We start from the raw sequence: 288358 nt of genomic DNA on the forward strand, positions 1-288358 counted from the left end.
ACTTCTATGGGTTATAATGTCAAACTATTAGATCTCCCTATCATCTTTTATTGCATCTTTTGGTGTTGTGGACATTTATGTTTCACTCTCTCTTGGTGGCATTACATGAAAACATCTTGTTATGTTGACGCACCACAACTCTTTTTCTCCTTATAAAGACATGCATTCCATGCATATCATTCTAAGCAGGGGCCATCATATCTGCATTTTATCTTTTAGCTCTTTCATCAGTGTCATTTGCCAAGTTGCTTTTTAATGTTTGCTTAGGTGGGGGCCAAACCACTTGATCTTTTTCTTTTCCCAATATTGCCTAGGTGGGGGCAAAGCCACTTGATCTTTTCTTTTCCCACGATCATCCACATGGAGGCCAAACCATTCTTGATCTATATCTCTCTTGTTTTCCTTGGTAGGGGCAAATCTACTACTTACCAGATTTATCTGCCCTATCGCATGGATATCTAACATGTCACTACCCATGCCAAAAAAATCTATCATTTATCTACCCTATCACATGGCTATCTAGCGTGTTGCTACCCATGCTGGCAAATTTATCTTTATTTGCCCTATTGTATGGTTATGCATACCAACATATCACACCCTATCATATGACCATCTAGCATAATGCATCTTTCTACCCATACCCACGCATTTTATTCCAATGGTAGCTGCTCATCTCGTATCTTTCCGTAGCTAGGGGCTTTCCTCCAAAGCGAGGTTTGTTTTTGTTATACTATCTTATCCATTTCTTTCTCTTACTGTCCATCATGCTAGTCTGCAGCCAGTGTGTTTGAGATGTACCAAATAACAACATTTTTACCAAACTTGACATCATCTCGCTGGGGCCACCTCATCTGATCAACAAAAATTTGCCTCCCTATTGCAATTGTTCTTTATTTGTATCTTCCTCTACTTTAGCTTCACATACCTCGACAAAGGCATGCTCGCTAAAGTGGGGGGAAAATGTAATATCAAAAATATTATCTCTTGTAATTAATATGACAAATGGCACTTTTCCTCCATGTCATCTGAGGTCAAAATCCACCATCATGTCTTCTTGTCCACTCAGACCATCCATGTCAGCTCTGGCCCAAGCATTACCAACTCTGTCAACCTATCACTTTTTGGGACACAGGTGTGACACAGAGACCTTCGCACGATGTGATAGCATCTAGCGAATCTGATAGTCTGTAGGTGGTCATTTAAGCATTACACCTATGCCCAAAAGGAATCATAACACCTCTACATGCGCCCACCGACATCCAAATTCCTTCTCGGGCCTTTATCTTTCACTTTGGAGGCATTTGGAACAGATTATTTGGCAAGTTTGGAAATCTTCTTACAGGTTGAGCTCTTGGTGATGACTTTGGACAACATACTATCAACGCCACCATTGTTGCAGCATCTCAACCATACCACACCTACATTTCCAAAAACTGTTCGTGAAAGGGGAGTTTCCTCAAACCTCTCTTTCCTACTTTCCAAATCTTCATTTCCAATCTTGTATTGCATTTTCAATTATCTTTATCATATTATTATTCAAGTGGCTTCTTGGGTTGTCTACGGAGGTGGAAACACCAAAACGGGGATCTTACTTAGGCAGGCTCCAAAACTCAACCCCCAACATTTTACCTTCTTGCTTGTGTGTAGGTATACTATTGTGAAGAGGAGATTAACTTGCGAGAGGCTTTATAGCGTGGACCTTTTGTTTGCCTAATTCCTTTTTGTTTCTCCTTCCATTCTATCTTGGTTATTTCTCATATTGTGTTTACTAGGTTAGTCTCATTATTTTTTTTACTTTTATTGCATCATAATCATACTTAGAGCTATTTGTACGAACTCTTTACCTTGTCCGTACAAGATGATAGCGTGTCACACTGGTGTTCCAGATCCGCACAATTGTCCTTAGGACAGAGGCTTCATAGAATCATCTCAAGATGCTTCTCGGATGTCTGGCACTTTTTGCATAAATCTAGTATCCCCCGGCTCATCTTGGCGTCAATTCGTAGAGGTAATTGGAAGGAAAATTTTCCTCAAGGATCCATCATCCTTTAGGTGGCAAATTACCTCCATTACATTTTGGTGAACCTGACATGACACAGTATTATCTTTGCATTAATTACTTTCTGCATCTTTTAGGTGTATGAGTTTTTGACCTCTCACATTCTAAAACCTATTATGATTGGGGGGCCTTCTCCTTCTAAGTCTCAACCTAATTCCCCTAGGAGTTCTACCATGTCTTCCCCTCCTCTGGTCGATCATGGTTTTGCGGTCATTGTAAACTTTGAGAAGATCAATATGTTGGAGCAGAATCTGAGAGACTTTGAGGGTTTGAAGATAGAGAATGTCCTCCCCCAGGTCTGGAATGTCGTGAGTACCTTGAGAGATATGTTAATCTCCAACAAGAGAGGCCTAGAGATGTTGAGGGCTTTGTCCATGATTGTTAAAAGCCATGTGCCCCTAGCGGATGCACCCCCCGTGGATAATCAATTTGATCCTTTTAGTTCCTAGGTTAGTGTTAGAATTCCAGGCCTCGATGTGCACATGGTGGACTACACCATACCTAATGTTAGTGCTTCACTCACCCCCTTGGGCTACACATACATGGCTAGTAGTTCGATCTCCATCAATGCTCAGGTTTCAGTAATCAGCGCTAGTACTACATGTGTTGGTAGCAATGGTCCTTCTGGAGGTTTCGGTGGAGGTGGTAGGGGATTTGGCCCACCTCCACCTCCTCCACTTTCTAATCCTATCCTTAATACAATCTTATAGAACATGGGGCAGTTATAGGTGCAACTAACAAACTTAGCCTCTGCCTCTGGTTAATCGTTTGTGCCTGCATATTATAGGAAGAGTCCCCTTGACATTAGCATTTTGAATACTATCCTTCCAACTACTGTTGAGTCCCTTAAGTTTGATAGGTTCAATGATGATGGGGACCCAAACGTGCACATAGATTCTTTCATGACTATGCGTAGTGACTACCATAGTCTAGATTTCATGTTACTGAAACTGTTCTCGTGTTCCCTCGAGGGGACAACGCTAGAATAGTATAGTTCCTTACCCGACCACTCTATTCATACCTTTCATCAACTTATGGGTATTTTCCTTAAATGGTTTGAGGTGAACATTGGTAGCAGGGTCACTATCACCGACCTTGTTCATTGTGAACAAAAGCCCAATGAAAAGATCACTAATTTTATTTCGAGATATCAAGCTATCTCAACCAAGATCCCCTTTGCCCTGTCAAATAGTGATATGCAGAAGATGTTTATCAGCAATTTGCAGTCGACATTGAGGAAGAAACTATCTCTTAATCGATATTAGAACTTCGCTAACATGTGTTCTGCTCTCATTGATTACCAGCACACTGTATCGTAGTTCAGAGATACTTCTTCGAACCCTTGTGGTGAGCCCTTTGCAAGCACGACCACGAATGGGTCCTTGAAGAATAAGGATGTTACTAATATTGTGGCTATTCCTTGGATGGCTCCTATGCAAGCCCTGCAACAAAATAGAGTCTTCACCAAGTTGAATGACTCCTACTTGAGCATAGTGTAGCGCTTGTTGAAAGACAACCTTATTACCCTTCTAGAAATAAAACCTTTGTCTGATAGTTGACCTTATTCACCTTGGTATGACCGTTCAAAGTTTTGTCATTATCATCTTGTGCCTAGTCACGAAACTAAGTGATGTTATCGTCTTCGACATGTTGTCTAAGACCACATCGACAATGGTACAATCAAGGTGGATACAAAGAAGCACAAATCAAACAAGTTTGTTGATAAAACGAACAACAACTTGCAAATTTATATTGATCCTTTCCCTCTGCATTCAACAAACTTTATTTCTGCATCAGATCCTTGTTCAGATGATGGTCCATATGTGAACATGGTTACCATCAACCCCATTAGCTCACCTCCAGCCTAGAAGGGGAAGGTATTTGACTTTTCCTTGTAATTTACCCCTTTGGATGCCCTGTATTGCGAAGAGCCTGCTCCTCTTTACGTCCCTACCAAGCTAAATGGTCAAACTGTCACAGTTGTGATGGTTGACCAATCTAGCAAAGTTGATGTTATAAAAAAGGAGAGTCTCTTTATGAATGGCTAGCATAGACCAGTGTATGATGAATGTCGCACAACTTTGAGGACGCATGATGGGTTCTCTATCACCCCTTGGGTAGTATCACCTTGACGATCCTCATAGGGTCTAAGGCGGTGTCGTCTATGTTTGTCATCATTCCCAAATCGGACCTCTTTCGAGTTATGCTCATCATTCCTTGGCTGACTGCTATGGAAGTAGTCCCCTCAGTTGTGCACAAATGTCTCAAGTTTCCCCATGAGGGCATAATGCATGTCATCTAGGACACTGTATATTGACCCCTGATTTCTTGTGGGGATTTTTTGTTACACCACTTTTGGCCTGCTTTGGTGGTACCCATGCTTCCCCGCAGTGATTTAATGTATTGTGCTTATTATCAGTATAAAACAGGGGAGTCAACCCCTACATTTGTGCAGCTTAGTGTTTTGTTTCCACCTCTTGCATCGACCTCTCCTCCCTCTTTTCTGGTCTTGGAGTAGGTAGTGCCTCATGTCTCCTCATCATTAGGGGCTAAGGCTAAGCCTGCTCCCTCAAATAGACCTCCACATCTGCCTAAGACCTCACAGCTTCCAACGGTGTCTATTGTTCCTGCAATTGTGCCCAGTGTAGCCAAGGGAAAGGCTCCCATGCTGTCGAAGTTCGTGGCCCGCCATCCCTTCGAGCTCCCGATCATGACCGATATTCCTCAACCCTCTCATTATGAGAAAAGGGAGCTCTCTTCTCATCTCCCTTCATCATAGCTTGCATCGGGACCCTCTGTTCCTCTAGCCACTCCTCGAGCGAAATGAGGTCGGGCGCTCATTGTTGTGGATGTGGTGCCTCTCCAAGTTTCACCTCCTATCTCATCGATTGGGCCTTCTCCTGTCCTTGACACAATTCCAGAGGCCTCTCCTATGGAACATGATGTTGTTGAATCCTCTTCGACTCTAGTTGGTGGTCCTCACCTTCATCAGAATTAGCATGCACATGAGGGTAAATGCTTTTGGCAAGCCCAAAATCGTGAACATGATGCTACCTTACAATTCGCTAGTGTGCCTCTGACACCTAGTGTTGTTGCTTCAGAGCCTATTCCCTTGGTTCCTCCCATCTCTACACCTATTTTGATCTCCCTCCCTGCTGCTTCAGGGTTTTTTGATAAACCTCCCTCTAAGCGGGTACATGTTTTCATTGCTCCTTCTTTAGAGACGCCTCTTATCACTTCTTTGTCGGACATTCCTCCCTTGTACCAACCCCTTAACATGTCACATATATAGGTGGTGCCTAGTGCAACTTTGTCTGCCCCGCTTGCTTCGTCGTCGCTCTAGCATCCAATTTTTCCTGGGGTCCTTCAGCCTGCTACGGTTGATAGGAGGTCTGCCACTCCTATCCCATGTAAACATAAATTTGAGCAGGGCCCTGTTTCGGAGTTCAAAAGCAAAAGTCTTCGCAGGTATGTTCTTCATCCCTTCCTTTGCTTGTCTTAGTACTTGCTAGTTTTCCTGTTTATGTTTGAATGACCAAGAAGGCTCCGCCTTCTCCTCTGTTTGTCACTGCCACTCTTCCAAAGTCTGACAATCCTGTTCTTGTTTCATCTTCTCCAAGTGAGTCACTTGCTTCCTCCACGGAGGCTTGCATGTTCGGATCCTTGGAGGACATCCTGACCTTGTATACGATCTTCACATGATCGTTGACCCTCACCTCCTTCGAGCTTGTAGACGAAGACATCGTTGTTGCTTCCTCTTGCTCTCAGTGCTGGTGAGGCACCCGATGTGCCCCTTGTAATAGTCCCTCTTCGAGATTGACTCCCCTCTCCCTATGACCTTGATTGGGAGGATGAGGCTCTTCTTGAGGACGATGATCTCCTGCAGTACGATCCCCTCCCAAGGGTTGATTGTTAGGACTTTTATTTTTTATCTACATCTGCTTGCATGTGGGTGTGATTATGTTCCCCCGTGCTTGCTTTATCTGTTTGTTCATGTACATCATGCCCTATCGTATAGCCATCTAGCATAACACATCTCGCTACCCATATCGACACATTTTAGACCAATGGTGGCCACTCATCTCGTATCTTTCCATAGCCAACAACTTTCCTCCATAGCGAGGTTTGTTTCTGTTACACTGTCTTATCTATTTCTTTATCTTACCGTCCATCACTCTAGTCTACAACTAGTGTGTTTGAGATGTACCAAATAGAAACATCTATACCAAATCTCAGCATCATCTCACTAGGGGCAACCTCGTCTGATCAACAAAAATCTGCCTCCCTATCGCGACTGTTTTATCTTTGTATCTTCCTCTACTTTAGCTTCATATACCTCGGCAAAGGCATGATCGCTAAAGTTGGGGCAAAATGTAATATAAAAAATATCATCCCTTGTAATTAATGTGATAAATGGCAATTTTCCACCATGTCATTGGAGATCAGGATTTGCCATCATGTCCTTTTGTCTACTCAGACCATCCATGTCACCTCTGGCCCAAGCATTACCAACTCCGCCAACCTGTCACTTTCGGGGACACCGGTGTGACGTGCTAGCATCTCGCGAATCTGATAGTTCGCAGGTGGCCGTTTGAGCGTTATGCCTGCAACCAAAAAGAATCATAATGCCTCTGCATATGCCCACCAATGTTTAAATTCCTTCTTGGGCCTTTATCTTTCACTTTGGAGGCATTTGGAAGGATTATTTGGCAAGTTTGGCAATCTTCTTGTAGGTTGTTCTCTTGGAGACCACTTTGGACAACATACTATCAACACCACCATTGTTGTTGCATCTCGAGCATACCACACTGATATTTCCAATAATTGTTCGTGAAAGGAGATTTTCCTCAAACCTCTCTTTCCTACTTTCCTAATCTTCATTTCCAATCTTGTATTGCATTTTCAATTATATTTATTATATTATTATTCCTGTGGCTTTTTGGGTTGTCTGTGGAGGTCGAAACACCAAAATGGGGGTCTGACTTAGGCAGGCTCCAAAACACAACCCCCAAAATTTTCCCTTCTTGCTTGTGTGTAGGAACACTAATGTGAAGAGGAAATTAACTTCTAGGAGGCTACATGGTGTAGACCTTTTGTTTGCCTAATTCCTTTCATTTTCTCCTTCCTTTCTATCTTGGTTATTTCGTATATCACGTTTACTAGTTTAGTCTCGTTATTTTTTGTACTCCTATTGCATAATAATTACACTTAGAGATCTATGTATGAACTCTGTACCTTGTCTGTACAGGACGACAATGCATAGCGTTGGTGTCCTAGATCCGCATGCTCGTCCCTAGGACAGAGGCTCCGCAGAGTCATCCAGAGATGCTTCTCGAGTGTCTAGCACTTATTGCATAAATCTATTATCCCCTGGCTCATCTTGGTGCCATTTTGCAGAGATAATTGGAAGAACATTTTTTCCTCAAGGATCCACCATCCTTGAGGTGGAAAATTCCCTCCATTACATTTTGGTGAACCCGACATGAAATAAGATTATCTTTGTATTACTTACTTTCTGCTCCTAGGAGTTCTACCCCATCTTACCCTCCTTTGGTCGATCATGATTCTGCGATCACTGTAAACTTTGAGAAGATCAATATGTTGGAGCAGAATCTGAGAGACTTTGAGGGTTTCTTGAACAAAGAGAATGTCCTTCCCCAGGCTGGGAATTTTGTGAGTACCTTGATAGATATGTTAATCTCTGACAAGAGAGGCTTGGAGATGTTGAGGGATTTGTCCTTGATTGTTAAAAGACATGTGCCCCTAGCGGATGCACCCCTATGTATAATCAATATGATCCTTTTCATTCCTAGGTTAGTGTAAGCATTCCAGGCCTAGGCGTGCACATGGTGGACTCCACCATACCTAGTGTTAGTGCTTCACTCACCCCCTTTGGCTACACAGATATGGCTAGTAGTTCAATCTCCGTTGATGCTCGAGTTTCAGCAATCGGCGCTAGCACTACATTTGTCGATAGCACTAGTCCTTCTAGAGGTTTCGGTGGAGGTGGAGGCGGATATGGCCCACCTCCACCTCCTCCGCCTTCTAATCCCGTCCTAATTACAATCTTACAAAACATGGGGCAATTTCAGTTCCAACTGACGAACTTAGCCTCTGCCTCTGGTCAATCATCTATGCTTGTGTATTACAGGAAGAGTCCCCTTGACATTACCATCTTGAATACTGTCCTTCCAACTACTATTGAGTCCCTAAATTTTGATAGGTTCAATGGTGATGGAGACCTAAACATGCACATAAATTCTTTCATGACTATGTGTAGTGACTAACATAGTCTAAATTTTCATGATCAACTTATGGATCTTTTCCTTAAACAGTTTCAAGCAAACATTAGTAGCAGGGTCACTATCGGTGACCTTGTTCATTGTAAATGAAATCCCAATGAAAAGATCACTAATTTTATTTTGAGATAACAATCTATCTCAACCAAGATCTCCTTTGCCTTGCCAGATAGTGATCTGTAGAGGATGGTCCATATGTGAACATGATCACCATCACCCCCATTAGCTCACCTCCGACATAGAAGGGGAAGGTATTTGACTTGTCCTTGTCATTTACCCCTTTGGATGCCCTATATTGTGGAGAGCATTCTCCTCTTTATGACCTTGCCAAGCTTAACGGTCAAATTATCATAGGTGTGATGGTTGACCCATCTAGCAGAGTCGATGTTATCATGACTCTCTTTGTGAACGATTGGCATAGACTTGTGAATGATGAATGTTGCACAACTTTGAGGACACATGATGGGTTCTCTATCTACCCCTTGGTTAGTATCACCTTGATGGTCCTCATAGGGATTAAGGTGGTGTCCTCTATATTCGCCATCATTCCCAAATCAGACCTCTTATGAGTTAAGCTCGACATTCCTTGGTTGATTACTATGGAAGCAGCCCCCTCGGTTGTGCACAAATGTCTCAAGTTTCCCCATGAGGGTGATGGACTTGAAAAGCACTGGGAGGGGGGTGTGAATCAGTGACACCAAAAACCAAACTACTTTAAACACTAACTGGTAGATGAACTTAACAAATCTTTTACACACTATGCATATAATCCAAAATGATATAGCAACATCCACATAAAGTAAAGCATCCACCATAACACAAGTGTTTATACGTGGAAAACCCAAATAGGTAAAACCACGGTGAGATGAGACTCACAAGTTAACTATCTACAGTAATAGATAACTGATCGGTTAAGGTCTACAAAGTGCTCTGCTAGGAGCGAATCTTGTTAGAGATCCCAAAGCTTGATTAGAAGCTTATACCCTGTTAGGAGTAGTACCCTGTTAAGAGTAACCTCGATGGATGATTTCAGAATCCAAACTAATGGATCACCTTGTTAGAGGATTTGTACATTGAAGCTTGTTAGAGCCTACCCAATTAAGGGATTTCATTATATTGTGATGGTTAGAAAACAACAAGAATGGTTTGATCTGTTCTGAGTAGCACAATACTTGCTTGATCAGATCCTTCTAAGTACATTCAACATTGCTCTTCAACACACTCTTTGACTTAACAAAAACTTTCACTCTTCATGCATACATCATAACATAACATGACATCTTTTTCAAATGATTCACTAAGATATTTTTAAATAGACATTCAAATCTTATGTCGTTCCAAGGAAATCAAAACATGATTTGCTAGGTGCAGTGTATCTAGACAAGTGATCATAACTCATCACAAAAATGACTGCCAAGTAGTCGGTGTTGGAAACTAATCACTGGTACAATCAATACCGGTTTGAATAAAACATATGAACCGTTGTCTTTGAATCTCTGCTTGATCTCCATCTTTATCTTCATCTTGATGTCAACTTAGTATAACCACAAGTTGTCCCTTATGCACATACCAGTAGACACAAAGTACCGGTTAGGGATTAACCTCTAACATTAAGGTTAACAATGTAAACAATTAAAGTTACACCGGTAGTCAATATAATCATATGTGTGTGCGAGGGTGTTTCATCAATGACAACAAGTGATGAATATATTACAATCATCATCAAGCCAATAGAGGGCACAGTGCATGTCATACAAGACTGGATACTGACCCCTGATTGCCCATGTGGATTTTTCGTTAGACCGCTTTTGGGCTTCTCCGGTGGGACCCATGCTTCCCCGTGGTGATTTAATATACTGTGCATATTATCAGTATAAAACGAGGGAGTTGGCCCCTACATCTGTGCAACCTAGTGTTTCGTTGCCACCTCCTACATCGACCTCTTCTCCCTCAATTCCAGTCTTGGAGCGGGTAGTGCCTCATGTCTCCTCATCATTAGGGGCCAAGGATAAGCCTACTCCCTCAAATAGAACTTCACATTTGCCTAGGACTGCACAACCTCTAGCGGTGTCTGTTGTTCCTGCGATTGCACCCAACGCAGCCAAGGGAAAGGCTCCCACGTTGTTGAAGTCTATGACCTGCCCTCCCTTCAAGCTCCCAATCATGGCCAATATTCCTCGGCCCTTTAATTATGAGAAAAGGAAGTGCTCTTCTCAAGTCCCTTCGTCGTAGCCTACGTTGGGACCCTCTGTTCCTTCGGCCGCTCTTGAGCGAAACGAGGTCAGGAGCCCATTGTTGTGGATGTAGTGCCTATCTAGGATGCACCTCCTATCTCATCAGTTGGGCCTTCTCTGATCCTTGACACGATTTCAGAGGCCTCTCCTATGGAACACAATGCTGTTGAATCCTCTCTGACTCCAGTTGGCGGTCCTCACCTTCCTCAAAATCAACATGCGCATGAGGGTAAACACTTTCGACAAGCCCGAGCTCATGAATGTGATGCTACCTTATAGTTCACTAGTGTGGTTCTGACACCTAGTGTTGTTGCTTCAAATCCTATTCCCTCGGTTCCTCCCATCACTACACCTGTTTCAATCTCCCTCCCTACTACTTTAGGGGTTTTCAATCAACCTCCCTCTAAGAAGGTGCAGGTTTTCATTGCTCCTTTAGATTCACCTCTTATCACTTTTTTGTCGGACATGCCTTCCTTGTCCCAACCCCTTAACATGTCACATACGCAGGTGGTGCCTAGTGCAGATTTGTCTGCCTCGCCTGCTTCGCCACCACTCCAGCATCCAAGTTTTCCTGGGGTCCTTCAGCCTGTTATGGTTGATAGGAGGCCTGCCACTCCTATCCCATGTAAATGCAAATTTGAGCAGGGCCCTATTGCAGAGTTCCGAAAGTGCAAGTCTTTGTAGGTATGTTCTTCATCCCTTCCTTTGCTTGTCTTAATACCTGCTAGTTTTCCTGTTTCTGTTTTAATGATCAAGAAGGCCCCGCCTTCTCCTGCGTTTGTCACTGCCACTTTTCCAAAGGTTGGCAATCTTGTTCTTGTTTCATCTTCTCCAAGTGAGTCACCTGCTTCCTCCACAGAGGTTTGCATGTTCAGATCCTTGGAGGATATCCCAACCTTGTCTATGATCTTTGCATGATTGTTGACCCTCACCTCCTCCGAGCCTATAGACAAAAACATCGTTGTTGCTTCATCTCTTGCTCTCGGTGCTGGTGAGGCACCTGATGTGCCCCTTGCGATAATCCCTCTTCAAGATCGCCTCCCCTCTCCCTATAACCTCGATTGGGAGGACGAGGCTCTTCTTGAGGACGATGATCTCCTGCAGTATGATCCCCTCCTAAGGGTTGATTGTTAGAACTTTTATTTTTCATCTACATCTGGTTGCATGTGTGTGATTGTGTTCTCCCATGCTTAATCTATCTGTTTGTTCCCTCCTAGAGGACCCAAGTCACTTCATTGGTACTTGGATACGGGAGGTTGATTGTTTTTATCCATTGTTCTCTCTTGAAAGACCCGAGTTACTCTATAGGTGCTCGGATATAGGGGATTTTTGTCATACACATTCCTCTATTTGCTTACCTCTTTCTTCTATTTGTCGTATCTTGTTGTTTGGCATTCAAGAATGATGCAAAGCGTTGGGGGAATTCTTTGCCTTCTTCCATGTTGACCCAAAATTTTATTTTATCTTTGTCTTCCTGTGCTCTTCTTCAGATTCAAGAAATTTGGCACTATGACGATACACCCTTCTCACAGTGATACTATATGTCTTTTCGACACTGCTATGGGTTGTGATGTCAAACTATCGAATCCCCTGTCCTCTTGCATTGCAAGTTTTGATGTTGTGGACATTTATGTGTCACTATCTCTTGCTGGCATTCGACAGAAACATATCGTTATGTTGACATGCCACAACTCTTCTTCTCCTTAGAATAACATGTCTTTCATGCATATCATTCTAAGGGGGGGACGTCATATCTATATTTTATCTTTTATGTCTTTCATCAGTGCCATTTGCCAAGTTGTTTTTTCATGTTCGCCTAGGCGGGGGCCAAACCACTTGATCTTTTTCTTTTCCCAAGATCACCTAGGTGGGGGCAAAGCCACTTGATCTTTTCTTCTCCCACGATCACCTACATGGGGGCCAAACCATTCTTGATCTATATCTCTCTTGTTTTCCTTGGTAGGGGCCAATCTACTACTTACCAAATTTATCTGCCTTATCGTATGGGTATCTAGCGTGTCTTTACCTATGTTGGCAAATTTATCTTTATCAGCCCTATCGTATGGTTATCCATACCGGAATATCACGCCCTATCATATGGTCATCTAGTATAATGCATCTTGCTACCCATATCGACGTATTTTATACCAATGGCAACCGTTCATCTCGTATCTTTCCATAGCCAGGGGCTTTCCTCTAAAGCGAGGTTTGTTTCTATTACACTATATTATCCATTTCTTTATCTTACCATCCATCATGCTAGTCTACAACTAGTGTGTTTGAGATGTACCAAATAGCAACATTTGTACCAAATCTCGACATCATCTCGTTGGGGGCAACTTCATCTGATCAATGAAAATCTACCTCCCTATCGCAACTGTTCTTTCTCTATATCTTCCTCTACTTTAGCTTTGCATACCTTGGCAAAGGCATGCTCGCTAAAGTGGGGACAAAATGTAATATAAAAAATATTATCTCTTGTAATTAATTTGACAAATGACACTTTTCTTCCATGTCATTGGAGGTTAGGATCCGCCATCATGTCCACTCAGACCATCCATGTCACCTATGGCCGAAGCGTTACCAAATCTACCAACGTGTCACTTTCGGGGACACAGGCGCGACGCGAAGACGTCCACACGGTGAGCTAGCGTTCCACAAATCTAACAATCCATAGGTGGCCGTTTGAGCATTATGCCTATGTCCTAAAGGAATCATAACGCCTCTGCATGTGCCCACCAACGTCCAGATTCCTTCCTGGGCATTTATCTTTCACTTTGGAGACATTCGGAAGGGATTCTTTGGTAAGTTTGGCAATCTTCCTACAGGTTGTGCTCTTGGAGACCACTTTGGACAGAATATTGTCAACACCACCATTGTTGTAGCATCTCAAGCATACCACACTGATATTTCCAATATTTTTCATGAAAGGGGAGTTTCCTCAAATCTCTCTTTCCTACTTTCTAAATGTTCATTTCCAATCTTGTATCGCATTTTCAATTATCTTTTTCATATTATTATTCTCGTGGCTTCTTGGGTTGTCCGTGGAGGTGGAAACACCAAAACGGGGGTCTGACTTAGGCAGGCTTGAAAACACAACCCCCAACATTTTCCTTTCTTGCTTGTGTGTAGGTACACTGTCGTGAAGAGGAGGTTAGCTTGCAAGAGGCTTCATAGCGTGGACCTTTTGTTTGCCTACTTCCTTCCCTTTTCTCCTTCCATTCTATCTTGGTTATTTCGTATATCACATTTACTAGTTTAGTCTCATTATTTTCTATACTCTTATTGCATCATAATCACACTTAGAGATTTCTATACTAACTTTGTACCTTGTCTGTACATGACGAAAATGCGTCGTGCTGGTGTCCCAAATACGCACGCTCGTCTCTAGGACAGAGGCTCCGCAGAGTCATCCAGAGACGCTTCTTGGGTGTCTGGCACTTCTTGCATAAATCTATTATCCCCTGGCTCATCTTGGCGCTAGTTCGCTAAGGTAATTGGAAGGACAATTTGTCCTTGAGGATCCATCATCCTTGAGGTGGAAAATTCCCTCCATTTCTATATCATTTGCTACTATGGTAAATCATATTTTAGACATGATACTTTGATTTTAAATATTAGAAAATACATTTGCATGGTGTCTTATAAGATTACATTCAATTTGGTGTTCCTTTATGCAGGTCTTATTGATTAGTTTTGATGTTTTTGATAGATTTGGAAAGATAAATTGTGAATCCATTTTCAGATCTGAAATGATTCATTAATATATTGTTGAGGGAATAATAGGATCTGAAATAAATCCTTAATACTCTATTGGGAACATTTCAGTTTGAGGCTTGTACTTGTTGTTTGACTTTGTTCATCAGTTCAGGTGAATTCTAGAGAGTTTTCATGAGGTTTTTCTTTGTTGTATCAATGTATTAGGGTCGATAAGGCTTGATTTGGGATTGTTTCATGTCTGTTTATGTTTTCCTATGCTAAAAAGTAAGAATATCCTATGGTTATGACATTTGGAAGTGAACTCATTGATGTATCTTGATGGATAACATCTAGAGAGGTCCATATGTATAATGCATGTTTCAGATTCCTGATCATGGACTTATGTATGATACCTATGAGTTTTTTATGCCATTGATCCTTATTATTTATTAGAGTGAAATCCTAGGTTAGTGGTGTCTAGGTGCAATTTAGGGAGAGTGGCTTTCAATGGGGGTCAAGGCCCTAAAGTGGTTGTCAATGTAACTCATTGAGAGTTTTCTAATCAAGTGATAACTTAGTTAATGAATTGGGAGGAAAAATACTAATGCTTAAAAGATAATTATGGTGCCCCACCCATGGCCTTGAGTGCTTGTACAAGCTAAGAATGGGAGTGGGAAGGCCTAATATTCCGAGGGATGTTGATCTGGCACTATTGAACTTCCTTGTCCTCATGAAAGGATTGTTTGGTTCCACATGAGTTCTCCATGGGGGTTGGGGTCTAGAGTTAGGAGAGGTTCCGACTACTAGGGTAACCCATGTGAGGCTATGTGATGATACTCTTCCCTAATTGTATCTTAAAACCCTATCCTATGTGGTTGTGTTAGAATCCTCTGGTCAACCCTTGTTGTGAGTCTTTTTTGTCCATGTGTATCCTTTGTGTTTCCTTTGGTTGTTGGTGTTGTCGACCTAGATTTCTTGTGTTGTATGGAGCCTCATGTGCATCTGTAGAGCTCGGTGGGGTGGACCTAATGGTTCCACATGGTCGGGAGGTTGTTGCCTACCTCCATTGGGGACTGGTGGTCATGTTCATGTATTGGATGGATCCCGTGTCTTCTTTCCAGTTTTCTATCATTACTTGGTGCAGATGATTTAGTGTTGTATTTGGAGATGCTATGTATTTAATTATCATTACTATTGTATCATTGTAATTGTTTCATTATCATTGTAGTTTGGACACTTCCTTAGGCAGATTGATGTAATTTGATGTAATGTAATACAATATGTAATAATAAAAAGTGTGTAATTCTAGATTAGTGTTTTAAGTGGGTTGGTGTTGGTACTAACCACTCTTGTGTGATCAGATGTATCATTATATCTTTGCAAAGGTTATCATAGGAACAATTAGTTTGGTGATTAAAAAGGAACGTAGTGTTGGACATGCATGCTCGTGCATTTTGTAATGTAATGTTATTAATTATGGATTAAGTTTATTATCTATTGTTTAAAGCGTTACCTTAGTAGCAACATTGGGGAACCTGCAAGAGGACCTAATTTATGTGAATAGTTGCTTTCCTCAAGGGTTCCTTTTTGGGGCATTACACATTCTTGCAACAAACAAGTTAAAGTTTGAATTCGGGTCTTCTACAAGTGAACTTGCACAAATGTTAGCAGAAACAACAGACATATAGATTAGTAGATTATTAAAAATTTGGTAAATTTTAAACTCTAGTGATAGTGTAGAAAATACAAAATGGCATTCTAATAGTTCTACGGTACAAACCCACTATTTCCCTATTTTGCCCATGAACCCACTATTCTATAGTACAAACCCGCTATTACTTGCAGAACTAAAAAATAGAAAACAAAGAGCAAGAAAAACACAGAGACACCTATACTAATGCAAACCCATTGCTTTTAGCCACAAAACCATTGTTTTTACCCACAAACTCACTGTTTTTAGATAAAAACAAGAATAATTCACATAAACCAAATAACTAAAATATAAATTGCATACTTTCCATATGACCATGGGAATGCATTCCCACAGTTTTAGTCTCATTCTTGTTGTTTGACAATACGTTCCAACGATTTTTTGAAAGTAAGGTTGGAGCTGAAATGACTTTCGTTGAAGCAAAAACCAACCTAATATATTGCATTTTTTCTCAGCAAGAATCTAAAATTTGCAAACCAACACACTAAAACAACAATAAAATGTGAGATTTGACACGTGAAGTGGGTCCCACTGGGCATGCAAAAAATGTGTGTGTGAAATTGTGAGTAAAATAAGATAATTAAAAATTAAATAACAATCTAACCTATGCAATTAATCAAGTCTACACTCATGATTATGACACTTTTAAAAAGGAAATTTAGATGAACAAATAGTAAACAATTAAAATACAAACTCTAAATATCCCCTGATTTGATGGTCCTTCGGTTTGACGTGTGCTCGATTTTATGCTTCCAAGGATGTTCGAAACTTCTCCATGATGGTTGATGTGAGATGCAAGTTAGGCTAAATTGGATGCAAGATGGATGCTTAACTATGGACGCAAAATTGCATTATGACGATATGCCTGAAAAAGAGTTGATAATTTGTGAATAAAATGGAAGGATTAAATAGACACGGATGAAGAGAGGAGGAAGCTTTGGAGATGTGCCAAATGTCCCACTTGAGGACAAGTGACAATGCAAGAGATGACACATGTCCTCTTCAAGACCAAGTGTCATTACTCATGATGACAAGTAGAAGAAGATCCACACGTCCATTTGGCAGAGAAACACCCAAATATTTGATTCTTTTTGAAATATTTAGAAAATCATGAATGTGCACACATGGGATAAGGTTGGTTAGAAGGATAAGGTTGGTTAAAAACCAAGGTTGCTTAGTGGGCCAGGCTTAGGAGATGAGTTAGAAGGGAGTTAGAGTTAGGAGTCATGTGCTCCAAATGGAATTATATGAATTACTTAATTCAAATAAAAAGGCTTGTAGAAAAAGGTGACATGAACTAAATAAAATACATGACATATTTATTTTATTTAATAGAAGGAAAGGGTGTGAGGAATTAATTAATAAAAATGCTCAACAAGAGATTAATTAATTAAATAATGCAATTATTTAGTCAATAGTTTGACAAAAGCAATTAAATTCGATTAATAAAATCAATCAAATTTAGGTGTGTGTGTGTATACATATACATATACATATACATATACATATACATATACATATACACATACACACACATAAACATACACATACACATACACATACACATACACATACACATACACATACACATACACATACACATACACATACACATACACATACACATACACATACACATACACATACACATACACATACACATACACATACACATACATATACATATACAACATATGTGTCTATGTGTGTGTATATATATACATATGTATATGTATATGCATGTACATACATGTGTGTGTGTGTGTGTGTGTGTGTGTATATATATACATATGTATATGTATATGCATGTACATACATGTGTGTGTGTGTGTGTGTGTGTGTGCATAACACACTACACACACACACAATTTCAAGTTGCACGATATTGCAAATAAGTTGCAACATTGTGTAAATAGGTTCCAGGCATGACAACATATACATATACATATACATATACATATACACGTACACATATACATACACATACATATACATATACAACATATATGTCTATGTGTGTGTGTACATATATACATATGTATATGTATATACATGTGCATACATGCATGTGTGTGTGTGTGTTTACACACACACAACACACTACACACACAAAAAAAAAAGACACTACACACACACAATTTCAAGTTGCATGATATTGCAAATAAGTTGCAACATTGTGTAAATAGGTTCTAGGCACGACAACCCTTCGTGGAACCAAAATCTTTAGAACGTGAGTTTTAGTGAGTAAATCAAGTGAAGAGTTATGTTGCAAGATTATATGTTTGTTTTATAAGTTATAATGAAAACTATAATTATGTATGCATGGACTAAGGGTGTAAAACCCAAAATATAGATTTCATATAGCAAAGAGGGAGTCTAGAATAGATGAAGGAATTCTATTGAAATTTTATGATCGTTAGAGACTATTATTGTGACTTGATTAGAGAGTCAAAACTATCTAAATCATATGATGTTTCAAGTTTCCAAGTTGAGTCAAAGGTGTGTGAACACCCAACTATTTTGTTTTAAAAATATTTGGGCATCAAGTCAGTTCACATGTGTTTTCGGTCCATAATTCCTCCAATATGGTCATACTTAGTTAGAAGTTTGTCTATATTAGTATGGCTAGACGGGTTATGTGGATCACGACACATGACTTAGATGGCTGGGTGTAGGTTCCTATTGTATATACTCTCTGTGAAGGATAGGGCCACTTCTAGTAGGAAGGTGTGCAGGGGATCATCGATACGAGGTTGGAGGTAAAGCACTCAAATGATGCCCTCCCTCTTGCAATTGACTAGATGAGGCTTGTGAGACGGTTATACAATCCAAATGCGATTAACACTGATATTTCTTATTTATGCTTTGCAATCTTTTGAGTTTAATGAGAGAATAAAAGGTTTTATTTCCACATTGATGTTTCATATGGTGTATATGTATATGATCATGTTATTGAAATGTTTATTTAAAAGTTTTTTTTTTTGTATGAAATTATTAACTTTTGGGGTTTTTACCATGTTAAGAGTAAATTAGTTTTACTTCTTAAGTGATTAGAAATTAGCATGTTACATGTGGTATTAGAGCACTGCATTCAACACATGGACGTATGAGCTTATTGTAGAAAAAGGTGAGGAACAAATATCGACAAATGGAACTACTCTTAAGTGAGTGCCAACAGTTAAGTAATGTTTGAGTGCTCCTGTAATGGAATGGTAAGGACAAAGCAAATTGCTATTGAACCTGGCACTGAGAGGTACCTCAAAGCTAAGAAAAGAGTGAGAATATCTAATTAAAACCATAGAAGGAAACAATACCAAGGGGGAGGAATGGCTCGCTACAATGAAGCTTGCAACAAAGTTGTAAAATGCATTAGCCAAGAGAAAAAGGAGCTAAAAGAGGTAGCTAAAACCATATCTCACATACCTCCAACCATGTCTCAAGAACCATCTCCCACCAAGAACACACCTAGTGAATATAGCTTCCTTAAACCTCAAAACAAATCAATAGATTTGGGGGAACAACTATGAGTGCAACCACCCCTCATGATTATAGAAATGAGTTTTGATAAATCTAAGGGATATACCCCTCTTGACCACGACGAATAGTCGTTCTATGTCAAAAACCTTACAATAAATAATGATGTAATTTGTCAATAGTAATAATTATAATAAAGATTTGAAAATTTTAGCAAATGACCTTTTCCTTAGTTATGTTTGGAATGTTTGAATCTTTTTAATCATTCTATTTAAGGGGCAATGAATATAGCTTCCTTCATAATGACATCAACTTGGCATGTAGGATAAATCATCACACTTGTAATAGTGTGACCATTTATCTTAGCAAGGATGTATGAAGGAGCAAGCTGCCCACTATAAGGAGTATCCACAGGTGTAAAGGATATATCATTAGATTTTGTTCTCTGGTTAGGGGGCAAGATCAAAGTGACAGTGACCATGTTGACATATAGGCCAACACTTGATGCAAGGTTTGATGATGCAAAAATAAAGTTTGATGAATGATGGGGGATACTTGGTCTAGAAGTTCTCCTCACAACAACCCCAGAGGCAGAATGGGTCATTAAGATCATAGACAATCTCTACAAATTTTTGATAGCTTTGAAAGAGTGCAAGTGAAGAACTTGACACAAGTATTGAAATGATTGCTCAAGGAGAGTGTTAAAGTGTTTTGAAATGAATTAATAAATTAGAGATAAGCCTTCATGCCAGGTTCACCAAAATATAGAGGAAAAAATAAACCACTTAAAAAGGCATTTGGAAACCTCTCGAGGACTCACTTAATCTACCCCTCCACTCAGGATAAGCAAAAAGTGTGGTAGTTGTTAAGTGCTAGTAGATAACAAAGTTTTAATTGCAGAATTTGAGAGTACAAGTCAGAGAGATCTTTTTGCGATCTTCACTATCTCTCTACCCAAGGACACACGTGCAGGTCATGGACAATAATGTGATGCATTGACATCCAGATAGATGGAGTTCTGTAGCAAAAAATGCAGAGTGACAAGTACATGAATTTTGATGTACTTAAATGTGATAGACGAATAACAAAAGTTAATTAATTACAAATTTGAAGTGAAAAGACAAAGGGAAAGGAAGAAAATGCTTACAATGGGTCCATGAATGAAGCCTCTAGAAAAGATGACTCTTCTCCAATAACTTGCACACAAGACAAGAAGATGAAAATGTTGGGGCTGTGTTTTAGAGGTTTGCCATAGTTAGACCCTCATTTTGGTGTTTCCACCTCAACATATAGCTAGATTGGATAATATGATCAATAAGATACAAAATGAACGAGATAATTGATATTCTATGGAGATTAAAATGATGAAATACAATAACAAGAGGGAAGAACCTCCTCTTTCAAACCCCAAAATTAGAGAGCTTGTTGGAGTGAAGAAGAAGCACAAAACCATTTAAAGCACAAAGAAATGGCGATGGTGATGGAGTCTTGAGTAAAAAGTAAAAAATAAAAATGAAGAGAGCCAAGAGAGCTTTTGATGCAGACAAGGTAGGGAGATCCAATGAAGGACAACCCTACCTTGCAGCCTAAACACAATCAACATGAAAGATACCGACAACCGATTCCCACAACACAAGATATAACCGAGAAAACAGAAAAAGCAATCCTTATAAAAGTTTAATGAATTACATATGCCCTTAGGCTTTACACATGCTGGACCGTAGCCTAGGATTACAAAATATTTATTACAACTCAAATCTATGATCCATAGATCATCTGGTCAACAATTCGGCCTTCGGTACTAGTCTGCACTGTTTTGCACTGATTCAGACCTTAGTCCCTCCTGACTTCAGCCCCCCCAAACCATAATCTCTCCGGAAACTACATCTGCTCTGGATCTCTTCTTCCTCAGACCTTTGTCACCCAAATGAATCTTCAAACTTCCTCTTTATACCATCCGCAAGCAACAACTAAATCAAGTCAGCCAAAGATCCACCCGTTCATAATGAAACGTGCAAACAATAATATGTCGGCTCAAATCACCAAGAACACTTCCAAGAATGCTTAGAACTTCACACAGACCTCCAAGAACATCGGTCAAGCCCAAAACAACATCTCTTAATGATCCACAATTTACATAAACCATCCATAACCCTACTCTGCTCCGCTCCACACACTCCAAGACCAACCGGTAAGAACACACCAATACCAGAACAGTACCAGAATCAAATCCAAATGCTATGAATCTCGAATATTTTTAAGATAACAAACTCCAAAAGCTAAATCCAAATCTGCAACTCAAAATCCACAAACATGAAGAAATGTAACAATCTCCAAGCAACTCCACTGCTAACTGCTCCAACTGGATGAACTACTCAGATGCTCCTGCATCAACTTAAAAATGTCATAGAGCAAAAAGATTGATGTGACAATGCATGAGTGGGTGATTATATCCATTAGAGAGCAAAATGAAGCCCAAAAAGGTGAGATGTGCAACCCATAAGGAAAATTGATGTTGGTGTGCATTGCAAGAGGTGTTACAACTACTACCAATAGCAAGCGTAACACTCCAATGGCCACTTTCAGATTGCATGTCGTGGGATGCTAGTGCGAGGTGTGAATGTCTCTGCGAGGTGTAGGTGTACATGAGCCAGACAATCAACAGGGTTGAAAAAGGATAAAAGTGAGGCTGATAAGGCAAGCCAAGCAAGCAAGCGAGTGAAAGCTAAAGGAGTTCTCCAACCAACTTAAAGTAGAGGTGCTTATGTAGTGTGGAATTGTATGGGGTGCAATCTATATTTTCATTCAAGACCATAAGAACCAGAGGCACAAACAACTCAATCAATTGCAAATTAGAGGAGATTCCACAAGGGATATTACATAACCACCACTTAGGAAATATGGGTTAATGAGTTTGACTCAAAAACTACTCATTTGTATCCTTACATTAATATCATAACATACATACATATATTTTATGATTTCAATCCTTTGGGAGAAAGGAAATTCAATAAAGAGGCTCAAATGACTCTGATATGAGACAATGTACATACACTTCAACCTCTTTATAATAAATCTAGACCTTACATTATCTGGTTATTTGAACATTGTTAGTGAATGCCAAAATTATATAAAATTACTCGAGACAAATTGTTAATGCCAAAATAATATAAAGTTACAAGGCACAATTTTTTTTTTCAATTTTTCATAATTAGTAATACCCTTTAGAAATCTTATGTTTGATTCTATTCTACCCTTTTACCAACATTGAAGTGTTCAATTCCAATCACATTTCCTTATAACCTTCAAAATCGAAATGGCTATGGGGGCAAAAATTTGCACCCATAATGTATTTACAATGATCTTGTAAATACACTATAAGAGTGCAAATTTTCGCCTCCATAAAAGACACCTTCAAAATTTAAGATTTACAGTCACACGTTTGGATATACTACTACATTCCCCTCCGCCATGGTCTTATTATTTCAAACCCTCTAGAATATGTGGACAGAACCATTATGATGCACTCATGTAAAGCATGTGGCCCCCAATTTTGCAACAGTAACCCAGTTTTTTTAATTGCCAAGCGTGCCACCCAAAATTTTAAAGCCATTTTTTCCACCTCTGCTACAGAGCTCTGTTTTTCTTCTCTGCCGAACTTCCCGCCTACCGATTTTCAGTAGCATTTCTGGAACAAATTTTCTGCAAGCAGGAAGATTCTTTTAGCTCGTTTGCTAAATTTGTCTGACGAATATGGCGGTCTACGAGAGCGCCAACCAAAACCTCAAAACCATGTTTTACAACAGAAGAGAGCAGGACGCCATTATTCAGAAGATAAATAAAGTACATCAAAAACTTGCTCGAACACGTAAGTTTTTTTAAACCCTAGCTCTGATCTTTTGTTTTTCGTATTATTTCAGCAAAATTAAGCACGAGTTAAGGAGGTATGGATTTTTTGTTTGAAAGTTATGTGAATCGAACTTATGACCTCCAATTGCTCGCGAAGCCTGTTATTTATCGTCAATTGAGCGTGTGTCCACTTGGCCATACTTTAGGAATATTCTGTTTGTTAAAGTCTTCTGGACCAAACTGCTTAGACAATTTAACACTATGCGTTTGCGCTCATTACTGGTTTTTTTGTTTTGAAGTGGAACATTGTTAGTTGCTATATTTTCCTTGAATTATGTTTGCTTTTCCATGGAATTTGGCCAGAGCAGTCAAGTCTATGCTATTAATTTTAAGTAGTTGTGCAAATCGAACTTATGGCATCCAAATACTTGCGAAGTCTGAAATTTATTGAGAACTGAATTGTTAACAAGTACGTGCTGTAGTACATTGTGAAGAACTCGTGCCACTTGGTTAGCACTTCTTCATCCTAAGGATGGATCATGGAGAGTGATAAAAATGTTATGAAAATTTTTATCACACAGTTAAGTTAAATTCAGGGGCACTCTCAAGTATACCTACTTTAAATATTATTTCCAGAAATAATAATTTTGTCTTGAACTAAAAAATTCTGTTGATCGCTATAATTTTCATAACGGCCACCTGATATTTTCCACGAGCTTTTACTAGTTCTGCGAATCCATATCATTTCCAAATTGAACTTATGACCTCTGATTGTTCGAGAAGCCTGTGATTTTAATCGGAACTGAACTGTAGACAGTATGTGGCATGTAAATTTGCAGCATTGCAGAGAATTAAACATGTAACAAATGGACCATATTCACTTTGTGAACACTCTGGTCATTGCTGGTATTTTTTGTTCAGAAGTAAAAAGTTTCTTTTAATTGCTACTTTTCCATGAATTTTTACTGTTTTTCTAAAGCAATTAAGAACAATATATAATTTTTTTGTACTCGTGCGAATTAAATTTCCCAGATTACTTGTTAAGTCTGACATTTATGAGAATTGAACTCTTGAAGATTCTTTAGCATACAATTTTGCGGCATTACGGAGATCTGAATTCCTAATTACTTGACCATACTTCATGAGTATTCTGTCTCATAACTGACATTTCTTATCGTGAATTTTTGTTCTGAAGTTAAAAAAATTTGTTGCTATATTTTCCATGAGTTTTTAGTTTTACTGCTTCCCCTGTGATTTTTCCAAAATAATTTAGTACAATTTAGGTATTTTTAGATACGACGCAAACTGAAGATGTGTGAGCTGTTGATGATAATTTTGGGGCATTGTGAGGGATTGAACTCTTAACCCCTTGACTATATTCTTGTTTATTACCACTGTTTTTTGTGTCGAAATATAAAATTTTGTTAGTTGTATTATTTTCCATGAGTTCTTATTGTTTTCGTCTATTCTTTTGCCAGAATAATTTAGTACAATTTATGATTTTTTAGTAGTTTCATGAATCAAACTTATAACCTCTGGTTGCTTGTAACTTCTGAGGTTCAGTGAGAATCAAAATATTGATGATCATAGTTACCTGGAGAGACACGTTTTAACCCTTGGCACTTGTCTCCCATATCAGAAATGCACTCCCATCTTGGAGATAAATACAAGGATGTCTTCGGATATCAGGAGACTTAAGATGAAGTTTCTTCACGTCTCTATATGTTTCCCTTGAAAATTGGGAGACTTCCTGTACAATTTTCTTATTTATATCATCTCAATTACATTACTTAATTTCCTCAAGTAATGATATTTGGTCGAAAGGAACTAAAAGAATTAAAAAAATACAGTAGAAATACTTATAATTTGATATCTATTTTCATAAAAATGTACGAATTACTTCTTAGCAGAATCTTTTCTAATCAAATCCAAATGAGTTAGTGGTTAGAATAGAAATAACTAAAAGGATTAAGATGTCTACGTGCACTGAAGTGGTTGAAAATATATCCATCTCTGATCCACCCCCATGCCATGTTTTTAAATCATGGATTTTCATTCCAGTTCTCATTTACTGCCTCTAGGTGATTATGGTTAAAAATTTAAGTGATTATGTCAAGATGGTGAATATCAAATGTTGGTATAATTAATCTTTGCTTTTGTTGATTTTTTATTTATTTTTAATGGTAAGAGCTATCATTAAAGGGGATAGCACCCTTATATTAATTTCCAAAAAGGTTTACAAAAAGGCATCAAGCCTGATAGCAAGACCACAGTTTATCTTTCTACCTATCTAACCCCTGTATACAAATTCTGAACAGACACATACTAATTATCCAACCCCACAGTCTACTTTGCTACCTAACTGTTGACGTTTATTTTGTACACTATCAAACACAGAATAAAATACCTAAAGGGTACCTTATCCTCTCTTGAGTAAAGCCTCTGATTGCTGAAGATGTCGCGAAAAAGGATCAATCAGGATGACTCCAAGGTTCTTCGATGTAGGGTCTCTACGTGTGGATAAGCTCTTTGTGGTATGATGTGATTTGCTGGAATCATAAGGGGACTTACATTTGATGATTGAATGTCTGATCTGCTTTGAATATTTGTTGGAACACAAGATTTTACTATCTTTGACTTGAAAAAAGGAAAAAAGATGAGGGCGAGGAAAGGATCTAATCCTAACACTAAGAATGTAAGAACAATGAATGATCTTTGATGAAATTCTAACTAAGTCTTGTTTTGACATCACAGGAACATCTCCACAAGGTTAGTGCGATCTTCGAAGGAAAGCTTTATGATGTTCAAATCATCACTGCAGGCATAGACACCATCAGGTTGATGCATATCAATGAAGAAGCGACAATTGAAGTTAAGCTTAAGCTAAATGATTCCAGTTGACTACACAAGGCAAGTCTGCAATCAACAAACTGCTAGTAGTATGGATATACGAATTCCACCATCAATCAAGCACATTTCTTCCACTCATCTAATAACATGAAATCAAATACGAGAAGGATAGAGACCATGCAAATTGTCGAATCGACCCATAAATTTCACCATTTCTTCAATGAAGTTACAAGTCTTTTACAACAACATCTTGGCAACAATCTTTGCCTTCTCTCTCTACTCTACTCTAATTGCTATTCTATCAACTAGCTAATCACCTTCTAACTACTCTCTATCTGTCTTCTAACTGCTTCCAACTATATTCTAACTATCTGCCTTTACAAAATGAAATGCCAGGGCTTATATAGTGCCCTTAATACAATTCGATGGCTTAGATCAATTCGAGATCAATGGCCAAGATTCAACAATGAAAACCCTAATTAGGGTTTGTTACAACCATTACATAACATTTAATGCTTGACCAATGATAAAATTGTATTGCTTGGACACATGTCCTCTCTAGAAAATTCCACCAATGGATAGCTGGGGTAGGTACATCGGAGTTTGTGCCACCTTCCATGAGTTAGGTACATTGAATCTGGAAATGCTGAGGTGGACCACACTGACTGGAGAAGTGATGACTAGGATGCCACCTCGTCTGACACTTGTAACTTGGTAAATATTCAACTTGATGTTGTTGAGAAGCTAGCTTTAATTAATTCATCTGGAACTATCTACTTCTTCAACGAACCCTTGTTCTAACTTCTTGTGTCCTTGATGTGCAGGATGATTGATGTACCTCGCCTTGGAATACTGGATTGGAGAAGTCGCCCTTGATGACGTTAGTCCAAAGAAGGCCGTCCTTGTCGATGCTAGGCTGGAGGAGGTCGCCCTTGTCCTTGCTTGATCGTCCTTGGAGGAGACCGTCCTTGATCTGGCTTGATTTTACAACTCCGGGATCTCCATTTGATGCCTACACAAAATATTAAAGTTAGATTTTTGAGCATCAAACCTCAAAGCATGAAATTTAAGACCTTTCAACGGTAAAACTTAAGATATTAACTTGAAAAAAGTCATGATAAATCAAGAACTACACATTTTCAAATTAATAATGAATGGAATTTGGATCTTCAAGACTTAGACTTTACAAAATTGCAATGGGATCATAATAAGTCTTGAATAAGAACTTCAAAAAATGATTCTTCATACCTTCCCTTTGAGTATTTAAGTACAAAACCTTGAAAAATGAAGGAAGAGGACCGGATTTTGTTGGGCAAGATTTATAGTCCTTCCTTGGATGAAGTACGCCTCCTCTAGTTTGAAAAAGAATAAACTCCACTAGCCTCTTCAAAAATTTGGAAATTCGCCTTCAAATGTCTTCAAAAAAATCTGGAAATTATCCTCCAATCTAGCTAGAAATTCGCCTCTCCAATAGCTTTCAAGATGAATTTCGCCCTCCACTAGCTTCTCCACACTTAGTAGAAATTCGCTCCACTCCTGTGGATTTCGCTCCTCAAATTGCTCTCCAATTTCGCACTTGAAAGGATGATTGAATGATTTGAATTGTGAAACAACACCTCCAATATATAGAGCGCTCACCTTCTACATCTCCCATAGGCCGACTTGACAAAATAAGCCAAAAAATAAAATATAAAAAAATCACTAAGAAGAAGGCCGACTTGATAAATAAAGACAAAATAATGCCTTGTGCGCTCAACTTTTAATTTTTTATTTCACAAAAATTAATTTTAAATGCCTTTATAATAGAAATTTGATTTTTTGAGGCCCAAAATTAATTTATTAAATGCCAATTTAATTTAAATTTTTCAAATATTTCGAAGTTGATGATTTTGGCATTTCATGCGATTTGGAGGATATTAACGCCCAAGTAGAAAATAGTGAATGCCAATAACTTCGCTCTGGTCCCTTGGAGAGGGACAGGAGCGCCTTTTCACTTTTGTCCTCAATCCTTCATTTTTTTAATTGCCAATTCACGTTGTGGGGCTAGCAATGATCCCTTTCGTCCCTTTAGTGCATGTTCAACTCGTTTTTTGCAAGGCAAAATTGATGTTCTAGAGATTTTTGCCCTGGTCCTTCAGTGAGGGACAGGAGCGCCTTTTGCATCCATTGCGCAAATTCTTGATCATATCAACCTCAAGGCATTTTAAACATCATTTCAAATTCGTGCCTTGGCTTAGATTTGTCCAAACTTGGCGAGAAGGACTGGATATTAGGTTTTTCGCCTTGGTCCCTTGGAGAGGGACAGGAGCGATTTTGCAAATCCAAGCTTATCCGTCCTTTGTTAACCTTCCAAATTATATTCAATGGATAAATCATGTTTTCCTTGGCCTCTTCAAATCATAAAATTGTCTTGATCCTGCAAGAACAGTGCAAGTTTGAAATTCAAGCTCCGGTCCTTCAGTGAGGGACAGGAGCGAATTTTGTCTTCTAGGCCAAAATGCTTCACTTTTCACCATGAAATGTCTTGGCTAAGGAAGATATCATCTTGTTACATGCCGTGAATAAGAGTTCAAGTCTAAGAAAGGTCTAAAAATGTGTATATAAAGAAAATCGCTCTGGTCCCTTGGTGAGGGACAGGAGCACTTTTACCTTTGTAGACAAAAACTCCATCATTTCATTGTCTTTGATCAAGTCTGGATGCTCTATAATGCTCATTTCGTCCTTCACCATGCCTTTGATGTTCCAATTTGACCAAACAAGGTCAGGAATTACTCAAATAAGCCTTTTCGCCCTGGACCCTTGGTGAGGGACAGGAGCGCTTTGCCTTGGTCCCTTGGAGAGGGACAGGAGCGAAATTCGCTCTGGATCCTCAGTGAAGGACAGGAGCGAAATTTGACTTTTGAACTCTCTATCAGGATAATTTTTATGGAATATATACTTTAAGTTATATTCCATATATACTTTCAGGATGTTTGAGAGTGGTTTCAGACCTCCAGGAGTTATATTGCAAAATCTAGTTTTTTGAGGTTTTTTAGTTTCTAGACTTAGTCAAATTTCAGGATCAGGACATTCCAGACTTAGCCAAATTTTCAGGATCAAGTCTTCAGACTTAGCCAAATTTCAGGATCAGGACTTTCAGATTTAGCCAAATTTCAGGATCAGGACATCACTCAAGCCGGACTTGCTATCCTATTGATCTTCCCGATAGCACTCAAAATTGCAAAAGCCAACTGACAAAACTCTAAAAGACCTCTTTAAAAAAAAAAAAAAAAAACAACCCTAAAAAGCAAAAAACAGGGGTCCCCATTTGCAATGGGGCGATGTGTGAAAACGTCACAACACTAACCAACCCCTGCATACATATTTTGGCTGTGTGAACAATACGTCAAGGACAGAGTCAGTCCAAATCCTGATCTGCATTATGCCCCGCCATTAAGAGTTTGCAAGATGACCCCCGCAAACTCTCCAACATTGATTACTGTTTCTGTTGCTCCAGCCGAGAACCACCAAGTTTCAGAGTTTGTCACTCTGCAGAAAGGAGCCATATCCCCATTCAGTACGACACACCTGAAGACTTCAAAAGCATTTTCTCCGAATGTCCTCATCATCTCCTTTAATTCTTCCCTCTCCAAACGCTTGCGTTCTGCCCTGTTTCTCTTACTGTCGTTGGACTCATCACTCCCTTCATCCTCACTCTCCTCCTCTTCATCCTCAGAATCCGTGGGCAGGAATACGTCCGACTGAAAGTATGTCTTCAGGATACTGATCCATACGTTCTCCGGCAGGCTTAAAATGGAGTCGGCGATGTAGTTCCCATTAACAGTCTTAACAAAGCCACACAACCGCTCCACGACGCTCTCCCTGGATTCGATGACGTCCACTAGTGGCATAAGAACAACTTCATAGATATTGGAGTCGCACCAGTGACGGTCGAAGTTGAGTGTAATCCCCACCAGACCTTTAATTGCCTCATATGCATACTCCTCTGAGATAAACAGATTGCGGAGTTGGGCATCAAGTGTTTCCTCGCAGTTCATGCACCCAATGTTGCCAAAGTATGCCATAGACCAAGATAGTAACCAACTCTCTTACACCCAGGAATCTGATCTACACTCAACTTTATTAGGTCATGAGGCCGAGCCTTGGGGGAAGCCAATTAATAGGTTTTGCGACATCTAGAAGGATCCATATGAAACCTCACATGCCAAAACAACCTTGATCGCATAGCCTACCCAAAACTGTCCTACTAGCATTTCTTGTCAATCACATGCATCTTAGGCCGTCGGCACTGTAAGTTTGTGTAGCTAGTCTGCTAAGGTTGTGCTCAACCTCTGCCACCTATTCTACATTCACAGGCCTTGGGACAAGAGGCATTATCCAGCCCCATCATGTTTTCTTTCCATCAAGTCTTTTCTGCATAGTTCCGTAATCTCCATGCTTATTGATATGGGATCTACTGACACTTCTGCCACATCCGAGTTGACACCCAAATTGGCAAAAAGATTTGCCAATCGATTACCTTCTCGATGGATGTGAGAAATTTCATATGGTCTGATTGTTTGCAGGAGAGTGTGTATGCGTGGGAGCCATTTAGCCAATTTCCAGTTTGTAAATCTAGAGTTAATCACTCCATTTATAATTATCTGTGAATCACCTTCGATCTGTACATTAGTTAATCCCTTTTGTTTGCAAAGCAGCATACTAGCCTCGAGGGCTCTAAGTTCTGCTTCATTATTTGTGGCACATCCAATATGTCCGTAGGTACCTGACAAAATATTCCCATCCTCGTTCCGAATAACTGCACCATATCCGGCTTGCCCCGGATTGCCTCTGCAGGCCCCGTCAAAGTTGAGTTTTACCCAATTGCTATGAGGCTTGGCCCACCTGACATTTTCCCTGTCAATTCTCTTTTTGGGATAATGGAAGATAACATTTTTGAGAGACCAATTCCTCTCCATTTCTGTGTCCCAATCATTGAATCTGAACTTTCTGACATTCCTTGATTTACCACAGATAGCTTCTTCATTGGCAGCCTTTAGAGTGCTAATGACAACATCTATTGGTTTAGATGTCTCTTTGAATATTTGTTTGTTTCTTTCTTTTCAAATCAGCCAGACAATCATTGCAGGGCCCACCAGCCATAGTGCTCCCCACTTAGTCTGGCTGAACATTGGCCATGGGACAAGGAATTCCTTTAGGGACCCGTTCCTAACTGTGCACAAGTTCACCATCCTTAGAAACCATTCCCAACACTTTTGAGCAAACGTGCAGTTGAAAAGTAGATGGTCCACCGATTCTTCCTCAGCGTTACATAACACACACCAGCTTGGTCCATGGATACCAATTGTCTTGAGTCTGTCGCCAGTGAGAATACGCCCGTGCAGGGCTATCCATAAGAACGCCCCTGCTTTAGGCAATATCTAGTTATTCCAACAAAGCTTGCCAGGCTAGTTCGGATTGATAACTCTATGTCTTTGCACTTCATATCCCAACTTAACACTGTATTCCCCTGACTTAGCAGCACACCAGAAAATACAATCCTCATCTTTTGAAGCTAAAATCACTCTATTTCTCAGAATACCTTCTAGCCTTTTACACAATTCCAAGTTACCTATTGTTATCTGTTTCCAAGTCCTAATGCCGTGACTATCAACATCCTCAAAATAGTTAGCAACCTGCACTCCTATTGCAGATTCAATGGGATTAATCCAATTTTGATCTTCGAAGATTTCTGACAGGGGCAGTTCACCATCCCAAGAGTCTCACCAAAACTTAGCCCTGCACCCATTACCAACTTTCCAGGAGATGTGGTTCATAATAATGCCCCGGCTTTTCCAAAGAAAGTTCCAAGTGGGAGAGCCCTTCTCTGTATCAGCAATTGTGAGAATTCAATCCGGTGCATCCAAGTCCAGATATTTTTTCTGAAAAATTGTACACCACAATTTATTGGGATTTCTATACATTTTCCATACCAATTTCGCGCCAAGGGCCATGTTTTGGATATTCATTTTTCTCAACCCTGCATCCCCATCCTCTTTCAACATGCACATGGTATCCCAGTTTATCAATGGTATCCTTCTTTGGTCCTTAGTCCCTTCCCAAACGAATTTCTTTAAAAGACCATCTAATTTCGCACCAACCACATTTGACATATGAAAGCATTGCATGCTATAAATTGGAACTGCAGCTAACATAGATCTTATCATTAAAAGTCGACCAGCCTGCGTAAGCCATCTATTCTTCCATTGTTTCGATTTCACCTTGCATGAATTTAATACATCATCCCATATTTGGGATTGTCTACTGCCCTTATTAATTATGATCCCAAGATATTTAAGAGGAAGATCAGCGATACTAAAGCCCAGGATATGGGCGATGCGATTTTGATTCATTTTGCTTGTGTTAAAAAAGAATATGTGCGATTTGTCCTTGTTCATTTCCTGCCCCGACAGCTGAGAATATTCCTCTTATACTTCCAACACTCCTTTGGCTTCCCTCACCGTAGCTTCTCCGACCAGAATCGTGTCATTTGCGAACTGCGAGTGGGTAATAGGCTCTAACATTCTATGGATTCGAATGCCACTCCATTGCCTGGCTGCTTGTTTTTCTTTGATTAAGTTCCCAAGAACTTCTGCCATCAGGACAAAGAGAGCAAGGGATAGAGGGTCCCCTTGCCTTAGTCCATTAGTCGCTTTGAAGAAACCACAGACCGCACCATTCACCAGTAAAGAGAAATTGACTGTGGATATACAGAAAGAGACACAATCTATCCATTCTTTCGGAAATCCGTAGCATTTTAATACCTTAACCAAGAATTGCCAAACCACCTTGTCATACGCTTTTGCAACATCAAGCTTTATGATCATACCGGTTAATTTTTCTTTGTGTATGGAGTGCATTACTTCTGACACAAGAATAATGCTGTCCGCAAGTTCCCTTCTAGGAGTGAAGCCATTCTGATTTTCTGAGATAAGGTGAGGTAAAATCTTCTTTAGTCTGATGGCCATAGCCTTTGAGATAATTTTGTATATGGTATTACATAACGATATGGGCCTGAAATCGTTCATTGAGGTGCAATCCTGTTTTTTGGGAATTAAGGCAATGAGTGTGTTTTTCATCTCTTTTACAAACTTCCCTTTTTTCCTGAATTCTTCCACAACCATCTAGATGTCCTTTCCCATAAAGTCCCAACATCTTTGATAGAAATCCGCAGTCATACCATCCGGACCCGGGGCCTTATGTGGGTGAAGCTCGAATGTAGCACTTTTAATTTCTTCCAAAGAATATGGTTCACACAGCATTAACGCCTCATCGTCAGAGACCGGCTTATGTAGGATTTCAGATAGTCTACCATCAGATGCACTCCAAGATTGGTTATTTCTCCCCAAAATTCCCTCGAAGTGTTCTAGTGCAATTTGCTCAATTTCAGCCTCCGTGTCTCTCAACTCTCCACTGTCATCCAGAATTGCTGTGATTTTGTTCTTGGTCCTTCTGCCCTTTGAAGAGACATGGAAAAACTTTGTGTTTCGGTCTCCCTCTGCAATCCATAACGCCCTTGATTTATCCCTCCAGTAGACTTCTCTATTTAGCAGCTCCGCATGTTGCTCCTTAAGTAATTTTTCTTTCAGATAGTCATTGCGGTCCATCCCTACAGTCATGACTCTATTATTGATATCTTCCAATTCTTCTTCAATTCTTAGTTTTTCAGTGAAGATATTTTTGAATGAGAACTTATTCCAATGCTTGATTTTATTTTTAATATATTGCATTCTTTTAACCTAAGTCACAGAGTTCGCCGAACTTTTGGCTTGGAGTTCGAAATTCGGCGAACCCATAAACGCTGCCAAAAAATCGTAAAAATACGCCTAAAGTTTGTCCCGGTTTTCGAAGCATTTTTTTGTGGGCGCTTTTTAGGGTTTACATCATTTTTTTTTAATAAATATTATCGTGCCACGTGGAATAGGGTTTTCTGTTTGTTTTTCCGCTCGCATCGCGTGTTCGTGCTTGTGCGTGCCGTGTTCGTGCCTGACCCTGCGTGTTTGTGCCTGTGCGTGCCGTGTTCGCGCCTGCTGTTGGCGCCTGTGTGTTCGTAGTTCGCACCCTGCGTGTGTTCGCGTCGTGATCTCCATTCGGGCGCCTGTGTGTTCGTGCCGTGATCTCCATCACCCCGCGTGATCTCCATTCGGGCCTGCGTGTTCAGCCTTCAGGTACGCCATTATTTCTTCCCACCTTTTTTTTTTATATTTTATAATAATTTATTAGATATTATTAATATTTTATATTTATATAGATTATTATTTATTTATATTTAAATGTTTTTATATCTTATATTTATATTAAGATATTAAGATGTTTTATATTTATATTAAGATATTTTATATTTATATTTAAATGTTTTTATATTTTATATTTATTAGATATTAAGATATTCTCCAATCTTTTATATAAATGTTTTTATATTTTTATGTTTTATTAGATATTAAGATAAATTTTATATTTTATAATAATATTTGTATTTTAGATAAATTTTATGTTTTCTAATTTATATTTTAAATAGATGTTTTTATATTTTATATGTTTTATATTTTATGTTTTATGTTTTACATAAAAAGATAAAACATGTTTTAGAAGATATATTCAGATTTTATAATAAAAATTGATATATTTTTGTTTTATGCTTATTGAAATATAATTTAATATTACTTTTCCTTTTTAGAGTCAAAAGTAAAAATTTCATATATTTAGTTTTGATGTTTTTTTTAAATAGAATGTAAATAATTTAAATACTAAATATTGTTTTTCTTTTGAAACATTACAGATTGTAACAAAATGCCTCCTAAAAAATCAAGTTCTCTAGTATGGAAATATGTGACACGTGATGGTAATGAGCTCTTTTGTAAGGAATGTAAGAAACCTTTCAAAGGAAGTCTAACAAGGGCAAGAGACCACTTACTTGGAATCAGTGGGGGTAAAGGAGGAGGTGTTAGTGCATGTCCAAAAGTGATGGCAGAAATGAGAGCTGGTTTAGAAAGAGAACAGTCCTCTTCGATTGTAGGAATGCTCAAGACGACACAAAAAAAACAAAGAATTCAAGAGGATGTGTCCAGGTTCACATCTATCTCTTCCTCTTCCAGTTTAGCCAATGCTTCTTCCAGTTTACCTAAGGCCACAGGTGCATCAGGAGAAAGTGGAACACTGAAAAGCTTTTGGAAACCGGTAGAGAAACAACAAGTGGATGATGCATTGGCTGATTTGTTTTATGCAAGTGCCATTCCATTCAACGTGGCAAGAAATCCTCATTTCCGTAATGCAATTCAGAAAGTTGCAGAGTTTGGCAAAGGGTACACACCTCCAACTTCAGAGGCTTTCAAAACAACTCTTTTAGAGAGGTCAAAAGATAGAGTGACAGAAAAGTTAGCTGAGGTCAAAGCTTCTTGGAAAGTAACAGGTTGCACCATATTGAGTGATGGATGGTCAGATATATGTCAAAGGCCATTGATTAATGTTTTAGTAGCTTGCCCTGAAGGTGTTGTCTTCGTGAAAGTGATTGACACCATGAACCAGAAGAAAACTTCAGAATATATTTTTCAGATACTAGATGAAGCCATTCTTGAAGTAGGGGTGGAAAATGTGGTTCAGGTGGTTATTGATAGTGCAGCGAATTATGTGGGTGCTCGGAAGCTGATTGTAGAGAAGTACCCACAGATATATTGGAGCCCATGTGCAGCCCATTGTCTAGATTTGCTACTTCATGACTTGGCAAAATTCCCATGGATACATGAAGCAATCCATAGAGGAAGAGCAGTGGCAAATTTCATTAGAAACCACCGTCTCACATTGAGTCTATACAGGCAACATACATCTAGGGAGTTGTTGAGGCCTTGTGACACAAGGTTTGCTTCATTTTATATCACTTTGAAAAGAGTGATTGAAGAGAAAGCAGCTTTGAGATTGGTTGTTTGTTCCAATGAGTGGAAAAGTTCAGCACTTTCTAAAAGTGCTAAGGGGAAGAACATAGAGCAAATCATTTTGAGCAGCAACTTTTGGGAGAGTGGAGCAAAAGTTTTGAATATATGTGGACCAATTGTTGATGTTCTTCGTATGGTGGATGGTGACACTCCTTGCCTTGGCATGCTTTATGAAAGCATGGACCGTTGTAAGGAATCTATTCAGCGAGCACTAAATAATGTAGAAGCAGAGTACATGGAGATTTGGGAGACAGTTGATTCCAGATGGAAGATGATGCACACACCTTTGCATGCAGCCGCATGCTATTTGGAGCCTAAGTTATTTCATATTGATAGACAAGCTGATCCTGAAATCATGCCAGGGTTTTATGTAGCCATTAGTAGGTTTGAACAAGATAGAACAATTGCAGGTCTAATTAGAGACCAAAGTTGGAAATATAGGAGAGCAGAAGGGTTGTTTGGAATAGAAGCAGCCCGAGATGATATGACACGAGATGAGGTACCTGGCTATAGATGGTGGATGAGCTATGGAGCACAAAATCCTGAACTACAATGCTTTGCCATTCGAATATTGAGTCAGGGAGCCAGTTCATCAGCTTGTGAGAGGAATTGGAGTTGCTTTGACCACATCCATTCCAAAAAGAGGAACAAGTTGCTGTCCGGAAAGTTGGGAGACCTTGTCTACATTCGGAGCAATTTAAAATTGTTCATGAATAGATCAGCAAATGACTCCACATCTTCTTCACAACAACAAATTTTAGAAGGCATGGTAACTATAGTTGCAGATGAGCCTGAGGATGACTTTGTGGATGATGAATTGGGCAGTGATACTGATGATGATGATGCTACAGCAGCAACTCAGCCATGTGCTCTTGACGACTTGGAGCTTTTTTGAAGCTCTATAGTCTTGAATTTTGATTATACCTTTTTGACTAAAATCATCTTCGCAGTCTTGATGACTTGTAGGCTTGTAGCTTTTTTGAAGTTCTAAAGTCTCGACGTTTGATTGTATCTTTTTGATAAAAAAAAACTTGACAATCATGATATCACATTCCTATGGTTTATATTAAGAATGTTGCATCTTTCTATAATGATTTTGAATCTATTCTGCAATCTTAACTTCAAGTATATTGATAATTTGTTGGATATATTACTAATTTAAAAAAAAAATTATATAAGGCGAATTTGATGCCGAATTTTTTTTCTGAACTTTTTGCCCTTGCCGAACTTCATCCGAACTCCATAGCTGCCGAACTCGAACTCGAACTCGAACCTTGTGACTTAGCTTTTAACAAACCGGAAGCTAGGGGAACCCGAAAATGTGTTGCTTTTTAACCACGAAGTCCTTAGTAGTTCTGTGAATGAAGGATCCCTCCACCACATGCTCTGAAATTTAAAATAATTCCTTTTCTTGGGAGATTCATGATTGATGGATAGCATAATCGACAGATAATCCGAACCAGCTTGAGGGATAATATTAGTGTCCATGGAGAAACTGCCATTAACCCACCATTCCCCCATAAAGAAACGATCCAATCTTTCAGAAATTTTTGAGAAATTGAGTCTTCTATTAGTCCATGTAAACTTACCATTTTTGGTAATAACATCCATCACCTGGCATTTCGATATGAATTCTCTGAAGTCCTCCATTACTTTTGTGCTCTTTCTGAGACCTCCATCTTTATCATCTATATCCAGAATTGCATTGAAGTCCCCAACCATGATTACTTTGTGCTTCTCCAAAACTTGCAGTTGATTATAGATCTCCGACCATACCCTCAGTTTTTCATCTGTTTTAACCGGACCATAAATGTTAACCAGAGGGAAGCCAATACCTCCTGATTGGCACTTAATGTTATAGGCCATTCAAAACTTGTTGGATGCAATTGGATCCACCTCAAAGACCTCTGAATTCCACGAAATTCCAAGACTCTCGGAGGTACCTCTGGCATCTTGAAACAACCCTTCCCATTTAAAACAATGCTTAATGAATTCAAGCACCTTATCGCCACACAACTTTGTTTCCTGTAGTAAAACCATATCAGACCCAAGCTTGATCAAAGATCTTTTAACCAAGCGTCTCTTGTCAGGGGCCGATAAACCCCTGACATTCCATGATGTGATTCTCATTTCTTCCCAAGGGAGGGGCTGCCTCCCTTGGAGTTCCTTATGAAGTCCCGAACACTGACAATACCCTTCTCCGTGGCATCTTTGCTTTTGTTGATACTGAAAAGGTAATTGCGTATTAAACAATGGAGACAAAAGCTCCGTATAAAGGAATTACAAGAACGATGTTTCTAAAAACAACAATCGTTAACTAAAATATAAACTATCTAAGATAACTAAAAATACATTAAGTGACCATTAAATAAGAAATATGCTAATATTACTCTAATATGCTCCCTTAATGGTCAATCTATCAACTACACCAAGTTGCCCCCTAAATTTTACAAACTTTTTCGGGCTTAGAGACTTGGTGAGGATGTTTGTAGTTTGGTCCTTAGTTGGGATTGTTACCTAATTTTGCTTCCAACTCAATCAGGTAGAGCTGGGACAACATTTACAAAAAAATTAAAATTACATATCTGATTATGCTAAGTGCTCATATAAGTAACAAATGCTATCAACTGAAGCAATATATTCAATGCAAGTGTTCTTTCAATAAACAAGAGTTTACAACTGTGCATAAAAAATTGCTTTCTTTATTCATGAATATCAAAAGTATAGTGTTCCACATACGCTGTGGGAGTAACTCATTTAATACATCTTGAAAAAAAAACTATACATTTACGGAAGAAAGCATTTAAAAAGAGTAGGGATCTGTCATTGCCTGAATGACGAACCCCCAAGGCCAAGTTGTTGCTTCTCTTCATGCTCCTTCCACTCTGCTACTCCAGAAGTGTCTACAAGGGATGAAAAAGTGTAATGTCCCCTTCTCAGTAGTAATCAGCTCAGTTGACCGTTAGCCTATTCCGGAAACCCATAGGCTAGTCGGAAGCATAAATTAGCATTTCCTACCTCTGGGAGGATGTTTTAGCATTTTCGAAGGCTTGCATGTTGGAGTTTGTCAGTTTGGGTTCCGGATTCCTTCTGGGTTTTCGGAAAGCTTCGCAATGATAGTTCATACATAGCAAGCAACGAAGCTTGGCAAACTTACCATTTTTAGTAAGTGGAGGCAGAGACAACTTATTTCTCTGGGTTTTCTGAGAGCTTCACGATGGTATAACATGCAAATCAATCCGAAGACCTTTTCTGGACTTTCTATTTTTAGTAAGTACGATAGTTGCTCAGATTGGGGTTAAAATTACTTTGGAAACACTTACTATTTTTAGTAGTATGCTATTTATAGTAAGTACTATTTTTAAGTAGTGCTATTTTTGGCAGGAACCTGTCCTCGAACTCAGATGACTATTTTCTGCAATGCAGTTCAGTACCTTGGCCTCAGTTCTTTTTGACAGTATTTAGTATTTGGAAGCAAAAGTATTTTTTAATACTTATATTCTCCATGGCCTAGGCGTAATTTGTGTTATGACGTCAAGGGGTGGACATGGTGTTTATAATTAAATTATAACTTAAGGCAAGATGGATGATTTTCTAAGTAAGATTGCCTAAGTTATATTATTATTTAAAAGTCATTGTGTGCTCACTTTACACATTATTTTATAAGTATTATATTTATCAAAAGTGGCGATTAAGGGTGGATGTGAGTTGGGTGAATTATGCTAAGGAGGTGAAATGAAGTGCTAATTGAATTTGGGCGCCATGTGAGTGGAATTTGAATTTGAATTTGGTCTGCAGAGAGGTTATAAATAAAGGCCTTGGGCTCTCATTTTGATCATCCATGAATATTATAATGAAGTGTTGTCAAAATGCTATTGGAATGCTTACCTCCTAGACTGTATGCCTAGCTTCTCACTTGAAAGATAGCAACTAGTTGATATTTGGGATTGTTCTTCACTCAAAAGAATAGATGGAATTTATTGTGAAGTTTGTGTTCAAAGTTTTCTGATTTTTTGAGTGCTGTGTGTGAGTTCCAGGTTGCTGATTTTCAGTGTGGCTGTAGGTGTGTTTTGCTCATAAGTCTCTGCGTGGTCATCTGTCGGTTCTGGGTACTCGCTCATACTTTTCCTATGCTCAAGGCGATTATTCATGTAAGTTTTCAGTTCTTGATTTGGAGTCATCATTTTAATATTGCAAATTGTACTTCTGCCCTAGCTGTACCATGTTGGAGTTATCTTGGAATGCGTGCAAATTTTGTTTGGGAGAGTTTGTTGGTCTTAGCATGATCGCCTACCTCATAGCTTTTGTTTGCAATCAATTTTGAGTCAATCCGTTGAGTATTAGTGGAGTTGTGAGCATTTTGTTGTGGTTTGAAGTCGCTGATATGAGTTTCCAGCTTGCTGTTATTGTATTTCAGATTTTAAAAATTGTAGTGTGGAGTGTGTTCTTGGTGTGGTTAGTTTGTGTTGGTTTTGGGAGTGCTTGTGTTATCATTTGTAGCGATGGACAGTGATGTTCTAATCTAAAATCTCATGCTCTTTATTGTAAAGTTGATTAGTAGTACTAACCAAAGAAGCATAAATCGGGAAAAAATCGGATTAATCGGGAAAAATCGTGAAACTTTTCGAATCGCAATAATCGTTGACCAACGACTTTGACCATTTTCCTTGATGAATTTTGAGGATTTGCAGATTTGAACACAACGATTCTAGGTCGATTTGAAGATCTGGTTCGTGTCTTGGGCCCGTGAAAAACCCTAAACAAGCCACTGCCCTCGATAATGACGACTGTTGTTGAGCCACGCCAACTCTTCCACCCACCTGCGGAATGCCCTCGATCTGTTTTAAACGATTTGATTTTTACCTGTCATTGATTTGTTTTTGACAATTTGATTTTTACATGCCGTTAATCTTTTTATTTTTGATATTTAATATAATCGTTATAATGCTGATATATAATATACTATAATAATAATTATAAAATAGTAATATTAATATATTACTTTATATTAATATGTTATTATTATTATATTACTGTAGTAGTAATATATCATTATATTAATATAATATTATATTAATATTAATATTATAATAGTATATGAATATAATAATATATTAATAATGATCAAAAAATATTTATTATATTAGTATCAATCAAAAGAATATAATAATATATTAACAATATTATTATAATAATACTATTAAGTATTAATATAATAATATATAAATATTAATACTATAAAAAATATAATAATATACTAATACCATAATAATATAATAATTTTTTTAATTCGTATTAATATATTATCATTACATTATAATTATTATACTATAATATACTATAAAATTATAATTATAATTTTTTTTGTGACCGCCGCAATCAAGCTAAGCCCCCAACCCTACTATAAAATTATAATGATTAAAGTATGAATATATCATTATATTAATATACTATTGTATTATTAAAATATTAGTAATTTAGTATAATTATTATATTAATAGTATAGTAATTATATAATATTATAGTATTATATTAAAAAATTGTTAATTTTTTTTGTTATACTAATATAATAATATATTATTTTAATAAAAATAATAATATTACATTATCTGACTTTTTCAAAAAATATTATACTTTTGATTCGCCAATTTTTTCCCTAAACGATTAATGCTTCACTGGTACTAACAACTACTTCTTTCTGGATTGTAACATCAGACCCACTGGATAAGTGGAAGAGGCTGGCTTGTCGCGTTTCTTTGTTATTGTAATGCCGTTCTCCCGCTGAATAAGCGGTCGAGTAGATTGTAATTCCATTTTCTGTCGTCCCACTGAATAAGCGGTCGAGTAGATTGTAATTTCATTTTTAGTCCTCCCATTGGATAAGTGGTCGAGTGATTGTTGCTTATTTCAGTTTCTTGGATTCTGTAATTGGCTGGTCATATTGCCATACTGCTGTTGAAATCTCTATCACCCGCTGGATAAGCGGAAGGGGCTGGCTTGCTGCCCATCATTGTAATTTCCAGTTGATATTGAAGCTAACGATCCCCTTATCATCGTATGCTCTCACCTTCCCACATTGGGCTCTTGGTCATCAAAAAGTGGAAGGGTTACCTTTCATATGTATTTTGATTATCATTTTCTAATCCTAATGGGTGTTTGTAATGTTCGTAACTGAAAAAAATTGAAAAAAAAAGAAGGGGATATTCCAAAAAGTGGTGTTAGAGCTCAGGATGCCTAATCAGTTCATATTTAAAATCAGCAAATGCATAATTGCTTGCATAAGGCATCAAATCAGTTATGTAGTTACCACATGTATCAAAGAAAAGTAGAGAATCATCATCAATATCCACTAGAATCTGAACTCCATTGTTATGTTTGTTCACTGTGTAGGTACAAGTGTCATATTTATTTACAGCATGTGGAGTGAAATGGGCTCCCACGAGGGTTGAGGTTAGTATGCTATGTCTTAATAGAGGTAAGTGTGCAATTCATTAGCACCATGTCATGGTGGTCCAATTGAGTAGGTACATGTTACTTCTGACAGCAAATTGGTACAAGTCATTGCCATAAGCAACAGGTATTCACTCAATGGAATCACAAAAAAACGTGAGGTTACTAAAGATAAAAGAAATGAACATCATTGCAGTGATGAGAGATATTCATGTTGTGGCAGATCAAGACAATTTAAAAAAAATAGTGACTTCACAAAGCTATATTCATGGTCATTACTAGAAGGATGCATGTTGACAGTAAAAGATCAATCCAAATGCCAAGATATACATTGCCATGCATGAAGAATAGAGGTCTGGACAAGGAAAGGCAGGAGCCTCTATGATTATCACAGTCATAAACTTTTATTGACAATGAGGACAATAAGATAAAGAGATCAAGCCATTGAAGAAGATGATCATTGGCATAAGACTCAAAATACAGTGACAATTACTGTTAAGAGCAGTCCTTGAGCAATAATGGTAGAATATGCACACAAGTCATCACAGAGCAATAGTCATGGATCGGGCCAATTTGAGTCAAAGGCAGGTACAACCAAAGAGCATCAATTCAAATCACAACAAAGACAAATTGCAGCACTCATGACAGTGATATCTTGACTGTCCTAAAGGTTTGGAAAGAACACAGTCAGCACCAAGGCATAGAGCAAAAGTCCATGAGCACATGACCGCAACGATCTAAGAAGAACAGTAATCAAGGCTACAGCCTGTGAGCAGACCACATCGAGGATTGACAATCAAAGTCAAATTCATGATGCAATAAGACAACCTCTACCACAAAGTAAATGAAAAGGCGGTCATCATAAGTTCTGCAACCTAAAGCACAAAAGGAATAATGCAAAGTGCAGCCAGCAACGAAGCTTAGATCAAGCCATGACCTGCATAATGTATGCTCAGTGGGGAAAAATATGTGGTTTCAACCCCTACATTATCACAGAGCCATCAAAATACAGTCAAAGGAGTCTTTTCATAGTACAGTGACAGGATATTCCACGAGGAAAATCACAATACATTAATGAGGACAGCCTTACTTATTCCAAAGACATGCAAAGAAACCCTCAAATGAAGTTAACTGTTAATGGTAAACAAAATTTGCAAAATCCATTAGAAACTGCTAGCATCATGAAGATATGCCTCTGTATTTTCTCTATAAAGCAATATTTTCAGAAAAATGTAGAAGGAAACTCAAGGCAGAGCTCTAATCGAGCATTGATACTCAGAAAAATAAGAAAAAAGTTCAGCTTTCCTCATATTATGAGGCGTGATATACTCAGAGCAGCAAATATAGAGAGATCCTCAGGCATTTGAAAAGGCAGTAGCATGAGATATTCCGTATGTATTCAAGAAAGAACTAATTCTCAAAGATATGGAAGGCATTTATATTCTCAGATTTTAAAATAATAATTCACGAATAACATCTCCGTGAAAGTAGCGGACAAAGTACAACGATCAAAGTAAAAGCACTATTATAAAAATTTCCAGTCTTCATCAATAACATGGAAGCTTCAAACTTACCATGGTGGCCTGAGTATTGCCTTCGAACTTTTCCAGAAAACCCTGCAGAAATCCAAGAATGGCGGCTTCAATCTGTGATCGAATCTGTTCCAAAGTTTCCTCAGGAAGGCCCTCGAACCAGAAATGCACCATGGCGGGGCCTCACAGCAGAGAGAGCAATGAAAATGTGTTGAATGAATGGCTTGTCTTGTGATAGGGTTTCATTTACCCTAAAGTATTCGACCATGTCAGGGCAAAATATTTTTGCCTTTGTTTTATTTTGCCCCTCAACTAATACCCCTGTGAGTATATTCGGGTGATCAAATGTTTACTTTGCATCTCTTTAATAAATATTTAATACTTATCAAGTGATTTATAATTTATCACTCAATGAACTTTATCAATGTAATTAAATATTTATCAAGGTGGTGAAATTATAAATCGCTTAATAAGTATTATTTAGGGAGCAAATAATGATATGATTTTTCTTAAAAATGAAATAAGAAAAATATTTATTAAAGTGATAATTAATAAATCACTTTATGAGATATTTTTCTTATTTACGTTTATTGAGAGATATTATTATGTTTATGAGGGAGTCAAGTGTATAGGGGTGGTTGTATAGGTGGACAAACATGTGGAGGGAATACTTGCCTTGTTTGAGTTGTTTAGGGATCATTTAATGCATCTTTAAGAGCTTTTATGATGAGAATTGATGAGGCTTGACTTTTTTTTCAAGCACATGCCTTTTTAGAGTTGTTTAGGGACCGAAAAATAGACTTTTTGAGTATGCACGACCAAAGGAGGTAAAGTCCTATTTTGATACAAATGCTTTGGGAAAGCATAAATATCTCCAAGTTTTCATTATTGGAGTTAGTTCTTGCTAGTTCACTTCTAGCAGCCTGTAATTTTCGGAGTTCTTTTTGCAGAAATGAAGAGTTTGTAACTCAGTTTTAAGAGATTTTCACAACTTTGTAACACCTTTTGACAGTAGTAGAGCATTTTGCCTTCTCAGATTTCCTGATATTGTGTGCATGGTGTTGCCGGGAATAATCATTATGATATGTTGTCATATTATGTTTATGTTGTCGTCGGTAATAATGAGTTACGGCAGTCAGTTAGTTAGTCGTGCCAAAGGGCAGTTGGACGCAACGGTTGGTCACACCCCTTCGGGTATTATATATTGCATACCATTCCTTCTTAGTATCATCATGATAGTTGTATCTGGGTTTAATGTTATAAACACTTGATGTACATGGACTGTTGAATTAATATAGAGACTGGTTATTTAATATATTTCCATTATGTTCTGTGCATTTACTTTCTGCATTTAATTGTTTACCTGTATGTGGCAAACATTTGGCGCCATTGCCTAGACATACTCGGGAAAGGAAGGAGCGGACGACGTACGGACATGATGGGCCTACCCATCGGTGAGATTAACCCAGAGGTCGACGCCGCGCAATGGCAAGAGGCGAAGGGGAAATTGAACCCTGTAATAATCTCGGCACACTGTTGATATAAATCGTGGCCAAAAGGCAAAATAAAAAAAAAAAAAAAGTTTTTTTTTGTGTACATGGTGTGTGCTTGCTATGTACGAAAGTGATTTATGCCAAATATACTAAATAAGGACAAAAATAAAAAGATGCAAAGTGACGAATGGGAAGTGGCACAAAGAGCGTTGAATCTTAGACAGCAAATAGAACGAAGGCGTAGGCTAAGGCATCTTGCCGAAGGACGACCGGCTGAGGGGTTGCTCGAAGGGAACCTAGGAGGTGTCACGGAGGTTGCAGAGGCAGAGATAGACGGAGAGAATTACACTCTCTACACTATCGTAGGGTTGCTTGAAGGGAACCTAGGAGTCACGGAGGGTGCCGAAGGAGAACTCTACAGTTCGCTAGAATGCCACCGTAGGGTAGGAAGTCGCGAAGAGTTGGTGGAACAAACAAGGCGAAGTCTAAACCTGATCGACGCTACCAGAGACCTACTAAAGAACTTGTCCATTTCGGAGGACAACCGGAGGGAGATGATCGAAGGTGATGGTACGACCGACGGTGCCGAGAGAGCACAAGGGTACTATACGGGAGGCAATTTGTTCGGTTCGAGGTCAACAACCTTCTCTGGAGGACCCACGAGTGGAGGGTTAGGTGCAAGAGGCGGAGGCGGAGGATCACTACGTACAAGCACACAAGGCACCAGAGGAGCGAGACCCAGCGGTGGGATGGCAAGTAAGTAGAAGTTGCTGAAGTTCAATGGCGACGGGAAGGAAGATCCCGTTCGCCATTGCCGCACTTGCGAAACCATATGGTCAGCGAACGGTGTTACCGACCAGGACGAATGGGTAACACAATTTCCAGCAACCTTAAGGGGAGTGGCCATCGACTGGTACTCCGATATGGATAAGACCAAAGTCGGCACATGGCCCAACCTGAAGGAGTTCGGGATAGAGTTTCGCCTCCTCAGAGACGACAATGAAATAGTAGCCGAAATCTATGGCACAAAGCAGAACAAGAATGAGACTGTCCGAGCCTATAGTCGGCGACTCGAGGAACTGTTGGGGAAAATGGAGAGTCAACCAGCGGATGGGTTGAAAAAGAGGTGGTTCGTGGAGGGATTGAAACACTCCATCCGAAAGAAGATGAAAATTGTTCCACCAACCTCGTACGGAGATGCATATAAGAGAGCGATGGATCTCGAGAGCGAGACCAAGGCATCCAAGAAGAAAAAGAAGAAGGATAGCTCGTTCGAGGATGATGACTCTTCCGAGGGAAGCAACAGCGATGGCGAGTCTGACAAAAAGGTGCAAGCCCTGCAGAAGGACATGCTGAGGATGATGAAAGAGCTGAAGGTTATGAAGGGAGGTTTGAGCAAGACCAACGAAGGGGAGCTTGGTGGACAGAATGTAAGACGGACGGCCACACGAAAGGCTCCTGCCAAAAGAAGGCCTATTGTGATATATGCCAGTTGATGGGGCATCCCACCAGGGAATGCCCCTACAACATGAAAACACGAAACCAACAAGTATTGCTTACGCAGGAACAACCAACTACATTCGGCGGTACCGGCAACTTCCAGGCGAACAACAATGCAACATCGGGAGGCTATTGAGATAACCGGTGGGGAGGACGAAACAACAATAACAATACATGGAGCCGGATCCAATATGACTCCAAAGGCTAACCGATGGTACAATGCAGAGCGTGCAACCAGTGGGGGCACTTCGCCCGAGACTGCTCGAAGGGAGAGGCCACACAATATTTGTGCAAATGGTGCAGACCGAGAGACCACGAAGCCACCTGCCCGAAGTCCGGCGTCAACTTGCCCAATATCGAGGAAACCAAAGAAGAGGAAGTGCTGGCCGTAACCCTCGCCCAAGCCAGACACGCAATGTGCCCAGACCCGGAGACAGAGAAGCGAAGGGTATGGGAAGCACGGGAAGAAATTGAGAAAGAGATATGAGAAAGGGCGAAGGCGAAGGGTACGACGGGTACTTCCAGCCGACCGGAGGTGGAGGAGGCTATACTAAATCAAATTTTAAAACTGGAGGTGCCTCTGAAGGTACACGACCTCCTCCAGACGATGCCTCAATTACGAATGGCGTTGCGGAATAATCTCTCCCAACCACGCACCAATACCAACCATCGCACATGTTCTTGGGGGGTCTGCAATAGACCCCATGCTGCTGGCAGTTAACACTGGAAGGAACTCGACCATTGTGGAGATGGGTATCCTTGGCACCATTCTAACCGATACCATCGTCGATGGTGGATCAGGAGTGAATGTTCTTCCAGAAGAAACCTGGCGGAAGCTGGGGAAGCCGACGCTGTGGCCATCTACATTCAATCTGCTGGGAGCAGATCAGCATGGAATCAAACCCATCAGGACACTGATGGGCCAACAAGTTACCATTAGGACGCAACCCTTCATACCGGACTTCGTGGTAATCCCACTAAAGAAAAAAGGGTATGATGCGATCCTAGGGAGAGGGTGGCTGGTGGCAGCCAAGGCCACCCACAATTGGAAGAACACTCTGTGTATGGAGAATGGAGGAAGGAAGTTTATCATAGACCTTGGGACGTAGTTGGTTAGTGAGGAACTGGCATCATCATCGGAATCGGAGGGTGAAGGAGAAGGCGACTTGAGGGACAAAGGACGGGGCTGCAGGGAGCCCAACGACGAAGGGATTCTCAAACTAGGAGAGTGCTCCGAGGATGAGATGGGGTCATTGAACGGGCTCTTCCACTGGTAGATGGAGGATTATGAAATGTTCCAGAGCTACAGGCTCGAAGTAGAGGAACCAGAGCAAGCAACAGAGGAGGTGTACCTGTCGGAATACAGAGAATATTGGAAGGGAGACGCCCCAAACCTCGATGACGTAGATAATCCCAAGATCATTCGTGTCGGGCAACAATTGGAACCCTGTGTGGAAGGCCGTAGACATCAAAATCTTTATTATTCTTCTTCTTCTTATGTATGGGAAGGAGACCGTGGTTCCTGTACAATTTATGGTTCCAGGTCTTCGGATGGCCATTGAAAATAGACTTGCCATCAACGGGTCCAAATTGAAACCCTACCACGAGAAGCGCGCAGGGGACCCAAGGGGCCAGAAGGACACCCGAGAGTCCAGAGGGGGACCCGAGAGTCCAGAGGGGGACCCGAGAGGATGGAAGGGGACCTGAGAGGCCGGGCAGGTGACTCGACCGGCACGGGACCAAAGCGGGAGACGCTCGGGCGAGTCAAACCGAGAAAGGGCAATCCCAGAGGCATGGGACCTGAGCCGAAGACTAGATTAGGGATTTAAGAAAAAAAAAATCTTTGAAAGTGGCGGGGGGACCACTGTATGGTGGAACCACCGCGGTGAGACTACCATGTAGTGGAACCATCGTACGGTGAGACTACCGTGCAGTGGAACCATCGTACGGTGAGACTACCGTGCAGTGGAACCATCGTACGTTGGACCACGTGCGGTGGAACCACTATACGTTGGACCACTGACAACGGAGGACACTTGTGGTGGAATACCATCGTATGGTGGACCCCCGTATGGTTGAACTGTGTTGGGCGTGCGGAAGGAGGACCGTACGGTGTGGACGGTTGGTCATGTTGTCCGTACGGTGTGATCCGTAGGATGGAGGGGTGACCGTACGGTAAGGAGGGTGTTGACCGCACGAGAAGGTGGCCGTACGATTGAAGGTGTCAGTGTTGTTGTTGACCGTACGGGGAGGTTGTATGGCTGGGGTGCCATCGGGGACATTACAGTGGAAAAAAAAGACGACTAGATTGAAAAATCATTCGATGACGTCTGGAGCCAGGACGCTGAAAATATTAGAGTGGAGAAGAAGGGTTTTGGCATCTTAAAATATCACACAAATGATGAGCGCACCTGGGGCACTGCCCTCGGACCTTGCGAGGGGCGCTGCCCCTCGACCCCGCTGGGGGCACTGCCCCTAGACCCCTAGTTTATTTTTGAGCTACAATACACTTGTTGAGTTGGGCGAAGGGCATCAGAGAAGGCAAGGTAAGTGGCAAGGTAAGTGTTGGGTTGTCCCGTATTGTGAGAAAGAAGCCTGAAGCTAAGCAGTGGCAGGGAAGCCATAAGACGTAGAGGGAGACGGATTTGGAGGTTGCGAACAAATAGAGTCTGAGGGAAGGCATTGTAGGCATGCAAAGTCATACGGCACCAGGGAGTTATTCAGTTTAGTTATCAACCTTTGGGGAGTGTGATGGAGGATTTGAGGCGTCTCCTAGCCTTTGTGCTAGAGGGTTGTGGCTACTTCCCGGCATGAATGGTACGCTTTGAGGAACTCGGAGTATGTCTCGGCTGGACGAGAGGTTGCCTTGGTGGATGCACAGAGGGCTCGGGAGGAGTTGACCACCAGGTTGGAGGCAGGAGTAGCGTGAGACTTAGTTCAGCGTACCCAGGAGTTGGATGCCGAGAGGGCAGCGTAGGTGGCTATCGAGGACAAATTGGCTAGGGAGACAGTATCATTTGAGTAGCAGTTGGTGGAGGTTGAGACTGAAAAGTGTGTTTTGCAGACAAGTTTGGTTTAGGCATAGGAGGACTATGATGTCAAAGGAAGCACTAATGGTGAAATCCGCACTTGAGCATCGGATGGTAGCAGAAAAGGGTTTTTAGGTGAGGATGCAGTAGGTGTATGAGTTCCATGCTCGACTAGCGTTCGCAGTTCCTGTAGTTCTCTACCTTGGTTTTGTTTAATGTCATCTCTATTTTGTATTAAGTCGTCCAGAGACGACTTCTTTTCTTTGGGGGGATGATGTTGCCGGGAATAATCATTATGATATGTTGTCATATTATGTTTATGTTGTCGTCGGTAATAATGAGTTACGGTAGTCAGTTAGTTAGTCGTTCCGAAGGGCAGTTGGATGCGACGGTTGGTCGCACCCCTTCGGGTATTATATATTGCATACGGTTCCTTCTTAGTATCATCATGATAGTCGTATCTAGGTTTAATGTTATAAGCACTTGATGTACATGGACTGTTGAATTAATACAGAGACTGGTTATTTAATATATTTCCATTATGTTCTGTGCATTTACTTTTTGCATTTAATCGTTTACTTGTATGTGGCAAACACATGGTGATTGATATAGTTTCATGTGATGAATTTTGTCCTTGTGATTGCGTTTCCATTAGCACCTTTATGCAGGAAGTCTTACTTATTTGCAGGTTATAAGCTGTCTCAATGATATAATCAGTCTCAAGTTGTGAGAAAACATCTTTCTCCTACTAGGACAGTGAATATTTTAGCCTTTTTATAAATTATTGATGCAAAGGGAATGAGTCTTTGAGTTGTGCAAGAATACACCCTTGTTACTGGTTATTCTGTGTGTTAGTCAATTGAGCAAATTTCAGATTATTAGTTTGATGCATCACCTTTAGGTTTAGAATTTCAGTTTCATGTTCTCCTTCTTACCCTTTCCTCTGCAAAAGATTTGTTTCAAGCAGTTTTAGGTGAAGTATCAAGAGGAAGCCGACCTTCTCCGGAGGTTCATTCTCATTGCAAGTTACCCACAACCTGAGAATGTTCCCATGTATCACTAGATTGTTGAGTTTACTCAACAGGGTGCAAATTGAGGTGATAACACGAACATATTGCAATTGTACTGGTCCATCTTGTACAAGTTGTTGGATGAAATGATAGTGAAGCTCAACATGTTTGGTGCACTCATGGGAGACTGGATTCTTGGCAAAGCTCAACACCCCTCGATTGTTACAGAACAAGGGAGAAGGACATGCTTGAGAGATTTGCATGTCAAAAAGCATCCTTTGAAGCCAAACTGCCTCACATGTTGCTTTTACAGTACCCCAATATTCTGTTTTTGTCGAGGAAAGAGCTACCGCCTGCTACTTCTTATTGGTCCATGTGACTGCACCCGTTGCCAGACTGAAGACATACCTAGAAGTAGACTTCTTGTCATCAATAGAACATGCCCAATCTAAGTCTATAAAACCAACCAGCCGAAAACCTTTGCTTGAACTATACAGAATGCCAAAGTTAGGTGCACCCTTCACATAGCTTTGTACAGGCTTTGCTGCAACCTAATGTTCTAACTTAGCAGCTATCATGAAGCGAGATATTTAGCTCACAACATAACTAAGATCAGGTCTAGCGGCGGTGAGATAGATGAGACTACCAACTAGTTGCCTAAAAGCTGATTCATTCACACAGGATAATATGATTCGGCTGATAGTTTCAGCTCTTTCTCCATAGGTGTAGATGAAGGTTTGCAATCGTCCATATTGAACATATTTAGCAAACTTCTAGCATATTTCGACTAAGAGTTATAGATATTGCCACTAGTCTACCAAACCTCTACACCCAGACAATAATGTAGAAGTCCCAAATTTGTCATACCAAATAATTGGCACAAATTCTGTTTGATTTGCTCTATCAAATTTACCGCACTACCAGTTATGATTAGGTCATCAACATAGATAACGAGAACAATGATCTCACTACCAGTGTTCTTGACATACAAGTTGGGGTGCGAAGGACTCCTCTAAAAGCCTTGTCCAACTAAATATTGATCAATTTTCATGTACCATGCCTGAGGAGTTTGTTTGAGGCCTTAGAGTGCTTTCACCAGTTTGCATACCTGGTGTTATTTACCGACAACCTTGAAACCTTTAGGTTGTGTCATATAGACGTCTTCCTCCAATTCACCATTGAGGAAGGCACTATTGATGTCCATTTGATGGACTTTCCAACCAAACTATGCTGCAATGGCCAGATTCAATTGGATGGTGCTCATCTTTGCTGTAGGAGCAAATGTTTCCTCTTAGTCAATGCTTTCTTTCTGCAAGAAGCCCTTAGCCACCAATCGAGCTTTGTACTTATCAAGAGTTCCATCAGCTTTGTATTTCACTTTGTAGATCCATTTGTAGCCAATGGGTTTCTTTTGAGGTGGAAGATTTGACAGAACCCAAGTGTTGTTCTTCTGAAGATAATGATACTTAACTTCCATATCCTTTTCCCATTCAGGTATTTCTTGTGCTTAGGAATACGTTTGAGGCTCATAAATACTTTGAAGATTTGCCTTGAGAGTAAAATTTACTGCGTTATTTTTGCTCTTGCCTCTAGAAGTGTAACGTCATAAATTGTACACCCTTGATTAGGGTTGTCCAATTTCATGCCTAGGTTAGCACTTGCCTTAGTGTGTGTTGTGTGTTACACACACTCCCTGTCGGCGACAGGGTCCCCCTCTCTTTTTTTTAAGCCTTCCTCTTGCTGAGTTTCGAATTTTGATTTTTTTTTTGTCCGCCGTCCCTTTTGTTGGGATCCAAGAAGTGGTGAAGCAATAAGCTTTGTGGTCGTTAAAGAAAGGGCGTGTTTGGATTTTAAGTCGCATGGCCTGGGAGTTGTGCGCGAAGAGTTTTGCATTTTGAATACCCAAAATCAATCCAAGGAAAGCCTAATTTTAAAGCCTGAGATTCTGCTAGGTAGGCAAGAATGTCAATTCCAAAACCTTGCGAAATGGCCTTTTGGGCCAATTTTCGCCATGCAGTAAATGCCTAAGTTTCAAGAGTTTGCAAAATTCCTTAGGAGGGAATTTCGCCACATGGAGGTTAAACGTCCAAGTGTGAGAACTTTTCAAAACTCGCCTTTGGTTTGAATTTTGGGACCTGGGGTTAAAACGCAAAACTTAAAAGGAAGTTTGCAAATGTGCCTTTTAGGCCGATTCCGAAAACGTAAAGGCATTTAAAGTTAAAAAACTTTTCAAAAGGACTTCTTGGCCCGAAAAAAGGCCAAAAGCGAGTAAAGTGAAAAAAGTTTAAAAACTTTTCAAAGTGTGCCTTTTGGGCCGAATTTCGGGGGCCAGAGTTAAACGTTGAACTTAATAAACTTTTCAAAATACACCTTTAGGCCGAATTTCGCCTAAGAATGTGAAAGCGCAAACTTATAAACTTTTTCAAAAATTCCTTTCAGGCTGAATTGCGCAAACCAAGTGAAAACGTAAAAGTTTAAAAACTTTTCAAAAGTGCCAAAGACCCGAAATTCGGCAGGCACATGAAAATCGCGATATTTTGGAAAAGGAGTTAAGTGTTGAGGTTTGCATTTTGTTCATTTGGCCCGAAAATGGGCAATCATCAGCAAATTTAAACTTCGACGCTTTTCATTCTCCCCTTTTAGCCCAAAGAAAGGCGGAATTAGAAAGCATTAAAGTTAACTTTCAAAAAACCGCCTTGTAGCCTGAAAATGCCGAAAATGATGAAAGTCGCGATATTTTGGAAAAGGGCGTCGTAAGTTTTAAACCTCGCAAAAAGCCCATTTTTGCCGAAAATCGCTAAAGCAAGGGATAGGGTGTTAGGTTTTAATTTTTTGCAAAAAGGCCTCACGGGCCGAAAATTGCTAAAGCGATAGAAACGGTGTTAAGTTTTCAGAGTCTCCTCAGCTCCGAAAATCACCCAGCACCCAAAATCGTCGAGCTAGGTTAAATCACAAGCAAAGAGGAAGGTGTTTTCAGGGGTTTGCAAAACTCTCTTTTGTTTCAAAAGTCACCAAAGAAGGGTGGAAATCGCGCAGTTCATAGGCGGCGTCTTAACTGTTTCAAGCTTTCAAAATACTTCTCTTAGTCGAAAGTCGCGATAAAAAGGGAAGGCGTTTAACCCTTTATTCTTGCAAAGCCTTTTCAATTTCCTCCGTAGTCTAAAAATCGCGAGATGCTAGTCGGAGGAAGAAGTTCTTAAAAGTTTACAAAAGGGCCTTGCAGGCCGAACTTGCACAAAGCCTTTCCTAAACCCGAAGTTTGGGGAGATCGCAGGATAGACACCTTGTTCGCCAGGTAAGTTTGTTTTTGTCTCCTTTAAAATCATTAGTTATGCAAAATTGGTCGTCTATTTGAAACATTAAACATGGCACAGAGGTGAACTTGCCAAAAAATTAACTTTGAAATGTAAATTTCAGGCTTAGAGAAATTTTGTACATTTAAAAAAACTGAACTTAAGACTTCGAGTGCAAAATTGGCAATCATTAAACACCCTAGCCCTGAACCGCAACCAAGTAGCAGATTTTAAACAAAGAACTTAATAGCATTTCACTTCCAAATTAATCAGGCTCTTTTATTGAAGCATCGTACTTTCTTCAAATTTCACATTTCCCATTGATCCTTATGTGCTGACATCATCCTCTATTTTGACTAACCTGTTTGTTTCCTTTATCTCGTCTCGTAATCCGCATCCGGTTGTGCAGGATAAATGCCTAAATCTACAGTAGAATCCTCAAAGACGCCTGGTGCAATCGGAACATCTCCGGTCTCTAAATCTGACATTCCCTGCAAAGGCGAGAAGATGAAGTACGAGTACCAAAGAGGAGTGAGGGAGTCAAAAGTTTAGAGCATATGGGAAAACATAGGTGATATTGATTTGGGCCATATAGACATTCAAGATTTTAGAGACCGGGTATATTCCCCTAACGCCTATGGCAAGCCTAGGCGGATGATGGAAAGTGGTATTGCTCAGGCAGCAAAATTTCCCCATTCGTGCAAAATTATGAGCTACTAGTTGAGGCTGCCCGACATTATCAGCCAGAGACCAGACTAGTGGTTCTATAAAATATGGTGCTAGGTGATTTCACACCTGAGGCCATTGGCAATGCATTTGACATCCCATTTTCTGATAATCCCATCGCTACAACTATAGATGAAGCCCTAGTTGCTTACGACATGAATCCTACTAAATGCAGGACATTGATAAACGAAGAATGGTATAAGGAGAGAAGGGCTCCGAGTATTAGGATTAGTAAAAAGACCCCCAGGAGTGACTTTCATAACGAGCATGGTGATATGGTCTCCTTACTCAGTCGGGTTATGGGACACCCTCAGTCTATCTTTTTTGAGGAGTAGATGTTCTACTTTAGGGAGTAGGTCTTTGCCGGGAAATCCAAGTTTGACTGGGCTCAGATCATCAGTGATAATATCCATACACAACTGATCGAACTTGAGGAAAAGAAGTACTTCAACATGACCTCCTACCTGGTTTATATGCTCGCTCGACACCAGCCGTTGATAGGATTAATCAAGAAGGGTGAAATCGGGAATGACCCAAATCAAGTCAGGGTGTATGATTGTTACCCTGAGCTACAGTACTACGACATATCTCAAAGGGAAAAGAACAACGCTGCTTATGCAATTGGTCAATATGAGCGTGTCAATGACGCCTTTACAATGCGCCTAGTTAGGTTGATGCAGGGGGGATTACACATAAGGCTCTTCGAGCAGCCTACCATTTTGGTACAAAAGCACGATGCTTGGTTTATTCAATTCCCTAGGTTCACCTATATCAGGATAGCCGGCTTTGAAAGAGCTCTGTTCTGACTTCCACGCTATCCGATAGACAAAATAGTCCTTATGGAAGTTGAAAGGCAAGCACATCTAGCGGGCAGGTTACTCAGAGATAAGTAGTCCGGATTCACCTTCCCTATGATTTTGGGTGCCCTCGATGTGCACTTCAAGAATTCAGTACAAGCTGATGAGTCACTTGCTGAATTAGCATCTTATGGCCTACAGGAACATTTCCCAAAGAAATGTTTTGATCATGACAATTTGGCAAAAAGAGCCTATGGCAGGCGCTACAGAGCAAAGGCATCAATTGAGGACTATTGGAGCAACTATTCTGATGACTATGAGGTCCAACGGCGTGAGTATTCAAGGCTAAGGGTGCAGCAAATGCGGCTTTATGAGTACCGTCGGGTCCCAGATCAAGTGACAGATTCTGGCAATTGCTTGTAGGTCCAAGAGTTTGAGGCAGTAAAGTAACTCTTGCCGGGCATTGATTGGTCTCAGGATCCGATTACTAATTTTGAGGCAGTTATGGCAGCTCCAGGAAGGTATACCGATCACTGGTTATCCCAACAAATTGAGAGACTAACCCATGAAGGAATCCAATTTACATACCATATGATGGGCAGTCTCGATTCCCAGTCTTCGGAAGATGAGGGAACCTCAAGTGCACCGAAGGAAGAGGTTGAGAAACCCGGAAAGAAGAGGAAGAAAGCCAGAGCTAATAGAGGGACTCGGGCATCAAAAAGAACTAGAAGGGAAAAGATCCCTATTAGAAGGCCAGAGGTCAGTTCGTCATCCAAAGATCCCAGTTCCGAGGATGACGTAGTCGAGCTTGACTATATACCTGCTCCACCTTCCCAGAGTGATGTGGATGCGTTTGAGGCTAATAATCCTCCAGCCCAAGGTGAGCCAGATGTGGAGGTCAGGATCATTGGTTCTAATGAACTTGGAAACCAAGTTGAGGAGGGAGAAATTCCACCTAATCAAGAGGCTGGTAATCTTGAACTCACACAAGGGAGTCGGCATGAATTACAATTGAATAACGCCGGCAAAGATGACACCACCGTTGAAGGAGAACACAAGGCCGATGAAACCCACGAGCCCGACAGAATTGAAGAGCAACCATCACAAGGGGATACCCGACAGTTGTTTAGTGAGGTAGGGGAGAACTCAGCTATAAGTAAAGGGCTGGATACTGCATCTGTTCCTTCTATGACAAATCAATTGCAGATAGGCAGTGAACCAGCTGAAACCTCTAAGGAGCAGAGTGGGAATCTGGCCATAACATCCGGGCAGACCATCCCACAAGATTGGCTAGTTGCTCGTGCACAGCAGAAAGTAGCTGTCAAGCCTCCACTTGGAGGATATCTTCTCTCGCATAGGGGAAACAAAATCCAAAGGCAAGAAGAAGCCCAAGACCTACTCTTGGATCACCAAGGATGAGCAGAGGAACCGCACCATCCATATCCCTACCCCACCTGTCGATAAGCCAACAGATCAAATTGCATTGGCCGATTATAGCACTACTACCGTCCCGATAGGGTGAGCCACCAAAGAGCAAGAAAGGGAAGAGTTCAAGGACTCCGTGCAGAATATGCTCAGGCAACTCGACGAAATGACTGCTGAGAGAAACATGTTTTGAGTTCGTGCTGAGCACGCTGAGGGGTATATTGATCACCTGCTAAAACCATTACAACATGCCCCTGAATCCCATGTTCCCCCATTGGCATTGGTAGAAAGGACTACAACATAGTTTGAAGGAGTACGTGATACCGCCAAAGCTGTCAAGGAATGGATTCGAGACATTAAGGAAAAGGGAGAGTGGATCATTGAAGATGTAAAGGAAATGGCCCACCACCGAGAGACCATTCTGGTCAAATTGTTCGAGGTAAAGAGGGAATGTCTTGGGTTCATGAGGTGGTTGGTACAATTCTTCCCCTCATGAGGGCTCTTTTCTGGACCCACACGTAGATTCCCACATTGTCCGCTATCCTGGATCCTCATGACATCAACGTTTTTAAAGAATGGTATTGGATTGCCAACATGAAGAATGACACAAAAGGCACCATTAGTAAAGAGCAAGAGGCATGCGAGGAAATTTTGAAAAACATGAGGGATCTTGGTGGAAGGATCCTCCGATCAAATGGTTCTGGGCTGGAAAAATAGTTTGTTTGATGACCAAGTACAACCAGATTGGGAGGATAGATTTAGAATTGATAAGGTCGTGTACTCCACGGAGGACCTAGAGTTTTCCAATGGATTGCATTCAGACATTTTATGTTTTGAAGCTCATCGGTTCGATTGGAAGGATGGGTTAAAGCATGTAGATCGCCACTTGGAGGGTATGCAATATAAAATACGCCATCCTTCTATGCCTCCAAGCATGGTGCTGTTCCAACTATGCATCAGATTTCAAGACTATGTTTAGGTAGAACGTTCGGCAGGTCGGGACCTCTGGAAGGAGTATTTGCACGGCGAGGATGAATTTCTGGAAAAAGGGTCTACAACAGCAAAGGAGAAAGTGCTTTCATAAAGTGCAAATTTCTTTTAAAATCTTAAAAAGCAATTTTTAGGCATAAAGTTCATTTCTAACTGCCAAAACAGTTGTAAATCTTGAGCTCCGTGCATGTGCACTTTTTGGTAGTTATTAATTACCTTTTTGGGTAGTTATTGTTTCTCTTTTTGTTGTTGATATTTTGCCTCCCATTTATGGGTATGGGCAGTTTTGATATAGGATGAATCTGGCCCACTTATTCAAGTTTAAATCTTGGCCATTCATCCGTTTTTGGAATCTATATAAAGGAATTAGTTCCTCTTTGTAAGGGAGAAAAAACAAAGATTGTTGCAGAAACTCTGGCAAAATACATACAGGATTTAATGGAAATTAAAGCTGTGTTTGTTCTACTGTGAGTGCATCGTCCTCTTCTCCATTTATTTCATATTTCTGCAATTGTATTTAATTTCAGACAGTTATTTAGGCATATATTTGATGGAAAATCTTGGTTCATACCATTAGGAAATAGTTGATTATTGTTTCCTTTGCATGGTTAGTCTGAACCCTTTCTGTGCTAAGTTCAGTTATTAAATTTGGATGAATAGGTGTAAGAACCTATCATTCATATCTAATAAACTTGAAAATTCTAAATCCTTAGATGATTGCACTAGTTTTTACCTAGTTGTGCTAATTAGCTGGCGAAGTAATTTCTAGTTCTTTTGAGATTTTTGTCTATGTGTTGAAATATGTTGTCGTAATTAGAATTAGTTAATGTTGTGCGTTGCACACGCTCCCTGTCGCTGATAGGGTCCCCCTTCCTGTTTTTGAGCCTTTTGTCCTCGCCCTGTTGAGTTTCGCGCAGAGTGTCTCGCGTCCTTTCGAGCAAGTCCGCGATTGGTCCGTAAAGTGGTGGTGTCAAAGAAAAGAGCCGATGAATCCATTAGGCTAGTCTAGCCCTCGGGCTCGAATGCCAAGAGTTTGTTCGAAATTTTGAAAATCGCATTGGATAGGCGTAAGGTGATAGAAATTGGCGAAGCCCGGCAAGCAAGAGCAGTGTGTCTAAAGGTCGCATGAGGACCCAAAGTCACCGTTTTTCGCACGAGAGCTACGAGGTAGATTGCATAAGGTTTGTCTCCATGATGTTTGTGGGATTTGAGTAAAGGATGATTTTCCCCTGTTGATGAGGAAGGGGCGACTTTCCTGGCCAAAATGCCGAGGTTGTGAAACTTGCCCAAATGCCTTAGAATTCCAAAGCCTCCAAAATCCAAAATTTGTAGAATCTAGCGAAAACTGGCCTAAAGTCCGAAATTTTGTTTAAGTTCCCAAAATTGCCTTATGGGCCCAATTTCGGACGCAGAGGCCAAAATGTTAAAACTTCACAAGGTTGAAAGATGGCTAAAATCGCCCAGGGCGCCGAATTTCGGACCCTGGGGCGAAAATTTCAAAATTCAAAGTTTCCCAAATGGTCCAAAAATGCTTTTTAATTTTGCAGAAGACCCTTTATGGTCCGAAATTCACTTAAAACCTCAATTTCAGACCCTGGGGCTAAATTTGAAAATTTGGGAATGTTGCAAAAAGCCCCTTATGGTCCAAATTTCACTTAAAATGTCCAAATCCGGACGCTGGGGCCAAAATTCGAAGTTTTGTGTAAATTTGCAAAAAGGTGGTTTGGGTTTGAAAATGCCTCCAGTTCGCTAAAAACGCTTAAAACCCCGAAATTTGCAAAATATGCTGAAAGGTCCGAAGATTTTTTAAGTTTGTGAAATATGTTAAATGGCCTGAAATTCACTTAAGTCCCCAATTTCGGACCCTGGAGCTGAAATTCGAAAATATTATAAAGTTGCAAAAACATCTAAAAACTCCGAAATTTGCGAAAAAGGGCAAAAGGTCCGAAATTCCCCTTGAGTTTGCAAAATCATACAAAAGGTCCAAAGTTTTTTGCGAAAGGCGTTAAGCTCCGAAAATCTTCAAAATTACAGAACGCCTTGAAGCTCCAAAATTTGAGAATATGAAAGTTTGCGAAAATGGGCCTAGGGTCCGAAGTTTTAAAAGTTGCGAAACATGTTAAATAGTCCGAAATTCTTTCAACTCGCCAAAAAGCCTGAAACTGCAAAATCCCAAAAGCGATGAATGCTCCGAAGTTTGCATAACTTGTAAGAGGCGTCTAGGTCCGAAACTCCGAAGTTCTTGTAAAATCTCCGAAATTGCATAGGCGTTAAAGATAGTGAATGCTCCGAAATTCGCCAAAGACGCGAAAATCGCGAAGGACGCCATAGCTCCGAGGTTTGTATAGCTTGCAAGAGGTGTTATATAGTCCGAAGTTCGCCCTTAGGGTTAGATAAAACAAAGTTTAAGTTTTGGATGGGCCTCCATATCCCCAAGGTCGCAAGTTGGAAGATAGATGCAGAATTTGCAAAACTCGCCAGAAGGTTTGAAAATGAGAAGATAAAATGCCATTCAGATTTGTAAAACCCCCTCCATGCTGCCGCATTTCACGGAAAGAAAGATCACGTCCGATTTTGAAAGGGAAAGAGAGCCAATTTCGCACGATTTGCATTCAAGGTAAAACGTTGCAAACCAGTAATCATTCAAGTTCAGATTGCCAGTTACCCAAGGTAAAAGCCATTTAAAAATGATAAATTCCTTTCAAACAGCAACCGTGAAAATTTGAATCAAGGAGATAACCGTTGGAATTCAAAACTTTGCAGAATTGTCCATTCGTCTTCACGCAGCAAGGTCGGGCAATTCCTCGCCATCCGTTTTCGTCAGGCAAGTGCACTTTGTCTCTCGTAATCATTTGAAATGCTTATTAATCAAATGGACGCTTGTGCAAAACTGATTAGAATGCTTGAATTTTCGAAATCTGCATCTTTTTCGATTGAAAACGTTGTGCAAAGCAATCAAAACTAGAATTTGCTCCTAAGATTTACCCAGAAATTGCATTTTTCAAACTTAGGAAAATTTTTTAAGCTTTGTCCCTGTTGAGAATTAATCCAGAAAGTGTTAAGTATAAATTCGCGATCAAAATCTTCATGAATAGTTTGGTTTAAAATCAATCAAGCTTTTAGCTAGAAATGTCGCTCCATGTCCAATCTAAATTTTGAATTAATCCTTGAATGCTGGAGTATTCTCTATCTAACCTGCCTTACTTCTTTTGTATCGCCTTGTAATCCGCATCCGGCTGTGTAGGATAAATGCCTAAATCGGCGGTAGAATCATCAAAGACGCCCGCTGTAGCCGAGACATCGCGAGCATCCAAATCAGATATCCCACGAAAAGTTGAAAGGATGAGGTACCAATATCAAAGAGGAGGATTGAGGGAGTCAAAAGTGCAGAGCATCTGGGACAATGTCGGTGATACCGACCTTGGCCATATTGACATTCAGGACTTCAGGAATTGGGTCTTCTCCCCTAACGCATATGGCAAGCCTAGACAGATGGTGGAAAGTGGCATCGCCAGGCGGCGGGATTTCCTCCAGCAGTATAGAACTATGAGTTAGTGGTAGAGGCCGCCCAACACTATCAGCCCAATTCCAGATTGGTGCTCCTTGAGAACATGACCATCGCCAACTTCACTCCTGAGGCCATCGGCGACGCATTCGACATTCCCTTCCCAAACAATCCCATAGCCACAACCATAGATGAAGCACAAGGGGCATATGATATGAATCCGGCCCGATGCAAAGCACTGATCAACGAAGAGTGGTACAAGGAGAGAAGGCTTCCAAGCGCCAGAATTGTGAAAAAGACCCCAATAAGTGATTTTCATAATGAACATGGGGATATGGTCACATTACTCAGCCGAGTTATGGGACTTCCTAAATCCAACTACTTTGAAGAGTGGATGTTCTATTTCACAGAGCAAGTTTTCGCTGGGAAGTCTAAATTTGATTGGGCCCAGATCATAAGCGACAACATCCACACCCAGCTGATAGAGCTTGAAACGAAGAAATACTTCACTATGACCTCTTACTTGGTCTACATGTTCGCCAAGAACCAGCCGTTGCCAGGTTTGATAATGAAAGGTGAAATCGGGAATGGGCCTGGTCAGGTGAAGGTCTACGATTGTTACCCACAGCTGCATTACCAAGATATTGCTCAGAGGGAAAAGAGCAGCCCGGCTTATGCAGTTGGCCAATATGAGCGCGTCAATGACGCCTTAACAATGTGCCTGGTCAGGCTAATGCAGGGAGGATTACACATAAGGCTCTCAGAGCAAGCTACTATTCTAGTACAGAGGTATGGAGCTTGGTTTATTTAGTTCCCAAGGTTCTCCTATATCCGAATAGCAGGCTTTGATGGTGCCCCTCTTCGACTTCCACGGTGCCCAACCGACAAAATAATTCTTATGGAGGTCGCAAGGCAGTCACATCCGGCCGACATCTTACTCAGAGAAAGCAAGCAAGCTGGATTCGCGTTTCCCATGATCATACGCAACCATGATGTCCACCTAAAGACTCCCACCCTAGCAGAGGAATCCCTCGCAGAGCTGGCCTCTTATGGTCTACAGGACCATTTTCCGAGAAAATATTTCGATCACGATAATCTGGCAAAGAGAGCCTATGGCAGGCGGTACAAAGCAAAGGAATCAGTTGAAGACTATTGGAAGAATTGCTCTGATGACTACGAGGTCCGGAGGCGGGAATATTCTAGACTGAGTGTGCAGCAAATGTGACTCTTTGATTACCGTTGGGTCCCAGATCAACTCACAGATTCAGGGAATTGCCTCCAGGTCCGAGAATTTGAGGCGGTAAGGCACCTTTTACCAGGCGTGGATTGGTCCCAGGACCTGATCACCGATTTCAAGGCAGTCATGGCAGCTCCAGCAAGGTACACAGATCAATGGTTACATCAGTAGATTGAGAGGCTAATTCACGAAGGAGTCCAATTCACCTACCACCTAATGGGTAGCCTTGATTCTCAGTCCTCCGAAGATGAGGGAACGTCTAGTGCACCTCGGGAAGAAATTGAGAAACCAGATGTCCAAGAGAACAAGAAGGGAGAAGATTCCTATAAGGAGACTAGAGGTCATGTCATCGTCAAAGGACCCTAGTTCGTCCGACAATGTAGTAGAATCGGATTATATACTTGCTCTGCCTTCCCAAAGTGACGTCGACGCATTTGAAGCTAATGATCCTCCCGCGCCCGACATGCTAGAAGCTGAGCTAAGAGCCCTTGAATCAACCGAACTGGGCAACCAAATAGAGGAAGGAGAGATTCCATCCATCCAGGGGGTCAAAGTGCATGAACCCACTCAATAGAGCCGCCACGAGTTGCTGCTCCACAATACAGCCAAAGATGACTCTACCGTCGAAGGAGAGCAAAGGATAGATGAGACTCATGAGCTCGAAAGGACTGAAGAACAACCATCACATGAAGATACCAGACAGTTGTTCAGTGAAGTAGGAGAAAATTCAGCTGCAAGCAAAGAACTTCGCATCTCTTCCACCCCTCTGATAGCAGAGCAGCTACGAATCTGTGATGAGTCGGCTGAAAATGTCAAAGAGTAGAATGCAAACTTAACCTTATCATCAACCCAGACAGTGCCTCAAGAGTGGTTGATTGCCATAGCCCAACGCAAGGCCGCCACCAAACCACCTATTGATCTAGAGGACATTTTCTCGCGCATAGACCAAGCGAAAGCTAAGGGGAAGAAAAAGCCCAAGGCATATTCCAGAGTGACCAAAGACGAGCAAAGGAACCACACTCTTCACATTGCCACCCCGCCTGTAGACAAGCCAACAGATCAGATTACACTGGTAGATTATAGCATCACAACTGTCCTCGTTGGACGAGCCACTAAGGAGCAAGAAAAAGAGGAATTCAAGGATTCAGTGCAGAATATACTCAGGCAGCTCGAAGAGATAATAGCTGAAAAGGACATGTATCGGGCTCGTGCGGAGCAAGCCGAGGGATACATTGATCAGCTCCTGAGGCCATTACACAATGCCTCCGAATCCCATATTCCCCCGACAGCATTGGCGCAAAGGACCACAACAAAATTTGAGGGAGTACGGGACACCGCAAGGGCCGTCAGGGAATGGATACAAGACATCAAGAAAAGGGGGGAGCGAATCCTTGAAGAAGTAAAAGAGATGGCCCACCATCGAGAACTCACTCTAGTCAAGTTATTAGAGGTAAAGAGGGAATCCCTCCACATGCACGAAGTGGCTGCCACTACCCTTCCCCTCATGAGAGCTCTTTGCTGGACATGCGCAGATTCCTACATTGTTCGCCATCCTAGATCCTCATAGCATCAACACTCTTAAGGAATGGTACCGGACTATCAACATGAAAAATGATACCAGAGAAATTATTGACAAGGAGAATGACGCATGCGAGGTGATTCTGGGAAACATGCAAGAACTAGGTAAGACAATCCTTCGATCGATGGTTTCGGGATGGGTAAACGACTTGTCCGATGATGCAATCCAGTCGGACTGGGAAGAAAGATTGGGAACGGATAGGATCACCTATTCCGCAAAAGACTTGAGTTTTGCTGGTCAGTTCCATTCAGACATGTTATGCTTTGAGTGTAACCGCTCCAGCTGGAAGGACAGTTTAAAGCACGTAGACCAGTATCTCGAAGGTATGCAATAAAAAATTTGTCATCCTCCTATGCCTCCATTCAATTTGCTATTCCAATTATGCATCAGGTTCCAGGAATATGTTCGTGAGGAACGTGCAGCAGGTCGTGATCTGTGGCGGGAATGTTTGCATGGCGAAGATCAATTTCTAGAAAAGGAGTGTGAGGCTGAAATAGAGATAGTGATTTCTCAAAAGTGCTTTTTTCTCTCTAAGTCTTAAAAGTGCACTTTTGCACCAAAAGGTGATATTTGACTTCTAAGTCAACAAAAATGTAAAATTTTATTAATGCACCTTTTTGGATTATTTTTGAAATAGTTTTAATTATCCTTTTTGTGTAGTTATTGCCCATTTTGGGGTGGTTGTTGATATTTGCCTCCCATTTATGGGTATGGGCAGCCATGCTTTATGGATGAATCTGGGCCACTTGTTTAGATTAGATCTGGGCCATTCATCCTTTTTTGAAGCCTATTTAAAGGGGACTGGTTTCCCTTATTTTGTAAGAAGTTCTTGGATTGTTGCAAAAGCTTTGGCGAAATTTACAGGAATTAATGCAAAGATTAAGACTGTTTTCAAAGTTTCCTTGTGAGTGCATGGTCTCCTTCTTCACTTAATTTAGAAATCTTTCAGTTATGTTTTTTCCTTTACATAGCATTTTCAAGCAAACATCTGATAGAATCCTCGCAGTCCATACCATTGGGGAACGGCTGATTGCCTTTCTCTTTGCATGGTTAATCTGGACCTTTCATGCTTAGTTCGGTTATTGAATACTCACTATGAATGTAAAGTTCTGATGTTGTACGTGATAACATGAAAAATATTATTTTCCTTTGAAGATTGCACTAGATTTATGCAAACACTGTGCTTGAGTAGCTGGTAATGCTTAGTCTTGTTATTTGGAGGCTTCCGTCTGTTTGATGAAACTACTATCTTAGTTAGAATTTACATTTCATGTATCTCTCTCTCCCTATCCTTCCCTCCTTTTTCCCCTTTTTTATCCAGAAAATCCACAGTCCCATTAAAAGCAGTATCAACTTAACCGAAATTATTTGATAGAAAGATTATAAAAGTTCCATGGAACTTATCTATAAATTGCCTATCTCAGCGTAAGTCCCCCTTGTGTTTCCAACATAAACACATCTAACCACTGAGAAATCCCGCAGTCAAGACCTAACAAAAGAAACCTTGAGGTTGTCCCCTTTGATCAAATATAAAAAATAGCATTAGGGACTTCCTTTTCTCAAGAGAGGATAGGATACTCAGCTGGTTATTCTATTCTGTGTTGGCCGTATGGAGTTTGCAGCAATGCGATTTCAGACACGTCAATAGTTAGCTGTTCTTATTCACCCTTTATCCCTCTCTCCTTTTTTTCCTTTTTTCATTAAAGAAACCATACAGTCAAGCTGAAATAGTATCAATCAAAGGCAAAATCAGATGATATAGGACTGTTAAACTCTAGGGAACGTATACGAAACCAATCCTGTCTAACCATAAGTCCCCTTTGTGTTTCCAGCAAAACACATCAAACTACTAGGCTATAAAGGCCACTAATAAACCCCAAATCTGAACTGAGACAATTTGTCAAACACTTGGCATGCACTGAATTGTTTTGTTTGTGATGTAGTGTTTCAATATGATAGTTGTTTTGAGCATCAAGTACAATTGAGATAACAATACCAATATCGAAATGTAACACAATGAAACTCTAAATATTCATGCAAGGACTTCAATGCTAATATATCATGAATTTCCCAAATTCTGATTGCATTGTTCAGTAGACTAATTTTCTAAAAATGTATGACTGTTACAAACTCTTACACATGAGCACTGAATTTATGACAAGAGAATGTATAAACTATCACACATGAACAATGACCTTGCAATGCACCTTCTCTACTATATCAATCCAACTACAAGATAGCAATGTCTGATTACAATGGACTGTTTTCTGAATACATATATGACTGTTACAATTGTGCACTTCTATCATAAAAATTGACAACAAAAACCATGCAATGGAACCTGGAAATCGCTCCTTGAACTCCGATTATGAAATGCTGATGAAAGGAGGACTGGACTGTCCCAAGAATGCCGTGCTGTCATTACCGTACTGTCCCTGCTGCAGGCCGTACCTGGGTCGTACTGTGCGGCTGGAGTACCAAATTTTGAGCTGGGATGAATTCAAAACCCTTATTCACCAAATACAAGCCCTCAAATCAACCTTCAATTGAAATCCAACATGAAATGGCTGAGTACCATCTCCAATAACGCAACCCTTCAGAAGATATTTCACTTCCTCAGTTATGCTAATCTAAGGGAGTTATCGTTCCCAAAGATCAATGATATTTGTAGACCTTCAAGCTCCACAAATGCTCAAGTAGATGCACTAGAGAAAATAGACTTCGATGCCAAATGAGAGACCCATGGGGTCTATTTATACACTTTTTAGAATCTTCCTCTAGAAGTATCCATAACTTTCTAGAAGTATCCATAATAGAATCTTCTAGAAGCCTCGTAGTCTTTCTAGAAGTATCCATGACTTTCTAGAAGTATCCATAATAGAATCTTCTAGAAGCCTCTTAGCTTTCTAGAAGTATCCATAATAGTCTTTTAAAACCTCATTGCACTTTTTAGATAAAAAGTAACTTCATAAAATAAAAAGTGCATCTCAATAACATTTTGGCCCCAAATAAAAAGTAATAATAAAATATAATAAATATAATGTCTCCAAGAGCATAATGAGCCATCCAATCACCAAATAAACGCCAAAATGACTCTCTCATCACAACCATCTGCCTACGAGAGTTTGGAATAGACAAATCCACGTAAAGTGTCATATCATACTAAAGAGGGGACATGACACTTGTGTTTCCAGCATAAACACATCTAACCACTGAGAAATCCCGCAGTCAAGACCTGACAAAAGAAACCTTGAGGTTGTCCCCTTTGATCAAATATAAAAAATAGCATTAGGGACTTCCTTTTCTCAAGAGAGGATAGGATACTCAGCTGGTTATTCTATTCTGTGTTGGTCGTATGGAGTTTGCAGCAATGCGATTTCAGACACGTCAACGGTTAGCTGTTCTTATTTACCCTTTATCCCTCTCTCCTTTTTTTCCTTTTTTCATTAAAGAAACCATACAGTCAAGCTGAAATAGTATCAATCAAAGGCAAAATCAGATGATATAGGACTGTTAAACTCTAGGGAACGTATACGAAACCAATCCTGTCTAACCATAAGTCCCTTTTGTGTTTCCAGCAAAACACATCAAACTACTAGGCTATCCAGCAGTCAAGACCTGACAACCAAAACATTGAGGTCATCCCCATCGATCAAATTCACACAGCATTAGGGATTTCCTTATCTCAAGAGAGGATAGGATTCTTAGTATTTCTATTCTGCGTTGGCCGGATGAAGTCGTAAGTTCCGTGACTTGAGACACGTCAACAGTGTGTTGCATTGCACCTTGCATTTTCAAGTTTTTTTTAAGCATTTAAATATTAATTTAATTAAATCTAAGGTACTTTTTCACCAATTCACATATTATAAAATTGGGCCCTTAACCCTAAGTGTGCCCCTTTTTATTTCATTTTAATTAATCTTGATAAAGTCCTAATTTCAATCTTCGAAGCACATTTTCACATATCTAAACACCTTGGATTGACCCACTGAGCTGGATTTGACTTGTAATCACGATATTTTGCATCTCTAGAAATTTGGAGAAAAGTCGGTTGGATTGGGGTGAGCATCATACCGGTCCAGACTTTTTATCCCCAAATTTCGAGATCTTGATTTGGCGGGTATTATAATGGTCAAATCTCGCTTTGTGTGAAATCTCATCAATTCTAGGTCGGCCTATGATAAAAAATTAAAGTTAGTGATTCGTATATATAACCTTTTCTTTCCCCATTTGAAGGATCCATTCTCTAGCAATTGAAGGAGTCCTCTAATGAAGTGAAAGTGTAGGTTTTATGTGGAGTCTACAATCAGCAAATTCATCATCCATCAAGCCTTCAACAACCTTTTTCATCATCAATGGAAGCTTAGGAGGTGTTGAAGAAGAATAAGGAGATCACCGACTGTTGATTGGTTTGTACCTTTCCCTTAGGGTTTGACATGGTTTCTTGTTATTTTCATGTTTCTATGTGAGTTTTCAGATCTACATATCATTCATTTTTAGATTTATATTATTGCTTTAGATCTACATTGCATTTGTGGTTTGAAGCATTTACATTACATTCATTTAGGGTTTTTACTCCAAGCATAGGGTAGAACTCTAGTTTTGCATTTTAGCTCATAGGGATCTTACAAACACATGAGATTCTAGGGCACACACATTTTTCAATATTGTATTGGCTATTTTTGGAGGTGGAAACCACCAAAGCAAGGGGTTTGACTAAGGCAAAATCCTATATAGCCACCTACACACCATTTTTCAGATCACAGGTGCAGGTATAGGTTTTCGTCGGAGTTGCAGATTTCTGGGAAGTCTCATTTAACAGGCACAAATCCAAATGCAGAATTTGGACCCAGACCTCTGGGATCGAAGCGTCCAATGCCCTAGTCCTCCTCATTCAATTGCAAGTTTTGGCAGTTTAGACTCGAGACACTTCAGTTTGCAGTTTCTCAATTTTTGTCTCAGTCTGGTAATAGGAACCAAAGTGCCCAGTGCCCCAGTTTGGCTCAATCAAGCTCAAATTTCAGTATTAGGTGCACATCAAAATTCTCCTCTCAAATCTATACTCTATGTTTCAGTTTCATTCCTATATCAGTCTGTTTGTGCAGTTATCTTGGTTATTTTCTCATACATTTCATTAGGATAGTTTGTTATCATTTTGCATTTGATTCATTTCCCTTCCATATCAGCAAAAGGAATCGAAACCCTAAAAGTATTCCTTGACTCTGTTTCACAAGAGGAAGTCAACGTGAATCACTTCCTTAGGCTCTTTCGTATTCCAGTGGGTGAATGAGAGTGGGATTAGGTCTTAGTCTACTTGATTCCATTTTTATTCAACACATTTTGGTGAACCCGACCTTCTTGTATTTGTATTTTTTGATTAGATCTAATAATTGCATGTTTTCTTTTAATCAAAAACATAAAAAAATAAAAAATATTGTTGTATACATTGTGTGTTTCTTAGTTTTATATGTATTTTCATTTCAAAAATGTTAGATCTTTATTTGCAAGATTTTCATTCATACGATGATGCATTTTCTTATGATGATTATACGTTTAGTAAGGAAGAACTTGATGAGGCTCTTGATGAGTTTCTTTATCCCAAACCTTCTAAACGAACATTTTGCCAAAGATTAAACAACATAGTTATTATGCCATTTCGTAGTGATGATGAAGATAAGTCGAATGACTCTTCCCATGAAGTCATTCCTATTAAGTCATCCTCCAAATCTAGTAACATGGTGATTTATGACAATCCCCTTTATCATGATTTGTCTCCTTTTGAATCTAAACACAAACCATTTAGTAGTCATGACTATGCTATGTTAGATAATGCTCTTGATGATTTCGTGTCTACTACAACTTATTCAAACAATGATCACACATCTAAGAAATTGATTAACATGATAAATGTGAATGAATATAACTTTCATACATCTCCTAATAAACCTGTCCTTGTGGTTTTAGTCCTCCTTCAAATTCACAGCCTCTTAACAAGTCTCTCTTTGTGGTTCAAGGTGGTTATAATAATGATGCCTTTTGCACTTCTAACAAACCAGTTATTACTGTGCAAGGAGTCCTTATGAGTATGCTAAATAGATTACCTAAGAGAGTTATAATTTGGTTGCTCACACATATAATACAAGGAATAATAGGCAAGCTAATTGTCCTCCGGTTATCCCTTCTTCACTTCCTGCTTCCCAACCTATTCTTCCACAAGCACCTCGTATCTGACAAGCTCTTGGTAAGGAGTATGATCTTATTCACTAGAATTTTTTGTCAATGTGTATGTACGCTGACATGTATTCAATGTGCTAATAGTTTAAAATTTGAACAATATTTGTTCACTATTGTATAGTCTGTTGAATGGCACAAGTAAACTATTTATAATTTGAGAATAGTCTAAAGTCTTTCTCACTGTATGCCATCATTTCTTTTCAATTTCTTTTCATTATCTGTTATTCTTATCCTTATGATGTAATAATCACATACTGCTTATGTACAGAAACAATTTTTAGCCCCTTATTTTGTGCTATCAATGCCTTTATTCATTTGGATGCGGCTCTGGATTGTTTGATAAATAATTGAACTAAGATATGGTTCAGTTCTTCTGTATTTTGCTTAGCTTTTCTTAATATATATTGCAGCTCCAGAGAGTGCACTGAAGTATGGAGATAAGCTATGGCTGAAACTTCGGTCTTTGTATGTTGCAGCAAATAAGCTTGCGGAATGTGAAGTAACGTAAGCCCTCTAAGATATTAGTTTTGAAAAGTCAGTGAAGTAGACATGATTATGTTTGTATGAGTTGTGGTGTTCTTTCGCTACTCATTGTTAAAATTCAGACTCAAACTTTTAACTCTTTTTAAACAGTCATTCTCTTATATTTTTAAGTTTTATCACTTTGTAGTTTAACAATACATTTGGCAATTGTGATGCAGCGTATCAATTGATCTCATTAGCCAGCTAGATACTATCGAATCTGTACAAACTGTGTCTCAACAGAGAAAACAAGGTTTGTAAATGCCTTTGCTTCTGGACTGAACTGCCAAAGGATATTTTTTGGATAGGAAATTGGCATCACAAGGAAAATGTGAAATTTTAATTTTCTTTATTTGCAAATTTAGAAACAAAGTTCACCATGGAATACCAACAGTGAGCACTGACAAGGTTGTTGTCCTTGTTTCAGCCAAAAGAGAGACACCTATCAGAAATTTAAAGGAAGTTTAAATTTGGAGTTATAAAATTAGTGAGAATATGATTTGCACTAGAGTTCCATAGCTGGAAAAACAGAATGATTTTAACCGTTTTAAATAAGTTAGACTTAGAAATCAATATAAGAATATTGCATCATTTAGGGTGGGAAGTAGATGCCATGATCAACAACTAATAATTGATAGATATTGGACTTCATCAGTCTAAAGTTGAGTTCTAACAGTAAATCGGAGAATGTGGTACTTAGAGTATCTTCTAGGAGACTTAATAATCACGAGTCCAACCAAAGAGGCTTAATGTAGTGTTGACGTGTCTAAAATCGCGGAACTACGAGAGAATGTGGTACTTAGAGTATCTTCCAGGAGACTTAATAATCATGAGTCCAACCAAAGAGGCTTAATGTAGTGTTGACGTGTCTAAAATTGCGGAACTACGACTTCATCCGACCAACGCAGAATAGAAATACTAAGAATCCTATCTTCTCTTGAGATAAGGAAATCCCTAATGTTGTGTGAATTTGATCAATGGGATGACCTCAATGTTTTGGTTGTCAGGGCTTGACTGTAGGATAGTTTAGTAGTTTGATGTGTTTTGCTGGAAACACAAAGGGGACTTACGGTTAGACGGAATTGGTTTCGTACAAGTTCCCTAAAATTCACAGTCCTATATCATCTGATTTTGCCTCTGATTGATGCTATTTCAGCTTGACTGTATGGTTTCTTTAATGTAAAAGGAAAAAAGGAGAGAGGGATAAAGAGTGAATAAGAACAACTAACTAATTCTAACTAAGACAGCATATTTCAACACATAGACAAAAATCTCAAAATAACTAGAAATTACTTCGCCAGCTAATTAGCACAACTAGGTAAAAACTAGTGCAATCATCTAAGGATTTCGAATTTTCAAGCTATTTAGATATGAATGATAGACTCTTACACCTATTTATCCAAATCTAATAACCGAACTTAGCACAAAAGGGGGGGTTCAGACTAACCATGTAGAGGAAACAATAATCAACTATTTTCTAATGGTATGAACTAAGATTTCTATCAAATATATGCATAAATAACTGTCTGAAATTAAATACATTTGCAGAAATATGAAATAAATGGAGAAGAGGACCATGCACTCACAGTAGAACAAACACAACTTTAACTTCCATTAATTCTTGTATGTATTTTGCCAGAGTTTCTGCAACAATCTTTTTTTTTTCTCTATTACAAAGAGGAATTAATTCCTTTATATAGAATTTCAAAAACGGATGAATGGCCAGGATTTAAACTTAAATAAGTGGGCCAAATTCATTCTATATCAAAACTGCCCATATCCATAAATGGGAGGCAAAATATCAGCAACAACAAAAGGAGAAGCAATAATTACCAAAAAGATAATTAATAACTACCCAAAAAGCTGCTCCAAAAAGTACACATGCTCGAAGTTCAAGATTTACAACTGTTTTGGCAGGTAGAGATGAACTTTATGCCTAAAAAGTGTTTTTTTAACATTTTAAAAGAAACTTTCTCTTTAGGAAAGCACTTTCTCCTTTCCTACTGTGGACTCCTTTGTAATAAATTCAACCTTGTCGTGCAAGTACCCTCTCCAAATATCCCGATCGGCTGCACGGTCTACCCGAACGCAGTCCTGAAATCTTAGACATAACTTGAATAGTTCGGTTGTCAGTGACATAGGAGGATTAAATATTTTATAATGAATACCCTGTAGGAGGCTATCTATATTCTCCAGTTCTTCCCTCCAGTATGATTTATGATTTTCAAAGCATGATATGTCCACTTGCAGCCCACTAGCAAAATCTAGGTCCTCCATGGAGTAGGTGACCTTGGTTTTAAGCCTGTCCTCCCACTGTGGTTGCACTTCATTATCTTATATACTATTTTTCCAACCGGGAACCATTGACTTGAGGATCTTTGCACCAAGATCCTTCACATTTGATAAAGCCTCATTGCACTTATCTTGCATTTTATTGATATTATCCTTCATGTCGTTCTTCATGCTGAGAATCCAATACCATTCCTTGAAGGTACTGACATTATACGGATTTAGGATAATATCAACAGTGGGGATTTGAGAGCAGGTCCAAAATAGAGCCCTTATGAGGGGCATTGCCTTGGCAATCGCCTCATGAGTGTTATAACATTCCTTCCTTAGCTTACACATTTTGATAAGAGTAGATTCCCTATGGAGAGCCATTTCACGTAGGTCCTTGAAGATTTGCTCTCCCCTTTCCTTAATGCCTTGAATCTATTCTTTGACAGCTTTGGCGGTATCACGTACTCCTTCAAACTTTGTTGTAGTCCTTTGTGCTAATGCCAACGGGGGAACATGGGATTCAAGGGCATGTTGCAATGGTTTTAACAGGTGATCAATATATCCCTCAGCTTGCTCAGCATGAACTCGGTACATGTTTCTCTCAGCAGTCATTTCGTCGAGTTGTCTGAGCATATTCTGCACGGAACCCTTGAACTCTTCCCTTTCTTGCTCTTTGGTGGCTCGCCCTATTGGGATGGTTGTAACGCTATAGTCGGCCAATGCAATTTGATTTGCTGGCTTATCGACAGGTGGGGTAGCGATATGGATGGTGCGGTTCCTCTGCTCATCCTTGGTGATCCGGGAGTAGGTCTTGGGCTCTTTCTTTCCTTTGGACTTTGTTTCCCCTATGCGAGAGAAGATATCTTTCAGGTTGATAGGCGGCTTGACGATTGCTTTCCGTTGTGCACAAGCAACTAACCAGTCTTGAGGGATGGTCTGTCCGGATGTTATGGCCAAATTCCCACTTTGCTCCTTAGAGGTTTCAGTTGGCTCACTGCCTATCTGCAATTGATCTGTTATAGAAGGAATAGATGCAGTATCCAGCCTTTTATTCATAGTTGAGTTCTCCCCTACCTCACTGAACAACTGTCGGGTATCCCCTTGTGATGGTTGCTCTTCAGTTCTGTCGGGCTTGTGGGTCTCATCCCCCTTTCGTTCTCCTTTGACGGTGGTGTCATCTTTGCCGACGCTATTCAATTGTAATTGATGCCGACTCCCCTAGGTGAGCTCATGCTTACCAGCCTCTTGATTAGGCGGAATTTCTCCCTCCTCAACTTGATTTCCAGGTTCATTAGAACCAATGATCTTGACCTCTACATTTGGCTCACCTTGTGTTGGAGGATTATTAGCCTCAAACGCATCCACATCACTCTGGGAGGGTGGAGCAGGTATATAGTCAAGCTCGACTACGTCATCCTCGGAACTGGGGTCTTTGGATGACGAACCGACTTTCGACCTTCTGATAGGGATCTTTTCCCTTCTAGTTCTTTTTGACGTCCGAGTCCCTCTATTAGCTCTGGCTTTCTTTCTCTTCTTTCCGGGTTTCTCAATCTCTTCCTTTGGTGCACTTGAAGTTCCCTCATCCTCCGAAGACTGGGAATTGAGGCTGCCCATTAGATAGTATGTAATTTGAATTCCTTCATGGGTCAGTTTCTCGATTTGTTGGGATAACCGAAGATCGGTATACCTTCCTGGGGCTGCCATAACTGCTTCAAAATCAGTAATCGGATCCTGCGACCAATCAATGCTCGACAAAAGGTATTTTACTGTCTCAAACTCTTGGACCTGCAAGCAATTGCCAAAATCTGTTACCTGATTTGGGACCTGACGACACTCATAAAGCTGCATTTGCTGGACACTTAGCCTGAAATACTCACGCTTTCGGACCTCATAGTCATCGGAACAGTTCCTCCAATAGTCCTCAATTGATGCCTTTGTTCTGTAGGGCCTGCCATAAGCTCTTTTTGCCAAATTGTTATGATTGAAACATTTCCTTGGGAAATGTTCCTATAGGCCATAAGATGGTAATTCAGCAAGTGACTCATCAACTTGTACTGAATTCTTGAAATGCACATCGAGGGCACCCTAAATCATAGGGAAGGTGAATTTGGACTGTTTCTTATCTCTGAGTAAGCTGCTCGCTAGATGTGCTTGCCTTGCAACTTCCATAAGGACTATTTTGTCTGTCGGATAACATGGAAGTTGGAATGGAGCTCCCTCGAAGCTGGCTATCCTAATATAGGTGAACCTAGGGAATTGAATGAACCATACGCCATACTTTTGTACCAAAATGGTAGCCTGCTCTGAGAGCCTTATGTGGAATCTCCCTTGCATCAACTTGACTAGGTGCATTGTAAAGGTGTCATTGAAACGCTCATATTGACCAATTGCATAAGCAACGTTGTTATTTTCCCTTTGAGCTATGTCATAGTAATGTAGTTGAGGATAGCAGTCATACACCTTGACTTGATTTGGGCCGTTCCCGATTTCACCCTTCTTGATTAATTTTGTCAGTGGCTGGTGTCGGGCAAACATATAAATCAGGTAGGAGGTCATGGTGAAGTACTTCTTTTCCTCAAGTTCGACCAATTGTGGATGGATATTATCATTGATGGCACTTTTGAAAAGTTTTTAACTTTAACGTTTTATTCACTTGGTTTGCGCAATTCGGCCTGAAAGGCCTTTTTTGAAAAGGTTTATAAGTTTGCGCTTTCACGTGTTTAGGCGAAATTCGGCCTAAAAGTGTATTTTGAAAAGTTTTATTAAGTTGGACGTTTTAACTCCGGCCCCCGAAATTCGACCTAAAAGGCCTTTTTGAAAAGTTTTTTAGAACTTTAACTTTTCCCTCTTTTGAGCGAAAATCGGCCCAAAAGGCCATTTTGAAAAGTTTTAACATTTTTCACTTTACTTGCTTTTTGCGAAAATTGGCCCAAAAGGCCATTTTGCAAGGTTTTTAACTTAGAAGTTTTTCCCTCTATCTGGTGAAAATCGGCCCACAAGGCCATTTTGCAAGGTTATGGAATAGACATTCTTGCCCACTTAGTAGACTTCTTAGGCTTTAAAATTAGTTCTCCCTTGGATTGATTTTGGGTATTCAAAATGCGAAACTCTTTGCGCAGAACTCCCAGGCCATGTGACTTAAAATCCAAACACGCCCTTTCTTTAATGACCACAAAGCTTATTTCTTCACCACTTCCTAGATCCCAACAAAAGGGACGACAGACAAAATCAAAATTCGAAACTCAGCAGGACGAAGGCTGAAAATTAAAGATGGGGACCCTGTCGGTGACAGGGAGTGTGTGCAACGCACAACATGTAGGAGGGTAACCTTTGCTCTACAGTGAATAAAAGGAATAATCAAAAGGTCTAGGTTACAATGATGAGGGTAGTTGAGAGTATGGGACAAAATGACAGTATTCTATTTTTGTCGCTAAATATTTTGGATTTTTTGCATTTGTGTTTACTTATTCAGTGCTTTGGATCTTAATATTGTGACCTATCATCAGGACAAAGATAAATAAAAGGCAATAATTTCTTGGTGCAAACTTCTAACTGTTCATCTTGTCTTTGTAGATAGATATGATTTATAGATTGCTCATTGGATAAAGGGTGTTTACATCCACTAGTCATTGAACTTTGTAAGCTAGTATGAATAAAATACAAAGGTAGAATGATACATAGTAAAAATGTTTTTTTTATTTGGCAATGGAATGAAAATATACATTGAATGGAAGTGCATCTGAAATTGAGTCAACATTTCATCATAGTAGATTTAGCTTTTTCTTTATTATATTCCGATTTATGCTCTTCAAAATGGTTCCAATCAATAATAGTTTTGTTAGATTACTCATCTGACTAATGCCTACATTAATATTAAAGTTTATTTAATTCCAATAAACAAAATCAAATATTTTCAAGATTCACAGAGCAAAAGTCTGCCTAAAAATGTGAACAACCAATTGAGTTGAGGTCATCTTTATAATTAACAACTAAGAAGTTGGGTTTGACCCTTGCACCTCTCAGGTGAATGGCTTAAAGCATACAGATACAACACGTAATGCCATAGATATCAGATAAAATATAAGAGATGTTATTCCATTCATAATCGTGTGTCACAAATTACATTCGGAAGTATATAAAGATGTCGAGGGGGTGCGAGTGCCAACCGTCGCACCGTAACTACCATCCCTCGGCTGCCGAACTAACAAAAACAATTACAACTTAATTAACTAGTTTTATTTGCGTACAATATTGCTGCTAACATCATCCCCCCCAAAAAACAAGGTCGTCTCCTGACGACTGAAAAACAACATGGAAAGATTACAACAAAAAACTCAGGACTGAGAAGGGGGTGGAGGAAGAGTCCCTAGTGGAGAGAGGGCAGCGCTCAGGCGAGCGCGCAACTCGTAGATCTGTTCAGTCTGCAGCTTGAGGTCCCGCTCTGCCACTATAATGTCCCCATTTTGCGAGCATCAGAGTTTGTAAGAATTAGCCTATCATTTGACCCTCATAGGCTAACAATTACTGATAGAGGGCCTCGTGTGGCAGTTACTTGGTGATTAGAGACATTACTCTTCAGCTGGATTCAGGTTTTGGCCTTTGCACAGGTTTTTTGACTCAAATTGGCACACTTACTATTTATAGTAAGTTACTATTTTGGGAGAGTCAGGGTTCCTATTAATAGAAAGACACCTGAGCAGAGCTTATTGGCAGTGTCGACCTTGATTGGGCCTTTGCAGCTATTTCTAGACTCAGTTCCACATACTTACTATTTATAGTAAGTCACTATTCAGGGTTTCTATTTTTAGACAGGCATCCAATCACATGGAGAATAGGGAGAGTCGACTCCTGGCTCAGACGGCTTAGCAATCAGACAAGTACATCAAGAGATAATAAAGTTTAAGTGACTTAAGTGATTTATTTAATATTTTAATATTATGATAAAGTTCTAAAGTAACTTTATAATAATAAAGTCACTTTAATATAATAAAGTGCGTTAAGTGAATAATTTAATGTGGGAATAAATCTTTCATCCCACATTGGCTAGGAAGGTGTTTGAGCTCTCTTAAGGAAAGAATAAAAGGAAAGGCAAGAGTTCATTCTCGGCATCCAGTTGATGAATAGTATTTTGATTGATTTTTATTGTGGAGCCTAGGGCTTTCGCAATTTTCTTCTTTGATCATAAGAAACGAAAACTTCCTATTGATAGCAATTTTGAAGGTGTGAAATAACACCTGAATTATTGCAGTTGTGGGAAAGAATACTTCAGTTCTTTCATTTGTGCAAATTGGTGAAGTTTTCTACAAGGGTTTGAAGTTTATCGTTGGGGAACATTTATAATTGGTTGTGAATCATCCTTCTTTGGCACATGGAGTTATATCATTCTTGTTGGGAGAGATTATCAACAAATTATTGAAGGTTTTAAGAGCAGATTGCAAGTTTGTTCTTGCTGCTACAGTGTGCATGAACAGTGCACGTGAACAGTGCCGTGAACAGTGCGCTACAGTGCCCTAAACAGTGCGCATGAACAGTGCCATGAACAGTGCGCTACAGTAGTTGGAGTTCTATAGAAGGGGATTTAGAGAGGTTGAACAGCTATATATATGTGACAAGGGATTTGCATATGAGGAGAATCAAACCAATATATCAAGGTAGCCATTGAAATACCAGGTTTTCTATCTATGGTCATTGTATTAGAAAATCATTACTTCATTGCATCATTTTCTATTATGATTATATCATGAAATATTTGGAGGTTGCATATGTTTAATGGAGATATAATTTGCATATTCCACATTCATGGTAACATTCAACATTGATCAGCCATTTAGCTTTCATGCCAATTGTTTGCTTAAATGCCTAATGGCTGTAGGTGTACTTTGGGATGCATGACAAGTGTTTGTCTTAATGTCAACTAGCTGTACTAGTTAATTTCAGTCATTACATATGTGTGGAAAGGTCTAAAACAGCTAGTATATCATTTCTATAACAACTTTGCATTGTTAGAAGCTTTCCTTAACTTCATTTGCAGCCTACAAACCCAAAGAAGACAAAGAAAGAATTCACTACAGCGGCTTCAAACATTGTATGCCAAATGTTTGACAATATTCCTTGGTGTTCATATAAGCAAAACAGGGTCAAATTAGCCAAGGGATACTACAGCCACCATTTGGTGTTCTATCGCTGTTTTCACCATCAGTGCTGCCTCCAAGACTTCCTTATCTTTTTGGTCCACCTGCTCCAAAGCGCTACCCAGTCAGTTCTCCAACATAGTTCTGTCTTCGTGCACTTCCTCCAACCGTGCCTACAAGGCACCCTTAGCCGTCCTCTCTTCGGCTAATACTATCTCCAAGGCAGCTCGTTCTTCATCCCATGCGGTCGTCGCCCGAGCCAATTGCTCTCTATGGAGCTCCTCCGCTTGCTGAAGCCTAGTAGCCAACTCGTCCCGTGCCAACACGACCTCCCTGCGCTGGGTCTCTGTATTGTCGGCAATATATTGCGTCCTCGGTAACTCATAATAAGTTTCTCGAAAGGACTACTCTATTCGCCTCAACAATGCCTATCTGCTGGTTTCGCCAACCTGCTCCTGGAGGTCCCAATTCTCCAACATCTGTAAGGTCTCTGTGGTAGGCCATCCACTAGACTCAAAGCACTGAGTAAAGTGGGTCCTGCACATGTCCCTCATAAACTCCAGTAGTTGTTCCAACTCATCGTTTGCCCGGGCCTCGCCCTGAGACTGTACGAAGGCTGCCACCTGTCTGGCTTCCACCGCCATATATCAGCCAGGAACTGCTCTAATTCCCTGTCGCCATCCCCTCTCGGAGATGCTACGATACCATGCTCCTCCATAGCCCCGTGGGAAGTCTGTGGGGAGCTCGGGGTGAACTCCTCTTGCGTAGGGCTCAACATCAACTCACGGATGGGTGAGTGGTCCCTCGGTACACTCCGCGTCGGTTGTGGCGAACCATCTCCAACGAGGTCCACAACCTTGTGAGGACTCTGCTCACGCCTTGGAGAAAGGACTACTGTTCCAGCCGGGGCTATTGGTGCCAACTTGAACCGGCTCAGCCATGCATTCATATCCTGCTGAGAAGGGGGACCGGTCTCTCCAGGAAGTTCCACTGGTACCCCCATCTCCCCAGTGTCTGTCCCTCCAAACTCTACTATTGTCGTGGGATGACTCTCATCGACTGCCAAAGACTCTACCAGTGTCGTAGCCGCAGGTGGGGGAACCATAATCACGGGTGTCCGGCCTTGCCCAAAACTAGGAACGGGCACGGCCAGCACTATCGCGCCTAGAGGAGGCAACGTGGTCACTGCCGCGCCTGGAGGAGGCAACGTGGTTCTTGCTAGAGTTGTCTGCCAATCGAGAGGCTGCGCGGTTGCTGTTGATGTGGCCCCCATGTCCTCTTCTACATGTTGCCCACCCTGACTTACCATTCTAAAACTAGTCTCCGTGGCCGTATCACTGTCCTCTGTCTCCTCACTCGAGTCACTACTGGTGGACTCCGACTTTGTTGCCGACGCTGAAACCACTACCCTCCTCTTCCTTTTCGTGCCAGAGTGGATATCTCCGCTTGGTGCCATGGTGTCCAGGTGCATCCAATAAAATATGGGGGGTTGTCCAGGGTGTACACAACCTTGTGGTGCCAAGTATTGGTCCGGTGAGCCCCGAAGGCATACTGCATCTAGAAAGAGCCCGATAGCGTGGTAGGGCATGTAGAAAGTCCTATGTTGGAGAGTCATGAATTCCTCCATCCTATCTGCTAATACAAATGCCCAGTCATATACTATACCGTTATAGATGCCATTCACGAGCACCACCTATGCCATGGCAATATCTGAAGCCCGACTTGCTCCCATCAACCGGCTCTTCAATACATCCACTAGACACCGCTATATTCCTTCTCTTAGAAATGACTTCTTCAGACTGCAACTCTTGCTTGCGTGCTGAAGACTAGCAAGTTCCGCTTGTGTGAGGTCGTCGTGACACATTAGTTTCAGCAGTTTGTCTTTGAAATCTGGGGCTATTTTGTGTGCCTTATCCACTTTCTTTCCATGCACCCCCAGAATACCGAAAACTCTGGTAAATTTGGTCGAAGCAAAGGATACTGTAATCTGTTGATTGTTGTAATCAAATACTGACTGCCGCCTGTGCGAGTTATAGGTACCAATCATGGCCCTCAACACCACCTCGAAGTCCTTGATGCAAAAAATTGGCATCTGGATGGCCTACTGTACCTGTGCAAGGCGCAGCTGTATTTTCATAGGGTCATCATTCGGGGTCTCGTTCCACCATTTTCTGCAATCTTTGCCAGTCAAACCCTCGAAAGTGATTGTGTCCATCGTCACCTCACTCTTTGCTGAAGTCTGCTGTACTTTGGATTGTACCTCCTTCCCTTTCTTTTTGCTGCTGTCAGCCATGCTGCCTCTTACCTTTACACTTGAAGGCAGAATCCGGACCACGTTCTTGTTCCCTGAGGTTGACAGCACTGCACCAGGTAACTGTTGTAACTGCTTTTGCCAACTTTTCCCACTGGTGTCCATTAAATAATGCTCCCTTTGTCGTTTGTGCCCTCTTTAAAAAAAGAATAGGGTTAGAATAATCAAGCATGTGCCTCTCTCTTTCCCCCTACCTATACCGGACTACTGTAGCCGTATGGTAATGTCGTTTTCCTTCTCTGTCGTACGGTTCAATATTTTCCTTTGCTGTTGCTGTAGCCGTACGGTAATGTCTGCTTGCTCTTGTGCGGTTATAACCATCGCACGATGACACACACGATGCCACCGCACGGTGACCCCGCGGTGCCACCGCACGGTGACACGCGGTGCCACCGTTTGGTGACCCTGCGGTGCCACTGTTCGGTGGACCCACGGTGGACACGTGGTGCCACCGTACGATGGGCATGCGGTGCCACCTGCGTGGTCCCCACCGTATGATGCGTGTCTCCGTACGGTGTTTCCGCCGTACGTGCCTTTTTAAATTTTTTTTTTTCCTTGTACGGTCAGTCCTCGTACGGACCTGTACGACTGTACTTTTTTTTAAAAATTGTTATTCTTTTTAGAGGGTTCGGGGTTGGTCGCCCGTCTTTCGTGGTATTGTTTTAATTTCGACCCATTGACGGCGTCAGGTATCTCCTTCTTGTCGAGTGTCCACAACTTAATTGCCCAGTTGGCATTGACCTCGCGTACCTTGAAGGGCCCTAGCCATCGCACTTTAAATTTTCCTGGTTTGATTTCGTTCCTCCCATTGAATTTCAACACTAATTGCCCCGAAGTAAACTTCATTCGCCGAAGATGCTTGTCGTGCCAGACCTTCCGTCTTTGCTGGGCTGCCTCTGTAGCCCATTGTGCCATCATTCTTCTTTCGTCCAGCTTGCTTAAGGCCTACAGTCTCTCCCTCAGGCTCTCCATATCTCCGAGTCTGTTCTCCATTGCAATGCGAAGGCTTGGCACCATGAACTCCGCTGGCACCATAGCTTCCTACCCGTACATGAGTTGGAACGGAGTCTGGCCGGTGGTCACCTTATAGGTTGTGCGGTAGGCCCACAAGACCGAAGGCAATTTTTCTTCCCAGTCTTCTCCCTCGACACTGCACGACTTGTAAATCATGCCCACGAGAATCTTGTTGGTTGCCTCGGCCTGCCCATTGGCTCGCGGGTAATAGGGGCTAGACAATGAATGGAAAATCTTGAATTCCGTAGTAAGGAGTTTAATAACGTGATTCACAAAATGTCCACCCTTGTCGCTTGTGAACCGCATAGGGATCCCATATCGTGTAATAATTTGCTCGTAGATGAATCTTGTTGTACTTACGACCGAGTTGTCAGGTAGGGCACGCGCTTCAACCCACTTGGTTAAATATTCCGTGGCTACCACAATGTAGCGACACCTCCTATCGCGGCTCACCTTGAGCGGCCTGATAAAATCCAGCCCCCAACGCTCGAATAGTTCTTGAGCATGCGAAGGGTTGAGGGGCATGAAATCCCTTTTTAGCGGCCTCTCCGTTCTCTGGCAGGTATCACAACCTACTACCCATTCTCTCGCATCATTATACAATGTGGGCCACCAGAGGCCTGCTAGCAATACTTTCCTTGCCGTAGTGTCCGGTCCCATATGGCCTCCCGCGGGCCCCTCACGTGCTTCCTTCATGACGCTTGGCACCTCTTCCTCCAGCACACACCGACGTAACACCTCGTCAGGCCCCATTTTATATAGTAAACCATTAATCAGTTGGAACGTGTGGCTTCTCAACTCAAGTTTTCGTCGTTCTCCCGGTGGCATGCGTTGGGGAAATACGGAGGTGGAGAGATATTCCCCGATGGTAGTATACCATTGTGGTAGTACTGCGATCTTGAATAGGTGGGCATCTGGAAAGTCGTCATTTACCCCTTTTGGCGGTTCTCCGAACCTGATCCGAGAGAATTGGTCAGCAATGACATGGCTTTTGCCTGACCGTACAATTATTGTGAACGTAAACTCCGAAGTAGCAGTAGCCACCTGCTTATCCTGCCTTGGATGATGGGTTTGTTTACCAGGTACATCAAGGCCTGATGGTCCACATAGAAGGTGAAGGGTGTTGCCAGCAAGTAGTGTCGAAATTTGAAACCTGAAAGTAATTAACCTAAAGCTTAAAATAACACTAACTAGACAAAAAGAAAGGAAACAACTCTTACCTTGATTCTATGTAAATCATTGTGGCTATTTTTTTAACATTTTAATGTATTTTTGTACAGATGTACCGCACCCAGATAATAAAATTTATTGAAGCTCTGTATGGATTCCTGAACTTGTACCCAAACCTGAATCTGAATCAGAAATTTAGCTTAATAGCATTCATGTATCTGCTGAATGCGTTTATGTATTTGCATGGCAGAGGATTTGAGGAACCTATTTTTGATTATATTATAAGGGGGCAAATAATTGATGGGCTGGAAGACTTGGTGCTCATAATCACATATTGTTATGAGCCTTGGTAAACTTTCAGTCAATATTTATAAATGAACACTAAAGCGTTTGGTAGGCATGAGAGATAGCAGCGAGGTTCAAAGTTCAAACAGAAGAGGAAGTGAAATGAATTAATAACAATGATCAATAATGGATGAATAATGAAGCAACACCGCTCCAAGTAAGAATGACATGAAACAGTATTCCCAAAAGAGGGGTAAGCCAATTCAATAAGGTCTAGCCTTTGAATGTCTGAAGGCAATATCCCAATTAATGAATTTGATCAATCAATGCAAAATAGAGAAAACATTGTCACTCAAAAATTGCAAATCAATGGGAAAATGGAACATGTAATCAGCCATATTCAAAAGGTGGCAGAAAAGTTCAACAAATTTTCTTTGGTGCATAGAATGGAATATTTCAATGCTGTGCTATACCTTGGCTAAGTTTGCCGTGTAAGATTTGGCAGTGGAGGTAGCCAAGCAATATTAAGGAGCCTTCAATGAAAGCACAAAGAGACCCAAAAAGAGAGACATTCTATTCTATCAAAGACAAATAAAAATTTAAGATTACAAGAGATTATGGTACAAGACTATACAAGGTGGGTATATATAGAATACACTACCAAGAGATGTAAATGTACAACCAATGTGGAATAAAGTAGAAATACTCACATGTGTGTTGTACAACTCTACAAAAACAAGGAAAGCACAATTAATATGTGCAAATGAACCTACCAAAGAAAGTTTATCCTATGCTGGGATGTAACATACACCCTTGTTTTTTGTTTGTTTTGTTTTCTGATTTGAAGTGTTTAATAGAAGAAGAAGGAGATGCAGAAGTGGTATAACAATATATATTTATTGCAGCAATGAAATAACTGAAACAGCTTGCAAATAAAATACTTTCAAAGGACCAACAACCAGCTATAAACTGAAAATACAATATACCTTTAAAACTAAAGATACCTAGATGTTGAAATAGCATGACAATGCAAAATTAGATATACCCATTTGCTGCTTACAAAATAACAGCAAAAGCCCAACAAACTAGTATAGAGAAACCCCAGGTGCCACCCTCAAACACTCCTCAATATGGGATGATTTGTTGTAGATATGATGTTGCAAGCTGAGACGCCACCAATTGGCAAGTAATCTCCCCCAAACCCCAGTCGCTCCACTTCACAAACCCTCACGTCCCTTCCAGCAGGTGTACGGGTAGCAAGGGATGTGTATGGCCAGCCCAAGGAGGATAAATCTGCTCAAATAGCTGCTACAAACCCATCGAATCTTCTCTAAACAATCTCCTTTGAATCTGTCCAAAGTTCTTTGAGAATCAAAATGAAGATATCAATTAACAATGAAGTCCAACTGTGATTTGTGGATGAAATTACCAAGTAATCTTCCAGATTGGATCTTTCACCAAATTTGAAGATGCTCGTTGTGATGTTTTTTGTCCTCACAAAGGCACAGGATGAACAAGTTCAATCAGCAAATGTATTCTCCAAAATATCAAATCCTAGCATAAGAAATGAGCTCCAAAAACTCACTTTTGTAGCCCTGTAAATCCCATGCCCAGCTAGAGATACTTTTTAATTTTATGCTTGTGTGATTAACGATGTAGCCTAGATATTGAATTTGTGTGGTGTTGAAGGTACACTTGCTAAAGTTGGCATGCAACTTATGTTGGTGCAAAATGTTGAAGACGCATGAGATGTGCTTAGTGTATTCCTAAGTGTTGTTCTTACACACACGCCCTGTCTATCAGGGGACCCGGTTGTTTTTGATCTAGTCTCCCCGATGGGAGGAAGGGGAGAAAGAGGTAAGATCTCGGCATGTTTGTCCATTTTGCAAGGAAAGGAGAGCCTGGGAGTCGCGTGTTTTCAACAAGAAGCCCGAGGCAAAACCTAAAATTGCAATACTTGTAGAATACCTGAAAATGCCTGTGTAGTTATTATAACGCGAGATGGAATAGAGAGAAGGTCGGCCTTTTGAGGAGGATTATAAGAAAAGACCAAATCGCTCATCCCAAGTTGAAACCCCGAACTTGCAAGAGTCAAGCAAAGCCCGAAATACCCTTCTTAGGCTGAAATTCGTGAGAAATCAAAATCGCGCCAAATATCCCAATGAGTCCGAAAATCACCAGATTGGAGGAGGAAAGGTCGTGCATTTTGGCTTAAGAGCCCGAGTTTCACCTAAGTCAAGAAGGGCGTGATCTGAACTCGACCCTTTTTTCACGTCCAGATATGAAGTGTCATAATCGTGCAAAATTCGTGTTTAGACCGAAAAGGGGAGGAAGTTCTAAAATTCGCACAAAAGAGCTTTTTAGGCCGAAAAATTTCCAAGGGCTCCAAGTCGCACATTTCGACCTCTAAGCCGAAAAGCTTTAGCGAGCTCCAAATTGCGCGTTAAAACTTCAAAGGCCAAAAACTTAGGGAAGTAAGAATCGCGTAAATCTTCCAAATTAGCCGAAATTCAAAAACAAGAGGAAGACATTTTAAAACAAAGTCGCCAAAAATCGCACGTCTTGACCACAGTGACCGAAGTTTCACATAAACCAGGAGGGCGTCTAAGGTTAAAACCAAAAATCACGAGGAAACTTCCAATATGGCCGAAAACCTTCAAATTGCTTCTCTCAGGCCCTCTGATGATGCTGATAAATCTCCCCAAATTCGGCTCAAGGGAGCAAAATGCAAAGTTACGAAAATATTCGGGCCATTTTGAAAACGTTTTATTTGCTAACCATATCAAAGCAAATGCATAAGTCGCACATCTTGGGCAAGTAAAATGCTAAGTTCGAAGCCTTCACTTTTCTTCTAAGTGCCGAGTCTTACCAACGGAGAACCACGTGGAAACAAATCGCACGTTTCGGTTACATTGGCCAAACGTTTCATGTTAGGCGTTCAAACTTGTCAAAATGAAATTCGCACTCTTCGATCAAAATAGCCGAAGTTTCATGTTAAAATGAAAGTGCATTTCAAAAGATCGATGATGAAGGCATAAAAATAATACAAATTTCACCGATTTTGGGCCAAATTGCGAAGTTGACACAAGTGAAGGGCATCTTAGAACAAGATCGCACCTTTTTGAGCAAAATGTCGAACTTTTTAAATCAAGAGCAAAGTCAGGCGTGTTGGTTGAAAATTTTGTACACTTGGGGAAATGTACAAAATTGTGGTTTCAACCACAGCACACGAGTAAAAACTTTCCTAATTAAGGGAAGGCTCCACCTATCTAACTACAACTTGGAAAATAAAATGGGATAGGACAGCAATCTTTCTTCTTTTTTCAAGAAAGACAATATCCTTTTCTCTTCACAGAAAATGATAGCGATTGAATAACAACAGTAACCTCTTTCGAGTGAAATAAGAGAAAGGAAATGAAGTTTCCTGAAAGCGCAAAGACTTCCGTCACTTCCTTCGGGACGGGACAGCAATATCAAGCTCAAAGACTTGACTATTGGAAGTCCTATCTACCCTTTGCTATACTAAATTTTTACAACGAATAAAAGATAACAGCTCAAAGACTAGAATAATCTATTCTTTCAACACAAAGATAAGAACTAATGCAAGCTCAAAGACTTGCTGCTATTTCTTATCAAACAATAATTTTTCTTCAAGAATAGACGCAAGTTCAAAGACTTGCTGCTCCTTCAAGAGAGTTTCCTATTTTAATTAATCTTCTCTACTTGCAGCTCAAAGACTTCAAATCAGATTGGACTAAGCTCCTTTAGAAACACTTGGCATAGAAGAAATAAAAGATTCAAACTCAAACATGTAGCTCAAAGACTCAAAATTTGAGTAACCCTTCTTTTTTATTCTTCAAAAACTTTCAATCCACATACATAAGCTCAAAGACTTCTTGCTGTAAATTTGGCAGAGTTTTTGCTTACTTTCCAAAAAGATATCAATTACAATGAACTTCTCAAGTATTTATAGAAGAGGAGCCTTGAGAAAAAGGTGGGAGGATCCTAACTAACTTGAGAGATTCTCTCAACCACCAAGACTCATTCAATAACTAACTGAGACTTCATTAACTAACTAAGAGTTATTCCAACTAACTAAGACTTATTCCAACTACAGTCCTAATCGGACACAACTTGTAGTTGCCTTACATGTAATTACAAAAGTGCAAGTAATGTGTAACTTGCTTTTTACAAAAAATACTTTTACATGCAACTTGTCAAAACTAAATTACAACTAAAGATTACAAAAGAGGGAAAATTCAACTAAGTGTTGAAAAACACTTAAGTTGCATTTTGTGAAGACACAAATCCTCGAAATTTCTGGATGTTCGCTTGTAGTTCCTCGGGATTCGGTTCATGGGTGTTCTTGGCAACAACCATGGTCTTCACAATAGTGTCGTGACAACGGAGGAGCGCATAATTGTTTTTATCCAGGATAGACTGGATTTCATGCAGAAAGGCTTGGTGTTTCATCAATGCTTGAATCAAAGCTACCGAGAATTGTTCGCTCCTCCATTCATGATGAATCCTCATTTGTAAATCAGCAAGAACTTTTTCTTCTGGAATTAACTCTCCATCCTGACTTACTATGTTCCAAGAGTCCCTTTCACAATGTGAGACAATATCTCGGTAAACTTCGCCCCGAAATCTCTTTGGATCACCGATCTCTTCAATGAGGGATTTAAGAACAAGGGTCTTGTTTTCCAAGAGTTCTTCAAATTCTAAGTACATAACCCTGGAAGAGATGATGGCGTGCTCCTGTAGAACACTCAGCTGTTGTTGGGGCATGGTACGCCAGATTGTCAAACTTTCTTCAACACTTTCCATATTCCTTTTGAAAGTATTAGAAGTTTGATCTAGTTTCTCCTCAACAGTTTCCAACTTAGACATTATTTGAAAAATGTCTTTCATTACTTGTACACACTGATCATGAAGCTGATCAACCCAGGAATCCAATGCTTGTACTTTCTGAGCAGCCCTTTCCACTCCATGAATCAATTCTTGGGAACCAGAAGAACCTATGGAGTTACTCCCTTCAGCAGCAGGTTTTGTGATTTTATGAATGGCTGCCATAAGCTGTCGGTTTTCCTCTTCTAGTTTGTCTTTCTTCGCTAGAAGATCATCACATCTTTGCACCAATGAAGCAACAGAAAACTGAGCATCATGTTTAATGACCTCATGAGTTTGCTTGCCCAACTCTATCCTCGTAACCTTATAATCAGCAGCTGACATTTCATCAAGTGGCTTATCTGCAATAGGTTCCACAATTTCAGCTACTTTCATCTTGTTACTGTCAACCGTTACTCTGGAGATAGTCTTGGCCTTCTTAGCAACTTTAGATCTGGATTGTTTCAGTTGCTGATAGTCAAAGCCATCAGGTGAGATCTCTTGCTTCTTCCTTTTCGGGGTGAAAGAACTAAGCCATGGAGGCAAAGTCATCAACTCTCTTTCAGTAGCAGCCGCTGGCAAAGGAGAAACAGTTCCTGTTTGAATCACCGTGGTCATCCTAGGAGAAATATCTGTTTGGACATCGACCACGGTTTGCTCAGTTAGCAATGGGCATGAAGATTGCCTCATGAATTCTTCAAAACCAGAAGTAGAAGTATCAATTTCTGATAACTGAATGCAAGTAGGAATATTCTTAGGAACTGTCAACACACTTTCTTGTTGATGATCGGGAGATGGCTCGTAAGCTGAAATGGGAATTGCATTCTGAGGAGACTCATCCACGAGCAAATCAGGAGGAGAAAGGGGCGTCTCAATGGAAACTGGAGGAATGACCTCATGAGGCGAGTCTGAAACTGGAGACTTAAGAGCATCATCAGATTGCTGCCCCTGTTCTGGATTATCTAGATCGATCACCTGAACATGGAATCGTGATTTTTCCTTCCCACGAATAGTCGTCTCCTTAGGAGGAAGCACTACTGCACGACTGACTCGTAACTTGATCCTCGTGCCGGAAGATGAAGCACCCTCCTTGTTGTCAATCTGAATCTCAGATTTTTGTCCAAGAGGCCCCGTAGAATCATCTTCTTTACCAACCTTGATTTTGATAAGTCTAACAGCATTACTTTTCAGCCATGAGTTGGTGTTGGCCAAGATAGGCTGAAATCTGTCAAGGATGGATATGCACTCCTTGTGCGACCATTGGATCAAAGCAAGTGGAGCTTCCTCAACCCTCCGTGAAGTGTATTCAGGATCAAGTATATGCTCGTCATCAATCATCCCTTGTGGTATATCCACCAAGTTCAAATCAACAATTTGCTCAACAGTGAGCCTCCAGTAATCCATCTTGAGGACTTCGGCTTCTGTGCGGAGGTCTACCCAGATGTCTTCAATGCGATGAACATGCACAAACGATTTCTTGATTTTCTCCTTCATACCCCTATAATCGAAATCAGCTCTCGGTTTAAACCTTTAGAGCTTGATTTCCTGCAATTCAGTTTCCATTGCCTTAGCCTTCAGAGATGTGACAAGGGAGTATCGGCCAATTTTCAATGGGTTTGTGGTAGAGATCCCCATTCGAACCTTGTGCTTAGTAGCCTGAAAAGTGTGAACAGCCATGATCTGTCTTCCCAACTCCATAAGAATTATCTTATCGGTTGGGTATCTCGGGAGCATGTATGGCTGACCATCATAACATCCTATCCTCATATAGGTGAAGGTGGTTAATTGCAGAAACAAACACTTATACTTAGACACCTTGACCCATGCCTCATCTGATACTCTTTTGTTCCTGAGATCCCTGTCAAACTGACACATGAAATATCCGAAGAATGCATCTTGGACCCTTCTAAAATGCAGTCTGCTCGGTTTCAATGGCAACTGGTCATAATATTCGCAAACTGGTATAAGCGAGCGATCACCCTTGGTAGAAAGACTTGGAAAGTGTCTAAGTGATGCTGCTAAATATACCAAATAAGAATTTATGAAGAAGGTCATGGTGGTAGGAACTGCTGCAAGTTGTTCGCACAAGGCATCGCTGATGACTTCCCCCCATGAAATGTGATGTGACTGTCGTATGAACATAATGAACTGATACATCCATGGCTCAAAGGCATTGGAATGCTCAAGGCCCATCATCCTGCTGAGAAGAGTGATGGTGTCTCCTATCTCCCATTTGAAATCACAACGATACAACTTTGCCCACCTTGAGAAGGAAGGACGTGGCTCTTGGATCGACCTGTTGATGTGCCGCTTACAATCTTTTTCCCTCTTCACGTAATATTCTGCTGCACTTTCTTTGGTGATTTCCATATAAACAGGTGCAGGAGGTATTCTGAAGACCTTTTCGATTGTATCCGCATCAGGACGAATTATAGCTTCACCATCATCAGTTTTTGATGACTCCTGATTCCTTGTCAAAATGATGGGCGTATGCAAGAACAAACTCAGGTTCTAGGGCAGCCACCGGGAAGGAAGATGCATGAGGGATATGGCTGTCTAACAGCCGCTGCAAGTTATAATCCTGTGGATCTTCTACCCTGTTGACGAATTCTGCCATATCAACATGCCCTATCTCCGTGTCTCTGATGCGATCCAAAGGAGAAGAAACCTGGGAAGGTGCAACCTCGTTCTGATATTTGTCATATTTGTATTTCATTTTCTTTGGAGTTGGAGATGCCGGCAAATCTGTCATTGATTGTGAACCTGGAATACTGTGATGAAGACTTAAAAGGGTTAAGGCAACATCATAGTCAGCTGCAAATATCATTCTTCCTTCTCCAAATGGGTGAAACTTTGATCCTTGAACTTTACGATTTTTTGAGAGGAAGAGGGGAAATATGTAGAAAGGGGAAAAACTTGACTTTGACCAATTCGGATCTTGGGAGAATTTTCGCAAGTATACAAGTTGGAAAGGACATACATGCAATTGGGGTTTTAAAACCCGAATACGAGTACCCTTGTAAATTCGAAAATGGAAAAATGGACGAAGAATGAGATTTTGACTTGAGGAAAATGACGGAAATGGAAAGTACGGATATGGGGAACATGAATGGATAGAAATGAGAAAATCTGGGAAAGTCATTTTCTTGAAAATGGGAAGAATTCTTCAACATGTAATCCGGTTTTTTTAAAACCCAAATTTGCAAGGGAGGGGTATTTCACACTTTTCAACTTGGAATTTTTACAAAAATTGGTTAAATTCCTTAACCGTAGGGGAAGAACGAGAATTTCCAGCAAACTTGTAATTGGGATTAAAAATCCCGAATACAAGTAAAGAGGGAAAATTTAGGGAAGAACAATGCAATTCAAAAATTGCATACCAAGGGAAGAATTCTCTCACAAAAACCGATTTTTGGTGGAAGAACACATAATTAAAAAATGCAACTAAGAAAGAAAATCAAGAAAACAAGAAAATAACAAAATGAAGGAAAGAGAGGAAAGAGAACATACCTTTCTTGAAAATGCAAAATGCTTCTGCAATAATGCAACAATTCTTGGAATGAAGAAGCAAAATCAATGAATAGAAGAAATCCGTAATGTCAAATCCTTCACACGTTTTTGCAAGAATGTTTTATATGGAAAACGTGGGAGCAAAATGCAAACTTGGAGGCACAAGAAGAGGTCAAATCTTCCTCAAATCCCAACGCCTTAGCATGGAAAGCAAAAACGATTCATCTTGTCAAAGATTCGTGGCATTAAACCCTTCCAATTTGCAGCCAAAGGAATCACGTGGAGGAAAACAACGTGGTATTCAATGCATCATTGATGGATCATTAAATAGCTTAAATCTTATCCCAAACTCCACGCCTAGGTGAGAGAAGGGAAAACGATTTAGGAGAATGATGGATCATTAAATAGCTTAAATCTTATCCCAAACTCCATGCCTAGGTGAGAGAAGGGAAAACGATTTAGGAGAATGCAGATTTGTGGAGTGAGAAACGCCCAAAATGTGGATTGAAGGAACCACGCGTTAGCTGATTTAGCTCAAAAAACCAGTAACAATAAACCCTAAATGGCAAAAAATGTGTTTGTAAATGCATGAGAATAGGATAGAATCCTAAACGCCTTGCATCTCCAACAAATCTCCAAAAAAAATCGCTTTGACGTCTTCAACAAATCCGTTTTTCTTACAAATCGGGTTTTGGGAGACAAACAACAAGTTCGAATTGCCATGAAACAATGAAAAACGGGTTTTGGGGAGGAAATAATGTAATGTCCCTTTCTGGTTTATGCCGATTTGAACCATAATTAATCTATTTCAAAGTACTGATGACTTAAACTATCTTAATTAAGAGTCAAGGCTATCTTAACATGAAGCAGATCTGTGATCTTCTTTCTTTAGTCTATCAAGTACTAGATAATTTAATCTTATTCCAGTTCGTCTATAAATCATTTACATATTTTTTATTACTAGTTTAATGGATTATTATATGTTACTACAGAGTAGTTTCTAAAAGATATTACATTAATTATATTTGTTGTATTAATATCTGTTATTGTATAAATATCCTTATTAATAACTTTTATATTATTCCTTAGTGATATATATATGTATATATATATATATATATATATATATATATATATATATATATATATATATATATATATATATGTTGACAATGATTTTAATATTTCCTAATAACCTATTATTATTACTACTGCTGCCTAAAATATTACTAGTGATGGATATATTCAGTGGCTGGTAGTGGGAGACAGATCTGACGCATGTCAGATCTGGTCTGCCACTTTCATGAACTTATGTATTCCTACTATACATATTTCAGACTGTTAATATTATTCTGCATAAAGAAATTATTGGGATTCATATACTAAACATAAATATTAATCACACCACCATGCATGCCATCGGAAATAAGCCTGTCCTGCCTGTGACATTAATATTAGTTCTGATCTGAATTGATAATAATTTCATTTTTATAAGCACCGATATATATATACCTATTTTTTATGACTAGTGAGTACTATACGTTAAGATGTGTATTAATATTCACTAGACCACCATGAACATTACCTAACAATGGACTTTACCCAGTACCCAATGTTCATTAACTAATAGTAACAAGTATTAATGAGCTTTTACCCTTAATGCCGCCTATCCATATTAGTAATACAAACCTATCATAAATTATACCTATTATTTAATAGGGAGGAATTCTTACCTTGCAACCTGATTACCTTCTTTCTTTTCCCCGTAGTCCGCTTCTTTTCTTCTTCAACTTTAATCTCTATACATATCACTACCAAGGGAGGCTTGTCTCTTTGCAAATAGACACGTTGCCACCACTGGTCACATCTCTTTATTAACAAATTGCTTCTTTCTTGTAATTACCTCCTGTCTTAATGAATCACACCTCTTTGCAAATCGCACCACTTTAAAATTAATTTCTTTTTAAAGGGGTTGCTGATCACAATACAAACCACAAACTGCTGAAGGTATGTTCGATCTGCTGGAGATAATATTCAATCTGCTTGTGTGTATTCAAACTGCTATGAATGATATTTGATCTGCTGTAGATGGATATCGAACTGCTGAAGGTAAACACGGACTGCTGTAGATGATTCAATCTGCTTCACTATGTATTCATGCGATGCTACTGGAGAGAGGGAGACAAACTATATATATATCCATACATGTGTGCATCCAATCAACACATCTATTCCAAGCAACATGACTTCTATCAAAAGTCGGCTCTACTCCAATCATCACTTCTTCTCCAAGGGTCTAGTTAATGCCAAATAACATGTCTTCATTAAGGATCGGGTTTATTTGCAAACAGCGCGATTTTCCCAAAGGTGGCGAACTTAACGAGTAGTTATATTTCCTTAACAAATCATTTAATCTATCTTGTTCCTCCGCTTGTCATAAACATCACATTTCCTTGCAGCTTTACTCGTCCCAATTCTTTGCAATAAAATATACTATTTACATGGCCACAAAAATTACTTGTAGATAGCTATTTGCTATATTCCACAAGAAGTTAATAAACAACCTGGAGATCATTCTAGTGAATTAAACAGTTATAACGGCCTTCTTTTTTGAGTACCCATATAATGGTGAATCCCCCTTCTATTGATGTCCACTTCCTCTTAATATGTTGCGGAATGTTTTTCATCAATAGACGTGTCTTTTAATACTATCGGTTGCTTCCTTTTCATTATAATCATTTCTCCCTAATTCGTTCTTAGACAATTAACAAGTCTGTATAATATATTAGTGATAAGATAATATATCCCAAATATTTTAATAATTGATAATAATTACTCTTAATTAATATAAAATTATTAATTAAATAATTACTGTTAATATTGTATCAGAATTAGTTTATTATTTTATTTAATTATTTATTTTAAATATATAGATTGTGTTTACGTTTAGGAATATGTTTATAATTTATAATAATATATAAATTATGTTTATAATATGATATTAATTTAATAATAATAATAAAATTAAATAATCGTTTGTTGTAAATTATTATAATAATTACTAATAATAACTGCTTGATTTAGGATATATATATAACGATCATGGAGGGGATATGACAAATAACAAGTTTGAATTTCACTTTTTCAACTTACAAGCCAAAATCGGGATTTTTTAGACAAACAACAAGTTTAAAATTTACATTTTCCACTTGTAAGGCAAAATTGGGGTTTTTGGAGCAAATTGCAAGTTTTAATTTTACTTTTTCCACTTGCCAAGCCAAAATCAGGATTTTTGGAGAGGACTACAAGTTTTAATTACTTGTAAAAGGGAAATAAAATCCCAACAACAAGTAAGAAAGACTTGCACATATGTAATGGGGATTTAAAATCCCTATTACATGCAAAAACCATTAAAGTAGGGTTTTTTTGACCAAACTGCAAGTTTACTTGTAGTTGAGCCAAAAAATCCCTATTTTAACTACACAAGACCAAAAAACAATAAAAAAGACAAAAACAAGAAAGGGAAATTTAAAACAAATTGCAAGTAACATCTTTTAATAAAAATGCTCATGTAATAAGCTAAAAATTCCCCTACAACAACCAAAACAATGAATATCATTAAAACTTGCAGTTTGAAGAAAATTCTCCACCTGCAGTCGGGGTTTTAAAACCCGAAATTGAAGGAAAGGCATAGCAAACAAACCCATAATTTGACGAAATTCGAAACGTAGTTCGAGGATAGACTGAGGATTAAGCCAGTCCAAGGATTCGTCAAAATTCTGCCTCGGGAAGCATGCCATAGAGTAAAATTTTTCATTTTTTCACAAAAATTTTAATGTAGTGGTCCTTCATTTTTGTTTCCAAAAATGAGGACAACAACGCGTTTTAAAGAGAAAATCGCCCAAAATGTCATAAAGAGCCAAAATCGCGAGTTACATTCAGTATGAAGGGACATTTAAAAGAAATTTAATTTTGTCAAAATTAATTTATTTAATTTTTTCAAAGTGATTAATCCAAGTTGAAATTGATTATTCGCAGATAAACAACGCAAGGTGAAGACCTGATCATGAGTGAAGCCGGGAAGCGAGGATGTAGAGTGCAGGATCATCGATGAAGCATTGGGAACTGCGCCATCACCAGACTATTGGAAAACGAGATTGAAGACAAAGAACACATAGGATGCTACAAAATGTGCATTCCCAAAAGGATACACTGCTTGAAGAAATTCCAGAAATTCAGTTTCTGAGAGTTGAAATTGTTTATTGTAAAAAGACAATTGCTTGTGGGCCCTATCTAATGAATTCAAAATGAGGGTACCCAAGTCAGTTATTCCCAACTACCAGGAGTACTGAATTAATGTCAAATAGTGGTCGGTAGCTGAGGAGAGTGGTCGGGTGGATGACTGAGAATTGAGTAGGCATGGGTTAAAGCTGCCATGCTTCTAGAGGGCTGATCAGGGCCCTTGGATGCAGTCAATCCAGGCCGTCAGTTCAGTTTGTAAATTCTATAAAAGGCGGAGTCTTTTCTTTTGTAAAGGGTTAGATTTTTAGGGTTAGACTGTTAGATTTCAGTTAGAATAGGTTAGAAGTTTTGTAGAAGGTTAAATTTTAGGAGTAGCATAGAAATGCTGCTGAAATTGTTGTAATGGCAGCGGAAGCAAATATACGAACATTGAAATATGGTGTTTGTTGTGTTTGTTTTCTTTTGTTTGCATGGTTTCTTTCAGCTAGTTAGAATTAGAGTTCCGTGATTTTAATGGCAAAATGTGGAGGGGTATTTGATGCATTTCAGGTTCATACCATTGGGGGCCTGCTGATTGTAGGTCACCGTGCATGGTTAGTTGAAAGATCCCCGATGGATCCCTTCGCTGATCTGCTGTAGTTCTTTTAATTATTTTTAATTGAATTTCCTGTTTATTACTATAATCTTCTAGAAATAGACAGAAGTTGCAGAAGGTTGAATTCTTTTTATGTTTTAATAGTTTTTCAGCAAGTAATACTTGAAGAACAAGTACATGAAAAGAGTACTAGAAATAATTGTTCATACACAGCCAAATCAGAATCGTACCAAGCAGATTTTTGATTATTTAAATCAAATAATTATCCAGATAGTGATTCCAAACAATTCCAGGAAGATTACAATAAGCAATGAGTCCAACCTGGATGAAGAGTGAATACTGTAATAAAGAAGGAGGCTGCGGCAAACGTCCAAATCTCTTACATAGCTCCACGTGGGAAGAGAAATGGCTGCAAAGTACAACCGTAAGGCTGTTAGGTGATGCCAGGCTGGAATCCCCAATCTCCATGCTAAACCCTAACTCTGTCCACTGAACCCTCCAGAAAAGATGTCGTACCAACTCTAAGGCACTGAAAATTGAATGCAAGAACCAAATAACCACTGTGCTGGGGGCTACGTCCCAGACAGGCAAGACCCTGGGGTTTTCGTCCCAGATGCTAAATCGCTCTCTAGAGCAAATTCTCCAAATCAAAGATGAAAATGTGTAAAAGATGCTTGATAATTAGGTTACCATCTCCTTATAACTCCTTCCCTCTAGCTCGAACCCTAAAAGTGTATGAAAAGTGCGCTTAGGCTTATAAAGTCTTATTTCTCATTTTTTAGTCTCCAAGTATAGAGAAAACGCCACTTTTTTAATATAAAAGAATTCCGTTCATCAAAAGGGTCCCTGACAAATGGGAAACATTTAGAAAAGTTCAAGACCTTTCCAACGAGCTATAACACATGGGCATATGCATCCAGATGAAGCCAAAAACCCCTTATTACTCCAAAATGGCGATAAACATAGCCTTATTTAATTAATTAAACGCTAACTTAGGAAATATTTAAATATATTAAAAATATAACCCAAATAGCTGCAGAAGGCTCAAATGACTCCAAAAGCCTGAAACGGAACCTGCCACCTGTCTGTGACTGAAGTTGGAAATCATGGATCCATTGGTAGTCTTATCCCTTTAATCTAGAGATGCTCCTAGAAACTAGGAAACATACCCAAATCTTCTGAAACTGAAACCAAGGAATAGTCTCATGGAAACCCAACCCTGGATATTGTCATAACCTCCTAAATAGTAGGAATAGCCTCCACAAATGTAGGAATTGCCTCCTAACATTAAGGAACTGCTCCAAACTGGTCTACTTCTGTTAGAACACCAAATCCGAAACACGGAATATCCTCACTTAGTCTCTATCCACCACTGTCAGCTCCAATATGGAAATTGCCACAACCTCCTAAAAAGTAGGGAATCTCCCTAAAAGGTAGGAAGCTCTCTCCAAACACCTGTAACTACTCAAAAGGATCCTTCTCTACTCCTTGGTCCCCCAGGTGGTCATTCAGTCAACTGCCAGTTCTCCCTTAAAAATAGGAATTGTCGTCTGAAGGTCCAAAATGGCTCATAGAGCCCCTGTAAAGCTCCATGACCCTCAGAATGAGTCCCCTAAGCATGTCATTGACCTACGGGACCTCGAATGGTAGGTCAACCCTTGCTCATCTCATGTCACCTAGAAAAGGGGACATTACATTAGTCTGAACCCAAACTGTGCTTAGTTCAAGTGCAGGTGTTCGTCTTAGGCTGCGCCAGAATTGGGTGCCTAAATGAGTGTTTCTGGTCTGAAAATCCTTCATCCCTTGGAGATTGCACTGTTCTTGTCTAGTTGTGAGGGTGTCTCTAGCGAAACAAGAATCTGTTAATGGAAATACGTTTACCCGCTACACTAGTCATTCTTATCGCTGTCCTTAGGATCCCTAAACCCTTCTCTTTTGCTTTTATTTCGCAGCTTGAGAATCGCAACACCGTAGGATGCGGGCTAGCTTGTTGCAAAACGAAGGCCCCTTGTGCTCCCAGCAAAACACATGGACCATTGAGTTATCCCGCAGTCAAGAACTGACATTTGGACCCTTGAGGTTGTCCCCGTTGATCGATGAAAAACAACATTAGGGCTTCCTTATACAAGAGAGGATAGGATACTCGGCGAGAACATTCTATTCTGCGTTGGCCGGATAGAGTTGGAGCGATGCGACTTTAGACACGTCAACACTAAGTCTTGTTGAAAATGAGAATGTCATACGAGATGATAATAATGATGGAGTTGGTGAAGGGTCGTAAGATGTCATTCATTGAGTGCATGAATGCCACTAGTATTTTGGCTAGGCCAAAAGACAAAACCATTCATTTATATAGTTCCTCCTAGGTTTTTTGAATTTTTTAAATGATGTCTTCCATATGTCTTTAGGATGAATTGATACTTGGTGATATTGTTAATGAGGTCATTTGTAATGAAGTATTGCACTTTGTGGAGTTGGTTCAAGAGGTAATCTATGTGTGGTATGGGATTCTTGTTTTTGACCATGATCTTGTTGAGTGTGTGATAGTTAATGCAGAGGTTGCATGCATGTTCTTTCCTTAGCACAAGAGCTATTGAATTGCTGCATGGAGAAGTGATAGGTTTGATGTAACTTTGCTCAATTGGCTGTTGATCTCTGTGCCTAACTTAGTCATTCTCCCAAATAGATATGTTGTACAAGGGACTATTTGGAAGAGGGGATTTGGGAACCAAATCATTGTTATGTTGTATTGTGCAACGTGTAGGAAGATCTTTGCACTCCTAAAAGATATCCTTATATTGTTGTAATACCTTGTTGAACTGTTGCTATGATGATATTTGTGCAGCCTTGCATGATGCAGGATGCCAAAACATGTTTGATTTCTTGTACAAGTGTCTCTAGTTGAACAATGAGAGGCATGAACTTTTGCATGTTTGATATGATTTTGTGGCATTGTTTTGTAGATATTAAGACTATTTTGGTCTTTAGTGAAGACTTGTTAATGTTGAAGTAGTAGTTGTTGATGGAATTGTCCTTTGTTGTGGCTTCTCTTGATAGAAATCATCACGATCATATGCATATAGCCTCTCAAATGGTATGCCACAAAATTTTAGCAATGTGACATCACAAGTGACTATGTCCTTGATGGGTTTGAATGCATACATGAAAAACATTGGTGTTTTACCTAAATATCCTTACCTTGGTGCAATCATGCAAGAGAGTATGGTCTCAAGTGTGCTTCAATGAAAGGACCTAAGTGCTTGCCTACATCTTGCATGATGATGTTCTTTTGGCTACTGTTGTTGATGATGACATGCATTCATTGTTTGTTGACTCATTGTTTTATATGGAAGAGGTGCTTGCATTCCTTTGAAGTGTCTATGGTCACAACGTTTGTGCTTAGACACTATGCCTCTTGATAAGTCTCCTTGGCTTGGATGAGATTTGATATGGCTTATTTAACGAGTAATTGTTGTGCATGACATTCAATCTCATTGTGACAATTTTTTTGATTGCAATGTCACCATTTATCACTTTGTTGTTTCTTCTTGCTCTTGTCCTTCCTTGACATAGACGATGTTGGAGCTTTAGAGTTTTGTATGAATAGTTTGGTGCTTTGTTGCTACTTTTGCGTATGGGGATTTTGCTTTTGCAAAGGTTTTTGAGGTTGATTCTAGTGTTGGATTGTTCTTTCATAAGGAAAGATTATGCTCGAGTTTGTTCTTTGTTTCAATTTGGAAGTGTTGCAAAATACTTATCCAAGGTCTCTAAAGTCAAGAATAACTATGCACAAATGGAAGGTGATAACCAGCTTATGTACTTGAGTATTTTGTGTTGCTTAGGCTATTCTTATGTAGGTGCACAAAGGTGTCATGAAACTTGTTGGTTTAGTCTTCACTTGATTGCTTCTTACGATAACACAACTACTAGAACTTCATGTACTCATCCTCATAGTATCTAAGGAGGGTTAGTATTCCTCTTGAAAATTGCTAACAAAGGAATTGAATTGGATTATGGTCCCTTCTGTGCTACACATTGAGTGTTTTCCATTCCTGGGACACAAAAATGGACATTTTCAATGCTGCAAAAGAAATCGTTTGTATATCACTTAAATAATTAATAGAGAAATATCCTTCTAGTTGTCACACCGACTTATCCAACACTAAAGTGTTGATTTTTCCTTTAAATGTCGGGATATACAAGTTGGCTTGCACTCTAAAGGGATTTTGTGTTTGTGCAGGAAGATGTTATTTGTTAAGTTGTGGCATTGGTCCAAGCTAACACGAGTTCATGGAGTTGTCCAAAGAGCTCCTAGTGCTGTGCCTTAAGGGCATCGTTGATTATCCTTCAAATGTCTATATACTCTTATGATGTTTACTTTTGTGTGTTTGCCATTTTGCTCTTGCTATGATGTTTGTTTAGATGCTCATAAGTTGAATCAAGTGGACAACCTTATTTTCATGCATGTGAAAAACACTATTGTAATACTAATGACCTAGATGCCAAGTGCTTTGAGGGATAATGTTATCCTAGTGAAGAATTAGGGTTATAATTTATGCATGGGAAAAGAAAATAAGTAATCCAACACACAATCAGATGCGTGAAAGTCTTTTAGCAATAATGTGTTATTTCTTTTCAAATTTAGAAATGAATAGTGATGTTACTAATAGCAAGGGGAGGATTGGTGACTAGAAATGGGTAAACACATCACAGATTGGTTGGCCTACACTATGCAATTATCCATCATTGGCTTCCAATGTGAAGGATCAAGTGAATAGATGTACAAAACTATTACAAAACAAGAGAAGAAAATGAAATATTTCATGCCACTGACCCACTTGACTTTCGAACTACTTGGTAGTTGAGACTCCTAATTGTTGACATTCAATTCTGGTCGTTGAAGGAGTGTATTGAATATGCCTAGTATCACATATTGTTGGCTATGCTATGTTATGTGCACAATTGTGCTAATTCATGAGTGGTAGTGCATGATGGGATAATAACTTGAATGGGCTTCGTGCACGGTAGTACATGATAACATAGTGGCCTATGTGCAAATTGCTATTGCAGAAGGCGGTCAAGGCATCTGCAAGGTTCCCTAAGAATCACATATTTGTGCATTGATTGGTAATAATTGACAAATATTTGCTCAAGAATGCTAAGATTCACTAATTTGAAATTTCTATAAGAATTATAAGAAGAATTACCTTTTAGCTTTTGGAGCTATTTTGGATAAGGTCTAGGATTAGGAAACATTATCCACCAAAGTTTTTTTGCTAGTGGTCTAAAAAAAAAAATAGTCATGTAGCTATGCAAATGTTCTTAATGCAGTAAGCGATGCTTGGTTTACTTACCTAAATTGCAAGATATGAATTTTGTTGTGTTTTTCAGTTTGGGTTTCTATTGAGACAGTACGACAAATTTTGAAGGCAAACTTGTCAAGGTTGTAGATCTCTACATATTATATGTTTCCAATAGAAAAAAATTGCTTTGCAAAATGAAGCATTTTCTGAACTTATAAAAAAACAGCAAAATGAGTAGAACAGCAATGCTTAAGTGACTCCTCAAATCTGAAGGTTGATGAAGAGAGTAAACCTAGAGTAAAGTAAGAGTTAGAAACCCTAAAGGAAACTAGATCCAGTGCCTTGATTGGGTGAGGCCCTAAAGGTGTTAGACATGGTAAGGGTAAAAGATGGAAACCCTTGAGAGGACTAGATACATATGTCATGATCAACATACATTAATACCAAATGATATAATTTAGTGGAAGCCAAGATGTAATAATCCTCAAGGAAACTAGATTGAAGCCTTGATTAGGAGAAGCATATAGGTAAATGATGGATCCCTTTAAGTGTTTGTAGCTAGAGACCACAATCACCATGCTTTGATGTGAATCGATATGAGCATGATTAAAAGCAAGAAAGAACGCAAATGAACTAGCCGTAACTGTATATACCATGCATTTTACTCTATTATGTATTTATAGAGTACAAATATAGAAAGAAGTTTCTAGACATAATGAAGATCCTAAAAGAAGGAAGAAAAGAAAGTTTTGAGACGAAGGAAACTTATAAGAGAAAAAAGGTGTACATAGAGATTTTTTACAAATTTAAAAAACATATACTTACCCTTATGACTATATTTAGTATGATGCACTAACCCATGTCTCATTTTGTAATACACTAGAATTCTAGTAGTTGAAAATTTGAATGAATGTGAAAATGTTAAATGATTAAGGTGATTTGACGTTATTAACTTTTTACTTGCTGAACCAAGTATTACTTCTTTAAAAAGCTCGTCCCCCATATTCTGTAGCTATTAATATGCTTTGGTATTTCTCTCTTTTGTGTGCATGGTTTTTCTTTGATTTTGTAACAGGAAATTTGTAATTTATGCTTTCGTTGCAGGTGCAGTTTTTATGCTAATACTTGCAGCATTTTATCATTGTCTTTTGTTTGATAATATTATGCATGAGTTTCAATCAGAAAAATGTAGGAAAAGTTTATAATCACATGTGCATATAATTTTCCCATTATTGGAGAGAGCTGCAAAAATAATTTTATTTGAATAGATTAGCATGAAATTATCTAATTATAACCATGTGTCAAATTCCTTTTGGGGATGCTTATCTGCATATCAAAAGAAGCAAGTGATCAGAAGAGAAGATGGGTAAAAGCAGATAGAGATTGTTCAAGGCTGGCCTCATCAATTGTTTCGCAACGAACACCGGCTGAACATGTGAATTTTGCTGTTGGAGATCAGGTAATTGTTGCATTCAGGGACTAGTTTTTTAATTGTTTTTCAGAAGGAGAGCGATATGTAACTGGCTGTTCACTAGACTTCATTTTCCATCTTTGTGTTGTTCTTTTACCATAGAACAGCTGGTAACAGAAGGGAAGAACCTCCATGCCCTGGTATTCTTTTCATATAGATTGAAATAATGCTATGTCAGTGATAATAGACAATTAAGCATTGGGACATTATCTTCTATATAGAAGCAATTAATGATTATACTTGAATAAGGTAACGACTTATTGATACATATTGCATAAGGCTCAGTGCCAACATGGTCAAATGCTTACAGAGGCATTTGTTCCATTCTATTTCAGGTAGCAGCAAGAGTTACACCTGACAATGCAGATAAAGATGAATGGATAGTAGTAAAAGTGACTCGTTTTGACAAGGATACAGCAAAGTCAGTCTGTTATAATCTGATTAGAAACATGTTATTTTCGTCCTATGACATGCATGTCTTTGTCAATTAAGGACTATGATTTTTTATTTCCATACATTCTGCAGTTACGAAGTAATTGATGAAGAACCAGGTGATGATGAAGAGACTGGTCAGACTCAGAGGTAGTATGCACGTATCTTCTTGTGTTATGAATATGTTCTTATTGTTTGTAAGAATTCTGAAGAATAAATAAAAGAGTTTGGTCATGTTATGAAGGTATTAAAAAATGGGTTTCCATGATATTAAATAACGAGGGTTTCCACATTATGGGACCATCTTAATATGAGAATATTCAAATCCTGAGAGTCTCCAGGTAGTGGGGTTCTTTGTATATTGATAAAAACCTTTACCTTGAAGAAGAATACCATGCATCTCATGATAACTGTAAGAAGTATCTATCTTGGGGAGCATTCATCTAGAACAGAAATGAATGTCTCCACAAAAAATAAATGTCTTTACGAGTACAGTTGCTTCAGTTGAATGCTCCTAAAGTTGTACTCATCTGTCTCTATACATTGATTTTTCATTCAGCCATTTATTAGCTTTATGATGCCGATGCATAATTCTGTCTTCCTTTGGTCCCAAGTTTTTTTGTCTCTGCCAATTTGCAATGTATTTTTTTTTCCATTGACTGATCTTAATGTATATTTGTAATCTATCCTCTTAGAACTATATGCAAGATTTTCTTTGCCGTCCTGGTTGTTGATATTGATATATGCTTTTTTGACTCTCAACTTTGTGAAAAGAAAGCGTGTTAATATGGCTCAATCTCTGCTGCTATTATCTATAACCAATCATGACATGCCATCATCTAGCCTCCAAATTGCCTCATTAAACCAAGACTTATACCTTGATCGATTTCTTTCCTCTTGTTGAATTCCTCCATTGAAGAAAAAGAAAGAATGAAAGAAGCTATAGTAATGTTCAGGAGTGATTAGAAATAGTTCAAAGGGATTGGAACGTAAAGCTGTTATAATAGTAAGTATTAGGGAAAATGGGGCCCTATACTTCAAGAAAACATAATAAAGCAGAGAAAACAAGAAGAAGAAATAAACAGATAGGGGAAAACCTAAAATGGTAGTCCTGAAACAAATGTAAGTATAAGAAGATGTGTGAGGAGAGTGAAGAGCACATGATTATACGGAGAGAGGGGGGTGTGTGGATCAGTATAATAACAAACTTTTACTTTTCAAAACTTAATTAATCACCGTAACAATACTTAATCAACCACAAATGCAAGATCAAGCAAGTAGAAACACAAGAAGAACAGCGATTAATGTGGAAACCCTTGTGAGAGAAAACCATGACAAAATATTGCTTTTGTATTAGAAACTTCTTACAGTCTTCGTAGGCATCAACTCATAGGAGACACCAGTCCCCTTTAGATGATTTGTAGGCACCCACCCACTGGAGACGCTAATCCCCACAAGTGAGCACCAACTCAGCAAGAGACACCAAAATCTTTGAAAATGAGGCAACAACCTCCAAAAGAATAAAGTGATAAGTGCTCGATCTTCTTCTTGAAGCAGATCTGATCCTTCTTCACAAATCTGATTAGAAAGCTTCTTGAAATCTGCTTGTAATCTTCAATATTTTCTGCTCATAGATTTTCAATAATTCACCCCTTAAATTCGGCTCTTAGGTCTGCAATAATTCGCCTTCAATTCTGCTTGTAACATTCACCTTAGATCTGCTCTAGATCTGCTATGAGTAGGAATGATATTTGTTAATTGCTTGATGAAATAAGCTCAAAATGATCTCTTATTTATACCGACAAATGCACTTCTTCTTTCTAGGTCGGCCAAGGCAGGAAGCTTTTTATATAATTTATTTAAAATCCTTCCCCATAAATGGGCGCTCAAACCAAATAAGGGTCAGCCCCTTTTGAAAAACATTTATTTGAAATTTCAATTTGCAAGGAGGGGTGCATAAATATCAAGGGTCAGTCCACTCAATAAATGTGAATTCATGTATTTAAGGCACTTTTTAAAACTCTAAATTGGGCACCAAAGTATAGGGGGTCAGCCCAAAACATAGAAACTCAACTCGGACTCAGCAAGGGTGACTCAACTCAGGACTCTAGACTTGGCCAAAAAACTCGGCTAGGACTCGACAAAGTGAAAAACCCAAGAAATTTAGAGATTTCTAAAGATTTAAAACTTGTTTCATGCACCTTTTATTAAATTAAGTTTTAACATTAAATACACAATAACATCATCAAATAGAAGCTCATTTGATCACATACACATGTATACATCGATCACATTAGTGTAAATGCAAATTGTAGCTGAAGGAAATAGCAAACATAGATATATAAATAGTCATATTGTCAAATGTAAAAATATTACAAAACTTATGGAATATGAAATCCATGACATCAAATGTTCCACACAAATATCAAAACAACTATAAGTTTATAGCTCAGAGGAGCCTGCATCTTGTTGGGTGAAAATTTTGTACACCAAGGGAATGTACAAAATTTTGGTTTTAGCCATAGCGTGTGAGTATGATACTCTCCTAATTAAGGGAAGGCTCCTCCTACCTATAAACTATTCATAAACTAAAAACGGATGAGACAACAGTTTTTTCTTCTTCCTTCAAGAAAAACTATATTCTTTTCTCTTCATAGAAAAGTGATAGCAATTGAAAATAACAGCAGTAACAACTTATAAAACAAAGTGAGAGAAAGGAAATGAAGTTTCCTGAAAGCACAAAGACTTCCGTCACTTCTTTCGGGACGAGACAACAATATCAAGCTCAAAGTCTTGAATATGTGAAGTCCTATCTACCCTTTTCTAAATTAATGATAATAAGAACAAAGTATGGCAGTACAAAGTCTATCTTATTCTTCTCTACATAAAACAACAAGAATCAGTGTGAACTCAAAGTCTCCCAACTATTTGTTATCACCAAAATCTACTTCTACTTTTTCTCAAGAACAAGTGTAGACATAAAGTCCTACAACCTCTCTCAACAAAATATCTACTCTAACTGATATTAATCTCCAATACTTGCAACACAAAGTCTGCAAATCAAATTTGAATAAACTCTTATAGAAACACTAGCAAGAAAGATAATATTGAACACAAACTCAAGATATCTAGCTCAAAGTCTCAATCTTTGAGCAATATTCTTCTATTTCTTTCAACTTCAATTTACATATAAGAAGCACGAAGTCTTTCTTGCTGCAAATTTTAGCAGAGTTTACTTGCTTGCTTTTAAAAAGATAAAAATTACAATAGACCCCCTCAAGTATTTATAGGAGAGGAGTCTTGAGAAAAAGTTGGGAGGATCCCAGCTAACTTGAGAGATTGTCTCAAACGCCATGACTTATTCAACAACTAACAAAGACTTATTCAAAGTTACAAGTCCTATTCTAAATCGACTTTGTAACTAGCCAACTTGTAATTACAAAAGTGCAAGTGATGACTTGCATCTTACAAAAATGCTTTTACAATTAAACTTGTCAAAAAGGAAATTACAACTATGAAATTACAATTCTGAAAATACAACTAAGTGTTGAAAAACACTTAAGTTGCAGCATGTTTAGACATGAATCCTTCAAACTTCAGGATAACCATTTGTAGCTCATCAGGATTTGGCTCGTGGGTGTTCTTGGCAACAATCATGGTCTTCACAATGGTATCATGGCACGAAAGAAGCGTAGAGTTGTTCTTCTCCAAAGTGGACTGGATTTCTTGCAAGAAGATTTGATGTTTCATTAAAACTTGAATCGAGGAAGCTGAAAATTGTTTACTCCACTCATTATGAAGTTTCATTTGTAGATCTACGAAAACTTATTCTTCTGGTAGCAACTCCCCATTTTGATCCATGTTATTGCAAGAGGCCTTCTCACAGCGAGAAACAACACCTTGGAATACTTCAACTTGCAATCTCATAGCGTCATCAATATCATCAATGAGGGATTTGAGAACGAGGGCTTTGTTTTCTAGGAGCTCTTCACATTCTAGATACATGACCCTGGAAGGAATAATGTCATGCTCCTGAAGAACACTCAACTGTTGTTGAGGCATCTTGTGCCAAATCGTCAAGCTACCTTCGACCCTTTCTAGGTTCTGTTTGAAAGTCTTGGAGGCCTCGTTCAACTTTTCTCCAATGGTCTTCAACTTAATCATCATTTGAAATGTCTTTTAGCACTTGCGCACACAGATCATGAAGCTGATCCACCCAAGAGTCTAATGGTTGTACCTTCTGAGCAACTCTTTCAACTCCTTGGACTGGTTCCTGTGTACTTGTGAAAGTTGAAGGATTGTACCCTTCACTTGAAGACTTGGTAATCTTTTGGATTGTTGCAACAAGTTGCACATTTTCTTCTTCTATCTTAACCTTCTTTGTTAGAAGTTCATCACACCGCTGCACCAATGAGGCTACAAAATGTTGAGCATCATGTTTGACTATTTTATGTGTTTGTTTGCCCAACTCCACCCTTGTGATCTTGTAATCAGCACCTTGCATCTCTTCTTGCAGCTTGTCAACAATTGGCTCAACAATTTCAGCCACCTTCATCCTGTTACTATCAACTGTAACCCTCGAGATCATCTTATCCCTTTTGGCAACCTTGGGTTTTGATTGCTTGAGATGCTGGAAATCAAAGATGTCAGGAGAGATTTCTTGCTTCTTTCTTTTAAGTGTAAAAGAACTAAGCCATGGAGGTAAAGTCATCAATTCACCTTGAGCAACGACTAAAAGTGAGGGAGAAGCAGTTTTTGTTTGAACAACAATCGTCATCTTGGGAGAAGTTATTGTTTGAACAACAACTATAGACTTCTCTTTAATCAAAGGTCCTGATGACTACAACATGAACTCATCAAAACTAGAAGTAGAATTATCAATTTCTGACAAAGGGGCATAAGCAGGATTATCCTCAAAGATATTCATTAAATGCCCTTGAAGATGATCAAGAGATGGCTCTGCAGCTGAAATCGGAATGACTCTTTGAGGAGATTCACCCGTTGAAACAGGAACAATATGAACAGTGGAAAAAGCATCCACATTCGCATCAAGAGAAGACATAGGTAACTCTAGAGGAATCTGAGGGGGAACTTCATGAGGTGACTCCAAATTGGGTGACTCGGGAGCATTATCTGATTGTAGTTCTTCCTTTGGATCTTCAACATCAATTACATGAATATGAAGCTGAGGCTTTTCTTTCCCTCAAACTGTCACTTCCTTAGGAGGAAGAACCATTGCTTTGTTAACCTTCAACTTGATTCTTGTACTTGAAGATGATGCACCTTCCTTTTTGTCTACTTTGATTTCACACTTGAGTCTGATAGGTTCTGTAGAATCATCTTCTTTTCCAACCTTGATCTTGATGAGTCTAACATCGTTACCCTTGAGCCAAGTATTGGTGTTAGCTAAGATAGGCTGAAATCTATCAAGAATGGAAGTGCATTCCTTATGCGACCATTGAATTGATGGAAGTGGTGCTTCGTCAACTCTCTTTTCAACATATTCAAGATCAAGTATCTTTCCATCATCAATCATTCCCTCTGGATTGTTTACCGAGTTTAGGTCAACAATTTGCTCAAGAGTGAGCCTACAATAATCCATCTTAGGAACCTCCTGTTACCTATTTTTCGCTTCTGGCTGAAAAATAGGTTAAGCTATGCTTGTTTTTACAAAATGGAAACAAAGTACATATTACTTCTGCTATATTGCATTCCAACTACACTAAGGAAGAAAGAACTAAAGATTACATTTCAATTCTTCTAGTTCGTAACAGCAAAAGAGAGAGACATTTCATCTAAAAAAGGGAGTATTTTTATTGATATTCAAGCATGCGTCCCACACAAAGAGCCATGAGACTAGCTACATGCATTAGGTGCAAGAAGGAAATACATAGGCATGTATACATGAGTACAAAATAAAAGAGAGCATGTTGAGAGTGGAACCAGTCATTGCCTGAATGATTGGTACGGTTGGAGTAGCCTTGATGTTGCCTTTGTCTTGCTGCTTCGTCCTTGTCTGCATCTGCCTTCCTTCTGGTATTTGCAAAAGAGTTAAATATACAATGAGTTAGAACATTTTGTTCTAAGCAATGGCTGATTGCATTCCTAACATGTATACTAACGCATGCATGTATATAGTCCCTACATGCATCAGGCGCATATAGTTAGCATCACGGAAGTCTCAGAAAAAACAAATATCAGATCAGAGGAAATCAAATGCATCTTATTCCTAACTTGTTTGCTTCATGTGTAGGAACAAGAAAGGATAGCTTGTTGGTCGTAAACTTCATAAATGAGTGGGGGTAAATAAGGCTCCCACAAGGGTTGAGCCCAACTCATATGAAATCAACAAAGGCATGCAGTCATATCTCAGAAAATGATACAGACAAGAATCAAAATAGGTATGAGCAGCAATATGAGTTGTTCTGTATTTAAAGGCTAAAAGCATTACGGCAGTGAGAGAAGAGTAGGCATGGGAGTTTGACAATGACAATCAAGTAAAGCGTGTGACAATAAAGACATAATGAAAGAAAGCAGCAATTAGGACAAAAAATACAGTCCCAAGGAAGAAGCATTCATGAAGTGTCAAGACTTAGGGCTATTGACAGCAATAGTCCATAAAGGGCAGTCAAAAGCAATGTTGATGACATCATATAGATCTAGAGCAAGGGCAAAACATATCAAGGGTCTACAATAAGGTGGGAATATCAACAACTAAGAGCAGTTGACAGTAGTAAGGGGAATTTCATGATTTTGATAACTCCTATGTAAGACGGGCTCTTCAAACATCAAGACAAAACGGATGCCTTTGTTAAGAGGTTAGGGCAATCATCAAAATGCAGTCATAATACCTTTCATTCATTGTTGCATGATAAATTTTAAGAGTTACTTCAGAGACCAAAAGGAAGGATGCCATAGAGATCTAAACCCTGAAGATGTTGTTGTTGCATTAAGCTCTTAAATCATTTTAAATACTCGGTCACTCTCATATATAACAGCCCTAAGCATGAATGAAGTTATTATGAGCAGAGACAAGGGAGTTTCAGTATAAAATAAGGTACTAAAATGAGTGTAACAGTCCAATCAAGTTGAGACAGTCATGCACCAGCAAAACAAGAGGTAACAGAAAAGGGTTGATGATTGTGGTAAATAAAAGAGCAGAGAACTGACGTTGTTGCAGCATACATGAACATATTGCAGATCTTCGAAAGAGAAAATAGCCAAAGCATAGGTCACTGTATGAGGTCAGATATTAGCAAAGGTATTACCTGGTAAATGGACAAGCACAGGGTCTGAAATAAGATTTGAAGTCTAAGGGACTTTAAAAGAAACAAAGACAGTAGAGAGGATAGTCATCAAGCCCATAAAAGACAATCATCATGCAGCTACTGGGTGATTAAGCCAGCTATCTCTCAGTTCAAGGATCAGTTTTAAGAGAATCCGTAGTTCTATTGAAAACAGTATCTACTCAACTTAAACCATTTGATAAGTAAGACCATTAAAGTTTTGGGGAACTCATCCAGCAATTACCTATCCTACCGTAAGTCCTTTTGTGTTTCCAGCGAAAAACACATTAAACCACTGAGCAATCCCGCAGTCAAGACCTGACAAACGAAACCTTGAGGTTGTCCCCTTTGATCAAACGAAGAAAATAGCAATAGGGATTTCCTTATCTCAAGAGAGGATAGGATACTCAGCGAGTTTATTCTATTTTGTGTTGGCCGTATGAGGTTTGCAGCAATGTGATTTCAGACACGTCAACATGTCCCCACTTTGAAATACAATTTCATGATAAATGATAATAATAAAATAAAAATAAAAATAAAAATTTAACAATTAAATATAATCAAATTTTAATTAAGTTAATGAATGGTCAAAGACATGAAATGAAAAGTTTTGACTCCCTCAAACATGAGATATAAAAGGGAGAAGAGAACCTCATTTGAGGGGATAATTTTGGGAATTAGAAGTACAGATCTGATATAAATAAGAAGTGCAGATCTGAATGTGAAAGGTTGTGTTCCTTTCAAAAGGCAGAAATAATGAAGAGCTGCACTCTTTCAAAGGGTGCTAGTGGTGGAAAGGGTGCGTCTCTTGCCAAAGGGGCATACATGATGAAGAGGTGTGACCTCTCCCTCACATGGGAGGATATAAGAAGGAGAAAGTCTCATTTGAGGAGGTCATCCAAGGGAGATCAATTTGAAGAATAATTTATTATTCTCAAAGGGCTGCAATGAAGAGTGATGACTCATTTCTGATGAAGAGGTGTGACTTCCCATAGATGAAGATATAAAGAAGAGACTAACTCAATTGAGATGGGGGAATTGGAGGAACCATCCATAAGATCAAAGAAGCCAAGAAAGTCAATGGATCAATATTTAATATCAGAATTAATAAGGGTGAAAATTAGCAGACTTTGATGTTTACAAGGGCAAGATTCAGGGCAATCCCAAAAGGGGACATTACAAACCATAAATGCATAAAGTAACCGTGCCTCACATACCTCATTGCAAATAATTATAGATGCATAAAAAAGCTGCCTTGTGTACGTATGCTCACAATAACTTTGGTTGAGAGTTTTTTAGGGCACCCAAGAAAGTCCTCTCGTCACTTGCACAAGGCAGGAATGGCTAGTGCTTGAGGTGTCCATGATTGTTAAATGCATGATGAGACTTAAAGGGCACTCTTGCTAAAGATCCTCTCACGATTCTTCTTTTGAACTTCTTGCCCTACTCTAGTTGTGTGCCTTGAATTAAACAGAGAGTAAATGACTAATACAATGCTCTTGGTACTGGGTAGGATTGCATTTGTTAAACTATATTCATTTATGGTCACATAACGTCTCTCTGCTTTCTTGCAATATAGGTGGTGGAATGGTTACTATGATATGTAGGATACAATACCAATTTGGCACAATTGGGTGACTAAAGATTTAATATGGTCCAATGGGGGAAACATTATTTTATTCACATGATGTCAACCAGCTTGTGTGGAATAAGGTCAAATTCATTTCAGGTCTATCATACAGTAGTTCTTGAAGGGACAATTGTAATGAGATCAAACAGCAAAGAAGTCTACATTTGAATCTTAAGCAGCAATATTGGCTAGTATATACAGACATCAACATGAAATATTGTTGACAGCTTTCCTATGTAAGTTTATATCAATTTTGTTTAAGATCATGGTTCATATTTGGAGTGAAGTGACACATTCATGAAATGCAACACAATTGTAGTACATTCTAATATTGTGTCTTCAAGGACTGAGTAGATATCCAAGTACCTTCTGGTCTTTGTCTTCATTCGTGGTTACTTGTAGTTGACGCTTCAAAGTTCTAATATAGGTATTTGTTGTTCATGTACATAGTTGTTTAAGCATGATGTAAAACATTGTTTGACGTTACTCAAACATTGTCATGTCCCCTCCATGATCGTTATATATATATATATATATATATATATCCTAAATAAGCCAATGATTCTTAATTTATATAATAATTACCAACGAATGGATATTTGAAATAGAATTTAATAATAAATGATAATAATATCCCCACTTTGAAATAAAATTTAATAATAAATGATATAATATCCCCAGTTGAAATAGAATTTAATAATAAATGATAATAATAAAATTAAAATATAAAATGATATAATTAAATATGATTAATTAAAAATTAATTAAGTGAATGAAAAGTTAAAAGACATGAAAGGAAAAGTTGAGACTCCCTCAACAACGATATATAAAAGGGAGAAGAAAACCTCATTTGAGAGGGGGGGAAGAATTTGGAAATGAGAAGTGCAGATCTGATTTAAATAATAAGTGCAGATCTGATTACGAAAGGTTGGGTCCCTTTCAAATGGTAGAAATAATGAAGAGTTGCACTCTTTCAAAGGGTGCTAATGGTGAAAGGGTATGTCTCTTGCCAAAGGGCATACATGATGAAGAGGTGTGACCTCTCCCTCAAATTGAGAGATATAAAGGGAAGGAATCAAAAGCATCTAGTGACATCACCATTAATAAGATCAGATCAGAATTGTTATCAAGTTACAGGAAGTAACATTTGTGTTCTTTGTGGTATGCCTCCCAATCTGCAGGAGACATCTACTGTGCGAACTCCAACCGCAGGCTACAATTTGCGTACAGGTAACGGGGGTTAAGAAGTCTTAAGGTATATATGTGTGTGGATGTATGTGCCACACACACACACATATATTAATGCATTTTTATGAATACATATATCTCTAATGATTACTTATATGAATGTAGCAATAAAGATAGGTATCTATGTAGAATATGTATGTATATTTAGGATCATTAGAAAGATTAAAGAATATGTAAATGAAGACGTAAATTATGGAATGGAAAACAATAATGAATTATAAAATGTAATATTAATGTGATTATATGATGGAGGCTATAGGGAAGAAATTCCCTTAGCCTAATGGAGTGATTATGATAATCCTTGGTAGGTAGTATATACTGAATATCTATATGCATATATATGGCTTGGTTGACTAAGTTCATCCAAGAAGAGACGGATCTGGCCGGTCCCCTCTGATGGACTTGGATGATGAGATGCATCATCCAAGGCAAGGAATTGACATATGGTCTTCCTTGGATGGCTTGGGTGTAAGAAACAGGAATCGAATTAACCTTCGATTTCCTGGATGGCTTGGGTGTAAGAAGTTACATCCAAGACAGGAATCGAATTAACCTTCGATTTCTTGGATGGCTTGGGTGTAAGAAGTTACATCCAAGACAGGAATCGAATTAACTTTCGATTTCCTGGATGGCTTGGGTGTAAGAAATTACATCCAAGACAGGAATCGAATTCACCTTCGATTTCTTGGATGGCTTGGAACCAAGATGGGTTCCAAGAAGGCGAGCTTCACAGCCGCCTAAGGACATATCTCCGTATGGCATTCGTATCCTTTTTATTAGATAAGAATTGTGATTAGTGTTAATTAAGCCTTTTAAAGTTAAATTGCAAGTTAGATTAGTTATATATATATATATATATTTGTTGTATTCTAACAATTTGTTTTGCAGGACAGTGATCTCTAACTAGTAGGGACATTACAGTGGTATCAGAGCAATAATCCAGCCATCCTATAGGGTAAAATAAATCATTGAATCATTCTAGTCAATAAGATAAACCTGAGAGTGTGTGTATTCATGTGTATGCTTCGTGTTTTTTATGTGTATGCTCCGTGTTTTTGATTCATATTGGGAGATAACTTAGTTTGAGAAAATTGTCAATTGCTTAAGGACAAGCAATTTCGAGAAGGGCGGACTGTCATGTCCCCTCCATGATCGTTATATATATATATCCTAAATAAGCCAATGATTCTTAATTTATATAATAATTACCAACGAATGAATATTTGAAATAGAATTTAATAATAGATGATAATAATATCCCCACTTTGAAATAAAATTTAATAATAAATGATAATAATATCGCCAGTTGAAATAGAATTTAATAATAAATGATAATAATAAAATTAAAATATAAAATGATATAATTAAATATAATTAATTAAAAATTAATTAAGTGAATGAAAAGTTAAAAGACATGAAAGGAAAAGTTGTGACTCCCTCAACAATGATATATAAAAGGGAGAAGAAAACCTCATTTGAGAGGGGGGGGGGAGAATTTGGAAATGAGAAGTGCAGATCTGATTTAAATAATAAGTGCAGATCTGATTACGAAAGGTTGAGTCCCTTTCAAATGGTAGAAATAATGAAGAGTTGCACTCTTTCAAAGGGTGCTAATGGTGAAAGGGTATGTCTCTTGCCAAAGGGCATACATGATGAAGAGGTGTGACCTCTCCCTCAAATTGAGAGATATAAAGGGAAGGAATCAAAAGCATCTAGTGACATCACCTTTAATAAGATCAGATTAGAATTGTTATCAAGTTACAGGAAGTAACATTTGTGTTCTTTGTGATATGCCTCCCAATCTGTAGGAGACATCTACTGTGCGAACTCCAACCGCAGGCTACAATCTGCGTACAGGTAACGGGGGTTAAGAAGTTTTAAGGTATATATGTGTGTGGACGTGTGTGCCACACACACACATATATATTAATGCATTTTTATGAATACATATATCTCTAATGATTACTTATATGAATGTAGCAATAAAGATAGGTATCTATGTAGAATATGTATGTATATTTAGGATCATTAGAAAGATTAAAGAATATGTAAATGAAGACGTAAATTATGGAATGGAAAACAGTAATGAATTATAAAATGTAATATTAATGTGATTATATGATGGAGGCTATAGGGAAGAAATTCCCTTAGCCTAATGGAGGGATTATGATAATCCTTGGTAGGCAGTATATACTGAATATCTATATGCATATATATGGCTTGGTTGGCTAAGTTCATCCAAGAAGAGACGGATCTGGCCGGTCCCTTCTGATGGACTTGGATGATGAGATGCATCATCTAAGGCAATGAATTGACATATGGTCTTCCTTGGATGGCTTGGGTGTAAGAAATTACACCCAAGACAGGAATTGAATTAACCTTCAATTTCCTGGATGGCTTGGGTGTAAGAAGTTACATCCAAGACAGGAATTGAATTAACCTTCAATTTCCTGAATGGCTTGGGTGTAAGAAGTTACATCCAAGACAGGAATCGAATTCACCTTCGATTTCTTTGATGGCTTGGAACCAAGATGGGTTCCAAGAAGGCGAGCTTCACAGCCGCCTAAGGACATATCTCCGTATGGCATTCGTATCCTTTTTATTAGATAAGAATTGTGATTAGTGTTAATTAAGCCTTTTAAAGTTAAATTGCAAGTTAGATTAGTTATATATATATATATATTTGTTGTATTATATATATATATATATTTGTTGTATTCTAACAATCTATTTTGTAGGACAGTGATCTCTAACTAGTAGGGACATTACAAACATCAGGTGTTTATGTTGTTGTTTCTCTGCAGCATTGCAAAATCCTAAGAGAATTGTTTTATGCCTCTAAGAGTTCTGATAGAAAATAAATGTGAGGTTTTTAAATTATACCTTATTTCATCTTGTTCTAGCGCACTATGTTTAACTTAGTTTCTCTATTGCTTTTGAATGGTTGAATGGGATTCATTTGTAATACTTTTTATGGATTTCCTGATTCCAATAGCTATTGCTAAAACGAAAAGTACATTTTATTTATTCCTTTTATAATTTAAGTAACTTGCTTGTGTTCTTTTTTGGTGCTGTTATAAATATATTCCCAAGCATATTATTCTTAGTACTTATTGTTACAAATTATTTCAGGAAGTACAAGTTACAACCATCTTGCATTATTCCTTTTCCAAAACCCACAGATCCTTCAAGCACACCAGAATTTCCAAATGGGAGACAAGTCTTGGCTGTCTATCCTGGAACCACAGCACTGTACAAGGCAACTGTAGCCATTTCTCATCGCAAGGTAACAGGCTAAGGTTTTGATTTTTGATTAAAGTATAGCTCTGTGCGATATTTGCTTTTGGTTGTTGGTGATTGTTCCGGGTCCTTGTAAAAGTAGTATTCATTTAGATGACCAGTTATTTAGCTGACCATATGGGTTCTGAATTGATTGTATCTAGGCAAATAATCCATGTTTGTAAGGCCTTTTATTTGCTTGAATGACTTATCATATTACTTTTAAAGTCTTTGTTGTGCACAATGGTTTCCACATTGATCAATTATTGAAGTATGCTTCCATGACTAGATATTAAAAGGGAGCAGAGTTCTTCCAAGATACTAATCCATGATTTTGTATGATATATGAAGTTTTGGAGAAACAAGCCTTCCATGCAAGAGACCTCCATTTTATGCTTATTGCTAGAAATGTTTTTTGTTGCTGGACTGTCAACATGTTTCTCATTATTCTAGAGAACATCCTATTCTACGTTTATAATGTTGAAACTGCATGTTCTTGAATCTTGTACTATTAATCTAGATAACCATGTTATAGATTGTGTCATGGGACATGCACATAAAAGAAGAATACAAGGAATTATTGCTTGGTTTCAATCCAAACTATTGAAAAAAATTCTGTAATTAATCATAGCCAATAAGTTCTAGTATTTATCAGTACAAAACATCACTAATTTGGGACTCTACCATCTATATCTCCTCTGTTTAATCAAAACACTATGTAACATTATAATCATAATTCCATTCAATAATGCTAATCAATATAAATTCAAGGATATGCTGGCCCACTCTTTTGCCCTTCATATCCTCAAACAAACATGATTTCCATTAAGGAAGGAGAGAGACAGTGGGAAAATCAGAATCAACAAAGTGGGGCAAACAGATCTCTGATGATAGCTTGTTCTCTAAGCAGAAGCGCCTCAACCTCTCCCTTGGGTCCAACCTAACTGATCCGTGCCCATAGAGATAATTATATTCAGCTATGCCTCCTATAGTTATATATATTATAGAAGCTTGAGTCTAAGTCAGAGAATGTTCTACGAGTCAGCTAATGATCTGAATTAAGATGTTTATTCAGGGGACTATATTAGTTAAGGAACTTAATGTATTATAGGCAGCAATTAAACAAAACCCAAAGAAAACAAGATTGACAATTACCGAATAGTTGAACAAATTAGATTCTCATTTCGACTAAGATGTTTACAAAATGGGAAAATTCTATAGCAGAGATGTATGCCTTCTAGTCTGTTTACATGCTTTGAATTCAACTATTATATAGCTTTACAATACAATAAACAAAATACTTTGTAATGTCCCCTTCTCGTTGATGTACTTCCAGTGGTCCAATGGCCTATTCTTGAGACCCGTAGGCTATGTGGAATGAAGAATTAGGGTCAAACATTGATGAGGCGAGAACTTATTATTTTTAGTAAGTCAGGGGTTGGCTGTTTTGGTGATACTGTCCTACTGAGCTTTCCATGCTCTGTCACTGGGTGCGAAGATCATGCTTTTCGGAGCAGTAGTTCATGACTTACTATTTTTTAGTAAGTGGTAGTATGGAGTGTTTCTATTTTTGGCAGTGGACAGGGTCCTGATCCTGCAACAATTCGGTGGTCTTCCTTGCTCAGCTTCATCCTGGTTTTGTTAATAATCAGTATTGGAGTCATAAGTGATGTAATTAAATATTATTTCCTTATCCTAAGGTTTAATATTTAATTAATTTGATTATTGTTGCTACTGATTAATGACTTTGGGGAATTGTGCATAACATGATATCTCCTAAGTGCTAGGCGAATTATTTATGTCTGGAAGGGGGACGCCAACATTAAAATGGGAGATGTTATTTATTTCAACAAAGTATTTGCTTAGTCAAATCGTGGTCCTTGCTGCTTGGCGTGAGGTTTGACTTGAAGTATGGCGCCATCCTTGGGGTCCACTTGGGTAAATGAAATGCAAATGGGAAATATGAATTTGTGAGCATTTGCATTTGAATTTGGTGGAGTTAGAAGTTATAAATAAGAGCCTTGGGCTCTCATTTTTGCTATCTTATGAAATTGCATCGTTATGTTGCCGGATTGGCAATTGAAAAATCTGAGCTTCGAAGTGTGGCTTCCTAGCTAAGTCTCAGTTTCGTACTTGGAAGATAGTACCTAGCTGTGTCCTTGTATTTCCAGTGCTGTTGGTGAGTCAGTTTGCAGATTGTGGAGTGTTTTGTGTGGGATTGGAGTGTTCTCTGGTTGTTGGTCGCGGAGCTGCGGAAACTATATTTTGCTCATACCTCTTGGCCAAGCGATTCCATCATTCTGGGTACCGACTCATCCATCTTTCTTGATATTGGCGATCCATCTTGTAAGTTTTTAGCACCTTGCATTGAGTATGGAATTTTATAATGCAAATTGAAATTCTCTGGTTAGGCATTGGGTTTAGGGAGTGCATTGGGATGCGTGCTAAATAAATGAGAGTGTTTTGATAGCTTCCCTTGGGTTTGTTTTCATTGTTGCTGGTATAGTGTTGATTTAGAATTGATTTGAGGTGATTTGGGTGAGTATTGAGGGAGATATGAATGTTTTAGTGCGTTCATGGGCTGTTGGTTATGCATTTCCAGCCTGTAGTTTTGATGTTAGTAGAGTTTCATATTTATTCTCTTGGATGTTCAGCGTTATTCTTCTACTCTCACTCTCTCTGTTATTGTAAGGTTAAGTAGTAGTACTACTAGCCATCCTAGCTTGTAAACTCTCATCCTGCTGAAAAGTGGAAGAGGCTGGCTTGCTGCCTATTTCAGTTAAATTGTAATTCAGTTCTCTCGCTGCATAAGCAGTCGAGTAATGATTGGTTGTAATGGTCCTCCCGCTGCATAAGTGGTCAAGTTGAGTTTTCTGTAATTCAGTCCTCCCGTTGAAATACCGCGGTTGAGTGATTTGTGTTTGCTGTATGTTTCTCTTGGCTGGTTCACCGCCAAGTTTCTTGCTGTCCCACTAGATAAGCGGAAGGGGTTGGCTTGCCACCCAATATTGTATTCACTTTATCTTTTCAGTAGATATGAGATCTAACGATCCCCTATTCACCGTATGCTCTCACCTTCCCATATTGGGCACTTGGTGATCAGAAAGTGGAAGGGTTGCAATTTTCAGCAAGCTTTGAGTTTATGTTTTCTAACCTTAACGGGTTATATTTAATATCCGGGATATTACATACTTACTTAAAATAGTAAATTATGGTTTTTGGTGAGAACTCAAAAATCACCACATGTCAATTACCCATCGCTTTCTTAGAAGTTGAAATGGACTTTCAAAGAACAACAAGATTTTTAGAAAACCAAAAATATTTTTGAAGCTATTTAATTTTGGTATCCCTACTACTTAGGGTTATAATTCTTAGCCCATTTTGTCGAAATTCAAAGTTTGTATATGCATTGAGCAGATTGAATTAATGAACGAATGAATGTTTTTAATAATGTCCACGAGGCCAAACAACCTATGGGACCCACAGATAGTTAGCAAAGGAGGCATGCAAAGGCCGAACAAACCCACATGAAATATTGTGACTGTTAAATCTTCTCCTTCTGCATCTTGGATCTTTTGCTGTGTATCTTGATTAGGAAATCTGCAACTCTTGTTATCTTTTCTTCATCAAATAGGTTACTCAAGGTGTTTACATTTAGTGTCTCAACATAGTTGATCCAGATGTCATTGTAAGTTGAACACTCCATGATATAATGCCATCAATCTCCACCACCCCTTGAGTGCAGTATCTACATCTTCTATCTTCCTATTCCTCTTTGGGTATCATCCATCTCCCTGTTTGGCATCTGAGTTGATGTGAGCTGGTCCTTATCTGAGCAATTAACATTATTAGATTTAAAACTAAGTAAATCAGGTTGGACCATAGTATAAATAGTGTTCAGTGCTGACACCACCAATTTCAACTTTGGAGGGCCTCAAAAATACAAAATACAAAAAAGTGGAAAATACTAAAAAATAGATTTTCAGATTTTTTTCCTAACCATTTGGATGACCTGAGATATCTTCTAGATAGCTAAATATTGTAAATTACCATCTTGAGTGAGGTGTAACTAGTCCGTGTTGATATATTGTTGGTTTCTTTTTAACCAGACACATCCAGTTTGTAATTGCCTTTCAATCAATATATATTTTTCTAATTATCAAAAGATAAATAATTTTCAATATAGAGCTAGGTCCCTCTTAGAAATGGTCCGTCTTAAACAAGGTCTACATATCATGATCTGGGCCTCATCTCAAGGAAATTTAAAAGCTACAATTAGGTTCGATCATATGCTAGAAATGGGCCCTGTTTTGAGACATGGAAAAATAATTAAAATTGAGCCTTTTCTCACCTTTATTTAAGGATTCTTTTTGAACTTGTAATGTCTCCACTTTGAAATGTAATTTAATAATAAATAATAATAATAAAATTAAAATACACAAGAATAAAAATATTAAAAATATAATTAAATATAATTAAATTTGATTAAAGTTAATGAATGGTCAAAAGGCATGAAATGATAAGTTGTGAGACCCCCAAAGGTGAGGTATAAAAGGGAGAAGAGAACTCATTTAAAGGGGGGATAATCTGGGAATCAGAAGTGCAGATCTGATTGTGAAAAGTTGTGTCCCTTTCAAAGGGCAGAAATAATGAAGAGTTGCACACTTTCAAAAGGGTGCTAATGGTGAAAGGGCGTGTCTCTTGCCAAAGAGCATATATGATGAAGAGGTGTGACATCTCCCTCACATTGAGAGATATAAAGGAATCAAAAGCATCCAGTGACATCACCATTGATTAGATAAGATCAGAACTGTTATTAAGTTACAGGCAGTAACATCCTTGTTCTTGGTGGCATGCGTGGGGATGTGCTGAATGTGTATGCTTAATATATGAAGCCTGATAATATTCTTACGCAGAATTTAGTGCTAATATTAATATAGACTGCAATATGTATGTCAGTCATACTTAATTTCAGAAACAAAAATAGTACATAAAAGACATATATATATAGCCAGTTCTTAGACTTTTGCTAATACCTATGGAGGTTGGGAATAATTTGTGTAAACGGAAAGGCGGTCTAATTCCAACCAATTAGGTAGTCCCGAGATGGGGTAAGGATAAGATTCCGTAAACCTTGAGGGTATAATCCCGAGATGGGGAAAGGGTTTGCATCCGTAAACCTTGAGGGAGTGTAATGTCTCCTTCTCAGTAAGGAGAAACTAGTGGTCCATTAGCCTATTCTGGAGACCCGTAGGCTGATTGGAATCAGGAATTAGGGTGTCCTATTTTTGTGGAATATTGCGTGAGCCAATTGATGCTTGTCTGGTAGGGATTCTTTGATTCCGATTGTGGATTCCTTCTGGGTTTTTTGAGGGCTTCGTAGTGGTATAACATGCATCTTGTTCTGAAGTGATTTTTGAACTTATTATTTTTAGTAAGTTGGTGGCAGTTGACTGGATTTTGAGGTTTTCTTGGGTTTTCCGAGCTCATTCATGGAGTGCGACGAGCATGTTTTTTGGAGTTGTTTTCATGACTTACTATTTTTAGTAAGTGTCAGTTCAAGCAATACTATTTTTGGCAGTCTTGGGTAGACCTCCAATCCAATTCAGATTAGTGATTTCCTGCACTTTAGTTCGCAGTCTCATTTGGTAGTGATCAGTAGCTGATTTATAATTTATTAATTAAATATTATTACTTTATCCTTAAGTTTGATATTTAATTATTTTACGGACAATTTTGGAAAAGAGTGCATATTACTGATATTTTCCTAAGTCAGGAAGGCGAGTTATTTTGACTATATATTGGATGCCAAAAAGTGCAAAATTCAGTAAGTTATAATATTTTTGGATGCAAATGTGGACTTAGGACAATGTGGTGCGATTTATGCCTAAGTGTGGACGACAAGCATGGGGGCCACTTAGAATGAAATGCAAGTGAGATTAAGGGGAATTTGGCACCATTTTCTTTTGAATTTGAGATTAAAAAATCTATAAATACACTTTTGGGCATCTCATTTTGGTTATCTTGGAGAAATTATAATGTTATGTTGCTGGAATGGTGATTGAGTTTGAGCTTTGGAGTTGTGGCTTCCTAGCTTGCATAGTTTCGTACTTGAAATACAATACCTAGCTGATCAGTGTGCTTGTTGGAGAAGTTTTGGTGTGTTGTGTTTTCAATGTGTTTAAGTGTTTTCTTTGTTGCTGGTTCGTGTGTGCTGAAGGTGGTTTTTGTTCGTGGTTCCCTGTGTGCTTGATGTGTGGTTTTGGGTATTTGCTCCATCTCTTCCTATACTTTGGGCAATAAAGTTCACCATTTTGCGGATCTTGAAAAGCTGATTTGGATTTTATGTAGCAAGTCGAACTTCCTAGCAGGGTCGTCCCCTTTCCTTGTCTGCCTCGGGTTGCATGCAGTTTGTTTGTGGTGTTCGCGGTGCAGGTTTGAGATTCTATTTGAGTTGTCAATGCTATATCTCTCATTTGCTTCTGTTTTTGTGCGATTCGGAGTTGAGTTGGAGAAGTTATGAGCATTTTGGGGTGTGCGTAGCTTGCTGGTCTGTGTGTTTTCTGTGTGTGTTATTGATTTTCAGAATTTCATAGTTGTGTGTTGTAGAGTTTTTTGGTGTGAGTAGTCTAAGTTGGTTGGGGAGTGTATCTATTACTATTGCAGCTGTTGGACTTGTTATCAGCACTTGATTCTTCATTCTATATGATTTGTAATGCTTGTTAGTAGCACTAACAACAAAGTTTTGTTTTTTCCTAGTCCCACTGCATAAGTGGAAGAGGCTGGCTATGCCGGCTATCTTTGGGATAGTGATATTTCATGAATTGATAATCCATAATGTGCATTGTAAAGCTAGTTAGTAGTACTAAGTACTAACAACCATCTTTTGGATTATTGCTTGTAGTCCCACTGCATAAGTGGAAGAGGCTGGCTTAGCCACCTATTTTGAATATTGTAATTTTGTCCTCCCGTTGCATAAGCGGTTGAGTTGATTGTAATGTTGTCCTCCTGCTGAATAAGTGGTGGAGTTGATAGTTAATTTCATTTCTAGTCCTCCCGCTGCATAAGCGGTAGTGTGATTGTTCTTCAGTTTCTTGTATTTTCCTTGGCTGGTTTATTGGCAAGTGATCTTCAATATTCTCCATATCTCGCTGGAAAGTGGAAGGGGTTGGCTTGCCGCCCAGATATTGTAAGCAATTTTCGGTTTGCATCGAACGATCCCTTATGCACTATATGCTCTCACCCTTCCAGATTGGGCTCTCGGTGATCAAAAGGAGTTAGGGTTACTTTCTGCAATATTTGAGATTTTATTTCTTACCCTAATGGGTGTTTGTATTGTTTGCAATTTGAAAATAATAGAAAAAAATTAAGGGGAATATCACTTAGAGGCTGTTGTAGTTTGGTTTTTCAACACTATTATCACAAAAGCTCTCACCCTTGCTGATCTATCAACTCAACAACCTTGTGAAACATGGAAACAACCCCAAAGTGTGGGACCTTGCGCAGCGGGGTTGAATCTCTGGAGAAGGCCGACTTCCTTCTCAATCCACGTGCAGGTGTTGAACCAACTCAACACTTTAAAACTAATTCCTAAGCCTATCCTAACAACTTGCAGAGGTAAAGGGAAGAAAGAATGCTTGAAATAGAAGAAGGTGATGCACCAAAAAGAGTTTGTTCCTGTCCCCACTGAGATAACACAAAGAATTAATTGAAACACCTAGGAGATGCACAAACTTCAGTTGCATGAGTGACTCCAATGCATGTATGGAGGTTAGAATTCACTGAGTTTCAAGAGGGGAGAATGATTCCCACAAGTCACACTCAGAAAACAAGTTAACACAACATATATAGAGAGAAAAGCCACAAGACATACACCTATGATGAAGGTAAGAAAACATACACATCATGCATAGGTTGAAAGAAGGCAAGAATGGTGATTTTCAATTAATTATAGGGCCAATGGCAAAACTTAGAGTTGCATAAATGCAAGATAAATACAAGAGAAGTGGGAGAGCATGGGATAGCTCAAGCCAGTAGGGAGAGAACCCCTTACAATGAGGGTTTAGAGCTTTTATATAGAAAAAATGGTTACAAGGGTGATCATGACCCCTGCATGTCAATCTGGAAGTGCAGGGAAGTGCATGCACTTGACTTGTACATGCAAACAACCTAGCCATACCCGCAAAGGGCAGTCTTGAGAAGGTGGATTGACTAAATTTCCAAAGTCAGACATGACATAAGTCACCAAGCATGGCCCCGTACCTCCCTTGATGGAAATCCTGCCCAAAACATTTAATGCACCCTTGTGGCTCCACAAAAGAAAGTGCACAAGTTACCAAAACTGTCGGAGCATTTAAAGCCTCAAGTGTCGATTACACCATCTAAAAGTGTCGCTAGTCGGAAGGAAGTCCGGAGACTTCGGAAGCTCGGACTCCCGAAGTGAGGAAGACAAGGGAAGGAGCAAGGAACTTCGGAACCTCAGGGTTCCGGAGTTCCGGGATAGAGAGAGGAAGAGAAGAAAAGGAACTTCGGAACCTCGGGGTTCTGGAGTTCTGGAGAGAAGAAGGGGAAGCGAGGAAGAGAATTTCGGAACCTCGAGGTTCCGAAGAAAAGAAGGAAGAAGGGCTAGGAGGGAACTTTAGAACCTCAGGATTCCGAAGTTACGGAGAAAAGAAGGGGAGGGAACTTCGGAAACTTGGGGATCCGAAGTTCTGGGGAACTACGCAAAGGAACTTTGGAACCTCGGGGTTCCGGAGTTCTGGGGAAGGGAAAAAGAAAAGAACTTCGGAACCTCGGGGTTCCATAGTTCCGGGAGAGAAGAAAAGAAAGGGAGAGAAGGAGAGGAACTTCGGAACCTCGGGGTTCTGGAGTTACGGGAAAAGAAAGGAGAGGCAGCAAAGGGAAGGAACTTCGGAACCTCGGGGTTCCGGAGTTTCGGAGAAGGAAAAGCGAGAGAAAGGAAAGAGAAAGAACTTCAGAACCTCGGGGTTCCGGAGTTTCGGAGAAGGAAAAGCGAGAGAAAGGAAAGAGAAAGAACTTCAGAACCTCGGGAGTCCGGAGTTTCCGAGAACTTAAAAAGGCTAAAGAAAGAACTTCGGAACCTCGGGGTTCCGAAGTTCCGGGGAAGAAGAAAAGGCCAAGGGAGGAACTTCTTGCGGACAAGGCAACACTTCACACTTCATGATTTTTCTCTCCTTGATCAACTGGGGCAGTGTTGGTCCATGGAACATCTCTCTAATTGGTTCTCACTGATGGACCAAGGGTGTCATAAAATGACAATATTTTTGGCGATTTTTGCGGGATGCTTGCCTGCTAAGCACGAAGTCCAAAAGCCTTAAGAATCCATTGGGCATTGAGTCATTGAAAAGACCTAAAACATGTGTGTGCCATCACGTGGAGGAGAACGTGGCATGTGCATAAGCACTTATGAAAGCAAAACAACTTCTAGTCTAATATTTACATAGTCATCAACACCCTCTTTAGATGCAGGGCTTGAGATGAATCCCATTCACTGGGATTGGAAGAACTTCACCATCAAGCTTGGAGAGATGAAATGCATTGGCCTCCTTGCAACTAGTGATGACATATGGGCCACTCCAGATAGCATCAAACTTGGAGTGTCGCCCAGCTTTGGCTTTGTCTGCATCCCACTTGAGAACTAGATCTCCTTCTCTGAAGACCCTATTAGTCGCCTTTTTGTCAAAAATCTTCTTGACCTGCTCTTGATGAGTCTCAAGTGTATGCATAGCCTTACGCCTAACCTCCTCTAGCTAGGTAACTCAAGGGAAGTTGGGAGTTTTGCTTCCTTACCGTATACTAGAATGAAAGGGGAGTTACCAATCGCCCTCTTGGGTGTGATCCTGTCCGCCCATAAGGATGTCCTCAACTTAGTATGCCATGCCCTCTGATTGTCTTCAATTGTCCTTTTAATTATCCTGATGACGTTTTTGTTTGAAGATTCAGCTAAGCCATTACCCTGAGGGTAATAGTTGGATGATGTCTTCAAGTATATACCATGCTTAACTACCCAAGAACTGATTTGGGTTCCAACAAATGCTCTGGCATTGTTTGATATGATGGTGGAGGGGACACCGAATCTTGTCACAATTCCCTCAAGGAATTCCAACATTGAGGCCTCAGTGGCATCCCTCAATGCAACTACCTTTGTCCACCTAGTGAAGTAATCTGTTGCGGCCAAGATCCACTTATGGCTAGCACTAGAAGGTGGGTTTATCATGCCAATGAAGTCTAAACCCCATTGTGCGAACGGTGGATCTGCTTGGATGGGGTGAAAGAGGTACGACAACTAGCCTTTGCTTCCCAGAGAAGAGAGCACATTTCTTGCAATTCTTCACCCATCTATGTGAGTCACTGAATAAGGATGGCCAATAATAACCAACCCTCATTATTTTGATAGTCGTAGTCCTTGTAGAGAATTGGTCCCCTGAAGAGCCATCATGAAATTTCTCTAACAATTTGCTGACTTGGTTTTGCTCGATGCATCTTAGCAAAACTCCATTAGATTCTTTTCGGAAAAGAGTGCCATTCACTAAGACATAGGGAATGGACTGCAACTTGAAGTGTCTTCTTTTGGTCCGTTCTAGCCCTCGGGGGTATCTACCTTCCATTAAGAAGGTGGTCATGTCACTTACCCAACTGAATTCAGTGTTGTTGCCAGTTGATTGATCCTCTTGTAACACAAGGGCGACCTCTGAAGTAGTGTCAAAAGATTAGACAAGCAGTTCACATAGGCCCCTGCCTCTTACAAGTTTGGCGATCTTGATGTTGATGTCATATTCCATGACCTTGGTTATCCACCTAGCCCTCTTCTCACTGATATCCTTGTTTAGAAGGAAATCCTTGACACTTGCATGTGGAACTAAGAGCTTGATCCTGTTGTTGGACAACATGTGCCTGAACTTTTTTAATGCCTTTACAACAGTGAGGACTTGCTTTTCTACATAGCTATACTTAAGCTCATAGACTCATAGTCCTTTAGCCCCTCACTAAAGAAAGCAATAGGTTACTCCAAATTGCCATTGTTCAGCTGTGTTAGGACAACTGAGATGTTGGATTCTCCTCTGAAGGTATAGAGGATAAAATCCCTTTTGTAATTAGGATTGACAAAGGTAGGGGCTTGAGCAATTGCTTGTTTGACCTCTTCGAAACCGACCCTTCTCTCCTTGGTCCAACTGAAAGCCAAGTTTTTCTTCAACATGGAAGTGAGGGGTTTTACCATGGTGGCAAGGTTGGGAATGAACCTCCTCACAAAGTTGATCCTACCAAGGAAACTTTGCAATCCTTTCTTGTGATTGAGGAGTGGAAGAGAAAGAATAGCCTCCACTCGCTCTGGATCAATGGTCAAACCCTCCTTGGATGTGATGTGTCCTAGCAATTTTCCTTGATTAGTAGCAAATACACACTTGCTAAGGTTCAAGGACACACCATACTCCGTGCATTTCATGAACACCTGCTCAAGATGACCAAGATTGTTAGTTGCATGCTTCGAATAAACAATAATGTCATCAAGGTATACAAGCACAAATCTTGCTAATACACCCTTGAAAGCCATGTCCATTGCTCTTTGGAATGTGGCACCTGCATTGGTTAGCCCAAAGGGCATTTTACAATAAGCATAGGTACCCCACTTAGTAGTAAGTGCAGTCTTGTATTGGTCTGATTCTTGGACCAAGATCTGATTGTAGCCGAATTACCCATCCAAGAATAAAAATCTTTTTGAGCTATTGACCTTTTGGAGAATTTGCTCCATATAGGGAAGGGGATAATGATCCTTGAGGGAGGCTCTATTGAGATCCCTAAAGTCTACACAGCCCGATTTCCCCATTCTTCTTCCTTAAAGGGACAGGTTGGGCACCCAGGAGGAGTGCTTGATAGGGAAGATGATATTGGCTTCTATGAGCTTGATCAACTCCTTCCAAATTAGTGGCTCAATTTTGGGGTTTATTGGTCTTTGCTTTTGTCTAACTGGCTTTGCATTTGGGTCTAGCTCTATGGTATGTTGGGCTAAGCTAGGGTCAAAACCCTTCAAGTCTTCATAGGTCTAAGCAATTATGTCATCATATTGTTGGCAAAGTTCAACAAAGGCCTCTTGCTCGGTTTAGGAACACACCTGGCCCAAGTTCAAGGACCTACCCTCATCAACAACAACTGGCTTGTAATCACCACTCTTTGCAGCCAAGTTCATTTTCTTCTTCAATTGATCATCCGAGTTGAAAATTCCTTCCAAGGTAACTAGACCTTTAGGCAACTTGTTGGAGTTGAGGTGCATGATTTGATCTCCATACTGGTCTTGCAACTTAGACTGATTTTTAGCAGAAAACTCTGCTTCATTTTGCAATAAGTTGACGATCTGCTGATCGCTTTCAAACACTTGCCAATTTACTTGATTGTCTGGGACAACAGGCCTTACAACAATCCTGATGTGTTGCTCCTTCTCACTTGCAACATGCGCTGGTATGTCGAATTAAGCACCAACCACTGCAAGCCTATCAGCATGCTTGTTCTGACCCCTAGGAATGCTCTGGATATTGAAGCCCTCAAATCCTTCAATCAAATCCCAAACCCTGTGTTTGTATTGTTTGAGTAGGTTGTTCTTTGCTACACTTTGGGCTCAGATGTGTTTAACAACCAACTCACTATCTCCAAATACTTGCAGAGATCTGATCTTTTTGCTTTGTGCAAGTTGGAGACCATGGATCAAGGCTTCATACTCAGCGACATTGTTGGTGCAACCAAATTGAAGCCTAAAAGAGAAGAAATATTTCTCCTGCTCAGGAGAAACAAGCATCACCCCGACACCTACACCATTCTTGTTTCTTGAACCATCAAAAAACATGTTCCATAACCCCTCCGAGTCTCTTGGTTTCTTGATGAGGTTACAGATAGGAGTATCCTCTTCATGGATACAATAGGTGCCAAGCTCAGTCTCTTAAGTCTTAGCTAATGGATCAAACTGAAAAGCATTGGCCCATTCGTCCAACAAGTGTTGTCGGGTAATTCAGCATTAAGGTAAATTGTGTTAGCGTCGGCAGTTAACCCGTCGGTTGTCGGCAGTTGGTACCGGGTAACTGACCAGACTCCTTTATATTGAATCTGTTTCCAGTCTTTGGACATGCTATTGTAGTCGAACATATTGCTATCATTGTATGTACTGGCTTATCATGAATCAATAGAACACTTGTGAGTTCCATATATCCTGTGTACTTCTGTCATTTATGCAATGTCTTAACCTGCCACCCTACGGGGAAAACATTTTGCGACGTTGCCTAAGTAAAAACCTAGGAGCAACGGGAAAAGGACGTACTACATGGCACACGGATAATGGGACAACCATTACCAGAAGGAACGAGTGACCCTGACAGAGAACCCGACGAATTGTTCGAGGGGGAAAAGACACTCACGAAGGATTTCTCCTGCATCCTACAGGCAGCAATCGAAACACACGTACGGAGGGAAGCCACCGCGAAAGATGACCCAGAAGATGCTGTGTGGAGTTTGCTCGGAGTAAGCCCCGCTGTGAATCGGTTGATGAGCCAACTGCCTAACCTTTTGGCACAAGGATTTTTGGCTCTCCAAAACCGAAGGGAAGACATCTACCGAGAGAACCGACAGCAGCAAATTCTACGAGAATTTAGGGAGCGCCAAGAAGAGGAGCGCAATACATGAACTCTGACGGTCAGCGAGAATAAATAAGAACACCCCCATTGTAATGAGTATGTCAGTGACATACATTATGTACGAGGGATGTGGTAATAAAAGTTTTTTTTGTTTGGTTGTGTACATGGTATGTGCTTGCTGTGTACGAAAGTGATTTATGCCCAATATACTAAATAAAGACAAAAATAAAAAGATACAAAGTGACAAATGGGAAGTGGCACAAAGAGCGTTGAATCTCAGACAACAGATAGAACGAAGGCGTAGGCTAAGGTAGCTTGCCGATGGACAACAGGCCGAGGGGTTGCTTGTAGGGAACCCAGGAGGTGTCACGGAGGTTGCGGAGGCAGAGGTAGACGGAGAGAATTACACTATCTACACTGTTGTAGGGTTGCCCGAAGGGAACCTAGAAGAAGTTACGGAGGGTGTCGAAGGAGAACTCTACAGTTCACCAGAATACCACCATAGGATAAGAAATCGCGAAGAGTCAGTGGAACAAACAAGGCGAAATCTAAACCTGATTGACGCTACCAAAGACCTACTAAAGAACTTGTCCATTTCGGAGGACAACCAGAGGGAGACAACCAACCGGAGGGAGGCGATCGAAGGTGACCGTATGACCGAAGGTGCCGAGGGAACACAAGGGTATCGTACGAGAGTCAATTTGTTCGGTTTGGGGTCACCAACCTTCTCCGGAGGACCCACGAGTGGAGGGTTCGGTGCAAGAGGCATAGGCGGAGGATCACTAGGTACAAGCACACAAGGCATCAGAGGAGCAAGACCCAAAGGTGGGATGGCAAGTAAACAAAAGTTGCCAAAGTTCACAGGGGATGGCAAGGAAGACCCCGTCCGGCACTACCATACATGTGAAACTATTTGGTCCGCCAACGGAGTGACGAACCAGGATGAGTGGGTACAGCAGTTCCCAACCACATTACACGGAGTTGCCATAGATTGGTACTCCAATGTTGACAAGCAAAAAGTGGCCACATGGGCCAATCTACAGAAGGAATTTAAGGAGGAGTTTCGGTTGCTCCGTGATGACAATGAAATTGTAGCCGAGATATACAGTACCAAACAAGGTCCCAAGGAGACAGTACGGGCATACAGCTGGAGGCTGAAAGAACTGCAGGGTAAAATGGAAAGCCAACCTGCAGATGGGTTGAAGAAACGATGGTTCTTTGAAGGGTTGAAATACTCCCTACGGAAGAAGATGAAAATTGTACCCCCGACGTCATATGACGATGCCTATAATAGGGTGATGGACCTCGAGAGCGAACACAAAACGTCAAAGAAGAAGAAAAATAATAAATACTCATCCGACAATGATGAAGACTCTGACGGGGAAAGCAGCAGCGGTGGCGAATTGAGCAAAAAGGTGCACGCGCTCCAGAAGGACATGGAACGAATGCTGTAAGAATTCAAAGCCATGAAGGGGAGTACAAGTAAGACTGAAGAAAACGACGTGTGGTGTACGGACTGTAGGAGTGACAGACACACCAAGGGGTCCTGCCCCAAGAAGGCTTTCTATGACATTTGTCAGATTGCCGAACATTTGACAAAGGAATGTCCCTACAATATGAAAACTAGGAGCCAACAAGTTCTCTTCACGCAAGAGCAGCCGGCCGCCGGAACTTCACAAACCGCCAACAATAATGCATCATCTGGCAGATACCGGAACAACCGGCGAGGGGGGAAGACCAATAATAACAATAATAATAGGGGCCGGATCCAATATGATGCGAAGGGACGACCAATGATCCAGTGCCGAGCCTGCAATCAGTTGGGCCACTTTGCCAGAGAATGCACCTCAGAAGAAACTCCACAAAAACTATGCAAATGTTGTGGGCCTGGAGACCACGATGATGGAACTTGCCCAAAGTCGGGAGTGAACCTGCTCAACATTGACAAGATGGAGGAATGGGTATTGGCAATCACACGGTCACAAGCAAAGAAGGCCACATACCCGAACCCCCACACAGAGAAGCAGCGGGCGTTGGAGGTGAGGGTTGAAGTGGCGAAGGAAATGTTGGCACAAGGGAACACTCAGGAAGCAGCAAGTACTTCCCGCTCTGAGGCTGAGGAAAATATCTTGAATCAAATATTGCTGATTGAAGTACCTGTGAAGATGAAGGACCTCCTAGAAACGATGCCGCAATTACGTACGTTACTCCTACGTACGGTGCAAATAACCCCATAGAGTCGGGTGACCCGGAATACGGACGTTCTTGGCGGAACACCAACAGACCCATTGGTGCTGACACTATACAGTGGTCGGCACCCGACGGTGGTAGAAATGGGAATACTTGGCACCATTTTGATTGACACCATTGTCGACGGCGGGTCGGGAGAGAATGTGCTTCTGGAAGAAACCTAGAAGAAGCTTGGCAAGCCGACACTATGGCCGTCAACCTTCAACTTACTGGTAGCGGATCAACATGGTATCAAACCTCTTGGAACGCTCATGGCGCAACAAGTGACCATCGGGACACAACCATTTGTCCTCGACTTCGTGGTGATTCCGCTCGCCAAGAAAGGATACGACGCCATTCTTGGTAGAGGGTGGTTGGTGGCGGCCGGAGCGAATCACAATTGGAAGCATAACATGATGTCCATGGAGAAAGCCGGGCGAAATTTATTATCGACCTGAAAACACAACTCGTGAGTGAAGAACTTGCGTCAGAATCGGAATCGGACGATGAGGGCGGAGTGGACGAAGGAAAGTACGGATGGGAACCGGATGAGGAAGGCATTCTGGGAATCCAAGGATGTTTGGAAGATGAGACAGATTCCCTTAATGGGCTCTTCCACTGGCGAATGGAAGACTACGAGCTGCTGTATGGGTGCAACATGCTGGAGGTTGACGAAGAGTTGGACAAAAATGAATTTCCCCCAGCGTACGGGGAATACACAAAAGGGGATGCTCCTGTCAACGAGACACCAGCACATAGGTTTGACATGACGAAACCAATCCGGTACGAAGAGTTCGTAAAACCTACAAACCTCGGCACGGAAGCAGAGCCAAGGAACATCTTGGTTGGCAACGACTGGAATCCAGTCCTAAAAGTTGCCGCGTTTAAAATATTCATGGAATACAAGGATGTATTCGCCTGGACGTACAAGGACCTCAAAGGGGTGCCGCCAGAACTGTGCGTACACCAAATTTCACTCGTACCTGAGGCCGTACCTGTACAGAATGAATAAAAACTATGCTGCGCGAGTGAATGATGAAAGCGAGTGTATGCTCGAAGCCAGGATTATTTTCAAAGTGCACACTAGCGAGTGGCTATCACCCATAGTGATATCCCTTAAAAAGGGGGCAAACCGGATCCGAATCGGTGTGGATTTCAGATGCCTTAACGCGGTCACCATAAAGGACCCGTTTCCATTACCATTTACGGATAGCATCCTGGAGGAAGTGGCCAGTCATGAAATTTATTCATGGATGGATTTTCTGGGTATAACCAGAAATTTTATTGCCGAAGAGGACAAATTAAAAACGACCTTCATAGTGGAAGATGGCTTGTACGCGTATAACCGAATGTCGTTTGGGTTATGCAACGCGCCAGCGACATTCCAACGGATAATCCTTAACATATTTGACAAGATGTCAGTAGGGAACTTCAGGGCGTTCCTTGACGACTGGTCCATCTACAGTAACCAGGATGTACATCTGTCCGCACTTGGCGAATGCATGGAGAGATGCAGGCGAGCCCGCCTAGCACTCAATCCCAAAAAATGCAGATTCATGGTGCCTCAAGGGAAGCTGTTAGGACACATAGTGTGTAAGGCTGGACTCAAGACTGACCCAGACACGATTCGGGTGATAGTGGAAATGGAGGCATCGGTAGATGTCACGGGAGTCAAATCCTTCCTAGGACACAGGGTATTACAGGCGGTCTATCAAAAATTTTGCTCAAGTATCCTGCCCTCTGGACAAGTTAACGAGGAGAGGTGAACGGTACGCATGGGGGACGGCTCAGGAAGAGGCCTTCCAAGAACTGAAGTCATGGTTGGTGGGTGCGCCAATCCTGACATATCCTGACTGGAACAAAGAGTTCCACGTACACGTTGACGCATCCAATTTCGCCATAGGGGCCACACTGGCACAGGTTGGCGATCACGGTTTAGATCACCTAGTCTACTTTGCAAGCAGACTCCCGTCGAAGGCAGGGAAAAATTATAGCACCACAGAGAGGGAAGCCCTCGGGATGGTGCAAGCCGTCTAGAAATTTCGACATTACTTACTGGCCACCCCGTTCACATTTTATGTGGACCACCAGGCGTTGATGTACTTGGTAAACAAGCCAATTATCCAAGGTCGAATCAGCCGATGGCTGCTACTGCTTCAGGAGTTTACATTCAACATTATTGTAAGACTCGGGAAGTGCCATGTGATAGCTGACCAGCTATCGAGAATCCAGTCAGGAGAACCAGCCGAAGGAGTGAATGAAGATTTTCCAGACGCTCACTTATTTCGCATCGCCATTCTCCCCGCCTGGTACACAAGCGTGGGGAAATACTTGTCGACATCACGGTTTCCGAGGGAGATGCCACCAGGAGAAAGAAGGAAACTGGTACTGAGGAGCAGAACATTCCAACTCATTAATGGCCTCTTGTACAAAATGGGACCCGACCAGGTCCTATGGCGATGCGTCCTGGAAGAGGAAATTCAGGGTGTCCTAAGGGAAGCACATGAACGGCCCGTAGGTGGACACATGGGGCTCGACACCACGGCCAGGAAAGTTCTGTTGGCAGGACTGTGGTGGCCGACACTACATAATGATGCCAGAGAGTGGGTGACGAGCTGTGATACATGCCAACGGGTTGGACGACCATTGAAGAGGGATTTTATGCACCTCAACCCATCGAATGCCCAGGAACTGTTTGAGAGATGGGGATTGGATTTCATCGGACCATTAAAACCAAGTAGAGCTCGACAGTGCAGATACATTGTAGTGGCGACAGAATACTTGACCAAGTGGGTCGAGGTATTGGCTTTGCCGGACAATTCGGCGGTCAATACAGCAAAATTTATCTATGAACAAATCATTACGCGGTATGGGATTCCAATCCAACTGATAAGTGACAGAGGACATTTTGTAAATCATATAATCAGGTTGCTAATGACGGAGTTCAAAATCTTCCACTCCTTATCAAACCCCTACTATCCGCGGGCGAACGGGCAGGCCGAGGCGACCAATAAAATAATCGTGTCGGTGATTTATAAGTCTTGCGGAGTGGAGAAGGATGATTGGGAGTAGGGCCTACCGTCGGTACTTTGGGCATACCGAACGACTTATAAGGTAACTACAGGACACAATCCCTTCCAGCTAATGTATGGACAAGAAGCCGTGGTGCCAGTTGAATTCATGGTGCTGAGTCTCCGAATCACCATTGATAATCGACTTGGTGACATGGAACGCCTGAGAGAGAGATTGTATGCTTTGAACAAATTGGACGAGTGACAGATGATGGCTCAGTGGGCGACAGAGACGGCACAACAGAGGTGGAAGAGTTGGCACGACAAGCATTTGCGAAGAATGCGGTTTACCCCAGGGCAACTTGTATTAAAGTTTAATGGGCGCAACGAGATCAAGCCTGAAAAATTTAAGGTAAAGTGGCTGGGCCCTTTCAAAGTTCGCGAGGTCGGCGCGAACGGGGCGATCAAGTTGTGGACACTGGACGGGCAGGTGGTGTAGGACACAGCGAATGGCTCTAAATTGAAGGTGTACCATGAGCGAGGAGGACCCAGCTAGCGGCACAAGTAAGAAACAATAAATAAAAAAAACAAAAACAAAAAATAAAAAAAAAACGCCCAACTTGTAGTGTACCTACCAAACCAAACGAAGGTTTGATGCCAACACCCCAGTAGGGTCAAGGGGCAGCGCCCCTCGCAGGGTCGAGGGGCAGCGCTTGCGGTACAGGGCAGGGTCGAGGGGCAGCGCCTCTTGTCGCCAATGCCAATTTACAACCTCCAGAACCACACGAAACTTCATGGCGCACACCGTTTCATTATTTTTTTCAGGAACTTGTCTTTATTATTTCTGTGAAAATGAAGGGAAATTTGCAAGTGGTGAGGCGAAAAAAAAAAAAAAGAGGAAATTTTACAAGTTGGAAAAATTTAAAAGAATGTTTTTTTTAAGTGCCGAAGAATTAAGGGGAACTCGTTCATAGTAAGTCCGTACGAAACTGAAAGACAGAGATCCGTACGAATTCCAGAAGTAAAGGAAATACCGTACGGTCAATAAATAACACTCCATGGATCTCAGAAGAAAAATCCGTATGGAAATTAGAGTACGGGAAGGAGTGCCAACAAAGGAAAGAATGCGTACGTTTTATAGGTAGAGGCCCATACGTGTCAAGGAAAAGCGAATTCCGTACGAAATCTGGTACGATAGGGAGACAAACCTTCCATACGGAAATTAAAAAACAGTGAAGGGAAAAGTTCATACGAAATTAAAGTGGCAAGGAGAGGAACAAAACCGTACGGAATTTTTTGGCGCAATGCCAAAGATTTCTATACGGAAAGTGGAGAACCGAAATTCCGTACGGAATTCGGACGCAAAGTCCGTACGACCTTCGCTAGTAACCGGATTTGGCGTGACAAATTCCGTACGAACCAAGGGGCTGCCAGAGTCAAGAAAAAGTTCATACGGATTCAGGGGTGCCAGAGGAAAACAAATTTTTCGAGAATTAAAATATTGGCCGTACGGACCACGGAAGCAGACTAAAAGTCGAAGCATACAAGGCACACAAGGCCAAGTCATATGGACGCAAGGGGATTGCAGCAAGTCCCATTGAGACAAGGGGAATAATAGATCGCAATCGGAAGAAAGAACATGTGAGGTGCCTAGGAGAGGAAAGATATAAGTTTGGTAGAAAAAAAATAAAATAAAAAAAATCATTTGATGGCGTCTAGTGCCAAGAAGTTGAAAAAAGTGGATTGGAGGAGGAGAGTACAGGATTCAGAGAAGACAACCAGGAAACCGTCTATAGACTATCTTATGGATAAAGGGAAGGTTGTTGTATCGGATACAGGCAAGAAAAAAAGGCAGCTGAAAGTCACAGCGGACACAATCACTTTGGAGGTGTTGAACGGCAATTTGTGCAGGCAATGGTGGTTGGAGGCGCAGTCCCCAGATGACATTTTGGTGAAAACACAGTTAGGGAGGGCACGCGTGCATTGGGCCATTCAGATGCCGATATTCATCATTCGGGTTTTTGAGCCTTGCTTGCCATGATGATAAAATCGTACAATGATGAGTTGCGCACCTCCTCGTTCAAGTACCAGCACACAGACGTCACCGTGTCTTTTGCTCTGGATGACTTTGCCAGGGTTTTTGGCATTCCTGACAAAGGGAAGAAGGTGGCCAAGCATGCGATGAAGATGTCCGCCGAGAGGAAAAATCAGCTGCTACAGCAAATATGTCGGGATAACCTGACCTGAGTAGAGTAGGACAAGATTACGGCACCCAAGGGGCGAGGACTGAAAAAATCTTACATAGTACCTGGTGCATGGCAGTGCTTGCTCGACTTGATGAAGAGCCGTCTCACAGGAGCTAGTAGGGCCTCTGACACAGCCGTGCCGACGATTGCATTGATGAACGGGCTCCGGAATGGGACGGTGTATAACTGGGCTACTGTGCTGTCAGACCGCATTCATGAGTTCCTCACACTAAAGCACAAGGCATTCTATATGCCCCACCACGCCATTGGGCTATTCCTGGACGTAGTCGGTATACAGGTGTCGGAAGAAAGGCGAGGGTGGCAGCCGCGGGACAACATTGACCTTACCGCGCCCTCCATTTTTTACTGGACTCATTTGGATACACACATAGGGGATGCACCATCCAGCAGGAAGCGGAAGCCCTAGATTCAGGTAGTCTCTGCTAGCGAGTCGGATTCGGCCACCGAGAGTAGTTCAGGAGCAAAGGCGGAGGAGACATCTTCTCGATGTTTGGGTGGTGATACCGGATTTTGCCTCACACACAGAGGTACCGTATCCAGAGTTGGGTACGGAAGAAGGCGCAGGTGGTATGGTTGCCCTCGGCCAGATACCGAAGGGGACGTGGGGACTGCCAGGAGGAAGAGTGGTCCGAGCTACAGGTGTTCAGATAGGGAGGCTAGTATATGCACCCGCTGTGTTGACTACAGATGGGACTGTGACACCATTACCAGCAACAGGAGTGACAGTGGGAGCCATATCAACAATCCCTGTGCCGGGGTTTGGCCAGTTGCATCCTCGTCCCTCCCTCAGGCAGATTTCACAGGTCCCTAGCAATAGTGTAGTTCAGTCGAGGGACACAGCCCTTATTCGGACAAAGCCAGTGGTACAGCTGATGGAGGGTGGAGATGGAGAGATCAGGTTAGACAGGGGTGACGTTGAGGGAGATGATACAGACTCATGGTTGGAGCAATACTCAGCGCCACCGAGAGCCCCAGTAGGACCCCCGCCTACCACACCTCACCGTCAGGAGGTGGTTGATTTAGAGGGCAGTGACTCTCCTCATGAGATGCGTGCATAGGGGGAACCTATGGACCTACTCCAGCACATGGGTGGTGCGGAGCATACGGTGCCACAGGTAGACATTCTGATGCCTAGTTCTACAGAGAACCAGCCCACTGCCTTGACTCCGTTTTTGGCAGCAGTAGAGAGTGAGGCACGAAGACTTTTGGCCTTGACGGAGGAAGGGACCCTAGGGTAGCCAGCGTTGGAGGGTCTCCTGGCATTTGCTATCGGAGGAGTTGCTGAGGCGTTTCAGCCGTGCTTTGTTGGCAGAGGATGGCCTCGCGTGGATCTTCCTGTGATGTTGGAGTGGCAACACCCTGGACAGACTGGAGAGAGTTAGGTGCAGAGCCTACTCAGGAAGATCGAGCAGGCCATACGGGATAGTCATTTGGCGCATCGTCGTGCTCAACAGGAGGCAGATATCACTAGGGAGACACTAGAGTTGGAGTTGGCTTAGCAGAGAGCCCCAACAGGGAGTATGGAGGAGGAGTTGGCTCGTGTCCGCGCCGAGTTAACAGTAGCCTCAGTCGCACGGGTGGTAGATAGGGCTTTGTTGGAGGCCAGTCTGAGTAGTACGAGGGTAGAGCTGGATAAGAAGCATACTGAGTTGATGGAGGCCGTATTCAGAGTGCAACGGTTTCAGGAGCGCCAACTGGTGGCTGAGAGGGATCTTTGCCACCGCATAGAGTAGGTGTTGCGGCTCCGGGAGCAGTTGGCCTCTTCCTCAGCCACGGGACCATCAGGGACGCCATCTCTACCCCAATCCCAGTAATTTGCTGTTTTGGGCTTTCAGTTTTGCTTATACATCATTCCTATTTTGGTTCTCTGTTGTCCGGAGATGACGTTTCTTTTTGGGGGGGATGATGTTGTCGGGTAATTAAGCATTAAGGTAAATTGTGTTAGCGTCGGCAGTTAACCCGTCGGTTGTCGGCAGTTGGTACTGGGTAATTGACCAGACTCCTTTATATTGTATCTGTTTCCAGTCTTTGGACATGCTATTGTAGTCGAACATATTGCTATCATTGTATGTATTGGCTTATCATGAATCAATAGAACACTTGTGAGTTCCATATATCCTGTGTACTTCTGTCATTTATGCAATGTCTTAACCTGCTACCCTATGGGGAAAACAACAAGCAATCAGGAACCTCTTGCAAGAGAGTGGTAGGCTCACAGACAGTACACTCCTCCCCTTCTTCATGCAAAGTGCAATTCATGTTTATAGGGCTAGGGGTGTAGGGCTCAATGTGGTTTCGGCAATGGGCTCTGCCCTTATGGTGACCTTGGTACCATACCTTGTTCGAAATAGTATGTGGGACCAATCAGAAGACAGGTACCCACCTATCTTGGCGGTGAAGTCTCTAGACATGCAGATGGCAAAGAAGGCAGGGAGGTCGGTAATTTGATACGTCTTGAAGTTGTGAACCTATTATCTCTTATCTCCTATGATTAAGGAGAGATAGAAAGGGGGAGGCTTGCTGATCTTGCTTGAATCTTCCTCCTCCTTGGGCTGCACCAAACTAGTGGAGATTGCCTTTCCGTTGACTGCTACCTCACCACCTGATTGATCGACGTCCTTTAGTGCCCCCTTAAGCAAATCCCTTTGAGATGGGTTTGAAAGGGCCTCCCACATAGTGAGGTTGATGTTGGCCTTCTTCATTTGATCAACTATGTTGAAAGGAACACCAGCTGACTTTAGAGGCCCCTTTGAGGCTATAAGGTTTGACTTTGCTCTTTGGACGACTTGGGCCTCGTCGTGCCTCTTGTTCCCTTGCATGGTACTCTGGCTTGTATCATGGGCGACTATATTGGGTGTTGGAGATTGGGCTGATGTTGAAGGTGAGGCAGCCTCCATGGCTCTCTTTTTTGACCTTGTATACTGCAGCATACACTCACCATTTATTTGGTTCAAACCATAGAATTTTGCCTCCTGCCAATTGACGAAGGTGGAGTCTCCTTGTAAGTGAGCCTGAGTGCCAACACTAGGCTGATTTGGGTCATATTGCTGGCCAGAAGTGGTCGGCTCATCTTGCACTATTAAAGTTTGGACAAACCCTCCATTTTGGCATGCACCTTGGTTGTGTGGCTGATTGCATGGCTGACACCAATCTTGCTCTTGGGTGAGGTTATTTTGCATTGGAACTATCGCCTTTGAGTTGCTTGCGATTGTGGGGTTCACACTATTCAACAGCTTGGCGTTGCTCCATTGGTTTTGCCCTTCAAAGGGTGGCCTATTCTGTTGATAGTTCTGATTTTGTGCTTGGTAAGGTCTGCTATACTGAGTTTACTATCTTTTTAGTGCCACAAATTCACTGCCAAAGTTTTGCAGTAGAGCCTTGACCTCATGGAGCTCATTGGAGGATGTAGAGGGTGTGGATGATTGTCCTGCGGGAGCCATGGGGATAGGAGCCAAGGTGGGTTGTTGAGTAGGAGCTTCTGGGAAGAGAGGCATTGGAGGCCTTGGAGCTATCTTCCCAGCCTGAATCAAACAATTTTCTGCTCTTATGGCTATGTCATATGCACCCGGTAGAGAGGCTCCACCCATTGATTGTACCATGACAGCTATATCGCTGTTGAGAGCTCTGAGATAATACAAGAAGGCATGATTTGGAGATGGCTTCACTAGAGCAGGAATTCTATTCCATGTCTTATGGAATCTGAAATTGAAATCTCCGATGAACTCATCGGGTGCCCTCTTGATCGTAGTCAACTGCTCCACAAGTGATAGGTGATCACTTTTGTCTTTGTAATGGTTGCATAACCTCTCCCCCAATTCATCCCAATTGTGAATGGAGCTAGACGACAACTCTCTATACCACTGCAAAGCTTTGCGTTTCAAAGATGTGGCTAAGAGTTTGATAGCGACATCATCCTGTGTGATATTATGGACAGAGAAGATGTTTGCAATGTTTTGAATGTGCTCAATGGGTGTAGTAGTTGTCTCACCAGTGAAGTATGGTATACTCTTCGACGGAGCCACTGGTATGCCACTTCATTGAGTCAAAATAAGGGGGCTCCCTCCATTAAAGGTAACAAAAACTTGATTTCTTGCCATGTGAAACAATGGTCTATTGATATGAGTGGTGGGAGCCCTTGATAGTAATGGTCTTGTAAATGGAGGAGTAGAACGAGACTTGGGAGATGGAGTGTTTACAACCTTGACACCCCTGAGTGGTCACAATGAAGGTCCACCTCTCCACCTTTTAGAATCTACAGATGGGACTTCTACGAATTGGAAACTGCCTCTAGAAGACGCCCTTGTATGAATTCTGGGCATGAAATCAACAACTGTTCTGAGTGAGAGACTGGACTGGCAAGCAGAGACCTCAGAACCTGGGGGTTCTGGATGTCCGGGCCTAAGCACCTTGGAACCTGGGGGTTCCGGTCTTTCGAAGTAGCGGACCTAGGCACTTCGGAACCTGGAGACCTCAGTTCCGGAGTAAGGAACAAATCGTGTGCAAGAGACTGGTCTTATGCTAAGTTACCGGTTCCGGTTCGGATTCGGGTACAGATCCGCGGATTCGGAAATTTTTTTTTTTTTGAGTACAGGTACGGGTTTGTCCGTACACACACACACACACACACATATATATATATATTTTAATTTTGTTTTTATATATATATGTTCAAACTTCAAACATCAAAATTATATATGTTCACAGTTCAAACATACAAATATGAAACATACAATATAACTTTCCCATACAATGATACATAAATGATAACAGATAAATCATAAATCATAAATCCATAATTGCCAATGCCAATAAATTTTTTGATATTGATATATCGTAAATCATAAATGTAATATCATATTCATAATTTGCAAAAAAGATAATATTCAAAGTTTCAAGTTTCAATTGATTCGAGTTTCCAAATGTTAAAATAAGATTAAAAAATTTGATTTTTAATTGTTTTTCTTTGTTTTCTAGCCCGTGGGCCTCGTTTTTGGGAACCCACGAGCTTGGGTTCACTCGGGTTCCCTGTGGACCCAGGTCCTGCCCAGGTGGCTGGGCCGATGTCGAACCAGGCTCGGACTAGGACCGGGCGTGAACCAGACTAGGACCAGGATCCGGCCATTTATGGCGAGAACTGGTAACTAAGGTCTTGTGAGAAGATTCGCCAAGTGCTCGAAGATGACTGCCTCTAAAGGCTGAGATGCCAAGTGTACACTGAATCCTTATCATGTGAATCGAATGAAGTCCCACTGAGTGTGCCAAAAATTGTTATCACAAAAGCTCGCACCTTTGCTAAGCTATCAACTCAGCAACCTTGTGAAACATGGAAACAACCTCGAAGTGTGGGACCTTGCGCAAGAGGGTTGAATCTCCAGAGAAGGCCGACTTCCTTCTCAATCCAGGTGTAGGTGTTGAACGAACTCAACACTTTAAAACTAATTCCTAAGCCTCTCCTAACAACTTGCAGAGGTAAAGGGAAGAGAGAATGCTTGAAATGGAAGGAGGTGATGCACCAAGAAAAGATTGTTCCTCTCCCCATCGAGATAACACAAAGAATTAACTGACGCACCCAGGAGATGCACAAACTTCAGTTGCATGAGTGACTCCAATGCATGTATGGAGGTTAGAATTCGCTAAGTGTCAAGAGTGGAGAAGGATTCCCACAAGTCACTCTCAGAAAACAAGTTAACACATCATATATAGAGAGAAAAGCCACAAGACATACACCTATGATGAAGGTAAGAAAACCTACACATCATACATAGGTTTAAAGAAGGCAAGAATGGTGATTTCACTTAATTATAGGGCCAATGGCCAAACTTATGTTAGGGGTCCCACAGATACTAAGAGGGGGGGGTGAACCGGTATCTAACCGGTGATTAGAATTTCCTAACTTAAAACATGTAGAACATAATATAACAGTGTACCGGTATGCAAGAAATAATGCAATAAACAGAATCAAGAACATCCACATGAAAAGTACACCATAACACAAGATTTTAATGAGGAAACCCAGTGTGGGAAAAACCTCGGTGGGACTTGTGACCCACAATATTCACTCACTGGCCAATAAGAGAATATTACTTACAATAGGGGTCTGCACATGCAGGAAGGCCAACTGCCTAGAGCTCACTGCTCAATGGGAAGTCTCACTGACTTAAAATAAGGATTATACAAATCCAATATCTTGTACTGCTTTACAATAGCATCTTCAATGCCTGATTCAGTACCGGTTCCTGCTGTGTTCTTTACATATACCCCTTGACCTATATTTCGCACATTAGGTCTGCCTAATATTTTCCTTAATGCTTCTACATCAAATATCATAAATGTCTACAATGATCTCTTTTATATATAAGAGTCATTTTACAATTTGCCAAGTCGGCTTACAATAATAAACAAAATATTATATAACAAAAATCCTGTCGGCCTCTGTGCCGGTATACTTCTTTTCTTCTGTGCCGGTGTCGGTGTCCTGAGTGCCGGTGTAGAGTGTGATCTGCTGATGCCGGTATAATGTCTTTGCCGGTGCCATAAGATTGCAAGGTTGCCATCAATGACAAAACCTTCAATCACATGGAATGTCTCATTGGAGTGTGCATATGCCAACAATCTCCCCCTTTGGCATTGATGGCAACACTCATGACAAATTTCAAAAAGTATCTGTAAAGCGGAAAAATCGAACCCTAGTTGTTCTCCCCTCCCCAACTCCAAGGAGAGAGAAGGGGGAGTCACTAGGGTTGATGGTTTTCACTTAGGAGAGACTTTACATTCAAAAGAGGGGTTGAAACCCACAAGATCCAATCCCACGCAATGCAAGATTGGATTCTATATGAGTTTCAAGGGTTGTGATAGCAAGGATACCCTCTTTTGTAAAGAAATGTGGAAAGAATGATTGAACTAGGAATGCATGTAAAGTAGGAAAGATTCGCTTATAAACAGAGATAGGGATATGGGATGAAGTTGCGGACTTGGAATTAGCAGTAAAATGTCGAGACGGTGCTGTTCTGCAAATTTGAGCAAAAGTTGACGGGACGATGGCGCCCGGCGTGCACACGGTCCTCCGAAAAATCCGCGAAACGAAGGGGGATCTGTTTGTCTCTGCACAAGGATTCCAGATCTTCAATTACAGCCGCGTACCTGCAACCTACACACAGAAAAGAGAGGACGATTGGGGGGTTAGGGATGAGGGGTTTGCCTTTAGGTCAAACCCCGGTTTTGGAATTAACCAAGAAATGAGAATGCTGTAAATGTAAATGTTTGTAATGTAAACAAGTACTGATACCTTGTTGTAAGAATGTTTTTATTCTTACATGCGAAGGTGTAATGTATGTAGTATGTTGTATGTTGTATGTTGTATGTGATCTCCTCTTCAATGGTTGAATCCTTGTCTTGAATGCAACACCTAGCCTTGAATGGAGACTTAGAATGCTCAATTGCTTGAAGGAATGCTTGAATGCTTGAATGTTTGAATGTTTGAATATCGCTTTCGCCTTTTGCTCTTGCTTATTTCCTTTTTTTGACCTCCTCAAATGGGAGAGGAAATGTAGTTTATATACTTGTCAATTAGGGTTGATAGACTGATTTTTCCGACCTTGGGCCGACCAGGAAACAATATTTTCCAATTTGCAAACTTAAAGACCCGAAGCCCCAAAAGAGACCGGGCCTAAAATAGGGCCAGGGACCAGGGCGCTGGGCGCCATGGTCCCACCTCCAGGGACAACAAGGTGCAAGGAGGATCAGGCCAGGGTGCTGAAAAATGCAGTTTTTGGTGTCATGAACAAGTTTCGGGGTCTCCATTCAGGTTCAGTGTTGCGCCGCCATCGTGAAGACCCAAATGCGGTCGAAATTGCAAGTGTCGCAATTTTAGGACGCTACATTTAGCCCCCACTTTAGCGGGAGTATAAGCGTACGCTGATACTTCCGGTAAAGTACAAGGAAACAACATTGAAAAACTTTCACCACGTCAAGGAGGCAAGATACACCAAGCCCCCAGTGGACTAAGGATCTTACGACTTCTATTGACAAAGTAAAAGGGAAGATCACAAGGGAGAACCATGACTGTCAGTAGTAAGGTTCCCTTACTATGAGTCGTGCAAGAAAGATATCAAAAATTTTCAAGGCAAAGCTAAATTTGTCAAGAAATTTTCAAGTATCTTGAAAAGATATAAACGGGATGTATGCCCCCCTACGTTAAAGCGATCGCACACGCCTCACCGGGGGTGATTGCTTTAGGGTAGTGATACATATAAGAAATGAGAAAGGAGCACGTTATCAGAAGGATTTAGCCCCCAAGTGTGAGATAAGCCCAAGTATAATAGACACAAAGCACAAGGTGACTTCGCTTTCTTCGGGGTCAGTATGCTGTATGATAATTCATGTATATCATATGTATGTATGCACAATTGTTCTTCATTCCCCAATCAAGGAATGTCACCTAGAAGAAGGGAACACATGTGTCTTTTGAGTCAACATGAGAGAGACCAAAAGAGATCTCAATGTTTTGCATCGTCCTCAAGTAGACAACACTAAGGACAACAAATAGAAGAATGAGAATAACACATAGAAGAAGTAACACAAGAGAGGAGGAGAGAGTCTGCTATGCTAATGAACTAGTCTAGCATGTCATCTACCCCCCGATCTTGCTGATCAATATTTCGGGAAGGTAGGAAACATGCTAGAGGAGGATCATCCAACACAGGAGATGGAGCTATCACAAGATCCAAACGAGGGCTATGTTCATGTTCCGAGCCACGTTGTTCTTGTCTAGGAGCTAGGATAAGTGCTTTAGAAAATTCGTTAGATAGATGGTTATTGACATCAACATATTCATATTCACTATCAGAATGAACAAGAGTAACATTTTCATCATGAATAATATTTTCATCTATATCATCATCAAGATTTATAAAAATAGGATCTTTAACTCGCACAGGATCAAGGCCATCATGCATCTTATGTTTAGGAGATTTCGGCTCAATCATTGGCTGAGGAGAAAATGGAATAATACTAGTTGAAGGTGTTTTTGGGGATTGCAAAGTTTGAGAAGCAGCTGCCTGAGCTCTAAGACGACGCTTTCGTCGGCGTTCACGTGCAGAACGATTTCGTCTAGTCTTAGTAGGAAGTTGCGAAGATTGAGGAGGAGGAATGTTCTCATCCTTATCACTTGGGTGTTTAGGTTGTGGTCTCTTAGGTTGAATAATAGGAGAAGAGGAAGGTCTCTTCTCTCCATAAGAGGAAGGAGGAGGAACTGCTCCATATAAGGGAGGAATATTTGGTTTAGGAAGGAGACCAAGCCCATCATGACGAGGAGGTATAGGTCTACTTTTAGGAAGTTTATTAGATATAGGCATACTCACATTCATAGGGATGGGTTGGGAATCTTCTTGAGGAAAGACATTAGTTTTATCTTTCAAAGGAAGAACTTCCTTCTCAAGAACGATAGGAATGTCAAGTTTGGGTGTTCTAGGTTCACTTAGAGATAGGATCATATCTTTTTTCCACTTTTGATAAGATTTGAAAAGATGATCAGTTCGCGGTGGAAGAGATTGGAATTGTTTAGGCCAAAAATAATCAATAGGAAAGCTAGAAGTTCTTTCAGCTGGTTTAAAGAGACTATGATTGACAGTAACAACTTCACCATTATGGGGAAATTTCAAACACTTGTGAATAGGAGAAGCAATAGCTTTCATGGAAGATAGCCAAGGATAGCCTAGCTTCACACGAAATTGTTCGGATGATGGAATAATAGCAAAGTCCACATCAAGGAATTTGTTATGGACCTCAATAGGTAATGTAATAGAACCAATTGCAGGAGAAGAAAATGCATCAAATAATTTCACAACCACATTTGTTTCGTCATAGATCACTTGATTCAATTGCAAAGTAAAAAGAAATTCTTCAGTAATGATATTAACCATACAAGAAGGATCAATAAGCACTCCACGGCAAGGTGTATTCTTGACTTTTGCAACTATATATAAAGGACCATCAGGTGCCCTGATAGTTTCACTGGAATCAAAGGTGATGGAAGGTTCTTTAGGGATTTTCTGCTGCTCTACAAAGTTAATCACATTCGGAGTCATAGACACAAGATCATCAGGTGAGACAGAGGAATCAGTAGTATCAATCGCATTAGAGGTATGAGAAGGCAATGGATCAGTAAAAATCTGAAGATTTTGGTTAGGAGGAGCTACAGATGTGTTGCCTTTATCATTCACACCAGAAACAGAGATAGTATTATTATCAATCAAATCTTGAATTTTACCCTTTAAAGCAAAACATTTTTCAGTATCATGCCCAGGTTGACGATGAAATTGACAAAAAGATTTGTTATCAAAATAGGGTGAATTAATCTTTGTAGGATCTATTTGCCTTATAGGAGGAAGAGTAAGCACATTTTGTTCCAATAACTTATTCATAATACTATGCAATGATTCGTTCAAAGGAGTAAACTTTCTTTCTTTCTTGTAAAACTTAGAAATAGGAGGCACACCTGATGCTGCATTCACATTGTTGTTGATGATGTTTTCATTGAATTTAACGGACTCTCTGTTCGGTTTAAACTTCCCAAATGGTTGTTGACTACTATCACCCTTATCACTCGGAGCCATAGGATGTGATTGTTCCATTTGACTCACAGTCAGTTGATAATTGTGAAGAGTTGCGCACAACTGTTGGAAAGAAGTAAACTCAGAAAACAGGAGTTTTTCTGTAATGTCTTTTTGTAAATTAGAAATAAAAATTCTTTGAATATCATTGTCAGGCACTGGAAAAGAAATTTGAGCATACAAATGCTTATATCTACCAATGAAATCAGTCACTTTTTCTTTAACACCTTGTTTACAATGCATTAAATCAATCAAAGTAACTTTAGGACTTATATTGTTTTGAAATTGTTGAATGAAAGCATTTGCAAGTTGTTCGAAAGAAGAAATAGAATAGGAAGGCAACGAGCAATACCATTGTAGGGCTTTATCTCTTAATGTTCTAGTAAACAGTTTTGCAAGCAACCTTTGGTCATAAGCAAAATCAGTACATATTGTTTGAAAGGTCTTAACATGTGTTAGAGGATCACCCTTACCATTATAAAGCTCCAAATGCGGAATTTCAACATGTTTAGGGGGGATAGCTCGAACAATGTCAAGAGAAAGTGGGCTCGCAACATCAAATGTGGGCACACTAAACTTAGATTGATTCATAGAGGCAATTTGTTGCTGTAAGGAAGAGACAGTTTGTGCAAGATTGTTAATGGTCGCTTCAGTCGAAGAGTTCATATTAGACGTGTTAGATTGTGATGGAGGTGTTATGTTATTCAAAGAAGGTAGAGAGTAAGGTGGTGGGACACTATGATAGTTAGTCATAGGAGATGATTGGACAGGAGGAACACTACAAGGAGGAATGGAATGATTAAACGAATTGCCCCCTTGCGTCATGTTCATTTGTGGTGATATAATAGGGACACTCATTGAAGGAATGAATGAAGAAGTCGGATTGAATGAAGGAAGAGGGTTGATTGAAGAAGAAGGATTGCCCCCATGACTGGTGATCATAGGGGGAATGTCTTGTATTGAAGTAGTCATTATGTTTGATGTAAAAGAAGGTATACTAACAATAGAAGTTGTCAAAGGAATAGAATGATTAACTTGAGTAGGAGGTTGTGTGTAACCTAAAGTTTCGGCACAACTCTTCATAGGCATCACATTCGAATCCACAATGTGTGCAATACCACGCAAAATATCAATTCCATTCTTATCACTTTGAACCATACGTTTTAGACCCTCAATTAAAGAGAGAGCTTCACTATCAGGGTATTCTTGAGACATCCATTGTCGAAAATCATCAAATTGGTTATCCAATTTTGAAAGTTGTTCTACAGAAATCTCATGGAGAGCTTCTTCATCATTAAGAGGATTAGAGGAATTACCCATGTCCTCGCTAAAAAGGCCATTCAAATTAGGTTCCATCTCCTCGGTAATTACACCTTGGAAAGACTTAATTCTAAGGCTTCGTCTAATGGGAATAGTGTAAGTAGGGCTTATTGTTGTAAAACTCATGCACTAAAGAAAGAGAGAAGATTTTGAATTTTAGAGGTAGCAAATTTCAATAAAATCAGCCAATCTCCTAGATTTAAGCTGTTAAATGCAATCAGGACAATCTTCCGAAATTTCGAAAAAAATGTCTGGGACTGTGGCGAACGGAGTGCACACGGTCCTCGCAACTTTTTTCGAAATTTCCAGGAATGAAAGTTATGATGATTTTAAAGCTAATCTGAAAAAATTGAGTGATTTTTCGATCTGTAGATAGGCCAAATTAAAGTTGCAATCTCAAAATTGAACCCTACCCAGATTGTTGAAAAAATGCAAAATTTGAATTTTGAAAAAGAGAGGGAAACTGAAATTTTGAATTTTATGATTTTAGAGGGAATGCTGAAAGCAATGCAAGTTTCGAAATTTAAAAGTTGACTCGATTTCATGCAAAATTCGAATTTGAAAGTGGAAATCAAAGTTGCTGCAATTAAACACTTAATTTCAAAAGTCACAAATTGCAAAAATTTGAATAAAACACTGAAATTTCGAATGAATGCTAACACACTTTTCAGATTTAGGACAGTAAGAAACACAATTTTGATACAAATTTCAATTTCAACAATTTTTGAATGATTAGAAGCCTCAATCCAAGCAATCTCTAGACCAACTTTGACTTTAATTTTGAAGGTGTTGAAATTGATAAAATGAGCCAAAATTCTGGATTTTAGCAGAAAAATACAGTAAGATCTAGCTCCCGAAATTTCGGAAAAAATGTCGGGGACGATGGCGCTCGTGGTGCACACGGTCCTCGCAACTTTTTTCCAAATTTTCAGGGATGAAAGATATTGTGATTTTATTGCGGAATCCAAAGTTACAGCCGATTTGGAGGTGTTTTGATTAGTGAAATTATCAGTCAAAGGTTGAATCAAGGTGGTCTTAAAAATTAGGGTTTTGACATTTAACCACTTAATTTTCAGAATTAAAGCACAAATATGAATTGACAATTTGCAATAGAAGGGTAGATCTGAAACAAGCATTAACAATTAAACATTTCACAAGTTTAATTACTTAAAAAGAAAATTTTAGGGTTTTTTATGCAATCAACCTCTAAAATTTGCAAAAGATCAAACATGGAAATATAATTAGGAAAGCAAAATTTTTAGATCTAACCATGAGTAATCAGAATGAGGATGTTCACGTCGGGTTGACCAAAATGTAAAGCGGAAAAATCGAACCCTAGTTGTTCTCCCCTCCACAACTCCAAGGAGAGAGAGGGGGGAGTCACTAGGGTTGATGGTTTTCACTTAGGAGAGACTTTACATTCAAAAGAGGGGTTGAAACCCACAAGATCCAATCCCACGCAATGCAAAATTGGATTCTATATGAGTTTCAAGGGTTGTGATAGCAAGGATACCCTCTTTTGTAAAGAAATGTGGAAAGAATGATTGAACTAGGAATGCATGTAAAGTAGGAAAGATTCGCTTATAAACAGAGATAGGGATATGGGATGAAGCTGCGGACCTGGAATTAGCAGTAAAATGTCGAGACGGTGCTGTTCTGCAAATTTGAGCAAAAGTTGACGGGACGATGGCGCTCGACGTACACACGGTCCTCCGAAAAATCCGCGAAACGAAGGGGGATCTGTTCTTCTCTGCACAAGTATTCCAGATCTTCAATTACAGCCGCGTACCTGCAACCTACACACAGAAAAGAGAGGACGATTGGGGGGTTAGGGATGAGGGGTTTGCCTTTAGGTCAAACCCCGGTTTTGGAATTAACCAAGAAATGAGAATGCTGTAAATGTAAATGTTTGTAATGTAAACAAGTACTGATACCTTGTTGTAAGAATGTTTTTATTCTTACATGCGAAGGTGTAATGTATGTAGTATGTTGTATGTTGTATGTTGTATGTTGTATGTGATCTCCTCTTCAATGGTTGAATCCTTGTCTTGAATGCAACACCTAGCCTTGAATGGAGACTTAGAATGCTCAATTGCTTGAAGGAATGCTTGAATGTTTGAATGTTTGAATGTTTGAATATCGCTTTCGCCTTTTGCTCTTGCTTATTTCCTTTTTTCGACCTCCTCAAATGGGAGAGGAAATGTAGTTTATATACTTGTCAATTAGGGTTGATAGACTGATTTTTCCGACCTTGGGCCGACCAGGAAACAATATTTTCCAATTTGCAAACTTAAAGACCCGAAGCTCCAAAAGAGACCGGGCCCAAAATAGGGCCAGGGACCAGGGCGCTGCGCGCCATGGTCCTGGGGGACCAGGGCGCTGGGCGCCCTAGTCCTGAAGGACCATGGCGCTGGGCGCCAGGGTCCCACCTCCAGGGACAGCAGGGTGCAAGGAGGATCAGGCCAGGGTGCTGAAAAATGCAGTTTTTGGTGTCATGAACAAGTTTCGGGGTCTCCATTCAGGTTCAGTGTTGCGCCGCCATCGTGAAGACCCAAATGCGGTCGAAATTGCAAGTGGCAATTTTAGGACGCTATAGTATCCAAAAATATGTAGTCCAAAAATATTACCAAAAATGTGAGAGCTCCCCCTAAGCATATGATTCATGTCCTGTGATTTGAATTTTCTGATCCCACTACTCCCCTTTTGGCATCAATGACAAAGGTTGTCAAGATGCCAGTAGAGTTTGTGGTTTCAACCTTGTAGCTGGGTAGTTATAATTTGAAAAAGGTCTCCCAAAATCAAGTTTATACTATCCATAAACTTTTTGCTATCCTTTATTGCTGTCTCTGTTCTCTTCACTGTACCGGTGAGATGCTGCAACCTTTTTTCCACGTGACTCCTTTGGCTACGCTTTGCAAGCACAAATCATCATTTCTTCTACTTCCTCCTTAGGCGTTTTGCTCCAATCCTTTTAGGCGAGCTCTCTCATTGGCAATTTGATCATCCAAATTTGGGATTGCTACTACATTTATCAGTTTGGGGCCTTTTTACAAAAACGTGTTAAGGGTTTTGGCATTACGGATTGCTCCTTTTTTCCGGTTTTGCTTCTTCATTCCAAGAATTGTTGCATTATTGGAGAAGCATTTTGCATTTTTCAAGAAAGGTATGTTCTCTTTCCTTTCTTTCCTTCATTTTATTATTTTCTTGTTTTCTTGTTTTTCTTTCTTAGTTGCATTTTTGTAAATATGTGTTCTTCTTCCCCCAAAAATCGGTTTTTGTGAGAAAAATTTTCCCCTTGGTATGCAATTTTTGAATTGCATTGTTCTTCCCAAAATTCCCTCTTTAATTGTATTCGAGATTTTTAATCTCGATTACAAGTTCGTTGGAAATTCTTGTTCTTCCCCTATGGTTAAGGAATTTAACCATTTTTGGTTAAAATTCCAAGTTAAAAAGTGTGAAATACTCCTCCCATGCAAATTCGGGTTTTGAAAACCGGATTACATGTTGAAGAGTTCTTCCCATTTTCATGAAAATGACTTTCCCGGATTTTCCCATTTCCATCCATTCATGTTCCCCATATCCGTACTTTCCATTTCCATCATTTCCCGCAAGTCAAAATCTCATTTTTCGTCCATTTCTCCATTTTTGAATTTACAAGTGTACTTGTATTCGGGTTTTAAAACCCCGATTGCATGTATGTCCTTTCCAACTTGTATACTTGCGAAAATTCTCCCAAGATCCGAAATTGGTCAAAGTCAAGATTTTCCCATTTCTACATATTTCCCCTCTTCCTCTCACAAAATCACGAAATTCAAGAATCAAAGTTTTACCCATTGGAAGAAAGAAGAATGATGTTTGCAGCTGACTATGATGTTGCCTTAACTCTTTTAAGTCTTCATCACAGCATTCCAGGTTCACAATCAATGTCAGATTTGCCGGTATCTCCAACTCCAAAGAAAATGAAATACAAATATGACAAATATTAGAATGAGGTCGCACCTTCCCAGGGTTCTTCTCCTTTGGATCGCATCAGAGACACAGAGATAGGGCACGTTGATATGACATAATTCATGAACAGGGTAGAAGATCCACATGACAATAACTTGCAGCGGCTGTTGGACAACCATATCCATCATGCATCTTCCTTCCTAGTGGCTGCCCTAGAACCTGAGTTTGTTCTTGCATGCGCCTATCATTTTGACAAGGAATCGAGAGTCATCAAAAAATGATGATGGTGAAGCTATAATTTGTCTTGATGCGGATACAATCAAAAAGGTCTTCAGAATACCTCCTGCACCTATTTATATGGAAATCACCAAAGAAAGTGTAGCGGAATATTACGTGAAGAGGGAAAAAGATTGTAAGCGACACATCAATAGGTGGATCCAAGAGCCACGTCCTTCCTTCTCAAGGTGGGCAAAGTTGTACCGTTGTGATTTCAAATGGGAGATAGGAAACACCATCACTTTTCTCAGCAGGATGATGGGCCTTGAGCATTCAAATGCCTTTGAGCCATGGATGTATCAGTTCATTATGTTCATACGACAGTCATATCACATTTCATGGGGGGAAGTCATCAGCGATGCCTTGTGCGAACAACTTGCAGCAGTTCCTACCACCATGACCTTCTTCATGATTTCTTATTTGGTATATTTAGCAGCATCACTTAGACACTTTCCAGGTCTTTCTACCAAGGGTAATCGCTTGCTTATATCGGTTTGGGAATATTATGACCAGTTGCCATTGAAACCCAGCAGACTGCATTTTAGAAGGGTCCAAGATGCATTCTGCGGATATTTCATGGGTCAGTTTGACAGGGATCTTAGGAACAAAAGAGTATCAGATGAGGCATGGGTCAAGGTGTCTGAGTATGGGTGTTTGTTTCTGCAATTTCCCACCTTCACCTATATGAGGATAGGATGCTATCATGGTCAGCCATACATGCTTCCAAGATACCCAACCGATAAGATAATTTTTATGGAGTTGGGAAGACAGATCATGGCTGTTCACACTTTTGAGTCTGCTAAGCACAAGGTTGGAATGGGGATCTCTACCACAAACCCATTGAAAATTGGTCGATACTCCCTTGTCACATCTGTGAAGGCTAAAGCCATGGAGGCTGAATTGCTGGAAATCAAGCTTAAAAGGTTCAAACCTAGAGCTGATTTTGATTATAGAGGTATGAAGGAGAAGATCAAGAAATCCTTTGTGCATGTTCATCGCATTGAAGACATTTGGGTAGATCTCCGCATAGAAGCCAAAGTCCTTAAGATGGATTATTGTAGGCTCACTGTTGAGCAAATTGTTGACTTGAACTTGGCGGATATCCCACAAGGGATGATTGATGACGGGCATATACTTGATCGTGAATGCACTTCACGGAGGGTTGAGGAAGCTCCACTTCCTTTGATCCAATGGTCGCACAAAGAGTGCATCTCCATCCTTGATAGATTTCAGCCTATCTTGGCCAACACTAACGCGTGGCTGAAAAGTAATGCTGTTAGACTTATCAAAATCAAGGTTGGTAAAGAAGATGATTGTACGGGGTCTCTTGGACGGAAATCTGAGATTCAGATTGACAACAAGGAGGGTGCTTCATCTTCAGGCACAAGGATCAAGTTACGAGTCAGTCGTGTAGTAGTGCTTCCCCTTGAGGAGATGACTATTCATGGGAAGGAAAAATCACGATTCCATGTTCAGGTGATCGATCTTGATAATCCAGAAGAGGGGCAGCAATCTGACGATGCTCCTAAGTCTCGATTTTCAGACTCGCCTCATGAGGTCATTCCTCCCGTTTCCATTGAGACGCTTTTTTCTCCTCCTGATTTGCTCGTGGATGAGTCTCCTCAGAATGCAATTCCCATTTCATTATACGAGCCATCTCCTGATCATCAACAAGAAAGTGTGTTGAAAGTTCCTATGGATATTCCTACTGGCATCCAGTTATCAGAAATTGATACTTCCACTTCTGGTTTTGAAGAATTCATGAGGCAATCTTCATGCCCATTGGTAACTGAGTAAACCATGGTCGCTGTCCCAACTGATATTCCTCCCAGGGTGACCACGGTAATTCAAACAGAAACAGCTTCTCCTTGGCCTACAGCTACTACAGGAAGTGAGTTGATGACTTTGCCTCCATGGCTTAGTTCTTTCACCCCGAAAAGGAAGAAGCAAGAGATCTCACCTGACGCCTTTGACTATCAGCAACTCAAATAGTCCAGATCCAAAGTTGCTAAGAAGGCCAAGACTATCTCTAGGATAACTGTTGATAGCAACAAGATGAAAGTAGCTGAAATTGTGGAACCTATTGCAGATAAGCCACTTGATGAAATGTCAGCTGTTGATTATAAGGTTACGAGGATAGAGTTGGGCAAGCAAACGCATGAGGTCATTAAACATGATGCTAAGTTTTCTCTTGCTTCATTGGTGGAAAGGTGTGATGATCTTCTAGCGAAGAAAGACAAGCTAGAAGAGGAAAACCAACAGCTTATGGCAGCTATTCATAAAATCACAAAACTTGCTGGTGAAGGGAGTAACTCCATAGGTTCTTCTGGTTCCCAAGAACCGATTCGTGGAGTGGAAAGGGCTGCTCAGAAAGTACAAGCACTGGATTCCTGGGTTGATCAACTTCATGATCAATGTGTACAAGTAATGAAAGACATTTTTCAAATAATTTCTAAGTTGGAAACCATTGAGGAGAAACTGGATCAGACTTCTAACACTTTCAAAAAGAATTTGGAAAGTGTTGAGAAAAGTCTGACAATCTGGCGTACCATGCCCCAACAACAGCTGAGTATTTTGTAGGAGCATGCCATCATCTCTTCCAGGGTCATGTACTTGGAATTTGAAGAACTCATGGAAAACAATATCCTTGTTCTTATATCCCTCATTGAGGAGATCGGTGAGGCAAGGAGATTCCGGGGTGAAGTTTACCGAGATATTGTCTCACATTGTGAAAGGGCCTCTTGCAACATAGTAAGTCAGGATGGAGAGCTGATTCCAGAAGAAGAAGTTCTTGCTGATTTACAGATGAGGATTCATAATGAATGGAGGAGCGAACAATTCTCGGCAGCTTGGATTCAAGCATTGATGAAACACCAAGCCTTTCTGCATGAAATCCAGTCTATCCTGGATAAAAACAATTCTGCGCTCCTCCGCTGTCACGACACTATTGTGAAGACCATGGTTGTTGCCAAGAACACCCATGAACCGAATCTTGAGGAACTACAAGCGAGCATCCGGAAATTTCAAGGATTTGTGTCTTCACAAAATGCAACTTAAGTGTTTTTCAACACTTAGTTGAATTTCCCCTTGTTTGTAATTTTTAGTTGTAATTTAGTTTTGACAAGTTGCATGTAAAAGTATTTTTTGTAAAATGCAAGTTACATATTACTTGCACTTTTGTAATTACATGTAAATCAACTACAAATTGTGTCCGATTAGGACTGTAGTTGGAATAAGTCTTAGTTAGTTGGAGTAACTCTTAGTTAGTTAATGAAGTCTCAGTTATTTATTGAATGAGTCTTGGTGGTTGAGGGAATCTCTCAAGTTAGTTAGGATTCTTCCACCTTTTTCTCAAGGCTCCTCTTCTATAAATACTTGAGGAGTCCATTTTAATTATATCTTTTGGAAAGCAAGCAAAAACTATGCCAAATTTACAGCAAGAAGTCTTTGAGCTTATGTATGTGGATTGAAAGTTTTTGAAGAATAATAAAGAAGGATTACTCAAGTTTTGAGTCTTTGAGCTACATGTTTGAGTTTGAATCTTTTATTTCTTCTATGCCAAGTGTTTGTAAAGGAGTTTAGTCCAATCTGATTTGAAGTCTTTGAGCTGCAAGTAGAGAAGATTAATTAAAATAGGAAACTCTCTTGAAGGAGCAACAATTCTTTGAGCTTGCGTCTATTCTTGAGGAAAAATTACTGTTTGATAAGAAATAGCAGCAAGTCTTTGAGCTTGCATTAGTTTTTGTCTTTGTGTTGAAAGAATAGATTATTCCAGTCTTTGAGCTGTTATCTTTTATTCGTTGTAAGATTTAGTATAGCAAAGGGTAGATAGGACTTCCAATAGTCAAGTCTTTGAGCTTGATATTGTTGTCCCGTCTCGGAGGAAGTGACGGGAGTCTTTGAGCTTTCAGGAAACTTCATTTCCTTTCTCTCGTTTTACTTGAAAGTGGTTACTGTTGTTCATATTCAATCTCTATCCTTTTCTGTGTAGAGAAAAGGATATTGTCTTTTTTGAAGAAAGAAGGAAGATTGTTGTCCCATCCTGTTTTTATTTCAGTTTTGGTTAGATAGGGGGAGCCTTCCCTTAATTAGGAGAGTTTTTACTCGTGTGTTGTGGTTGAAACAACAATTTTGTATATTTCCCCAAGTGTACAAAATTTTCAACCAACATATATGAACAAGTTCAATCTAACCATAGAGAGGGATTGAGAATCAGCCAATCCTTAATGGTATGAACTAAAGACCTCTATCAAATATAAACCTGAATATATTACTTGAAAGGCAAGTAGATGACAAAAATTAAATGATGAAGAGAACCATGCACTTGTAATGTCCCAATTTTAGCCTGACACCAGATGTCGCGTTGTTAGCCTGTTTTGCCTTGGTCGTGAGGGCTAATTAGGACGGTGCAAGGATCGGTGAGGGATTTGGCCTAGGCAATTTCAGTTTCAGGCCAATTGGAGGTGTTTTGACAGGGTTTCCAAGTACTTAATATTTATAGCAAGTCAGTTGTGGCTAAGTGGCAGGAAATATTTGAAGCTTTTTATCATGCCAGTATTTATGGTGATCAATATTTCTCATCAGGTTTGCAAATTTGATGAGCCATTAATTTATTGGGCAATTTAATTAAAAACTCCTAAAGTTAAATTTAAATATTTAATTATAATGTTTAATTAATGCTAGGACTAATGTTGGAAAAAAAAATATTAAAAGTCCTCTCTAAATGGGAGACATAAGGAGTTAATGTTATTTTAATATAACATTCTTTTGTCCCACATTCGTGGTGAATTGGAAAATGTGCCGAAATGAAGTTATAAAAGGAAGTTTGTAGAGCATTAATGGCATCTTTGAAATTGTTTATCTTGGTATTGGTGATTTCTGGAAGTTAATTCTAGAGATTTTAGGCATTGGAGGACGAAATCCCTCTTTGCCAGCAATCCCTACACTGTTGGAAGATACAGCCTGGGGATTCTTTGGAGGAAAGGTAAAATTTGATGAAGTGCTTACAGCTGTGTAATTACTATTTGAAGTTTTCAGCCTCTAAGAATAGTTCGATTGGAGTAAATAGGGACTATACCTGTGAAGTATTTGTTAGCTGAACTGCCCTTTTCATTGCTTTAAACTATTGATTGGGGAAGTTGGGACTGCCGTACTTAATTACCTGTTGATGAGAGTTTTGGATGTCGTACAAGTTGGGAGTAGGCTGTACCATTCTGGGACAGATTTAGTGAACGCCGTGGTGACTGGAAAATCATTAACAGTGAATGTTGCAGGTCTGGTAATGGTCTGAGACAGGTCGTACAGGTCTGGTTTGTCATTGGGAAGGGTGCCGTACAGATTGTAGTGTGGTTTTGGAAAAGAAATGTTGCTGTTGACACCATGTTTGGGCTGAGAACTAATAAGCTGGAATGTTTGGGGGGTCTAATACCATTAAATACAGAAAATTAGACCTATGAATATATTCACGTCAACTGTTTGACGAAATGCTAAACCAATTGCTAGGAAGGATGCGATTTGGAGTTTGAGCTTGGTACTGAGGTGTGAAGCTTCCAGCAAGGTCTGCTGTTGTAAGTTGTGGATTTCCAGCGATTATAATGAGTTTTCAGGCTGCCGTACATACTCAGAAAACCCTGCATAAGTGTCTTACTGTTGTGGCAGCAAACTAAGGGTGCCGTACCTATTTATCACATCTGTACAGGAGCAATAAGACCACCGTTTCCAGCCAAGCCATTAGCAGCAATTTATGCAAGCCTGAGGATTGCTTGGGCAGGTCGTACAAGTCTGAAGTACTGCTGACAGAGGGCGTACTGGAAGTGTATTAGTGAGGTTCATACCTGCTGGAGTGGAGTTGTTCGTAGTTGGGAAGCAAGGTTATACATATTGATGAATTCTCAATGACACATACATTAATGGACAGCAAATTGGTATGCAAACATTGTAACAATGTTACTTAACAATGACATTGTAAGGACTTTGCTTATAATAACTTTCAAAGTTTGAGGAAATAGTTAGAAGATATAATAGATAATATTGTGATAGAATATTCAAAAGTGATATCATCATTTGGTGAACATTGTATTTGACCAATACTTACTATATTCACATTAAGCTATCACAAACAAAGACATAGCAACATATATGGGACTGCGAAATCAGAAAACTCAAGGTAACTCAGAAAATCAGATTTGTAGATGAATGCATACCATGTCAAACCACACAAACCAAAAAGTGCAGAAAGGACAGGGGCCTTTACAGTTCTGTCAGAGCTAAAAAATTCTGCCAAACTGTTGGGTAGATTGGTTTTGTTTCCATTAATCACTTGCAGATCAGTTTTTCAGTGGCTACGTTAGTAATTTAATGGAAACATTGTGGGAACGGTAGTTGTCTAGTTTGGAATCAATAAAGCAACATCAGATTTTAATGTTTGAAAAATTGGACAAATGGAACAAAGAACAGGAGGCTATCGAAGTTCTTCAAGAGAGACTTAAGTTTGTGGGTGAAAAATTCAAACTCTTACCTCGGGCTAAAGCAACTCTCTTCAATATTTTGGAGGAAGCTGAAAGTTGTCTCTGCAAGATTAGTGGGCCACCTTCACAAACAATGGCTTCAGCTATGTCTCCATTGATGCATTCATTGGTCAAAACAGAATTGATAAGACATCAAGATGAGGAGATAAGACTGGCGGTTGTCACTTGTGTAAGTGAAATTATGAGGTTTATAGCTCCGAAAGTTCTCTATAATGATGACACACTGAAGGAGGTTCTACAGCTGATTGTGGAGAGTCTACATGGGTTATAGGATGTCATAGACCCTACTTTTTGTAAGAGGGCTAAAATTTAGGAAATTATGGCAAAGACCAGATCATTTGTCATTATGTTGGATATCTACTGTGATAAGTTGATTCTGCAAATGTTTAATTGTTTCATTGCTGAAATTAGGAAACGCCATCCAGACAAGGTGAAGTTAGATATGTTCGACATCTTGTCCATGATTTTAAATGAAAATGATGATATTTGTATGTAGTTGAGATCTGATCTGCTAGACATTTGGAGAAGAGAACTGCATGTTTCAGCTGCTGCCTATGATCTCTCAAGAAGTTTGGTTGAACTGAAGATTGAGAAGTTTAGGGAACAACTTACTACTGAAGAATTGATCTCATTGGGCTTATAGGTTTCACCTTCTCATTAGGGGAGAATCGATTCAGATGTTGAGAAGAAAGCCATAACCTTGAATACATCCATTTTTATGCCCGAGGAAAGTAAAAAGGATAATGACTGCCATTCAGTTGAGTAGGAATTTATGGAGTTTGAGTGAAACACTATAGGTGAGGGGTTTTCAAAACTCTTCATTGGTGGTGTGCAAATTTTTATTGATAAAATAGAGGAAGAGGGAAACTTCTTTGAGGAGGCCACTAATGAACATATTATTGCTCCAGTAGAACTACAGGATGAGAGCATGCCATCTACTAGTCAATCAGTTAAGTGGGAAGATGAGATCGTGGAGCAAACCGAACCCACTTGTACAGAGACACTTAATTAGGGCATTGAGGATATTACTACAGGTGGAGTTAGTGCTGATCTGATTTCAAAGCAGAGCATGTTGTAAAGAACCCTACTGGTTCTAATTGTTGATACTGATATTATTTTTGTTTTGGTTTTGAAGTTTTGTAATTTTTTTCTTTTTTTTTTGCAAGGGTTTAACATAAAAAAGCAAATGCATATAAACTAATAAAAAGTCACAAACTGAATATTTTAAGATTTCTATAAGAAATGACAGCTGCAATCATATATCTTCACTATTCATTGAAATATGAAACCTTTACATAAGCATGCATACCCGAATGAGAAGATTAACAATTGCTGATTCCATTTTTCTGCTAAAAAGAAAATCATAAGAAGTTCGATTCTCCCTTATTAGGCAATGAAAAACTCCAAATATGGCTAGGCTGTTTTCTCCAGTTCTGGCCGATTCTTCTCCAACCTATTTGATCTTTTTTTTAAGCCTTCTTCATAAAAATCCAACCATTCATAGGGCAGGAGGTACGACTGTTATTAATGGCTGCTGTACGACCTGCTAGGGATGTCAAAACTTTGGTTTTTAATGATAAAAATCCGCCCCCTAATCTGCTCAAAAGAACTCCTCCAATTCACCATGAAACCCTTATCCAATAAGCACAAATTTTGGCCTTTGCTTGAAGCCAACTCTGAATGCAAACTTCAACTGGTATTCCACAACCTCAAAATGCTTGTCAATGAAGAATGAACGTTCTCCAATGCCTGAGAATGCCTGAAAACCTGCAGAAACCCTTGGTCTCTCCAAATCCCAAAGCGCTCTAGAAACAAGTAATTCGATTTGGCTTGAAGTCTCTTATATTCTCTACAAGGTTCGATTTCCAATAAAGCATGAGAATAACATTTAAAATGTTATTTTCATTTGAGACTTAGGAAATCTTTTAATTTCTCATTAATAATGGGCACACATAATTAATTATATTAATGGCCCAAAAACCCCTATATGGTATTTTCTCAACTCCTATATGGTATCAGAGCTTTAGATCTGTAGCTACATGTTCTTGTTTTGAGAATTTTGCTTTGGAAGCAGATTTGGGGTTTCAGGAATTTTTTTTATGTACCTAAGGTTTGACCTTTTTTTTCTGAGCACTTTGGGCCTAAACGGACCCCTCCATTGTGCTCAAAAGGCCCAAAAACCCCTATGGTCATATAAAATTCGACCTATTTTGGTTCCTGAGCCTCTGGGTGAATTTTTTTCTCAGATCTAGACTGTACGGCCCAGGCATGCAGATCGAGAAATTTAAAAAAAAAAAAAAAAAATATTTTGCCTTTTTACTGCATGCAGGCCAAAATTTGCTTTTAAAAAAAATCTCTTGAAAAAGAAGCAAAAAAAAAACAAAGAGTTTCTTTTTAAGAAAAATTTTTTTTTTTGGGAAAAGTTTTTTGGGGGGGTGGGGGGATCCCACGGCATGCAGGGTACTGTGGGCCCCTTGGCTCCGCAGACCCTGCAGGACCTCGGGCCCCGCACCCCCTGCCGGCCTCCCTGCACTTTCCGGCACTGGCCCCCGCCGGCCCCCTTCCGACCTCCTTTCGGCGACACTCGTTGCCGCCTGCGGCCCCACGCTCCCCGGCTGCCGCCTCCCGACCTCCGCCGGCCCCACGATCGCTGCCTGCGGCCCCCGCCGCCCGGTCCTCTACCGCCGGGCGCTGCCTGTCGAACCTCCTCCGCCTGGCTCGCCGCCTGGCTTGGCCCCGCCGCTCAGCTCCCTGGCCCGTCGCCCACGCTCGGCCGTCGCTCCTCTCCCTGGCTCCGCTCCGCCCGCCCCCCGGGGAGGCTCCGCCCAGCCATCGGGCCACCACCGGGCACACATTATTAATTATATTAATGGCCCCCTTTCAATGATGACTCGACCCTTAATATTAAGTTAAGTTATAACTTAATAATATAACCTTTTAATAACTAATTATTTTTTTAGGCCAATTAAACATTAATATCTCCCCAAATACTTATTATTTTGATATGGCGTTTGAAATGGGAGTCAACACGGCTAATCACCATGTGCCTAGATGCTTTGCTAAAAATAGAAAGGGTCCTTGAGCAACCTCTGACTTAATAAAATAGTAAGTATAGCAAATGAAGTCCAAATGATGCCAAACGAAAGCCAAAACTGTATCAAACTGAATTTTGGAGGAGCAAGAACCTCTGATGACCCAGTCTTTGCCTCAGAAGGCCCTCTGTCCACACTCATTAGCCTATGAGAGTCAAAATGATAGGCTAATCTCACTGAATATCTGATGTCAACAAGAAGGGGACATCACACATGTGCATACAAGACTTTGCTGAAGAAGAATTTCAGTCACAATTAGGTGCCTCTTCATGCGAAGCATGGACAGTCCGCATAGTTTGTGTAATCAGTTGAAGGTGAATGAGGATGGGATTGTGGCGGCCTTATCTCTCATGATGAGATGCACAAGCTGGTTGAAAATTACCTTTGGACGATTCAGTTAGAGAGAAGACAAAAGGGAACTAAAGCAGATTCTTCTCTTGATAGCTTGCAGAAGATCAAAGAAGGTATGGGAACAGTGAAGTCAAATTATTTGCACCTTCTTTCAGATCGTGATCACCTTCTCAACCTAGTTGAGATCTATTCAAATGCTTTGAGAAGGAAAGAGGAAGAAATTGATGATCTCTGCTTATAGTTGAGCACGCCCACTCTTCGTTACACAAAGTGGAGAAAACCATTGCTGGTCCATCGGAGAATAATGAGCATGATGTAAGAACCTCGGAGATTAAACAAATCATTGAGGGAATTGAGGAAATCTGTAAGTATGAAATGACACAACAGGACTTAAGCATCTTTCTAGATAATTTCAGTATAGAGTTTGGAGAGGAGTATGTTGGCTATAGTATTCCAGCACCTTCCTCTTGGATTTGACCTCCTATTTCATTGATTGATGGCTGTCCTACGTTGCTGATCAGAATTTTGTCAGGTTACACTTTGATGGCAGTGGCTATTGAATTGGATAGGAGAGATTGGAACTGCCTTTTTGGAGTTAGAGGAAGGGAGTCTGATGTGTTCTTACCCTCTTTGGGCTGTAGAGATACCTTGTACTCCATTTTGGATTTGGTTTATTGGTTACATGGTGCTGTTCTGTTTTATTCCAGTAGCTTGACAGGGGTTGGTATTTGTTATTATGCACCTATGTTGGGTGACATTCATATTTGCAGGAGACCACTATGGGTGGATTGGACTGTCAATGACTCAGTCACCTAGGACTTGGTCACAGGCTCAGGCATCTTTGAAGGTTTGGATGTTACTCATATTGATAATGTTGATAGAGTTGATCTTGCCGCATTGAATTGTGAGCCGTCTTCTATTATTGCCAGCACGAAGGGGATTACATATGGTCACTTTGATATTTCATTGGTGTAGGCAAGGGTGTTTCACCTTGACTGCATGTTGAGGTGTATCCACCTTTAGCCCGCATACACAAGATTTGACTATGTCATTGATGGCACGGAAAGGTGAATTGAGTATAGAGCATTCAGTTTGTTGCCTACCCGAGCAGGTGTTAGAGTTTTGGTTTTATTGGACTTTAGGGCTTACCAGAGTGGTGCAACGTCAGCGTGATGGACTTACTCTTTATGTCAAGGACTCATAGTGTTGTTGTATTGTTATTGCTACCCCCTATTTCAGAATTTTTAGGACGCCATTATAGCTATTGCAGGTGGATTGGAGGGAAATTTTGACTAGGATTTGGTTTCTTAACGAGTTGATGTTGCAGTTTATAGTATTTGACTTGCATACTTGCATTTTTGAGCACTCACTGACATTTGTGCTGATAGTGTTAGGGGATCTTTGGGGCGTAGTACAATTATCCTTCATTTGGGAGGGGTTGAATCGCTGCAATCATTTCATTTTTCTTCAGGATGGTTTTTGGAGAGGAGTTTGGAATGGTTTCTTTTGGAGGGGGTTGAGAGTGCAGCTTGCTTATGCTGGTTTATCAACCATGGTTAGAGTGGTGCAGTATCAGTCTGGTGGGTCCGTTCAGAGTTTGATTCAAGATCTTGCAAACACTATGAGCAGCTGGTCAACAATTGAAGGGATTGTGACAATCTATGTTGACATTCCAGAATTCACTCCCATGGTTTCGCAGTTTGATACCTTCTTAGAGCTGTATCTGGGGGAGATGATTCAGTTTATACAGTTCCAGATTACCTTCTTGGGTGGAGGTTCGTAGAACGTTATTGGTACAGGTGATCAGTTGGATACAGCCCGGAGAAGATGGTGTTACGTATCTACTGAATTAATTTGGGACCTTGGGATTATACTGAGTTTCAGCATGATACAAGCATGACATTAGATGATGTGTCATTAGCCTGTTTTGCCTTGGTCTCGAGGGCTAACCAGGATGGTATAGGGATCAGTGAGGGATTTGGCCTAAGGCGATTTCAGTTTCAGGCCAATCGGAGGTGTTCTGACAGGGTTTCTAGATACTTACTATTTATAGGAAGTCAGTTGTGGCTCAGTAGTAGGAAATATTTGATGCATTTTATAATGCTAGTATTTATGGTGATCAATATTTTTCATCAGGTTTGCAAATTTAATGAGCCATTAATTAATAAGGCAATTTAATCAAAAACTCCTAAAGTTAAATTCAAATATTTAACTTTAATGTTTAATTAATGCTGTGACTAATGTTGGAAAAGGAAATATTAAAAGCTCCCTTTAAATGGGAGAAATAAGGAGTTAATGTTATTTTATTATAACATTCTTTTGTCCCACATTGGTGGTGAATTGGAGAACGTGCTCAAATGGAGTTATAAAAGGGAGTTTGTAGAGCATTAATGGAATCTTGGAAATTGGTTAGCTTGGAATGTGTGTTTTTTTTTGGAGTAAGTTCCAGAGATTTCCTAACAATTTGAGGACGGAATCCCTCATTTTGTGTCATCTCCCACACCTGTGAAAGACCGGGCCTAAGAGATTAATAAATAAATTGGATATCGATTGATAATATGGGCATTGCCATTAGCAGTTGACAGTGAGCCAGCAAGGGTTAATCGCAGGTCTTGTTCATGTCTGGAAGACCAATTTAATTATCAGCATTGAGTGACTGGAAAAATACAGAGGAGTCACAACTGCGTTATCACACTATATCAGTCCAAACCCACGTTGAATTCACAGTTATATTATGAGTGCAGGTTTGTGAGAAGAACTAGCCGCTACAGCCAGCCCAAACACCCCGTGGGTTTAAGCAAATCATACAGGCCGTAAGAGTTATGTTTTTTAGCTATGCTGATCAAGAAATATAACCACATGTTTGCTTTGTCAACTTAAGAGTGCTGCAGAGGTATTAAACAGTAAGACACCAAGAGTGTAGACGGCTGTCCTGGTTTCCAGAACTGAGAAGAAGGAATGCTAAGAGCTGCGGTTGTGTTGCAGCTGCATTTCACTTGTGTTGGATGTGTGAATTGTGGGGGATTGTTGGGCGTAAGCATCAACAAATACACAGTTTCTCCTGGACTCTTGAAACCCTTGTAATAAATCAGGTTTTTTTCAATATTGGCTCTTGTTTGGTGATGTAAATGAAGCTGTGGGTTATTCATAAAATTTTCTATGTATCTGCAATTAAATAATATATGAACAAGCTGGAAATTTTAACCATATATGGTTTATATTATGTTATTCATAGCTATTACAATCTGAAGCCTGGATTTATTTGTAATGTTCATCACCTGAATGTGCTCAAAGTGTTTGACATAAATACTTATGAGTTGGGTTTAGTCATTGTGAATACCTTGGTGTGATTCCTCAAGATGCCTGCAAATATTTGTATCTACATTCTCTTTAATGCTATATGAAGTTCAGATAGAGATGAGAAAACTATCTTAAACAACAGAAGATTGAAACTTTAGAGAAAAAGGGATTGCACACAAACTGTTTGACAAATTTCCTCTAAATTGAAGTGGCCCAGATTCATCCCCAAAAGTATGACTACCCATACCTATTTAATAATTAACATACCTCCCACCTAACTAACCAACTACCTACCATAAAGCTGCTCCCCCCCAAAGTGCATTGCACAGAGCTCAAAAACTGAAAAGAGTACCCTGGTAGCTGGGGAGAAATAACTAACTTTGTAAATCTACTTTTAATTATTCCAAATAGATATTTTCCCTTTTACAATTAAAATTCCATTTCACCCTTTAAGTAACCTTTCCAAATGTCCCGACCTGCAGCCCGCTCTGCCTGAACATATTCTTCAAGAGGAGGAAGAGGTGGATTATTCATCCAGAAGTTGACGTCGATGCAGTGACTGTCCACTCTTCTAAGTTGCTCAAACTAGTCAAATTTGTAAGTCTCAAAATCCTTTATTGCAGTACGCAGTCTGCTGGCGGACTGTATGTCAGTTGTGCTGTATGAAGTCCCATCATTTTTTAGCTGGTCATTCCAGTGTAATTTCATCTTACCATGCTCCATGTCTGCTGTCTAGTCACTAATTAACACCTTTAGGACTCTTTCACAAAATGCCCCTACATCAAGCAGGGTCACTTTGCACTCGTTCCACCCTTTGCCGATGTAATCCACGAGGTCACTTTTCATACCCAAAATACTGCATCAATTTCCAAAAATGTAAATGTCATGAGGGCCGAGGATCTGCTGTACCGTTGGAATCCGTTGATGGGTCCAAAATAAAGCCCTTATGATGGGTAGAGGCATGTCGACTGTTTTTTGGAATTTTTCGACTTCCACTTTGATGGCTTGCACCTTTTGGCAGGTTAGCCTCAAATCCACTGTCATGCTGGCTACGTCTTCAATCACTTGGTTGCCCATTGTTTTGATGTTCTCTAACCATTCCCTGATTGCTTTTGCTGTATTGCGCACTCCCTCAAATTCGGTTGTTGTTCTTTGAGCCAATGTTGTAGGGGGAACATAAACCTCACTGGCGTGCTGCAGCAGCTTCAACAAGTGATCTATGTAATTTTCCGCTTGCAGCGCATGTGCTTTGTACACTTCCCGTCCAGTAGTCATCCTTTCTAATTGGACCAATATGGTGTCCATAGAGTCTTTAAATTCTTCTACCTCCTGGCTTTTGGTGGCCTTTCCCATCGGGATAAACATAACGTAATCTGCTAGGGCTGCCTCTTCTGTGGACTTGCCTTCCGGAGGGATGGTAATCTGCACTGTCCAATTCCTCTTGGCATCTTTGCTGATTCGGGAGTATGTTCTCGGCTGCTTCTTCCCTTTGGCTGGCGGCTCTCCTATTCGAGAGAATAGGTCATCAAGGCTAATGGGTGGCTGCGTAGTGGGCTTTCTCTATGCTTGGGATTGTAACCATGTGGGAGGAGTGGGCTGTCTTGAAGTGACTGCCAATTCATTGCCTTGTTCACTTGATGCCTCGACGGACCCACTTTCTACCCGTGGTTGGTCGATTGGGGACAAGGGTTGATTCAACTCTGTGCTTTGATCTTTACCACCGAATTCTCTCCCACTTTGCTCAAAAAATTGCTGAGTAATCTCCAATGCTTGTTGCTCCTCGTGGACATGAGACTCTTCAATTTTTTTTCTTCTTCCTTTTCAACCACATCATCATTTTTCACCTTGTCATCCTCCTTTGGTTCCTCGGGTGTGCCATCGTTCTGGCTGACATCCTCATTTGGTGTAATTTCCCCTTCCTCGACCTGATCCTCAGGCCCGTCTCGATCGATGATCCGTGTCACAGTTTCCTATTCCTTGGGCTCTTGTGGATCAACTGCTTGGTGATGCTTGAATCAATTGGCGGGGTAGAAGTAGGTAGTTGCTCAATCTCAACTACATCCCTAAGTGGACTAGGATCTCTTATGAAGTGGTATCAGGTGGTCTCCTTACCGGTATCTTCTCCCGAGCCGGTGCTTCTGGTGACTGGCTCCTGTGCCATCTTTCTGGCTGACATCCTCATTTGGTGTAATTTCCCCTTACTCGACCTGATCCTCAGGCCCGTCTCGATCGATGATCCGTGTCACAGTTTCCTATTCCTTGGGCTCTTGTGGATCAACTGCTTGGTGATGCTTGAATCAATTGGCGGGGTAGAAGTAGGTAGTTGCTCAATCTCAACTACATCCCTGAGTGGACTAGGATCTCTTATGAAGTGGTATCAGGTGGTCTCCTTACCGGTATCTTCTCCCGAGCCGGTGCTTCTGGTGACTGGCTCCTATTCTTTTTGACCCTCTTTGATGCTCTTACCCCTCTACTGGCCTTGGCCTTCTTACGTTTCCTTTCAGGCCTCCTCTTAATTTCTTTTTCAGCACTTGATGCCTCCTCTTTCGACGAGTGAGACTCAAAGTCCCCCATTAGGTTGTAGGTGAACTGTATGTCATCATGAGTTTATTCCTGAATTCTTTGATACAACTAGGCATCCCTGAGCCCCCTTGGGCCTTCCATTATGGCCTCCAAGTCAGTGACTGGATCTTGGGACCAATTTATTGAGGGAGGAAGATCTTTTATAGCCTCATAGTCTTGATGGAGCACGTTGTCCCCGTAGTCTAGTAACTGATCAAGGACTTGAACGTAGGTTTTAATATGGTGAATGTTAAGTCTTGAGTGCTCACGTCGATGGACCTCAAAATCATCTTTGCAGCTGGCCCAATAGTCCTCTATGTTCATCTTATTTATTTAGTGTTTGCCATAAGCTCTTCGTCCTAATCCTGTAGGATCAAAACTCTTTCTATGAGGGTGCTCTTGCAGACAATATGATGTCAACTCCTCGTTTGATGGCTCAACTTGCGTAGAAGTCTTAAAACATACATCGTTGTCCCCTATGGCCACAGGGAATGTGACTCCTGATATCTTCCCGTCCCTGAGAATTTGCCCCGTTGTATGTTCTTTCCTAGCAACCTCTAAGAGAATCAGCTTGTGCGGGAGTCGGTAAGGAGAACCTTCAAAGCTGAAAATCCTCAAATAGGTGAATCAGGGAAACTGGATGAACTAGGTCCTGTACTTCCTTATTAGCGCCATTGCTTGTTTAGATATCCGTTGATGCACTCCTTCCTGCATCTCCCTAACCATGCGCATGGTGAATGCATCATTCACATGCTCATATTGGCCTACTACATAGGCTATATTGTTCTTCTCACGTTGACTTATATTGTAGTAGTGCAACTGAAGGTAGCAGTCATATGCTTTCACCTGTCCTGGCCCATTACCAATCTCTTCGAAGGGATTAGTACTTGTAGTTTTGGATGCCTTGCAATCATATACACTAGATAAGAGGACATTGTGAAATATTTCTTTTTTCGGCAAGTTGGACCAGTTGTGCATGAATGTTGTCACTTATAATCCGGGCCTAGTTGAACATGACCTTCCCCGTAAAGACTTGCTCTGTGAAGTAGAACATCCATTCCTCGAAAAGGTTAGAGTGAGGAAGTCCCATGACCCGGCTGAGTAATGTTGTCATGTCCCCGTATTCTTCATAAAAATCACTCTTGTAGGCCTTCTTTGGGATCTTGGTGCTAGGGGTTCTTTCCCTAAACCATTCCTCATTTATCTTCCCCTTGCACCTGTTGCGATTAGTATCATAAGCCGCTTGAGCTTCTTCTATCGTCACTGCGGTGGCAACTTCAGGAAGTGGGATATCAAAGGCTTCTCCAATAGCCTCTAGAGTGAAGTCAGCCATCATCATGCCATTTGCAACCACCACTCGGCTATTCGGGAGATAATGTTTGGAGCTTTCTACCACAAGCTCATAGTTCTGGATGGCCCGAGGAAAACTTGCTGCCTGGGCTATGCCACTTTCTACCATCCGTTTGGCCTTCTCATATGCGTTTGGATCATACACTCTATCCTGGAAATGCTGGATATCAACATGTCTAAAATCAATGTCGCCAATGTTTTCCCAATTGCTCTGCACTTTTGACTCTTGTATCACCCCCTGATACCCGTACTTCATTTTTTCTAATTTGCGGGGGTAATCCGACTTAGATACTTGGGATGTTCTTGTTGTGTCAGGTGCTTTCGAGGATTCAGCCACCTAAAGAGGCATCTACCTTGCACACTGGGAGACGAATTACAAGGTGAGCTTAAGGTAAAAATGAGGTTAGCGGTGCTCGAAGACGGTGCTAGCATCAAAATCATCGAAATAACAACATTATAATTACGAACAACATGATAACTAAAATTTGGAAGTATTGCTACAGTTCGTTGTTTGAATGATTTGAATTCTGAGGTGCGGCTGGGGATGGGGATTAGGTGCGCTTTAGTTTAAAATCTCGTTGGTTTGATTTGGATATGTTTTAGAGTGATGCTCCCTGTACTGCTGGTCTGTTCTGCGGAATGCAAGAGTTTCAGTTTAAATGCACTTTATTCTTGAACTTGTTTAGCCAAACAATGAGGGAGATTTAAGCATTTCAAAGGGCACTTGGGAAGATGTTTTAACGTTTTTCATTCTAGCCAATATTCCCGAAATTTCCCTAAGTTGAAAATTTTCAGAATTTGGGCGTGGTTTAGGCAACAATGATGGATTAGAGAGTTGGATTTTAAAGCTTGCATCATTTATACTGCATACATACCCTAGATATGGTTTATACATGAAAATTTTAAAACTTTAGAAGCGATTAGGCATACCTGGCAATTGTTAAGAACTTGCTTGCTGCCAATGTTGGACGGACCTCAAGGGTTGGAGGGAAATCAAAAGAAAATGCCCTTCTACTTTCCTTGACTCAGCGAAAAGGAGGACAACTTGGCCCTCAATAGACAAGAATCAGACGTCTTCCTTCCTTAACCTTGCCAGATGCTTGGCAATGTGAGGATCACATCAAGGTAAATTTTTCACCATTGCCGAGTTGCTTTGGTCGATTCAATAAAGAGAAAACTCGAGCCTTTTAGGAAGAAATCAGAGCTGCGATTCCCCCTTACTTTGCTGGCTTCTAATTTTATGCTGCCCTTTAAGGGGAGATTTTCGGATTATAGGGAGGACTTGTAAGAAAACCTTCTTCGCGCTTCTCCCCTTTGATACACCGCATTGGGTGAAAGACTTGGCACCGGGAGATGAAATGCAAGACTCGCGTGATTGGAAACAAAATGTAGAACTCGGCACTCAAGGTAAAAATGCAAACTCGGGCTTTAGGAAGGAATGCCAAACTCCTGCTTTTGGAAAAGAAGTGTCTCCCTTACTTGTTTGCCTCCAATCGAGGAAGAACTCGGCCCTGCAAGCCGAAATGAGAACTTGGACTTTAAACAAAACGCATACAACCTTGACCTTTCTTGTTGCTTTTGGAGTTGGGTGGAAACTCAGCTTTTTAAAGGCAAATGTGAACTCTTTTTATTTTGAAGTGTTCAAAATACCAAGTTTTTCTTTTCTTTACGGCGACATACCAATTCATTCAGCACTCAAAACTCAACCTTTTATGGTAAAATGCAAGAAACAATTTACTTTTCGTAAAAAAAAAAACCTTTCACTTTTGCACGTGGGCGATTCAACTAGAGGGGGAAACTCGACCTTTTAAGCCAGAATGTGAACTCTTTTTATTTTTTAAAACATCTCTCTTTAGAACTTTATTTTTTACATGTCCCCTGCCCGACTTGACTTAAAGGGGAAAAACTCAGCCTTTTGGGCTGAAATGTTAGCCTTTAAAAAAGCTCCCTTTTTGACTTGGGCAAAATTCGCCCTTTTTGGCCGAAGTGTGAGACTTTGCACTTTATAAATCTTTTTTAGCCTTTTTGCTTTTGCGCCTTTTCACTTAGCCAATTTGACTAAAGGGGCAAGGCTTGGCTTTTTCAGGCGATTCTTCTAGGAAACTTGTGATTTTAGCATGCAACTCCTTCCAAAAGCCCGACTTTTCCTAAAGACATTTATTTGCTAGGAAAAGCTCGGCCTTTTGAGTCCTAAATTCAAAATAATTTGTCTTGTAGTGTTTATAATTTTGCTCGAGGAACCCCCTTGAGTTTTCCCCTATTTTTGTCATTGAATCTATCTTGGGGATGCATTTTAGAGGGAAAACTTGAGGTTTTAAGGCAAAAGTGCAACTTTGCACATTTCTCTTTCCATGACACCTTGACTCCTTAAACTCACCCTTCTCGAGACTTAATTCATGCTTCACCATTTCCAGGACTTAGGATAATTCCAAATTGAATCATCTTTCCAAGTTTTGCTTTCGCATTCTCGCATCTTACTCTGCCAACTAGACAAAATTCCTATGCAAGACCTCAACGAGGCAAACCAAGAACCGAGTAAGGGGTACCTTGTTTGAGACGGGGAGTGTGTGCGAGGCACAACACTTTGAATTATAAATGTGGAATGAATTGAAAAAAAAGCATAATAACTTGATAATGCATTCAGTAATGTATGATAATTGTTGAAAACATGACAGCTTCCAAGCAGGGTACATTATAGATTTGAGCCCCATCTCCAGAGAGGGATCATTTATGAGGATCTTTTTATCTCATTCATACACAAGTGGTAGGAAATTGGGGTATATGATCAAGGATCATGTCCCCATGCATTTAGCCACATATCTTGGTATCTACATAGTAACATATATGGCCCGCCTCACCCTTATTTATGTACACACATATGGTGATTTTAATTATTATATTCCCCGAAATAAGAATACTTACGTGCTGACATGTCACCAGTCAGTTTAGTCAGCTTCCAGCTTCATTTAATGCTGGTGTTAAATGCCTAGTCAGCAAAGAGATAGAATTTGATAGTTACTGGAAATAAGAATGAATGACGTCAAAATGGCACCATAATTAGTATCTATTATCCTCTTTCTTTGACTGATTATATTTTGCTTATCCTCTTTTCTGTTTCTTACTTTCCTATAGTTAAAATATGTAGTTGATCAATTCCCTAAGGCCTATAAGGGTCCATAAAAACTTTGCAGTTATGCTTTCATGTAATATAGACACTGCCTTGTGCTTCACATTGACATGATAATGTGTTCAATGCAAATTACAAGCTTGTTTTAGTAACTTCCTTAATGAATTTACATGAAGCGGTGAAGATATAAGAATCGTTTCATGGTGGTTGTCAAGAATCCTTTATTCTGATGCCATTATCATTATAACAGATGCATCAAAAATACCACTTGGTTGTGTAGTTGTTGAACTTTAATAGGAAGCTGACGAGGGGGGTAGCCTGTACTTTATTGGGGGGGAGCATAGAATTTGAATTGTTGAGTGTGAAAGGCTAGTTCAACAATGATTTTCTATGCTGCGAAATTATCTTAAAAGCTTCCTTTTTATCTTTAGAAGCTGTAATAAATGATTCATATTCTCAAAAATCGTTCCCAATTCAACTGCCATAAAACTGTCTTACCATAATAGTCGTTACATATGATACAAGTATTGGATTATATTTGTTTGGAAATCCTTTCTTCTGTTTATGATTCAAGCATATGAAGAATAAAATCCCAAAGCAAATGAGGCTCAGTTATGTATTTATGTATGTATATGTATATCTGTACATGTATGTACATTTACACACATACACATGCACATATACATAAACATATGCATATGCATATGCATATACATATATATAGATTTATACATATGATGGAAATCAGTAATACGTTGAATGTGATATTTGACACTCTGCAATGGTATTCTATTGTTTAATATTCTATTTAACCAATTCTGTCATTGTTGTCAATTTCAATGATACTGACAGATACTGATCTTGTAAATTGGTGTTTCTGATTTCTTCTAGTTGGGTTCATGATGAAATTGAAACTCCTATCTCCAGATGAAAAAATTGATCTTTGGTTCCTATCATAGGTCCTGCATGTACGGTATAAGATTTAATTTACTAAAGCTTTGTCACAAGTTCAAAATCAAAGTACAAATTCAAAGTAATTTATATACATCTAAGGTAAAATGGTAAGATTCCTTTTCTCATGAGGGGGTCCATACACAAAATAGGCATGCTGGCTAGGGTGGGATGACCCTTACCTCCACCTAGAGTAAAGAGAAATTTTCCTTGCTCTAGATTGCAAGTATAAATAAGTATAAATAAACAACTTCTTTAGATCTCAGGATAAAGAAAAATCTGAGAGTTACATTACCATAACTTTTGAAAGGTTAAAATTGAATATGCAAAAAGCCTTATAAAGTTTGTATGTTCTTTCTTTATCAATTTTTGAAGAAACATGTTTGAGATTATCTTCACCGGATGGTCTGCTTGAGCCTGGTGCAACTATTTAGACTGGTGAAGAAATCAAAACGTATAAATAATGTATATTCATTTCATAACTTGCATTGTTGATGATTTTTCAAAGTTTTCCAGTTAAATTCATATTAATTTGAAAGTTACAGTCTATTTATTATGCTAAATGTAGCATCAACGAAAAGGCTTTTACAATGTTTTGTGATTTAATGCAACCAAATGACATCTAATAGTTTTACATCTTCAAACAAAGATAATGAACATATGGAAGGTAATATTTGAAAAGATGCACGCACTTAATTTTATTAACACATTTAGACAATTCAATATTTTCATTAAAGTTGCTCAAAGATGTGATAGTTTATATTGCTTGCATGATACTGACACTTTACCTTCTTGAATGGAAAATTGATGGGGTTGCATTGCTATTGGACGATCACCATGCTCATAAAAATTCCAGAAGAAAACTGACAAGTAAGTTGATCCTCTCTTGCTCATTACTAGGAAATACCAAAGGTTCTGCATAAAACCATCTGGAAGTGGATATCTCATGGTGAGTTGTAATGCATGGTAATCAGTGTTGTAAATTTTCTCTTAGTGTTGTATGGCTTTGTCGCTGCTGCTTATTTTGATTCAAGTCCAATATCTTTATGCAAACCAGTCTGCAGGGGATGTAATTTGTCCTGTGGGTCACATCTAGGATCTTTCTGAACAATAATAGGAAGGATCTTTCTAAACAATAATAGGATGGCTAATCTTAATTAAGTCTACCTTTTTCTGTAGGTACTTGACTTGTGAGACACAATATTCAAATTATATATGCAATTCAGATAACCAAATCAAAATTTTCAATTTGAAATTGATTGTAGGATTGAACTGCATTATACTGTCATCTAATATTTGATGGGATTTTATAAATTGAAGGGATTTTCGCTCAGATGGATTTTCAAGGTCTAAAACACCTAGACAATCCACAAACAAGAAAGGAACCTACTTTGTTCGTCTTGCTTATACCCTTAAATCTTTGTTCGAGTGTCTTATCGCTTAATGAAACTACCAAAAACAATATTGCAAGAACTTAATGTATCTGGCAATTCACATTGTTTAGTTTGTAGATTACAGAATAAATTTTTAGTCTATTCTTCAACAATTCTCCAATCTTTGTGAACTTTTCAACTAAATGTTTGCTGTTTGTATTTCGCCAATTTAACTTAAAACTACTAGGGAAAATGTCAATTGTCTCTTTGTGGAACTTGATTGTCAGATAAATGTAAATTCCTTGTTTATCATTCTAAAAAATTTACAGCTTGATACAATTAATTAATTTAATTCTATGTTATAAGGTTTTTCTTGTTAGAATTGAATTTGATAAAGTTAAGAAGTAAATAATCAATTTCGATAATATTTTATCTTTTAAGAAATATTTTTATGACTTATTTATTCATTCCAAATATAATATTTGAGGAGGGTGTTCCCTCCAAACTACATTCTGATTTGTTAATTCCAGTTCATCTATTGTCCTTGCTTCTTTAAAAAATCTTCAAGCTTAGCTGAAGTATTGTGAAGTCTTCAACTTAATATGTTTTCCTAGATCTGAAAAGATTTCAAAATCAAATTTAATTCACTATTAAAGTATATTAGGTGTATCTGGATGGCTAGTGTTTGATTATGAAGATATCTTCTCTACTACTTAGTTTTATGTTATAATTATCATACAAAGTGTGGTTTAAGATGCAACACATGTAATGCCCTTCAAATTTCACTAAATAAAAATTAACGAAAAATAAGCTATTTTTTTAAAACCATTAATGACATTTTTGCATTAAATTCCTTGTGTCACCCACTTGGGTGCTCAACCCTTGTGATCGAAGCATTAATTGTATGCAATACTCCAAGCCCAATATGCTGAGATGCGGAAAATTTATGAGGAATAAACCATTTCAATGAAGACGAGACATCTCGGGGTGGTGCAATCAACCTGATGCCATGGTGCAATGATTTATTATCTAGATTGTAATTTTGAATCAAACAAGGTTTCGCAGGGTTAGTTTTGGGATCTTGGACAAATGGAGACAATTGTCCTAGAGCGCAAAGAACCCCAAGGGCTGAGATTCAAAGTTGACTGAATACATTATGTGGTGGTCAACTTATTATTATTTATGGATATGGCTTGTGGAAACTATTGTATATGAATATCAATACATGAGATATTAGTAACTTATAGTAATGGAATATCAATACATGAGATATTAGTAACTTATAGTAATGAATGATTAATTATATATGTGTTCTTGTTCATGGGGTAATAGCCAAAGGGAAAAATAGCTGAAGAGAGAAGTGGAAGGTTCTATTGGATAGGGTGGAATTGAATTTTGATGGAGCCTTGAAAGTTAATCCAGGTGTAGTAGGAGCATGATTTGCTATCAAGGATTTGTTAGGTATTATTTTGATGGGAGGTCCTTTGCCTATTGGATCAAAAAATAATAACGCCGCAGAATGAGAGGTTCTCCATACAAGGATAAAAGCAATTTATGTCGCAGGAATTCAACAGATATGGGAGATTCCAACATAGTGATTCAAGCAGCAAAGAAAATTTAGTCTGAATTGGTGGCTAAGATCCTATTTAGAAGAATTTTTAGCCTAGACAGAAAAATTTGATCAAGCCCCCTTTTCCCATTACTATTGGGAACAAAATGTAGTGGCAGATTACTTAGCGAATTATGGAGTCCTTCAAAGTTCAAAAAATTTAACTCAATTTGAAAGCAATAACGTGGATAATTTGGATGACCTAAAGGAATACAATCATTTAGATTGTCCTTGTAAGGATATGTAGCCCTTTAAGTAGAAAAGATGCACGATTTTTATTTTTGTTAGTATGGTGTTAGTATTATGGTGAGTGCCTTCTTGTGCATGTGTATTGAAGCTCTCAATCGTTTCTCATTATTGCTGATGGTGGTATGGTACTAGTGGGATGAGAGATTTGTATTAGAAGGTAGTGGAAATGTGATTATGCCATTTGGTTTTTGGTTGTCATTCCTTGCTATGTCTCACTTTTGTTGTGTGCATAGTGGGTTTAGGAGTATGGCAAATAAGGGTTTCATTGGAGATCCACTTTGTCATGGAAGTGTCTTTGATGATCGTATCACTTTTTCTATGTGTATCGGGTTTAGGAATATGGAAAATAAGGGCTTCACTTGACATCCATTTTGGCATGGAAATGTCCCTAATCATTGTCTCAAAAAATATTCAATTGTTCAACCTAGGGCTTCCTCAAGGTGGTGAAGGCCATTTTAGGTGCAAATCCTTTGTCCATGGGGACGTACCTCACCTCCCCAAAATCATTGCATTTCCAGGATGGGGATGTCTTTGGGACAAGGGCACTTGGGGGGGACATTCCCCCGCTGCACCGCTACTGTTGTCGGGACACCTCTGAGATGTTGAGGATGGAGGGATGTCCCTAGGACATCTCAGAGACTCCTAGAGTCCCATTACCATCCTGGCGAGTCCTAGGAGCCCCTTGATCGTCTTGGGGACATTTTAATTGACATAAAATGCCTATTGTTATATTTGATAATAGTTGTTATCTTCCAATGTATGAATTATTTCTATTAAGTGAGTTGTCACTCTTGGGTATTTATGTGTCTGTGTAATGTCCCCTTCTCCGCAATGATTAGTTTAGTGGTCCATTGTCCTATTCCGGAGACTCGTAGGCTATTTGGAAAGGAGAATTAGGGCTTCCAACTTTTGTGGAGTTGTGCTTGAGCATTTTAGGGTTTATCAGGAGGGAATTCTTCAATTCTGTCTATGGTTTCCTTCTGGGTTTTTCATGAGCTCCAGGGTAGCATAACATGCATTGGATTCTTTGGTGAAGTGAGAACTTACTATTTTTAGTAAGTTAGGGTTTGGCTGTTTGGATGATGTTGTCTTTTGAGCTTTCCAAGCTCTTTCTCCGGGTGTGAAAATTATGTTTTTCGGAGGAGTATTCCATGACTCACTATTTTTAGTAAGTGGCAGTATTGAGCAATTCTATTTTTAGCAGTTTGGACAGGGTCCTGTTCCTGTAGTAGTTCAATGGTCTTCATTGCTTAGCTTCATCCTGGCTTTTGTTGATAATCAGTATTGGAGTCATAAATGATTTAATTAAATATTATTTCCTTATCCTAAGGTTTAATATTCAATTATTTTATTACCGATTAATGATATATTGGGCGACTTAGGAAAAGACATTTTTATATCTAATATCAATGTTATATTTTCCTAAGTAAGGCGTTGAAATTTGAAGAATGCATTAAGTTATTGTTGAAGACTTAGGCAAGTTCGAACTTGCTTAATTATTGCTTAAATGCAACTTGGGCGCCCACCTTGGGAAATAAAATGAAATATCATTTGGATGCCATGTGATAGTGAAATGAAATGCAAATTGGAGAGGTGAATTTGGGAGCATTTACATTTGAATTTCAGAGGGAAAAAACTATAAATATAGGTGCTTGGTCTCCCATTTGGATATCTTATGAAATTGCATTGTTATGTTGCCGGTTTGGCGATTGAAAATCTGAGCTCCGAAGTGTGGCTTCCTAGCTAAGTCTCAGTTTCGTACTTGGAAGATAGTACCTAGCTGTGTTCCTGTAATTCCAGTGTTGTTCGTGAGTGTTCTGCAAATTGTGGAGAGTTTTGTGTGGATTTTGGAGTGTTTCCTTGTTGCTGGTCGCGGAGTTGCTGAAACCATATTTTGCTCATACCTCTTGACCAAGTGATTGAATCGTTCTGGGTATCGGCTCTTTGGAAGCGTATTGGGAAGTCAATCATTCTCCTATTTTCCTGTGGCTTTTGGTGGTCATCACAATTTTTGGTTGCAAATCAAAGTTTGTTTTTGTAGCGCCATTTTCATACTTACCATGGCATGCGTGCAACACATTCGGGGCTTCCAAGTTGCGAGTTTGAGGTATTGGATTGGTTGCCTATGTTATATTAGTCATTTGCATTTTATTTGGTGAGATTTTGGTTAGTTTTGAGAAAGTTATGAGTGTTTTGGTGTTTCCTGTAGTGGCTGGATAGTGTGTTTTCTTGCTTGCAGAATTAGAACAATAGTAGTGTTCAAGTGTGGTGTGATTTTGATAGTGGATTGTTGAGATCAACATTAAGCTTCTTATCTTATCTCATATCTCTATTTTGTAAGATTGTTTCAGTAGTACTAATCAATCATTCTTGTTGTTTTTATTTGTAATTCCCACTGCATAAGTGGAAGAGGCTGGCTTAGCTGCCTTCTTGCTTTGTAGTTCAGTTTATGTACTCAGTCCTCCCATTGAATAAGTGGTCGAGTGATAAGTTTTATGCAGTGGTCCTTCCGCTAAAATATGTGGTAGAGTGATAGCTTAATGTAATGTCCTCCCGCTGAAATACGCGGTAGAGTGATTGAGTTTTAGTTTCTTGTTATTTTCCCTTGGCTGTTTTACCGCCAAGAGTTCAGTTTCTATCTTGCTGGATAAGCAGAAGGGGCTGGCTTGCCGCCCTTGCATTAAAATTTCAGTTTGATTTATGGTGCTAATGATCCCTGGAACACCGTATGCTCTCACCCTCCCAAATTGGGCTCTTGGTGAACAAAAGGTGGAAGGGTTCCCTTTCAGCAGTTTGGATTATTTCTCTAAGTTTGACGAGTTATGGTGTTTTCTTGTAACTCTTATTGCTAAAAACAAAAAAAAAATTAAGGGGAATATTACATTGGTATCAGAGCTGGTTTTTCTGCCAACTTGTGTGTTCAAATTGATCAGAGCACAAGTTCTCCCTGCCATCCTGTTGGGTCATGGTTTTTTGGTTACATATCAGAGTTTGGAAGAATGTCTATTACAGATAAGTCTATTTGTGAGTTAATGCAAGGATTGATTAATTTGATGAAGGATCTAGATATTAAAATGGGGTTCGTAAAGGTTCTTGCAAAATCCATACATAAGGAAGATTCTGAAAACAATATCTTTAATACAAAGACAAATGATGGAGTTGGTGTTTTGACACCTAACTTTGAGACAATGCTTCATGAAGACTCTTTGGTGATGCATGCACCTACCATTGATGAGGTTGTCATTCAAGAAGAAAAAACAATATTTGAGGTTGTGCATGATGAATCTCTCAATGTTTCTTATGGAGCTAGTAGTAGTGATAGTATTGAATGCACTCATGTGCTTCTAGAGGAAGAGCAGATGAAAATTGAAGATGTTAAACAAGAGGAAAAGGTTAACAGATTGTTGGATGGAGATTCATGTTATGAAGCTGAAAAGGTTGCAGCTAATGATGAAGTTCTTAATGACCAATAGGCTGTCCTATTTTGTGAGTTTAAAATATGCCAAAATGATGACATTCAAGGGGCAGATTTAGAGGACTAATCAGAAATTGCATTTCAGAACAATGGTGTTGAGACTCATAGTTTGAAGAATGAGCTTGACCAAATTCTGAAAGTCTTTGAGCAATGTCCTAAATTGGAATTTTCAGATATAGGACAGTAGGATTGTTGGTCTAAGTTGGAAAAAGGAAATACTCTTCAGATCATTGATAACCCATTGTTTGAGATGGGTAAAGTGAAAACATATGACAATCCACTGTTTGAGTGGGAAGATGGAACATCACTTGGTTCTAGCATTATTCTTGGTGAGAATAGCAATGTGTGGAAGTGGAAACTAAGAGAAGATTCAAGATCTAAGTTGGAGGATACTTGGAGCTATGGTGAGCACTTTTTAACTAAACAAAGTAATCAGCGTTTTAGCATTTGGGATCCAGGTGTAAAAGAAACTAAGTTTGAAGAGGATCCAATATGGGATGAATTTACATTTGATCCTAATATTGTATTGGTTTTAAAGAACAATGTTTACATGGAAGATGGCATTGATGGTGTTGATGACATGACTGATTTATCAATGCATGTTGCTGATCTTGAGCATAGACTTAGTGACCTTGTTGATCTAGATTCACAGTTCATTTTTGAGGGTGATAAAGAAGAGGCACAAGTGATTTGTGACAGCCTAGAAGACTTTGATGCCCAGTGCGATAGTTGTGATTCTGGTATTCATTATAACAACAATACATTTGCCTTGCATGATTATGATTGGAAGAATGAATTGTTGGTGTCTACTGAAAATGAAATACACACTTTATCTAGATTGGATGACATTAGAAGCCTAGTTGAAAAATTCATCTTCATGACACCAAGAGACCAATGTGAACAAAATGTACCCCTTGCTGATTTGCATATGATCAAGAACACAATGGAAGGAATAATATTGGTTTTTTTACACATGATGCATGATAGAGATGTTGCCACCAAGTTTGTTGACGAGTCTTTGTCTTTGAATAAGCAATTAAGGGGAGAGGTTAGTGAGCTCACCATTGAGCTTGATTCCACTAGGCTTTCTTTCAAAAGTGTCCAAGAGACACTTCTTGAAGCAAATGATCAGCTTTATGAGGCCAAACATTTAAGAGAGCAAGATAATAGAGAAATAGCCAAGGAGATCAATTAGGTAATGGAGGAGCTTGATTGCATTTAGGAGGAGTATGATCTTGCTCTTTGTCCCCAAAGATCTGAAAAGGTGATTTTGGAGCAGAAAAATGTTTGGGTGGAGCATGACTCTGACAGTAATCTACAGGTTGATAGTTTGTTGTTTGATACAGATGCTGATTGGACATTTGTTAATCCACTTTTCAAGTTTGATGTGGGAATTCCTTTTGACTTCAGTGATGAGGGTGGATCACATTGCAGAGTTTGGAATCTAGGTGCAATTTGCAACCATGAGATATTGTTTCAATATTGGAGCATTGAACAAATGCATACTCTTGGGCATCTTCTTTGGAAAAGAATGGATCAGATTTTTCAGATTTGGGCTTACTGGTTGGTTGCAAATTAACCACTTCACTTTATGTTTTTCTCTCATTCAGGGGAGTTGGTGCAATTTATTTGGTCATGCAAGTGATAGTTTTCAATTGGAGATTGCTTGGAGGTGTTTTCCAGTCACCTTTGATTTATTTTTGAGCATTGGAATGCTCAACTTTCATGCTTATACTTGGAAAATTCATTGTTTACCTCCAAAGTTGATCCTAGATAGTGAACTTCTTTATGCTATGGCCCATATTTCAGAGAGCCTTGGAGTTGTGACAATGAGTGTTAGCACTACTGTCCATAATGTGATCAACTTACACATGAGTTCAGGTTCTGATCATGAAATGTGTTTGATGGTTCCTTTTTGCTCATCAACTAGTGGATTGGAAAGATATTTTGAGCAAATGATGGTTCTATGTGGAGTTGGAATCACTAGAGAGGACATTCCTAGCCTTGAATGTGAGCATATGTGTTGTTTTGGATGATGATTTCCGGTGTTGCAGCAGTTGTTCATCTTCTTGGATGCTGATTTTCCTGAAATCAGATCTCAAGTCAATCATTTCAGACTTGGTGGGTTGTTGGTGTACTCCTTTTCAGACTTCATGGTCTCTTGGCAAGATAGGTTTATGGTCTCAGAGGAGAGGTGTGGTGAGTTGGAGCAGTCAGTATCTGTGTATGGGAAGTGTTCAAGCTCTAACTAGTGGTTATTCTTATGCCCTCTCTTCTACTTATGATTGGGACAATGAACCTTTGCTTTCTATGGTTCATCATTCTGAGGTGCTTGGAGTGGGAACTATAAGAGATTTCAGAAGTCTCCATTGTTGTATTAGAATAATTCAATTGAGGCCTAGTAGATTCATGTGGTGTTATGGGGATGAGGTTGTTGAGCTCTTGCAAAGGATTGTTTTCATCTTTGCAGGGAGATTTGGAGAAGTCACATATACAGTCATAGCTCTGCTTGACACCTTGGGAAGATATGTTGTGTAGTTTGATCGTGAGTTGAGTAGGCTTTATTTCCTATTGCCCAGGCTTGTGATAGACAGTGGCATTATTGATATTGATTACTCAGAGTTTTATGGGCATGAGATGCTCATGATATTGATTTCAGTCCTTCAAGGTTTTTCAGTTTGAGTATCATGGATGGTAACATTGTGGAGTCACAAGGGAGGTTAGTGCAGTTTGGGCATGATGTTTTCATTGATGTAATCAGAGTGGCGCAACATCGACATGGTGGGTTCTTCTCGAGACGGGCATGGGACCCTAGGATCGCACTTGCTTTGGTGCAGATCAGTTTAAAATTTTCAGGAGTTGTGATGGCATTGCTTGAGGACAAGCAATTTTGGGAAGGGCGGATTGTAATGTCCCCTTCTCCGCAATGATTAGTTTAGTGGTCCATTGGCCTATTCCGGAGACCCGTAGGCTATTTGGAAAGGAGAATTAGGGTTTCCAACTTTTGTGGAGTTCTGCTCAAGCATTTTAGGGTTTATCAGGAGGGAATTCTTCAATCCTGTCTATGGTTTTCTTCTGGGTTTTTCATGAGCTCCAGGGTAGCATAACATGCATTGGATTCTTTGGTGAAGTGAGAACTTACTATTTTTAGTAAGTTAGGGTTTGGCTGTTTGGATGATGCTGTCTTGAGCTTTCCAAGCTCTTTCTTCGAGTGTGAAAATCATGTTTTTCGGAGGAGTACTCCATGACTCACTATTTTTAGTAATTGGCAGTATTGAGCAATTTTATTTTTAGCAGTTTAGACAGGGTTATGTTCCTGTAGCAGTTCAGTGGTCTTCATTGCTTAGCTTCATACTGGGTTTTGTTGATAATCAGTATTGGAGTCATAAGTGATTTAATTAAATATTATTTCCTTATTCTAAGGTTTAATTATTAATTATTTTATTACTGATTAATGATATATTGGGCGACTTAGGAAAAGACATATTTATATCTAATATCAATGTTATATTTTCCTAAGTAAGGCGTTGAAATTTGAAGAATGCATTAAGTTATTGTTGAAGACTTAGGCAAGTTCGAACTTGCTTAATTATGGGTTAAAATGCAACTTGGGCACCCACCTTGGGAAATAAAATGAAATATCATTTGGATGCCATGTGATAGTGAAATGAAATGCAAATTGGAGAGGTGAATTTGGGAGCATTTACATTTGAATTTCAGGGGGAAAAAACTATAAATACAGGTGCTTGGTCTCCCATTTGGATATCTTATGAAATTGCATTGTTATGCTGCCGGTTTGGCGATTGAAAATCTGAGCTCTGAAGTGTGGCTTCCTAGCTAAGTCTCAGTTTCCTACTTGGAAGATAGTACCTAGCTGTGTTCCTACAATTCCAGTGTTGTTCGTGAGTGTTATGCAAATTGTGGAGAGTTTTGTGTGGATTTTGGAGTGTTTCCTTGTTGCTGGTCGCGGAGTTGCTGAAACCATATTTTGCTCATACCTCCTGACCAAGTGATTGAATCATTCTGGGTATCAGCTCTTTGGAAGTGTATTGGGAAGTCAATCATTATTCTATCTTGGCGTGGCTTTTGGTGGTCATCACAATTTTTGTTTGCAAATCGATGTTTGTTAATGTAGCGCCATTTTCAGACTTACCATGGGATGCATGCTGTTGGTTGAAAATTTTGTACAGTTGGGGAAATATACAAAATTGTGGTTTCAACCACAGTGTGTGAGTAAAACTCTCCTAATTAAGGAAAGACTCCCCCTATCTAACTATGACTTTTAAAAATATAATAGGACGGGACAACAATCTTTCTTCTTTTTTCAAGAAAGACAATATCCTTTTCTCTTCACAGAAAAGTGATAGCGATTTGATATAAAACAGCAGTAACAACTTTCGAAATGAAATGAGAGAAAGGAAATGAAGTTTCCTGAAAGTTCAAAGACTTCCGTCACTTCCTTTGAGACGGGACAGCAATATCAAGCGCAAAGACTTTATTATGTGAAGTCCTATCTACCCTTTTCTATACTAATTTGATTAAGAACAAATTATAACAGCACAAAGACAAAGATCTTATTCTTTCTACATGAAACAATGGGAAGTAGTATAAGCTCAAAGACTCACAGCTATTTCTCACAAAATCTACTTACTTCTTAATTCTATTAAGAACAAGTGCAAGAACAAAGTCTTACAACTTTTCCCAATAGAACTTCTACTTTAACTAAATTAATCTCCAATACTTGCAGCTTAAAGACTGCAAATCAGATTCGATTAAGCTCTCAAAGAAACACTTGCAAGAAAGGAAATATGGATCACAAACTCAAGAATGTAGCACAAAGACTCAAAGCTGGAACAATTTTCTTCTATTCCTTTCAATTCTTCAATTTACACATAAAAGCTCAAAGACTTCTTTGCTGCAAATTTGGCAGAGTTTTTGCTTGTTTTCAAAAAGATAAAGATTACAATAGACCCTTCAAGTATTTATAGAAGAGGAGCCTTGAGAAAAAGGTGGGAGGATCCTAACTAACTTGAGAGATTCTCTCAACCACCAAGACTTATTCAATAACTAACTAAGACTTATTCCAACTACAGTCCTAACTGAACTCAAACTGTAGTTGCCTTACATGTAATTACAAAAGTGCAAGTAATGACTTATCTTGCAATTTACAAAGAGGCTTTTACATGGAACTTGTTAAAAGAAAAACTACAACTGATAGATTACAAATTTGAAAAAATACAACTAAGTGTTGAAAAACACTTAAGCTGCAATATGTGAAGACATGAATCCTTCGAACTTCTAGATGATCATTCGTAGTTTATCAGGATCCAGTTCATGGGTGTTCTTGGCCACGATCATGGTTTTCACGACAACATTGTTGCAACGAAGGATTGTGGCATTATTTCTCTTAAAGGAAGATTGAATTTCCCGCAAGTAACCTTGATAAGTCACTAAGGCTTGAATGGATGATGTTGAAAATGGTTCACTTTTCCACTCTTGACGGATCTTCAACTGTAGATCAGAAAGAACCTTGTCTTCTATCAACAATTCTCCATTATGACCCATGATGGTGCAAGAAGCTTTCTGACAATGAGAGACCATATCCTGAAAAACTTCCATTCGCAGCCTCATAGCATCATCAATGTCTTCAATAAGTGACTTAAGAACAAGGGCTTTGTTCTCCAAGAGCTCCTGATATTCCAAGTATAGAACTCTTGAAGGAATTACCTGACGTTCTAGAAGAATGCTTAACTTTTGTTGAGGAATTTTAAGCCAAATAGTCAAGCTGTCTTCTACCTTTTCCAAGTTCCGTTTGAAAGTATCAGAAACTTGGTTCAATTGTTCTTCAATGGTTTTCAACTTGGCCATCATTTGGAAAACCTCCTTCAAGACTTGTGTAGATAGATTATGAAGCTGATCAACCCAAGATTCCAGTGCTTGTACCTTTTGAGTAGCTCTCTCAACTCCCTGCATTGATTCTCGTGCCTTGGAAGAACTTGTAGGATTACTCACTTCACCAGTCGGTTTTGTGATTTTACGAACAGCTGCAACAAGTTGCCGGTTGTCCTCTTCTAGCTTATCTTTTTTAGCAAGAAGTTCATCATATCGTTGCACTAGTGAGGCTACAGAATATTGGGCATCATGTTTAACCACTTCATGCGTTTGCTTGCCCAATTCTACCCTTGTGACTTTGTAATCAGCAGCTGACATCTCTTCAAGTGGCTTATCTGCTAGAGGTTCAACAATTTCAGCCAGTTTCATCTTGTTGCTATCAACAGTTACTCTTGAGATAGTCTTGGCCTTTTTAGCAACCTTGAGTCTAGACTGTTTAAGTTGCTGATAATCAAAGGCATCAGGTGAGAGTTCTTGCTTCTTCCTCTTCGGGGTAAAAGAACTAAGCCATGGAGGTAAAGCCATCAACTCTCCTTCAGTAGCAGCTGCAAGTAAAGGAGAAGCAGTTTCTGTTTGAACAGTTTGAACAACCGTGGTCACCCTGAGAGGAGTATCTATTTGGATGGCGACCATGGTTTGCTCAGTAACCAATGGGCATGAAGATTGCCTCATAAATTCTTCAAAACCAGAAGTGGTGGTATCAATCCCTGACAACTGGATACATGCAGGAGTATCCTCAGGAATTTCCAGCACACCCTCTTGTTGATGATCAGGAGGCGGTTCGTATGCTGAAATAGGAATGACATTCTGAGGAGACTCTTCCACCATTATGTCAAGAGGAGAAAGAGGCATCTCAATGGAAACTGAGGAAGGAATCTCATGAGGTGAGTCCGAAGCTAGAGACTTAGGAGCATCATCAAATTGTTGTCCTTCTTCTGGATTATCAAGATCGATCACCTGAACATGAAACTGTGACTTTTCCTTTCCACGAACTATCGCCTCCTCAGGAGGAAGCACTACTGCCCGACTAACTCGCAATTTGATCCTGGTGCCGGAAGATGATATATCCAGGGTTCAAAAACATTGGAGTGTTCAAGACCCATCATCCTGCTGAGGAGAGTTATGATATCTCCAATTTCCCACTTGAAGTCACAGCGGTACAACTTAGCCCATCTTGAGAAGGCGGCTCATGGCTCATGAATCCACTTGTTAATATGACGTTTGCAGTCCTTTTCCCTTTTGACATAGTAGTCAGCTGCACTATCTTTGGAAATCTCCATATAAACAGGTGTTGGTGGTATTCTGAAGACTTTCTCAATTGTACTTGCATCAAGGCGGATTATTGCTTCGCCATCATCATTTTTAATGGTTCTCGTCTCCTTGTCAAAGCGATGGGCGCAAGTGAGAACAAATTCAGGTTCTAGGGCAGCCGTTGGAAAAGAAGATGCGTGATGGATATGGCTGTCCAACAGTCGCTACATATTGCTATCCTGCGGATCTTCCACCCTCTTGACAAATTTTGACATGTCCACATGCCCTATCTCTGTATCTTTTATGCGATCCAAAGGAGAGGAAACTTGAGAAGGTGAAACCTCATTTTGGTACTTGTCATATTTATACTTCATCTTCTTTGGAATTGGAGATGACGACATATCTGACATTGAAGGACAACTTGGTATACTGCGATGAAGACTTAAAAGTGTTAAAGCAACATCATAATCAGCTGCAACTTAAATTTGTTCCTTCTTCAAATGGGAAAAACTCCAACCCTTGCACTTCACATTTTTGTGAGAGAAAGATGAGAAATAAATGGGAAATGCTAGGAATCTTGACTTTGACCAATTTCGGAACTTGGGGAAAGTTTTACAAGTATACAAGTTTGGGAAGAATGCACATGCAATCGGATTTTTAAAATCCGAATGCAAGTATAGTTGTAAAATGGAAAATGGAGAAATGAGTGAAAAATGAGAATTAGACCTACGGGAAAAGACGTGAACGGAAAGTACGGATATAGGCGATATGGATGAATAAAAATGGAAAGATTTTGGGAATGGCATTTTTATGAAAATGGGAAGAACTTTGAACATGCAATCCGGTTCTAAAATACCGATTTTGGAAGGATGGGTATTTTTCATCTTTGCAACTTGGAATTTCAACAAAAGATGGTTAAATTTTTTTTTAACCGTAAGGGAAGAACAATGATGTAAAATTCCCTCTTATTTTTTTTGAATTTTTCCACGATTACATTCAACACAACAATTGTTATGGTTAGGAAATGAAAACCAAATGCTGCTGAAAGGTAACCCTTCCACTTTTTGATCACTAAGAGCTCAATGTGGGAAGGTGACAGCATACGGTGACAAGGGGTTCGTTAGCTTTCTAATCCGCTGGAAATTACAATGCAATTACAAAACTGGGCGGCAAGCCAGCCCCTTCCACTTTTCAGCGGGATGAAGAACATAAACTTGGTGGTAAACCAGCCAAGGCAACAAAGCATAATAGAACCAAATCACTCTACCGCTTATGCAGCGGGAGGACTTTTAAATGAAACTATCACTCAACCGCATATCTCAGTGGGAGGACAATATCACTCAACCACTTGCTCAATGGGAGGACAAAACTGAATTACAAACATACAGGCGGCTAAGCCATCCTCTTCCACTTGTTCAGCGGGTAATACAACATAGAATGAATTGGTCAGTACTATTGAAGCAATTCTTACAATGATAGAAATGTGAAAGGAGATAGAGTGAAGTACATATCTTATGAATTCCCTAACACATTCTGACCAATAATACTACTTGCTGTTCTGAAATAAAATACAAGGAAAATGCAGAACCAGCCATCCTGAAACCCACTAAATTGCTTGTAACTCACTCAAAACACCACAGAATCATGCCAAATCAGAGGCAAATGAAGCGTATGACATAAGTAAACAAAACAATACCTTGAAACTGCAAATGAAGAGCACCAACAGCAAGGCACACATCCCAATGCAATTCTGGAAATGGCGTTTTTGCTGAAAAGTTCGATGTGCAACTAAAAATCGGAGAGTTCTCGAAATGCCACGCCAATATAGGAGATTTATTGTCTCTCCGGTACGCTTCCAACAAGCCCTCACCCAGAATGATGCACTCAACACACAGGCAGCTACGAGTGAAAGACACTTTCAGCCGGCACTCACCAGCAATACCAAAAAACCAGCAGCTCACTCAAATCTTCGCCAACACACCCAAAATATCACCAAGAAGCTCACAACTACGCACCACAGCTAGGAGTGATGTCTCACACTCGAAACTGGAAGGAAGGGTCTAGGAGGTATTCACCCTCGAAGAATGTCTGGAGTCATTCCGACAGCATAACAATATATTTTCTCTGGATGCCAAATGAGGAGCCCAACCTCTGTTTATAAGCTTTTCCCATCTGAAATTCAAATGAAATTGCCTCCCAATTTCGCTTCATTCCAATTGCATTTCATTTCATGGTGGACCCAAAGAGGCGCCCACTTTCCCAAGTCAAAATCGCGCCAAGGAGAGGGGCCACGATTTTATTTGTCATTATAAATTCTTTAAAATATAAAGAGTGAAGTCTCCCTTTAATTTTCCAAATAAATCGCCCAGACATGACTTAGGAAAAATATTATATTTTGCACAATTTTCCATAACATCAATAAGTGATAAAATAATTAAATAATAACCTTAGGATAAGGAATAATATTTAATTAAATTGCTTATAGTTCCAGTACTGATTATTAACGGAATCCAGATGAGGCTGAACAATGAGGATCATTGAATTGTGCTGGGACAAGACCAAATCCAGGACTGCCAAAAATAGAATACCCCAAACTGGTACTTACTAAAAATAGTAAGTCATGAAATAATGTTCCAAAAATCGTTATCTTCGCAACTAGAGAAAAAGCCTGGCGAGGTTAGCAACTCTGTACCATCCAGACAACCAAACCCTAACTTACTAAAAATAGTAAGTTCACCTTCCACCCTTGACAAGTCTGGTCGGAACTCCAAGGAACATGGGAACCCTTAATTCATCTTTCCACATAGCCTACGGGTCTCCGGAATAGGCCAATGGACCACTGAATGCAACATCACAAGGAAGGGGACATTACAAATGATTTTCATCCAACTTGTAATCAGGATTTAAAATCCCGAATACAAGTAAAGAGGGAAAATGGGGAAGAACGATGCAATTCAAAAATTGCTTTGCAAAGGGGACAATCTCTCTCACAAAACCGATTTTTGGGGCAAAATAAACATATACACAAATTTACAACTAGAAAGGAAAAACAAGAAAACAAGAAAACAAGAAAATGAAACAAAGAAAAGAAAGAAACTATACCTTGCTTCAAAATGAAAATGCCTCTTCAAAAGATGATTAGTCTTTGAAAGAAGAAAGGATAGCTCTTAAATAGAGATTAAACCGCATTCAAAAACCCTTGCCACGTTTTTACTAAAACGCCATAAGCAGCAAAATGTGGCACCAAATGCAAGTTAAATGGCACAAGAAGTGGCCAAATCTCTCTCCAACTTCAACGCCTAGGTGAAGGAAGGCAAAATGACCTAGGAGATTGCCACTTTGTATAGTTTGAATCCCCAAAACGTGGGTTTTAAGAATCACGTGGAAATGTTTTTTTGCAGAAAACAAGGGTTGAATCATTCACCAAAACAAATGCAACGTGTTCTTCAACTCACATAAATTGCCTTGCAACAATATTGCCTCCTTGCTCGTTGAATTTCTCCACAAAAAATTGGGAAGAATTTATAGCAAAATTGGCTTAGGAGAGGAAAATCGGGTTTTTGGAAGAGAAATGCAAGTTTTAATTTACATGCAATAGAGAAAATCGGGTTTTATTTCCCATATAGCAAGTTTTAAATGTCACTTTTCTCTCAACAAGGTGAAATCGGCTTTTAGAAATGAAATTACAAGTTCAAAATTCCCCAATTCGCACTTTATGGAGAAAATCGGGTTTTTTGGGCAAAATAGCGAGTTTAAAATGTCACTTTCATTTATAGGCAAAATCGGGTTTTGGAGAGAGATGTGCAAGTTACAAAGTTACTTGTAAAGGGAAAATAAAATCCCTACAAGAAGTTTTAATAACTTGCACATATGTAATAGAGGTTTTAAATCCCTATTACAAGCAAAAGACATTAAAATAGGGGTTTTAGAAAAGAATTACAAGTTATTCATAAATATGCAATTTAAAATTAACTTGTAACTTATCCAAAAAATCCCTATCATAACTTAAAATGCCAAAAGGCATCAAGGGGGAAATAAAAGGTAAGTTACAAGTTCTTTTTTCAATAAAGTGCACTTTTAATTAGCCAAAAATTTCCCTACAAAGACCAAAACAAAAGAAATCATTAAAACTTACTATTCAAGGAAAATTTCCCACCTGTAGTTAGGGAGAAAAAACCCGAAATTGAAGGAAAGACATAGAAATCGAACCGAAAATGTGACAAAATTTGAAACTTGGTTCGAGGATGGACTGAGGATTAAGCCAGAACAAGGACTAGGCAAAATTCCGCCTCGGGAAGCGTTCCATAGAGAATTTTTTTTCATTTTTTGACAAAAATTTAATGTAATGGTCCTTCATTTTTGAAAACAAAAATGAGGACAACACGTGCAACACATTCGAGGCTTCCAAGTTGTGAGTTTGAGCTATTGGATTGGTTGCCTATGTTATATTAGTCATTTGCATTTTATTTGGTGAGATTCCGGTTAGTTTTGAGAAAGTTATGAGTGATTTGGTGTTTCTGGTAGTGGTTGGATAGTGTGTTTTCTTGCTTGCAGAATTAAAACAGCAGTAGTGTTCAAGTGTGGTGTGATTTTGATAGTGGATTGTTGAGATTAGCATTAAGCTTCTTATCTTATCTCATATCTCTATTTTGTAAGATTGTTTCAGTAGTACTAATCAATCATTCTTGCTGTTCTTATTTGTAATTCCCACTGCATAAGTGGAAGAGGCTGGCTTAGCTGCCTTCTTGCTTTGTAATTTGGTTTATGTACTCAGTTCTCCCACTTAATAAGTGGTCGAGTGATAAGTTTTATGCAATGGTCCTTTCGCTGAAATATGCGGTAGAGTGATAGCTTAATGTAATGTCCTCTCGCTGAAATACGCGGTAGAGTGATTGGGTTTCAGTTTCTTGTTATTTTCCCTTGATTGGTTTACCGCCAAGAGTTCAGTTTCTATCCTGCTGGATAAGTAGAAGGGGCTGGCTTGCCGCCTGTGCATTGTAATTTCAGTTTGATTTATGGTGCTAACGATCCTTGGAACACCATATGCTCTCACCCTCTCAGATTGGGCTCTCAGTGAACAAAAAGGTGGAAGGGTTCCCTTTCAGCAGTTTGGATTATTTCTCTAACCTTAACGGGTTATGGTGTTTTCTTGTAACTCTTATTGCTATGTGTATCAGGTTTAGGAATATGGAAAATAAGGGCTTCACTTAACATCCATTTTGGCATGGAAATGTCTGTAATCATTGTCTCAAAAAATATTCAATTGTTCAGCCTAGGGCTTCCTCAAGGTGGTGAAGGCCATTTTAGGTGCAAATCCTTGTTCCATGGGGACGTACCTCACCTCCCCAAAATCACCGCATTTCCAGGATGGGATGTCTTTGGGACAAGGGCACTTGGGGGGGACATTCCCCCGCTGCACCGCTACTGTTATCGAGACACCTCTGAGATGTTGAGGATGGAGGGATGTCCCTAGGACATCTCAGAGACTCCTAGAGTCCCATGACCATCCTGGCGAGTCCTAGGAGCCCCTTGATCATCTTGGGGACATTTAAATTGACATAAAATGCCTATTGTTATATTTGATAATAGTTGTTATTTGCCAATGTATGAATTATTTCTATTAAGTGAGTTGTCACTCTTCGGTATTTATGTGTCTGTTGGTTGACGGTTGCGTTCCTCTCAGCAACCATCGGGTCCTTTAAATATATTGTGTACTGCGAAGGAAGGTAGTATGGTATAGCCAGATGTACTGGAATCCTTGGCCAACCATCTTTGGTCTTATTCTTTGTAATAATTTCATGTGCGAATAAAGATGTATTTTATTGTGGTGTCTGGTAAGTGTTGTCATGTATATTATTATGTCCTATAGTTGATTTGTTAGATATGGCAGTAAACATTTGGTGTCGTTGCCTTGAAAGAAATTGTGTCCGCCTTGAGTGATTCATGCCCTTAGACCCCAATAAAGGTGAGAAGAGGCCACAGGATGGTCAAGACCAAGCGATTAGGTGATCTGTTGACCCTCGGTCAGAGGAAGCATAGGTACGAGTCAGAGCCTAGAAGTACTTGGAGTGTTGGGGATGTTGGAGGTGGACATGTAGAGGACCTGTGCATGGCCGAGAGTGTAGGGAAAGCATTGGAATGAAGCGGTCGTTATAGTCCACCCAGGTTTGACACACAAGGGAGTAAGCATGCAAGAAACCCATTTGCATCATATTAGGAACTTGTCCCTCGTTAAGGAATCGAGAATAAGGGGGCTTGAGCTAAAGAGTCCAAGGAGGAGAGTATAGAAATGAAGAAGGTGACCAAGGTGTAGAAGACCCAAAAGGTGGATGCATAGAGAGCTTGTGCATGGCCGAGAGTGCAAGAGAGGCACAAGAACATGGGCAAGAGTGAGACGGTCCAATCTAGTTGAATACACATGACACCTTCCGAGTGAAAACAATGATAAACACCCAGGAGAAGCAAAAACTCCCTAAATTTATAGGGGATACATCGAAGGATCTCGTACACCATTGCAAGACCTGCATAAGAATATGGGAGGCAAATGGTCAGGATGACCAAGGTTACTGGTTGAAGGCATTCCCTGCCACCTACGTGTAATTGCCATTGACTGGTTTACAGACCTAGCTACTCAATACAAAGCATCATGGAACAAATTGAAGAAGGCATTTCAGGAAGAGTTTAAACTGCTGAGAGATGACAATGAAATTGTTGAAAAAATTTACAACACTAGGCAAAGGAAGAATGAGAACGTCCAAACATACAATCGTAGGCTCAAAGAATTGTTGAACAAAATGGAGAACTAGCCAGCTGATGGGTTGAAGAAGAGGTGGTTCACTGAGGGATTGATCCCCTCGCCGTGCAAGAAGATGAAAGTAGTGGCTCCATCCTCGTGCGTTGATGCTTACAATAGGCCGATGGACATCGAGAATGAAAACAAAACATCTTCATAAGGGAAGAGGAAGATCGACGATGACGATAGCATCGAAGATAGTAGTGATGAAGAATCCAAAATGATTCAGGCCCTTTGATGGGATATGTTGAGAATGATGAAAGAATTGAAGGCCGAGAAAGGAACCAATAAAGAAAGTAATGAACTATGGTGTACTGAGTGCAAAATTGATGGGCACACGAAAGATAGTTGTCCTAAAAAGATGTTTTGTGAGATTTGCCAAGAGATGGGTCATTCAATCAAGGAGTGCCCATACAATTTGAAGATGAGAAGTACACAAGTACCCCTCACACAGGAAGAGTCCACTCCATCAAAACCATAAAATGCATCGCTAGGCAGAAGTCAAAACCAACAAGGGCAAGATCAAATACATTACGACTCCAGAGGATGTCCTATCATATAGTGTCGACAATGTAGCAAATGGGGACACTTTGCGAGACTCTGCTAGAATAAGGACAATGTACAAGTATTGTGCATAGTGTGGACCAAAGAATCATGAAGACATGAACTACTTAAAGCAAAAGGGTATTAATATGATGGACATAGAGGAACAAGACGAGGCAGTTCTAGCAATCACGAGAACACAAACGAAGAATGTGGTGTACTTGGACCCATGTACGAAGAAGGAATAACTACGAGAAGCCAGAGCAGAAGTAGAGCAAGTGTTGGTAAAGGTACAAATAACCTCCAACAGAACTGCAAGAACATCATTGCGATTGGAGTCAGAGAAGAACATAGTTCGACATGTGTTATAGACAATCGTACCCATCAAGGTGATAGACCTTCTTCAAACTATGATGCAATTGGGAATGACAATTACCAACATGGTGGGTGATGACAACTCTAGTCATCACAAACAAAACAAGCCACAAGAAGAACTGGTAGAGAAACTGCCATGTGAAGGGGACGGGGCGAGTGACCTAATGCTGTTGGTGGTGAGCATTGGCAGGAAGTCAACCGTCGTGGGGTAGAATGTGATAACCCCTACGATATCACCTGATGTAAATTATTAAATAATGTTAAAATTCTAAAGAGGAAATAAATCATTAAATATTGTTAATTAAGGTAGGTTAATATAAATAAACGATTAAAATGTTAATGTATTTAATATATAAAATAAGAAAGAAAAAATATTATTAAATATATTATTAAAATGTCAATATATTTTAATAAGAAAGTATTATAAAAATTATTAATACAATATTATAAAATTAACCACGAACTATTAATAAAGACACGTGTTATTAAGTGAAAACATTAATACAAACTCTAAACTATACCAAACACCAAAGGAGGCCCCACCCCATGATTACCTCCCCGCATTAAGTGGTGCGATGGTAATCCACCGCATCCCTTCATGCGGAAGGGAACCCGTGGGGGGATACAACCCTTCACGGGTATAAGGGAGGACACAACAACAGGTAGAAGGGGGGGAGAAGGCAGCGGAAAGGGTAAGGAGGTCTGCAGGTGGATAGAGGAAGAAGCTACAGCTACAGGTCATGACAGGTAACTAAGGTATAAATACTTCATTATATGTGTTAATAAATATAAACAATGAACCATTTATTATATACGTTAATGAATATAGTTAATGCTTATTTAATGTATGCGCTAATAAATATAAGTAAGTAATATTTTAATATATATATTAATGAATGAATAATTTAATATATATGTTAATGAATGTAATTAATGTATATTTAATATATATAATAATGAATATTTTAATGTAGACATTAATGAATGGTTTTCAGATATTAAGGAATAAGTGTAAACCATAAGTTAATGAATATGTACAAACATACATTAATGAATACGTATCAATGCATAGTTAGGAATATACGTTAATAAATGTGAATGTTTTATAATGGACGCCTTCTAAACATATGTTATGGAATATATGCTAAGTTAGGACTATGTAAATGTGGATTATGGAATAGGAAGTAGTAATAAATTATAAAATGTAATATAAATGTGATTAAATGATGGAGGTTATAGGGAGGAAACTCCCTTAGCCTAATGGAGGGATTATGATAATCCCTAGGGCAGTATATATATTGAACATCTATATGCATATGTATGGCTTGGCTGACTAAGTTCAACTAAGAAGGGACGGATCTGGCCGGTCCCCTTTGAGGACTTGGGTGATGAGGTGCATCACCCAAGGCAAGGAATGGACATAGGGTCTTCCTTGGATGGCTTGGGTGTAAGAAATTACACCCAAGATAGGAATCGAATTAACCTTCGATTTGCTGGAGGGCTTGGATGTAAGAAATTATACCCAAGACAGGAATCGAATTAACCTTCGATTTCTTGGAGGGCTTGGATGTAAGAAATTACATTCAAGACAAGAGTCGAATTCACCTTCGACTTCCTGGAGGGCTTGGAACCAAGATGGGTTCCAAGAAGGCGAGCCTCACGGCCGCCTAAGGACATATCTTCGTATGGCATTCGTATCCTTTTTATTAGATGAGAATTGTGATTATGTAATTAAGTATTTTAAAGTTAGATTGCAAGTTAAATTACTTATATATATGTTGTATTCTAACAATCTATTTTGCAGGACAGTGATCTCTAACTAGTAGGGACATTACATAGAAATAATGGGAATGAAATTATCAAACACTATCGTCGATGGAGGCTCAGGAGTTAATGTACTATTGGAGGAAACTTGGAAGAGCCTTGGAAAACCTGCACTCTAGTCGCCAACCTTCAACTTGGTGGGTGCCAACCGGCATGGCATTAAGGCATTAGGGACTCTGATGGCACAAAAGGTAACAATTGGCACACAACCCTTCTTCCTAGATTTCGTCATCATCCCACTACAGAAGAAGGTGTACGAGGCTCTCCTCGGGAGAGGGTGGTTAATCATTGTAAAGGTAGATCACAATTGGAAGTGGAACACACTCTCCATCGAGAGTTTGGGAAGGAAGTACATCACCGACCTACGAAATCAGGTGTTGAGTGAAGAATTGGCATCTTAAAACTTGAAGTCCGAAGACGAAGTGGAATACGGAGGAAGGAAGGAAGAGGATGCAACCAAATGATGAAGGGGTACTAGAACTGGAAGATTGCTTTGAGGATGAAACAAGTTCGCTCAATGGATTATTCCACTAGCAAATAGAGGACTACGAGGTATTTTCACGAACGTGTAATTTTCTTGAAGCCATAACTCTCGGTGAAGAGAAACTGATGGAAGCATGGAAAATTACGAATGATTCATTTGATAGTACGAAGTGCAAAATATGTAATGTGGAGCATACAAATAATTGTCAAGGGAAATCAACATCATTGGAAATTCATAGGAAATGGAAGAGGGGATTAGGAAGGATGGAAAATGGAAAGCGAAAAATAATGGAGTTGGAGAAAATTATCAAAGAGGAGTTGGCGAGTGAGAAAAATAATGCACATGGTGTATTTCAAGTTCTTCCTGTACAACAATATAAAATTGCCAAGGGAATCTACTGTTCTTTTCGTACGATCTCCAATCTTCTTTGTATGGCCTAGGGTATGTCATCCCGTACGGACTCCACAGTTGCAAATATGGGTTCCAAATGTACTGTTCACATCGTGTAGGGAGTACTTTCCAAACCATATGATAGCTTCTAAAATTCTTACAACTTTTGCTCATTATCGTACAACACCTCGAGTACAGAAGTGTCACTTCACATTTTGCATTGTTTGGGGACATCGTCTTGCTCATGTGTGATCTCCATTTCATATTGTACGACAATCCTTTATGCCTCCCGTACGACACCTTGATGCCCCTTTTGTACAACTCAACAGTATCGTACGACATTGCTTGGCATGTTCTCACATGTGACACATCTTGACAAGTTATTCCATAGGGGATGTTGGATTCCACCCCTTACGACATCTTGCTCATCATTCTATACAACATCTTCATTATTTGGTACAGCCTAAGCCAATTTTCTGCACCATACATCGATTGCTATTAGGTCGTACCATACGACAGTTGTTGCTTGATAGAACAGTACGATAGTTCTTGGCGGTACAATAGACCCTTATTGCTCTCATACGTTATTCACTCATATGGTATCCTTTGACTTGTGTCATACGACAAACTTGACATAAGTTTTACATATGGCTCAATCAATTTACCATCGTTTGGTAACCTCAATTTGGAAGTATGGCTTCACTTCATCGTACGACTCTCCACTAGCACAATATGACATCCTTGTTACATTGTACGACGACAATCTCATTGGCATATTGAGCAACCTTCTTTAGAATTTTCGTACCACATCCTAGAACAAGTATGTAGACGGATCTTTTCAAATGCCATACAACCATTACAATACAAGTTCGAGCAACAAAACCTTACAACAATATGGCTATTATTTAATGGGTGGCAAGCAATTTTAAAATCTCACTTTGGTACACTTTTGATTATGTTGGATATTATGAAGAGGGCATACAACATACCAATACGACATCATTGCCAAGAGCTAGCAAACTTGCTTATCTTCATGAAATGTCAGATTTGGTTGTGTTGCATACATTGGTTAAAGATTGCTGCAAGCTCTATTTTCTGGTTTCATCAACATTGTATTTGGTGTCTTAAAAAATAGGAGAATGATATGTGCTATGGAGTTCCATGTGGTTGTGAAGGTTTAAATTTGGTGTTGGCAGTGGGGGCGTTGCCCCTTGACCCCGCTGGGGGTGTTGCCCCTAGATCACCATTTGATTTGGTAGGTACACTACAAGTTGGGATTGTCCAGTATAGGTAATTGTCTACACTCTTGTCATTAGTCTTCCCGAATATTACTTGATGTTTACTTGACGTCTGGAAGATGACTTTTCATTTTGGGGGGGATGATGTAATCGACATAAAATGCCTATTTTTATATTTGAAAATAGTTGTTATCTGCCAATGTATTAATTATTTGTATTAAGTGGGTTGTCACTCTCAAGTAGTTATGTGTCTGTTGGTTGACGATTGTGTTCCTCTCAACAACTGTTGGGTCCTGTAAATATATTGTGTACCACCAAGGAAGGTAGTATGTTATAGCCAGATGAATTGGAATCCTTGGCTGACCGTCTCTGGTCTTCTTCTTTGTAATAATTTCATGTGCGAATAAAGATATATTTTACAGCTATTTCTGTTAAGTGTTGTCATGTATATTATTATTTCCTGTATTTGATTTATCAGATATAGCAGTAAATAGATGTTATGGAGTCTCTCATGGCCCCTAGTTAGAAACTTCAATTGAAAACAAAAAGAGGTGAGAAATCTGTGAAAATGATATTCATAATGAAGGTTTTTGAGGTTTTGGAGGCCTTATTTGTGCTTGCTACTAAGTGCTCCACCCCTCAACCCCGCCTTGTATCACAATAGTGAACACATAAGGGCTGCTACCCCTCGACCCCGCTGGGGGTGGTGCCCCTAGACCCCTACAATGACGTTACCCCTTGACCCTATTGAGGGCTCTGCCCCTAGACCCTCGTAAGGGATGCTGCTCCTTGATCCCTTTGGAGACGAATGCAATCATTGCCATTTTTTTTTGTTTATTAGTTTAAACTTCACTAAGTATGCCAAAGTTTCATTTGCAATTCTTATACTTATTCTTGGTTAGCTCCTAAAGTTCCAAAACTCTATCCACCATTGTTAATGTTCAAATTTCAATGCAATCATTGTCATGTTTTTAATGTTTATTAGTGTAAAATTTGCATAGTGTGACAAAGTTTCATTTACAGTTCTTATATTTATTCCTTACACTTCTTTTATAACTAATTTTTCAAGCACTATATTTATTTGTGCCATTCGCTGTTATCTCCCCACTATTCCCAAACTTAGGCACTTGGTGCCCCCGCTCGCCCTCCCCACCCCCGTCAATGGGCTTTCATGGATCCATTATGGAAGAACTTTTGCAGAAATTGAAAGTTGCTATGGTAAATGTCAAGGTTAGGGCAAGTTTGGAAGATATGCTCCTCCATCCTGGTAATGAGCTAGTTGAGAAAGCTAAAGGGTAGCAGCAGATTCCTCCTGCAGTGGTGTGACATAAGAAGGATTTTCTAAGGGTGGAGGGAATATATTTGTCTTATATATGCTAGGGTTTCGGCTCTATGGATCATGTTTGTTCCTTAGATGTGTATTGCTGAAATATCCCCTGCAGTAGATAGACTGAATATGCAAGGAATATTTGCAAACAGTTGGCTGTCAAACTGCGTGTTATTCGGTTTATATAATTTGTGTGTTATGCTGTTTGACTGTCTCAGAGTTTTCAGACTTGTTTAGGAGATGTTAACCACAAATTCTCATCAATGAATGACTAACAAACAACTACTTAATGATGGCATAATTCCATAGGCCGAACGCGCAACTAGTTTATAATGTCATCACACCAATTTGGATAAATAATTATATATCTACAGCTAGTTGTAATTTCATCAAACAATTGGCATGAAACCTTTGGACAGTAATACAATTAAGATACAACCTTATTACTCCTTTTATTCAAAAGGCAATGATCAAATAAGCTCTTACAATATCCTCACTAATGACCAAACACTTAGTATTTATTACTCAGAAAATCTGAGGACAAATGACAGCCATGGACATTATCATTTATCTGAAAAGTACAAAGAAATGATGCCAAAAGAACCTGATAGGAATTGCCTAGTTTGGTATTTGAAGAAGCAAGCAATATCACAAATTTTGGAGCCTTCAATGAACAAAATCGACCCTTCTTCCAAATCGCCCCTGCTGCTGTCACGAAAGTCTGATAATCAATGATTTCCAGCACCAAACTCTTCTTTTCAACTGCTAGGCTGATCGCTGTCTCCCTCCAATCAAAGTGCCATTGCCAAATGCCAAGTTTGATGCAAGGATGGGTGTCTAGGAGCAAAATCATGGAAAATAGAAGTCTGATACAACTTTTCTTCAGATCTGATTTGGCCACCGAATTCTTCTTATTTTTCCTTCCAAATACTCCTAAATGAATCGCCTTATGTCTCCAGTGCTAGCACTGTCCTTCAATGAATGTTATGATGCTTCAGCAAGGTAATAATAGCAAAGTCGTGGTTATGAAGGATGAAACCCGATTTGTCTCAGACTTGCAATATGGCCAGCTATCTCCCAATTTCCACCTTTAATTGACCTTCAAATAAATCGCCTATCTTCTCCAATAAGAATCGATGCACTTAGGAGATCCAATATGATATGCTGAATACACCAGAAACCCATCTACCATGAAGATGAAACAAAACTCAATAGGCACAATATGGAAGACTGAAATTATCTCCCACTCTCAGCTGCAACCCCTCGGAGGATCTTTCACCACCTCAGTTATGCAAATCATAGGGAGTTTTCGTTCCCAAATGATTAGTCTGCAGAAACCCTTGGCTCCACAAGTCTACACAAGAGAAGATATCCAAACAACCAATGATGAACAATGAACCAATCCCTCTATTTATTCTTTTCTCCTCCAATCGATTGGTTTCTTCTAGATGATTCTTCTCATATCCTTTTATTACACTTTATTATTTTATTACACATTAATTAATTTAATTGCACTTAAAAATATTATTACATTATAATTAAAGTGCACACTAAAGGGAGAAAATACTTTGGTTCTAAATGAAATATCATTATCCCTTGGTCGATTTGTGGAGGAAGTGAAATGAAATGAAATGAGTGCAAATTAAAGGAGATTTGAATGTAGATGTTTAATCCCATATTGGAGGGAAAGGAAGTTCGACTTGAGGAGAAAGCTATAAATATGCACCTTGGCCCTCATTTTTGGTATCCAAGAACAGTTTTATAATGAAATGCTGCCGAAATGCAGAGTAAAAGCTTCAGGGAATGCTTACCTCTTAGCCATAGCTTGATTTCTTTCTTGCAATACAGCAACTAGTCGAGCCAGAGACTGCTCTTCATTCAGAGGAGTGGATTGAAGATAATATTGGAGATTTATGTATTAAATTTCTGATTTTTGGGAGTGTTGTAGTGGGTTTCCAGGTTGCTGTTTTTCAGTGTAGCTGAAGTGTGTTTTCGCTTGTAGCTCCTTGTGTGTGTGTCAGCTCTTTCTGGGTGTTTGCTAGATCAATTCCTATGCCATGGGCGATTCATCTTGTAAGTTTTTGTTGAATATTTCGGTGTATGAGATTTTATATTGCAAGTCATACTTTTCAGTTGTAGACGTTTTTGCTGGAGGTGTTTGGGGTTGTCTGTTATGCTGATTGTGCTTTGTTGGAGTCATTTCCTCAGTGTTGCCTTAATCGCTTTATGCCTAGGGTCTTTGGACTGTGTTTAGAGATAATTTGGGTGTGTTGGGAGTGATTTAGAAGTGTTTGTGAGGATTTTCATGTTGCTGGTATGTATTTCCAGCCTGCTGTTCATTCATATCAGATTTAGTTTTGGGGGGTTGAAGTTGGTTTTTCAGGTGTGTGAGTCTATTGGTGTGGTGTGAAGAGTCTTGGTAATAAGTTGGAGCCGTTAGTTTGGGTTTTGGCATTTGAATATCCATGATGAATCATATTGTAATGCTGGTTAGTAGTACTAACAACAATTTATTTGAACTCTCTTATTCCCACTGCATAAGTGGAAGAGGATGGCCTTGGCACCTAGTTTGGATAGTGATTCTAGTAATTTGGTAATCCATGTTTGCATTGTTATCCATGACTGCAACACTCTTTGTAGCTTACCGATCACTTTGGCCACACCGGTTTAACCTTATGTTAAACCCTCTTGCCAGTTTCTCCCATCCACACTCTTTGCAGTTTCAAGTTTTAGCACTGAAACACTCAGACTGTTTTGTCTTCCCTTTTCACTTGCATCTAGCATCCGACCTCCTTCCTCGGCCTTCACAGCAACAACCACTTAGATCTTAAACCTGCATATCTATACTCAGGGTTTCCCGCCAAAACGGAAACTCAAACTTCACGCCCTAGGATTTTCTTCGCCGACTCAATCCGTATCACATCTGATCGAATCCCTTCTTCGAGATTGACAACCGGCAATAGATCACTCATCATCGCCAATATCGCTGCTTCCAATACAAGTTTGCTATATTTAGCAAACGCGACAAACTGATCATTGACCTGCTTCTGTCAGACATATTAAATGATTTCTCGGTTACCACTCCAAATCTGATCTGCACTAGGACATCCTGCCTTGATCGTTGCAACACAAACATCAACCTTCTGATCTGCCTCGAGTTGCATCCCTCTACTGTCGACCCGTGATTTATGCAATCGACATTAAAGTCTACCAATCACCAACTACCTGACTGACGCATCGTTTATCCTCCACTGCACGTACGCCACCTGTGTCCTACGTGTCATCATTGTCGGCATCCAACTCATCTGATCATGTCGGTTCAAGTTTAGTCACCGATTGAACACACAACCGGTGTTCCCTCTATACTTACCGGTTCATCTTACCTTACCGGTATACACTGGCCAATTAACCTTCATGGCATGCAATCTCCTGTTCTGTCGGTGGGATCACATCATTTCGGTCATCAACCTTGTCAATCCACAACATGCTCATCTTCATCTGATGGGAGCCTTTTACTTCTGCACTTTCTTGCATACCGTTAGCCCTGTTTACCAGTTGACATTACTCCTGCCTTCATACTGGTAACATGCATGATAACATCATGCCAATAGTCTTCAACTGTCATTGCATCAATCTGCATCTGCATTCCGGTGTAACTCCATGTCTGTTATGCCAAACCTTTCCTTTCTTCTGCATCAGCCCAGACACCATCTCAATTGGTTTTCCAAAGTGGCAAACTCATCCTTCCTTTTTTGTCCCGGTAGCACATCATACTTTCCCTTGCTGATCCGGTGCACAACACTGGTTTCACATACTGGAGACTCATGATGCATTCCCTACATGTAGTGGGATAAACTAAGTATTACCACTTACCGATGAGAGTAGATGGACTGAAGCACTTAACCTGCCAACACCTGGTGGGAGTGGATCCTTGTCACCTGCTCATTCTACTTTCGGTGTTGCACCAATGTGACTTCCCTGTTTGAACAGATACATCTTCAATCAGGCACACAACCCGGTAGACATCCCCTTTGTCTACCTTACTAACTTGTAGCAGCCCAAACTCTGTCAGTCATATCTTCATCTTGTGATAACATCTTCATCCGGTGGGAGTTCTGCTATAAGACATCCAACAACTTATCGGTTGCCTGCACTTTCTCCATTTGCTCAACCTTGCTTGCTTACTGATCACATGCTTGCCGGTTGGCAACCATACACTGCCAACATATCACTCACCGGTTAACACCAACTTATGTCCCCAACACTAACTTGTATACCAGTGACTCCAATGACCACAATGCCGGTTGACATTCTCTTCTTACCGGTGACAAGCTATACCGGTTGACATCAATGACAACACAATGCCAACACCAAGCTCTTAGGATACATTACTCAGAAATTCTGAAGACATTAGACAGCCATGGACATTAACCAACTATCTGAAAAAGTACATGAAATGATGCCAAAAGAACCTAATTTGGAATCGCCTAGCTTGGTATTTGTAGAAGCAATCAATATCCTGATTTTTGGTGCCTCCAACTTGCCAAATCGTATTTGTTTTCAGAAATCGCCCCTGCTGCAATAATGGAGCTCTGATGATAAACAATAATCAGCTCCCAACACCTTGCTATACCCCTGAAAATGATCGATTCTTCTCTCCAAGTATAGTGCTGCCTTCAAAGGTGAAGTTCGATGCAAGGTCAGTGTTTTTGAAGCAAAATCTAAGGTATGAGAGGTCTGGTACAACTTGACTTCAGATCTGGTTTAGCCACCGAATCTTTCCCTTTCCATCTTCCAAATGCATCAATGAGAATCGCCTAAAGTCCTCAATGCAATCGCTGTCCTCCAAACTATGGTGTGATGCTTCAATAATGAAATAAGAACAAAATCGTGGGTTTAGAGGGTGAAACCCAATTTGGTTCAGACCTGCAATTTGATCAGCTTTCACCTAATTATCACCTCTAAATGATCTTCAATGAAACTGCCTTCCTTCTTCAATGGAGATCGACGCATTTAGGACATCCAATATGATAATCTGAAAACACCATGAACCCCAACCACCATCAAAATGCAACAAACTCAATAGGCACAATATGGAAGATTGAGTTATCTCCCACTCTCAGCTGCAACCCCTTGGAAGATCTTTCACCTCCTCAGTTACGCAAATTATAGGGATTTTTCATTCCCAAATGATTAGTCTGTAGAAACCCTTTGCTCCACAATTCTACACGAGAAGATATCCAAACAATCAATGATGAACAACGAACCAACCTCCTCTATTTATTCTTTTCTCCTCCAATCAATTGGTTCCTTCTAGAAGATTCTTCTCATATCCTTTTGTTACACTATTATTTTATTACACATTAATTAATTTAATTGCACTTAAAAATATTATTATATTATAATTAAAGTGCACACGTCTCATCATACGTGTAATCTCCTTATTTCACCATAGAATCAAGTAGACACAAAATGTGAAGCCAGAAATCACTGCTGAATCGACCTCCTAATCAATCTCCTTGGCCTACGAGGGTCAGATGATAGGCCAATCCCGTGAATGTTTGCGGACTAAGGAGAAGGGGACATTATAGAATGCACTCCAACAATCTGCTAGATTTCCTTGTTAGACTTATTAACCTGTTCACATACCTGCAATAAAATGAGAGAAATTGTGACTTATTTACAAAAGCCAGTCACACTTCCGCATTCACCTTGAAAACCATGCTTAGTTTTGCATGAGCAAATAAACAAAAGAACCTTTGTGGAAAGAACCAACCATATGTTAGGATTAAGGTGCCATCTACCTTGTAAATCCTATGACATGGTTCCAACATCCTTGGAAAGTGTCCTAAGGGAAAATAATTTGTAATATTTAATTCTCACCATTGTTTGTAATACATCATAAGGGGTGATGGGTTACATTAGTAGCGGTAAAAGTGAGTTGTGAATACAAATATTTAATATTGTTTTCCCCACTTTTAGATGTCTAGAATAAGATATTTAATGACTTAAGAAAGTGGAAAAAGAGTGATCTATGTGCTTCTCCAAGTGGGAGTATGGAAAAGGCAATAGGTGATTTTTGGTCATTTATTATATTTAATGTAATGCTTATCTTGCAAGTATAGGTGTCCATGTTGGAGGGAAGGTATTGGAAGCTAAACTGATGTTTTTTCAAGTTTCATGGAGGCATTCCAAGGGTTGTGATCGTGAGTAATGAAGAGTCTTCTTTGAGAACCTTTATTGGTGGTTGTGGAGCTCTTGCGATTCTATAAATACAATCTTTTGGGTGTAGATTTGATGTAGAACAAAATAGGGACTGTTGAATGTAGTTTTTTCTGCAGGAATGAATGACATATGGGAGGCATAAGGAGGTTGTTCACATGTGCATAGGTGCTACTATGGTAGAGGCAAAGAGGAGAATGGAAGTAATTGTATTATAAGCACTTTTATTGTTGTTAATACAAGCTTATCCTCTCTTCTTGGTGGAGTTTTTTCCTACAAGGGTTTCTCCATGTAAATCCTGTGTTATGTGTGGATCTTATGTTGCTGGTTTATGCCTTATTGCTGCTATTTTATGCTAATGCTAATCATTATTTATTGCTGTTATAAGTTCACATAAGATAGGTTTATTAAGCATGGTTAATAGGCTAATTTTTAGCATCATAAAAGAGGATCTAATCATGGGTTTTCCACAATTAAGGCAACTTAATTTTCAGATTTCCATATGAGTTTCAGATTTTCATGTTGCTGCTATCCAAGCCTTGAATATCATTTTTCGATTAGTTTATTGGATAGAGATTGATCTCCACAATCTTTGGTATTGACCCTGTTTATTTTCCAACACCATATATTGTCAAAAATTTTAGGACACATCACCAAACTTTTCAAATGACCCAAAAAGAATATCCCGCCTAGTGATATCTTTGGTCTCAGCCCACTTAAATTAAATGAGTATGAAACAATTCCAAACAGCCTTAGCTAAACTTCTGTCATAGAAGAGATGCACAATGGACTCCCTATCCTCACAAACCAAATATAGAGTATTCTCTATAGAGAAACATTCCTTCATATCCAACTTCCTACATGATAAGAACTATCTAAAAAATCTTTTTTAGGTTCAAATAAATTAAACCAAACATTAATGAGCCCGCATGTCCATATAGCCTCTAAGACATTAAAACCCCCAAAGGAAGTTGAGGTGAGCATGGAAGTTGTCACATTTTGATTGAATATGATATACATTTTAACAAAAGCTTTGACCACTTGACTGCCACAAGATCAAGAAAAATTACGCCATAACCTACTTTTATAGTTCCTTTACAAAACCGGGCAATTATTCCCCACAATATTCTTTATTAAAGAAAATGTTTTTCCTGAGAATTAGGGATATTAAACCTAATTCTAAGGGCATCCCAAGGGATAATACTATTTTCGTTGTTAATTTGTAAAAAAACCTTATACCTTTATCGAACCATTTAAGAGTGGAACATCTCTTATGCAATGCAAGAGGCTTGCCATTAATTTCAATAGACCACCAGATAGACTTGAAAGGGGAAAAGGGATCATTTTAGATAATACTCACATCCCATTCCACAATAATATTTTTACCTGTTATTGAACCTTCTAGATTGAACTAAACACCAAAGATCCACTGCTATGGATTTCAATCTTCCCAAACAAAAGGTCAATAAAGCCAAGTCTTTCCAAATAGGTTTAGATTTAGGATAACCACTACAAATATTGTGCCTGACCAAAACATTCCAAGGCTAATAAATGTCGAGAGCTTTAAGAATCCATTTCACTGCAAGAGAAACACCATGAATGTACAAGTTCTTTAGACCCATACCTCTCATGCTCCTAGGTGTGCAACATCAATCGCAATTAACCACGTCTTCTTTTTCCAGCCTTCTCATCAGGTCAAAGGAAAGTTCTAATCATTTTTTCAAAATACTTCATATGAGTAGACTAACTGTGTAGAAGAAAAGTAAACAGAGAATACTTTTGGCATACTTGAAAGTTGAAAACTGCCATCATTAGAAAGAAAATTCTTGTGCCACTTATTCAATTTATTAACCATTTAAAATATCAACCATGCCTACATGTCCTTCGTAGAAGAATTTAATGCATAAGGAATGCATAGCAATCTCACTTGCTTGTTTAGACCACTCCACTCCCACCCTTCATTAAGAATAACAAACATGTGAACAACTTTTTTTAATCTCAGAGCAACTCTCTAAATCTGGATTGTTGGAGACTCCTGAAAACACTCTAAGATGTATTGTATGAGGAAGTAATATTGATGGTGAGTCAAGAATCATATAAGAAAAAGAGAGTTATAAAACTGAAACAAGAAAATGTATTAGTTCATGTGTTATGCAAATGGCATACTCTCAAGAGAGATGCATAACTATCTATCTTCTAGCTACACCCGTGCTATCAGACCATGCCTGGATGCTTATAATTGATCTTTAGATCTGTGCTCTATATTGTTCCTAGTCTACATATGTTCTAGATGTATATATTACCTTAAAAGAATTACAATTACATCAAAACAGTCAGAAAACAGTTGAGGTTTAAGTAACAAATAACTGGTCACCTTCCAATAGGTGTAATGGTTAGTCATCCACATAGAGGATATGCAGAAAAGTATGTCAATGTGACATGGGATGTGGATGTGTGGTTTGATATTGTAAGTGGCAAACATTCCAATGTGGTATGTGTTGACGTGTCTGAAATCGCATTGCTGCAAACTCCATACGGCCAACGCAGAATAGAATAGCCAACTGATTATCCTACTCTCTCTTGAGATAAGGAAGTCTTTAATGCTGTTTTCTAAGTTTGATCAAAGGAGACTACCTCAAGGTTTCTTTTGTCAGGTCTTGATTGCACGATTTTTCAGTGGCTTGATGTGTTTATGCTAGAAACACAAGGCGGGCTTATGTTGAACTGGCAATTTATAGATAAGTTCCCTGGAACTTTTATGATCTTTCTATCGGATGATTTCGGTTAATTTGATACTGTTTCAATAAGACTGCAGATTTTCTGAATAAAAAAAGGGGAAAAAGGAGGGAAGGATAGAGAGAGGGAGAGAGAGACATGCAATGTAAATTCTAACTAAGATAGCAAATTCAGTCAAGCAGACAGACACCTCCAGGAAACTAGATTAAACATCACCAGCTACTTAAGCACAATGTTTGCATAAATCCAGTGCAATCTTCAAAGGAGAAACTAGATTTTCATATTGTCAAGTACGATATTAGAACTTCTACATTCATAGTATGTATTTGATAACCGAACTAAGCATGAAAAGGTCCAGATTAACCATGCGGAGAGAAAGGCAATCAGCCGTTCCCTAATGGTGTGGACTGCAAGGATTTCTATCAGATGCTTGATTGAAAAATGCTATGTAAAATAAATAGACATAACTGAAAGATTTCTAAATTAAGTGAAGAAGGAGACCATGCACTCACAAGGAAACTTGAAAACAGTCTTAATTCTTTGCATTAATTCCTATAAATTTCTCCAGAGCTTTCGCAACAATCCAAGAACTTCTTATAAAAAAGAGGGAAAACCAGTCCTTTAAATAGGCTTCAAAAAGGATGAATGGCCTAGATTTAATCTAAACAAGCGGCCCAGATTCATCCATAAAGCATGGCTGCCCATACCCATAAATGGGGGGCAAATATCAACAACCACCCCAAAATGGGCAATAACTACCCAAAAGGGGATAATTACAACAATTTGAAATAATCCAAAAAGGTGCATCAAATAAAGCTTTACATTTGTTGACCAAAAGTCAACTGTCACCTTTTTGTGCAAAAGTGCACTTTTAAGATTTGGAGGGAAAAAAACACTTTTGAGAAATTACTTTCTCTATTTCGATCTCACATGCACTTTTAAGATTTGGAGGGAAAAAAACACTTTTGAGAAATTACTTTCTCTATTTCGATCTCACATTCCTTTTCTAGAAATTGATCCTTGCCATGCAGGTATTCCTGCCATAAATCACGACCCGCTGCCTGTTCCTCGCGAACGTATTCTTGGAACTTGATACACAACTGGAAGAGCAGACTGAATGGAGGCATGGGAGGATGGCGAATTTTGTATTGCATGCCCTCGAGATACTGGTCCACTTGCTTTAAACCGTCCTTCCAGCTGGAGCGATTACGCTCAAAGCGTAATATGTCTAAATGGAACTGACCAGCAAAACTCAAGTCCTTAGTGGAATAGGAAATCTTATCCGTCCCCAATCTTTCTTCCTAGTTCGGCTGGATTGCATTATCAGACAAGTCGTTTATCGACCCTGAAACCATTGATCGGAGGATGGTCTTACCTAGTTCTTGCATGTTTCCCAGAATTACTTCACATGCGTCACTTTCTTTATCAATAATTTCTTTTGTGTCGTTCTTCATGGTGATGGTCCAGTACCACTCCTTAAGAACATTGACGCTATGAGGATCTAGGATGGCGGACAATGTGGGAATTTGCGCGTGTCCAGAAAAGAGCTCTCATGAGGGGAAGGGTAGTGGCTGCCACTTCGTGCATGTGAAGCGATTCCTTCTTTACCTCCAATAACTTGACTAGAGTGAGCTCTCGATGGAGGGCCATTTCTTTTACTTCCTTAAGGATCTGCTCTCCCTTTTTCTTGATGTCTTGCATCATTCCTTGACAGCCTTTGCGGTGCCCCGTACTCCTTCAAATTGAATTTTGGTCCTTTGCGCCAATGCTATCGGGGAATATGGGATTCAGAAGGATTGTGCAATGGCCTTAGGAGTTGATCGATGTATCCTTCGGCTTGCTCAACACGAGCCCGATACATGTCCTTTTCAGCTGTGATCTCTTCGAGCTGCCTGAGTATATTCTGCACTGAATCCTTAAATTCTTCTTTTGCTTGCTCTTTGGTAGCTCGTTCGATGGGGACAGTTGTGATGCTATAATCTGCCAATGTTATCTGATCTGCTGGCTTGTCTACGGGCGGGGTGGCAATATGAAGAGTGCGGTTCCTTTGTTCGTCTTTGGTCACTCTAGAATATGCCTTGGGCTTTTTTTTCCCCTTAGCTTTTGCTTGATCTATACGCGAGAAGCTATCCTCTAGAACAATGGGTGGTTTGGTGGCGGCCTTGCGTTGGGCTCTGGCAATCAGCCACTCTTGAGGCACTGTTTGGGTTGATGATAAGGTCAAGTCAGCATTCTGTTCTCTGACGTTCTTTGTTGACTTACCACAGATTCGCAGCTGTCCTGCCACTGGAGGAGTGAAAGAGGTGTGAAGCCCTTTGCTTGCAGCTGAATTCTCCCCTATTTTGCTGAACAACTGCCTGACATCTTCATGTGAAGGTCGTTCTTCAGCTCTTTCGAGCGCATGAGTCTCATCTACCCTTTGTTCTCCTTTGACGGTGGAGTCATCTTTGGCTATACTATGGAGCAGCAACTCGTGACGGCTCTGTTGAGTAAGTTCGTGCACTTTGACCCCCTGGGTGGATGGAATCTGTCCTTCTATTTGGTTACCTAGTTCGGTCAATTCGAGGGCTCTTAGCTCAGTGTCCAGCACATCGGGCGCAAGAGGATCATTGGCTTCAAATGCATCGATGTCGCTCTGGGAAGGCGGAGCAGGTATACAATCCAATTCTACAGCATCGTCGGACGAACTGGGATCTTTTGAAGATGAAGTGACCTCTGGCCTCTTTATAGGAATCTTTTCCCTTGTTCTTTTGGATGTCTGAGTCCCTCTACAAGCCTTAGCCTTCTTTCTTTTCTCCGGTTTCTTAGTTCCTTCTCGGGGTGCACTAGATGTTCCTTCATCTTCTGAAGACTGAGAATCGAGGCTGCCCATTAAGTGGTAAGTGAACTGGACTCCCTCATGGATTAGCCTTTCGATCTGCTGATGCAACCACTGATCTATGTACCTTGCTGGGGCTTCCATGACTGCCTCGAAATCTGTGATTGGGTCCTGGGACCAATCAACGTCAGGCAAGAGATGCCTTACTGCTTCAAATTCTCTGACCTGGAGGCAATTCCCTGAGTCCGTGAGCTGATCTGGGACCCGACGGTATTCAAAGAGTCGCATCTGCTACACACTCAGCCTAGAATATTCCCGTCGCCTGACCTCGTAGTCATCAAAGCAATTCTTCCAATAGTCTTCAACTGACTCCTTTGCTCTGTACCTTCGACCATAGGCTCTTTTTGCCAGATTATCATGATCGAAGTATTTTCTTGGAAAATGGTCTTGTAGGCCATAAGAGGCCAGCTCTGCAAGGGACTCCTCTGCTAGGGTGGGGGTCTTCAAGTGGACATCATGGTTGCCTATGATCATAGGAAATGTGAATCCAGCCTTGTTGCTTTCTTGGAGTAAGATACCGGCTGGGTGTGACTGTCTTGCAACCTCCATAAGAATCACTTTGTCGGTTGGGTACTGTGGAAGTCGGAGGGGAGCACCATCGAAGCCAGCTATTTGGATGTAGGAAAACCTTGGGAACTGAATGAACCAGGCTCCATACCTCTGCACTAAAGTAGTAGCTTGCTCTAAGAGCCTTATGTGTAACCCTCCCTGCATTAGCCTGATCAGGCGCATTGTGAAGGCGTCATTGACGCGTTCATACTGACCAACTGCATAAGCCGGGTTGTTCTTTTCCCTCTGAGCTATATCTTGGTAGTGCAGCTGCGGGTAACAATCATAGACTTTCACCTGACCGGGCCCATTCCCGATTTCACCTTTCATTATCAATCCTGGCAGTGGCTGGTTCTTGGCAAACATATAGACCAAATAAGAGGTCATGGTGAAGTACCTCTTTGTTTCGAGCTCAATTAGCTGAGTGTGGATGTTATCGCTTATGATCTGGGCCCAGTCAAACTTAGACTTTCCGGCAAAGACCTGCTCTGTAAAGTAGAATATCCACTCTTCAAAGTAGTTGGACTTAGGAAGTCCCATGACTCGGCTGAGTAAGGTGACCATATCCCCATGTTCATTATGAAAATCACTCCTGGGGGTCTTTTTCACAATTCTGACACTTGAAGGCCTTTTCTCCTTGAACCATTCTTCGTTGATCAGTGCCTTGCACCGGGCCGGGTTCATATCATATACCCCTTGTGCTTCATCTATGGTTGTTGCTGTGGGATTGTTTGGAAAGGGGATGCCAAATGCATCACCAATGGCCTCAGGGGAGAAGTCGGCGATGGTCATATTTTCGAGGAGCACTAGTCTGGAATTTGGTTCGTAATGCCGGGCAGCCTCCACTACTAATTCGTAGTTCTGTATCGTTGGAGGAAATCCTGTCGCTTGGGCGATGCCACTTTCCACCATCTACCTAGGCTTGCCATATGCGTTGGGTGAGAAGACCTGATTCCTGAAGTCCTGAATATCGATATGGCCAAGGTCGGTATCACCAATGTTGTCCCAAACGCTCTGAACCTTCGACTCCCTCAATCCTCCCCTTTGATATTGATACTTCATCCTTTCAACCTTACGCGGGATATCTGATTTGGATGCTCGTGAGGTCTCGGCTGCAGCGGGCGTTTTTGATGATTCCACCGCCGATTTAGGCATTTATCCTGCACAACCGGATGCGGATTACGAGGTGATACAAGAAAAGTAATGCGGGTTAGATAGCAAAATGCTCCAGCATGTCGGGATTAATTTAAAATTTAGATTGGGCATGGGGTGACGTTTCTAGCTAAAAAGGGCTTGATTGATTTTAACCACAACATTCATGAAGATTTTTGATTGCGCATTTATACTTAACATTTTTTGGATTTTAGATCAATTTTCAACAGAGACAAAGCATGAAAATTTTCCCAAGTTTGAAAATGCGATTTCTGGCTAAACCTTAGGAGTGAATTCTAAATTTCGAGTGCTTTGAACAACGTGCAGATTTCAAGAATTCAAGCATTTTGATCAAATTTCACACATTTTTCTATTCGATTTAAGCATTTTTCAAATGATCATACGCGACAAAGCGTACTTCCCTGATGGGAGTGGATGGCGAGTGTTGGCGGCATTATTGTACATGGGAATAACATTAGTTAATTATGTGTAATTGTTTTGGTTAGTTGGCAACCGAGGGGTGGAAGTTGCGGTGCGACGGTTGGCGCTCGCACCCCCTCGGTACCCTTTTATACTTCGGAATGTAACTTGTAACATACACTTATTATGAATAGAACATTTGATATACTTTGTCTGATATTTACGACATTATTCTGCATTATGTTCTTTATGCCTTAAGTTATTCACCTGAGAGGGCAAACCTTTGGCGCCGCTGCCTAGACGAACTCGGGAACGGAAGACACGGATGGCGCACAGACACAATGGGCCTACCCGTTGGTGAAGTAAACCCGGAGGCCGACGACGCGCGGACAGAACTTTACACAGGAGAAGACACGACAATGCGAGAATTTTCAATTTTGCTCCAAGTAGCCATTTAGACATACGTTCGACGAGAAGCGGCGGAGGTAGAAATCCCACCAAGTGCCGTGTGCACAGCGCTGGAGGTTAGCCAGGCAGTAAACCGGTTAATGAACCACCTCCCCCGGTTGCTTGCACAGGCATCGTTGGAACAACAAGCCCGCCTGGAGGAGATTGCCCAGGAAAAGCGACGACAACAAATCCTACAATGCTACGAGGAGAACAGCCAACGGGAAACGAAACGAGATGGTGCCAGCCCAGGAGGGAATTGAACCGTGAACTTATTTTCAAATAAAAGTGTCATTGACACGAGTTGTACTTGAGCAGAGGAATTAATAAAGACATGTTTTGATTTAAGAATTGAGAGTTATGGAAATGTACGACAATTAATGCCAAACCTATTGAATAAAGATAGAAATAAAAAACCGGAAACGAACGAGTGGGAGGCCGCGTAGAGGGCTTTGATTCTGGAGCAGCAAGTAGAACGTAGATGGAGGCTGAGGCAACTTGCCGAAGGACGACCTGCCGAAGGGGGGCCCGAGGGGAACCAAGGAGGTGTCACGGAAGGTGCAGAGGCCGATGGAAATTTCTATGCGTCGCCAGATCATCGTAGGACGCGGAGCCACGAAGAATTTCTAGAAGAAACAAGGTTATGGCGAAATCTAGTCGAGGAGACTCGGGATCAATTTAGGAACTTATCCCTTATGCCACGGAGTGACGATCACCAACGGGAAGCAGGAGTAGGAGCGTGTCAAAGCGAAGGGGAGGGCAACAGTACGGGTGTAGGTGCCACACGCGACAGGCAAAACATCGTACCTCCAGGACACACCACCAACACCACCGGAGGGAGCAGCACGGGGCCACAGACACAGACACAACCGCCCCCAGGAAGACGACAGGGGATGGCAAGGAAGACCCCTTACGGCACTGCTGTACATGTGAAACCATTTGGTCTGCCAACGGAGTGACAGACCAGAATGACTGGGTACAGCAGTTCCTAGCCACGTTACGTGGAGTTGCCATCGATTGGTACTCCGATGTAGATAAGCAAAAAGTGGCCACGTGGGCCAACCTACAGAAGGAATTCACGGAGGAGTTTCGGTTGCTCCGTGATGACAACGAAATTGTAACAGAGATATACAGTACCAAACAAGGTACCAAGGAGACAGTACGGGCATACAGTAGGAGACTAAAGGAATTGTTGGGTAAAATGGAGAGCCAGCCGGCTGAGGGCTTAAAAAAATGATGGTTTGTGGAAGGATTGAAATCCTCCCTACGGAAAAAAATGAAGATTGTACCCCCAACGTCATATGACGAGGCCTATAACAGGGCGATGGATCTAGAAAGCGAATACAAAACATCAAGGAAGAAGAAAAGTAATAAATATTCATCTGACAATGATGAAGATTCTGACGGAGAGAGTAGTAGCGGTGGCGAATCGAGTAAAAAGGTACACGCGCTCCAGAAGGACATGGAACGAATGCTGAGAGAATTCAAAGCCATGAAAGGGAGTACAAGTAAGACGGAAGAAAATGAAGTGTGGTGTACAGACTGTAGGAGTGACGAACACACAAAGGGTACTTGCCCGAAGAAGGCATTCTATGAGATTTGCCAAGTGATGGGACACTCCACCAAGGAGTGCCCATACAACATGAAAACCCGAAGCACGAACCAGGTGCTGTTCACGGAGCAGGCCACAACATCCGCACCAGCGGGTACGGGCCAGCAACCTAACACAACGGCATCATCTGGAGGATACCGGGATAATAGACGCGGCGGCGGAAGAAATAATAACAATAACAACAACAGAAACCGGATCCAGTATGATGCCAAGGGCCGGCCAATGATTCAATGTAGGGCCTGCAATCAGTGGGGACACTTTGCCCGTGATTGCACGAAAGAAGCCAACCCTCAGCACCTCTGTCGATGGTGCGGGCCAGGCGACCATGAGGATGCAAATTGCCCGAAGCCTGGTGTAAACCTTCTAAACATAGAACCTACGAAGGCAGAAGTGTTGGCAATCACAAGGGCACAGGCTAAAAAGATTGCCTACCCAAATCCCCACACGAAGACCGAGAGAGTGCGGGAGGCCAGAGACGAGATCACAAAGGAAATGGCCGCACAAGGACAGAACAGTCACCAGATAGCAAGTCCACCACAGACGAAGGGAGAAGAGGAAATCTTACGGCAAATATTGCAGGTAGAGGTACCCGTGAGAATTCAAGACCTCCTGGAGACTATGCCGCAGCGAAAAACGGCTATTTTAAACTCTGTACCCCCACAAGAAAAAACGAGCGAGGTCGTGAGCCCCACAACCAACCCCGGGTTTAGGGAGGTCGTGAGCCCCGCGGTCGACCCCATGTTGTTGGTAGTCAACAGCGGACGCCACCCGGCGGTGGTAGAAATGGGTATACTAGGGACTACCCTAACAGACACTATTGTGGACGGAGGGTCAGGAGTAAATGCACTCCTAGAAGCGGCATGGAAAAAATTGGGAAAGCCTACGTTGTGGCCCCCCTACGTTCAACCTGCTAGGGGCAGACCAACATGGGATTAAACCCCTTGGTACCCTCATGGGCCAGCAGGTGATGGTCGGCACGCAGCCATTCGTGCTGGATTTTGTGGTAATCCCCCTGAAGCAGAAAGGATATGACGCCATCCTGGGGCGGGGGTGGCTCATTGCAGCAAAAGCGAACCATAACTGGAAGCGGAATACCCTTTCTTTGGAAAACGTCGGGAGGAAGTACGTAATCGATCTCCGTACGCAGATGGTGAGCGAGGAGTTAGACTCTTCCTCCGACTCGGAATCTGAGGGAAACCAGTTAGTGGAGGGTGGAAATGGATGCCGCATGGAGCCTCGTGACGAAGGGGTGTTAGAACTGGGGGCATGCTCAGGGGACGATGGGGATTCCTTGAATGGCCTCTTCCATTGGCAAATGGGAGATTATGAACTATTTACATCCTCGTGCAACGTATTAAGCATCGAAGAACCAGATATATTTCCCCTAGAATATGGCGAGTATAAGGAAGGGGAGGCAACAGTGAATGAGACGCCGGCACACCAATTCCCGAAGGGGGAACACATTAAGTATCAGGAAGCCAAGTTAAAGGAAACGAATCTTGGGGAGACAAGTGACCCCAAGATCATCCTGGTCAGAGATGACTGGATTCCAGTGTTGAAGGCCGCAGCCTTCAAAATTTTCCTTGAATACAAGGATGTCTTTGCATGGACATACAAGGACTTGAAGGGCGTGCCCCCAGAGTTATGTGTGCACCGAATAACATTGGTACCAGGAGCCCAGCCAGTGAGGAAGCGGCCGTACCGAATGAACAAAAATTATGCTGTACGAGTGAACGATGAAATTGAGCGGATGTTGGAAGCGGGCATAATCTTCAGAGTGCAGACAAGCGAATGGGTGTCCCCCATTGTGATTTCCCTCAAGAAAGAGGCCAATCAGATCCGGATCTGTGTAGACTTCCGGTGCCTGAACGCTGTCACTATTAAAGACCCGTTTCCCATACCCTTCACTGACAGCATCTTGGAGGAAGTAGTTGGACATGAAATCTATTCCTTCATGGATGGGTTCTCTGGTTACAACTAGATATCCATCGCGGAGGAAGATAAGTTGAAAACAACCTTCATGGTGGAGGACAGTGTGTACGCATAGAACCGAATGCCCTTCGGTCTATGCAATGCGCCTGCCACCTTTCAGCGCATCATCTTGCACATCTTTGACAAGATGTCGGTGGGGAACTTAAAAGCATTCCTGGATGATTGGTCTATTTACAGCGAACAGGACATCCACTTAAAAACTCTGGTGGAGTGCCTAGAGAGGTGTCGGAGGGCATGGTTGGCCCTCAACCCGAAGAAATGTAGATTCATGGTACCACAAGGAAGATTGCTGGGACACATTGTGTGTAAAGAAGGATTGAAAACGGACCCGGACAAGATTCGGGTAATAGTAGAAATGGAACCTCCTACGGACGTCACGGGGGTAAAGTCCTTCCTTGGTCATGTGGGGTACTACAGGAGGTTCATTAAGAACTTCGCTGAGGTGTCCCACCCGTTGGATAAGTTGACAAGGAAAGGGGAACCATACATTTGGGCAGAGCCACAGAGCAAGGCCTTCGAAGAGCTGAAGACAAGGTTGATGGGAGCGCCCATACTGGCATACCCGAATTGGGATAAGGAATTCCACGTTCATGTGGATGCCTCAAACTATGCCATCGGGGCTACATTAGCCCAAGTAGGAGGACACGGGCTGGACCACCCCGTTTATTTTGCCAGCAGGTTGCTCTCGAAGGCGGAGAAAAACTATAGTACCACAGAACGTGAAGCACTCGGTATGGTCTATGCCGTACAGAAATTCCGTCATTACCTCCTGGCCACACCATTCACATTTTACGTAGACCACCAGGCACTCATGTATTTAGTAAACAAGCCCATTATCCAGGGGAGGATAAGTCGTTGGCTATTGCTACTACAGGAGTTCACATTTTTAATTGTGGTAAGACCAGGGCGAAGCCATGTCATTGCCGACCAGCTGTCTCGGATTAAGTCGGGGGAACCTCCAGAGGGAGTAAATGACGATTTTCCAGATACACACTTGTTCCAAATAGCCGTACTCCCTTCGTGGTACAGGAAGATTGGAGAGTACCTATCGACGTCTCGATTTTCGGAGGGTATGCCTCCAGGGGAACAAAGAAAACTCGTATTAAGGAGCAAGACTTTTTCGCTCATCAACGGGTTACTCTACAAAATGGGGCCGGACTAGATATTAAGGAGGCGTGTCATGGAGGAAGAAGTCTCGAGTGTACTAAGGGAGGCACACGAAGGGCCCGCAGGTGGACATATGGGTCCAGACACTACAGCCCGCAAGGTGCTTCTCGCAGGACTATGGTGGCCAACGGTACACCACGACGCCAGGGAGTGGGTCGTGGGGTGCGACACTTGCCCACGGGCGGGCAAACCTCTGAAGCGAGACTTCATGCCCCTCAACCCGTCACATGCACAAGAACTCTTTGAGCGATGGGGACTCGACTTTGTGGGTCCTCTTAAGGCCAGCCGCACACGACGGTGCCGGTACATTATAGTTGCTACAATATACTTGACCAAGTGGGTGGAGGCAAGGGCTCTCCAGGATAATTCGGCAGTAAGCACAGCAAAATTTATTTATGAACAAATCATTATGCGATATGGTATACCTATTCAGTTGACCAGTGACCGGGGAGGCCACTTCGTGAACCATGTCATACGGCGGTTGACATCAGACTTCAAGATTTTTCACTCATTCTCAAGCCCGTACTACCCACGTGCCAATGGCCAGGCGGAGGCCACAAATAAAATAATAATGTCGGTGATATATAAGTCTTGCGGAGTGGAGAAGGATGACTGGGAGGAGCGCCTACCGTCAGTACTTTGGGCATACCGAACAACTTACAAGGTAACTACTGGACAGACTCCCTTCCAGCTAATCTATGGACAAGAAGCCGTGGTGCCAGTTGAATTCATGGTGCCGAGTCTACGGATTGCCATCGATAATCGCCTTGGCGACATGGAAAGCCTGAGGGAGAGGCTGTACGCTTTGAACAAATTAGAAGAACGAAGGATGATGGCTCAGTGGGCGACAGAAACAGCCCAGCAAAGACGGAAGGTGTGGCATGACAAGCACCTCCGGCGAATGAAGTTTACTTCCGGACAGCTGGTGTTAAAATTCAACGGGAAGAACGAAATTAAACCTGGGAAATTCAAAGTCCGATGGTTAGGGCCCTTCTGGATACGTGAGGTCAATACGAACGGGGCGATAAAGTTGTGGACGCTGGACGGGAAGGAGATACCAGACGCAGTCAACGGGTCGAAATTAAAGATCTATCACAAACGGCGGGAACCAGGACCCTCCAGTCAATCAGTCAGCTAAAAAAAAAAAATAAAAAAATAAAAAAATAAAAAATAAAAAATAAAAATAAAAGAGGGAAGTGGCCACCGTACGGTGGGACCACCAAGGTGACACCATCGTGCGGTGGAACCACCGACGGTGACACCATTGTGCGGTGGAACCACTGACGGTGACACCATCATGCAGTGGAACCACTGTGCGGTGGGAGCCACCGAAGGTTGTTGCCGCGACATAAACCCACCGCACACTGCACACCGCACTGAACAAACCCCTTCGCGTAAACAAAACACTTCCCCGCCTTGGCAATAAAACCCCCCGCGGAAGAAGAAGATGCACCGCACGCCCCGACCACCACGCCACCACGCGACGCGAAGGATAAAGGAAGAAGACGCACCGCACGGCCCGACCACCACGCCACCATGTGACACGAAAGGGAAGAACAGTTCGCACACGCCGCATAGCCCGACCACCACACAACACACAATCCGACTACCGCGTAACGCACAACATGGGAAAGAAACACGCTGTAAAAAGACACCACACAGGCCACGCACAAGGGAGAAAAAGAAGAAGCAGCCGCACAGCGGCAGCCAAAAAAAAAGAGGGCCGTTACGAAGGTGTAGATTTTTTCTAAACAGGCAATCAGTTACACGGAGATTGATGGATTTAGTAGGGAAAAGGAGTTGGAAGAAACAGCTGCATGCTTCTTCGAGTAGCAGCCAGAGGGATAGGGGTAGCAATATCAGGATTTTAGCTTCAGGAGTACGTGTTGCAGGCGGCACCATGGATGCTAGCGCCCGGCAAAAACAAAAACAGAAAGCACCATAGGCTGCCATAAGTGCGAAAAACACAGTGACGCCACAGAATGTTACTTTTGAAGGCTTGAATGGATTGGAATGCCGAAAGTGGTGGCAAGACATCCTCGATAATGACCTGGTAAAGCAAAACCTCCGTAAGGCACAAGTAGAGTGGGCTATCCGGATGCCCGTGTTCCCTATCCGAGAGTATGAGGGTGCCCTACGCTTCAGGGTGGACACCTTCGACAGGCATACATGCACCAGCACGTTTGAATACCTCCGGAGGGATATTACTATATCCTTCAAAGCAGGGGATTTCACGAGGGTATTCGGCATTCCGGGCAGCCAGGGCAAGAAAATAGACTTGAAGGCCAAAAAGATGACATGGGAGGAGAAGGAGCGGTGGATTAAATTAGTCTCCCGGAATTTGACGATAGCGGAGTTGGATAGCGTGGCTAGAGCCACGAACGGTCGCGGAATTCGTAAGACTTTTGTTGCGGAGGGCCACTAGAGATGCATTATGGATGTTATCAAGAGCAGATTGACAGGGTCGGGTAGGGCGTCGGACATTGCCCTCCCTCAGATTATGCTGATGAATGGGCTGATGAATGGCATCGTATATGACTGGGTCGCGTTACTGGCAGAGCGTATGTATGAGTTTTTGACGCTCCAGCATCGCAAATTCTATATGCCTCATTACGCTATAGGGTTATTCCTGGAGGCCACGCGGGAAGTAGTGCCGGAGGACGAGTTGGAGGTACGGCCGCAGGGACCGTTGACAGCAGTAGAGCCTCCAATAATGTATTGGAGGCACTTGGACATTGGGCACTCTTCTGCGAAGCGGAAATGGGCGGTGGATAGGGCCTCGGCCTCAGGGGAGCCTGACAGCGGGAGGGATTCCAGCAGCACGGAGGATTCGGAGGCGGAAGATGAGGAGGACGATAGCAGTCAGGCAACGGAGGAGCCTGTATGAGTCCGGTTTGCCCCACCTTTGTTATCGATGGGCATGCCTATGCGAGCATTTGGAGTAGGCGGCACCTGTATTCTGGCCTTCGGGCAGAGCCATACGCCTGTTACACTTGGTCCCCTCCAGCACGAGCACTAGGGAGCACCGTCGGGCCCAACCACAGCGGCACTTACCGAGGACATGGCAGAGTCGGGGACGGAGGAGTCACCGCATCGGGTAGTGGGCGTTGAGCAGGGGCCGACGGAGGTGGAGGATATCGAGCCTCACGTGCGGTTGGATGTCGTGGGTAGTGACGCTGTGGTGATTGTTTCTGCTTCGTTGTTGGAGGAGCCGATGACAGCGAACCATCCCCCGGTCACGGAGATGCGTGCTGACCTTGAAGCTATGCAAAGCTGGCTCACACAGTGGTTTCAGATGACATTGGCACAGCTTGAGGGAGCTGTTGTATTCTCACCGTGTCGAGAGACTAGAGCGGAGGTAGTCGACTTGGATGACTCGTCAGGGGAGGCACATAGACTCACAGTTGGGAACGAGGCGGGGGAGGTCGCCTCTGCTGGGCAGGCACCAGGAGATGGTGGACCTTCGGTGGCGGAGGCAGTACCTTCAGAGCAGGATACAGTAGTGACCATTCCACCAGGGATTTCCCAGCCTTCGGCACAAACGGGGGAGAATGTTGAGACCTATCTCGCTGACATGGCTGATATGGTGACGAGGGGTAGGCGGGTGGTGGACACTGCCCAGACGCAAGCATTGCAACAGGTGGTGGTGGAGCTAGAGCAGGTCTTATAGTTTATGCGAGTGGGCTGCCCGACAGCCTTTGCTACCTACTTTGAGTCTCAAGGGTGGCCGACTGCGGAGACAGAGGAGATGCTCCAGGCTTGGAGGCTGCGTCAGCCCGTTGTGGAGAGTCGGGTGATGGCAGTTGTCCGCGAGATCGAGCAGGTCTACCGGGATGCCTATTATACATTGAGGCGTACACAGCAGGAGTCTACAGTCAGGGAGGCTACCCGAGTAGCGTTGGAGAAGGAGGTGGCCAGTCAGCAGGCCTCATGGGCAGCCGAGAGGGTGTAGTTGTTGGCACAGCTAGAGATGGCCCGCACAGAGACGGCTGAGACCCAGGCAGCGAAGGCCGAGGTAGAGACTCGTCTGGCAGCCGAGCAGACACGGTTGGTCTGCGCGACAGAGGCAGTGGATACAAAAGAGAAGTTGCTGGAAGCCACACACATGGTGAAGACAACTTTAGAGAAGGTACTGGTGGCGGAACGGGATGTGGCTACACGTACTCAGCAGGTGTACGAGCTCTGCGCCCGCTTGGCAGCCCAGACACCGACATCTCACACTTCTGTTTCAGGGACGCTTTCTCAGCCCCCTCCCTAGTCTTTCAGATATATTGTATAGGTTGCATTATCTCCATTTTTGTAAGTCGCCTGGAGACGACTTTTCTTTTTGGGGGGGATGATGTTGGCGGCATTATTGTACACGGGAATAACATTAGTTAATTATGTGTAATTGTTTTGGTTAGTTGGCAACCGAGGGGTGGAAGTTGCGGTGCGACGGTTGGCGCTCGCACCCCCTCGGTACCCTTTTATACTTCGGAATGTAACTTGTAACATACACTTATTATGAATAGAACATCTGATATACTTTGTCTGATATTTACGACATTATTCTGCATTATGTTCTTTATGCCTTAAGTTATTCACCCGAGAGGGCAAACAGCGAGAGATTGCCCAACTTTGTCGCGTGAAATGAATGGATGATTCTGCAACATTTTGAATTTCAACGGTTATCTCTTTGATTTAAATTTTCGCGGTTGTTGGACAAAAGAGAATTTATCATTTTTAAATGGTTTTACCCTGGGTAATTGGCAATCTGAATTTAAATGATCAGGAAGAGTTAATGCAGCGTTTTACCTTCTTATTTTCGGACCTTGGAGAGTTTGGGGATTTTAAGCTACGTTTTCTTCTTTGCAAGTTTCGCAAATTTCGCGTTTTACATTTCGCAATTTGCAAGCTTCTGGTGAATTTTGGAGGTCACCGCCTTAGCAAAAAAACTTCGGACCTAACACTTCCTCTTTTGCAAACTTCAGAGCATTCAACACCTTTCGCGATTCTGGGGATTTTTGGAGTTTTCGGGCCTTAAGGCATACCTCGCGATTTTTCAGAACTTCGGACCTAAACGCCTATATTTGCATATTTTCGCCCCTTCGAACTTCAGAGCTTTGACACCTCCTGCGGTTTGGAAAGTTCACGATTCTACCCTGTTGGGGATTTGGGAGCTATGAAGAGTATTTTGCGAACTTTAAACAAACTTCGGAGCTTGACGCCCATGCGAAACTTCGGACTTTGGACGCTATATTCGCAGCTTTTACGTTAGATGTTTTCGCTATCTAAAGGGAGGGGTTTTGGCAATTTGGAGAAAACTTCGGACCATTACGCCCTTTGCAACTTTCGGACCTCAAACATGCCTTTCTCGTTTCGCACCAACTTCGGACTTAAAAGACGATTTGGCAAGTTTGCATCAACTTCAGACCTAGAAGGTGATTTGGCAAGTTCGCACCAACTTTGGACTTAAAAGGTGTTTCGGCAAGTTCGACATGTTTGAAATTTCGGGGCTAGGGTCCGAAAATGGGCATCTAAATCGAACTTCGGACCTAGAGGAGCCTTTTACAACTTTCGACGCCTTTTGAAACTTTCAATTTCGCCCCATGGTCCGAAAATGGGCGCTTTGAGTGATTTTCGGACCATGGCCCACTTTTGAACGATTTTGCACCTTTACTTTTTGCATTAGGGTCCAAAAATAAGAACTTAAGTGATTTTCGGGGCTTTTAGCGCTTTTGGCGAATTTCGGACCTCAAATGCGTCCTTTTTTAAATTTTACGCACTCCCCATTTGCCCCCCAGGGTCCGAAAAATGAAGACTTAAAGCGTTTTTCGGACCTGAACTATCCGTTGGCAAATTTTGGAGCTCTCAGCACCTTTTGCGACGCATCATATTTTGAAATTTCGGAGCCAAGGTCCGAATTTGGGTTTTAAAGTGAATTTCGGACCTGGAGAAGGTTTTCGCAACTTTTCGCACTTTTCAAATTTTGCCCCTGGGGTCCGAAAATGAAGACTTAAGTGATTTTCGGAGCTTGAAGGTTTTTTGCAGGACTTCACCTTTTTCGTAGTCTCTAGTTTTCGCTCCAAGGTCCGAATTTGAGCATTTCAAGTGAATTTCGGACCAAAAAATAGATTTTGAATTTCGAAATTTTTGCCCTAGGGTCCGAAATTCGGCCCCTTGGGCGATTTAGCAACCTTTTAAACCTAGTGAAATTTTAACCTGTGGCCTCTGGGTCCGAAATTCGGTTCATAGGGCGATTTTGGGAACTTAAGCAAAATTTCAGACTCCAGACCAGTTTTCGCCAGGTCCTACAAATTTGGATTTCAGGTGTTTCAAAATTCTAAGGCATTTTGGCCAGGCGATTTGATCGTTCATCAGCAGGCGAAAATCACCCCTCGTTCAAATCCCATGAACATTTGTGGGGATAAACCTTATGTAGTCTGCTTCGTAGCTTTGTGCGAAAAAAAAAGGCGACTTTGGTCTTTGTGCGACCTTTAGGCGCACTGCTCTTGCTTGGCAGGCCTTGCCAATTCCTACTACCTTACGCCTATCCAAGGCGATTTTTAAAACTTCGAACAAACTCTCGGCACTCACGCACGAGGGCTAGATTAGCCGGGAGGATTCATCGGCTCATTTCTTTGACATCATCACTTTATGGACCAGTCGCGGACTCGCTCGAAAAGACGCGAGACTCTCTGCGCGAAACTCAGCAGGGCAAAGACGAAAAGCTCAAAACAGGAGGGGGGACCCTGTCAGCGACAGGGAGCGTGTGCAACGCACAACAGTATGCTAATCATAGTTGTACTACTCGCCGAAAACTCGGCGAGTTGCAAAAACTCGCCGAGTTTTTGTATCCGACAAGTAATAATGACTTTTACTTGCCAGATAACTCGTCGAGTTTTGGCCGAAAACTCGGCGAGTTTTTGGCCAAAACTCGGCAAGTCCGAGTAAAAAACTCACCCACCTGTGCTCGAAAATGCAAAACGGTAGAAAGGTAATTCATTTTGTGTTTTTTGATTGGGTTTTGGGCTGAGAAGGGTGAAGGTTGACTTGGAGTGACTTGCAAGGTGATTTGAAGTGATTTTTGAGTGATTCCAAGTGGATTTTCAAGAAAAATCAGATTCCCAGGTTAGTTTTTTTTTTTTTTTTGTTTTCCTATGCTTTTTCAAAACATTTTGTTTATTTTTTGTTGAATTTAGATGCGTTAGAAATCATTCCTAAGTAGTATGAAATCTTTTTAACTTATTTGAACAAGATTTAACACTAGTTTTGTAGATTTTTTCACTATTTTTTTGAAGAATATCTAGTTTTCAAAACAAAATCAAACCCTATTTCTTTTTTAACTTTAAATGATGTCTAAATGTTTTTCAACTAATTTAGATAGTTTGCTAAATTGTTTAACTAAAATGTTTAACTTTTTTTTTTTCACTTTGTATGTGTAGGTTAACTAAGCATTAAATATGGCAAGTCATGATTGGCCACTAGAACCATGCCCATCCGGTTATATAGGCACCCGTCCTAGAGGTGCTAGAGATAGGGCTTGAAGGTATGCAAATGAGGGACCCGAACCTGGGGAAGTTATTTGCATAAAGTGTGAAAGAGTACTTCATGGAGGCATCAACCGCCTCAAATACCACCTTGTTGGCATAGACAAACATGATGCTAGAGAATGCATAGTGACCACTCCTAAAATAAAAAGAAAAATGAATGCCCTACTTGCAGCTGGGGAAGAGAAGAAATTGCAGAGGAAGAGGGTAAAGCTAGCCATGAGATCAGCCATAGCTGAATCTCAAGGTGCTTCTATTGATATTGAAGAGGAACAAGAAGCACTTCAGAGCATAGTGGGCTCTCGGTGTGGCCCACGTATCCGCAAACCCACCACCACCTCGTCCATTGCATCTGGTTCCTCTAGTAGAGTACCTGGCTCTAGTAGTGCCAATGCCACTGTTGCATCACGATCAGGGTCCATAGGTGACTATTTTGTGCCCAGGAACACACCTGGAGCACAGCCATCATTAGAGGCCACTGGATGGACTAGGGAGGCACATGAGAAATGCCACATTGCATGTGCTGATTTTTGGTACTTAAACAACATTCCATTCAATGTGGCGGAAAATCCTTATTGGCTGAATTTGGTGACTGCAATGACAGTTGTAGGAAAGGGGTACAATGCCCCTACTTGCAAGGAGTTGAGTGAGAGGTTAGTAAATTACTAAATGGTCCACTTGATTTCATTTTCAATTGTTTTGTAGATTTCTTGTTTATTAAATCAAAATTGTGTACCAAGAACTAATTTCACATTGTTCTTGTAGGTTGCTCACAAATGATGTTGGTAGGGCAAAGGAAGTGGTAGAGGAACAAAAAAATGATTGGGCAAAATATGGCTGCACCATTCTTTCTGATGGGTGGACAGATGGCAAGAACCGCACCATTATAAATTTTTTGGTTGCTTGCAAGGACAATGTAGTGTTCTTGAAGTCGGTTGATGCCTCCAGTAATGTGAAAAATGTAGAAACATTGGCTGGAATGTTGGAGCAGGTTGTGATGGAGGTGGGGGTAAAGAATGTGGTGCAAATCATCACAGATAATGTAGTAGCATATGTGTCAGTAGGTAGAATCCTTTTGAATTATCACCTTTAGGCATTACCAATATTTTCATTTGTTGTACTTGTGGCTTTGTTTTACTTGGTTGCATCTTTCTTAAGAATAACTTCTTTTGCAGGAAGAATCTTCCAAGAGAGGCACCCCACTCTTTTTTGGACACCTTGTGCAGCACATGTCCTTGACCTTCTTTTGGAGGACATAGGCAAACTTGAATGGGTGACTCCAATTGTGGAAAATGCAAGGAGGATCACCAAATATATTTACAATCACCCTTGGGTTCTAAATTTGATGAGACAACACACACAAGGGAGATATTTGGTGAGAGTTGGTGTCACAAGGTTTGCAAGGATTTTCTTGACATTGCAAAGTGTTCTTGCTACATTGACTTCTTTGAAACAAATCTTTGTGAGTAGAGAATGGCTTAACTCACCTTATTCAAAGAAGCCTGAAGGAGAGGCTGTGGCATTCATAGTATTCGACAACCAATTTGCACAAAGGGCTGCAGAGATTGTGAAGGTAACTTCAAAACTTTAATTTTTACTTATTCTTGATTCAAGTCTTTCATTTCTAATTTGTAACTTCATTAATTAATCTTTATGTAATTTGTATTTTTCAATTGTAGGTGTCAGAGCCCTTGGTTCAAGTTCTCCGCTTGGTGGATGGGGATAAAACCCCAATGGGATATCGTTATGAGGCCATGGATAGGGCCAAGGAGTCTATCAAAAACTACTACAAGGGGGATAGACTCAAATTTGATCCCATTTGGGAAATTGTTGATAGGTGGAACAATCAGCTCCACCAACCCATACATGCAGCAGGGTACTTCCTCAACCCTCGTTTTAGGTCTGGGGGTTCTTACTCTGATCCGAATGGAGAGGTCATGCAGGGCCTCAATACATGCATTGAGAGGATGGTACCCGATGTTCAGGAGAGAGACCTCATTGTGAGTGAGCTCTAAAATTATGAGGAAGGAAGGGCTAAGCTATTCTCTTTAGAGCTAGCTAGGAGAGGAAGAACCACTCAAATCCTAGGTATAATTTTGCAAAAAAAAAACAAACATTTTTTATTAAATTTAAGCGTGTTTTTCTATGTTACCCGGGGACGCGTCCCGGTATTTTTTTCAGCTGTCCCCGTCTCGGGGACGTCCCGGGGACAGGGGACTCCTAGGGGACGTCCCCATAAATTCTGCATATAGACAATGAATTTTGACAATGAATTCTATAAGCAATTTGACTTTGACTCTCAATTTAACACAAATTTGCCATAAGAACTCTACTAGTTCTTATATGTTAAGGTTCTATAATGGATATGTGCATGTTTTATCCATGTTTTCACATGAATATTTAAAATTTTCCTATATATTTTAATTTTCCCTACTTTTATATAGTCGTCCCCTTTGTCGTCCCCAAAATTGGCAAAAAAATCACCATCCCGGAAACACGTACCCCCGTCCCCTGCTGTCCCTGTCCCAGAAACATGGGGTAACATAGGTGTTTTTAAGTTGCCGAGTTTTTCACCAAGTTTTTTTCCCAAGGGCTTCGCGAGTTTTGGCGAGTGGCAAGTAGTTCAACTTTGATGCTAACCATAAAGAAGGTGTAGGTGTTGTGTGTCAATTTTTGTTGGCCCAATCAAGTTGTGCAAGATGTGGAGTTGCATTAGATGCCTCCTTCTTACAAGTGCAGAGATGTCAAACTGGAGGATGTATTTTGATGGAGCGACATCTATGGATTTGGGTGCAATATGGCAAGGCGGAGAGCAAGTGACATGTTTAACATTGCAAGTTTGAATATGTGGCTTGGTGCAACTCAGAACAGATCAAGGTTTTATAATAGAAAGCCAATAATTCTTAGTTGCTGATTAATGTAGTATTTTTCTTATAGCATTTTACCTAGCCTGCCTAAAGTGTTTAAATGAGAGTGCCTTCTATCCATTGTATTTAAATATTCCTGGTAGAATCATTGATTCTTAGTTATTGTTTACAGTTATAGCAAAAGTAAATTCTACACAATGGCCCCTATGTTTTGATTTCATTATATATCTACGATGCTGCAAGATTATACCCAGCAAACAAAAATACTTATTTGTCAACCTCTGTTAAAAAAATATTGTATTCCTGGCCTTCTTCCTAGTTATAAGCTGGTAATCTAAATCAATTAATTATTAGAGTTAGGGTATCATGCTGACAAAATGGTTGGAAGGCTGATATTTTGTGAGAGCCAAAAGGGACTTATTTTAGTGATTAATATCAGAAGGCTGGTATTTTTGTGCAAGCCAAAAGGGGCTTCTTGTAGTAATTAATATCGGAAGGCTGATATTTTGTGAGAGCGGATAGGGGATTCTTTTAGTGATCGATATTATGTGTACATCTTCCATTGTCTTCCTCCAAAGTTCTGGTGATAGATTGTCGATAGGCTAAGGACTGGTATTAATAGGATGTCCCTGTTTGCAACCCTAATGAAGAATTTTGTGGAAAATTTCTGCAGGGATAGACATGATATTACAACAAAGTTGTTCATATTGAGGCAGGGTGTCAAAAGGAGCGAAAGACCCTTGGGAAGAGGGGTAATGAAAAGTTGTCAATTCCTTGGGAGTGCTATAGTAATAGCAGCAGACCAGGTGGATTCTGATTGAATGGTTGTTGGGAAAATGAAGCATCATTGAGATTGATTTCGCTCCCATACAAGATTGTTTATTGTAGAAGCCTGTACATAATGAATTCGTGAAATCACTGCTGCCAACAGTGTTGAGGATCGACTTGTCTAAAGTTGCATGAATTATGGGGTACAGGTTCCTTAGTGTTCTGACTGTCCTCAAGAATGTCATTAGTCCCCATTCCTGCCTGACTGAGTTTGCTGAGAATTTTCTTGGCCATTCTAGTGAGCAAAATATATGCAAGATGAAGCAAAATATCACTATTTGCTAAAAAAAATAGTATAACTCCAGAACATAAGGTCATTGGGGACAAAAGTGGATACCTAGTCTTTGCTAGGCTAGAAAATTTTGACTTTGATCTAATGAAAGTCATTATCCTTTTGAATTAAGTGCTGAAGTTGGAGAACCTGTCTATGCTCTACTTCTTTATGGTCTTTGGCTGTGGGGCATTTTCTAAGATACAAAGGAGTGGTTACTTTTACAAGGATTTTGACTACCTTATTATGTTCTCTCATAATAAATGATACACTAGAGCTTTGAAATTTTCTCATAATGAGTCCATTTTCCTTAACAATGAAACTTAATTGCCAGTGGCTCAGAAGGTTTTTTTGAAGATATGAGGCCAGAATCTGGGAGTTTATTTCCATAAGGATTGACCCTGGAGTTCCAGGCCAGTTATGCACTCTATTTGATCCTGACTGCTTAGACTGTTGTTTAGTCTAATCCACAGGCCTTCATCATCCCCGCGAACACCACCTTCCCCATTACCTCCTTGGTTGCCATTGGCCTCTCAGTCTGTCTTTACCTTCCACAAGGAAGGTGGGGAAGTTTTCATTTTCATGAGTGATTTACTTTTTGAGGAGCCCCATAGAAGGGGCAGAATTATACTTTAATGGAATGCTGACATTAACATTCGGCATGGAACTAGTTAGACATTTTAGAGGCAATCATGACAACATTTGACATATTATCATCCTAGTAAGCAGTAATAAACTTTTTGCTGCCATGCATTATTTTGGAGAATGTGATAATACTGCATACATTGCAGAGCATGGGGGATTGCATCTATTTTGGACTGTGGTAGATATAATTAATAATGCCATATTGAAATTTCTCATAAATATGACTCGATATTGTAGTCTCACAGATGGCTTTGATGTTTGCTGTGGCATGCAATATATTGATCCTGATTAGTTTATTATGGTATCATAGTCCATATGTTTTTTTTTTCTTAATAGTGTCTCTTGCCACCTGAATGGTTGAGAGATGGTGTATGGTTGTTCCATATTAATAGAAATCCAATATATAAATGGTTCTTACACTCAGTTTTATAGGTAAAGTTAAAGGTAGTTTTTCTTGCCATCACAAGCAAAACACCATTTTGGTATACTAGATGCCCTATGTGAAATCCTGTAGGGGAATTGTTTTTCTATTTTTCTGAGGTATTCATCAAACTAGACATAGTGACCCAACCCACTGCCGGAATTGATCTTAGTGCACAGGCCTTCACCATCAGGTCCTCTCAGGCTGTACCCATATGCTAAGGGATGGAATCATGTGCAAGGCATTGTCTTCCTTTGGATCTGAAGGCAATTGTGCTATGAATAGATAGCATTAAATTTGCAGAATGGACTTTGTAGGAGGTTTGGCTGGCTATATGGCATTTTCCTTTGAGGCATAGTTTCCCACATAGAAATGCTGGATGCATGCTAGTAGTTTTCGAGAAGTTATGCAAAGGTGCTAGTTCAATAGCTATGCACTTGCGTTTTATATTTACAAGAAAAGAGTTCAGTCCTCTCAATTGCTGTATATAATTTTAGTTTGTTGCCAGCTATAGCAACATTTACACAATCATGGCTAGCTTACTACAAATGAGTGTATATTCAAGCAATATAGAGAAACATCTCAGTTACATGATATCTTTTTACCATACTTTTTCCATTTCTTCAGTCCTAGGATTTTATGGCATATCTTATCTGTGAATAGGGTTTTACTTTTTTCAACTCTTATGTATAGCCAATATTCTACTCAGAGTAGATAGATTGTAGTTGTTGGCATAAATTGTTGCATATGCATAAATACAATCAGGGACCATACCTTACCTATATCTGGCACAAATTCTCAAATATAAATATAACACTAATTAAAATGACCATAAACAACTGTTTTTCAAAGACTTTTCCTGGATAAGATCCAACTTTTATTGAGCAAAACAGGCGGATGGTAGCAGTTACACTTGTGTGTAGTTGGAAGAGAAAAAAAATTCAAATCTGAATGAAGCATACAATTTGAAGAGGAGAAGATCACATTAAGAAAACATAAAAATAAATGATAATGATGGGGACCATATTTTCAATAAATATTCCCCAGACATAACTTGCAGTATCAATATCCATTTTAGATTAAAATAGAAACGAAACAAGAAATAAACTCTTTGGGAACCTCTGTCTATTCAAATCCTAGAACATAATTTCTGGTTTGTATGCAACTTTTCATTCAATTTGTACTTTTGATTTTGAAGCTAGTTCTAGTTATAAAGTTTAAACTTAATAGTATTTTCTTCAGATGGCGTGCTGTCATTGTATGTTTATGTGACTTGAGAAAATGAGGATTTGGCTGATTTTATCATCTCAGAAATCATGCTATCATACTTAAAAGTGCTTTTCATATTTCTCCATCGCAACAACTTTCAGTGGGACTTTGTTATAATCCCTTATAATGTTTTCCTGCATGTCATTTAGCCCAATCTAGGCCAGGGAAATATAGAATGCAAAGACTGCCTCAATAATAGCAAAAATTGACAAAGATTCTTTAATTGTCATTGGTTGTGCTTAGAGAAGAATAAAGCGACTTTTATGTTATATGCATTCTTGCAGTTTGCTTTGTCTAGCCTTCATAATCATGCCTTTTTTTTTGACATGAACTGATTTGTCTTTGGAAGTTATCTGCTTGAATTTGATGACGACGAAGAAGATGGAGTCGATGGGCTGCCAAAAAGACTTGTTCCATTCTACCATATTGTACCACTTCCAGAAGGGCATCGCCAGTGACAACTGTCTTAAGTTTTAACATCATGGAAAACACTACAAATTCTGTATACGAAATGTCTGTTGAGTAAAATTAATAAATTACACATAATAGTCAAATTAGTTAAGGCCCATCAAACTTCAATTGAATCACACATTCTATGTAAACTAGAATTGGTCATGTCTCAGCTGCATCTATCAACTTTGCTCTTGTGGATCAGTGGATTAACTCTCTTAACAGCCATTAATTTTGCATTCAATTATTGTAGAGTTCACCTAGTTCCCGACATAATTGTGAGCACTATGATGGCCCGAATGTAAATCTAGATGTACTCTATTTTGGGAGACAAAGGTCAGAATTGACTGACTCTTGGACCTCAGCATGGTACGGCTTTTTAAAAAATAGCTTCCAGCTTTTAACAGTGATATGTACACTATGATGTTTGTAGACCTCTTGAGCTTGTAACAGTGAAACATATCTTGTATTATTGCATGCATCTGGAGATGAAAGAAATTTTAAAATTTCAATCGATTGAGTTATTTATTTTGTATTAGGTAATGTAATCCAAAGCGATTTCATTTTCAAAGTGTCCATTGTTCCATGGTCTAATTCTTAAGTTTCAGGAAATAGCAACACTTTTTTGGAGGTATATTAATATTGATACTACAAGTGCTTTTTCGATGTTTATCTTTTTTTCAAACTTTTATCTGTTCTTATATGACATCAGTTATCTCTTATGAAATTTGCATTTTTTCTTTACTGTCAAGATATTTGTCAAGGATTCTATTCATGCACACGAAAATTAAAAAAAATCTGTCTTACCTGAATTTAACTTGTCATAAGGAGTGACTTTTATTTAGGTTTTACCTGAATTTAACTTGCCTTAAGAAGAGACTTATATTTAGGTTAACCTAAATTCAAGAACTCCCTAGAGTTTGGATGTTAACCTTGTTAGCTTTTTGATGTCTTTTCTAGGACAACTTAAATCAGAACAGTGTTTAAGGAAATCTTCTCTTCAAATTTGTAGGGGAAGCTCTGTGATCTAATATACACCTAGAATGCAAAACAAATAAACTAAATTGCTAGTTATGCACAATGTACAATTTATTTTCCGGGGGTTTGCATGTAATAAAAATACACAAAAGCATAAGTATACCTATTTTGTTGATCTAGGAGGTTAGAGCACAAGATTGAAAGTGCTTTATCTTACCATGAGTATTTTTGTTTCTATGGCTAAACCATAGCATGAATTGAACATGAATGCTATTCACTGATCAAAACAAAGATCAATGGATTCTTACCAATAGCAGGTTTGATTTTACAAAGAAAAAAAGATCAAGAACAACAGGAATGTAACATGGGATTGAAAAGAAGTAATAACCTAGAAGCATACAAGTCTATTATGAAGGATAGGAGATAGATGTTACACAAAGTTAAATGTGGCTCTTCTTTATTGCTAACTTGTCGAACTCTCACAATTACAACACAATCATCTAACTTCCTGGCTTTGAATAAAAACTTCCGCGGCATAATAACCAAAACTCTAATTACAATCTATGTGATCAAGGCACTTAGCTTTGGAGTAAAAGCTTTAAAGGAAACTGATAATAAAGTAATGCCTTTAATGTTGCTTTAAAGCAACCCTAATCCACGACCATTGCAAAAGAGGCAATAAACAATACAAAGAGCTTGAAATAGACTCCTTTTATCTACTTAAAATTTTATTTCTTCTTCAAATAGCTCAACTAAGATAAGGTGAAGGTGATGTGACCCTTCAAGTGTTTTAGCTTTAGCACTTTGAAACTAGGTGTTGACTTTCTGAACTTTAAGACTTTTTTGTTGTTTCGCATGAAAATATTTACTTTGGTGACTTATCCTCCTAGTTTCTCATTTAGTTTCTCATTTAGTTTCTCATTCAGATGGTGTTGTTGGGGAAAACCCACAATTCATTTTTTTTTTTATCGTAAATTTGAAACTTGAATGGGCATGGTTTCTTGAAATTAAATTTACAAAATGATGTCTTGTCTTCCTTTCATGCTACCAAGACACTCCATATTTGTCAATTGTGATTTTATAACCCTTGAACTGCTTAGATCATGGTGTTACATTAGCATTGCTCGCAAAAAACGTGTTATTTCACATGAGACTTAAACCTAACTTTATTGGTTGTAGTGTTATAACACCATTGCCACACCAATCACCATTTTAGATTTGGCACAACCACTCAAAAAGTGTTATATTCACTTAATTATTTTTGTTGACATGTTGGTCACATTTTCATACTAGCATTTCTATTTTGGTCACCCTTTTAAACAAACATGACTAGACATAAAGTGTTACACTTGTAAAATTGATGCATTTTTACTTGCATGCTTTCCTTGTCTCCTAGCCACCTTTTTGCTATTTTGGACTGGGTTGACCATTGGAAAGTGTGTCATTTTGCATGGCCTTCAATTCTTTGGTGCAATTTTGACCTATTATTTTCACTTTTAAACTTATCATTGGTTGGTACTACCTGAAGATGCCACATCCTTAATACTCAACTTTTCTCCACTAAGCTTGTTTTCCTTAGCAATTTTGCTAGTTTCTTTAAGTATGAAATACACAAAACAGAAAAGGAAAGATCCCGCAACTTTAAGGATTAAAATGTTCTAGAAACTGTTCACTGTAAGGTAAGGGCAAATATGTATCATCGATATGTGCAAGATAACATGAATTAGCTCCATAAACATGTTCGATTTTGACAGCATTGAGCCATGAAGAATAAAAATTCATAATGTTTATCCAATAGTAGAACCTAATCTTCAACAAAATTTCTTTGCTGGGCCTTTTTATCAAAAACCTTCTTCACACTTGTTTGATTTTCTATGATCTTGTTAACTATTTTTGTCCTATTCTCTTTAAGCTTAAGGAGATGAAGAATATGCTTCTCAATTAGATCATTGAATAAACTTTTTTCCATAGTTGAAGTGAATTGTAGTGTTGACACTTTCAATGTGAGAGGTAACACTATTTTTGCCCAATACATGATTGAAAAAGGTCAAGACCTAATAGGTCTTTTTGGCATGATCTTGTTAGTCCAAAGTGCATCAAATAATTTCACGTGTCAGTTTCTTTGATTTTCCTCTACCAACTTGCGCATAATAGTAAAGATGTTCTTATTTGAGGAGTTTACTTTTTCATTTCCTTGCATATAGTAATATGATGAATGATACAAGATCACATCATATTCAAATCGATATTCAAGAGATCTTTTGATGAAAATCTTGGCACTATCAGTGACTTTTTTTAGGTACTTCAAAATGGGATAATATGTTCTTTTTGAGGAAATTTCAGTTTACTTAAGATGCTGCTATTTTGCTTGAATTTGGATTTATCAACCCAACAAATTCAATATGCAACTGTTTAAACGGATCATCAATAATCACAATAAGATTTTTTTCACAAACTATTGACACAAATGACACCTTTGAACCCACTCATATTCATCCTTGGATAAAGTAAGCCAATTATAGTGAACAAGAAAAAAATTGAATGATATGATATGGGATGAGAAATGATTGTCACAAGCTGATTATGAAAACCTTAAAGAAACTTGGTTTGTTGTTATTTATTAAAACACCTTAGAAAAGTACCACCTTGATGTTGTTTGTATCGCACATCCTTTTAAATTACATAGTTTTGCAATTGAAATTTTAACTTCCTCCATTGCATACTTTTTATGTGTATTGATACCATTTATTAAAGTCAATGAACAAAACAAAAGGCTAGGTTGTATTTTGCTTTGTTTCCATGACAACTTTTCTTTTCAAGTCACCATCTTCTACAACTAACATAACCTCTTCTTGGAATCAACATAATAGTGTTGGCATTTGCATGAAGATTGCATTGATGAACTATTATGTTGTCATTGATGTCAATTGTAACCAGTAATGATGTTGTAATGATGTTGTTTCGCAACCAGTAGGTGAGCTAGTGATGGAAACCGGTATTACTTGAGAAGCAGTGAGATCAACCGGTAACCCTATCTGTTGATGTGCCAAACCCTAACCGATGGAGCTTGGTGAATCGGTTGTATTGGTTTATGATCAAATGATGAACGGTAATGATTATGCCACATATGCATGTTGTATGTAAAGAGTTTCAAAAGGTTTTTGGTGTGTAGAGATAACTGTTTTATCTTGGGAATGAGTGAGTACATTGCATGAAGCGGAAACTGCATGATGAGTTACAGGGATCGATGCAACGATGATCAAGGAGCGATCGAGGTTGTCTTGAATGATGTACAATGATTGCTATGTAATCCAACGGTCATACTTGAACCGATTTGTTTGTAATCTCTGTGAGATCTTAGGTTTGTGATGTGTTACCAACCTGTTGTTTTTCTTATAAGGTTGATGAGTTGTTTTGTTGTAGTGTTGGCAATTTTGGTTAAGTGTAAGAGTGATTGGTTGTCGAACCAGGAGATGTATCTGCAGTATGTGTAAAGGCAGATATGAGCATGAAAATGATCTGATCAAGCAGAGTAGTGCTATTTACCATATCAACAAACCCCTGTTGTTCTCTAACAATTACCATAACCAAATCCCTTAACCGGGTAAGCTCTAACAGACTTAGTTCTATCTAAATCCTCTAACCAGGTGATCCATGTGATCCATTAGCTTTGATTTCAAATCCTCTACCGAGGTTACTCCTAACAAGGTATTGCTTCTTGTGCTATGCTCAAATTCATCATTGCTAAATAGGAAATAAGGAAAATCATGAATCCCTTAACTATCTAAGCAATCTAAACATAAAACCAATGAAATAGATGCAATATGGAATAAAATTAAACAATATAAAACTCCCTATTGTGCATCATGGTTTCCATTGTTCTTTTCCTCTCTGTGGTATGGTGGCTCTCAGATATTGCGTTGACAATTTGCAATTGACACAAAGATTCAAAATTTGTGATTGTTGAAAATGGAGATTGAATGCTCAATTTATAGATAACTGGAGATGATTGATTGAAAGGTGGATTAGATTGATCAAGAGGTGGAATTCAAGTGAGTTCAGATGAAAATTGATAGTTGAACTGTTGATTTAGAGGTGAAACAAAATAGATTGAATAGATTAAAGGAGTTAACTAATTGAGAAAAAACTAAGGGAAAAAAAAGAATGATTGGAGGAAATTAAGAAGATGACAGAGAGAGTTTTATTTAGAAAAAGCTAACTAGAAGATGGAAATAGAGATTGGAGAAATAAATGATTTAATTAATTAATTGATTGAATTAATTAATTTAGCATGTGCTTGCACTTTAACTTAGATTTTCAATTTAATCTTTGCATGAGATTTTAATTCAAATAATTGGATTTATTCAATTTAGTATTTGAATATATTTAGAACTTGACTTTGATTTCCAATTTGATTTCTGAAATCATGCACATGCAATTGAATTTAGAAGAAATTAGAAGAATTTGAAATTAGATGAAATTAAAATTTGGGGATTTGGAAATGGAATTAGAAGAATTAATTAGTTAATTAAATAATTTAAAAAAACTATTTAATTATTTAGAAATAGACTTTAATTAAATAATAAAGATTATTTAAATTAAAGGATTAAATCACAATTAATTAAATAATAAATATTTAATTAATATTTAGAAAAGGGTTAATGATTATATGATTAAAGATAGAAATTGTGAATTAATTAATCTATTTAAATAATAAAGATAATTTAAATTGGGGAATTAATCAAAATTAATTAAATAATAAATATTTAATTAACATTAGAAAAATGGTTAAAATGATTAAATGATAACAGAATTGGAAATGAAATAATTTGTAAGATGATGAGGAAATATGAAATAGAAGAGTTAGATTAATTAGCTTAATTAAATAATTAAATAATTATTTAATCAATTTGACGAATAATTAGTACATGATCAATGAGACATTTTTAGGTGTCTACATTTGTCCATCTTTGAGACAAATTCGGAACGACATTGTTTCGAAGAAAATGAAAAATTCTGCCCCAGTATGCCCCAATGATACTTAGGGTGTAATGCCCCCTCGAGAGATTGTTTGTGCAATAAAGACATGAATGATCACTCGAGAAAAGAGGAATGTGACATGAAAGATAGAAGAATAATTAGTTGATTAGAGATAGAGATAGGTGATGTAAAGACAATATTGAGATAGAATACGAGAGAATGAACTTTAGAATGAAATAGAACAATGTTAGATGATAAAAAATGATTTAGAAAGAGATGATTAGAAAAAAAAATCAGCAAACTAGTAATAAAAAAACAAGATGAAATGAGAATGATTGATTCATGAACCTGTGTCATTATTTATTGCACAATATATATTAATCACTGAGCTTTATTATTGAACAATGGTATAAGGAACCAAGATGTAAAGATATCTCATTGTAGAAACAGACATGTAGCAGACAAGGAGCAAACAAAGAAAAAGATAATGCCCATCATGGCTCCTCTAGTCACTTGTGGACATCCTTGAGTAGCATAGGAACACAATGTGTCACTAAATGATAAAAGATAAAGATTGACCTGGACAAAATTCAGCAGTTATACTGACCTTGTGCCTCCGTTCTCAGTTGCTTGATGTGATGGTTGATAATGTCTGATCCCATAAAGTTGCGGACCCCGTTTAAGACTGACCTGTTTGATTTCGAGTGTATCCTCTTATGTTTAAGACAAGATAATGATCACTTGATATAGATATGTTACGATTGATAAGACAGTTTGATTAGTTGATTGCAGATGTTTGACTAGATAGTCATATCCTTTGTTAGCTTCGTGCGAAGTGTTTGTTGGATATCTACTAGGGAATTTGTTTCTCACAAGACATTTTATTGCAAGTTTTTTGATTGATTTTCGATTTTTAGTTCTTTTCCAAGAGCTTTTTCGATGTTTTTGGATTATGTGGATCGATATTTGAATGTTTTTGGTATTTTTTCAAGATCGTATTTCAATGTTTTTGGATTGATTTTTTCACTGTTCTTGGATTTTATATGATTTTTAGGATTTTTGAGTTTTTCACTATTTTCGGATTTTGAGTTTTTCACTATTTTTAAATTTTTGAAGGACTTTATATGAATATTTTTGAGATTTTTTTAGGACTTTATATGATTTATAAGATTTTTTTAGGATTTTTTCTGATTTTTAAGATTTTTTCAGGACTTTTTACAATTTTTAGATTTTTTTAGGACTTTTTCTGATTTTTAGGATTTTTTCAGTTATGCCCCCAATGTGCAAACCTATATGACATCATGATCTCCAGAATGCATGTGGAGACAATGAATTTTCGACATGACTTATGTTAATGCAATATGCATGATGAAGATGCATTTCCTATTCGAACAAGGTTGATTGTGTTTGTTTAGCCTTTGTAATACACCAATTGAAATGGAGGTGCAAAACATTTCATAGATAACGATCAATCGATCCCTAAGGTCCTTTGGAACATCCAAATTAACACACTTAGTGACTAGGATTTACAAATGAAGACGCCGAAAACTTCCCCATTGGCTCTTGAATCTTTGATCTTCTTTTGCCCATGTGTGTGCAGATGAGTTAATTCTCGCTCTTGTGTTCACTAAAGATCCTTAGTATCCTATATGACTAGCTACATGGATTATCCTATCTTCAAAAGCGTCATGAATAGAGCCTCGTTGTCAACAAGCTTTTAGAGCTCCGACGAGGTTATAGACTGTAATATCTCAAATATTGCTCCATTGCCAGTAGGCGTTCATATCCTTGATGGAGTTACTTGCATGTTCCCATAGTCAAGATTTTTGTCGCACTTTGTATGCGTGATATTTCAGTTATATATCATTGCTCTTTTGTCTTGAGATGAATATTTGGCATTAGCTCTTTTTTCTTTTTCATTTTCTTGCCTTGACTTGTAAGTAATGAAACCTACTTGGGTGTGACGATTACAACAACGCTGAAGTGGATTTTTAGATTTTTCACTAGTCATATGATCAACTAGGTGTCTAGAATGAATTAGATATTTTAGAATATGTTTTAGATATAGCAATTGAGAGATTTTGGGTCAACAAGTCTCAAATAGTGAAATCACTACCCAACCATAAGTAAAGCATCGTCACAGGGTAATGTTGAAAATGAATGACCTTAGGACCTCAAAGACTTCATGTCCAAATATCTAAGAAAGGAGATGACCCTTGCTTCTCTTAAATGCAAACAGATGCCCAACTTAGACAGTTGCCTTGTGTTATTGGTGCTGCTATATGAAAATGCAGAAACTTTGTGCATGCGACTTTTGAATATTTGATGCTTTGGAAAGAAACTATATGTAATGCAGTGTTTTGATTAATATGATATGCAATGTGGAAAGTAAAACCTAAACTAACCCAACCCTTAGGTATAATATCGTTTAAGGTGCATGTTGTTCATATGATCGAGGAGTTTTGTGTAGGTAGTTCAGTGGTCTTTGTTTGAAGAGTCGGATAAAGATGTCTTTTCCAATAGGATATAAGGACTCAGCTAAGTGTACACGTTTAGTATCTCCAATGTTGATTTCCTTAGTTTTTGGATTTTGTAGATCATTAAAGGGAAATCCATCTCTAGAACCCTTGAATTCAGCTATAGCCTTATCATTTTTAAAGCAATCTAATTGTGGTAGATTCTCTTGCCCCCAGTCTTTTAAGTGTGGGTATATGAGGCAAATAGATTCTAGTTCTGAAGTTGTGACATGAGCGGGTGTTATGCTTGTTTCTATTGATGCACTTGAAGAGGATGATGAAGTCAACCAGGTGTTGATCTCATTAGTTGGTGTGATGCTTGTGCATGAAGAAGATGAAACAATTTGGGTGTTGATTTCATTAGCTGGTGCCATGCTTGTTTCTGTCACCACTTTGGCATGTGATGATAGCTCACATACAATTGTTGACAAGTTGCTCTATGTAGTATGATCTGGATTGGTGATTTCATTGATAAGGGGTTCATGAACAACTTGTGTAGATGGATTGGGATCACTAGGAGAAATTGTAAGTTTGTTTGAGAGGGAATATTGTGAAGAACATGGAGGATTATGACATGGAGATGAAGGGATGGAGGGACCTTGATCAGAATTTGGAGAAATAATGGGATCTTGTTTAGGACACGAAGGTAAAGGTATGCTTTGATCTTGTCTTGGAAAGGGATTATTATGAAGGATAAAAGGGATGTCCTGATCTTGCTTAGGAGGTAGATGTTGGATGGGACTTGAAATGACACTTTGTTCTTGAGATGAAATGGTGTCATTATGAATGGAATAGAAAAGAGCGAGGGGATCATCATAAGATTCTTGGTCGGTGGGATCTTGATCAAAAATTGGGTAGGTTTCAAGACTCATTTCTTCTGATTTTGGATCATCCTCTTGACACAGAGAAGGAGTTTGGAAATGCATGGGAGATTGTTGGAATGTTTCAACATTTTGGCTTGATGAGAAATAATTTTGAATGAGATCCTTTGAATTATGACTTGAATTAGATTGGATTTGTACGATGGATAGCCCTTGGGAGGTTGTGCTATTAGATAGAGATGGAATGGATTGGTCTTGTGTGACTTCAGGGGATGATGAAATGGTGGATAGATATGGTTGATTTAGGATTTGGTTGAAAGAGATTTGATTTTGGTTGAAAGGAGTACGATTTTGGGTGAAAGATGTTTGATTTTGGTTGAATGAATTTTGATTTGGACTTTGGTTGAAAGGGGTTTGGTTTTGGTTGAAAGGGGTTTGATTTTGGTTGAAAGAGGTTTGAATGTTGGGTTGGTGTGAATTTTGATTTGGACTTTGATTGAATGGGGTTTGATTTTGGTTGAAAGAGGTTTGATTGTTGGGTTGATGTGAATTTTGATTTGGACTTTGGTTGAATGGGGTTTGATTTTGGTTGAAAGGGGTTTGATTGTTGGGTTGATATGATTGGTATGATTGATATAGTTGGTTGAAAGAAAAAGAAGGTTTACATGACTCTAATGTTGGTTGAACTGAGGTAGGAACGATTTTGTTGAAGAATGAAGGTTGGCACGCTTGAATGGTCTCACAAGAAGAAGAAGGTTGGCCTGATATTGATTCCCTCATAGTCATCACTTCTCTCATCATATTTTTTAACCAGCCTCGAAGGTTGTTAGGACTAATCATGTCTATCACTTGTTGTTGCAAAGTCTTGATTTGTTGAGCTAAGGTTTCTATGGATGGTGATGGAATAGGAATGGAAGGGATGAATCCTCCACCTTCCCTATGAAATGTATAATGCCAATCCATGATGTTTTATTAATTGGTTTGGACCTAGGATCACAACATGTAAGATGTTTTCTCCATTTCTCTGAATGTGTCAATGTTTGATTTGTTGAACTTGACAAACTTGTTTGAGTTGAGGTTGAGTTTGATTGATCCTCTGATTGTGATTTGGACATTTGGGGTATGAATTTCTAGGATGATTATGCAAATTACGATGTACTAAGACAGACATATATGAAGTCTAGACAAGGATGTATATGAGGACGATAAATGAAGACTATGCAAGGAATAAGAAAAGTCTAAGGACGATAATGAGGATGTAAATGAGGACTATGCAAGGACTCAGGACGATAATAAGGACGTAAATGAGGACTATGCAAGGACTTAGGACGATAGTAAGGATGTAAATGAGGACTATGCAAGGACTTAGGATGATAATGAGGACGTAAATGAGGACTATGCAAGGACTACCTATGGTCATAAGTGTATAAATCTTTTAGTTTTGATGTTTCAAAAATGGACTTCGTTTTCAGTAATTTCGTGTGTAGGACAAGTTTTGTGTTTTGCCAAGTCTGAGAATAGTTGTTTGGAGGTAAATATAGCTGACTCAACTAGTTTTTCAAACAATCTCAAAGAATTCAGAGATATGCAGGATAGGGCCTGAAATAGCCCAAATGACTTACTCAATACTGGTCTGATACAACGATACATATAAAGAAACAAAAGACAAGATTAGGCTGGAAATTGGAAACCATTCAAATGAGGCCCTTACGAAATACCGAAACAAAACAAACAGATAGAGAGTCTGGAAGCACTGGATCCACTCCACAACACACACTTCTCGGGCATGCCAGTCTCTCTTACCCCGAAGATCTGAAGATCTTATAACCAAGGGATTTATGTATCATAATGCAAGGTACATGAAGGGTATCTATGGGGTACGATCTGCACTCCCAGAATCACTAAATGTAGGGTTTTGGGCTACTAAGTTGGTTCTTATTGTAAAATTTTGAGGGATCTCGATCCAATGAGGGATCTCGATCCAATGACGGATTCTCAGAGCAAGCCACTTAAGACTTTAGTTGAGCTTATCGATGTAAGGAAGGCCCCCACATACGTCGAATTTACTCAACACTCTAGCCACCTGACCAATATGTTTATATAGCGGCTCGAAAAACCCGCTCAAGAATATGCTGGGAGAGATGATATCCCCAATGCATCCCAATTCAAAGTACCTCTGTGGGGTGATGAAATCCCCAATCAAATATACCCCTCTCTATGTGGAATAAAATAAAATTGAGTGTCATTGTCACCTCCTTCCTTTCTCCCAAGACCCCGAAGGCGTGTGGAAAGTTAGTTAATGCAACAGTAGGTCCACCCTAGACATGATAAAAGTCTTTCCCTTAAGAAAATCAAATGTGATTTAATCTATATGCAGCTTAATCCACGTTCATTTTAAAGCCCAAATTGAGGTGTTGAATATGAATATGCATGTGCATGTCCATTTTAAACACCAAATTAAAATGTGAAGGTATGCATGTCAATTTTAACCATTATTGATTTTAAGCACTAAACTGAAGTGTTATGCATGCATGTCCATTTTAACCAATGTTAATTTTAAGCACCAAAAGATGAAGTGTGAGTATGAGTGCAATTGATCTAATACTAATCCGATCCTTTCTGTAAATTCGCCACAGGCTGCAAACAGATGATTAGCAGTAAAATCAAATCAACAGAAAACAGAGAATTCAAAATTAACAGAAATGAATGCATGATGATACATGTACGATTGTGTAAACCTGTATAGGCGATTGCGTAATTCTGTCAGATCAATTGTGTGATCTTGACAGGTTGAATGTGTGATCCTAGCAAGTCGATTGCGTGATAATAATAAGGCGATTGTGTGACACATAGGCAAATAACACAAAAAATAAAAATTGAAACTAAATTTGATCAGAAACTTGCAAAACAGACTGTGAGGCCCTAGCTAGATCTCTCATCATCCATTCAATGTTAATCAAATCATATTTCACCCGATATGAGAGAATTAAGTTGTTGTATCTATCGATGGTTGGTTGGTCTTCCCAATCTTGTATCTTCTTTTCTACTTTGAGAATTCTCTTATAGCTTCTGGCTTGCCTTATTTGTTCCTTTGTCCTTCTGGCACCTGAAATCCTGAATTGTACCTTACGTGCCATAAACTGTTAAAACAAAAACATACAATAAAAATAATCTGTTTCCATATTTACTCAATTTCATGTATAATTAAACAGATCATAGAACAAAAAAAGGAATAAAAACAAAATTATCATAACAAAATGATTCAAAACGAATGCATGACAGTATCAAAGCGATTGCGTAATGGTTCTACATGAATGCATAACCTTGTCTGGTCGATTGTGTAACCCTGTCTATGTGACTGTAATGATGCAACCAGGAATGTGTGACAAAGAGGTATGTCTTGAAATCCGTGCAAAACTTGCAAAAAGGAAAAAATCCGTACGATCTGCAAAAATAACACAAAAAACAGAGAAGGTTAATTAGTTGTGATTTATGTCGGGTTCACCAAAATGTGCTATGCTCAAATTCATCATTGCTAAATAGGAAATAAGGAAAATCATGAATCCCTTAACTATCTAAGCAATCCAAACATAAAACCAATGAAATAGATGCAATATAGAATAAAATTAAACAATATAAAACTCCCTATTGTGCATCATGGCTTCCATTGTTCTTTTCCTCTCCGTGGTATGGTGGTTCTCAGATATTGTGCTGGCAACCTACAATTGACACAAAGATTCAAAGTTTGTGATTGTTGAAAATAGAGATCGAACGCTCAATTTATAGATAATTGGAGAGGATTGATTGAAAGGTGGAATAGATTGATCAAGAGGTGGAACTCAGGTGAGCTCACATGAAAATTGATAGTTGAATTGTTGATTTAGAGGTGAAACAGAATAGATTGAATAGATTAAAGGAGTTAATTGATTGAGAAATAGCTAACTGAGGGAAGAAAAAGAATGATTGGAGGAAATTAAGAAGATGACAAAGAGAGCTTTATTTAGAAAAAGCTAACTAGAAGATGGAAATAGAGTTTGGAGAGATAAATGATTTAATCAATTAATTGATTGAATTAATTAACTTAGCATGTGCTTGCACTTTAACTTAGATTTTCAATTTAATCTTTGCATGAGAATTCAAATAATTGAATTTATTCAATTTAGTATGTGAATATATTTAGAACTTGACTTTGATTTCCAATCTAATTTCTGAAATCATGCACATGTAATTGAATTTAGAAGAAATTAGAAGAATTTGAAATTAGATGAAATTAGAATTTGGGGATTTGGAAATGGAATTAGAAAAATTAATTAGTTAATTAAATAATTTAAAGAAACTATTTAATTATTTAGAAATAGACTTTAATTAAATAATAAAGATTATTTAAATTAAAGGATTAAATCATAATTAATTAAATAATAAATATTTAGAAAAGGGTTAATGATTAGATGATTAGAGATAGAAATTGAGAATTAATTAATCTATTTAAATAATAAAGATTATTTAAATTGGGGAATTAGTCAGAATTAATTAAATAATAAATATTTAATCAACATTAGAAAAATGGTTAAAATGATTAAATGATAACAGAATTGGAAATGAAATAATTAGTTACAAGATGATGAGGAAATATGAAATAAAAGAATTGGATTAATTAGCTTAATTAAAGAATTAAAGAATTATTTAATCAATTAGATGAATAATTAGCAGATGATCAATGAGGCATTTTTAGGTGTCTACACTTCTAATAGGGCATTATAGTCAATCCCTTAACCGGGTGGTCCCTAACAAGATATGTTCTTAACAAGACTTTTGTAAAATCTTTAACAGACTTGTCTCCTAACAGGGTGAACTTCAGAAGAGTTCGGAATACTTGTGTCAAGTGGTGAATGTTTTTGTTGTTATGTTTGCTATGGTTAATTTTTTTAGCTACTAAATCCACTTAGATATGATATGATGACCGACAACAATCTGAAATGTGCTTTTACTTTTGTCAGTAAAGTATTTGGATGTTTTGGTTAAAAGATTTTGAGAGTTTCAGAGTTGTTTTACTGTTATTATGTTATGACAGTCAACCGGTATACTTGACAATGATATTGCAATTTGTAGTTCAGTGTTTGAACCAGTTAGTTTTGAGTTTGACTAGAGAGGTGGTTTTTTGAGTTTGGTGAAAGTTTAGTCAGTTTTCTATCTACTGATTCACCCCCCTCTCAGTAGTTGTTTGGATCCTTATTGATTCATCATACCATAAAATAGGTTGTATTTGTAGGTTATATTCTTGAATCTTAGCAATCCATTCAACTCTTTTGGAAGCTAACTCCTATTAATTATTATTTTAATTGTCAGACTAGTTATTATCAATATTGTATTAGAATGAAGAATGAAAGAAAAAACTTTGAACACACACCATTGCATAAGCATGTTTCTCCAATTGGATGCAATTAAATAATGAAATCTAGTTTTGTTGGTTAGGAACGACAAGTTTTGAATTGCTTGGACTTATGTTAGGATTAACCTTGGTCCCTTATGCTATAGGTAATAAGTAGTTGTAAAGATACACTTGGAGTTTGGAATTTGGTGAGACCTATAACATTTGAACACCATGATCAAATGACCATTCTTCTTAGAAACTACTATCAAATCACCAAGGTATACACCAATTTTATCTCTTAGATCTCCAAAAGCCAAATCCATTGCCTTTTGAAAAGTTGCATTGACATTTGCTGATCCAAACTCTTTCATATGCAAACATCCCTAACAAAGTGGTAAATGTGTGTTGCAAATTGATCTTCCACCTTGAAAATCCATCAAGGAGTGTTACAAATTTATCTTGGATCTAGTGATGCTCTACAAAATATAGTGCATGATGGGCAAATGATTATTATCTTTGAGAGAAGCTTGATTGAGATTCCTACAATCCACATGGCTTCTAATTTGGTCGTTATCCTTAACATTAACTATATTGGAAATCCAGGTGGAATGACGAATAAGAAATATAATCTTGACATCCAACATCTTTTGGATTTTATTGTTGCAATGTCCCATAATTTATTTATATTATGTAGGCCCAATCCTTACTTTTAAATAGGGATATAAAAACATGTTTAATAAAGGACCCATGGATTGGAAAAATAGAAGTTAAAATAAAATAATAATAATATTTAGTTTTAGCATGGGTTTTCATAAAAGTGTGCTATAATCCTTGACACTTAGCAACATCATCATGAAAAATTCTTTGAATGATAAGAAAATACAGAGGAGTTTCAAGTCAAAGTGGGTCTATTTTTAGTCGGGATTCTCATTAATATCTTAACTGCTATTTTTTAAGAGGAAATGAAGCATTGGAGTTTTTACCCTCACATCGCTATGAAATAAGGAGCTTGCTTGGCCTTGGAGACAATTGCCACTTTTTCACAATTTTTTTTGTTATAATTTGAGCCTTGTGTTTAGTTATAAAATGCAAGGATAAAAACCCTTGGATTTGGAGATTAGAGGATGTCTTTTGGTTTCTTAGAGATTGAAGGGTAAAACCCTTTTGGTTTCTTGAGGGAAAATATCATAAAAAAGTCAGTTGTACTAAGTTTATTTGTGTTTTATCAATTGATATTTTATATTTTTAGAGAAAAACTATATTGTAAATTTAGATTTGATTCATATTTGTGTATTGTCTATTTGAAGCACCAACACTTTTGTGAAGTTTTTTGTTATTTATGCAATCTATTTATTAGGATTAAGGTACCATCTACCTTATAAATCTTATGAGATGGTTCCAACATCCTTGGAAAGTGTCCTAAGGCACTTAGGATGTATTGGGAAATAATTTGTAATATTTAATTCTCACCATTATTTGTAATGCATTCATAAGGGGTTATAGGTTCCACTAGCAGTGGTAAAAGTAGATTGTGAACACAATTATTTAATAATGTTTTCTCCACTTATGAACATTTAGAATAAGCTATTTAATGACTTTTGTGCTTTTCAATGTGGGAGTATAGAAGAGGCAACACGTCTCTCTTAGTATCCGGTCATTTATTACATTGAATATAATGTTTATCTTGCAAGTATGGGTGCCTAAGTTGGAGAATAGTGTTGGAAACTAAATTAGAGTCTTTTCGAGTCCCATGGAGGCATTCCAAGGGTTGTGGTCATGAGGAATGAAGAGGATCCTTTGGGAACCTTTATTGGTGGTTTTAGAGTTCTTTCCATTCTATAAATTCAACCTATGGGTGTAGATTTTATATGTAATAGTTGAATTTAGATTTCTCTACAGGAACAAAGGACGAATGGGAGACATAAGGAGGTTGTTCACATGCACATAGGTGTTATGGTGGAGACAAATAGGAGAATGGAAGTGATTGTATTGTAAGCACTTTTGTTTATAATGCAAGCTTGTCCTCTCCTCTTGATAGAGTTTTTTCTTGCAAGGGTTTCTCCGCGTAAATCTTGTGTTATGTGTTGATTTTATGTCGCTAATTTATGCCTTATTGCTGCCATCTTATGTTGATGTTGTTGAGAACATGGACACTATAAACAACAATGCTATACACAAAATGACAATGTGGACAACTTTTCAGTACATTCAGCAGATGTGGAAGAATCCATTATGAATCCCCATTTCAATCGATTGGTTGAGGAAATAATGAGGAGGGATAGACAATACTTCTTACAAATGATGGCACAAAGTGGAGCCAAGATACCTCATGATTTTGACATGTCTCAAATAAGGTGTCTACATTTTGCCCCTCTTTGAGACAATGCGGCTTGTCGCGTTGTTTCAAAGAAGATAAGATGAACTGATACAGAGTTGCCCCAGAATGGGAATGATATGCACATGACAATTTTAGGTGTCTACATTTTGCCCCTCTTTAAGACAATGCGGCTTGTCACGTTGTTTCAAAGAAGATAAGATGAACTGATACAGAGTTGCCCTAGAATGGGAATGATATGCCCCCTCGAGAGATTGGATGAAAATGTCTTTTTACACCTCTCAATCTTATCCCTCCATTTCATATTGTGTCTTCTATTTAAGGAGATTCTTCCTTTATTATCAAACCCTAATCATTCTATGCATTCTAATCATTCATTCCTAATCATTCTATGCATGCTAATCACTGATCTTAAGGACTTGACTAAACTACGATCCTACTTGCAACCACATTCCGTTCTTTGTTGAGCTCTTGTGCACATAAAATCTGAGAGCAAATATATCAAGCAAGATCAATGGAGATAGGAAGAATGGAGATCAAAACCCTATTGGACATGTAATGGTATAATCTTTGTGATTTCATTTGATTTGCATTGTCTTAGGTAATCTTCATATGTTATGGTGGATCTTTGTTGATTGTTAGGCTAGGGTTTTGTGGTTGAATTCATTTAGCCTTTCAATATTGTTATTATTGTTATCCATTTTCACCATATACACTTTGGACATTACAAGTACACTTCAGACTCATTTACATTTCATCCAACTCTTGGTCTTCCATACTCTTTCCATTTTTCATCTAGTCTCACACATCTTGGTCAATACCTAGTTCATGGTTGAAACCCGTCTTCAAAAATCTAGGAGAGAAATTAAAGAGGCTCAAGAGTCCGCAAACATGAGTTCTTATGAGTATGACAATGAGATCTTTTTCAATTTTGATCATACTACATTACCTGACATGGATGCCTATAGAAACAATCCAAATGTTGAGAACATGGACACTATAAACAACAATGCTACACAAAATGATAATGTGGACAACTTTTCAGTACATTCAGCAGATGTGGAAGAATCCATTATGAGTCCCCATTTCAATCGATTGGTTGAGGAAATAATGAGGAGAGATAGACAATACTTCTTACACATGATGGCACAAAGTGGAGCCAAGATACCTCATGATTTTGACATGTCTCAAATAATGGAACATAGACCTTTGCAACAACCGCACTCCAATATGGAAAATGTATATGGTGAAAATGGATAACAATAATAACAATATTGAAAGACTAAATGGATTCAACAACAAAATCCTAGCCTAACAATCAACAAAGATCCACCATAACATATGAAGATTACCTAAGACAATGCAAATCAAATGAAATCACAAAGATTATACCATTACATGTCCAATAGGGTTTTGATCTCCATTCTTCCTATCTCCATTGATCTTGCTTGATATATTTGCTCTCAGATTTTATGTGCACAAGGGCTCAACAAAGAACGGAATGTGGTTGCAAGTAGGATCGTAGTATAGTCAAGTCCTTAAGATCAGTGATTAGGATGATTAGGATGCTTGATTAGAATGCATAGAACGATTAGGCTGAGTGATTAGGGTTTGATAATGAAGGAAGCATCTCCTTATATAGAAGACACTATATGAAATGGAGGGATAAGATTGAGAGGTGTAAAAGGAGGTCGGCTATGATTAGAGGGTAGGTAAAAGAAATAATAAAATAATGAAAGGGGTAGGTAGTGTATGAATTAAGAGATGAATGACATGTGTCATGGGTAGAAAAGGTTAATGAATTAATTAAATAAATAAAGATTTATTTAATTAATAGAAGAAGTGGGATCAATTAAATAAATAAGATATTTATTTAATTTAGAAAAAGGATAATTTAAATAAATAAATGTATTTATTTAAATGAGAAATAAGGCTAGAAGAGGATAAATGAATTAATTAAATAAATAAGGATTTATTTAATTAATAGAAGAATTAGGCTTAGATAATTAAATAAATAAAATATTTATTTAATTAGACATGACAATTTTAGGTGTCTACATTTTGCCCCTCTTTGAGACAATGCAGCTTGTCGCGTTGTTTCAAAGAAGATAAGATGAACTGATACAGAGTTGCCCCAGAATGGGAATGATATTCCCCCTCGAGAGATTGGATGAAAATGTCTGAAAAGATTGCAGACAATCTCTCGATAAGAAAGAGAGGCTAGAATGGACTGACCGGATAAAGTGACAAAGTCACGGGATAAAGAAGACTGACTCGGGAAACGAATGCTAGGGGTAGTCTATAAGATAGACCACGGGGGGAAAATACATCCTCATTGTCATCTACACATCCACGAGAGCACATTGCAGAGCGAAAATAGAGCAGGAGCAGTCAGCAGCGATGACTTTCATGCATAGATTCGACCGTGTTCATCGATTTCAGAGGCCAGCAGAGGCAGGAGAGCCGGTGAGTACCACCAAACCTCCTCGTACTTTGACGCATTTAATTTTGTCATTAATGCATGTCGAATAGGGCAATAAATGCGCTTAGACTAGGGTCCAAAAAGTGTCAAAAAACGTCCAGGCATGTCTGCGTTGGTGCCAGGCGCGTCTGTGCTCGCTAGGCGCGTTTGCGTTGAAAAATGCAAGTTTGGTCTTTTAGGTCAAATCGGCAGTTCTGTGATGAACATATGCTGTCGATTGGATAAGTTGCTGAGGGGATACACTCAAGCAGGTCCTCTAGGGAAGACTAGGATAGATCAAGGCACTTTGTGATGAACAGTGAGTACCAAGATAGAGTACTTTGTGATGAACAGGGAGTACTGAAATATGAGCAGCACTTTGTGATGAACAGGGAGTGCAAATGTGAGTAACACTTTGTGATGAATAGGGAGTGTCACACACGTAGTACTTTGTGATGAACAGGGAGTACCACTAGGATAAATAGCAACACTTTGTGATGAATAGTGAGTGTCACTAGGGTAAATAGCCATATGCATTTAGATAGCGAGTAGCATTTTGTGATAAACAGTGAATGCCACTATAATTGACATGATTGAGTTGTTTGACTACAGGAGTATTTGTCGATGCTAGAGTCACGAGAGAGATTCCCGTCGACGCAGAGGTTGCGAACTGAGTTGTCGCTCGAGGACAGAGCTGCCATCGAGGAGATGGGTTTGAGACATGTGTTGTACGTGCCTGAGTTTCGGGCAAACATGGGTTTGCTGACTGCGCTAGCTGAGAGATGGCACTCTGAGACGTGCATGTTTCATCTACCGATGGGTGAGATGACAGTCACCCTGGAGGATGTATACAGGATTATGAGGATATCGATCGATGGGGAGTTGATTCCGTACGATCGAGACAGAGACAAGGATGAGATGAGGGTGGGACACATGGCATGGGATACCATGACATGGATAGGATTAGCACTACCAACAGTGTTGGCAGGAGTTATCAGTGGGTTCCTTTGTATCAGTTTTGTACCATTTTTTATGATGATGTAGACACCTGCGGGTGATTGTAGCCATATGATTTTGACATCATTGTATCATGACACTTTATATATATATATGAGATGATTCATCTTTGCGGCAGCTATATGCATGTGTACCTATGTGATGAGATGTTCTTATGTGATGATTATGATATGGATGCAAATATGTATATGATGCAATGCAATATTTTTTTATTTATTTTTTGTTCGTTCGTTTATGTTTTATATGTGTATGCATGATGCAAATGTGAATGTAAGTAATACAGATTGTGCTAACAGGTGTTGTGTGCAGGATGTGATGCAGTTGTGATATCTATATGTATGTATGAAATGCTTATATGTGGTAATGTAGGTGCAACTACATGAAATGCAAATGTTTTTGGTGTGTCATTATACTCAGTCATGTGATAGCAGGCTATGCCGACTCGAGAAGGATGATGGAAGTCAATCAAGAAAGGGGGATGGAAGACAAAAGATATGAAAGTGAAAGAGCTTCTTGTGCATTATCATCATTGAGCTTTATTATGGCAAGTAGGTTATGACAATCGAGGCATATGTTCGACCTAGAAAGTCATTGTACCTGTTTGCATGGAGATAAGACAGTCACAAACAAGGAATGCCCCAGTTCACACTAGACTCACAATGTCCTCATATCCTTGGACAAGTCATAGCATTACTAAGAGACAATCCACAGACAGCAAATACAAATAGGTGACGATACCCCATCCTCGCCTTTCTAGTCAAAGACATCCTAGAGATAGAATCTCTAGTCAAAGACATCCCGGAAAAGCTAAAAGACATGTCACCAAAAAAGATGAAATCAAAAGAAAACCAAGACTTGACACCAACATCCACTGTAGTCCTCAAGTTTAGTGTCTCTTGTCACTTGTATAAGTCTTATTTTATTGTGGTCACAATGTTCACTTTCACAGAAAGGATAGATAGCACTGAACCATAATGTTGTCTGAGTCTGTTGAAATATTTGATTTGTTGAAGCCCATTGTTGCTGCTGTGTCTCATCTAAAACTGACTGAATCCATGAAACTGATACTTTATTGCAGAGAAGATGAAACTTTATTGCGGATCTATGATGCAAATGTTGCTTTATTGCGGATTGTGCGCAAATAGACTGAAGAAAGCTGGAAGAAACTTTACTCTTTGAAACATGTGATGTTCTCAGTTCCACACCCATCACTAGACGTAGGATTTGCCTTAGCCACAGATAGGGTCTGATTTGTTATGGATGGAAAGGGATGTGAAAAGGGAGGTTTATTATGAATGGCTAACCAATCTTAGGTAGATCAATAACAAGCCATGATGGGACTGGGTAAGTTTATTATGGATGAATAGGTTGTGAGTGTGTGCAAAGTGAAAGGATGAAAGTGAATCCTGAAGGAGGGAGGAGCAATGTCTCTACGCATGGCGCTGGTAACCCAGTTTTCACCCTGGTACTTTTCCAGGGCGCCACCGAAGTGGTTTTCACCGTTGGACGAAATTATTTCTCTTTACTTTTTTCGATTTTTCAATGTTTTTTTGTGTCACAAGGCGCCTGTTTGCCAGGTTTTCACCAAGTAACGATTTTTTTGTTTTATAATTTTTTTTGTATTTTTGAATTAGAATATTCTGAAGAGCTATGTGTAAAACCTGTGAAGGTGCATGCTGTTGATAGGATCCTCCAAAGGTTCACCTTCTGTAGTTGAGAGCTGATATGCCCCAGAGCCATATACTGCTGTAATAATGTAAGGACCAAGCCAGTTTGGTTCAAACTTGCCCTTCTTCTCTCTGTCTTGCTGATTCTTGGGGTTTTCTCGGAGAACCAAGTCACCTACCTCAAATGTGCGAGGCTTGACTTTGTGATTGTAGTTGCATTGTTTCTTGACTGAATGATGTGTAGCTTGAGTGTCTGTCTTCCTTGATAAAGGAACTGAAATAGGATTACTAGTGTGTGGACTACACAAGACCGTATGCGTGTCACCTGAAGAAGTTTGGGCATCAGTGATAGCAAAGTCCTTCGAGGAAGCTCCATTAAAGGTCCGTGATGTATCACCAAAAGGGGATGGATGTGTGGAACAAGTGGATGAGTTATGAAGGCTTATGACTGTGAAAAGAAGTGAAAGTAGGATAGGATGATGGAGACTTAGGATCAATAAGTATGCTTTTTGACTTAAAATTTTAGAGCTTTTGCCCCCAGTTATTTTGATATTAGGGGAGATCAACTCTTGCTCTTTTTGCTTCATAGGATTTTTATCCTTGACTTTGATTTTTGCAGAGTCTAATAGCTTTTGATTTTTATTTGGACTAAAGGACTTTTCTTTAGTTTTGACTTTTAGATTTTTCTTTTCAAAGCTTGATTTGTGATCCCCGATTAGTGAGGGCTTTTGTAATTGTTGTTGATCCAAGTCTGGGAGAGGAGTGGAAATGGAATGATTGGATGATATGGTAAAGCTATGTGAGTTCTCAAGAGGTTTAGCGATATGCTCAATAGATTCTTTGTTGGAACCATTCTTAGGACTATTGATATCAAGAGTTGCTTGCACCACTGGAGGAGATTTGCATTCAGACTTAGTAGCCACAACACTAGGTGGTTCACACCCAATTCCTTGGCATTGCAAATTGTTTGTAGGTTGTTCCTATTGACAGAATACCTTAGGAGATAATGGGAGTTGGTCAACATGAAATATATACTCACCACATCCTAGGACTTTAATCTTGAACTTTTCTTTTAGCTCTGCTTGTTTGGATGTAGAAGTTTTTAAGGATTCAGGATCCACATATGTCGATGAAGGAACAGCGTCGTGATTGACTGGGATTGTTATTTCTGACCGAGGTTGCAGATTGTTGCAATATATGAACTGATTTGGATCCGCTTTGATGGTCACTTCAACTCCATTGTGTGGAAACTTGATACATCGATGATATGTAGATGGGACTGCGCTCATCTCATGAATCCATGGACGTCCCAAGAGTGTGTTGTATCTGAGATCTAGATCTAGGACTTGACAAACCACATCCTTTGTAACTGGCCCAACTTTGAGAGGTAAGGTGACTGTGCCCTTGGATGAACGCTCTTCATCATCATATGCCTTGATGGTGATTTTGTTTGTAGAATTCACAGCTTTATCAGAATATCCCAATTGTTTAATAGTGTTCAATGTACAAATGTTTAGACCTGCTCCTCCATCTATCAGGACTCGTTTTATTCGATGTTTGTGTATGAAGGCTTCAATGTGTAATGGTGCATTATGTGGCTGACTTATGGAGGCATCATTGGCTTCTGTGAATGTAAGAGAGTGTGGAATGGAAAGGTATCCCACCATGGCTTGAAACTGGTCCACGTTCAGATCAGTAGGAACAGCAGTATCTCTCAAGATTTTGTCAAGAATGGCTTTATGTGCGAGAGATATGTGTAATAGTTCAAGGATTGAAATGAGCGCGGGTGTCTTCCCTAATTGTTCTACAAGGTCATACTCAGGTTTGGTTGATGAAGAGGCAGTGTCTTTAGCTGGAGCACCTTGCAAAGTAATTTTACCTCGACGGGTTGTAACGTGACATTCAGAGGTAGGTTCGGAAGAAGATCCAACACCTTTTAGGACAATCTTGGGTCTCTGAGTAGAATTCTTAGATGCTTTGTCCTTGATGATAATAGTAGAGACGTAATTGTCCATCGAGATATTATTGATAGTTGAATCATAGTTGTAAGGTGCTCTAGTATAGTTGGCTTGTTCATTTGTGGCTTTATCTTTTCCCTTGTCATGTTTTGGGAATGGTTCCTTAAACATCTCATGTTCTTGATTAGACGAATGTCCCTCAATCTCAATGTCACCTCTATCAATGAGATCTTGTATGATGTTCTTCAGTCTATGACAATTTCCTGTCTTATGACCCTTGCTCTTATGAAATTCACAATATTCATCATCATTCCACCAATTTGGTTTGACCTTTGGTTCATATGGCGGGAAATCTGGAATTGTGATCACCTTGTTTGCCACTAACTTCTTGAAAACTGACTCAAGTGGTTCTCCAAATGGGGTGTACTTCCTTCGTGATCTGGAAGTTGTTTGAGTATTCACTTGATTGTTTGTAGAACTTGATCCTGAAAAGATGAATTTAGGTCGCACTGTGTTGGCATCAACAACACCATCATTGACTGTGTTCTTGTTTTTATTCCAAAATCTTGGCTTGTCTTTTCCTTTAAAGTCATCTTTGTTTTCCTTAAATATCTTAATGACTCCTTGTTCAATTAGGACCTTTTCTGTTGCTAAGCCTTTTTCGATAACGTCCTTGAAGGTAGACAAACAAGTTTTCCTTAAGTCATAACCAATCTCTTTGTTAACATTTTGGGTGAACATCTCTCAAAATTTTTTGTGCAAGTTTGCAAGACCATCAAGACTCTCTAGTCTTTGAATTGGTCAACAAAACGCATTGTTGAAGGCCCCTATTTCACAAAGTCTTTTGGATCTAAAATTTACCTAACTTGTGTGCTTGCAGGAAGGGGTGATTATTTCAAACAATCCAAACTACTAATAAATCTTTGTTGCAGGTCCTTAGCAAGGGTTTTTGGATTTTTATTGTGTGCCTTTTTTTCATAGACTAGCAAACACTTCAATTGGTGCACTAAAATTGAATCATTGTCTTTTGTGTCTTGAGCAATAGGCTCTTTTTGTTTAATCTTTAGAGGGCCTGTCTTCCCGTGTGGTCATTAGGACTACTAGTGAGAAGAGAACGACCCAAGTGGTAGCAAGGAAAACCCACCTCTTCCGAACCACTATAAACAACTGTATTCATGGTGAAAACTATGGATAACGTGTGTTGATTAGTTCATACCGACACTATGTCTCCCCATAAACCCGTTTGATCAAATTTATTTGATCATTTGTAGGGCGTAACCCCTACCGGCTGGGAGCCTTCTGTGTTTACAGAGCTGAAAGTGCCGCATGTATGGCCACACGAGCGGATGCCCTTACTAGAACCTTTTTGTTTTAGAAGCCCAAATCCTTCTAGTTGTTGGGGCAGGAGGTCGGACCTCTGGTAGCGGCCCACACACATACGGTTCTTAGTAGAGATACAAAGTTCACCACTGGGAGTTTTCGTGGGGACTGATGCTTGGCTGACTCGAGAAGTGAGTACCGAGGGTGGAGCCAGTGAGGTCAAGCATCTAAGTATCCGCTCTGAATAGCGTAGCCTCGGGGGTAAAACCTCATGTGGGATCAACAACTATTGTCTTGGCTTGCCATAAGAATTGTGCTTGACTTATTTTAAACATTCAAAACATTCAAGACCAAATAGAAAAACATTGTGTCTTTTGTGTCTTCAAGTGTATGCAAAACATTTTTACATCAAACAACACACTTTTCTTGGAGAGTCTAAACACTTGCAAACATTGAGTCCTCATCAACATTGTGTCCTCTTGTCACGAAAAACAGTCAAACATTCAGATTTGGTCACAACTTCACAAATTGGAAAAATTTTACAGTCAAGCAAACAAGAGCAATCAGTTTCGGAATTCTTGAGCTTCCTAGGTTGTTTCTCCAGGTTTTCATCTAGCATTCAACTTGTCTTTGGGTCTCACAAAATCCATCATTGCTTTACACCTTACATTACATTCACATTTGTCTAAACTTGAGTCAAAAGGTCACTTGCTTGTCCTCATCATACTTTGTCAACACACTACATACAACAACACTTTGCTAAGTGGTCCCTCATCAAGGTTTCTTACCTTTGGGTCTCATTTGGTTTTACTTAGAGTCAAGGTCAACTTACCTCATCAAGAGAAACTATCCTCTCTTTGGAAGTCACACCTACTCTACTACATACATACTTGGTCTTACACTTTGGACATTACAAGTACACTTCAGACTCATTTACATTCCATTCAACTCTTGGTCTTCCATACTCTTTCCATTTTTCATCTAGTCTCTCACATCCTGATCAATACCTAGTTCATGGTTGAAACCCGTCTTCAAAAATCTAGGAGAGAAACTAAAGAGGCTCAAGAGTCTGCAAACATGAGTTCTTATGAGTATGACAATGATATCTTTTTCAATTCTGATCATACTACATTACCTGACATGGATGTCTATATGATATCTTTTTCAATTCTGATCATACTACATTACCTGACATGGATGTCTATAGAAACAATCCAAATGTTGAGAACATGGACACTATAAACAACAATGCTACACACAATGACAATGTGGACAACTTTTCAGTACATTCAACAGATGTGGAAGAATCCATCATGAATCCCCATTTCAATCGATTGGTTGAGGAAATAATGAGGAGAGATAGACAATACTTCTTACACATGATGGCACAAAGTGGAGCCAAGATACCTCATGATTTTGACATGTCTCAAATAATGGAACATAGACCTTTGCAACAACCTCACTCCAATATGGATCAAAGGAGACCTAATAGTGGAGGAAATAGAGGACCACACATGGTACCTGAATCACCATCAGCTTTGCTTCAAAAACCAGAGGTCCCACATACACATGGTCAAACATATGATACTCACCTTCGTAGACCATTATGGAAGTCTTATGGAGAAAAATATGCTCAATCACATATCAATGCTAAGGATCAACCACCAAAGCAATGGGATATTCCAAGGCATGCTCAAAATTTGGACACAAGGAAACCTCATGTCAAATTTGGGGGCAATACAATAGAACATGACATGCCTGTAGAGTATGGTATACATGCACAAAATAGATATGGTGTTCCTCAACATGAATCTATACCAAGTGGTCCATATATGCAACATCATTACAGACCTCCTCCATATGAACATGTGTATGATCAATATCATCCATATATGCAACATGCACCTCCTCCAATGGGTACCTCAAACATAGGATATGGTCCAAGAAGTCGATCTCCACCTAAGAGCAATTTGGAGCAACAAATCAGGGACTTACAAAAGAAAATGGAGGACATAAATACACCGAAGCCAACATACACAATGAGAGACATATGTCCTTATCCATTTGACAAGAGCATTCCAATGCCTCCTTTTCCTACACACTTTGTGACGCCTAAATTTGATAAGTATAGAGGAAAAGGGGATCCTAAGGCACACATAAGACAATTTTTCACAGCTTGCATTGAGGTAGCAGTAGAAGAGACATATTTGATGAGATTATTCCCACAAAGCGTAGGTGATCAAGCTATGAAATGGTTCTCCCAACTTCCACCTGGTATTAAGTCATGGGTTGACCTAGCAGAAGCATTTATTCAACATTTCTCCTACAATATAGAGACAGACATATCAGTCACTACTTTGTGCAACACCAAGCAAAAAGATGGAGAATCTTTTGCATCATTTTTACAAAGATGGAGAAATCTAGCCAACAGATGCTCTTGTGAGATTCCACAAAAACAAATGGTAGAGATGTTCACCCAAAATGTTAACAAAGAGATTGGTTATGACTTAAGGAAAGCTTCTTTGTCTACCTTCAAGGACGTTATCGAAAAAGGCTTAGCAACAAAAAAGGTCCTAATTGAACAAGGAGTCATTGAGATATTTAAGGAAAACAAAGATGACTTTAAAGGAAAAGACAAGCCAAGATTTTGGAATAAAAACAAGAATACAGTCAATGATGGTGTTGTTGATGCCAACACAGTGCGACCCAAATTCATCTTTTCAGGATCAAGTTCTACAAACAATCAAGTAAATACTCAAACAACTTCCAGATCACGAAGGAAGTACACTCCATTGGGAGAACCACTTGAGTCAGTTTTCAAGAAGCTTGTGGCAAACAAGGTAATCACAGTTCCAAATTTTCCTGCATATGAACCAAAGGTTAAGCCGAATTGGTGGAATGATGATGAGTATTGTGAATTTCATAAGAGCAAGGGTCATAAGATAGGAAATTGTCATCGACTGAAGAACATCATACAGGATCTCATTGATAGAGGTGACATTGAGATTGAGGGACATTCGTCTAATCAAGAACATGAGATGTTTAAGGAACCATTCCCAAAACATGACAAGGGAAAAGCTAAAGCCACAGATGACCAAGCCAACTATACTAGAGCACCTTACAACTATGATTCAACTATCAATAATATCTCGATGGACAATTACGTCTCTACTATTATCATCAAGGACAAAGCATTTGAGAATTCTACTCAGAGACCCAAGATTGTCCTAAAAGGTGTTGGATTTTCTGTCGAACCTACCTCTAAATGTCACGTTACAACCCATCGAGGTAAAATTACTTTGCAAGGTGCTCCAGCTAAAAACACCGCCTCTTCATCAACCAAACCTGAGTATGACCTTGTAGAACAGTTAGGGAAGACACCCGCGCTCATTTCAATCCTTGAACTATTACGCATATCTCCCGCACATAAAGCCATTCTTGACAAAATCTTGAGAGATACTGTTGTTCCTACTGATCTGAACGTGGACCAGTTTCAAGCCATGGTGGGATACCTTTCCATTCCACACTCTCTTACATTCACAGAAGCTGATGACGCCTCCATAAGTCAGCCACATAATGCACCTTTACACATTGAAGCCTTCATACACAAACATCGAATAATATGAGTCCTGATAGATGGAGGAGCAGGTCTAAACATTTGTACATTGAGCACTATTAAACAATTGGGATATTCCGACAAAGCTGTGAATTCTACAAACAAAATTACTATCAAAGCATATGATGATGAAGAGCATTCATCCAAAGGCACAGTCATCTTACCTCTCAGAGTTGGGCCAGTTACAAAGGATGTGGTTTGTCAAGTCCTAGATCTAGATCTCACATACAACATACTCTTGGGACGTCCATGGATTCATGAGATGAGCGCAGTCCCTTCTACATATCATCGATGTATCAAGTTTCCACACAATGGAGTTGAAGTGACCATCAAAGCAGATCCAAATCCATTCATATATTGCAACAATCTGCAACCTCGGTCAGAAATAACAATTCCAGTCAATCGCAAAGCTGTTCCTTCATCGACATATGTGGATCCTGAATCATTGAAAGCTTCTACATCCACACAAGCAGAGCTAAAAGAAAAGTTCAAGATTAAAGACCTAGGATGTGGTGAGTATATATTTCATGTTGACCAACTCCCATTATCTCCTAAGGTATTCTGTCAACAGGAACAACCTACAAACAATTTTCAATGCCAAGGAATTGGGTGTGAACCACCTAGTGTTGTGGCTACTAAGTCTGAATGTAAATCTCCTCTAGTGGTGCAAGCAACTCTTGATATCAATAGTCGTAAGAGTGGTTCCAACGAAGAATCTATTGAGTGTATCGCCAACCCTCTTGAAAACTCACATAGCTTTACCATTTCATCCACTCATTCCATTTCCACTCCACTCCTAGACTTGGATCAACAAGAATTACAAAAGCCCTTACTCATTGGGGATCAAAAATCAAGCTTTGAAAAGAAAAATCTAAAAGTCAAAACTAAAGAAAAGTGCTTTAGTCCAAATCAAAATCAAAAGCTATTGGACTCTGCAAAAATCAAAGTCAAGGATAAAAATCCTATGAAGCAAAAAGAACAAGAGTTGATCTCCCCTAATATCAAAATAACTAGGGGCAAAAGTTCTAAAATTTCAAGTCAAAAAGCATACTTGTTGATCCTAAGTCTCCATCATGCTATCTTACTTTCACTTCTTTTCACAATCATAAGCCTTCATCACTCATCCACTTGTTTCACACATCCATTCCCTTCTAGTGATACATCATGGACCTTTAATGGAGCTTCCTCGAAGGACTTTGCTATCAGTGATGCCCAAACCTCTTCAGGTGACACGCATACGGGCCTGTATAGTCCACACACTAGTAATTCCATCTCAGTTCCTTTATCAAGGAAGACAAACACTCAATCTACACATCATTCAGTCAAGGAACAATGCAGCTACAATCATAAAGTCAAGCCTCGCACAATTGAGGTAGGTGACTTAGTTTTCAGAGAAATTCCTAAAAATCAGCAAGACAGAGAGAAGAAGGGCAAGTTCGAACAAAATTGGCTTGGTCCTTACATTATTACAGTAGAATATGGATCTGGTGCATATCAGCTCTCAACTATAGAAGGTGAACCTTTGGAGGATCCTATCAACAGCATGCACCTTCGCAGGTTTTACACATAGCTCTTCAGAATATCCTAATTCAAAAATACAAAAAAAATTTTAAAACAAAAAAATCGTTACTTGGTGAAAACCTGGCAAACAGGCGCCTTGTGACACAAAAAAACATTGAAAAATCGAAAAAAGTAAAGAGAAATAATTTCGTCCAATGGTGAAAACCACTTCGGTGGTGCCCTGGGCAAGTACCATGGTGAAAACTGGGTCACCAGCGCCATGCATAGAGACATTGCTCCTCCCTCCTTCAGGATTCACTTTCATCCTTTCACTTTGCACACACTCACAACCTATTCATCCATAATAAACTTACCCAGTCCCATCATGGCTTGTTATTGATCTACCTAAGATTGGTTAGCCATTCATAATAAACCTCCCTTTTCACATCCCTTTCCATCCATAACAAATCAGACCCTATCTGTGGCTAAGGCAAATCCTACGTCTAGTGATGGGTGTGGAACTGAGAACATCACATGTTTCAAGGAGTAAAGTTTCTTCCAGCTTCTTCAGTCTATCCACGCACAATTCGCAATAAAGCAACATTTGCATCACAGATCCGCAATAAAGTTTTATCTTCTCCACAATAAAGTATCAGTTTCATGGATTCAGTCAGTTTCAGATGAGACATAGCAGCAACAATGGGCTTCAACGAATCAAATCTTTCAACAGACTCAGACAACATTATGGTTCAGTGCTATCTATCCTTTCTGTGAAAGTGAACATTGTGACCACAATCAAATAAGACTTATACAGGTGACAAGAGACACTAAACTTGAGGACTACAGTAGATGTTGGTGTCGAGTCTTGGTTTTCTTTTGATTTCATCTTTTTTGATGACATGTCTTTTAGCTTTTCCGGGATGTCTCTGACTAGAGCTTCTATCTCCAGGATGTCTTTGACTAGAAAGGCGAGGATGGGGTATCGTCACCTATTTGTATTTTCTGTCTGTGGATTGTCTCTTAGTAATGCTATGACTTGTCCAAGGATATGAGGACACTGTGAGTCTAGTGTGAACTAGGGCATTCCTTATTTGTGACTGTCTTATCTCCATGCAAATAGGTACAATGACTTTCTGGGTCGAACATATGCCTCGATTGTCATAACCTATTTTGCCATAATAAAGCTCAATGATGATAACGCACAAGAAGCTCTTTCACTTTCATATCTTCTATCTTCCATCCCCCTTTCTTGATTGACTTCCATCGTCCTTCTCAAGTCCACGTAGCCTGCTATCACATGACTGAGTATAATGACACACCAAAAACATTTGCATTTCATGTAGCTGCACCTACATTACCACATATAAGTATTTCATACATACATATAGATATCACAACTGCATCACATCCTGCACACAACACCTGTTGGCACAATTTACATTTGCATTATCATATCCATCTGCATTACTTACATTCACATTTGCATCATGCATACACATATAAAACATAAACGAACAAAAAAATAAAAAAATAAAAAAATAAAAAAATAAAAAAATAAAAAAATAAAAAATAAAAATATTGCATTGCATCATATACATATTTGCATCCATATCATAAGCATCACATAAGAACATCTCATCACATAGGTACACATGCATATAGCTGCCACAAAGATGCATCATCTCATATATATAAAGTGTCATGATACAATGATGTCAAAATCATATGGCTACAATCACCCGCAGGTGTCTACATCATTATACAAAATGGTACAAAACTGATACAGAGGAACTCACTGATCACTCCTACCAACACTATTGGTAGTGCTAATCCTATCCATGTCATGGTATCCCATGCCACGTGTCCCACCCTCATCTCCAGTCTTGGATCCTAGAACACTCGTCTAAGGGCATCCCTATCTTCGTCTCGATCGTACGGAATCAGCTCCCCATCAATCAGTATCCGCATAATCCTATATACATCCTCCAGGGTGACTGTCATCTCACCCATTGGCAGATGAAACGTGCACATCTCAGAGTGCCATCTCTCAGCTAATGCAGTCAGCAGTTCCATATTTGCCTGAAACTCAGGCACATACAACACATGTCTCAAACCCATCTCCTCGATGGCAGCTCTGTCCTCGAGCGACAACTCAGGTCGCAACCTCTGCGTTGACGGGAATCTCTCTCGTGACTCTAGCATCGGTAAATACTCCTGTAGTCAAACAACTCAATCATGTTAGTTAAAGTGACACTCACTGTTCATCACAAAGTGTTGCTATTTATCCTAGTGGTACTCACTGTTCATCACAAAGTACTACGTGTGTGACACTCCCTGTTCATCACAAAGTGTTACTCACATTTGCACTCCCTGTTCATCACAAAGTGCTGCTCATATTTCAGTACTCCCTGTTCATCACAAAGTACTCTATCTTGGTACTCACTGTTCATCACAAAGTGCCTTGATCTATCCTAGTCTTCCTAGAGGACCTGCTTGAGTGTATCCTCTCAGTAGCTTATCCAATCGACAACATATGTTTATCACAGAACTGTCGATTTGACCTAGAAGACCAAACTTGCATTTTTCAACGCAAATGCGCCTAGCGAGCACAGACGCGCCTGGCACCAACGTAGACGTGCCTGGACGTTTTTTGACACTTTTTGGACCCTAGTCCAAGCACATTTATTGCCCTATTCGACATGCATTAATGACAAAATTAAATGCGTCAAAGTACAAGGAGGTTTGGTGGTACTTACCAGCTCTCCTGCCTCTGCTGGCCTCTGAAATCGGCGAATGCGATCGAAACTGTGAACAAAGGCCATCGCTGCTGACTGCTGCTGCTCTATTTTCACTCTGTACTCTGCTCTCGTGGATGTATATATGACAATGAGGATGTATTTTCCCCCGTGGTCTATCTTATAGACTACCCCTATCCTTCGTTTCCGGAGTCAGTCTTCTTTATCCCGTGACTTTGTCACTTTATTCGGTCAGTCCATTCTAGCCTCTCTTTCTTATCGAGAGAATGTCTGCAATCTTTTCAGACATTTTCATCCAATCTCTCGAGGGGGCATATCATTCCCATTCTGGGGCAACTCTGTATCAGTTCATCTTATCTTCTTTGAAACAACGCGACAAGCCGCATTGTCTCAAAGAGGGGCAAAATGTAGACACCTAAAATTGTCATGTCTAATTAAATAAATATTTTATTTATTTAATTATCTAAGCTTAATTCTTCTATTAATTAAATAAATCTTTATTTATTTAATTAATTCATTTATCCTCTTCTAGCCTTATTTCTCATTTAAATAAATACATTTATTTATTTAAATTATCCTTTTCCTAAATTAAATAAATATCTTATTTATTTAATTGATCCCACTTCTTCTATTAATTAAATAAATCTTTATTTATTTAATTAATTCATTAACTTTTTCTACCCATGACACATGTCATTCATCTCTTAATTCATACACTACCTACCTTTTTCATTATTTTATTATTTCTTCTACCTACCCTCTAATCATAGCCGACCTCCTTTTACACCTCTCAATCTTATCCCTCCATTTCATATTGTGTCTTCTATTTAAGGAGATGCTTTCTTCATTATCAAACCCTAATCGACAATCTTGAAGACTTGACTACACTACGATCCTACTTGCAACCACATTCCGTTCTTTGTTGAGCTCTTGTGCATATAAAATCTGAGAGCAAATATATCAAGCAAGATCAATGGAGATAGGAAGAATGGAGATCAAAACCCTATTGGACATGTGATGGTATAATCTTTGTGATTTCATGTGATTTGCATTGTCTTAGGTAATCTTCATATGTTATGGTGGATCTTTGTTGATTGTTAGGCTAGGGTTTTGTGGTTGAATTCATTTAGCCTTTCAATATTGTTATTATTGTTATCCATTTTCACCATACACAGTTATAAGTTCACATAAGATAGATTTATTAAGCATGGTTTATAAGTTAATTTTTAGCATCATTAAGAAGAAGGATCTAATCTTAATTTTCCACAATTAAGGCAACTTAATTTTTAGATTTGCATAGGAGTTTCATATTTTCATGTTGCTTCTATCCAAGCCTTGTATTTCATCCTTGAATTAGTTTATTGGTTAGAGATTGATCTTCACAACCTTTGGTATTGGACTTGTTAATTTTTTGACATTTGGTGTCAGAGCTAAAGGTTATAGGTTTTGGGAATTCCTCTATTTTTGGTTTTTTAGCTTTGTAAGCTTGTGGAAATCCATGAGAAGGAAATAAAGGTTGTTGAAAGGATTTTGGGGTTTGAATGAATGTTATGTGAATTTACTTTATTTTGCAGATTTGTAAGATTGGAAGTCATGTATATTATCAATGTGATCTATGTTGGGCATTTGAAACTCATGTTTATGGATCTTCATGCAATTGGTTTAGGTTATGGTTTGGTAACCTAGATCTCTTATTTAATAATATGTGTGGTCATATGCAATAAGGTGTTCAATTTGAATGGGTATTAACATCACGTTCACATGGAGATATACCAACTATTTGGACTACATAATGGAGTGCTTATGTTGGGTTCATGGTTTTAGCCCAAGGTTATATGAAAGCACCCACTAACCTCTTTGTGAGTTGTGGAGCTAATTTGTTTCATATGGTTTAAGCTCCTAGACAAATTTCCTTTCTTATTGGGTTGCAATGATCTCTTGTTTTCAGCTCTTTGGTTTTGTAGATGTATGATATTTTCATTATTTAGATGACATGCATAATGTGAATGCCTAGATGTTTAAGTGGATGCTAGATTTACATACATGGTTTTGCAGGTTTTACATGTTAACTAAAATTTGTGGTAAGACTTGATTTAGGGTGTTCCGGATGGACATAGTTACGGGTTTACAAGGTTGCTTGGAAGGTTTGTATTGATCTATGGTTACTCCTTTGTAGGTTTGTTTGGAAAATCAGATATAGTGTTGATTCTAGTGTTTGAATCTTGGAAATCCACATGTTATGCCTAATTATCTTTGTTGTGCATGATATTGATGTGGGGTTGAATCTTTTATTTTTTTGAGATTGGAGAATTGATTATGTATTTCTTCTTTGATATGTTACATATGTGCAAATCTTGTATATTGTTTGATGAGGATTCGATTTGGTAGGCCTTGTTGTTAGTCACCATTATTATATTAGTATGATTACTATTGTGAGAAAAATATTATTTGGAGTACCTAATATAGTTTTTCATTTGAATCTTAGAAGTAGATTATGGTGCATGAGAAGCTTTGCTCACTTTCATTGGAGTGTTGGTAATGATTTTGTTCGTGATGCCATCTATAAAATGTATTGAGAGATATCCTTTGGAAGTGCCTTTTTTTTAATCAATTTCTCATATAAAATTGCAATAGGCACCTCAAGATGGATCTCTCAGTGTATTTTATATGTATTATTATTATTAATACTTGCCGTAGGCAATACTATTGCATTCACTTAAGCCTAATTAATCAAATTTTTGCACCAATAAAAAGTGATTATTATTTTTGTTTTCAAAATAAACTTGCTTTTTATAAAGTTGAGATTTATATTTTTAAACTAAAAATTATTTATCTACAATATGATTGGATGAAAAAAATTTGTATTATAGGAGCAAAATTATAGGAATGATAGATTTTATAGGCTTTTTTAGATTTCTTTGTATTTTAAATGTCTATTTTAAATAACTTTTTTCATTTTTTACTAACAATCTTGTATATAAAGTGATATATATATATATATATATATATATATATATATATATATATATATATATATATATATATATATATATATATATATATATATATATATATATATATATATATATATATATATATCAATTAACTATTGTATAGAGATTTAATTCACACCATTTAAATAAAATAAAATAAAATTTTAAATAAATACTTGAACTGTTTCATTACAAGCATTACACAACAAATATTTCTATTAAAAAAAAACCCAAGTATGTATCTTTTATAATTATAATTTTGTATATATATATTCTAAATCATTCTATTTTTATTAATATTTTTTTAAAATCATAATTTTCTTTTTAATCATTTTAATATATACAATATAATTTTATAACATTTAATCATAAATGTAAATGTTTTTCATTTAGTCATTAAAAAATGCCTATTTTCACTTTATTGTTTATATTATATAATTTAATAACTATTAATAGTTATTTCATTAAAGATCAATTATAATTAATATTACATAAATAGAACTGAAATAATATATAATCTTAAACTAATAATTAATAATTAATTTTAAAATAAATTTTATTATTAAAATTATAATTATATAGATTTTATACTTAAATTAGGATTATATTCTTAAGAAAAATGTATATTTTCACTATAATGTTTATATTTTTTTATGGGTTATATACTATTTTTATTAATATTAAATTTTCAGATTTTATAAAGTATTCATAAGTCTGTAACCATAAAATTCAAAGGACTAGAAACCATAACTACCCCTCCATACACTAAACAACCACATCAGTATCTAACACATGTTGCATTCCCCATATCGATTAGCTTCCTTGTTCATAAATATAAGAAATATACTCCGAGGTCATCACTACAGTCGACCATTCATACAAAATTACAAAATATCAACAAAATTTGGAGACACACACACACACATATGGACTATCAAAAATCTATATATTATCCACAAAAATTGTCCATTTTCCTTACAAACTATTTTTGGCTGCCCTAAGGAGTCCATTGAACCAATACTCTTCAAGTTTGAACTCCGCACAAGCTTTCCCTTTCTGCTCCTTCACCACACCAACACCATCTTGTTCTAGTCTCCGTTCATGAATATAATAATTTAAAGCATCCCAACCAATATGAGCTTCATGTATCCTTTCATCCATATCACTCGATGCAATCCACCAAATGAAAGGTCAAAGCGGTGGATTTTGATCTCCAATTTTCAACCAGTCAACCGCTAGTGTCATGAGACCTTCACTTGGACGAGCCTACTCCAGAATCAACCTCAAACAATAAGTCCACTCCTCATCCATACATTCCTTTAGGACCCATTGAACATTCTCCTTGCTTCCTAGCAATGAAATGATGTCAATATTAGTTCGATATCGATGCTTCGTTCTCATAAATTCTTCCCCAAGCAAGATGTCCAAAATCTACACAAACAGAGGATCATCATGCTTGAAAATGCTCTATAAACTCTTCTCTGAGATGCAGCCCCAAAACACCAATTGCTGCTTAGTAGCAACCAGGGTGAGATTCACCTCCACATGCCACCTTACACTACTTTCAAATAGTTATGCAATAAAGATGGCTAAAATTCCTTTAAAAGAAAACCCTCGTTCCATCACATTTAAATCACACACCTTTACATTATGGTTGTTGCAATTGATAGCGTACGACCCATCACTATTAATCAAATTGGATCTTTTAGAGATCCTCCCAATTTAAAAAAAATTGATCCTCCATTAATGACATCGCCAACATCGACAACCCATTCACTATCATATTTCCATTTCTCAACACATGAGCAATTTTAAAATCCCTAATAAAATTTCTCTTATAATTTTAACACATTTATTTAATTTCCATGTTGGAATTTCACCCCTAATAATGGCATTGATAATAATGAGAGAATCGCCCCCCAAATGTAGTTGCAATATTGATAATTTATTGGCCATCCTAATTGCTAATAAGGTTGCTTGCATTTCGGCTTCATCAATTGCTAGCCTAGATTCCCTCTCGACACCTAGTCAAAGTTTACTTTCATCCATCCTACATTCGATTTCATCCAACCAACAACTTTTTTCTTCTCAGAATCAAGAACAACCTAGAGAGGCCCATTAACAAGCCAATGTTTATATTATATTATAATTATTAATATTATTTTATTGAGGTGAGAGCTATAGTTAATATTATAAAATTATAATTAAAATAATAATAATTCATAATTATAATAGTTAAGAATTACAAAAAACATTTTTATTACAATACTATAAAGGCAAGTACTCGCCACTGCGTGGCACTTGTTTAATATATGTATATTAGTAGCAGTCATAGTGCAACATGTAGGATATTAAATACAGTAATACATTATTATTAATTAATCTTTAATTAAATATAATTATAGTATAATATTAAATTTTATATTATAATATTAATTTAAATATAATTTACAAATAAATATTTTTTTAATATTATTAAATATTATTATATTAATGTTACATTAATTTTATTAATATTATTATAATATAAAATTAAATATTTTAATTAAAGATTAATAATATTATATTATTATTTGATAGTATTAAATATATATTTATTAATAGTATATTACTTATTAATTTGAAATATTAGGCTAGTATTATGATTAGGGCTAGGGTTAGTGTTAGTGTAAGGGTAAGAGTTACAATTAGCAATTAGGGTTAGGATTGGGGTTAGATATATAAATAAGATTCAAGTTATCAATATTGTTAAAGTTGGGTTTTTTATAAGAGTTAGGGTTATGGTTGGAGATAGAATTAGGATTAGGATTTATGTTATGATTACAATTAGAGATATAAGTATAATTAAGACATCATATGAATTAGGGTTAGGGTTATATTTAGGGTTAGAGTTAAGGTTATGGTAAGGCTTTGGATTACAATTAGAAATATAATTAGGTTTAGCATTAGGGTTAGGTTTATGGTTGGAGATAGAATTATTACTATGGTTATAGTTAGGGTTACATTAAAGGAAGTTATAATTATAGTGCAATGAATTGAGACTAGGAAGATGGTTATGATTCAAGTTACATTTAGGGTTAGGGTTATCTTTAACATTAGAGTTAGAGTTATAGTTGGAGATGAAATAACAATTAGGGTTATAGATATGATTACAAGTAGAGATAAAAGTATGATTAAGAATTAGATGAGTTAGGGTTAAGGTTAGATTTAGAGTTAAAGATATAATTAGATTTAGGGTTAGAATTAGAGTTTGTTTTGCAAAGGGTTATAGTTATGATTAGGCTTATAGATAGAATTACAGTACATACATTAGATAAATTAAGGTTAGGATAAGGGTAAGGGTTACTTTTGATGAATACTAAGAGGGGGGGGGTGAATTAGTATACCAAAAAATACTGAACTCAAACACTTAAACAGTTTACCAGTAAACCGGTATAACATATTTACTAACAAACCGGTTAAGACAAATGCAAACCAAACAACAAATAAATAATTCACCCACAAGAGCACAATCACCATAACACAAGAGGTTTTGATGGGGAAACCCAAATGGGAAAAATGACAATGAGCAGAAACTCACAAGTAACTATCTGCAGAATAGAAACCAAACTGGTTAAGGTCATACAATGTTCTTCACCAAAACAGATCCTGTTAGGAATATAGATCTTTGTTAGGAGATAAGTGATCTAGATACTAGCATAGTATGCTTGGTTAGATCCTTGATAGCTCATTGTTAATGCACATTTAGCATTACTTCAGTCTTCAGTATCTCCACATTGTTTCTTCACACAGACCTAATCTTCTCTTCTGTGATCGCACATACAAAAACCTCATGCACTTTTAAAACCCTATCAACACCTAAAACCCTAGACATGATGTCCTTATAAAGGAATCTGATTTCATGTTGGTCCAATAGGATTGCATTGCAATTTGATAGGTTCAATGCATCTAGACACATTTGGTAGCATGACATAGAATCACCGCCAAAGTGTCGATGGATGATAACTCATCACAGAAATACCGGTTGTTAACTCATCACAAAGTAATACCGAATCATTAACAATTGCCGGTTCAAACATTTTACTAATTACCGGTTTGTCAAAATGAAGACTAGGAAAAAGTTAACAATCACTTTGTTCCTTCGTATCGCTTTGGGATCCTCGAATCGCTTGAGGTCTTCATACCACTTTGGGTCTTCATACCGCTTTGTGACTGGTAAACACCTTCTGCAAAACACTGTTAGTCTAAAGACTATAATTCATAATACTGATTGGGACAAATACCGGTTGAGCATAACTCATACATACAAAAAGTGATCACAAAACAAGTGTGTGTCCATTAATGACAATCACAACATCATCAAAATGCCAACAATCTCCCCCTTTGGCATTGATGGCAGCACTTAGGAAAATTTTGACATCTAAGTGTTTTACAACAAAAAATATGCCATAATCAAAATTACCCCCCCTAAGCATATACACTATCTCTTTTGCAGAAAAATACAATGTATACTACTCCCTTAAAGAGATAAACATGAAAGTATACATAACATTCATCAAAATTTTAAATACTACTCCCCCTTTGCCAACAATGACAAACTGTTGTAGAATAACCCATGTTTCTCATTATCATTAAAATAATAAATGTTCATGACAATAATGAGTGAAACTTATCAAAAACTGATTTAAAATCCTACATAAAATTCTTCATGGATAACGACCATGACTCAAGTAATGAGGTAGTAGCCTCACTTTCCGTCTGCATCTGGGATACATGTTCTTCCATGGCATCAATTGTACTCATCTCTTGAATGATCGTTAAAGCTTCCAGATTGAGAAAGCACTTTTGAAGTATTTGCAGTCTGGGTAATAAAACCAGTTGAAGTTCTTGCAAATCTCTGGTCCTGTTGCTAATCTCCAACTCTATTCTGGCAGACTGGAGCTGAAACCGGTGAACAGTTTGCTCATATGTGGTGAAAGAATCATATGGCATCTTAAAGTTGCTTATGTATGCCTGCAAATCAGATTGCAGTTTTTTCTTCTGTGCAAGCACATCATCACAAAATAGATGGGGTTGGCTTATCTTACTCAGCAGTAGTTTTCCCTCATCCATAGCATCTCTTATATCCTTCTACCCTTTTTGAAGTTGAGACCGAAGCTCATTCAGTTTCTTTACCAAGGCAGTGTTTAGTCCCTTTTGATTCTTTTTCTGTGCATTATCTTCAGCAACTTCTTCCAAGCATTGTACCTGGTCCTCTACAATGGTACAAAGAAGCTTTAGTTGGGCTAGAGAGGAATCAGTACTGGGGAGGTTAGTACCGGGAATCAAATTGGTAAGAGTGTCAACCGCAGTTTGAATAACATCTTGCTCCTTTTTCCTCCTTAATGCTTCCAGTCGCTCTTGTGCAAGCTTAATGCTTTGGCGCAGCTCTGATTTGTTTGCGAATTGGAGGTCAATAGGACTGGTGATGTCAGCCAGTTTGGCTTGACCACTGGTTGCCTTTGGAGTCTCAGCTTGCTTGTTCTTTTCTACTTCCTTCTTTTCTTCCGCTCTTTTATTTTCCTCTTCTTTCTCCCTTAGCTTTACTTCATGCTTTTTCTTCTCTTCCTCCTTCTTTCTATCTTCTTCTTTCCGCTTCTCCTCTTCTTTCTTCTTCTCCTCTTCTTGTATCCTCTTCTCCTCTTCCTGTTTCCTCTTCTCCTCTTCCTGTTTCCTCTTCTCCTGTTCTTTCTTCTTCTTCTCTTCCTCTTGTTCTGCTTGCTCTTTGTCAGCCTTTTCTTTGTCCTATCTTTCCTTGTCTGCTTTTTCTTTTTCAGCGTCTGGAGTGACATCTTCAACATCTAACGCATCAACATCAATCATGTCTACCTGTTCTGTTACTCTTTCTCCTTTAACATCAAATTCCTCATCCGGTTTTTCAGTTTCTGGTTCCTGTTCAGCCTTCTTGTTGGCCTTAGATACTTGGTGCAACCGGACAACAACTTTGGCATGCAGATGAGTATCCTTCTCTACTTCAAAGGTTTTTCCTTCAAGCAGCCTGAGCCTCCTTCTTCTTCTTATGAAGAAGAGCCCTTTGTTATTATCCATGATTTCATAGAGCTCAAAATTTGGCACATCAGGAAAATATTGTGCAAAGATTTCCTCTTATTTCATGTTCTTTTTCAATGGCAATGCGCCATTTGTTATCTAAAGAATTGTATAAAGAATCTGGTGTCACCGATCTAATTTCTGATGGCGACCGGTCATTAATACATAGATATTTAATGACTTCCTATTCAAATTCCTCTTTTTCATTATCATTAAAATCATCAAAGTGATCTATTAAATCACTCAGCACTTTTCTCCTAACATTCTTGATAGTCCTTTGACAATGTGTCAAGGGTTTGTAAGAGGAAATGTCTATATTTACCGGTGCTGACGATGTCGGTTTCTTCTTGGCAGGTGACTGCTTGGTCACTTTAGGACTTATTGAGGTAACCGGTGTCGATACCAATGAAACCTACTTATAGAAAGGTTGGCTCTGATACCAATTGATGAATACTAAGAGGGGGGGTGAATCAGTATACCAAAAAATACTGAACTCAAACACTTAAACAGTTTAGCAGTCAACCGGTGTAACAGATTTACTAACAAACCGGTTAAGACAAATGCAAACCAAACAAAAAATAAAGCATTCACCCATAAGAGCATAATGACCATAACACAAGAGGTTTTGACATGGAAACCCAAATGGGAAAAACCACGGTGAGCAAAAACTCACAAGTAACTATCTGCAGAATAGAAACCAGACCGGTTAAGGTCATACAATGTTCTTTACCAGAACAGATCCTGTTAGGAATATAGATCTCTGTTAGGAGATAAGTCTGATTAAAGACTACCTTGTGAGAGGATTTTAGATCCACAATTGTGAACCACCTTGTTAGAGGATTTACAAAGGCTTTGCCAGGCCTACCCGGTTAAGGGTTTCAGACTTGTCGAAGATGTGAGTAATCAACAAGTGAGTGATCTAGATACTAGCATAGTATGCTTGGTTAGATCCTTGATAGCTTGTTGTTAATGCACATTTAGCATTACTTCGGTCTTCAGTATCTCCACACTACCTAATCTTCTCTTCAGTGATTGCACATACAAAAACCTCACGCACTTCTAAAACCCTATCAACACCTAAAACCCTAGACATGATGTCCTTATAAAGGAATCTGATTTCATGTCTGTCCAATAGGATTACATTGCAAGTTCCTAGATTCAGTGCATCTAGACACATTTGGTAACACGACACAAAATCACCACCAAAGTGTTGGTGGATGATAACTCATCACAGAAATACTGGTTGGTAACTCATCACAGAGTAATACCGGTTCATTACCGATTACCGGTTCAAGCATTTTACTAATTACTGGTTTGTCAAAATGAAGAATGGGAAAACGTTAACAACCGCTTTGTTCCTTCATACCGCTTTGGGATCCTCGAACTGCTTGAGGTCTTCATACCGCTTTGTGACTGGTAAACACCTTCTGCAAAACACCAATAGTCTAAAGACTATAATTCATAATACCAGTTGGGACGAATACTGGTTGAGCATAACTCATACATACAAAAAGTGATCATAGAACAAGTGTGTGTCCATCAATGACAATCACAACATCATCAAAATGCCGACAACTTTTAGAGATATAATTAGGTTTAGTTTTAGGATTAAGATTAGGGTAAGTGTTAGGTTTAGAAGTATAGAACTTAGGGTTTGGAAAAGGGTTACATTTAGAGTTAGAATTATAGTTAGGGTTAGTGTTAGAATTAGGGTTAGGGATGGTTAGAGGTAGAGGTAGAATTAGTATAAGAAGTTGATAAATATTGAATATTAAAATTGTAGGGGACATTAAAATTTTAGATGGTGCCAATTAAATGTGCATTATAAGACTTGTGTTTTTATCAAAAAAAATTTCCTATGTCCTTAGTGGGATGCTAAGAGAGATTTCTTTGGGTTGGAATTCCTTAAAGTATATTTGCATCTTTTGAAAAACTTTCTATATATCTCATTTTATTTGAGTGTGCAACATTTAGTCCAATTGATTATCCTTGGCTCATTAGAATCTAACACTAATATGCTCATAATTAGCTAAAGTTTGTTATTAAGATTGAACTTGACATTTCACACATCTCTAATGTTGATCGAACATGTTTTCAAAAGACACTTAGATCCTTTTGGAATTGTATTCCCCTTAAATTGAATCATTTCAAAATATGTATGACATTTTGGATGATCGATAATATCCATCAATATTTTCGTATAGGGAGAAGAACTGCCTTCAAAATATAAAGAACTAAAAAATATAATCTTCTCATCAAAATTAATGGCATGTTGACTATTATTGAATGCTTTCCAGTTATCTACATTGTCAAGGATAGATGGTTGATACACTAATTCAATTATGAATACATTATGTCTAAACTTGGCATGCAAAACAAAGAGGTCGAAACAACTAAAGAATCTACCTTATTGCTTAACTCTCTAAAATATATTCAATTGAAAATGCCTCAAATAATTCCAAAGCATCATAAACTTTTTTGTAGTGATGTAAATTGTGTATTTATTTGTGTAACACCTCACTATGAGGCCCAGAGGACTTAAACATAATTAACAACAATAAAATATAAAAAAAAAAATTTGTTATTAAAAGTTAAACCATACAATTACATTGAATAACATGATAAGGAAAATATGTACAAGATCAACTAGCAAAGTCCTCAAGGCCCCACAATGATGTTACTCAAGGATAACAAAAACCATACATACAAAGACATGAGAAATCTCATAAAATATGATAACACTGTCTAATTAGATCATGATACATATTACACTGCCTTGAGAGAATACATATGATCATCGATTACATCATAGGTATCCATAAAGATATAATCATCAATGGAGTGAATACATGAATCTGGTACAAAGAGAGACTTCAATCTTCCCACGAGCCATCGCGAACATGTCATGGGATGAACCAAAACCCAATGGGTACGAATAGAACTCCACCCAACCATGTGGTACCATGAGGTCCACCCCCTATGCTAGGAGGTATCAGCCAAGCCGAAGAGACGGAAGGAAAAACATGAAGATTCAAACGACACATAAGAGGCTCACAAGGCTACTACCACAAGAGACTCACAAGGCTACAGTCACAAGAGACTCACAAGGCCATAATCAAAGAAAATCAACAGTAAAACAACCAATGTCCAGAGGCCCAAGCAATCCACAGAAGGATAAACAACATAAGTTACCATGAGGAATGCAATAGGGAAGAGTGTCATCACTAGGTTGTCATGAGTTACCCTTGTGAGTCCACTATTTCCCGGCCCCCTTCCTAGGTTACCCTAGTGACCTCTCTTGACCCCCGACCCCCATACAAACACTAGTGGACCACACCAACCTTTCGAAAGGACAAGATTGGTGGAAGACATTACAGGCCCTTCTCTACTTACCTCGGACCTATACAAGCCCCCGAGCATAAGAGGCAACAATATTATCTTTAAATTTTCACTTGATTACAAAACTCTCATCGAGTTACCCTGACGATCACTTTGGGTCCCAACCCCCAATGAAATCCACTCCCCCAAGATTGCACCTAGGAATCCAAGCAACACTAAGGATCAAACCGGATATCACAGGTTGGTAAAGCACCAAAATACCATAGAAAGGCTTGAGTCTCTTGCTAGAATAAGATAATGTACCTAATGTAACCAAAGTAGGCTAGGAAACACCATCAGACATACAAAAACATACAAGACTTGAACAGCTGTCAAAGAAAGGGAAACATGTCTATAGAATAAAGAGACCATAAATTCCCTTCCTAAGCCTCTGGAATTCAAACACGTAAAACTGCACATCTGAGTATCCCCACAAAGAAAGACAAGGTCTAAAAATAAAATCAAGGTCTCATGAAGCCAAACACAAGAGAGTTCATTCAAATCTAGCAAAGAGGCCATAATAACACATAAACATCAAATAGTTCCAAATCAACATTGATTCCATAAATCCATTAGCTCATTTTACTGGCATCATATTATTTCACAAACATTGTAATCCATTCCTACAAATTTGCTTTCATATATTTGATAAATTGCATATTAAATGAAGATTACCCAAGTTCATAAGATGGCATATGCGTATAAATAATTTTAAGTAGAACCACATGAATAATAAGAGATAACATATGAATAAACCTAAATACATTTACTTTCTCGAAAGTATACCTAATTTCCAAATATATCTATGTTGACAAAATGCATATATTTATTTCGCAAAACATATCTCCATAGCTAAATCTAATAACATTAATCTAAATACATATAATTTAATCCTTTATAACTATCTAGCTATATTTATCCGAAATATAATCTTTTGTCAATATTACTTTCTTATAAAAAATAAACTATATTTTCCAATTTGGAAATATATATATATATATACTTATTTAACCAACATCAATACACATGAATAAAAGTATTAACTTAAATATAAAATGCATTAGTGTATGTGTGTGTGTGTATATATATATATATATATATATATATATATATATATATATATTACATCGAATCCACATTAAATTTCAAAATGGATTAATAACATTTACCAACTTTTCTTTTTAAATGAATTAGCAAATTGTTTAAAATATTTTAATTGTTGAATTGGGAGAGTGTTGAGTGGGGGCGGTGGGTGATACCACCGTGGACTCCCCACAGTGGTGGGTGGGGTTTTTCTCACTTTCGTGGGTGCCACGGTACCCCAAACGAAATACAGAGCATAGAGAAAAAAGAATATGCATAAACTATTTAAAAAAAACACACAAAACAAAGATTAAAATAATAAATAATGCTTTCATTATATATATATATAGCAAACAAACAAACCAGGATTCACAGTGAACTTCTTAGGAATAGATAACATAATCTTTTTTATTTTAAGATGCCAAATGCACAAATTCACAACTAAATCTTATCCAACCCTAGATTCTCTTTTTTTTAATTAGCAAAAAAAAAACATTTTAAATTCACAAAACAAAGCTTCAAATAAAATCTTTTCTTGATATCAATTTTAGACCCAGAATTAAATACGAGAAATCTATAAACCCACCCCCCCCATTAACAGACAATTATCATTTCAATAAAACAACCAAACTAATTTTTCATTTAATTTAAGAAGAGATTTTAACATGCAAAAAGAAAAGAACCATAAACCTACCTCCTTACGCTATCAGGAAGAGAAAGAAGAGACAGAAGCACTAATCGCAATGCACCAATTCAGAAGCCCCAATCCAAAAGCTATAAACAAAATCTCCCAATTCCTTTACAAAAGCCCTAATTTCCCAAATTCCTTTACAAAAACCCCCATAACCAGAAAATTTCCTACGCACAATAACTTCATGGGAGGCACAAAGCTTCTCTCACCCCCCCACCACCCCCCCCAAAAAAAACCAAAAGATATGCTTCTCCCCCCCCCCAAAAAAAAAAAAACCAAAAGATATGCTTCTCCCCCTCCCCCCCAAAAAAAAACTCCCAAACCTCTGTTGGCAATATGGATGAATTGATTATGTGTTGCATTGATGTTTTGTCATTGATGTCAACACTAGTTGTTATGGTTGGTTACTGACATATAGGTTTTGGTTACCGACACCCGCAGATTGGACTATCTGTTGGACACTTCCAACATGTTTGGATCAATGGAGTATGTTTGGTTTTATGTGTTACATGCTTCTGGAGAATGTTTTGGTCAGTTGGTATTGACTTGGTAATCGGATGCTATCATACACTCTTGTAAACCCTTACCGGTATTGGTTTAAGATTTAACCGGCAGAGCTTTCACTAAGAAACCTTGACATAATGCTAAGTGGTGTTGGTGTGGCTTCTAGATGGAATTCAGGATGCAGAAGGTGATCCTTGATCGTGCCTCAACTGTTTGAAGACATTGCTTTGGTGTGGTGGACCCAGATTAGGTCTGGTACCTATCTAGGTTATGGATCGGTATCATATTAACGTGTTCTCTACATGTTACTGGGATGACTTATGGATTGGTTATTGTTGTTTTGGTCTTAAGACGACATGGCATATCATTGTAATATGGATGTATGTAATGATCTTATTGTAATATCTTTTAGGTGGTTGACCTAAACGGTTTAGGCCTTAGCGTTTGTATAAATGATATAAGATCTCATTGTAGATCATGTGTATGGTATGGGAATGAAATAAGTGTGTCGTGGTCATGAAATGCAATATCATATGCGAAGGAGATTTGGTTGACCATAGGTGATTGAACTGGGTTTAAGGAAGAGGTCAAAGGCCTCTGGTATTGAGCTTAACCGGGACTGTAATCAGGCATGGCAGATGCTATCTCTGGCAGTTCATTATTCTGGATTGTTGTTCAATTATCTTGAGGTGGTTATAACCTCTCTATAGTTAGTGAGACTCTTTTATAATTAGCAGTATGCTCTAGGCAGTGTGTCTTTCTGCATGTGTAGGCCCCTCATTGTATCACATACTTTCTGCAGAAGTATCATCTGACTATGGGTAGGCTTCCCACCGTGGTTTTTCCCTTTACCAGGTTTTCCACATACAAATCATGGTGTTATGTGGTATGGTTACATTGTGTTAATTCTTTGTTTTATTCTTAAGTTTTATTGCTTACCGATATCTTTTTTTTTTATTCCGGTATTCAATGTTTATGTGCTCCGGTTAAAGGTTATAAAGTGCTTTAATTGATATAATCTGTTAACAATTGATTCACCCTCCTCCCCCCCACCTCTCATTTGTTTACAGAGCTTTGGTCCTCTTTTGCAAAATCTTAACCACTTGAGGTAGATCCTATGGCAACTAATCCATTGGCAACTATTTTTAGAAGAGAAATCCCTAAGCTTGATGGAACAAATTATGGGATATCACATCTTTCACAATACCAATTGTCATTTCCATTTGTTCACCTTTTTTTTTTGCATTGTGTAACTTCAATTTTTTAGGGGCAAGCAATGCAACTAAAATTGTCCACTTTTATGAAGATAAGGTAGAATAATCATAATCCAATCAAGTTTAGTAGATCTACCAATTCCTTCATTCTTAATTTGTGCCACAATTTTCAACATTCTAGCTTGTGTAATGGATGAGATTTTGTTTTTTATAGAATAAGAAGCAAGATTCTTCCCTTTCATATCAAGCTAGGATCTCAATTGATGATTAACTTTGAAAGATTCGAATTTATAAAAATTTAGGTTGTGGTGATTATTTCCACAAATTTTTCAATTGAAAATCACTAATTTGTTTAGCCTTTACAACAAGAATGGGAAAGTTTCTAAATTGCATAGTTCTTGGAATTGTTGGTCTTCCTTATTATAGAAACCACCCCAAATTGTTGACTCAACTCTATATAACTTGACATATCTCGCAATTGAAGAGTTCTTTTCAAAGTCTATGTGGCATTCTTTTTTAACATTATATTTGATGGATTATTTGATAAAATACACCATTAATATCAACTATAGAATTGGTTTCCATGTACTCAACTTCACTTATTGGTCCAAAATTGAAATGCTACTTTGATATCAAACTATCCTCATCCAAACACAACTCAACTATAGAATTATTTTCTAAGAAAAATTCTCAATCGTTCTTTAAATGGTTGAAATCATTTTGTGTAGGTTTGAGGCTCTCTTTTGAGGTTGTAAGCACTCTCCCAATTTTTATGCGATCATAGAATTGATCAACGGTATTAAAACATGTTACTCTTATTTCACCACCAATCAAAGCCAACTAGTTCAAAATAAATAAATAAATTCCAACTATTGGCAAGGGCTATTCTTTAACTAGTTATTAATAAAAAATAAATTAACAAATTAAAATTGAGAATTTTTTCTACCAACAAAAACTATTTTTTATTATTTTTTATTAAAGTATAGATGCAAATTTTTTAACTAAGAATTTTAAGAAAATTAATTATCTTCAATTTAATTGGTTCTTAAACTTTAGGCGATATGGTAGAACTTTCTATTTTGAATCTTTTTAAAAGATTGCATAATTGTTTTATGCTTTATTCCCTTCACTACTAAATTGAATGATTAAGATCTTGACTTTTTCAAAACAATACTAAAATAATGAGTTTTAATTGTTTTTTTTGTATGAAGTATCATAGAACAACATTACAAAATTCAAGAGTCTTGGCTGGAAAACACATAGCCGTCTAACAGATAGCACTCATAGTATCAATAAAATCATGGTTGTAAAGCCCACAGGTCATATCATGTGACCATTACATATAGGATGTGAATGATGCATAGGAATAATACAGCTATAACCCAAAATTTAGAAAATTACAGTTTTGGAGGTGCCATATACGCAGCATATCAAAAAGGAAACAACTTAACAACTAGCTAAAGAGGAGGGAGGAGTCGAGATCAGTATTATCTCCCAATGGGGGGAGCCATGCAGTCCAACCTAATTCGCCCTCTCACCACACCTGTACATGTCCCTCGATGAACTGGTCTCTATAAGGGTGTGTAGTCATTCCTTCTAGTTCCATCTAAATGAAGTCTTCTCTCTGTTGTCTTGCCTCCATTTCTTGCATGAATTTCATTAAAGTCTACTCAAAGTGTGTCTTATTACTTCCCATTCGGTCCCAGGTGAAGCGCGACAATTCCCTGATGAAGACAT

The 288358-nt window shown here is 39.3% G+C and overlaps 1 protein-coding gene across 5 annotated transcripts; it reads left to right on the forward strand.

The window, feature by feature from the left end:
- The first annotated feature begins 22869 nt into the window (after positions 1–22869).
- On the forward strand, positions 22870–237913 carry LOC131042462 (SAGA-associated factor 29 homolog A). Of its 5 annotated transcripts, none has more exons than XM_057975746.2 (9): positions 22870–23344; positions 71354–71447; positions 71645–71718; positions 104537–104652; positions 105000–105085; positions 105190–105246; positions 118393–118546; positions 177954–177967; positions 237275–237913. In XM_057975746.2, the coding sequence occupies exons 1-9, from the start codon at positions 23230–23232 to the stop codon at positions 237381–237383; spliced, it is 819 nt and encodes a 272-aa protein (XP_057831729.1). In that variant the 5' UTR covers positions 22870–23229; the 3' UTR covers positions 237384–237913. The 5 variants fall into 5 exon arrangements, 3 of the variants coding, with proteins under 3 accessions (XP_057831729.1, XP_057831728.1, XP_057831727.1); XM_057975745.2 differs by having other exon boundaries at positions 22874–23344; positions 104534–104652; XR_009105261.2 differs by having other exon boundaries at positions 22875–23344; positions 104534–104652; positions 177954–178046; positions 237275–237482.
- Positions 237914–288358: the final 50445 nt, after the last annotated feature.

The sequence above is a fragment of the Cryptomeria japonica genome, chromosome 1 (genome assembly GCF_030272615.1).
Source record: "Cryptomeria japonica chromosome 1, Sugi_1.0, whole genome shotgun sequence".
Classification (NCBI taxonomy): domain Eukaryota; kingdom Viridiplantae; phylum Streptophyta; class Pinopsida; order Cupressales; family Cupressaceae; genus Cryptomeria; species Cryptomeria japonica.

What these genes read in the sequence shown, in the direction of transcription:
- LOC131042462 (XM_057975744.1), top strand. Translation starts at nt 230,781, where the DNA reads ATGAATGCCCTACTTGCAGCTGGGGAAGAGAAGAAATTGCAGAGGAAG. An exon ending in TGCAAGGAGTTGAGTGAGAG is followed by an intron (nt 231,278 to 231,389) that starts GTTAGTAAATTA and finishes TTGTTCTTGTAG; the next exon opens with GTTGCTCACAAATGATGTTG. An exon ending in AGTAGCATATGTGTCAGTAG is followed by an intron (nt 231,689 to 231,799) that starts GTAGAATCCTTT and finishes CTTCTTTTGCAG; the next exon opens with GAAGAATCTTCCAAGAGAGG.